We start from the raw sequence: 288358 nt of genomic DNA on the forward strand, positions 1-288358 counted from the left end.
AAGAAAAAGAAAAACAGGACTGCAAAAAAGAATGAAATAGATCTCCAGTAACAGTCCTAAAGAAATGGAGATCTAGGAGTTGAAAGACAAAGATTTCAAAATTACCATCTTGAGGAATTTCACTGAGTTCCAAGCGAACAAAGTCAAATATCTCTGATGAACTTAGATGCAAATATCCTCAACAAAATAACAGCAAAGCAAATTCAGTAGCACCTTAAAAGGATCAAACACAGTAACCAAATGGGATATATCCCTGGGATACAAGCATGGTAAAACATATACAGATTTATGTGATACACCACTTTGACAGAATAAAGGGGGGGAAAAAGTCACATGATAATATCAAATAATAATAATAAAAAGCATTTGCTAACTCAAGACTCTACATGATAAAAAAATCTCAAATTAAATACAGACAGAATATAGAACATAATAAAGGCCTTGTATAAAAAGTTGACAGCTAAAATCATAATCAGTGAAAGAAAACTGAAAAATTCTCTTCTAAGATCAAGAAGGATGCTTATTCTTGCCACTTCTATTCAACAAAGTACTGTATATCCTAGTCAGGGCAATTAAAAAAGGAAAAGAAATAAAATGATGGCTCCAAATAGGAAAAGAAGAAATAAAATTATCTGTATTTCCTGATGACATACTTGATCTTATAAGTAGATTCCAAAAAGAACTAAAAAACAAATTCAGTAAAATAGGATGAAATAAACATCACCTTTGGTTCTATAAACTAATAACAAACGATCTGAAAGAGAAATTAAGAAAATAATAGCATTTATAGTAGTATCAAAAGGAATAAAATACTTATGAATAAACCTAACCAAGAAGGTAGAAAAACTTGTATATTGAAAACTATAAATCATTAATGAAAATAAAGAAGACACAAATGAAAAGACATACTGTATTCACGCATTGAAAATTGTAATACTGTTAAAATGACACCCAGAGTGATCTACACATTAAATGCAATCTCTATCAAAATTCCCATGACATTTTTTTAATGAAATAAAAAAAAATGATTCTAAAATTCAGATGGAACCACAAATGACCCCAAATATCCAAAACAATCTTGAGAAAGAAAACAAACCTGGAGGCATCATAATTCCTGATTTCAGAATATATTACGAAGCTATACTTATCAAAACAGAAAGATACTGGCATAAAGACAGACATATAGGCCAACGTAAGATAATAAAGAGACCAGAAATAAACCCACACACCTACGGACAACTGATCTTTCACAAGGGTACCAAGAATACACAATGAGAAAAGGAAAATTTCTCCAACAAATGGGGATAGGGAAATGGGATATCCATATGCAAAAGAATGAAATTGGACCCTTATACCACACACAAAAATCAATTAAAAATGAAATATATTTTAAATATAAGACTTGAAACTATAAAACTCATAGAATATAGAGGAAAAGCTTCATGATTTGTCAATGATTTCTAAAGAATTGAAATCAAGAATTCGAAGAGATACATCCAATTCCACATTCACTGTAGCATTATTCACAGTATCCAAGATATGTAAACAACTTAAATATCCGTCAACCAATCAATGGAGAAAGATAATGTGGCATATACATTCCATATATATGTGGAATATTATTTGTCCTTAAAAAGGAAGGAAATCCTGCCATATGTAATGACATGGATATATGTAAAGGACATGATGCTAAATGAAATAAGCCAGTTACAGAAGGAAAAATAATGCATGAATTCACTTATATAAGCTATCTATAATAGTCAAACTCATAGAAAACAAGAGTAGAATGTTATCAGTAGCTGGGGGTAGGGGAAAATTGAGAGTTGGTGCTGCACAGGTAAAAAGATTCAGTTGTGTAAGACAAATAAGTCTTAGAAATCTATAAAATATTGGGGCACCTGGGTGGCTCAGTCTGTTGAGAGGCTGCCTTCGGCTCAGGTCATGATCGCAGGGTCCTGGGATCGAGCCTCACATCGGGCCCCCTGCTCTGCAGGAGTCTGCTTCTCCCTCCTACTCTCCCTCTGTTCTCTCTCTCTCTCTCAAATAAATAAATAAAAATCTTATAAAAAAAAGAAATCTATAAAATAGCATGCCTATAACTGACAGTTCCATATCGTACACTTAAAAAATTTGTTAAGAGGGTGTATATCATATGAACTGCTTTTACCATGATATAAAGAAACAGAAAAGGAAAAAAACTATTCTGTGTGATAATGAACCAGTGGATATGTGGCATCATACATTTATCAAAACTCATAGAATGTACAACACAATGAGTAACTCTAATGTAATATTAGGACTTTAGTTAATAATGATGTATCAATATTTACTCATCAATTGTAACATATATCACACTAAAGCAGGATATTAATAATAGGGAAAATTGGGGGCGGAGGGAGGGGAAGGATTTGCAGGGGGTATGTAAGAACTCTATACTTTCCACTCAATTTCTCTATAACCTAAAACTGCTCAAAAAATAAAGTGCATTAATTTTATAAAGCACTCAATGTACACATCTAGAACAAAGAAAAAATAAAACGTTATAACAATGTGTGATAAGCTATTATGTTAGAGGAAATAAAATATACAAGGAATATATCCTAAGAATGAGGTAAATATTTCTCAAAGGACAGTAAAGTGGAAATTACTGAGATGGTAGATTATGAATAATCCACAAGGAGGCGAATCAGGGAGCTTGGCATATAAGTAAATAGAAACCCTGTGTATGTAGTTAAAAAGAAAGACATTTATTGTGTAATAAGTAAAATAATTCTAGAGTGATTGTAACAAGAAATGAGACAGTTAGTACTTGGACAGTTGAGGTATTTGTAAGCAATATGTACTGGTAAGTTTTTGAGAAAAATGAAACCAGCAGAATATAGATAGAAACAGACTTATTGTGAGGAATTGGCTCATGCAAATATGTAGGTTGAGAAGTCCTATGATCTCCCATCTGCAAGCAGGTGATCTAGAAAAGCTGGTGGTATAATTCACTCTGAATCTGGGCCTGAGAACCAAGAGATGATGATTTAAATCTCAGTCTGAGAACCAGAGATGAGATGAGATGTCCCCCTGAAGTAGGCAAGCAGGAACTAAAAAAGGGCCAATTTTCCTTTGTCTGCCTTTTATTCTAGTCAAGCCCTAAATGGATTGGATGAGACCCAACCACACTGAGAACAATCTCTTTTACTAAATCCACTGATTCAGATGCTAATCTAAATCAGGAAACACCCTCACAGACACATCCAGAACTAATGTTTAATCTGGGCACCCCACGGCTATTCAGTTTGACATGTAAAATAAACCATCACACAATGTTTAGGATTTCAGATGTCATTCTAAGGGTAATGGAAAGGTAATCCAAATAAATACTCTCACAAGCAAAAGTCAAGCACCCTATTTTATTCAACTACAATGCAATGAAATTCTGCAGGTAGAGGAGTTATTTTAAATTTTAAAAATGAATTAAAAATATGAAAGAATGATTATTATTATGTTAATTTAAGTTGTATATTAACCGCTGTTAAAATAAATGAAAGAAGAAATGTATGCTCTCTGGATTTTTTGTTCTCCAGTTCGAAAGAGGTAGTCAGACCTTAGTTCCCTTATCTTAGACATGTTTGAAGTATTGCAAGTAGAAGTTACTTTAAAACAACTTAGACAGATACAGAATAATGTAAATGTTCCTTACAAAAACACATGACAGAGAGAGATTGATAAAAGCATATGGCGAGTGCTATAGAGGGTAAAGATTTTCCTAGACTCAGAAGAACTGAGAAGTTTGTAGTTTTTACAAATAATGGAAATGCATAAAGATGGCAGGATCTCTAGAATAATGGTTTTTAAGGTTTGGAAAAGAATCCTGTTTTTAAAAAGAGCACTGAATCAAGAAAACTGCCAGATTGCATGGAATCATAGAGATTTAAACAATTAAGCTGTGTGGGCAAAACTCCAGACTGCCCTCTACCAATGTCTTATTTCATATATCTCTGGCACCTCTTTATAATTCTGGGTACATTTCAGAGTAGTATCCCTAAGAATGACTCAAAATTTAATCTCTCCTAAATTGAACAAAATAGAGGTTATAATTTTATATTAGTTTCCTAGGACTGTGAAAACAAAGTACCACACACACAGAGAGAAAAAGTACTACAAACAGGTGGCTTAAAACAACAAAAATTTATTTTTTCACATTCTAGAGCCCAGAAATATTGAAATCAAGATATCAACAGGGCCATGTTCCCTCCAGAGTTTCTAGGGAACATTCTTTCCTTCCCTGTTTTGGCTTCTCATGGTTACTAGCAATCTTTGGCATTTCTTAGTGTGTGGCAGATAATTCTAATCTGAGTCCATTTTTTCCATGGTCTTCTGCCCTTTGTGTCAATGTACAAATCTTCCTCTTCTTTCTCTTATAGAGACACCAGTCACTTTAAGTGCCCACCCTAAACCAGTATGACCTCATATTAACTGGACTATATCTACAAAGACCCTATTTCCAAGTAAGGTCATGTTTACAGATACCAACAGATAAGACTTCAAGGTATCTTTTGGGAGGGCACAATTCAACCCCAGTCTACACTCTACTCCTCCTAGCAATTCTTGTCTTTCTCATGTGCAAAATACACTCATACCATCACAACATCCTTAAATGTCTTAACCCATTCCAGCATTAACTCTAAGGCCAAAATCTCATCTAAATATGGACACAAAAGGTTATAAATCTCAGTTTCTAATCATATAATCAGGTAAGGGTGATACTCTGGTTATGGTACATCTTGGGACAAAATTCCTCTCTACAGGTATACATGTAAAACTAGAAAACAAGTTATGTTTCCAAAATACAATAGTGTGACAGGCACGAATAGACAACCCCATTCCAAAAGGGAGAAACTGGAAGGAATAAAGGGGTCATAGTTCTGTGGCAAGAAGGAAGGGAGACTAGGGAGACAAGCTGACCAAAGTAAAGTCATTTTGGTTTTATGCTCACCCTTAACAAAGTCAGCAGGTCATAAAAAGGGTCACAAGATCAGAATCATGGAAGACCACAAGATCCCAGTCACTCAGACAGTAAAAGGCACAAAGCCTGGACATTCATAAACATTGGTCCCTGTGGGTAATTTTACAACACTAAGAAAATGGAAAAACTAACAGCCCAATATAACTGATAAACCTAATGTTAAAGAGTGAGCCTCTTCATATATAGTTAGCTAATTTGAAAAAATTATAAAACTTTCATTAGAGGCAAAGGGTAGAGTCCCCTTTCCCATCTGGGAGGAGAAACTGCTACTTTGTCTGTGAAGTAGCTCTGTTCTTATTTCTATACTTAATAAATCTAATGTCCCTTTCTCTAAACAGCTTGCTCTTGAAGTATTTCTCCTGCAAGGCCAAGAACCCTCTCGTCAAGGGGCTGGAGGCCCTCCCTCATGGTGCATAGGCCTGTCACCGGGCATCAGATCCCACGCAAGTCCAAAACCCATCAGCACAAATCCCATCATATGAATAAACCTGTGAATAGACCTCTTCAGCTTAATAGTCCACCCTCTGGACCTATAGATACCCCATTGCATTCTAAAAAATAGGAACAACCAAGGAATCCTACATATCCTTACTCATTTTTCCACCTATACCTGACAACCACTCACATTGAAAATGATTTTTTAAAAAGGAAAGGGAAAGATAAAGCAATCTTAATATCTTTTCCAGTCAGTTGTTCTCACTGATGAATATACCATAGGCAGAGTATCTATAAAATGTGTACATATCAAGAAGTGAAACAAAAATGGTTTTGCCAGTTATCTATAGCAATTTCACTATTGTCAAAAGAATGAAATGCACACACATGGATGAGCTACAAAATACACATTGTGTAATTTAACTTATTTCACATATGATTTAAATGCTCCTATATTTGCATTTCAAACTGGCATTGTACAATACGAAAATGAACAGTAAAATTTCTGGCAGTAGCTTAAGATTTTAATTTTTTACAAAGAATGACATCAAATTGCTAATTCAAAAAAAAATACACCATGAAAAGTGAGAAAAATACTTCTCTGTATGCACATACTCAGGCATAAGAGGATGGGATGAAAATCAAAGTTACATATGTAATAATTAAATAAAATATCCATACTGAATCTTAGGAATTCTAGGCTCCCATTGTCACCCTGTTTCGAGAATTTCAGGATCCAGGCTTACACTTGCTAGGGAGGTAGTTCAGTAATTTATCTATGGAAAAATATAAGAATATTAAAGAAGACAATTGGAAATTCTCCTAATGAAAGAGTTGGATTACTGTATAATTGTAATTTCAAATTTACTATTTGAAAGTCTTGTACACACACATAGAGCTTCTAAGGAACTCTTTTTTTCTAAGCAATTTTTTTTTTAAGATTTTTATTTATTTATTTGTCAGAGAAAGAGAGCATAAGCAGGTGGAGCAGCAGCCAGAGGGAGAAGCAGGCTCCCTGCCAAGCAAAGAGTTGGACATGGGACTCAATTCCAGGACCCTGGGATCATGACCTGAGCCAAAGGCAGACGCCCAACCGACTGAGACACCCAGGCATCCCTCTAAGCAATTGTTTAATTTCACTCCTAAATGTAAACCGATAGTGACACATGAGCATAGAAGTCCAGTGAACTCATGATGTTTGTAAAAGATAACAATATGTTCAGGAAATTCTTCTACACATGGCACAGCAACACCTCCCACCTCCCCTCCCCCCCAAAAAAAACAAGAGAAAAGGAAGCAAGATGAAAAGCGAAAATACAAAAAAAGATAAACATTCAAAAATGTCAATAATTCACATCTTCAGAGAAAATGCTTTCTCTTTGGAGTAAGAACAGATTGTTACCAAAAGAGGAAGGGTTGGGAAAATATACAGAGTTCTTGGAATTTAAATTTTTTTAAAGTTGAAACATTGGAAGTTGAAAGCCAAATTTCCTAGAAACTTTAATAACACTGACAACAACAACAAAATGGGAGAGAGAGCAATTTTTAACTGAAGGATTAATTTTAAAAACTTGTATTATATATAATACAAGTCTATTAGTAGGATAACATGAAATTAAAAATGAAGGAAATAGAGAAAATTATCAAAGAAATAAAACAGAAAAATTTCACAGACATAAAGGATAGGAGTCTCCTAATGGAAAAGACCAAAAAAGTATCAGTGAAATGCCTGGGGAAAAGTCTACACCATACAACAGTATTGTGAAATTTCAGAACACTAAATAGAAAAGATGTGCTACTAAAAGGATAAAAAAACAGAACAAAATTAAAGTTCTCAAGTGTAACCCTACATTTCCTTTCATAGGAAGGTACTGGTAGATTTGCTCCAACAAAACAGTTGAGTAAAAAGGATAGTCATAAGATTCAGAAGCCTTGGAGAACATAGAAGATGAATTAAACTTCTCCTAGGATAAAAAATCTTTGGTATACATAGAAAACAAACACTGTGGAATAGAGCAGAAGAATGGCAGGGTTAAAGCGAAAAGATATCTAGGAAAAAATACAAACACTAGATTGAAGAATGCATTTGATTGTTTGGAAAATTATATTGATGGGCATTTCATGCATATGTTGGAACAATTACTAAGAAGTGGCCAATAAGAAAACATAATTATAAACTGTATGAAAATTTTAAGCTATAAAACAAGAAACATTCACAGTACACTGGTTGGCTTAGCAGTTAATGATATTAAAAGAGTCATAATAATATAAACACTAAAATTTTACTAAAGTTACAACTGTGTTTGGAAAATGGAAGAAGAATATAAGTCTGAATTATATGATAGTTAGATATTCCTATGCAATAATGAAATAAATACATAATTTCTTTTTTTAAAAGAATTTATTTATTTATTTGAGAGAGAGAGACCCAGCGAGAGAGGGAACACAAGCAGGGGGATTGAGAGAGGGAGAAGCAGGCTTCCCATGGAGCAGGGAGCCCAATGAGAGGCTCAATCCCAGGATCCCAGGATCATGACCTGAGCCGAAGGCAGACGCTTAATGACTGAGCCACCCAGGCGCCCCTAAATACATAGTTTCTAATAACACTAAACAAAGAATGTCATGAGCATACACCTTTGAAACATAAAGGTAATGCTAGAAGGAAAACTTTATTTTTTAAAAAAATTTTTTAGAAGAAAATCTTTAAATAGCTGAAAGTTGCTCTGTCTGGGAAACAGGACTACAGAAGGGGGATGTTTATGTGAGTAGTGTTGTTATCCATTATTAGCCCTTAGTACAATGTGAATTTAAAAAGTTATATGTATGTATTATCTGAATAAAATGTGTTAATTTATAAAATTAGAAAAGAAGGATTAAAAGACAATTCCATTCTAATAAAAATTTATAAATTGATATAATGGACGACTATGTATCAGAAAATGTATATAACTACATTAACTAAAAAAAGTATAAAAATATACCAGCTACCACTAGAGTGTCTGGGCTAGCTTAGTCGGTGAAGCATTCAACTCTTGATCTCAGGGTTGTGAGATCAAGGCCAACGCTATGCATGGAGCCTCCTATATATATATATATATATATATCTCCTTATCCAGTAAGGATATCACTCAGAATAAAAATAAGATAAAGAGTTTCCCAAACAAAAACTAAAGGAGTTCATGAACATTAGAAAATCACTATATATATATATATATATATATATATATTTTATATATATATATATGGGAGGGGTAAGATGGTGGAGGAGTAGGGCAACTGTACACCTGCCTCCTCACTCGAACACGGCTAGATAAATCTCAAATCATTCTGAACACCCATGAAATTGATCAGAAGTCTTGGAGAATGAAGCTGCACATCTACAAACCAGAAAAACAACCAGCAGAATATGGAGGAATATACCCCAAAAGAAAGAACAGGAAGAAAGGACAGCCAGAGATTTAATCAATGCAGATGTAAGTAAAATGTCTAAAGTAAAACTTAAAACAACTATAAGGATATGAGCTGGGCTTAATAAAAGGATAGAAGACACTAGAGATTCCCACACTGCAGAAATAAAAGAACTAAAATCTAGCCAGGCTGAAATTAAAAATGTTATAACCGAGATGCAAACACAAATAGAGGCCATAAAAATGAGGACAGATGAAACAGAGGAATGAATCAGTGATATATACCATTAAATTATGGAAAATAATGAAACTGAAAAGAAGAGGGAAACAAAGGTAATGGATCATAAAGGTACATTTAGGGAACTCAGCAACTTATTAAAATGAAATAATATTTGCATCATAGGAGCCCCAGAAGATGAAGAGAAAAGAGGTCACAAGGTTTATTTGAGGAAATTATAGCTAAAAACTTCCCTAATCTAGGGAAGGGTACAGGCATCAAATTCTAAGAAGCAATTAGAACTCCCATTAAATTCAACAAAAACCGACCAGTGCCAAGGCACATCATAGCCAAAATCACAAATTACACAGACAAAAATCCTGAAAGTAGCAAGGGAAGAAAAATCCTTAACCTACAAGGGGAGACAGATCAGATACACAGCACATCTGCCACAGAAAGTTAGCAGGCAAGAAGAGGATGGCAGGATATATTCAATGTGCTGAATGGGAAAAATATGCAACCAGGAATTCTTTATCCAGTAAGGATATCATTCAGAATAAAAGTGAGATAAAGAGTTTCCCAGACAAACAAAAACTAAAGGAGTTCATGACCATTAGACCAGCCCTGCAAGAAATATTAAGGGCGATCCTGTGAGTGGGAGAAAACAGACCTAAAGCAACAAAGACTAGAAAGGACCAAAGAAAATCAATAGAAACACCAACTCTACAGATAATACAATGACACTAAACTCATATCTTTCAATAATCATACTGAATATAATAAATGGACTAAATGCTTGAATCCAAAGACAATATGTAGGTTACTCAGAAAGTTAAAAATAGAACTACCCTATGACCCAGCAATTACACTACTAGGTATTTACCCAAAGAATACAAACATACAGATTCGAAGGAATATATGCACCCTGATAATTATAGCACCATTATCAACAGGAGCCAAACTATGGAGAGGGCCCAAATGTCCATCAACTGATGGATGGGTAAAGATGTGGTAAATACACACGCACGTGCATGCACACACACACACACACACACACACACACACACAAATGAGTATTACTCAGCCATGAAAAAGAATGAAATCTTGCCATTTGCAATGATGTAGATGGAGGTAGAGTGCATTATGCTACATGAAATAAATCAGAGAAAGAAAAATATCATATGATCTCACTCTTGTGTGGAATTTAAGAAAATAAACAGATGAACATGTGGGAAGGGAAGGGAAAAGGGAGAGAGGGAAATAAACAATAAGAGACTCTTAAGGAGAGAGAACAAACAGGGTTGATAGAGAGAGGTGGGTAAGGGAATGGGATAGATGGGTGAAAGGTATGAAGGAGGGCACTTTTTGTGATGAGCACTGGGTTTTGTAGGTGATGAATCACTTTACTCCAGAAATCAATATTGCACTGTATGTAAACTGAGTAAAATTTAAATTAAAAATATATATATATATACACACACACACACATATACATATATCAGCAACCACGGAAAACGTTGTAAAGGTTCTCAAAGAATTACTTCAAAGAGTGACACTATATGCCAGTGGTGTTATACAGACAACTTCAAACCTAAAAGTAAGACACCTATTTTATTCAAAATGCTTCATAGTATAGGCCAAAAAAAAAAAAATAAAAAGCTTGGAATTATTTTTATCAATCTATTATAACTGATGTACACTGTCAGAGAAAGAATGAAAACACTGATAAACTTCACTAATATAGATGAAAATCCCAAATATCTACAAATCAAGTCCAATCATACATTAATAAAAAATATATGTATTATGACAAAACAGATGTTATCACAAGAAATGACAGGTGAGTTATGCTTAGAAATTCTTTAACTTATTCTGTATATTGTTTCACTTTAATAAAGAACCACAGGGCACCTGGGTGGTTCAGTTGGTTAAGCACCTGCCTTTAGCTCAGGACATGATCCTGGGGTCCTGGGATTGAGCCCCATGTCAGGCTCCCTGCAGGGAGCCTGCTTCATCCTCTCTCTCTACTCCCCCATCCATGCACGCTGTCTCTCACCTCTCTCAAAAATAAAATCTTGGGGTGCTTGGGTGGCTCAGGCGGTTAAGTGCCTGCCTTTGGCTAGGGTCATGGTCCCAGGGTCCTGGGATCAAGCCCCAAGACAGGCTCCCTGTTCAGCAGGAAGACTGCTTCTCCCTCTCCCTCAGCCTGCCGCTCTGCCTACTTGTGCTCTCTATTTCTCTGTCAAATAAATAAATAAAAAATCTAAATAAATAAAATCTTAAAAGAAAAAAAAAGACCCATATGATTTTTGACAGTTGCTAAAAAACTTTTATTTGATAAAATTTAAAAACCAATTTCTGACAAAAAACACTTTTAGTAAAGTGAAAGTAGGAGGAAACTTCTTTAACTTGTTAAGAATGTATAAGTTACATTAGCTATTTGTCATGTTTCATGGTAAAACAGAAAAGCAGATATGTAAAATTAGGATATTTGCTGCCATTCCCTATTCCACATTCATAAAATTAATGAATTCAACTATAAAAATCAATTTTGAGCTGAGTTAAAAAAGACTGAAAAGATAAAAGTAAGAGACACTTATTTTATTCAAAATGCTTCATAGTATAGGACAACAAAAAATAGAAAGCTTAGAATTATTTTTATCAATTATAACTGATATACACTGTCCAAGAAAGAATGAAAAGTCTGATAAATTTCTCTAATAAATATAAGATGAAAATCAGAAATATCTAACAAATCAAGTCCAATCATGTGTTAATAAAAAATATATTATGACAAGAACAGATTTTATCATAAGAAATGACAGGAGAGTTACAAAAGACTAAAAACCTTCCTGAATCCAGTACCCCAGGTATACAAGAACAGTATATCACATTTGCCACAAAACATGACATCTATTTTATCTATCAGAGCACTAAAATTATTACTATCATGCTCTGGGATAAAAAGGGGTGCCAGTATACAACTGTATTTAACATGGGATGAATTCACCTGTACAAAATAATAAAACATAAAATTCTGGGAATTAATGAGAATAAATATACTTGTTCAATTTATTTATTTATTTATTTTAAAGATTTTATTTATTTATTTGACAGAGATACAGCGAGAGAGGGAACACAAGCAGGGGGAGTGGGAGAGGGAGAAGCAGGCTTCCCATGGAGCAGGGAGCCTGATGCGGGGCTCGATCCCAGGACCCTGGGATCATGACCTGAGCTGAAGGCAGTCACCCAACGACTGAGCCACCCAGGCGCCCCTACCTGTTCAATTTAAATATGAAAAGAGGTTACAGGAAGAGATGAAAATAAACTGGATAAATTGACATACAGTTTTAGAAAGAAAAACTCTGATATTGGAAATATTCCATATTATATATTATTCAAATTTGCAAAGGCAATGTGGAGAGTTGCAGAAGCTTTGATAAAACAATACTAATCTCAATTTATAGCAAACCAGAACATATAGCAAAAACACACGGTAAACACCACTAATGAAATGACACGTTGATTGGCATTACCTCTAAAAGTGAAATAATGAGAACAGTATAGTACTCTTACTTCAACAGAGCTATTGGAGAGAAAAAATAACCGATGCCTCAAGAACATGGATCCATATTTGGTAAGATAAAACTAGCACTTTAATTCATTGGGAAAACATAGCAAAATTTTAGATTTTTTGGCCCTTAGGTCTGTGTAGAAACTACTCAACTTTCCCATTATACGGTAAAAATGGCCAGAGACAATACATCAACTAATGAATGCGGCTGTGTTTCAATGAAACTTTATTTGCAAAAACAGTCAGCAGGGTCCAGGGACAATGAAAATGTCAGAGTAGGGAATTCTAAGGAAGCATCACCACAAAGAAAAATGCAAAATCTGCCCAAACTGTCAAAATTAACTCTGTTGAAACACTGAAAACTAGGCAAAGGTTTACAGTAACAAACTGAATTCCTAATCAAGAAAAACAAGACTAGAACACAGGAGAGCTTTTTGATGTTTTAACATGCCTTCCTCATGGCTCTCCCCATATAGCATTAGCTCAAAAAAACAGCTAATGTTTCCAGTGTGAGTTAATCTATGATTCTGGAGCAGAGTGGATCTTGTTTTCAAAACTGAGTTTGTTAGGAGTTATGAGGCAGAGTCCATTAAATATAAAAGAAGATTGTAATGAAGGAATTGAAAAAATAGGAATAAGAAATACAGAAAAACATCAGCAAATGGAAACAGTAAGTCCTTTCTTTTAAATAATTACAAAATACAATTACAACAAACAGATAAAAATGAACGAAATGGATTAAAAAAAACATGATACATCTATGTTGTAGCAAATGACAAAATTTCATTCTTGTTTATGGCTGAGTAATATTGCATTGTGTGTATATATGTGTGTGTGCATATATGTATATCTGTTTTATTTATCCATTGATCTAGTGATGGATACTTTTGTCGCTTCTATATCTGAGTTATTGTAAATAATGCTGTTATAAATATGGGGGCTCTTACATCTTCTCAAATTAGTGTTAATGTTATTTTGGGTAAATAATGGAATTACTGGATCAGATGGTGTCACTATTTTTAATTTTTAAAGAAATCTCCACACTATTCTCCACAGTAATGGCAGCAATTTACATTCCCACCAACAGTTCACAACTGTTCTCTTTTCTCTATATCCTCGCCAGCACTTGTTATTTCTTGTCTTTTTGAACTAGCCGTTCTGACTGGTGTGAGGTGATAGCTCATTGTGTCAATGAGGATGGACCTAAAGGAGGTTATGCTAAGTGAAATGAGTTACACAGAGAAAGACAAATATCATATGATCTCACTTATACGTGGAATCTAAAAACAAACAAAAAAACAAACAAACAAAAAACAGACTCTTAAATACAGAGAACAAACTGGTGATTGCTGGAGGGGAGGCAGATTGGGGAATGGAATAAATAGGTGAAGGGAACTAAGAAGTACAAACTTCCAGTTAAAAAATAAATAAGTCATGAAGATAAAAAGTACAGTATAGGGAATACAGTCAATAATGTAAGAACATTGTATAGTGACAAATGGTGACTACAATTATTGTGATGAATACTGAGTAATATATACAATTGCTGAATCACTATGTTCTTTGCCACAACCTAATATGACATTGTATGTAAACTATACTTCAATTAAAAAAAATTTAGAGATGGGGTTCAGTCAGTTAAGCATCTTACTCTTTGTTTCAGCTCAGGTCATGATCTCAGCATTGGAAGATAGAGCCCCACATCAGGTTCTGCACTCAGTGCAGAGTCTACTTGTATTTTTTGACCTCTCTCTCCCTCACATGCTCTCTCTCTCTCAAATAAATAAATAAAATATTTTTTAAAGGTTTAGGGATAATACAAATAAAGCAAATAGTTATATTACTAAATATTGCTGATGAAATTAACAAAATATAAATTTTAAAACAGTAATCAATCTATACACTGTTTACAAAAGACTAACATTTTAGATCAAAAGAAACACATAGCTTAAATTCAAAAGAATACAAAAAGATATTTTATAAAAATTATAAACAAAAGAGAGCTGGGGTGGCTATACTAAATTATACTAGACAAAGGAGGATATTATTTACTGATAAAAAGGTCAATAATTCAAAAAGATGTAACAATTACAAACTTATCTGCAACTAACATAGAACTTGAAAATATATGAAGTTAGCATTGTCAGAATTAAAGAGACAGTTCTACAATAACATTTGGAAACTTTAAAGATTCACTTTCAATAATGGATGGAACAACTATAAAGATGAATGAGGAAATAGAAGACTTACGAACATTATACACCAACTGGACATGACAAAAAACAGAACACTTCACACAAGAGTACAAGATATCTTCTTTTCAAGTGTAAATGGAACATTCCTCAGAATAAGAATATATTGGGAAATACAACAAGCATCAATATATTTAAAAAGATTGAACTCACACAAGTATGTTTTTGGCAACAATAAAATGAAACTCGGAATAAGTTAACAAAAGGAAAAGTAGGCATTTCACAAATGTGTCAAAATAAAGAAGAAAGTCAAACAATTAAAAGACCAATGAAGAAATAACAGAAGAAATTAGAAAACACGGGCACCTGGGTGGCTCAGTTGGTTAAGCGACTGCCTTCGGCTCAGGTCATGATCCTGGAGTCCCGGGATCGAGTCCCACATCAGGCTCCCTGCTCAGTGGGGGGTCTGCTTCTCCCTCTGACCCTCTTCCCTCTCATGTTCTCTGTCTCTCATTCTCTCTCTCTCAAATAAATAAATTAAAAAATCTTTAAAAAAAAGAAATTAGAAAACACATTTTGAAAAATGAAAACAAAAACAGAATATATAAAAAAATTTGTGGGATGCAGTAAAAGCACAACTCCCAGGGAAATTTACAGTTGCAAATGGCTACGTTAAAAAAAACCCTCAAAACAATCGGGGAGTAGTCACTCGTGGTCTGCTGCTGTCACATGAAACCCACCACAGGGGACTGACCCCTGTGAGGGGGAGGAGCAAGATGGCAGAGGAGGAGGAGGCCTAAATTTCTTCTGGTCCCAGGAATTCAGCTAGATAGGGATCAAACCATTCTGAACACCTACAAACTCAACAGGAGATTGAAGAAAAGAATGGCAGCAACTATAAACAGAAAAGCGACCACTTTCTGGAAGGTAGGACTGCAAAGAAGTGAGTCCGAGGCTATATTCAGGAAGATAGATGGCAGGGGGAGGGAGCCTCTGTCAGCTGCTACTGGCAAGTGATAGAGCAGCGGAGCACAAAATCGGAACATGTAGAAGTTGGCTCCGCTGAGGGATGTCGCTCCAGTGGCTAAGCCGTGGATGGAACCCGTGCTGGGACAGTGTGGTCTCAGGACCCTCGGGGTTAACGAAAGACTGGGGATGCTTGAGTTCGGCAGAGCTCCCAGGTATCGGAGTGGGGAAGCCGGCTACAGAGACAGAGCCAGAGGAGTGGGCTCTCAGCTCACGGTTGCCATAAAACGTGATCCACAGCACAGTCGGGCCACTGCTCTTCCAGCAGGGACCCAACAAGTGGTAGATCCGGGGAGACTCCCCTTTCTCCCCCGGGAGGAGCAGCATGGGAGTGCACAGCATGAATCTACTGGGTTTGGAGACTCCATACGGGGTCATGTGCAGAGATAGAAATGCTTGGTCAAAGGCCAGGTGAGCATGAGTGCGGCCGGAGACTGGGGAGACAGGAGTGATTGAATGTTTTTCTCTGGGGACTCACTGCAGAGTGGGGCCCCGAGTTCTTGGCTCCTCTCCGGGGCAGAGATTGGGAGGCTGCCATTTTCACTCTCATCCTCCAAAGCTGTACAGAAAGCTTGCAAGGAACAAAAGCTCCCTAAAGCAAACTCGAGCAGATTACTTAGCCTGGACCCGGCAAGGGCAGGGCAATTCCGCATCCAGCAAACACATTTGAGAAACACAGCAACAGGTCCCTCCCCCAGAAGATCAGCAAGAACAGCCGGCCAAAACAAGTTTACCGATCAATGAGAACGGCAGAACGCCAGCGCTAGGGGAATACAGCACATAGAATTCATGGTTTTTCTCCCCCTGATTCCTTAGTCTTTCAAAGTTAATTGTTTTTTAATTTTCTTTTTCTTTTTCTTTTTTTGAATTTTTCTTTTTCCCTTTTTCAACCCACATCTTATTGATCCCTATTTTAAAAATCTTTTTTATTTTTCATTTTTACACTCATATTCTATCCCTTCACAGTAGTTAACATTATTTTTGGTATATATATAAGTTGTTCTGTCTTTAAAATTTTGGGATACAGTTTCTTCTAACAGACCAAAATATACCCTAAATCACTAGTGTATGGCTTTGTTCTAGTCTCCTGCCTGATCACATTCTCTCCTTTTTTTTTTTAATTCCTCTTCTTTCTTTTTTCAACCAACTTCTTATCAATTCCTTTTATAAAATCCTTTATAATTTTCATCTATACAATCATATTCCATCCCTTCATTGTATATAACCTAATTTTTGTACATATATGTTTTTCTTTCTTTAAAATTTTGGGAGGCACTTTCTTCTAACAGACTAAAATACACCCAAAATCTAGTGTGTGGCACTGATTTGAGCACGAGCCTGATCATATTTGATCATATTCTTTTTTTTTATCATTTTCTTTTTTTTTTTCCTTTTTTCTTTCTTTCCCTTTCTTTCCCCTGGTTTCAGGGCTCTTCTGATTTGTTAACTGTATATTTTTCTGGGGTCGTTACCTTATTAGCATTTTGTTCTCTCATTCATCTATTGTCCTCTGGACAAAATGACAAGACAGAAAAAAATCAGCTCAAAAAAAAAAAAAAGAACAAGAGGCATTACTGACTGCCTGGGACCTATTCAATAGGGACATTAGTAAGATATCAGAACTAGAGTTCAGAATGACAATTTTAAAGATAGTAGCTGTGCATGAAAAAAGCATGGAAGATATTAGAGAAACCCTTTCTGGAGAAATAAAAGAACTAAAATCTAACCAAGTCAAAATCAAAAAGGCTATTAATGAGGTACAATTGAAAATGGAGGCATTAACTGCTAGGATAAATGATGCAGAAGAGAGAATTAGTGATATAGAAGACGAAATGATGGAAAATAAAGAGGCTGAGAAAAAGAGAGATAACTACTGGATCACGAGGGCAGAATTTGAGAGATAAGTGATACCATAAGATGAAACAATATTAGAATAATTGGGATCCCAGAAAAAGAAAGAGAGAAAGGGGGAGAAGGTATATTGCAGCAAATTATAGCAGAGAACTTCCCTAATTTGGGGAAGGAAACAGACATCAAAATCCAGAAGGCACAGGGAACCCCCCTCAAAATCAACAAAAATAAGTCAACACCCTGACATCTAATAGTAAAACTTACAATTCTCACAGACAAAGAGAAAATCCTGAAAGCAGCTCGGGACAAGAGATCTGTAACCTACAATGGTAGAAACATTAGATTGGCAAGATACGTATCCACAGAGACCTGGCAGGCCAGAAAGGACGGGCATAATATATTCAAGCACTAAATGAGAAAAATATGCAGCGAAGAATACTATATCCGGCTAGGGTGAAAATAGAAGGAGAGATAAAAAGCTTCCAGGACAAACAAAAACTAAAGGAATTTGCAAACACCAAACCAGCCATACAATATTGAAAGGGGTCTTCGAAGCAAAGAGAGAGCCTAAAAGTAACATGGACCAGAAAGGAACACAGACAATATACAGTTAACACTCACCTTACAGGCAATACAGTGGCACTAAATTCATATCTTTCAATAGTTACCCTGAACGTGAATGGCCTAAATACCCCAATCAAAAGACACAGGGTATCGGATTGGATAAAAAAACAAGACCCACCATTATGCTGCCTGCAATAGACTCATTTTAGACCCAAAGACACCTCCAGATTGAAAGTGAGGGGGTGGAAAACAAATTAACATGCTAATGGACACCAAAAGAAAGCTGGGGTGGCAATCCTTATATCAGACAAATTAGATTTTAAAACAAAGACTGTAATAAGAGATGAGGAAGGACACTATATCCTACTTAAAGGGTCTATCCAACAAGAAGATATAACACTTGTAAATATCTATGCCCTTAACATGGGAATAGCCAATTATATAAGCCAATTAATAACAAAAGCAAAAAAACAATAATAGTGAGGGACTTTAACACCCCCCACACTAAAATGGACAGATATCTAAGCAAAAGATCAACAAGGAAATAAAGACATTAAATGACACACTGGAACAAATGCACTTCACAGATATATTCAGAACATTCCATCACAAAGCAATGGAATACGCATTCTTCCCTAGTGCCCATGGAACATTCTCCAGAATAGATCAGATCCTAGGTCACAAATCAGGTCTTAACCGGTACCAAAAGAATGATATCATTCCCTGCATATTTTAGAAATTAAGAAGTTGATCCCATTTACAATTGCACCCAAAACCATAAGATACCTAGGAATAAATCTAACCAAAGAGGCAAAGAATCTGTACTCAGAAAACTATAAGATACTCATGAAAGAAATTGACGAAGACACAAAGAAATGGAAAGAGGTTCCATGCTCATGGATTGGAAGAACAAATATTGTGAAGATGTCAATGCTACCTAGAGCAATCTACACATTCAACGCAATCCCTATCAAAATACCATCCACTTTTCTCAAACAAATGGAACAAATAATCCTAAAGTTTGTATGGAACCAGAAAAGACCCCGAGTAGGCAGAGGAATGTTGAAAAAGAAAGTAAAGCTGGTGGCATCACAATTCTGGACTTCAAACTCTATTACAAAACTGTCATCTTCAAGAGAGTATGGTACTGGCACAAAAACAGACACACAGTTCAATGGAACAGAATAGAGATCCCAGAAATGGACCCTCAACTCTATGGTCAACTAATCTTCAACAAAGCAGGAAAGAATGTCCAGTGGAAAAAAAGACAGTCTCTTCTACAAATGGTGATAGGAAAATTGGACAGCCACATGCAGAAGCATGAAACTGGACCATTTCCTTACACCACACACAAAAATAGACTCAAAATGGTTGAAAGACCTAAATGTGAGACAGGAGTCCATCAAAATCCTAAAGGAGAACATAGGCAGCAACCTCTTCGACCTCAGACGCAGTAACTTCTTCCTAGAAACATCGCCAAAGGCAAAGGAAGCAAGGGCAAAAATGAACTATTGGGACTTCATCAGGTTAAAAAGCTTTTGCACAGCAAAAGAAACAGTCAACAAAACCAAGAGACAACCGACAGGATGGGAGAAGATATTTGCAAATGACATATCAGATAAAGGGCTAGTATCCACAATCTATAAAGAACTTATCAAACTCAACACCCAAAGAACAAATGATCCAATCAAGAAATGGGCAGAAGACATGAACAGACATTTTTTCCAAAGAAGATATCCAAACGGCCAACAGACACATGAAAAGGAGCTCCACATCGCTCAGCATGAGGGAAATCCAAATCAAAACCTCAATGAGATATCACCTCCCACCACTCAGAATGGCTAAAATTAACAAGACATGAAACGACAGATGTTGGCAGGGATGCGGAGAAAGGGGAACTCTCCTACACTGTTGGTGGGAATGCAAGCTGGTGCAGCCACTCTGGAGAACAGTATGGAGGTTCCTCAAAAAGCTGAAAATACAGCTACCATTCAACCCAGCAATTGCACTACTGGGTATTTACTGCAAAGATACAAATGTAGGGATCCAAAGGGGTACGTGCACCCCGATGTTTATAGCAGCAATGTCCACAATAGCCAAACTCTGGAAAGAGCCAAGATCTATTAACAGATTAATGGATAGAGAAGATGTGGTGTGTATATATATATATATATATATATATATATATATATATATACACACACACAATGGAATAATATGCAGCCATCAAAAGGAATGAAATCTTGCCATTTGCAATGATGTGGATGGAACTGGAGGGTGTTATGCTGAGCGAAATAAGTCAATCAGAGAAAGACATGTATCATATGATCTCACTGATATGAGGAATTCTTAATCTCAGGAAACAAACTGAGGGTTGCTGGAGTGGTGGGGGTGGGAGGGATGGGGTGGCTGGGTGACAGACATTGGGGAGGGTATGTGCTATGGTGAGCACTTTGAACTGTGTAAGACTGTTGAATCACAGGCCTGTACCTCTGAAACAAATAATACATTATATGTTCAAAAAAAAGAAGATAGTAGGAAGGGAAAAACGAAAGGGGGGAAATCGGAGGGGGAGATGAACCATGAGAGACTATGGATTCTGGGAAACAAACTGAGAGTTCTAGAGGGGAGGGGGGTGGGGGGATGGGTTAGCCTTGGTGATGGGTATTAAAGAGGGCACGTACTGAATGGAGCACACGGTGTTACACCGCAAACAATGAATCATGGAACACTACATCAAAAACTAATGATGTAATGTATGGTGACTAAAATAACTGAATAAAATTTTTAAAAAAGTAAAAAAAAAAAAACCCTCAAATCAGTAACCTGATATTATACCGTAAATAAAAGAAAAATAAAAGCAAACAAAAGTCAAAGCTATTGGAATGAAGGAAATAATAAAGACTAGAGTGGAAATAAACAAAATAGAGAATAGAAAATTAACTGGGGGGGGGAAGTTGGTTCTTTGAGAAGACTATCAAAATTTACATACCTTAAGGGAGAGTGACAGAGAAAAAAAAACACTTAAATTATTAAAATGAGTAATGAAAGCTTGACTCTTGCTACCAACCATAGAGAAATAAAAATTATTTTGAGAGAATGTTATGAACACTTGCACACTAAAACACCTAGATGAAAGGGACAAATTGGTAGATAGACAAAAACACCAAAACTGACTTAAGAAGAAATCTAAAACCTGAATATACGTATAACAAGTAATGATACTGAACATTGATTACTGTCTCCACACAAACGAAAGCCCAGGACTACATGTCTTTTCTAGTGAATTCTATCAAATATTTATTTTTTATTTTTTCAATATTTTATTCATTTATTTAACAAAGTGAGAGCATGAGCAGAGGGAGCAGCAGCAGAGGGGAAAGGGAGAAGCAGGCTCCCTGTTGAGCAAGAAGCCCAATGCAGGGTGGAATCCCAAGACCCTGGGATCATGACCTGAGCAGAAGGCAGATGCTTAATGACTGAGCCACCCACGTGCCCCTCTATCAAATATTTATATAAGAAATAAAACCAATCATCCTCAGAATATTAAAAAAACTGAATAGAAAAGAATCACTTCCTAAATCATTCTATATCAGACCAAAATTACACACGCCAGAGCCAATCACAAGAAAAGTACAACCAGGGGTGGCTGGGTGGCACCTCTGGTTAAAGGGCCCCACTTTTGGTTTCAGCTCAGGTCATGATCTCAGTGTCCTGGGATTGAGCCCCTTGTTAAGCTCCGAGCTCAGGAAGGAGTCTGCGTAAAAAATTCCCACACCTTCTACCCCTTCCACCCCTCTCTTTCTCTCTCTCTAAAATAAATAAATAAATGTTAAAAAAAAAAGACTACTACAACCAATATCCTTTATGAATATAATCAAAAAACCCTCAACAAAATATGTCAAACCAATCGGAGGGGGAGACAAACCATGAGAGACGATGGACTCTGAAAAACAAACTGAGGGTTCTAGAGGGGATGGGGGTGGGGGGATGGGTTAGCCTGGTGATGGGTATTAAGGAGGGCACATTCTGCATGGAGCACTGGGTATTATACACAAACAATGAATCATGGAACACTACATCAAAAACTAATGATGTAATGTATGGTGAATAACATAACAATAAAAAATTTAAAAAAATATGATCAAACCAAATCCAGAAACAAAGCAAAAAGATTATTGTGATCAAGTGGGATTTATCTCAGAACTGCATGGGTAGTTCAACAGACAAAAACCAAACCCTTAACTTATCATATTAATAGAATAAAGAAAAAAATCACATGATCATGTCAATTAATAGAGAAAAATAATTTGTCAAAATTCATCAATCTTTCACATTGAAAACTTTCAAAAACCTAGCAATGTAAAGAAACTTATGTAATATGATAAAGGGCATCAATGTAAAACCCACCATTAACATAATATGCAAAAATGAAAGACTACTAGCTCTCCTCCTAAAATCAGAAAAAAGATAAGGATGCCCACCTTTGCCATTTCTAGTTAATATTGTACTGGAAGTTCTAGACAGAGAAATTAGGCAGGAAAAGGAAGTAAATGTCACCCAAAGTGAAATGGAAGAAGCAACAATATAACTGCAGGCTACCTGATGTTATATATAAGAATTTCACACACATACACAAAATTATTGGAGCTAATAAATGAATTCAGACAAGATGCAGGATATAAGATCAATAGCAAAATAAGTTATATTTCTACACACTAGCAAAGAACAATCTGAATAGGAAAGTCAGGAAAAATAATTCCATGTTCATTGGCATCAAAAATAATGGATAATAGAGAAAGACTGCTTTCTATGTATGAAGTTTCCTTCTGGGGTGATGAGAAATTTCTGGGACTAGACAAAGGTGATTGTTGCCCATCACCATGATGAGGCTTAATACCAGTGAACTGTATACTTTAAAATGGTTAAAACTGTCCATTTTATGTTATATGTATTTTACCCAAATAAAAAGGTGATAGTACATATCAAGTGTAAATATCAGTTATTACTGTCCACAAGATGAACACTTTTACAATAGAAATAAAATGTAAAAAAAGGGGGATTTTGAAATTTTGGGTTTCTCCTTTCCCTACTTTTTAAGCTTACAAGTAAGAGAATGTGCTCTTTAGACTTTGATTTTAATCAAATGCTTAGACATATGTTAATGTTTCAAACTATTAATACTTTTGCACAATTAACAAAAAATAATCAGTAGGTGAGATTCAGCCTATGGGTCATACTAAGGTGAACCCTGATTAACAAAATATAGATATCTATCTTAAGAAAAAAATAAGGGGCACCTGGTTGGCTCAGTTGGTAGAACATGTGCCTCTTGATATTGGGGTTTGAAAGTTCAAGCCCCACTTTGGGTACAGAGGTTACTTAAAATTAAATTTAAAAAAAAAAAGAAAAGAATAATCTTCATTGGAAAATATGGAATATTTAAACTGTTAATATATTTAAGCAGTTAAAGGTTTAATAATTAAAAAATTTCAGCTTCCTGCCCAAAGATGGCAATTTAGTGAATATAGATCACTAGAAATATATATAAAATATATAAAAATATATATAAAATATATAAAAATAACTAGAAAAATATAGATCTAAAATCAAACCCATCCCAAATGATAAATGCAAAAACATACTTCTAATAAAAAATACCTAAAAATGGCAATGAAGAATAGGCCAGATATTAGATATCAAAATATGAATATATGATGACAAAAGCTACAAAAATCAATACTTAGGAAACTTTACTTTCAAAAAATATGGAAAACTGAAAACTCACATTATTTAAAAGAAAGCAAAATTCTAGATAAAATATTGCAAAGATTTATATTAACATATTTGAGCTAACAAGGAAGCAAGCATACTTTCAAATGAACAAAAGAAATTAAGGATATGAAAAGAGATTTCTTATGGAGGAAATCGAAGGTATTAAAAACAGAAAAAATCATAAAATGAAAAATCAATATTTTGTAAACTAGTGAAAAATGAAATTTGGGCAATAATCAACAATGGGAATTTTACAATGACTGGCATCTCCTAAACTCACTGGTAAATGTTAGCACTACAGGTAGAAATGCAGATGTTATGTGCCTCTTGATATGATGCAACATATAAGATAAAACATTGTACCAAATATAGAATATGGACTGTAATTATACAAGATAATCTGGTTTTATGAACCAATAAATAGCAAAAAATGCAAAGAGAATCTGATTTGGTCCAATTTGAAGGAGACTTAAAATAACATAATACAATAAAAATCATATTCAATGAATATGCCTTACAAGGATAGTGATGGAAAGAAATCAACTATAAAACAAATAAATATTAGACAATAAAGGAAATTTGTATATGAACATGGACTTAGATACTATTAAGGAACAAATGTTAATTTTCCCGCCATTTTGGCAATGTTAAAGAAAAAAAACCTGCCCTTTTTTGTTTTATTTTGTTTAGCAATATATACTGAATTACTTGCCTGGAGGGATAAAGGACATCTCAGATTTACTTAAAAACACACTAGCAAAAAACACAAAGAGGAGATAGATAAAATAAGTACAACAAAATGTTCATTGTTTTTGAGGTATTTAATGTTACCTTGGAATTGGTTGGACGTTCTGTATTTGTGTAAATGTGAAAAATCTTCTAATAAAGTTATATTAAAGGGGGAAATGAACCATGAGAGATGATGGACTCTGAAAAACAAACTGAGGGTGTTAGAGGGGAGGGGGTGGAAGGATGGGTTAGCCTGGTGATGGGTATTAAAGAGGGCACGTTCTGCATGGAGCACTGGGTGTTATATGCAAATAATGAATCATGGAACACTACATTAAAAACTAATGATGTAATGTATGGTGATTAACATAACACAATAATAATAAATAAATAAATAAATATATAAAAGGAGAAAATGAAAACATAAAAACCAACAACATACTTTCTTTTTAAAATAGTAGGCAGATTTGAAATATAAATTAATGTTCCAGGAAAGAAAAAATGTAATCAATACAGTCAGATATCAAAAGATATACAGAGGAAGAGAAAAGTCATGAACTAGAAAATAATCAAGGGAAATGAACCAAATGTAACAGAGATAAAATGGCAGAGGAATGTGAGAGAGATAAGAAAGATTGATTGAGATGACCCAAAAGACATTCTGAAACAGCAAAAGAAAATGAGGGAAAGAAAATAATAAAAGTGATAATGGGTGAACTTACTGAAAAGTAGTGAAAGTCTCATTCAGATATGTTTATCAAAATGATCCTAATTAATATTTTTATTTTTTTAAAGATTATGTTATTTATTTGTGAGAGAAGAGAGCAGGTGAGAGAGAACACAAGTGGGGGAGGAGGGACAGGGGCAGAGGGAGAAGCAGGCTCCCCACTGAGCAGGGAGCCTGATGCTGGGGTCCATCCCAGGATCCTGGGATCACAACCTGAGTGGAAGGCAGACACTTAACTGACTGAGCCACCCAGGGGTCCCCTAAATAACATTTTTTAAAAATCAAAAACTATCCACAGCACACCAGCCTAGACCTTAAGAATATAAAATATGAAAAAATATATTTTTTAAAACAAACAAAAATCAAAGACATATTGCCTACTAAGAAATAACAATGACACTGACAGGAGTCTTCTGCACAGCAACAATATAGCCTGTAGGCAAAGACATACTATTCTCAAATTGCTGAAAAAAAAATTGCAATCCTGAATTTTGTAAATTGTTAAATTACTCTTCAAGAACAAACACAACATACAGACCTTTTCTATTCAAACAAAAAGTTAAAGGAAGAAAAATACTGAAATGAGAACATAGGAAAGAAAGATAAATCTTTAAGAAAATAAATTGATAAACACATGAGTAAATATAAGCTCTGGGTAGTTTTGAGGGTATACTACTAAAATATAGGGACTTAGAATGATTAAAGATAAAAAGAAAGAATAAAATAATATCAAAGTAGTAATTAACAAAAGAAAACACATGTAGCTATAATAATATTAATAAAATAGGTATCTGGAAAAAAAGCATTATTAAAGGTAACGATGATCAATGCCTGATAAAAGAAAAATAATTAACCAGGTAGATGTAAACATTATAAACTTGTATTCAACTAATAAAAGCCCCAAAAGATGTAATGTGAAAAATAAATTTTGTAGGAATTGGCAAATATACAATTATACTGGGAGTTTCTAACACTCTGTCTCAGGTTTGATAGGTTCAAAAAGTAAAAGAAGAAATAAAATATAAAACTGATATAACAAATAAAGTTAGGATACACTATTCTTAAGCAGATAAGGAGCATTTTTGGAATTGATCACATTCTACCATGCTCTGTCCAACAGAACTTGCTGCCATGAGGAAAATGTTCTGTTCAATTCAGCACCTACTAATCAAATGTGGATTTAGAACAGTGACGACATGACTACTATAACTAATTAATTTTTAAATTGTATTTTATTTAATGCAAATTTAAATGGCAGGACTTCACCTTCCATTTAAATTCAATTTTAATTAGCCTAATGTGTATAGTAGAGATCATCACCACAACTCAAAATTTAGCAAATATCAAAGAATGGGTGTCATGCAGACAATATTTTCTTACCAGAATAAAACTGTGTTAGCAATCAATAACAAAAAGATAATTTGTAAAACCACTATATTTGAGAATGTAAAATACTTATAAATAAAATATCAGTTGAAAGAGTAAGTACAAATGGAATTATAATGCATTTTGAAAATTAATGATAAAAATACATATAAAAGATTGATTTCTGACTTTTATCAAGACTGAATGGAAAACTTATAGATAAAGGATTATATTCCAAAAATATTTGAATTAAAAATTAATGAATTAAGGCTGCAAGTCAATGGTTTAGAAATGAGACAATAAGGAACAATGAAAGGAAGTAGAAGTAAGCAGAGGTTATATGACAAATAAATGTAATAAAGAAAAATGATAAAATATTGAGTATAAAAACCAATCTCATTCTGTGTAAAGAGTAATAGATAAAACAATTATTAACAACTATCAACAAAAAAGAAAATGTGTAATTAAATCATAGTAGAAAGGAAAATAAGACATATATCCATACATATCATAAAGTTTTTAAAAAATTGTAAAGTAATATATTAATCCTTTTTTATTTGAAAACTTTCACAAGAATTTTAAAAAATTCATAGAAAAACTGGCATATCAAAATATAATCAAGGAAAAACAGAAAATCCAAACTTGATTATGACTATTAAAAATTGGACACCATAGACCATTTTGCCCACATACCCAGATAACAATTTGGCCCAACTCCAAACCCCATTCAGTGACTGGGCCACTTGGGTCATAGACCATGACAGGCAGCTCATGTATACCACCATAACTGATCTTATATATAGAGAGAAAATATTAAAGGCTCAAAAAACAGGATTAATCAATAAATTGAGTAAAGCTGTAGGACAGAAAGATCAGTGTACAGAATTCATTTATGTTTCTCCACACTAACAATGAAATATCTGAAAAAGAAATAAAACTATCCAATTTACAATAACATGAATTAAAACACTTAGGAATAAATTTAACAGGGGAAGTAAAAGCTCATGACACTGAAAATAATTTAAGACTTACGATGAAAATCATCAGGCTATTTAATAAGCAACAAATAAATGGAAAGATGTTCTACATTCATGGACTGAAAGAACTGATATAGTTAAAATGTCTATATTACACTAAGCAACCTATAGATTCAATGCAAAACCTATAAAAATTCCATTGACATTTTTCACATAATAAAAAAAAGAACTATGGCCAATGTCAAAGAGGTTACTGTGTGTTCTCCTAAAGGATTTGGATGGTTTCCTGTCTCACATTTAGGTATTTCATCCATTTTGAAATTATTTTTTCTGTATGGTGTAAGAAAGTGGTTGTTTCATTCTTTTGTATGCGGGTGAGCAGTTTCCCTGACACTAATTGTTGAAGAGATTGTCTTTTTTCCATTGGACATTCTTTCCTGTTTTGTTGAAGAATAGTTGACCACAGAGTTGAGGGTTTATTTCTGGGTTTTCTATTCTGTTGCATTGATCTGTATCTGTTTTTGTGCTAGTAACATACTGTCTTTTTGTTGTTGTTGTTGTTGTTTGTTTCTTTTTTTATTATGATATGTTAATCACCATACATCATTAGTTTTTGATGTAGTGTTCCATGATTCATTGTTTGCGTATAACACCCAGTGCTCCACGCAGAATGTGCCCTCCTTAATACCCATCACCAGGCTAACCCATCCTCCCATCCCCTCCCCTCTAGAACCCTCAGTTTGTTGCTCAGAGTCCATAGTCTCTCATAGTTCATCTCCCCCTCTGATTCCCACCCCCTTCATTTTTCCCCTCCTGCTATCTTCTTCTTTTTTTTTTTTAACATATAACGTATTATTTGCTTCAGAGGTATAGGTCTGTGATTCAACAGTCTTACACAATTCACAGCGCTCACCATAGCACATACCCTCCCCAATGTCTATCACCCAGCCACCCCATCCCTCCCAACCCCCATCACTCCAGCAACCCTCAGTTTGTTTCCTGAGATTAAGAATTCCTCATATCAGTGAGGTCATATGATACATGTCTTTCTCTGATTGACTTATTTCGCTCAGCATAACACCCTCCAGTTCCATCCACGTCATTGCAAATGGCAAGATTTCATTCCTTTTGATAGCTGCATAATATTCCATTGTATATATGTACCACATCTTCTTTATCCATTCATCTGTCGATGGACATCTTGGCTCTTTCCAGAGTTTGGCTATTGTGGACATTGCTGCTATAAACATCGAGGTGCATGTACCCCTTTGGATCCCTACATTTGTATCTTTGTGGTAAATACCCAGTAGTGCAATTGCTGGGTTGAATGGTAGCTGTATTTTCAGCTTTTTGAGGAACCTCTATACTGTTCTCCAGAGTGGCTGCACCAGCTTGCATTCCCACCAACAGTGTAGGAGGGTTCCCCTTTCTCCGCATCCCTGCCAACATCTGTCGTTTCATGTCTTGTTAATTTTAGCCATTCTGAGTGGTGGGAGGTGATATCTCATTGAGGTTTTGATTTGGATTTCCCTCATGCTGAGCGATGTGGAGCACTTTTTCACTGTCTGCTGGCCATTTGGATGTCTTCTTTGGAAAAATGTCTGTTCATGTCTTCTGCCCATTTCTTGATTGGATCATTCGTTCTTTGGGTGTTGAGTTTGATAAGTTCTTTATAGATTGTGGATACTAGTCCTTTATCTGATATGTCATTTGCAAATATCTTCTCCCATCCTGTCGGTTGTCTCTTGGTTTTGTTGACTGTTTCTTTTGCTGTGCAAAAGCTTTTTAACCTGATGAAGTCCCAATAGTTCATTTTTGCCCTTGCTTCCTTTGCCTTTGGTGATGTTTCTAGGAAGAAGTTACTGCGTCTGAGGTCGAAGAGGTTGCTGCCTATGTTCTCCTTTAGGATTTTGATGGACTCCTGTCTCACATTTAGGTCTTTCAACCATTTTGAGTCTATTTTTGTGTGTGGTGTAAGGAAATGGTCCAGTTTCATGCTTCTGCATGTGGCTGTCCAATTTTCCCAACACCATTTGTTGAAGAGACTGTCTTTTTTCCATTGGACATTCTTTCCTGCTTTGTCGAAGATGAGTTGACCATAGAGTTGAGGGTCCATTTCTGGGCTCTCTATTCTGTTCCATTGATCTATGTGTCTGTTTTTGTGCCAGTACCATACTGTCTTGATGATGACAGCTTTGTAATAGAGCTTAAAGTCCGGAATTGTGATGATGCCAGCTTTGCTTTCCTTTTTCAACATTCCTCTGCCTACTCGGGGTCTTTTCTGGTTCCATACAAATTTTAGGATTATTTGTTCCATTTCTTTGAAAAAAGTGGATGGTATTTTGATAGGGATTGCATTGAATGTGTAGATTGCTCTAGGTAGCATTGACATCTTCACAATATTTGTTCCTCCAATCCATGAGCATGGAATGTTTTTCAATTTCTTTTTGTTTTCCTCAATTCCTTTCATGAGTATTTAATAGTTTTCTGAGTACAGATTCTTTGCCTCTTTGGTTAGATTTATATAACCACTAAGGAAATTGAAGCAGTCATCAAAAATCTCCCAACAAACAAAAGCCCAGGGCCAGATGGCTTCCCAGGGGAATTCTACCAAACATTTAAAGAAGAATTAATACCTGTTCTTCTGAAACTGTTCCAAAAAACAGAAATGGAAGGAAAACTTCCAAACTCGTTGTATGAGGCCACCATTACCTTGATCCCAAAACCAGACAAAGACCCCATCAAAAAGGAGAATTACATAACAGTATCCTTGATGAACATGGATGCAGAAATTCTCACCAAAATACTAGCCAATAGGATCCAACAGTACATTAAAAGGATTATTCACCACAACCAAGTGGGATTTATCCCTGGGCTGCAAGGTTGGTTCAACATCCGCAAATCAATCAATGTGATACAATACATTAACAAAAGAAAGAACAAGAATTATATGGTCCTCTCAATAGATGCAGAGAAAGCATTTGACAAAGTACAGCATCCTTTCTTGATCAAAACTCTTCAGAGTATAGGGATAAAGGGTACCTACCTCAGTATCATAAAAGCCATCTATGAAAAACCTACAGCAAATATCATTCTCAATGGAGAAAAACTGAGAGCTTTCCTCCTAAGGTCAGGAATGCGGCAGGGATGTCCACTATCACCACTGCTATTCAACATAGTATTAGAAGTCCTAGCCACAGCAGACAACAAAAAGAAATCAAAGGCATCCAAATCGGCAAAGAAGAAGTCAAACTCTCATTCTTTGCAGATGATATGGTACTTTATGTGGAAAACCCAAAAGACTCCACCCCAAAACTGCTAGGACTCATACAGGAATTCAGTAAAGTGGCAGGATAAAATCAATGCACAGAAATCAGTGGCATTCCTATACACCAACAACAAGACAGAAGAAAGAGAAATTAAGGAGTCGATCCCATTTACAATTGCACCCAAAACCATAAGATACCCAGAATAAATCTAGTACCATAGTGTCTTGATGACTACAACTTTGTAATATAGCTTGAAGTCTCAAATTGTGATGCCCCCAGCTTTGCTTTGCTTTTTCAAGATTGCTTTGGCTATATGGGGTATTTTGTGGTATTGTACAAATTTTAGGATTGTTTGTTCTGTGAAAAATGCTCGTGGTATTTTCAAAGGGATTGCACTGAATGTGTAGAATGCTTTGGGTAGCATAGGCATTTAACGATATGCTTCCAATCCATGAGCATGAAATGTTTTTCCATTTCTTTGTGTCACCTTCAATATCTTTTGAAAGTGTGCTATAGTTTTCAGAGTACAGATCTTTTGCTTCTTTGCTTAGATTTATTCCTAGGTATCTGATACTTTTTGGTGCAATTGTAAGTGGGACTGATTCCTTGATTTCTTTTTCTGCTGCATCATTATTGGCACATAGAAATGCAACAAATTTCTATACATTGATTTGTATCCTGTGACTTTACTGAATTCGTGTATCAGTTCTAGCAATTTTTTGGTACATACTAAAAATCTGTCTAGAACCATAAAAGTGATGCCTGGGTGACTCAGTCGGTTAAGAGTCTGCCATCAGCTCGGGTCATGATCCCAGGGTCCTGGGATCAAGTCCTGCATCTGGCTCCTTGGTCAGCAGGGAGCCTGCTTCTCCTTCTGCCTCTGCCCCTGCTCGTTCTCTCTCTGTCACTCAAATAAATAAAATCTTAAAAAAAAAAAGAACCATAAAAGGCCCTGAATAGCAATCCTGTGAAGGAACAATGCGGGAAGCATCACATTTCCTCACTCCAAACTACATTACAAAGATACAGTAATCAAGCAGCATGAAACTGGCATAAGAACACACTCAAGAGTCAAGAAATAAACCCATGCACATAGAGTCAACTAATACTTGACAAGGGAGCTAAGAATACTCAATGCAGAAAAGATAATCTCTTCAACAAATGATAGGGGGAAAACTGGATAACCACATGCAGAAAATTAAAATTGGACTCCTCTCTTCTACAACTCACAAAAATTACCTCAGAATGGATTGAATATTTAAACATAATACCTGAAATAATAAAAAAGCCTAGAAGAATACACAGGAATACTTGACATCGCTCTTGGTAATGATTTTTTTGGATAGGACACAAAGAGCATGAGCAACAAAAACAAAAATCATCTAGTGGGACTACATCAATCTAAAACAAGCAAAGGAAACCATCAACAAAATTAAAAGGTAAACAACATAATGGGAGAAAATATTTGCAAACTATATGTCTGATAAGGGGTTAATATATAAAATACATAAAGAAATCAATAACAAAACCCACCAAACAATCAGAATAAATAATAGGCAGAAGAACTGAATAGACATTTGTCCAAGGAAGACATACAAATGACCAATAGTTGCATGAAAAGATTCTCAACATTACTAATCATCATGGACATGAAAATCAAAATCACAATGAAATATAACCACATCTGTTGTTGTTGGTAAAGATGTAAAAAGAAGGAAACATTTGTGCACTGTAAGTGGGAATGTAACTGGTATAGCCACTATGCATAACAGAATAGTGGCTCCTGTAAGAATTAATAATAGAACTACCATATGATCCCAGAATCCTACTTCTGTGCATATACCAAAAGGAAATGAAAACAGTACATGAAAATACCTACACTGTGATGTTTATTGTAACATTATTTACAGGAGCCAAGATATGGAAACAACCTAAGTGTCTGTCAAGGAATGAATGGATAAAAAAATGTGAGCTATATATATATATGTGTATATACATACATATATATAAAACAAAATATTATTCACCCATAAGAAAAAGGAAATTCTGCCACGTGCAACAACATGGATGGTCCTTTATACTATTAGGATAAGTGAGATAAGTCAGAAAGAGAAAGAAAAGTAGTATATGATATCACTTATATGTGAAATCTAAATTAACCAAACTCAAAGAAAGAAGGAACAGAATAGTGCTTACTGGGGACTCTGAGACAGAAGAACTGGAGAGATGTTTGTCAAAGGGTACAAAGAGGCACTCAGAAAATGATTAAGTTCTGGGGACCTAATGCAAAGCATTTTGATTGCAGTTTGAAACTATATATATTTGAAAGTTGCTGAAAACAGTAGATCTTAAATGTTCTCAATACAAGAGAAAAATAATTATGTGACACATTGGAGGTGACAACTAACACTTCAGTGGTGATCATACAACAATCTGTATGCTGTACACCTTAAACTTATATACTGGTATATGTCAATTATACCTCAATCTAAAAGTAGTCTATCAGTGGATTTCTCAGCAGAGACCTGGCAGGCCAAAAAAGAGTAGGATGATATATTCAAAGTGGTGAAAGAAATGAACTGCAAACAAACAATAGTATAATTTTCAAAATTCTCTTTGAAAAAGAAGGGGAGATAAAGAATTACCATTTCAAAAACAATGACGGAGTTCATCACTACTAGATATGGCATACAAGAATTACTAAAGGGAGTTCTTTAATTTGAAATAAAAGGGCCATAAACTACAACACGAGAACACAGGAATATATAAATCACACTGGTAAAGGTAAATATATAGGCAGATACAGAATAATATAATACCATTATGTTAGTGTATATATCACTTTTAACCCTGGTGTAAAAATTAAGACACAAAGTACTAAGAATAACTGTAACTAAAAAAATCTATTAACAGATATATAAAATGAAAGATAAAAATTATGACATCAATAAATTAAGTTAGAGTGGGGGTGTAAGCATGCACACTTCATATAGGCAATTAAAGTTAAGTTGTTATTAGCTCAAATTAGACTGTTATAACTATATGATGTTTTACATAATCTTCAAGGTAACTACAAAGACAATACCTAAAGGAGAGATACAAAGGTAAAGAGAAAAAATTCAAAGTATATCAAAGCAGAAATTCATGAAATCATAAAGGAAGACAGCGACAAAGGAAGAAAGGAATAGAAGAACTATAAAAAACAAAAGAATACAACAAAATGGCAAAATCACATACTTGCACTTTTTATCTTTAAATGTAAATGAACGAAACCCCTCAAGCAAAAGGCAAAGTGGCTGAATAGATAAAAGAACAGGATAAAACTATATGTTGTCTACAAGAGATATATTTGAGGTCTGAAAACACATAGAAGACAAAAGTTAAGGAATGGAAAAGATATTCCATGGAAATGTAAACATAAGATAGCATGAGACAGGGGAAGCTATAATATATCAGACAAAATAGACTTTAACTGAAAAACTGTCACAAGAGAAAACACTGGTCATTATATAATGACTTAAGTGTCAATTCAATAGGAAGATATAAGAATTACAAATATATATGTACCCAATGTCAGAGTACTTAAATGATCAAAACAAATACTGACATATCAGAAGCAGAAAACAAAAACTGTACATTAAGAGACTTCAATATTCCACACTAAATAATAGATAAATCATCCAGACAGAAATCAACAGAGAAATAGCATATTTGAACAGCATTGAAGACCAGAGAGAAATAAGAGATATATAACTGAACATTACACCCAAAAGGAGAAAAATATTCTTCTCCAGCTCACATGGAACATTTTGCAGGATGTATCACATGCTATGACAAGAAACAAAACCTTAACAAATTTTAGAAGATTAAAATCCTCACAATTATCTTCTCCGGCCACAATGTAATAAAATTAGATTCAAATAACATATGAAAAATCGGAAAATTCAAAAATATATGGGAATTAAACAAACTCTTAAAAAACAGTGGATCAAAAATGACACCAAAAAGGAAATCAGAAACTATTTGGAGACCAATGAAAACTACAATTTAACACACCAAAACTTATTAGATATAGCAAAAGTACTTCTAAAAGGGAAGCTTATGGTGATAAGCTTATGATTAATTCCTACATTAAAGAAATATCTCAAATAAATAACCAACTTTGTACCTCAAAGAAGTATACAAATAAGAACACATTAAGCCCAACACTGGTAGAAAGAAGGAAATAATAACGAGTATAGGAGAAATAAAATACAAAACATAAAAACTGCACAAAAAATTGATAAAACTAAGATTTGAATTTTTGAAAAGTTAAAAACAAATCATAATTATAAAATAGAGAAGACTCCAATAAATAAATCAGAATTAAAAGAAGAGACATTAAAACATATGCAACATTAGTTTAAAAAGATCATGAGGGGGGAACCTGGGTGGCTCAATTGGTTAAGCATCAGACGATTGATTTCAGCTCAGGTCAGGATCTCAGGGTTGTGGAATCAAGCCCTGCTATGGACTCCTTGCTCAGTAGGGAGTCTGCTGGAGATTCTCTCTCTCCCTCTGTCCCTCCCCCCATTACTCTTTCACTCAATCTCTCTCTCTCTCAAATAAATAAATAAATCTTTGAAAAATTTTTTAAAAAATTAAAAGGACTGTGAGGGACTATTCTGAACAATTAAGTGACAAAAAATTGGATAACTGAAAAGAAGTGGACAAATTCCTAGAAACATACAATGTACCAAGAATGAATCAAGCAGAAATAGTAAAATAAAACAAATAACAAATACAGAGATTTAATCAGTAATCAAAACCCACCCAACAAAGAAAATCCCAGAATAAGATAGATTCACAGATGAATTCTACAAAATATTTACAGAACAATTAACAACAATATTCCTTATAGTTTTGCAAAATTTAGAAGGAACACCTACAAATTCATTTTATGAGGCCATCATCACTCTGATATTTAAACCAAAGACATCACAAGAAAAGAAACTACAGACCAATATGCTTGATCAACACAGATAGAAAAATTCTCAATCATACACTAGCAATCTGAATCTAATAGCACATTAAAAAAAAATCACACACTGAGACCAAGTGGGATTTACCCTTGGAATGCAAAGATGGTTTAACACACACATCAATCAATACGATAAAGCACATTAACAAAATGAAGGTTAAAAATCACCTGATCATCCCAATAGATTCAGAAAAAGCATTCTTCAAAATACAAACCTTTCATAATAACAACTCTCAACAAAATAGTCATAGGAGGAACTTATCTCGACACAATAAAGGACATATATGAACTCCCAAGCTAACATATGTAATGGTGAAGAACTGAAAGATTTTGCCCAAACATAAGGAACAAGGTAAGGATGTCTATGCTAGACACATCTTTTCAATATAGTATTAGAAATTCTTGCCAGAAAAATTAGGAAATGAAAATAGTGTTGACCAAATTGGAAAGGAAGAAGTAAAATTGTACCTTTATGCAGATGATATGATCTTATATATTGGAATCCCTAAAGACTCCACAAAAAACAGAACCAATAAATAAATCCAGTGCAGTTGTAGGATATGAAATCAGCACACAAAAATCAGTTGTATTTCTATAAAGTAACATTAAACTATGATAACAGGGAAACAAAAACCCTACTTAAAATATCATCAAAAAGTTGGAATAAAATTATTAGGAATAAACTTTTGTACAATGAACACTATAAAATACTGATGAAAGAAATTTAACAAGACACAAATAAATGGAAGACATTCCATACTCATGCATTGAAAAATTAATATTAGAATATCCATATTACCCAAGGTGAGCTCCAGAATCAATGTAATCCTCATGAAAGTCCTAATGGCTTTTATTTTTATTTTTATTTTTTTTTACAAAATAAGAAAAAAAGTCCTAAAACCTATATGGAACCACCAAAGCAAAAGCAATTTTGGGCAAAAGGAACAAAACTAGAAGCATCACACCTCCTGATTTCATATTTTATAAAGCAACAGTAATCAAAACACTGCAGTACTGGCATAAAAGCAGACACGTAGACCTATGGAACCCATAGACCTATGGAGCCCAGAAATAAACCCACACACATATACACATATACCCATAGATCTATTATACAATCGCTCCAACAAATCGTGCCAGAAAAACAGCATATCAGTATGTAAAAGAATCAAATCGAACCTTTAACTTACACCAGACAAAAAAGCAACTCCAAGTGGATTACAGAATTAAACATAGGACCTAAAACTAGAAAACCCAAAGAAGAAACCATAGAGCAAAAGCTTCATGGCATTGGTCTTGGCAATGATACCTTGGATAAAATAATAAAAGTAAAAACAAAAGCAAAAAAAAGAAGAGTGGTATTATAACAGACTAAAAATTTTCTGCATAGCAAAGCAAACAATCAACAAATGAAAATGCAATCTATGAAATAGGAGAACATATTTGGGAGCCATATATCTGATAAAGAGTTAATATTAAAGACATAAGTAACTCATGCAACTCAACAGAAAAGAAAAAATCATCCAATTTAAAATGAGGTGAAAAATCTAAAGAAGTATTTTTCCAAAGAAGCCATACCAATGGCCTACAGATATATGAAAAAGTGCTCAATATCACTAATCAGGGAAGTGCAAATAAAAACCACAATGTGATACCAACTCACACATACTGGGATGCCCACAATCAAAATAACAGTAGAAAACAAATGTTGGTGAGGATGTGAAGAAAAGGAAATACTTGAACACTGTTAGTGGGAATGTAAATTGGTATAGCCATGATGAAAAAAATAATACGGAGAGGCATCCAAAAATTAAAAATAGAACTACCATATGGTCCAGCAATCCCATGTGGGAGTATATATCCCAAGAAATTGAAATCCACATCTTGAAGAGACATCTGCATTCCCACATTCACTGTAGCTTTATTCAAAACAGTCAAGACAGGGAAGCAACCTAAATATCCATTGACAGGTGGATAAAGAAAGGGTGGTATTTACATACAATTGAATATTATTCAACCTAAAAAAAGAAGGAAATCCTGCTGATTGTGACAACATAAATGATTCTGGAAGACATTATGCTAAATGAAATAAGATGACAGAGAACAAATACTAAATGACCCTACTTATATAAGCAATCTAAAACAGTCATAGAAGCAGAGATGAATGGTGGTTAGAAGGGGAAAGGATTGGGTGAAAAAACCTGGAAATGTTGGTGAAAAGATGCATTTATGGAGGATGAATATGCCTTAGAGATCTACGTACAGCATAGTACCTATAGTTAACAACATTGTACTGTATACTTAAAAATTTAGTAAGAGGGTAATCTTAGGTTTGGTGTTCTAATCAGAAAGAAAAAAGAAAGAAGGAGGAAACTATTGAAGCTGCTGATGGATATGGTGATGACATTGTGGTGATTGTTTCATAGGAGTATACATAGCTCCAAACTCATAAAGTTGCATACATTAAAAACATAGAATTTTGTGTATGTCGGTCTTTTGTCAATAAAATGTTTTTTTAAATAAAAATTTGTCAGTAATTCTTATCTATCTGCTAGACCAAAATAAAACAAGATTTGTATTTTTTTTATCTCAAAAGATATGCGACTCAATAAGGGACCAGGTAACCTAAACCTTATAAAGAATTTCAAGGATGAAAAGCAACACTACTTAGGTCATTTTATTATGGTAGTATTATATAATTTAATCTTAGCATCAAGTGAAACTAGCTATGATAGAATAAAGGTAATTTATTAGAAAATCTTATTTATGTTGAAATCTTATTTATTGTTGAAAAATCTAAAGAAAATAAAACACAATAATATATTAAAAATGATAGTACATTATGAGTAATTGGAGTTTATCTAGGAAATGACAATAATTTAGAGCAAACAAAATTATTTAAAGTAATTTACTGTAAATAAATTTAAAAACAATAAAACATATCTTCATCTCAGTAGATGGAGGAAGACATTTTAGATAAATTCAATAATCTTCAAATTCTGGAAGAACATATGAATGGAAGAAACATCCCTTATCATCATAAAAGTATCTACATCAAACTATTAAATATAATACCATGTCAAATTTATCAATAAAAACTATATAATGCTAAGTTAAAAATCTAACAAAATGAGCAAAACATTTATGGAAGAATATATAAAATATTATTGTATTAAGATACTTTTTTCACTTTTTTTTTTTTTTGACAGAGAGACACAGCGAGAGAGGGAACACAAGCAGGGCAAGTAGGAGAGGGAGAAGCAGGCTTCCCGCTGAGCAGGGAGCCCAATGTGGGACTCGATCCCAGGACCCTGGGATCGTGACCTGAGCCGAAGGCAGATGCTTAACGACTGAGCCACCCAGGTGCCCTTAAGATACATTTTTTAAAAGAAGAAAGAAACCAAGTTTGTGGACAGAATTATTCAATATCATAAAGATGTCTCTTTTTCTAAGATTTTTCTAAAAATTCAATGTACTTTTAATCAAACCTAAATCATTTTTATGGGAACTTAAAAAATGGCTCCCAAGCCTACATAGAAAGGTAAAAGGAAAGAAAATTAAGCAATTTTTAGAATTACAAAGTGGGGCTTTATAAGTTCTTACTAATAACAGCTAACATTTACTTAGCATATCCTATATGTTTGGTACTCTTCCAAATACTTTACATATATTAACTCATTTATTTCTCATACTTATTTTTCAGAAAAAGAATCTGGGATATGAGAAGTTACATTATTTTTCAAAGGACAAACAACAGGCAGGAACAGATTTGAACATGGGCACTCTGCATTTTGAGTTTATATTCTTGATGATTTGTTTTCATACTTCCTTTCATCATGGCTTCCTAGAAAATGTAATAAGGTAATGAGGTATTTGGCACAATAAATGATATATTCTCTAATGGAAGAGTTCAAAGACATATATGAAACAATATCTGATAGAAGTGACAATAAAAGTCAGTGGAATAAGCATGTAAAGCTCCATATACAGTGCTGGCACAATAAGTTATGCATAAAGAACAAACAGAAATCGATCCTCCACACTACCCATATATTACCAAAAATCAACATCTGGCAAAGTAGAAACATAAATGTAAAAGTTAAACTTAAAATGTTTACAAAGATAACACCCATTCATGACAAAGACTTTCAGCAAAAAAGAAATAAAGGAGAAATTCCATCACTGGATGGGCAGCCCTAAGTTTACTTAAAAATGAATAAAACTGGGACACCTGGGTGGCTCAGTTGGTTAAGCGTCTGCCTATGGCTCAGGTCATGATCCCAGGGTCCTGGGATCGAGTCCCACATCTGGTCCCTGCTTAGCAGGGAGCCTGCTTCTCCCTCTGCCTGCCACTACCCCTGCTTCTGTTTTCTCTGACAAATAAATAAATAAAATATTTTTTAAAAAATAGCAAGGGCCAGAGAAGATATAATTCTTGATTACCCACTTTTAAGTTTAATTCACTGAAATTTTTTATCAGAATCAATTATTTTGTGTAAATGTCTTCATTATTTACCTACATCATAATAAACTGACTATAGATTCTGCTGTTTTTAATTTTTTTTATTTCAGTATAGTTGACATTCAATGTTACATTAGTTTCAGGTGTACAACATAGCGATTCAACTTCTCCATATTGTTATGCTAGGCTCACCACAAGTGTCACTACCATCTGTCACCATACAATGCTGTCTTTTATCCAGATGACTTATTCATTGCATAACTGAAAGCCTGTATTTCCCACTCTCCTTCACCAATTGTGCCCACACCCCCACCCCCTTCTCTCTGGCAGCCATCACTTTGTTCTCTGTATTTATCAGTTAGATTCTGCTTTTTGTTTGCTTGTTTCTTTAGATTCCACATATGAATGAAGTCATACTGTATAAGTCTTTCTCAGTATGACTTACTTCACTTGGTATAATGCCCTTTGGTCCATCCGTGTTGTCACAAATGGCAAGGTCACATTCTTTTTTACGACTGTGCAATATATATATATACCACTTCTTCCTGATCTAATAGTCTATCAATGGACACACTGTGACTATACTAAAAGTCAATGAACCATATGCTGCAAAAATGGTGAATTTTATGATGTATGAATTACATCTTAATAAAAAATTCTAAAAATGAATTCTCTGTCTTTCTCAAAAAAATCTTTTTGTATACTGCTAAAAATATTCAAAAATATATATACAAAACTGAATATTATAACATCATTTGTTAAAGCTAAATATAAAGAAATACATGCAAACATCCAAATGAAAAGAAAATGACACATACCACAGACACAGTACTGAGGAGATAAGAATAAAATTTAGGACCTGTCAGAGGGATGGACCCTGGTAAGACACGTAAGATTTTCAGTTGCAATTCTAAAAGGATAGCTCCAAGGGACACCGATGAACCAGAGATACACAGGGCATCAGTCAAATTAGAAGGCAACCTAGACTCAGCAAAGTATCTGAAAGGACTAAGGTAATGCGCATCCAACTTTATCTACCTAGCAGGAAAAAGGTCTCTGAGAGAATAAAACACTATCTGGAACTATAAAAGTTCTACACACATTGTTCAGTATTTGTTTAAAGTTCCTGAGCAATCTAAGGAAAAAGACCTACTAGTGAAAGTAAAATTTTCATTTTTTCCCCTAGTTTCTTTTTTTTATTATATTCAGTTAGCCAGCATATAGTACATCATAAGTTTTTGATGTAGTCTTCAACAATTCATCAATTGCGTACAACACCCAGTGCTCATCACAACTGAAAATAAAGTTTTCAAAAGGAAAAATAAAGATGAAGAAACACCTATAGGTGATCCAAATATTAGTGCTTCCAGAAAAGACTTAAAAAAATAAAACTGTATAATATGATTCATAAAATAAAGGAAGAGCTAGAAAGTAGATGAAAATATGGGGAATTTCACCAAAGAATATGAATCTATTAGAATGAACCAAGAGGGTAATGGCAAAGTAGTGTGTATCAGACTAATTTTCCCACTGATAACAGTTTTAAAAATAGACCTAATTTATGGGGCGCCTGGGTGGCTCAGTCGTTAAGCGTCTGCGTTTGGCTCAGGTCATGATCCCAGAGTCCTGGGATCGAGCCCCGCATCGAGCCCTGCATCGAGCCCCGCATCGAGCTCCCTGCTCCACAGGAAGCCTGCTTCTCCCTCTCCCACTCCCCCTGCTTGTGTTCCCTCTCTCACTTTGTCTCTCTATCAAATAAATAAAATCTTTAAAAAAAAATAGACCTAATTTTTACAAAGACAAAAAACAAGCAAAAACAACAAAAAGCAGGCAGAATCTAGAGACAATTTGACATGTTAAAGATGGTAACCACTGAATAAAATCAATGTTTACATGGCTTTTCCTCAGGAACACTCCTAAATAACTTTTGTGTAGGGCAGCTAGAATTCAAGCAAGTCATACTGTTATAGACCTGAGGGGCAAAGGATACAGTTTAGGATTGCCAGAGTGATGGCAAATAGTGAGGGAAATGCTAAAAGAGAAAAAGGAGATACAAAAAGGAAAGCAACAAAATCTGCCTCCAAATTTTGTCAAGTCCTTAGCCTACCTCTAATTGCACATGTGGGGACTAGACTCCCCGAAGCTCAAATGGGGGGAAAAAAGATAAAAACCTGAAAATTCTGAACAAAGAATTCTGCTGCTGCTTACTCCACAGTGAAAGACATTATAGGTTGAGTCATGCCAAGTTAGAATGCAGTGATAAACATTACAGACTTTCCATCGAAACCATAAAGGACAGATCTTTGAAATAAGGATTATGACATAAGACTAAGAAGTTAATATACACAAATCATATAAAGAAGCCTCCAAAAGTTCATGATAATATGCCAGAAATTTGATTTTCTGATGTAAAAATACTCATAAAAAGCAATTAAAATTTAGGATTTCCTAATATAGAATCTATAAAGTCTAATATATATAAAATTATTAACATGTAAAGAAAAAAAAATTAGAATCAGACACACAAGGGACAGAATGTTAAACTGGCAAAAAAGACCTTTAAAATAAGTGTAACAAATACATTAATAGTTCTACTACATAAAATGAATGGGTGAAGGGATAGGGAATATAAAGAGACATATTAAAAAATGTAAAATGAAAAAAAGAACAAAGTGAAAATTTTTAAACTGGAACAAAAATGCATGCAATTAATAACTAAAAAACAAGAAATGACTAATGAACTTAAAAGCAGGTTGTAAAAACTATTTGAATTAAAATATACTGAGAATAAAAAAACTAAAATATATAAGATTGAAATGAATGAACAGAGGCTCAATGACCTGTGGGACACTATGAAATGATCTAACATACTTGAAACTGGAGACTCAGAAAATAGAGAACCAATGGGGTATAACATTGTTGAAGAAACACTAAATTTCAGTTATTCAAAAACAAACAATCCATGTATCTAGGAATCACACCAAATCCCAAACAGGATAAATATAAAGAAAATAAAACAAGGCCTATCATAGTATAGCTGCTGGAAACCAAAGATTAAACAAAACTTTTTTAATATAGAAAAAAAAAGACATATGAAGCATAGAGGAACACTAATATCAATGCCCACAGAGTTTTCATCTGAAACTAAGAATGGCCAAAGATAATGGAATAGCTCCTTTAAAGTACTGGAGGTAAAGGGAGAATCAGAAAACTCATTCTCTATCCACAGAAAATTTGCTGAAGCTTCTACCAGAAAAAGCTAGAAAAAGAAGCACAAATTAAACATAAAGGAATTAAGAAAGCCTAAATATATGAAGATATATGCCACATTATAAATTAGAAAGATCAATATTACAAAGACAACAGTTTTCCCTAACTTGATCTATTGATTACATTTAATGCCAATAAGAATTCCAGCAGGACTTTTTGTAGAAATTGGCAAGCTGATTCTAAAAACAATTTTGCAAAAATAGAAGAAAGCTTAAGAACTTTCATTACTGCATTTCAAGGTACGAAGCTCAGAATAGTGTAGTATAACAGAAAATTAAAACAATAAAAGGAAAAAAATAGAGAATCTGGACACAGGACCAAATAAATACAGTAAGGTAATTTTCTACAAGGGTGTCAAAGCAATTGAATGACAGAAAACACATTATTTTCAACTGAATGTGACATATTTATTGCAACTGACCATGTTTGGTTATAAAATAAATTTTATCTTTCATGTATCTTCCTAATGTTTTCTGTTCTTGATTGGATTGTGTTCCCCCGACTGAATTACTTAAATACACTCTACTTTTCAGCAACATATAACTCACAAAATATCCCCCAAAATGCCGATCAAATTTAATGCTTCCTGAGAACATGACAAGGTAGCTAATACACCCACTTCAAACGAAGAATGCTTATGAGAATAAAATGCTCATAGTTACTTTGCTATGACCCCTTGATTAATCGAAGTGATTTACTACCACAACCTGCCTTGTACTGTGGTTTATTGGACACTCTAAATTTGTCTCTATGATCTCCAGGCTGACCACTCTGCAACCCTTCTCCTATTTCACAGTATTATCTATTTTCCCACAATGTATTAATATATTCAAACAGATTAAAATAATGTCTTGAAAAACTGAGAGAATCTCTCTTTCTAAGATGATTCTCATGCTTCTGCTTTTAGCTACTATCTAAATGTCATAATGTAACCTTATTTCCATGTTCTTCCAAGACTCCTCCCTGTAATTCCCAAGTACTAGTAACAAGTAATGGCCTGCTAACATTTTGTCTCATTCAAGCAGCTTTCAACCATTCCTAATATATTAGATTTTAGTGTTAGCTCCAAATATAAATTAAGTTCACAGTGTGACTAGGAATATTTTCTTATAGTGTGCATTTTTCCATGTCTCTATATTTTATTTGTATGTCTTTTCATATTTTAGTATTTGCTTAATATTCTATTAAAATGATGTATCATCATTACCTATTTCCATTACAGTTGCTTATTTTCATTTGTTTGGTATTATTAGCAATAGTTATAATAATAATACATAATATTTACTGATAGCTTTCTTTGTGAGAGACTCTGTTTTAAATGCTTTATGCATATAAAGTTTCATAAAATTGTTTTGGTTAAGGTCGTGGCAGCTGCTTTAACAAACAAATCCCTATAGTTTAATGGCTCAGGAAAAATATAAATTCCTTCCTGAATCACATCAAGCCCAAATAAATATTTCTGACACCGTTTCAATCAATGCTTCAGAAACATACCTGGACCGCCCACTAGAGATGGAAGATCTTAAAAACAAATTTGTATTCATTTTTATGGTTTTGTAAGATTTTTAAAGATTATTTTCTTAGGTGAATGCCTCAGAAGTGGAATTCTTGGGATAAAAGTTAGACATTTTAATGACCCTTACTTTTCAGAATGCTGACTATTCCTGCAAAGTAAGAGCATAACAATGCCATGCATGACAGCTAGTGACTAATACTTTATGTTGTTAAATGTATGTGTAAATCATACAGGTGAAATGGTATCTATTTTTAAATTATTATTGTTTTGACTTCTTATGGAGTTGAACAGTTTTCATATGTGTGGTAACTATTTCCATTTTATTAATCTTTTCCCATATAAATTTGAGATTCTATTTTTAAATTGATCATTATTGATTATTAAATGAATGACTGTTTGGATTTGCACAAAAGTGTCTTCCTTTCCTCACATCACAAGACAAGTTTCATGACAGTAGGAACTTTATCTTCACTACATAATCAAGTCCTAGAAAAGGGGTAGCTCCTTAATAAATATTTAATCCGATGAACTTATAGCCACAAAACCTGATTGAGCACCTCATCTATTCCATGTGAAAGAATGCCAAAGATTATCAAAAACTGCACTTTAGCAGAAATAGATGAAGCAAAAACATAATAAAATATGATGGAGACCATGTGAGATTAGTTATCTTTTGTGCTAAGAAGATTTCACATGACCTGCTGGTTCCATTGCAAAAGATCAAGCATGGAGTAGCTATGGGGGAAACAAGGAGTCAAGAAAAAGATTAAAACAGAGAAACTCCTGGGAAGAGAAAAGGTGATTTTAAACTGATATATCTGGGAGTAAGAAAATAAGATTGTTGTAGTCTGGAGCAGAAAGTTGTTTATGTTGCTATGACAAGGTAAATGAAACAAGTGACAACTGCTTACCCCACCTCTATAAGCATCCACATGGGTACAATCAAAGAAACCTGCTACACTGAAAACTTGAGGTAAACAGGAATAAACTACTTTAAGCCTGACTCCTCCATATATCCCCTTCAAAATCTCCAGGGCTGGTGGTTTAAAGACTAGGGAAATTGTTCTCAAACTTTAGTAAATGTCAGAATCACCTAGAAGTGGTATAAAAACACAGATCACTAGGCCCCAATTTGAGTTTAAGATTAAGTACATATCGCTAAAGCTTATAATTACCATTTGTAATATGTTTCCAGGTAATGAATGGTGCTGCTGGTCTGGAGACCATATTCTGAGTACCACTATTATTGGGACTAATTTCTACCAATGCTGTTTTTCACTGAGAGTCTAAGAGAAAATTCTGACCTATAGAGAGACAATGTGGTATAATACCAAAGAGGTAGGATTCAGTGGTTTTAAGTGTCCAGTGTTCACAATGATAGGTCTCCACACTTCTCTCCATGAACTCACCTGAACTGACATAGATTTAGAGCTCCCATCTGCACTGCAGAGGAATAAGCTCACAGTCCAAACAATATGAGCTTTGAGAAGTACAATAACATCAAAACAGAAACAATAAGATACACTGTGAATGTCATCAGAATCAGAAGTATTAGCAGGGAAAAACAAAGAAAATTATCATAATAAATATGACAAACATGATAAGAGAAGATGTTAATAATGTAAAACCAGAATAAAAAATCATAAAAGATAATCTAGGCATAAAAATATTACAGTATGAAAATTAAGAAAAAACATCATACATGTGATGGATACATGCAAAGAATGAATTATTTAGCTAAAGAAAATCTCCAAGAACACAACAAGGGAGGATTTAGAAATAGAAACTATTTTTTAGTATGATAAAAGGATAGAAGTGACAACATTTGAATAACGGAAATCCTAGGTAAAAAAAAAACAAAAACAAGAGAAAGGAAATATTTCAAGAAATATTCCTGTGAATTTCCCAAAGAGAGAGAGAAATAAATTCACACTGAAAGAGTTCCTACAGTGCCAAAGAGGAGTGATTAGAAAAAACTCATATACAGATACATTAAAATGACTTATAAAAATACAAAATACAAATAAAATATAATCAATGGTCTAGAACAGAAAAGAAGATAACCTACAAAGAAGTACTAGATTTACATGAGACTTTTCAAAAGCATTAGTAGAAGCAAGAAGAAAAAAAGTACTTTGAATGATACTTTTATATCCAGCCAAAATGTCATTCAAAAGTGACTATTTAACAAAAACATTCAGATGCACTGAGGCTCATTGGCTTGGTTACAAAAAGGAACATTTTGTAAACATGAGGAAGTTCATGAATTAAAACAGACTCAAATAGAGAGGACGATAAAAAAGAAATGTAAATTAATAATGACCAAATATCTTGGTAACATCATCATTATCATCTAAAAGTTAATTATTTTAACAATCAGAATAATAATTGTTAAAATTAAGATGTGTCCTATTATCAGTAAAATTGAAAGGTTAATTTAAAGGGCATATAAACAATATTATACCCAGTAATCTGAAGAATGCACTGTCTCTTCATTTACACTTGAAATATTTACCAAAGTTAACTAACTAGCTAGGACATAAAGGAAGTCTCCATAAAAATTAAAGCATTGATATTATAAAAAACACATTATCAGATCACTATGCAACCGAGAAATCAATCAAATATGCAATTCCTATATGATTTTGAAATTTAAACCTATCTGTAAATATCTACATCTGTATTTACTTGGACTACCATGAGTCAAAAAAGAAATCATGAAATTACAACATCTTTATAACTAAAATGTTTTTTTAAATGCGAAATATAAAACTTGGAGGGGTGCAGGAAAACTATTTTTAAATGAACATTTGGCAATAATTTTAGATTTACAAAATTTTGCAGAGATAAGACAAAGAGTCCTTGTATACTATATATCTCCTTTTCTCTAAGATTAACATATAGAATAACCAGAGTATATTTGTATTTGTCAAAACTAAGAAACTGACATTTTAATTACTATCACCTGAACTCCAGACTTCACTTGGATTTCACCGGTGTTTACATTATTACCCTCTTTCTGGGCCAGCATCTAATCCAAGATACCACACTGCATTCAGTTGTCATGTCTCCTTAGTCAGCTCTGATCTGGGATAGTTTCTCATTCTTTCCTTTTTTATAGGATGGCAACAGTTTTAGGAAGCACCTATTCTTTGCTAAATGATTATTCTTCTCACATATAAGAAAATATTTTACCAATTTTTCCAAAAAAGTGAATGTACTTAAAATTATCAATCCAATCTATTTTCCCCTTTTTATTTTAATATTTATTTTAGTATTTCTAACTGGCATGATACTATATATAAAATTTAATATGAGAAAACATTCCCTGTTAACATATTTTACTTCATATTATCACCATTTGTTTCATTTCATGATTATTACTGACAATATCTTTAGTATAATACATTAGATATGCCTTGAAAAAAATTTCTCAATAACTCATGCATAGGAGTCAAATACAACACATAATAAAATGAAAAATAAAACTTAGAATTATATAATATTGACCAAAAATTAACATAACTTTTAAAATGAAATAAACATAGTGGTGCCTGGGTGGCTCAGTCGGTTAAGCACCTGCCTTCAGCTCAGGTCATGATGCCAGGGTCCTGGGATTGAGCCCAACATCGGAGCACCTACTCAGCAGGGAGCCTGCTTCTCCCTCTCCCACTCCCCCTGCTTTTGTTCTCTCTCTCTGTCAAATAAATAAATAAAATATTTAAAATTAATGAAATAAACATAATCATTCATGGGATATTTTATAGCTTAGAATGTTAGAGTTTAAAAAAGGAAACCAGTTGGGATGCCTGGGTGGTTCAGTCAGTTAAGCATCTGCCTTCGGCTCAGGTCATGATCCCAGGGTCCTGGGATCAAGACCTGCATTGGCCTCCTTGCTCAGCGGAGAGCCTGCTTCTCCCTCTGCCTGCCACTCCCCCTGCTTGTGCTCTCTCTCTGACAAATAAATAAATAAAATCTTTAAAAAATAAGTTAAAAAAAGAAAAAGAAAGGAAACCAGTTGAATATTTAGTAGCTAAGGATCCAGTAAAACAAAATCTAGAAAAGTTGTTACAAAATACTGATAAGACTGAGCAACAGTTAAATAGACTATCAAAAGGTAATACAGAATTAAGAAAGTCTAAAGCTTTACCATTGAAAAGATTAACAGACTAGACAATCATCTTTCATGACTGAGGAAAAAAAGGCACAAATAAATATTATGAGCAAAACAGGGTGAAATTCAGATTAAGCATATATTTGAATAAGTGAGTACAAGTTATGTCAATAATTTTAAAACTTTGATTAAATAGATAAATTTCAGAAAAATACAATTTATCAAAACTGAATCGAAAAGACATAAAAAGTTAAATGCTTTGCTGCAAAAAAAAATCAAGTTCAGATGGGATTTACTTATGAATTCTATGAAATTATAATCACCAGGTTGCTCCAATCTTCTATAAGTTGTTAAAAAAATAGAAAATGAGTATTTCTGAGATCATTATGAGGCCATTATAATCTTGATATAAAACCAGAAAAGGGAAATATGAGAAAAGAACAATATAAACCAATTTCACTCATGATTATATTTGCAAATATTCCAAATAAAATCCAACATTATATAAAAGGTTGGGTGTATCCTCAAAAAATACAGAAAAAAGCACTTGTAATTAAACACCCATTCATGATAAAAGCTTTTGTAAACTAGAATAGAAAGGAACTTCCTCAACCTCATGAAAGATATGTATAAAATTTGATAAAGGATATCAAGAAACATGATCCTAATGTACAAATATTAAAACTTTTATCTTTATATTTTTAAAAACTTATTTATTTATTTTAGAGAGAGACTGAGAGCAAGAGCATGAGTGGGAGGGGCAGAGGGAGAGAAAATCTCAAGCCGACTCCATGATGAGCAAGGAGCAAGGAGCAAGTCCATACCCAACCAACTGTGCCAACCAGGCACCCCAAAAGTTTTACCTTTAAAATAAGAAAAACATTAGGGGTGCCTGGATGTCTCAGTAGGTTAAACATCTGCCTTTGGCTCAGGTCATGATACCAGGGTCCCAGGTTTGAGACCCACCTCCAGCTCCCTGCTCAGTGGGGAATCTGCTTCTCCCTCTCCCTCTGCACCCCCACCCACCCTGCTCTCTCTTTCAAATGAATAAATAAAATCTTAATAAAAAAGTAGGGAACACATTAGAGGATATATGTCAATTTGCATTATATGAGAGGCTCTATCAGCATAATAAGAAAAGTAAACTAAATAGAAAAGAATTGGAATGGAAGAAATATTTTCACTGTGCAGAGATAATATGAGTTATTCCTTAAATACATTGAAGATTCTGCTTGTAATTTATTAAAATAATTGTATAATTTAATAAATGGCTGGACATAAGTCCACCTACCAAATCAAATGCATTTCCTTTTTTTTTTAAAGATTTTATTTATTTATTTATTCAACAGGAGAGAGAGACATAGCGAGAGAGGGAACACAAGCAGGGGAAATGGGAGAGGGAGAAGCAGGCTTCCCACTGAGCAGGGAGCCTGATGTGGGGCCGATCCCAGGACCCTGGGATCATGACCCAAGCTGAAGGCAGACGCTTAACGACTGAGCCACCCAGGGGCCCCTCAAATGCATTTCTATACACTACCAAGAATAATTTGCAAAGACTACTTTAAGGTAAAATGCATATTAGTAAAAAAAACCCATGAAGTGCCTAAAACTAAATTTAACAAGAGTATGCAACATCTGTGTATTAACAAATTAAAAGTTTTGTTGAATGTTAAAGAAGATCCAAGTAAAGGAAGACAGGAAATTTATCATAATAATATCAATTATCCCAAATTAATTTATATATTTACTCAAATTTCAATTATAATACCAACAGGATTGTTTGAAGAACTTGACAAAATGAAGAGAAAAATTTATACAATAAAGATCCAAGACTAGTCAATTTCTTCTTTTGAAGAAAAATGTAGAGAGACACGTTCTGCTTGATAGCGGGACATATTTTGAAAATGTAGTAATAAAGCAGTGTGGGCCTGGCATAAGCAAAGACAAAATAATCAGTAGAATGTAAGAGCAATCTCAGAAACAGACTAATCATAAATATTTTTGTTATATTAAGAAGGAGATATAGATCTGCTGGAACAAAACTGCAATTCGATTAATGGAGGTGTAAATAAATAGGTATCTTTAAATAAGAAATCAATTCCAATTGGATTAAAGACATAAATGTCAGAAGAAAAATTATGGAAATCTTAATAGAAAATGTACATGAAAATATTTTTGTACTCAGGGTGTAGAAGAATATCCTACACAAATTATAAAATGTGTCAATTCTTGAAGAAACAATTGATGAGATTGATTATATTAAAATTAAGAATTTCTGGTCAGCAAAGAACAACCTAAAGAAATAAAACAGGTAAGCCTGAGACTGGGAGAAGATATTTACAAAACATATAGCCAAAAGGACATTACCTTTAAGAAAATATATGATTAGTCCAAAATCCTCAACAAAATCCTAGCTAATAGGATCCAACAATACATTAAAAGGATCATCCACCACGACCAAGTGGGATTTATTCCCAGGATGCAAGGGTGGTTCAACATTCACAAATCAATCAGTGTGATAGAACACATTAATAAGAGGAGGGAGAAGAACCATAGGGTCCTCTCAATTGATGCAGAAAAAGCATTTGACAAAATACACCCTTTCCTGATTAAAACATCTCCCAGAGTATAGGGATAGAGGGAACATTCCTCAAGTTCATAAAATCCATCTATGAAAAACCCACAGCGAATATCATCCTCAACGGGGAAAAGCTGAGAGCCTTTCCCTTAAGATCAGGAACACGTCAAGGATGCCCACTCTCACTACTATTGTTCAACATAGTACTAGAAGTCCTAGCAACAGCAATCAGACAACAAAAAGAAATAAAAGGTATTCAGATTGGCAAAGAAGAAGTCAAAACTCTCTCTTTTCGCAGATGACATGATACTCTATGTGGAAAACCCAAAAGACTCCACCCCCAAATTACTAGAACTCATACAGCAATTCAGTAATGTGGCAGGATACAAAATCAATGCACAGAAATCAGTTGCTTTCTTATACACTAACAACGCAAATGTAGAAAGAGAAATTAGAGAAACGATTCCATTTACAATAGCACCAAAAACCATAAGATACCTCGGAATAAACCTAAACAAAGAGCTTTAGTAAAGGATCTATACTCTAGGAACTACAGAACACTCATGAAAGAAATTGAAGAGGACACAAAAAGATGGAAAAATATTCCATGCTCATGGATCGGAAGAATAAATATTGTTAAAATGTCTATGCTACCCAGAGCAATCTTTACCTTCAATGCCATTCCCATCAAAATTCCAATGATATTTTTCAAAGTGATGGAACAAACAATCCTAAAATTTGTATGGAATCAGAAAAGACCCCGAATCGCCAAGGAAATGTTGAAAAAGAAAAACAAAGCTGGGGGCATCACGTGGCCCGATTTCAAGCTATATTACAAATCTGTGATCACCAAGACAGCATTGTACTGGCACAAAAACAGACATATAGACCAATGGAACAGAATAGAGAACCCAGATATGGACCCTCAACTCTATGGTCAACTCATCTTCGACAACACAGGAAAGAATGTCCAATGGAAAAAAGTCAGTCTCTTCAATAAATGGTGCTGGGAAAATTGGACAGCCACATGCAGAAGAATGAAATTCGACCATTCTCTAACACCATTCACAAAGATAAACTCAAAGTGGATGAAAGACCTCAATGCGAGACAGGAATCCATCAAAATCCTAGAGGAGATCATAGGCAGTAACTTCTTCGACATCGGCCACAGCAACTTCTTTCAAGATACATCTCCAAAACCTAGTGAAACAAAAGCAAAAATGAACTTTTAGGACTTCATCAAGATAAAAAGCTTCTGCACAGCAAAGGAAACAGTCCATAAAACAAAGAGACAACCCTCTTGTTTGAGAAGATATTTGCAAATGACACTACAGATAAAGGGCTGGTATCCAAGATCTGTAAAAAACTTCTCAAACTCAACACCCAAAAAACAAATAATCAAGTCAAAAAGTGGGCAGAACATATGAAAAGACACTTCTCTGAAGAAGACATACAAATGGCTAACAGACACATGAAAAAATGTTCATCATCATTAGCCATCAGAGAAATTCAAATCAAAACCACATTGAGATACCACCTTACACCAGTTAGAATGGCAAAAAATGACAAGGCAAGAAACAACCAATGTTGGAGAGGTTGTGGAGAAAGGGGAACCCTCTTACACTGTTGGTGGGAATGCAAGTTGGTACAGTCACTTTGGAAAACAGTGTGGAGGTTCCTCAAAAATTTAAAAATAGAGCTACCCTATGACCCAGCAATTGCACTCCTGGGTATTTACCCCAAAGACACAGAAGTAGTGAAAAGAAGGGCCATATGCACCCCAATGTTCATAGCAGCAATGTCCGCAATAGCCAAGCTGTGGAAAGAGCCGAGATGACCTTCCACAGACAAATGGATAAAGAAGATGTGGTCCATATATACAATGGAATATTACTCAGCCATCAGAAAGGATGAATACCCAACTTTTGCATCCACATGGATGGAACTGGAGGAGATTATGCTAAGTGAAATAAGTCAAGCAGAGAAAGTCAATTATCATATGGTTTCACTTATTTGTGGAACATTAGGAATAGCATGGAGGACATTAGGAGAAGGAAGGGAAAAATGGGGGGGATTGGAGGGAGAGACGAACCATGAGAGACAAACAGGGTTTTAGAGGGGAGGGGGGAGGGGGGATAGGTTAGCCCAGTGATGGGTATTAAGGAGGGCACGTACTGCATGGAGCACTGGGTGTTATACAAAAACAATGGATCGTGGATCACCACATCAAAAACTAATGATGTAATGTATGGTGACTAACACAACATAATAAAATTTAAAAAAAAGAAAAAGAAAATATATGATTATTACAAACAATAAAAAAAAGACAACCAAAGATTTTTTTCTTAAAAAGCAAAAGATGTAAACAGGAATTCCCATGATGAAATTCATACATCAGTAAATATATGAAGAGATGAATGACCTTATTAATATTCATGAAAATACAAACCAAAATCACAATAAGAAATAATTTTATATGCATTCAATTTGTAAAAACTAAGGTTTCTTAAAATATCCACTATAGAAAAGACTATAGATCAACCAGATCTCTTCTATGTTGCCAGTGGAGATGTAAAGCTATACAATCACTCTAGAAAAAAGTTTGGGGTGAAAAAGCAAGCCCAAGTAGATTATACATAACATATCTTTATTATAATGGTTAAAAACTACTAAAACTGAACATTTTCTTCAGGCACAGAAATATATAAAATCATTTTAACAAATGAGATTAATGAACATCATATTGAAGATAATACTTACTATGGTAGTATGTCTGAAGGTAAGAATTGTGGAGGATCCCAAGGACAGATGTAAGTTATTATCAAATTTCTGGTTTTCCATTTGGGTAGGTTTACAAGATTTAATTTAATTTTAAATGAATGAATAAATAATTGAATGAATAAGACGATGCATTAACACTGAAGATGGTGTCCTGAGATCTATTTTTAAAATGTGTTATGGGAATTGATAATGCAGTATCACAAAGTATTTGAGTGTCAAGCAGATCCACATGAATTATAGATATTATGCAACACCAAGCATTACTGACAGGCAAAAAACACAAACAAACAAGAACAAATTCAGCAATATCTGTCTCTGGAAGGGCTCCATTATGTCAAGCATAACTTCCCTGAAAATCCCTTTCTCAACAGTGAGACACATTTTTGTTTCAAGATAACAAATGTGTTTTACTATGAGTATGGTGCTAGTTCATTCTTAGTTTTTACACTCCATTTTTTACAGAGACGGGCAACCTGTGCGACTATCTTCCATTCTTCAGGCAGTAGCATCCCATAAATCTATAAATTTTGTATTTATTTTCAATAAGCAATCTTGAAAGAGCTGGTGTGTCCTGCTGAAGAGATGTGGGATTAGCGTTTTCATCATTATCTTTCTGCTAGTAAATTCCATAAGCATGTTTATATGTAGGTTTAGTGGGCGGTCAACATTACCTTCTTGAGAAAGGAGGACAGAGTTACAGACATACTGTTAACTTTTTTTCCCTGATAGAATATATCTGTAGGACAGACTGGGATAATAATTGGGATGGGGATGGGATGAGAGACAGTGGAGAGAGGAATCAGAAAGGCTTTACAGAAAAGATGATAAAATGGGAAGAAGTCACAGGGGTATGGAGGTTTATGATGTGACAGAAATTATAATTCTTCATGATGCCTTGAGAAAATAGTCGGAAGTGAAAGGGAATTAGGTTTGCTATGATTGTGAAAGATCCCAGACTCTTGGTGGCTTACATTACTCATTGTTGAGCAACATCACCAGTCAGCATGGAAAAATGTCAATCTTGTGACAAAAGAAAAAAGTAAGCCAACTGGAAAAAACATGAAATAGGTGATGGAACTTTTGTTTGAAAGTTGTATAATGCTGCTTCCATTTATATATATCTCATTGGCCAAGTAAGTCACATACTCCAACCTCACCAGGGGGTATTACATTTCTCTCATAGGGTACCATTATACCACACAGCAATGCGTAGGGATGCATAATCATTTTACGGTTGATAGGGGAGCAAATGATTGGAAGCAGTAACACAATCTGCCACTGGGGAAATGTTACAAAGTAAAGCTTGACAGAAATACAGCAATACAGTCTTTAGTGCTATACCATATAGATGACATTACAGCCATTGATTATTATAATCAGGCAAGTTAAAAGGACAGTATTTGACTTTTAGAAATATCCCTCTTGCAACTGCATAGATGATGAGTCGAAGGGGAGACATTCTACATACTGATTAAAAAAAACTATTGTATGAATCTAGGCTATAGTAACAGAGACCAATGGGCGAGCACAGATATAAGATATATTAAGGAGGAGTAGCTATAATCTGAGAGACCTAGCAAACAATTAGATTTAGGGAGTGAACAACAGAATGATTTGAAGACAAAAACTACGAGATTTCTGCGCTGTACGTCATGTTGGATACTGAAACCATTTGATAAGGTAGGAAATAGATTTAGGTGGCAAAATATGACAATGAGACAGATATGATCCTGACCTTAGGAAAAATGTTTGGATTGCAGATATATATTTTGCATTTAGGCATAGGTAGATAATCAACTTATGTGACTGATAATATAGGCCTCTGCTTTTCTCCCTTTATATACATGCCCAACACAAAGGAGAGAACACAAAGTAACATTGATACTGAGAGATCAGGAATGAAAGAGAATCCCATTAAGGGAGCTGAGGAAAGAAAATTACTGAAGAGTAGATACACTGGGCACAGTGATATCATGGGAACCAAAGGAGGAAAATTTTCAAGGATGCAGTGATAAGTCACATGAAATGCTGGAAAGAGATTATACAAGATAAAGACCTGTAAGTGTCTGATTATAAGTGTCCAATAGATTGGTCACCTTTTCCTGTTTAAGTGAAGTGAAAGCACAGAAACCAGTATGTGGTACCTTGAAGAATATGGTTTGGTGGTAAGGAAGTAAAAGCACCTTAGACAAAGGGCAAGAGTAAAATAGGGCAAAAGCTATGGAGAGAGGCATTTTGTTGTTGTTGTTGTGTTAAGTTAGGAGGACTGCACTTTATGTTATAGATTTGGTAAACTCACTGAGAGAAAAAAGTTGAAAATACAAGAGAGGATGACACACTGGACAGGGACCAAAGAAAGATGGGCAGGAATCAGATGAAGAATCCGGGTGGAAGAATGACCAGCCATTAAAAAATGAATTGACTTGGATCCTCCACGTTATATTAAAGCTATATTACACCAGGGGTATTCAAACCTTTTCTGAAAAGGGCCAGAGAGTAAAGCCTTTCGGCTTTGGGGCCACACGGTCTCTGTTGCAACCACTCAGCTCTGCCGTTGTAGAGAAAAGGCAGTCATGCACAATCCATAAATGAATGAGTGTGCATTTTATTTATAGAAACAGATCATTGGCCATAGTTTACTGACCCCTATATTATACTGCTAAATCTCTCCAAGGAATTAGAAGGCAGATGGCTCTGGGGCCAAAAGATTTATAATACAGTAAATAGAGTCCAGAGAACCTGATATCAAAAACAAATTCTAAATATACTTTTTATCATAAATTCATGTGTAATTATGGTAAAATAACTGGTTAATTCAGGAAACTTTAATTTTCTGGGTTTATTTATGGATTATTAATTTATAGGTTATTTACAGGCCTATTTCTCACTGAGGCAGCTTTCTTCCTACTGACATAAGCTTGTTTCTTTCCTTTAGAATGAGTAATCAATAAGTAAGAATGAGTAAAATCCTCCCCAACAATTATTAAGCGCTCTATCTTGTCATAAATAAATAAAAAGCTTTACTTGGTCATTTTCTTTTTTTTGAATCTTAATGGAAAACATCAGAACTCTGGCTGAACAAACTTGACTTCTAATTAAATCAGCATGCTTGCTAATTTCAAGTAGTGCACGGACACTCACCTTAACTACAGAACGTTGGTAATGAGCATTTCCCAAAAAGAGTCACAGGAAGTATAAAGGCCATATCAAAGATATATGTGCCCATTGTCTGCCCCAGTAGACCCTCCAAACATGTTTTTCCTTTGAAATGGACCTGTCCTCTAATAAGATATAAAAGACTAATTTTCTTATCTTTCCACAGCTGGGACAAGGTTAATTTGAACACTGCCTAGTGACACCATAAAGCCCTCAGCTTTGCTTGTGACAGCTAGGGGACTTCTCAAAAATAGAGATCACACTTTTATATCTGTTGTTAAAGATAAGAACCTATTTTGGATTCAGTCCAAAGGAAAAAATAATGTACCATGAAAAAGTATTCTCCCAAACATTCAAAATCCAAAAAGAATTTTACTTCCTAGCTCCCACATCAACTTGTCAATGATTTCGCTCAAACTGGGTGTGTATTAAGTGATTAAAAGCAAGTATCTCTCCACTTAAGGGAGATTTCAGCATGCTGAATAAATGCATCCCATACTGATGTTTATCATTTGCATTTCTCTGTCAAGTCTGGACATCTTCTGGACCACACTACTGTGCACTTAAATTAAGTAATCTCCAACCACTTTCCTACATCTGATAATTGTGATTATGTGATTCTATCACCAGTTTTGTTTGTTTGTTTCTTGTAGTGATAAGGAAAGTGATAATCAGAGTCAACTAGTGCCATAGACTATGAATGAAATTAAGGAGTACTTCCACCTTGGATTTGCATAGCAGAGTTCTGTGAGCTCAGATAATTGTTATTTGTGCCAGCATATTAGCTCACTGCATTTTTCTGGTCTCTCACATATCTGGCACAGGATAGAGGCAAAATATAGGTATAAAATTCACTTCCTGTTATAAACAAATGAGAGTTACAAAATCTCACAAAGATGTGTGTGTTCTCTCTGATCTTCAGAATAGCAATTCTTTGAAAGAAGTCACATAAGATCACAGATTATATCCGAAATAGGCCTTATAAGTCATGTATAATTCAGTCTCTTCATCTTACAGTTGAGGAAATTGAGACCTAGGGAGGGAATGTTGCTTGCTAAAGGTCTTGAAGCTAAATAGTGTCAAATCCAGGATTGACGCTCCTAACTCAGTGCTCTGTTCACATGATCAGACTCCCTCTAACACATGAAGGAGATACAGGAAACGTAGGACATCATCTTTCCTTGCTGTTGGATTTTTAATGGCATCAATGTAGGATACAGTTGTCTTCACAGAGATTGAAAATCAATGTTTTAATTAAGAAAACAAGCAACTGATAAATATACACAAAAGAAGGAATTTATGAATCGAATCATTATTGGATTACATCAATGTTTTTCATTTGTATAATAGCAACCCATTAGAAGGTTTTGCAATCAATTGTATGGGTAACAAGCAGATTTTTAATAGAACAGGAGGGAGACAAACCAAAAGAAGCTCTTCAGGATAGAGAACAAACTGAGGGTTGATGGAGGGAGGTTGGGAGGTGAGGGGCTACATGGGTGATGGGTATTAAGGAGGGCACTTGTTATGATGAGCACTGGGTGCTGTATGCAAGTGATGAGTCAATAAACTGTACTCCTGAAACCAATATTACACTATATATTAACTTACTAGAATTTAAATAAAAACATGAAACATAAAAAAAATAAACTGGAAGAAAGGATAGAATAGATAATACCAGAAAGATTCATATTTAGTACATTTTCATGAAATTCTTGTTTCAATTACAGACACATTTATATATAGGTATACTGTTGTAATGCAAATTGTATCACTCACCCGGCATCAGAAGAAAACTATTTGAAAATCACTGGACTACACTACATCAACGGGACACAGGAATTCACCAGTACTACACAGCAACACGGTAGAAATTGCTATAAGAGCCAAGAAAGAAACTCTGATGCTGCAGTTGTCACCTGAGTGGAAGTTTTTGATCTAGCTTCTACCGAGAGAAGGTTCTCTCTGGTCTTTGCCTGCACTTCTTTGGCACAGCTATAACAGTTTAAATAATGCTCAGCCATCCTCCACCTCCTAAACCCAGACTCGGGGTCCTTGGAAGAATACAGAATGCTCTAATAGACAGTTCAGCACCACTTGACAAGTTTCAAGGGAAGAGATAACAAAAGCAAGATGCCCTCCCAGCTGCAGGGAAGAAGCAGCACCCAAAGAACAGAGGGAAACATTGTGCCAAGCAATGGGGCATAGCCTTCTGGTGATGGCAAAGAACATTAGAGGTGAGCCATTCAATCAGGAGGAAAGTTGACATCCCCGGGAGCACAAAAAAACCCTGAGGGAAAAAGGCAGAGATGTCATCTACTTGTTTCAAACCTGCACAGTGATTTATGGAAACATTTTCAGTTTTCCCCCACTGAATATATATGTGATTTTCACCTTAGCCCCCCAACTTTTTTTTTATTATGTCATGTTAATCACCATACATTACATCATTAGTTTTTGATGTAGTGATCCATGATTCATTGTTTGCGTATAACACCCAGTGCTCCATGCAGAACGTGCCCTCTTTAATACCCATCACCAAGCTAACCCATCCCCCCACCCCCTCCCCTCTAGAACCCTCAGTCTGTTTTTCAGAGTCCACAGTCCCTCATGGTTCGTCTCCCCCTCCGATTCCCTCCCCCCATTTTAACTGTATATTTTCTACACAGGACTAGATATATGGAGAAAAATAAAAGAAAATAAGGCACACAGACTGGGGAGATACTTAAAACTCATTTGCAGGAGTCCATCACAGATAAAAACCTGATAAACTGGGACACCTGGGTAGCTCAGTGGGTTAAGCATTGGCTCTTGGTTTCAGCTCAGTTAATAAACTCAGGGTCATGGGATCACGCCCGACATCGGGCTCTGCATTCAGCATGGACTCTGCTTGTCCCTCTTGCTCTGCTCTGCCTCCCACTCACTCTCACTCTCTCACTCTCTCAAATAAGTAAGTAAGGAAATAAATAAATAAATAAATAAATAAATAAATAAATAAATAAATAATCATTTCAAAAACCTGATAATCTTGAGTAATTTTCAGTGTGGGTGCTTACAAATTCTGCATCAGTCATGCACAGATCTCTTCTCTGAGAGACTTTGAAAGAATTGCAGCTGACAACAGAAAAAAACTGAACTCAAATTGCTGATCTTAATATTAATTTTTCACCTCTACTTTATATCATCACTCACCTACAATTCCATGGGAGGGAAGAGGTGGGTATTGTGTCTACTAAAATTGTCCCTCCCAATCCCAACATGTAGCAAATGGAATGCTGATTCCTTTTATGCAAAAAGTGATAATGAGTATGAGGGTCAACTGTAAATTCAGAAAGAAGCAAATATAGGAACACAGGATCATCATAAGCTAGACCCTCAGCCAGGACATAGCCAGAATTCACCTTACTAAACTCTCACTTGGTACTCTTATGCAGGGAGAAAGGCAAAAGTGAGAATTAGGGAAAACCTTTGATGGAGAAAACTAACACAGACCCAGTCATTTCTATATGTCAAATGGCCCACCATACTCTGCTTCCTACTGCTCTCCGCCAGCCTCTGTGCTCCCTCTCTACTTCATGGCTCTCACCCCTCCCTCTCAGGTTTCATTAACGAGTAACAGGAAACAGACTATTCCAGAGTCATGAGATACCCATCTCCACAAAAGCCTTTTGAGTTAGGGAATATTTCTGCTACTGATTTAGGTATCATCTTACTCACTTTGTAAAACAGGATGTCAGGCATTAAAGAACATTTATAGGTTTTCCCAACTCAAATGTACTTATTCTCTATCCTATTCCTGTAATACTTAGGAGGATATGTGTTAATTTTATGAACTAATTTCAGCTGAGGAAAAAAAAATTATATACTTAAAATATGCACTCCAAAAGTTTCATTTAAAAGTTCTCTATCATACCATAATAAGTTTCTACATCCCTTTAATTCAGTATTGAATAGGGGCGCCTGGGTGGCTCAGTTGGTTAAGCGACTGCCTTCGGCTCAGGTCATGATCCTGGAGTCCCGGGATCAAGTCCCGCATCAGGCTCCTTGCTCAGCAGGGAGTCTGCTTCTCCCTCTGACCCTCTTCCCTCTCGTGCTCTCTATCTTTCATTCTCTCTCTCTCAAATAAATAAGTAAAAATCTTAAAAAAAAAAGTTCTTTAATTCAGGATTGAATATATACCACTCACCATACCAAAGTAAAACTTATAACATGTACCTCTCCTACCAAACTCTTAACTCATGTTCTCTGGATTCAGTATTCCCTTACTGTGTTTCTCTCACCATCTCTGGTAGAGGTCCTCTCTTTTCCCTCCCAAATCCTTCAAGTTGCCTGGTATTGCTGACTTCCTAAAATTCAGGATGATAGAGTTCTATTCCAATAGCATAAATAGTTTGAACTTAACAGAAATTTGTCTCCATGTTCCAGAGATTTTTATTACTTCTAATAATGAGTTAAATACATAGCTTATGGTGGTTCAACTTGTGATGATTTTTGACAGTGGTAAAACCAAACAGTATTATGAGGTAGGAGGTTAAAGCACACCAAAATCTCAATCAGGGCATCCTCAAGCTATCTCGACTAAGTACACAGACTATGTAAAAAACAAGTATATCCTATGTAAATGCAGCTGTAAGACAAGTCCCATATCTACCTTCCAACCAGATGGCTGTGTTTTAAGCCTCTTCTATATAGTAAGACTGGAAAAACCATGTATTTAGGCAGAACTTACCAGGCTCTTAGTAGTATGAGTTTTTTGGGGGTGGAGAAGGACACCAGAGTAGATGGGATAGAGCTTGGGTACCTTACAAAAGAGGTATGCTCACATCCATTCACTCCATGATCCAGTGCTAAAGGACTTAGCAGGAGCATATGTAATTGAGGCAAGTTTCATAACCAGATCCAATTTAGTATGCCAGAAGAGACTGTAAATATCTTCATATATATTGTAAGCTTCTTTCCCAAAGATATTTATATTTCTGGAAGATGTCTATAGGAAAAAGATCTCTGGAGGGAGGGCAATAAGGGAGCCTAATACATAGCTGATCAACTTACTCTTTAATTTTACATATTTATGTATTTACTTTATAGGGAGAGAGAGAGAACACACACATGAGAGCAGGGGGTGAGGGGCAAAGGGAGAGAGAGAGGATCTCTTCTTTTTTTCCAGATTTTATTTGCTTATTTTGAGAGAGAGGGAGAGAGTGGGAGAGCATGCATGAGCAGGGGGAGGGGCAGAGAGAGAATCTCATGCAGACTCCACGCTGCATGCAGAGGCCAACGCGGGGCTGGATCTCAAAACCCTGAGATCACGACCAGAGCCATAATCAAGAGTTGGATGCTTAACCGACTGAGCCACCCAGGTGCCCCTCAACTTACTTTTTTATGTATTTTTTAAAAATTCTATAGTAAGTGAATTTTGTCATTTTACAGATGCAACTTAAATAAATTCTTATACTATACATTTTACTAAAACAGAAACATGTTAATTTACATTAGGAGTTTGGGATTATATAATTAAATGAAAAGGTTTTCATTCCTGAAAAGAGATGTAGGAAATACTTTTTTGAGATCTCAGGGCCAAAAAGAATCTGAAGGCTGAAGGACAGATAGAACCAAAGAGGCTTTTATACTTCCCATATATTTTTTTAAGGTTTTGTTTTGTTTTGTTTTTTAAAGATTTTTATTTATTTATTGAGAGAGAGAGAGAATGGTAGAGAGAGAGAGAGCATGAGAGGGAAGAAGGTCAGAGGGAGAAGCAGACTCCCTGCTGAGCAGGGAGCCCGATGCGGGACTCGATCCCGGGACTCCAGGATCATGACCTGAGCCGAAGGCAGTTGCTTAACCAACTGAGCCACCCAGGCACCCTATACTTCCCATACTTTTAATGAATATTTGCAAAGGGCATTCTATAAGCAAAGCATTGTACTAACAATAACAGAACCTTTTGCTACCAAGTAAGATTTGGCATCAGTTGCAAAGTTAACTTAAGACAGGATAAAATTAGGATATGCTATTACAAGAAATATGAAATATGACCCCAAGTAAATGATATATTTTCTCCACGTGTATCTATACAAGTGACATTCACTTCAAAGCATCCACATCATAAGTAATTTACTTATTACAATAGCACAGCCACTACTCAAAAATACACTTCTAAAGCTTTCTTGACACTTTTAGGCATTTTAGCCTCTCTTTACATACCCTCAATTGAAGAAAATCTTCACTCTTTGAAGATGGATTTCACTGTTGGGAAAAAATATGCAGTCATATAAAACCATAATTTGGCAAAAAAAAAAATGGACGATTAATCTGAATACCATGTTTTGGTCAAAAACATTTCAAAGAAGACATTCTATGAGCCAGAAAATCATCATGTTGAAGAATCCAGTCACAAGACTTAAAATTCTTCCGAAATTCCTATACAAGATTGATAGGACACTTACCTCATTAACAAACTTTGATGAACTGCCATTGATGTCAAACTAATACAAGTTCATATTAACTTGTTGTATATACTTATCGGTTCACACACAAAAATCTCCTTGAATAATTTAAGACTTGGACATCATAGACACAGCTGCATTATTTTCATGTCATTCTAAAAACATGATGTTACAGAAGCTATTTTCCCAAAATTCATGAACATTGTCTAACGTCACTTAAAATGAGTAGAACTCGTATCAAGTGTTGAATATCTCTTTTTTCTGTGCATTCCTCTATTTGTTCTCTTTGCCCCATAGAAATTTTCATAATAGTCCTAACTTCTTTCATGGTGAGATTCAACTGCTTCTTTATCTGACTGTAACTCCTTGCCCATTTTTTCACAATTATCTTCAGGAATAAGCTAAAACATGATGTCTCATCAGGACAGTCTCTTCTGCTGCCTTTAAACTTGGGACATTAAATCTCCTTACTCAGAAACCTTAAAATATACAGAATATGCCATCTAGCAATTCTATTTTGACAATATATTCTAAGGAATTAATCTCAAATGCAGACCATTTTTTACCCTCAAAGGTGTTCAATACAATGTTTAAAATGAGTCTCATTCTGTTGTAAATTTCAGAAACTCAACTAAACCTAACTTTAGGAATGAGGAGATTATTAGTTCATTAATCCAAAGAAGGATTGAAAGACCAAGCTGTGGAAAGGACATGGCAGCAACTGTGCTCAGGAGCAAGTGCAGCAAGAATTAAAATGCTGTATCTTAAGTCTATTTTTCTATGAATATATGTTTATCTTTCTCCACAAATCAGCCCTTTCCATATGACCTTATTTGCAGCTGCCAACAGCTGCCAAAATTTTTAACTTATACTATCAGCCAAAACAAAAAGAATGTTCTATTAGTTTATAAATTCAAAAGCTCTATGAAAGGAAACAATTAGCCAAGCTTGAGGTCAGGTGCCAACACTTTGACCTTTCAACTATGGCCTAGATGATAAGGCCATGCAAGAATGTAACAGCACCTTTGGTAACAAGGTAGTTAGTGTAGGGGTAGAAGTAAACCCTAGAAAAAGAGGAAAGATACTGGACAAGACGATAATACGTACCTGGTAAAAGTGTAAATATTACAAACACCTTTGAAGGCCAAAAATCTTTGATTTGTTAAATAAATTAGGATACATATATTCAATGGAATCTCTAAAATCATTAAAAGTAATTTAAAATTTTTTTTAACAAACTATTTGAAATACTTCAAAAACAAGTATTTTTTAATGTTTTACTATATAGGATCAAGAAACATGTAAGGAATTATCTTGATTATACAAAACAGTTCATAGGAAAAATTGCAAAAGCATGTAAAATAAAAACAGATATTGAGTACTGGTGATCTTTTTTTTTATTTAAGGCATACTTCTACTTTCCGATTTTCAAAAATTACCTAAGACTAGTTACTTTGGGAAACAGAACAAAAACATAAAATGTGACTAAATAAACACTCTTACACTTGACATTATCCATCTCTATACACTTCTTTTAAACCAGTAAATTCACACTTTGAGATTTAACTTCACATGCAATTTGATAAAAATTGTTACTCAAAATAATGGCCATTTTTTAAACTTGTCATGGAACAATATGCATTTCTAGTTATCACAACTGACAGCACAGCATGGAGTGAATGACTTAAAACACTGCTGTTGCATGATAGAATCTGTCAAAATAAGTACCTGCAATAAGTAAACACATTCTTCCTTTCTCCACAAGTCTCAAATTGAATGCCATAATAGTGGGCTATTCAACCTTTGTGTCTTACCACTTGCATTTAAATTTTCTGTAAAGAATGACATGCTCTGGTATATATTTCTGTTACTTATATTTAACTTTTTTAATAAAGAGAATTACTTACAATGAAAAGCATAATCATGAAATGACAACTACATGTCAGTAGGAGAAAAAGAATAAATGAATGAAAGAGTGGTTTTTCATTACACAATACGGTTCATAATAGGATTCCATTAAATTATCACATCCAATACTTTTGAAAATGATGGTATTCAGGAAAAATACACATTATGCAAACACATCAACTTTATAAAATGAGGTCCACCAAGGAACAGGAAGTAAGACGTCAGGAATTATAGTGTCATTGCCCTGTAACTGAGAAGTTACAATATTCCTAGTACATTGTTACTTAGATCTCATCTATGGAAGCAACAGGATGAGAAAAGAGAGAGATTGGAAACATGTTCAGTACCAAAACTGTGCTATAACCAACTTCTCATTTAATCCTCATGAGAGTTATATGAAATGTATGTTCCTGTACTGATTTTACAGATAAGAAAACAAAAACTCAGGAAAGTTGAATAATTTTCCCAAGTTTAAGAATCTAAAAAATGGCAGATCTGGGATTCATACCTAGAAAATTCTAATTGACTACCCATAAGATTTCCACTGTATCAGCTCTTGATATGTGGAAACCAAAGATCAGTTGTGAATAAAACAACTTAAAAAATAAAAACAGTAATAATACAATACTATATTTATAACATTGATTTAGAGTTCACAAGGGCTTATGAATCTATATCTCTCTCACATTTCCTCCATTTGCTTGGATATGGCATACAACAGAGGCTTCATTCCACCTTAAAACTAAGCAGTCCATATGAGACCGCTGATTTTCCTTAAGTTAAATCTGGCCCAAGCAAAGCTCCCTATGATACCTATTTATCAGGTTGTCCAAGCAAGAAAGCTATGTGTAATCTTTGGTCATCACAATTACTTCACCCATATCAATTCCTGAAAAGTTATACTGTATCCACCACCAAAATACCTCTTGCATCTGTCCTTTTACTTCCATGTCCACTGCCATAACTTTAGTGCAAGGTCCTAATCATCATCACTTTCCAGGACTATTGCAACAACCTCCATAGGGTGTACACGACTTCTACTCTTACCCCTCCAATCTATTCCTGCCATAGCACACAGAGAATCTTTTAAAAATATTAGTAATTTTGATATATTTACTTGGAGGAAATCCTCTAAAAAATGAGAGATTTCCCATGGTCATAACTGTGATGATATAAGAATATAAAAATGTTGATTTTCCTCATGTTTATATATAAACAATCAAATTTTAATAAAAAGCTACCAATAATTTTTAGAAAGCTGATCTTAAGATCTTACATGTTTATGAAATGAGAAAAGTCTACAAATAAGAAAAAATATTTTAAACGTGGGGTGGGATTGTTGCCTTGATAGATATTAAGTTAAAAATCCAAAGTAACTGGGGCACGTGGGTGGCCCAGTCAGTTAAGCGTCTGATTCTTGGTGTCGGCTCAGGTCATGATCTCATGGGTCCTATGATTGAGTCCTATGTTGGGCTCCAAAGTGAGCGGGGATTCTGCTTGAAGATTCTCTCCCTCTGGCCCTCCCCCAACTTGTGGGCTCCCTCTCTCTACGACAAATAAATAAATAAATCTTTATTTAAAAAAAGGTCAATTTAACAATATTCACAAATCAACCAATGTGATATACCACATTAATAAAGAATGAAAATCATATGATCGATCCATTCCATAGATGCAGAAAAAGTATTTGACAAAGCACAGCATCCATTCTTGATAAAAACCCTCAATAAAGTAGGGATAGATGGAATATACCTCAACATTATATAGGCCATATACAAAAGGCCCACAGCTAATGGCATCCCAAATGGGAAAAAATTGAGAGCTTTTCCTCTATGGTCAGGAACAAGACAGAAATGTCCACTCTCAAGACTGTTATTTAACATAGTACTGGAAGGCCTAGCCTCAGCAATCAGGCAACAAAAAGAAATAAAAAGCATCCAAATTGGTAAGGAAGAAGTTAAACTTTCACTATTCACAGACACATTTTACTCTAGATAGAAAACCCGAAAAACTCCACCAATAAATTGCTAGAACTGATATATGAATTCAGAAAATTCACAAGATCATTGTACAGAAATTTGCTGCATTTCCATACAACAATAATGAAGCAACAGAAAGAGAAATTAAGAAATCAAGCCCGGGGCACCTGAGTGGCTCAGTCGTTAAGTGTCTGCCTTCGGCTCAGGTCATGATCCCAGGGTTCTGGGATCGAGTTCCATATCAGATTCCCTGCTTGGCAGGAAGCCTGCTCTCCCTCTCCCACTCCTGCTGCTTGTGTTCCTGCTCTCGCTATCTCTGTCTCTGTCAAATAAATAAATAAAACTTTTTTAAAAAATAAAAAATTAAAAAAATTAAAAAAAAGAAATCAAGCCCATTTACAATTGCACCAAAAACCATAAGATAACTAGGAATAAACCTAACGAAAGAGGTAAAAGATCTGTAGTCTGAAAACTATAGAACACTTATGAAAGAAATTGAACAGGACACAAAGAAATGGAAAGACATTCCATGCTCATGGATTGGAAGAACAAACATTGTTAAAATGTCTATACATGTATCATATGATCCCACTGATAAGAGGAATTCTTAATCTCAGGAAACAAACTGAGGGTTGCTGGGGTGGTGGGGGGTAGGAGGGATGGGGTGGCTGGGTGATAGACACTGGGGAGGGTATGTGCTATTGTGAGCGCTGTGAATTGTGTAAGACTGATGAATCACAGACCCTTACTTCTGAAGTAAATAATACATTATATGTTAAAAAAAAAGATAGTAGGACAGGAAAAATGAAGGGGGGGAATCAGAGGGGGAGACGAACCATGAGAGACTATGGACTCTGAGAAACAAACTGAGGGTTCTAGAGGGGAGGGTGGTGGGGGGATGGGTTAGCCCGGTGATGGGTATTAAGGAGCGCACATACTGCATGGAGCACTGGGTGTTATATGAAAACAATGGATCGTGGATCACCACATCAAAAACTAATGATGTATTGTATGGTGACTAACATAACATAATAAAATTAAAAAAAAAAAAGAGGGCATGTATTGAATGGAGCACTGGGTGTTATACGCAAACAATGAATCATGGAACACTACATCAAAAACTAATGATGTAATGTATGGTGATTAACATACCATAATAAAATAAAATTTAAAAAAATGTCCATACTACCCAAAACAATCTATACATTTAATGCAATCCCTATCAAAATACCACCAGCATTTTTCACAGAGCTAGAACAAACAATCCTAAAATTTGTATGGAACCACAAAAGACCCCAAATACCTAAAGAAATCTTGAAAAAGAAAAGCAAAGCTGGAGGCATCACAATTTGAGACCTCAAGGTATATGACAAAGCTGTAGTTATCAACACAGTATGATTCTGGCACAAAAACTGACACATTGTTGGGGTTTCCTGGGTGGCTCAGTCACCTAAGCATCTGCCTTTGGCTCAGGTCATGGTCCCAGGGTCCTGGGATCAAGCCCCACATGGGGCTTCCTGCTCAGCCCTGAGTCTACTACTCTCCCTCTTTGCCCTTCCCCCCACTCATTCTCTCTCTCTTCCTTACTCCCTCTCTCAAGTAAATAGATGAAATCTTAAAAAAAAAAAAAAAAGACACAGTGATGAATGGAACAGAATAGAGAACTCAGAAGTGGATCCTCAACTGTATGGTCAATTAATCTACAAAGCAGGAAAGAATATCTAATGGAAAAAAGATAGTCTACTCAACAAATGGTGTTGGGAAAACTGGACAACATGCAAAAGAAGGATACTGGGTGACTTTCTTACAACAGTAACAAAATTAAATTCAAAATGGATGAAAGACCTAAATGTGAGACAGGAAACCATCAATATCCTAGAAGAGAATACGGACAGCAACCTCTTTCACCTTAGCTGTAGAAATTTCTTATTAGATATGTCACCAGAAGCAAGGGAAACAAAAACAGTAATTAACTATTGGGACCTTCATCAAGATAAAAATCTTCTGCACAGGGAAGGAAACAATCAACAAAACTAAAAGGTAACCTTTGGAATGGGAGAAGATAATTGCAACTCACATAAATGATAAACAATTAGCATCCAAAATCTATAAAGAATAAACCAAACTCAACACCCAAAAACCAAATAATCCAGGTAAGAAATAGGCAAAAGACATGAATAGACATTTTTCCAAAGAAGACATCCAGATGGCCAACGGACCCATGAAAAGTTACTCAATATCACTCACCACCAGGTAAATACAAATCAAAACTACGATGAGATATCACCTCACACCTGTCAGAATGACTAAAATTAACAACACAAAAAAAACAACAGGTGCTGGCGAAGATGTGGAGAAAGGGGAACCCTCTGACACTGTTGGTGGGAATGCAAACAGCTGCAACCACTCTGAAAAACAGTATGGAGGTTCCTAAAAAGTTAAAAACAGAACTACCCTAAGATCCAGCAATTGCACTACTAGGTATTTACCAACAGATACAAAAATGCTGATTTGAAGGGACACATGCACCTTGATGTTTATAGCAGCATTATAGAAAGAGCCCTAATGTCCATCGACTGATGAAAGGATAAAAAAGTTGTATGTATATGATGGAATATTACTCAGCTATCAAAAAGAATGAAATCTTGCCATTTGCAACAACATGGATGGAGATAAAGTGTACTATGCTAAGCAAAATTAACTCATTCAGAGAAAGACAAATACTATATGATTTCACTTATATCTGGAATTTAAGGAACAAAACAAATGAACATGGGGGAAAAACAAGAGAGGCAAAGCATAAAACAGCCTCTTAACGATAGAGAACAAAGTGAGGGTTGCTGGAGGGGAGGTAGGTGGGGGAATGGGTTAAATAGGTGATGGGCATTATGGGGGGCACTTGTGATGAGCACTGGGTGGCATAGGCAAGTAATGAATCACTAAATTCTACTGCTGAAACTAATATTACACTTTATGTTAACTAACTGGAATTTAAATAAAAACTTGACAGAAAAAGCCAATGTAAGCAAAACAATTTACATTAGGTACTGACAGACCAACAGAACAGAGGTGGTATAACAAATCTGTGAAAAAACAAATTATTCAGTAAATGTCTTGGTAAAAGTGGTTTACTCTATGGAGAAGAATAGAAGTTTATCTCTATCCCACAAATTTTTTAAAAAGCTGTAAATGGATGAACTAACTTCAAAAGAAAAGGATAAAATTATAATGATAATAAAATTATATAAGACTATCTCTGTGATCTTGACAATGGAAAAAGACTTCTTAAACAAGATTTAAAAAAAAAAAACATAAACCATGGAAAAAAGAGGACTGTGACTGCTATCTCATACAAGATTTCAGTTCAAAGAAAGTTAACATCATTCAAAAGTTAACAGGGGGCACCTGAGTGGCACAGTCAGTTAAGCGTCTTACTCTTGGTTTCCTCTCAGGTCGTGATCTCAGGGTCACGAAACTGACCCCTGTGTCAGGCTCTGCACTCAGCATGGAGTCTGCTTAAGTTTGTCTCTCCCTCTCCCTCTGTCCCTCACCCCTGCTCTCTCTCTCTCTCTCTCTCAAATAATAAATTGAAAAAAAAAGTTAACAGGTAAGAGATTAGTAGAAGACATATACAAGATTTAAAACAAAAAGGGAGAGGCAGAGGGGTTGCTCAGTCAGTTAAGTGTCTGACTCTTGGTATCAGTTCAGGTCATGATCTCAGGGTCATGGGATCGAGCCCCACATCTGATTCTGCGCTCAGCTCAGAGTCTGCTTGTCCCTCACCCTCTGCTCCACTCCTCGCTCTCTCTCAAATAAATAAATAAATAAAACCTTTTTAAAAAATTTAAAAAAGGGATTTATATCTAGAATACATAATTGCTAGAAAATAACACAAAGGCACAACATCTAATTAAAAAGGGTCAAGAGATATGAATAATTTTCAGAATGAGAAAACAAATACCTAATGCATTAAGAAATACTTAACCTTTCAAATAATCAAAGCAATGCATATTGAAATAGTGATAGTTCTTTACATACATCAAATTGACTAATTCAGAAAGTGCTATAATATTAAAAGCTGGTGAGGATTTAAGAACTCTGATGCACTGCCATGTTCATCTACACTAATAAAAGCATTCTGGATTTATTTAATGAAATTAGCTATGTGTATGTCCTGTGACACAGGAATCTGAAAGAAAATCAAGTAAAGGTCCAAAGGGCAACATGTAAGGGAGGTAATTCACAGTGTTAATTGGAAGCAGTATCTTGGAAGGAACTTAAGTAGCCAAAACTGAGAAAATGGCTATATAAAATGGAAAAGGAATATAATGAAATACTAAACAGCAGTTAAAAGAGAAAAGGATGGATTATATAATCAAAGCATGTTTTAATTTATAAAATTAAAACATACACATGAATCAATACTGTATAGGGGCGCCTGGGTAGCATAGTCAGTTAAGCATCCGACTCTTGATTTTGGCTCAGGTCATGATCTCAGGGTGGAGAGACTGATTCCTGTATGGGGCTCCACACTGAGTGTGGAATCCGCTTAAGATTCTCGCTCTCCCTCTCCCACTATGCCTCCCCACTGCACATGATCTCTCTCTAAAAAAAAGAAAAGAAATCCAATGTTGTGTAATTTTAAAGATACACATATATCCCCCAAAATGATATAGAAGCTGGGCTGGAAGCACTTAATTTAAATATACCACAGTAGAATCAATGATGGAAGGAAGAGAAGGGGCATTCCTGGGCAGAACAAAGGGGAAAATAAAAAGTGATCCACAAGAAAATATCAGACTACCACAGATATCAATGCTGATGCTGTCATAGGAAGTGAGCAATATAACTAACTGAATTTTATGTACCTGAAATCTAAACAATAAAAAAAAGAACATACGATGTTATTAACTTGCATTAAAGTACCTATTTAATGAATGCTTGTTGAAGGAATCAAAATGGCCAAAGCAAAAAACAAAAATGTCAGGAAGAATGTAGATCAAAATATGTTACCAATTATCTTTGATAATAGAAATGTAGATCAAAATATGTTACCAATTATCTTTGATAATAGAAATGTAGATCAGAATATGTTATCAATTATTTTGATAATAGAAATCAGTGATACTTATGTCACATTAATTTATTCCTTATAAATATTCATGTTGATGTGGTTATCTGTGTTAAAAATGAAAGGATGTATTTACAGCAAGTAAAAATCAAACTATTTCCATTTTTGCAAACAACAAACAAAAGATTCAATGACATATGCCACACACATGGGATCTTTAGCCTTGATATAATTTTAAACTAAACCTTAAGTTAGATAAGGCCTAAGGAAAATAACAAGAAAGAACATTAATTGATTTTTAAACACTGGCACCCTTGCTTTCAGGCTCTATATTAACAACAGAATTAGAAATAATTCTTGATTTCTCAATGGCTGTTAACCAAATAAGAATTATGCTTTTGAAACTGACCTACATCTTAAATATAAGATCTTAAATATAAGTTGGGTTCTGTCTCTGTTCTATTACATTTTTTTCAACAAAATAAACAAATGGATCACAAACACACTGACCCAATACTTAACGTTATCCTGTGACACTTGCAGTCTTGCATAAAATAAGCAAGTGGCATTGTTTGCATATAAATTTAGAAAAAAATAAAACAACAAAGAACAATGCCCTGTTGAGATATTAAGTTCGCATAGTGTAAATATTTTAAAGTAAGGGGAGTAAATAACATACAAGATGCCAATAAAATCCTTGGAGAAATAAATTAGTTTACAAATATCCAAGACCCAAGCTCCCACCCCTTCTTTTGCAATGTCAAAGGCTACAATCAATTGGTAAGTAGACAAATATATTTCATACATGACCAGCATGGTTCTCTTTACTCACATGAAATTCTAGTTGAAATATTTTTAGTATATATTATATGTGACTACATCAAACTAAAGACTTCTGCACAGCAAAGGAAATGACCAAGAAAATGAAAAGGCAACTTACAGAATGGGAGAAAAGACTTTAAAATCATGTATTTGATAAGGGGTCAATATCCAAAATATATAAAGAAGTCACACAACTCCACAGTAACAACAAAAATCCAATTAAAAAGTGGCAGAGCAAATGAATAGACATTTTCTCAAAGAAGATATACAAATGGCACCCAGGAACATGAAAAGGTGTTCAACATTATTAATCATCAGAGAAATGCAAATCAAACCATGAGATATCACTATATACATGTGAAAATTGTTATCATCAAAATGACAAGAGATAAAAAGTGTTGGTGAGGATGTGGAGGAAGAGGAAACCTTCGGCACTGCTGCTGAGAATGTAAATTGGTACATCCACAATGGAAAACTGTATGCAGGTTGCTCAACAAATTAAAGCCACTAACGAATGATCTAAAGATCTCACTTATATATATGTATCCAAAGGAAAAGTGAATAGGATATCGAGGATATATCAGAACTCCCAAGTTTACTGCAGGATTATTCACAATAGCCAAGATATGGAAACAACTCAGATGTTTTTCAAAGGATGAATGGATAAAGGAAACATGGTATATGTTCATATAATGGAATATCATTCAGCCATTAAAAAGAAGGAAATTGTACCATTTGCAACAACATGGATGAATGTGGAAGAGATTATGATAAGGGAAATAAGCCAAACAGAGAAAGACAAATACTGCATGTTATCACTTATATGTGGGATCTTTTAAAAAAGACTCAAACTTATAGAAACAGAAAGTAGAAAGGTGGTTGCCAGGGTCTTGGTAGTGAGGGAAATAAGGAAAGGTTGGTAAAAGGATACAAAATTTCAGCTATAACATGAATAAGGTCTGAGGATGTAATGTATAACAGGGAGACCACAGTTAATACCACTGTACTGTATAATTAAAGTTTACTGAAATAGAATTGCAATGTTCTCACCAATAAAAAATAGATAAATATATGAGATGGTGGATATGTTCATTGATTAGATGGAAGGAATCCTTTCACAATGCATATGTACATCAAATCATCACAATGTACACGTTTTTAAAAAGACTTATTTATTTATTTATTTGAGAGAGAGAGTAGGGGGAGGGGCAGGGAGAGAGAATCCTCAAGCCGACTCATGGTTGAGCCCAGAGCCTGTCATGGAGCTTGACCCCATGACCCATGAGATCACAACCTGAGCTGAAACCAAGAGCCTGATGCTCAACCAACGGAGCCACTCTGCCCCACAATGTACACTTTAAATTTCTTACCATTTTGTCAGTTTGACCACAATAAAGATGAAAAATATATGCAAAACAAATAAGCAGAAGAGATTCAAGTTTATTCATAATCACTAGTAAGGAATTTCTAAGTATGAGGATGTGGGCTGATGTGATACTTATCTGTACTAAAGATTTATTTAAAAAGAATTATTTGTAGATAAATAGTATACTCAAAGTTGTCAATGGGAGTGTAACACCACTGTGGAAGGCAGTATGGAGGTTCCCCCCAAAATTAAAAATATAACACCCTGATCCAAAATTTCAACTATTTCTGGCTAGAGAAAATGAAAACACTAACTCCAAAAGATATATGCAGCCCTATGTTTACTGCAGCATTACTTACAATAGTCAAGACAAGGAAGCAAACTCAGTGTCCATCAATAGACGAATGAATAAGGAAAGTGTGGTGGATAGATAGAGTGGAATATTATACAGTCATAAAAAGTATGACATACTGCCACTTGAGACAACATGACTGGACCTAGTGTATTATGCTAAGTGAAATAAGTCAGACTGAGAAAGACAAATATGATTCCAATCATAAATGGAATCTAAAACAATGAATAAACAAAAAGCTGAATCAGACCTATAAATCCAGAGAACATGCTCACGGTTGCCAGATGGAAGGGGATGGGGAGCTGGGCAAAATGGGTGAAGGGGAGTGGGAGACATAGATTTTCAGTTATGGAATGAATAAGTCATGGGAATAAAAGGCACAGCATAAGAAATACAGTTAATGATATTGTAATAGCGATGTAACAGGATAGATGGTAGATGCATTTGTGGTGAACAGAGCATAAGACAAAAACTTGTCAAAACCTAAGCTGTACAGAGGAAACCAATGTGACATCGTGTGTCAACTATACTCAGATAAAAAGCTTTTAAAAAAATGAGGAAAAGAATTCTTGGAAGATGAGAAAGGATATTCTTTTAAAAGCCACAGTATCCAGTCCTATTACAGCAAAAGTAATATGAGAAGTATTCTATATTTTAATGACTACAACTAGTTCCAGCAGCAGTTCCTCTACCAAATGTTCTGAATTGTGAGTGAAAAAGAAAATTTTATGCTTTTCTGTAAACTGATAAAGAAAACAAAAAGGAAACCATCCCTTTGCAAGGGGCAGTATGTTACATTCCATGACAGGATTTAATGAAGGGCTAAATTAAAAAGGACTATATTGAATACAGTCACCCACCACCCTTATCCATGGAGTTTATGTTCCAAGAACCCCAGGATGCCTGAAACTGTGAAGATTACCAAAACCTATACATACTATGGTTTTTCGTACACATGCATATCTATGATAGTTTAATTTATAGATTAGGCACAGTAAGTAATTAACAAAACTGATAAAGTAGAACAATTATAACAATATACTGTAATAAAAGTGTTGTGAATTCTCTCTCTCTCTAAATATCTTATTGTACTGTAATTAACCTTCTTTTTGAGAAGGTGTGAGATGATAAAATGCCCATGAGTTGAGATTATGTGAGTGGAATGACTGTGAGGTAGAGTTAGTTTACTATGGACAGTCTAAACATTCATCAGGAGGAGGATCATCTGCTTCCTGACCAACGCTGACCTGGGGCAACTGAAATGGCACTATGTGAAAACAGAACTGCAGATAAGGAGGAACAACCATAGCTTAAATCCTAAACTTCAATCATGATCAAGGTCATGACAAAATTCAAGGTGATGGCATTCTGTTCATTTCCAAAAACAATTGAAAAAGTTCAGCAGCTCCATATCCTGAAGAAGAAGGTGGCATTTAGAATTCAGCATTTCTTCAATAAAAACTCTAAAAAAAATTCAAATGTTACCTAAAATATTCAGTATGCATAATTTGGCTCTTCCTTTCAAATCATTTTCAATGTTTGCATGCTTTGAGAGGCTCGGAAAATCTGGTTCTTTCAGTTCAGAATATAAGAAAATAAGTAAAGATTACGGGATAAATGAGAAATGGAAAATATTAAGTGTTTTGTAATGGGACCTTAAGGCAAATGAAACAGAAGTAATCACCATACATATTTAAATTCAATGGCCAAAAGAGTTAAACCTATCTGTTCAACACAAAGAAATCATTAAATCATGCCTCCTCTCCCACAGCACTGAATACACTTCTTCAAAACTTAATTTTTGAGATGGGCAATTGAGTAGATAAATAAATGCATCGAGCTATTAAGCCAGTTTATTTACTGGTACAAAACTAAGTTTGTTGGTCAGTTACCAAATTGGTTTATATGAAACCAAACAACTAATTTGAATGATTATTTACCTATCAGTCCAAAGCATATCCTGAACAACAAATTATTTTGAAATGTTTTAATTAAATATTTGACTCCTTTGATACTCTTTAGATGCAGTGTTCTAGTAAAGCTGTATCACTAAATTAGTGATCTTCAAACTGAAGTACACATAAGCCCGGTGTTACCCAGCTATTTTTGAAGAGACATACAAAAAGAGATTGTTTTTTTAAAAGATTCAATCTCTAGATACTCATTTCCCATACACTCTCTTCCCTAAAAATGAAATACCTGAGAACATGCCTATAGTTATCTTCCACATTTCAAAGGCATATTTCTCATTTACTCCTAATCTTACTATATTGTATGGGACTTAAAGATCTCTAGGAGGACAAAGTAACAATTATAAATGTTGCTTGTAAAGCCTCTTTTAATAAAGGCACTGTAAAAACACAGTAAGTCTTACACACCTGTTTGGGATAAAAAGTGAATATATTAAGGAGTGGGACAGTGAAAATAAAGAACTTTTGCTCAATGACTTCTCTTCAACTCACCAAGAATTTTCAAACAATATACTGCTTCTAAAGTAGAGTCCCAGAAAAGCAAATTAAACAGATACTTAATAAGAAATATTAAAGTCTGTAGTTTCCTTTTTATGTCCAGGTGATACACACATGCAAAGCTGTATTCACTACTTATTTTAACATTAAAATATTTAAGACTTATAAAGGCATCATGGAAAATATCAGTCTGCTATAAGGAATGCTCATCCAGCATTTTCAACATTCTCAGTATTAAGAAAGAGTCTGGTCATTACTCCCATAAATCTGTTTTGAATTATGTCTCACTTAAAAATGTAGCAAGATTTCAAGAAGGAGGGAGAGGTTTCACATTTAATCATGACAGAACAATGTTACATTTTTAGCAAAAGGACTATAACAGGAAAAATATGTATCACTTTATATTTTAAACCCTTGTTAAAAACCGAGGAGAAATGATCTCAATTTGCTGAACGATTATCAAATACAGCAAATCTGTATCCTTTTCTTAAACTTGGGAACCAGTCTCCTGCATATTGCTATTCTTAACTGAATATTTTGCTTCTTTATTCATTCTTATCATGTACTTAATTATATTTAAATTAAGAAAATTTTATTATGAATTCTCCATAAATTAAAAATACTGACAATAATCAATGTGACAATTTGTAAGCTCCACACTTAACTAGTGGTACAATATCCTCTTTGTATTGCTATAAATTTCTATTAAATCCTTTATTTCCAACCAAAAATATCATAAATCCATAGACACATGAGCTGATGTAATGAAATTCCCTATCATTTCATTAACAGATGCATTTTCAATAAGTTTACTCTATAATTTTTAATAATTACTGTTTTAATACATTTTAGTTGATTGAGAAACCAAAAAAATTATAACTGCGATAACTCACTCTAAACAACTGAGCACTTAGAATACAATGCTCATGGGAGTTTTAAAGATTTATTTATTTATTTTAGAGAGAGCTTGCATGAGAGAGAGTGTGGGGCGGGGGGAGGGCGGAGGGAGGGGCAGAAGAGAGGGAGAGAATCTTAAACAGACTCTGTGCTGAGTGCAGAGCCCAACAGGGGGCTCAATCTCACAACCCTGAGATCATGACCTAAGCCTAAACCAAGAGTCGGATGCTTAACTGACTGTGCCACCCAGGTGTCCCTACTCATGGGAGTTTTAAAAAATATTGTACATATCCTGATTTTTGGCAGGGAATAATGAGATGACCAATAAATGATTTTTTTTTAATTTAAAGACTTAAATTTTTTTAGAGCAGCTTTAGATTCACAGCAAAAGTGACACAAAGGTACAGAGACTTCCCATATACCCATGCTCCAACACATAGCCTCACCATTATGAACATTCCCAATCACAGAGGTACATGTGTTATAATTGATGAGACTACAATGACACATCATAATTATACAAAGTTCACAGTTCACATTCTCATTTACTGTTGGGTTTGTACATTTACAGATTTGAACAAATACATAATGGCTCTCTGTAATTATGGTATCCTATATTTTCACCGCCCTAAAAATCGTCTATGCTCCACCTATTCACTCCCTGTCCACTGTGACTTCCAACCCCTGGCAACCACTGATCTTTTTATTTTCTCCAGAATTTTGCCTTTTCAGAAAAGTCTTATCAATAGAATCATACAATATGTAGCTTTCTCAGATTTTTATTCACTTGGTAATATGCATTTCAGTTTCTTCTATATCTTTTCATTGACTGAGAGCTCATTTCTTTTTGTGCTGAATACTATTCCATTGTCTGGATGTACCAGTGATTACTAATCCATTCAACTGAAGAACACCTTGGTTGTTTTTATGTATTGGCAATTATAAAGTACAGTATTTTATGTGAACATAAGTTTTCTAATTCATTCAGGTGTATACCAAGGAGTGTGAGTGCTGGATCACATGGTAAAATTATCTTGGTTTTGTAAGAAAATTCTAAGCTTTTTTCCAAAGTGGATACATTTTGCATTCTCACTAGCGGTGTATGAGAGTTCCTGTTGTTCTATACCCTCAGCAGCATTTGGTCTTGTTAGAGTTCTTGATTTTAGCCATTCTAATAGGTGTGTGGTAATATCTTGGTGCTGTCTTAATTTTATTTCCCCAATGACATACAATGTGGAAAATCTTTTCGTATGCTTATTGGCCCTCTGTATATCTACTTTGGTGTGGTGTCTTAAAAGTCTTTGGCCCATTTTTTAAATGGGCTGTTTTCCTAGTATTGAATTTTAAGAATTATCTGTATATTTTGGATACCAGTCCTTTATCAGATGTGTCTTTTACAAATATTTATCAAAGTCTGTGGCTTGTCTTCTTATTCTCTTGATACTGTCTTTCACAGAGCCTAAGTTTTCAATTTTAATGAAGTCCATATCAATTACTTCCATGGATTGTGCGTTCAGTTGTTGTATCTAAAAAGTCATCACCATACTCAAGGTCATCTCGGTATTCTCCAGTGTTATGTTCCAAGAGTTTTGTAATTTTATACTTTACATTTATGTCTGTAATCCATTTTGAGTTAATTTTTGTAAAGGGTGTAAGGTCTGTGTCTAGATTCTTTTTTTCTTCATGTGCAAGTTCACTTGTTCCAGCACCATTTGTTGAAAACCAATAAAAAAATTTTTCATGCAAGCATATTAAATTAGGATAAAAATTTTCTGAATAATTGAATGGAAATGAAGGTTCAAGGAGAAATATCCTACCCACAAAGAAATTTTGGAAGAAAACTTTCCTTCTTTTTTAAATTGACAATAGTAGTTATCAAATTTCTACAGCATTTAGATTTAATAAATGTATTTCTTTATTGAAAGATGTATTTATTCTAGAGAGAGTGAGCAAGTGCAACGAGAGGGAGGGTCAGAGAGAGAAAAATCCTCAAGCAGACTCCCTGCTGAGCATGGAGCCCTATGCAGGGCTGGATCCCAGGACCCTGAGATCATGAGCTGAGCCAAAAATAAGAGTCCGACGCTTAGACGACTGGGCCACCCAGGTGCCCCTTAATGTATTTAAAAGAGTGATGTAAATGTTTTACTTTAAAATATCAACAATTCCAATAATTTTGTAACTGAAGTATAGTTGACACATAACCAATAAGTCTCAAAATCATGGCCACTGCCAACTGCTTACACTTCATTAAAATTTTAGTTATTTCAAGTACGTTTTCTATGGTAGGGTAGTTGACAACCGCTATAGTGTTTTGTTTCATAATATTGGGGGGAAAATTCCAATATAGTTCTTCATGGTTATAAGGTTGGTGTTCTGGTCTAATAAACATATTGCAATTATCATGTGGCTAAAGAGACTTCTCTCACATTCACATTTGTAGTTGCAGTGAGAACATCTCTGTGTTTTCTAAATGACTAGCAAATGAAGTCTGTCAGATCTTATTCAATTGCCATGAAATGACGGATAAGCTACAATAAGCAAACTCCAGAAAAATCAGAGAGGGAGAGAGAGAGACTCACTCAATCATAGAAGCCACGAATTTATCACTTTTCTATTACGTGTCAAGCACTGTCATCATATGGTAGGCTAAAAAAAAAAAAAATCATCCCCACCGAAAGATATTCACTTGCTAATCCCCACAACTTGTAAATATTAATTTATATGCAAAATAGAGAATATTACCTTATATTGCAGAAGATGTGATAAAGTTTAGCACCTTGAGAACAGGGGCTTATTCTGGATTATCTGCCATGTATGTACATAATGGTATGTATCCTTATAAGAGAGAGGCAGAGGATGTTTTGAGGGATACACAGGAAAAGGTAACCTAAAGAGGGAAGCAAAGACTGGAATTAATACGCCACAAGCCAAGGAAAACCAAAGAATGCTGGATAGACAGAAAAAATAGAAGGAAGCAAGGAAACCTTCTATGCCAAGAGCTTTCAGAGAGTGTGGTCATAGACACATCTTGATTTCAGATTTCTGACCTCTAGAACTGTGAAAGAATAAATTTCTGTTGTTTTAAGCCACCAAGTTCATGGTAATGGTATAATAGCATCAGGAAACTAATAAAACTAAGTATAAAAGGATGGACAAAGTCCTAACTTCATAAACTTTAGTCTCTCAATAGATGAGGTTATTGGCAGTAAAGTAAGTTATGCTAAAGTAGCTGTTTACAGCATGAAAACTTCTCAAAAACCACTTTTTTTTTTATTATGCTATGTTAGTCACCATACAGTACATCATTAGTTCAAAAACCACTCTTGCCACGTTTTGGGGTTGTATATATAAGCCATTGTTAATTGTACATTCCTGGATGTATGTGTTGAGAAGTATAGTACATCAGAAATGTTCAACGCTGTTACTGCCTGCAACTTCAATTGTAGATTGGACCTACAAAATGTTTTTCTTGCAGTAGTTAGCACAGAATGTATGGCCTGCAATTCATTTATATTTCATATGTAATTAGTAACTGGCATGTAAACAAATTAGGTGCTTGATAAACATGCACAATTATATTTTCAAAGCAGTTGAATTTATGTTGAAAAGAAGGGACGGTTTTATGAATGTATAATCAAGGATATAAAGTTGGAAAGACAACAGAATTGAGCAGAGTTAATTTGGTGGTGGCAACAAATTCACACACTGCACCAAGGCCCCCCACCTCCCTGTGGTGCATGCACTGCCCTGATAAATGTTGCTCTTGGCAAAGCATCATACAAAAATGAGTCTGGAGATCTGTCTTCTCTTGCTGTCATCCATTATTACCCCTCTGAGGAATTAGTGGCTGTAAAATAAAGATCTGCACCAGTAGAGATAACAGACTCCCATTTCCTACCTGCCTCAAATATCTTAAAACGTATGTTGGAAGATGCTTCTCAAAACTTGCCATTTCCTGTACAAATTGGTGCAAAGGTATGGCATATAGCTGTGGTCATTACTAGATTCACGAGCATTTTCAGAATAGATAAGCAATGTGTTCACACAAGTTATGCCATTAGGCATGGCTCCAAAAAGAACATGGCTTTGCTCCTGGGATGCAATAGTATAAATAACTTTGTATTTGACAAAATTAGGAAAGCTGGTAAAGTTTGTCTCCATTGTCAGTCAAGAAATATTTATTAAGCACCAATTATGTGGCCAGCACTGTGCTAGGTACTATGGATATAGCAGTGGTTACAAGAGACAATCTTAACCTCATAGAAACTTATATGGTGGTGAATTGCAAGAGAAAATAATAAAATAAAATAGGGAAAATGATGGGAGTATCACAGGGGCAAGTGACTTGCAATCTTAAATAAAGGAGTTGCATAGTCTTCATGGGGAAGGAGACTTTGAGAAAAAAAACTGAAAAAAATATGAGCCCACAAATCCCTTAGGTGTTGGCAGACAGAGCATATCATGCACTGAGAACAGAAAGTGCAAAGGTCCTGAGGTAGAAGCATGTCTGGTGTGTCTGAAAAAAAAAAACACACAAAACAAAACAAAACAGAAAAACTGCATGGTGTTGCTGGGGGTAAACAAATGTTAGGGGACTAGTAGGAGATATGGTTAGAGAAGAAATGGGATTCCTATTTGGATACAAGGGGCAACCACACAGGGTAGGGTCTTATAAACACAATTAAAAGTACTCTGTATTTTATTCTGAATGACACAAAAAGTACTTGGAGGAACTGAGCACAAGAGTGACATGGTTTAACTTATGTTTAAAATAATCATCCTGGACTCTATGATTAGGGAATGCAAACAAGGACAGAAGAAGGGAGATCTTTTAGAAAGCTACTCAGTTAATCCAAATGGAGAATGATGGTGGCCTAAACCAAGGCGTCCTTAGTGACCACTGTGCATCCAAGATAAGTATAGGTGGGCCACAGCGGGCGAGTGTAGGTATGTCAGGAAATTCAGCTGGGGCTAGCATAACCACATAACCCAGTTGTCCAGAGAGTACCTATTAAGATCTGTTTTCGGGGTATGATTTCAAAGTGCCCTGTTTCACTCTCAAATGTACCTGGGATTAGATGATAAATTATATGGTCATCCTAGTCACAGCTAAAGAAATGTGGAAATAAAGTTGGCTGAAATCTAGGACTTGGCCTTAGATGTGTTTGCATGGTGAATTGTAAGTGATTTACCTTTATTTGTCTCAATATCAAGTATATATTGTTTGTAATAAGTTTTTGGTTTTCATCAGAATAATATGTATTCATTTTCAAATTATGAAAAAGAATAAATTAAACTGACATAATCCTATTCTCAAGGTAAAGCACTGATAAATATTATATACATATAAACAGGATTTACTTGCATACATACTTCTTTTAAAATATCATGTCTTAGTAACCAAGATACACACATAAATCCCATCATTCTGCAGTAACATCTAACTGATTGAATGTTTACTTTGTAAAAGGGAATATTCAAAGCATTAAGCATATATTAATTCATGTAATTCTTATAACCACTTTATTCAGCAGATATTCCTAGTACCATATTTTACTGATGAGGGAATTGAAGCACTGAGAGATTTACCAAACTTGCCAGAGATCACACATATTAGAAAAAATGGAGCTAGGATTCAAACTTATAATACAGGCCCTGTGTTCTTTTTTTTTTTTTAAGATTTTATTTATTTGAGAGAGGGCACAAGCGGTGGCGGGGGAGGGGGCCGCGGAGGGCAGAGGGAGAAGCAGACTCCCCACTGAGCAGGGAGCCTGATGCGGGGCTCAATCCCAGGACTCCGGGATCATGACCAGAGCCAAAGGCAGATGCTTAACGGACTGAGCCACCCAGGTGCCCCTATAATACAGGCCCTGTGTTCTTAACATCTCTCTTATCCTGGCTCCCTAGTGTGGGCCACAAGGCACCACAATCAGCCTCCACTGGTATCCAGTTTGGTGTATATCCTCTCCACTACCATTCCTCTGTCTATAAGCATACAAGAAATCACATTTTCAACCTCTTTAAAAATGCTGACATTTTAGTTGATTTATTTAAACGAACAATCCCTCCTGGAGTGGTAAACATCCCCACTCTCCTGCCTTTCTCCGTAATACTACAAAAACCAAAAACTACTAACATTTAGGTTCCCTATTCTTTATGTAAACATGTAATCATCTTATATACACTGTTCTCCAAAAGTTTTTCAACAGAACATATATCATGGAGACCTTTCTAGGCCAAAAGACAGCCCTAAACTTTAATCTTTGAAATCTAGAATGACAATATCATAATTTAATCATCCATTCCCTTACAGAAGGGAAACAGTTACCCTTCATTGTAATTAAAATAATGATGCAGTATGCATCTTACATACATTTTATTTACATAGAATAGATTTCTCAGAGTGGGAATTCTGGATCAAAACCTGTTTATTTTCACATTAATGTGCAAAAAGAAAATTGCTTTATGCAAAGGTTGTAGCAATTCACAATCCCAGCAACCTTCATGACAATACCTGTTCCTCAGACCTTGTTAAAACTAGTTATCAGTCATTTATATTAAATTTTCTCCAACCTCAAGGGTGAAAGAGGGCCTGTAGTCTTTATTTAATTTGCAATTATCTCAAGTTCAATTGTTTGTGGGCTGGCTATAATGTTTCTAATATTTATTGTCTGGATGACTGCCATATCATGTTTCCTTATACCAGTCTATAAATCCTGAATTCATATACCTTCATTCATTTGACAATTATTAATGGATAACAGGGATGAGGGTTCTGTGGGAGAAAGAGAAAATAGCTAGAAATCTATTTCTATAGTTCAGGAAAAAAATTGGTGGAGAAAAGGAGTAGGAAGGGAGAAAAAGCAACATATAAAAGAGGAACGGAGGAGGCAGAATGTATAAAAATCACTGAAGAACTATTAATCTGGTTATGGGATGTATCATGGAAAATGATGGAAACCCAAATGACAGAATTTACAGTGGCTGAAGGCAATTTGGCTAGGCTGTCCCTATAGCTTACAAGACAGTGGATACCACTGTTCCATTTGAATGGTGAACATCTCTTCAATTCCCTTTAACGGGAATAATTAAGAGGAAAGAAACTCAATTGCAATCTCATGACTTAATATTTTAAAATATTATCTTGCTAAAAATGATAAAAAAGAAACACTTCAGAAGAATTAGACTGATGATTCTCTATAAGTGTTATTATTTGAATAGCACTTAATTTGTTTGTTTTTTATTTAAATTCAATTAGCCAACATATAGTACATCATTAGTCTCAGATGTAGTGTTCATCAATTTATCAGTTGCGTATAACACCCAGGAATAGCACTTAATTTGTAGTTAACAAGACACAAGACTACCCAGAATGTTAATCCAGTTAATGAAACAACCAAATATTATACCTAATGCAAACTCATGCCTAAAATTCAGTCCAGTGTACGACAGGTTCTCAATGATTTCTCATACTTACAGATGTTATTTTGCTTTACCTCTCATTAAGACCTTTGTATCATTTTTAAGAACATTGTGATTTTCTATGGAAAGTGGCTGGATAAATATAAAATGTTAAAATTACAGATGCCACATGAGAAGAAATCTCCCTGTTGGGCTATTCTCACAGATGTGTCTAACCTCACCTCTGCTCCTAGCAGGCAAACGGTCAGAGGGAGAAGTAAACATTAGCTCAAAGAAAGACCCTATTTTGTGATTTTTAAAATTTATCTTTAAATTTACACCCAGGAAAATTCGCTTTTTAGCTGTACAGTTCTGAAAGTTTTAACAATATACATACAGCATGTAAACATCTCCATGATCAGGATACAAAACTTGTTCTTATCCCAAAAGACTACCTTGTGTAACACATTAGTGCTAAAAACTCACCCTTACCCCAGCTCCTGGCAACAATCTGTTCCTCATCCCTATAATTGTGTCTTCTCCAGAATAACATGTAAATGGAATCATATGTTAACTATTCAATCTGGCTTCTATAGTTTAGTCTAATATATCTGAGATCCATCTCTGTTGTTATGCATAGCAATAGTTTGATCCTTTTTATTCCACTATATGGCTGTGCCACAATTTATCCATCCCCCACTTGGGGGGACATGAGGGTTATTTCCAGTTTGGGCTCATAATGAATAAAAGCTGCAATGAACATTCCTGTAAAGGTTTTTGTGTGAACATAAGTTTTCACTTCTCTATGGGAAATACCCAGGTGTCAGATGGATGGTCATATTGTTAGAAGGTTAATTGGACACTTAGGTAGTCAGGGCCAGGGTCCCCGACAAGAAAACAGGGAGCTGGGACGGCTAAGACAAGACCACACTAGCATCCTGTTTTATACCTTAGACAAGACCACACTAGCATCCTGTCTAGCAGCCTCTACAGGAGTAACTTTTGCAAAACACCCTGAAACAAAACAATTAACCATAAACCATTGGTCACTATCACAAGTTGAGGTAGTTAGTCTCCAGATGTCAGCCCAAAAGACCATCAACCCGTGAACAATAATCCGATAGGTAGACAGGTGCATGATCAAAGCCCTGATTGGCACACTTCAGCAGCTAATCCACAGGGAGCCCACATTCAGGATGCTCAAGATAGTTCCTCAAAAGAACTTACAAAAACCACTAGATTTGAACACCAAAATGGCAACCCTCTTGGGTCCCCTCCCTCTCAGGAAGCTTTACACTATCATTCGATAAACTTTGCTTTGCTGCCCACCACTCTTCGACTCGTCTACCTCTTCATTCTTCAAAGCGTGTGACCAAGAACCGCGGGCACTAAGGGAACAAAAATCCTGTAACAATATCTTAAGTGTATGTTTAACTTTACAACAAATTGCCAATATAGTCTTCAGACTGGTCAGACTACCATTTTGTATTACTACCACCAATATAGGAGACTTGCAATAGCACTGGGTCCTTGCCAGTACTTAGCATTGCCAATTTTGTTTGTTTGTAATAGTTTCACACCTCATATAGGAGGCTTTCAAGTGGGGTGCCTGGGTGGCTCAGTCGTTAAGCGTCTGCCTTCGGCTCAGGTGATGATCCCAGGGTCCTGGGATGGAGCCCCACATCGCATCGGGCTCCCTGCTCAGCGGGAAGCCTGTTTCTCCCTCTCTCACTCTCCCTGCTTGTGTTCCCTCTCTCGCTGTGTCTCTCTCTGTCAAATGAATAAATAAAATCTTTAAAAAAAAAAAAAAGGCTTCCAAGTGTCTTATCTCAAATAACCCTCTCTTCCTTTTGATAATATGTCTTCACAGAGTGGAAGTGTGTACTCAAATGTATGTGACCTTGTCCACTAAGAGCAAATCAAAGAATTCACTCCAAAAATCCCTTTCAAGATAAAACATTTGGGGAGAAAAGCAGAATGAATAGTTGAAAATGGTGGGATCAAAGCACTAGTAAGATGGCAGATAAAGTACAATTGTCTAATTACCCGTTTGCTCACCACCACTGACCATTAAAATCAGGAGCAAGATAATATTTGCTGCTCTAATTATTAGTATTTATAATCCCACTACTTCCACAAAAAACATTCATAAGTTAGAAAAATATGTTATAAATATTTTTTAAAAGCAGAATTATAATTATCTGTATAAGATATGATTATCTGTCTGAAAAACCTAACAGATTCAAATATATATCTCTCAGAGAAAACAAGAGTTCAATATGGTAAACTGGAAAAAAAATTTCAAAATTAATACCTTTCCTATATTCTGACTAACCAAATGGAAAATATTGTGGAACAAAATAACCCACAGGAACAGCAAACAGCTAATAAAATGAAACAAAACAAAACAACAAAATAAAATCAAATAGCCTCCACATAAAAATGCTAAAACCATACTTTGGAACTTCATAATCTTAGAAGAATGTCAGGGCAAATGTGATAACCACCACACTATGAAAACATGTTATAATCATGGAAAAAAGAAATATAATATTAACTCTTGGGGGAAGGTGCTCACATAGAAAATTTCATACCCCTAAATTTTTCTATTAAAATCTCTATGTAATATAATTTGGAAATAAACTAAATGGGAGTTAAGTTGATATTTATTCTTTTCTAATATTTTATAAATTATACTATTACTAGAAAGCTGCTTTTTATTACTGCACTTGGAAGAATATCTGCATATTCTTAAAAAATACAACAGAGAGTAGAAAATGACTTATACTGACAGATGTCAAAATTTTTCACATACTGACATTATTTGAAACAAAATGGTATTGACAGGAGAGCAGATAGATCAATAAGAAAAGAATTGGACATTTAGGGCGCCTGGGTGGCTCAGTTGGTTAAGCGACTGCCTTCGGCTCAGGTCATGATCCTGGAGTCCCGGGATCGAGTCCCACATTGGGCTCCCTGCTCGGCAGGGAGTCTGCTTCTCCCTCTGACCCTCTTCCCTCTCATGCTCTCTATCTCTCATTCTCTCTCTCTCAAATAAATAAATAAAATCTTTAAAAAAAAAGAAAGAATTGGACATTTAAGTAAACCTGAGGATATATAGGACTTTATACATGTGAAATGTGCCATTTCAAATAAAAAAAAGAAAAATTTATTTATTAAATACACTGAAATTTATTTGAAATTTATTCAATATATTAATATTTTATTTAATAAATGCTATTGAATCATAAAAAGAACTCATACGTTAATAAAAACAAATAAACACAGCTTTCATCATAACAATCAAAACAACCTCTAAGGGGTTCATACACACATAAAATAGAGCTAAGAAATTAAGAACACTTGGGATGTATATGTCAAACAAGCTTCCTAACCTTTAGGACAAATACAAATGTTACTTTATCAAACATAGCACTTTCCATAAGAAATGTAAATGGTGTCCAAACACAGTAAAAAGTATGTGACATCATTCATAATTAAAAACAAAAAAATTTTCCATATCAGAATCACAGAAATTAAAAAGGATGCCAATACTCCTGTTAGGGAAGAGTGTATAAAAAAGGGCATTCACTTACTGTTGGCAAATTTTAAAATCTATATCCTTTTTGACCAACCTATTTTATTCATAGGGCTTTATCCTAAAGAGATAGGCTATTGTTCCAAACATTACCTTGGCCATTATTTTTTTCTTAGCAGAACATGGGGTATATTATGATTACTATTCATAACAAAGTCGAACAAAAGTCAGTGTGTCCCTTTCCTGTTACATTAGCATTTCTGAAACTAGTGACGAGTAATGAAAGATCAAAATGTACTGGATGGGGCTCTTTCTTGAAAAATCTTGTCTCTCCTAACCACTTATGTGAAATTCTGGTTTGTGTAACCAAATAAAGCAAGGGAAATTAACAAGACAGAGACAAACAATATAACCAAATATCACTATGGCCTCACAATCTATCAACTGGGGAAAGTATACAAACAACCAAATACAGAATAAATGCGTCCCACCCCATTCTGGAAGCACAGTCTAATCAAACCTGCAGAAATTGTTCTGAGGAGAATAAAGAAGAGTTAAAATCATTTGGAAATCCCTGGCGTTTTATGATCTAAAATCCTCGTTTGTAGCTAGAAGAATCTCTGTCCACAAAGTTGGCATCATCCACCTACCCATCTACTTCCTAGTCCTCTTTACCCTAATAGACTTTCTGCATGGCTTGGAAAATAACCAGAAATACTTTCTATTTTCTTAGGACAAGTACCCATAAATAAAAATAGTGATTTAAAAAGGGCAAGCGTGACTGGCTGGCTCAGTCGGTGGGGCATGCGACTCTTGATCTCAGGGTTGTAAGTTTGAGCACCACATTGGGTGTAGAGATTACTAAAAAATAAAAAAAATCTTTAAAAAAATATAAAGGGCATTAATTTTTGAACTATACTTATAAAGAAAAACACATTGTCCACTATTTAAGTTGATAGAACATTTTAACTACAAAGGAAAAAAAATCATGCTCTCCTCAAACTTTTTTTTTAAGATTTTATTTATTCATTGGAGACAGAGAGATACAGAGAGAGAGGGCAAGCACGAGCGGAGGAGAGGCAGAGGGAGCGGGAGAAGCAGACTCCCCACTGAGCAGGGAGCCCGACGCAGAGCTCGATCCCAGGACCTGGAGAAAACAACCCGAGCCAAAGGCAGACACCCAACCATATGAGCCACCCAGGCGCCCCTCCTCAAACTTTCTTAACACTTAATTTCATGTAAGATAAAGGAATATCAATAGAGATGTTACCAGAAATTGTTTTGTCCTAGAAACTCATGGATCTTGATTTTCATTTTTTAAAATAACAATTGCTATTGAAAAACTCCAACCTTAACTGAAGAAAAACAGACCTTGTTTGTATTGTACACCCAACACCCAGAATAGCATCTGGCACATAGAAAGTGACTGGAAATACGTTTACTCTCAAAATTTTATACCATAGTTTAATCATCTCTCATATGTGATGACAAGTGAAAAGACAAACTTAGATATCAAGATATATGAAAACATACTCTTCATGAATTTTTTAAAAGGAAATGTTTGAAAGTACATTGCAACTGACAAAGAGATTAGCAACATAGAGTCCAAGATAGTATCATCAAGATAAAATATGAAAAATGGTGAGCACTGAAATCACTTAAAATAGAGACAGCTCTAAATAACCTTATCAAATGTAATCGTATTAAGGGAACATTTAAAAATACTTTTAAAAATGAAGATATTTAACCATATATTTAGGTATGGGTGCCTATATACCATATATATAGGTATCATATTTATGATATGATACCTATATATCATATCATAAATATGATAGATGAATGGAACAGCAAATATTTAATATGATAGATGAATGGAACAGCAAATATTTAAATAGAAATGTTGACTATAGAAACAAGAGATTGAAGAAACAGAAAAGTGTTCTAAATATTCTATCACAAATATGGGGCATTCATATTACACTATTTTATTTTTGACTCAGTAACATGAAGAACTGTAAATTTAAAAATGCGTTTCAGGGTCACCTGGGTGGCTCAGTCAGTTAAGCATCTGCCTTTGGCTCGGGTCATGATCCCAGGGTCCTGGGATCAAGCCCTGCATCAGGCTCCCCGCTTGGCCAGGAGCCTGCTTCTCTCTCTGTCCCTCCCCTCTGCTCGTGCACGCTCTCTCTCTCTCTGTCTAAAATAAATAAATAAAATCTTTAAAAAAAAATACATTTCGGGCATCTAGGTGGCTGAGTTGTTATGTGTCTGCCTATGGCTCAGGTCATGATACCAGAGTCCTGGGATGGAGTCCCACATCGGGCTCCCTGCTCAGCAGGGAGTCTGCTTCTCCCTCTGACCCTCACCCCACTTGTTCTCTCTCTCTCAAATAAATAAAAATCTTTAAAAAATGCATTTAAACAACATATAGGTTATCATTATGAGTATATTAAACATGATCCTCTAAGTAATTGGAAAACATAAAAGTGAAGTCTTTCTACTGCACGTCAGCAAACTAACAAAAAGCCTATTTTCTTAAACAAAGAGAAAGCATATAAAACAAATTGGCAGAAGTAAATCAGTCACATAAAATAATAAAACAAATGTGAAAAAGTTAAATTCCTATACTGAGATTAGATAGATCAGCATATAGATAAATACATATGTATGTATGTATGTATGTATATGTGTGTTACACTGAGTTGAAAAACAATGTGACAACAAAAATCTTTAAAAGAGGTAAAAAAAAGTGATGTAAACAAAAGGAAAAGGAAGGTTGCAAAATACTAAAAAAAGTAAAATTCAAGACAGAATCAAATGGAACAAAAAGGTTATTTTATATTGATAAAGCATAAGATTGGTAGTGTAAGAACTCCAAAAAATCTCTCCACAAACTACTGTTTATATTATATTTATACATGTATATTCTGGAAAAGGAAAGCAGAATATAAATACAGAAATATGTAGTCACCCATTTTGCCAATTAATTATTAAATAATTATCTGGTAAAATACAAGTAACTGGTTTGTTGAACCTCTGAACTCTGTGAGATATGAATAACAAATTCTTTTATTATTTTTTCCAGTCAATGCTTTCAGTCATGCCCTGTTGAATCTGTCTTCCCAATCCATTTAACGATACTTCACATAGGTTCCACAGTTGGTCACTTTCAGTGATGATTAAACAGCCCATATTATTCAAATTTAAAATTCTAAACACATTGCCTCACTGGAAAATACCCAGAAATAAAGTCTATGTCCTTAGTAGTAATTCCCATAAATCAAAATAGTGATTTAAAAGGGACTTTAATTGGGGCACCTGGCTGGCTCAATAGATAGAGCATGTGACCCTTAATCTCAGAGTTTTAAGTTCAAGCCCCACCACACTGGGCGTAGAGTTTACTTAAAAAGGAGGGGGGGATATTAATTCTTGAAGTATACTTATAAAGAAAAAAAATACTGTCAAAAGCCTAAGTTGATAAAAACATTTTAACTATAGAAGAATAAAAATGAGGCTGTCCTCACACTTTTCTACCACTTAATTTCATAGTAAAGTGAAGAAATATAAATAGAGCTGTGGTTAGAAAAAAATTTTAACTCAAAATTTTATACTCTAACCTCATTTCCTCCCTGCCCTCCTGATTTTCCTTGACCTTTAAGCCAAGGTAACAGCAGGGAGGAAGAAGTGTGGTCTTATGTTCTTTTACTCCTCCAACCTCTCTTCTGGTTCTGGCTCATCTGGGATGTAACACCTGAGAAAAGTAATAGGAAAACTAGCAGGGATTCTTATACATAATTCACTGCTTAATTGATAAGTTCTTTTCCCCCAGTGCATCACTAGTAAACACTGACAATAAATGTCGTCTGTAAGACAGATACTCAAATGCAGGCTCTCTTGCAAGACACCTTATCAGTTTTTCAAGGAGTCCTACAGAGGATTCCTCCTAATATGCAAATTTTTAACAAGTGAACTTGGCGTCTTTCACTTTCGATCCAAGATCTAACTCCCTATAATAGATTTCTTAGACTTTGCTGCTGGGGTCCTGGTATGTGGTGGTTACCTTCTTGAACGGAGTACTGAAATATGGCTCAAGGTCACCTAATTTCTTCAATGTCCACTTGATCCATGGAAATCCATTTTTTGCCACATTAAACATGGACTTCAAGGTGTTCCATTGCTACCCCAACTCCTTAGCCAGCTATTGCTTCCCTATTCACTTTTTTTCCGTGCTTATGTAAGTACAAAATCATTACAAAAGCAAGTGTCATTGAGTTGCCAATATACTTTGCATGTAGGTACAATGAATCTCCACAAATAATCTTTGGAGAGCACGTTTCAGAGGCTTAGGGATGGGAGAAGCACTACTTCCTCTCCCTCTGGAAAAAACAGGGAAAATTTATAACATACCTCAACAGGCCAATGACTTAGATTCCCAAAAAAGCTCTCCCAAATACAAATGACAATTTGTGTTATATTTATACATCTATACTCTGGAAAAGGAAAGCAGCAGAGTCCGGTGGTGATGACCATGGATAGCAAAGTCAGACTGATTGCTTCTTTTTTTTTTTTTAAGGGTATTAAAACTTTTAGTATAAGTTTTCTATCAGTTGTAAATGTTAAACAGATAAAGAGAAAATACAAACAAGACCCTCTCTATCTTTAAGAGATGAAAACTATGATGTCTGAAAGGAAATGTACTGCAAGGGATTGACAGAATTTAGAAAAAGCAGAAGAAAAAATTTTGATAGAATTGTATTGAATCTGTAGATCCCTTTGAGTAGTATTGCCATATGAACTACATTAAATCTTCCAATGCATGCATACAGTTTTTTTTCCCCATTTGGTCTTTAATCTCTTGCAGAAGCAATGTTTTATGCTTTTCAGTGACCAAGTCTTGCTTCTCCTTTGTTTTTTTAATTTTATTATGTTAATCATCATACATTACATCATTAGTTTTTCATGTAGTGCTCCATGATTCATTGTTTGCGTATAACACCCAGTGCTCCATTCAGTACATGCCCTCCTTAATACCCATCACCAGGCTAACCCATAAGTCTTGAAGTGAGTATCTGGTGCCTGACTTTTCTGGATCATTTAAAAATGTGGAGTACTTGCGGCACCTGGGTGGCTTAATCCATTAAGCAGCCAACTATTGATTTCAGCTCAGGTCGCGATCTCAGGGTTGTGAGAGAGAGCTGTGTTGGGCTCCGCACTGGTCGTTAAGATTTTTGCTCTTACTCTCTCCTTCTTAAAAAAAAAAAAAAAAGAAAAGAAAAAAAAGTGAAGTACTTGAACTTTTGTCCTCAGTTTTGGAATCAAACTCTCTACTTTCAGGAAAATATGAAACCCCATACAGTATTGTGTTATATATGAAAAGGCAAAATATGTAGATGTAGTGGTTATAAATGGAAGGAAAATACCTAGAAAAGCAATCATGGTACTTCCAGCTTTTCTCAATTTTTCATTACCTGAATTGAGGGAAAACTAATTTAGAATAATAAAGATCTAAATATCACAATTAATAATATTGATTTAAGAGTAATCTGTGGACTACTTTAACAAAGACACTAAGATTGCACTTTATTCCTTTGCCCATAGATTTTAAATTGATCTTATATGAAGACACAAAGAAGAGCTCAATAAATTCCACAAAGCATTAATTAGACAGGTTCCAATAATAACTCTAGTGCAATAAAACTAGAAATTAATAACTAGGGGATAACAACAACAATAATAACAAAGACCAAATAACAAAAATCACATGAAAATTGAAAAAAAAATTACTCTAACATTTTGGTCAATATAAGAACCAAAACTCCAGGCACAGAGCAGACAAAAATTAGTGATTCGGGTCTCACTCCAAAGACTTTATACTTCAATTAAACCTTTGGCACCCACACTTAACAAAGACAAACTATAGAGCAACACTGAACACACAATGGCTTAGAGGCAAAATCTGGCCCACCACACATTTAATAAATAAATTTTTTTAAGATTTCATTTATTTGAGAGAGTGAGCGAGAGAGAGAAAGAGCAGGGGGAGGGGCAGAGGGATAGAGAAAAGCAGACTCCCCCCTGAGCAGGGAGCCCAACACAGGGCTTGATCCCTGGACTCTGGGATCATGACCTGAGCCGAAGGCAGTCGCTTAACCAAATGAGGCACCCAGTTGCCCCAATAAATAAATTTTTTTGAAACACAACGAAGTCCAATCATTTTTGTTTTTTCCATGGCAGCCATCATGCTAACAACAATTGAGTAGTTATGACAGAGACCATTGGGCCTGAAAAGCCTAAAATATTCACTATCTGACCCTTTTAGAATAAGTTTGTGAGATCTGATGAGGGGACAAAAATAGATAAATTCATGTTCAAAACAATATAAACATCTTCATGGATCATAAATTAAAATAAAAAAGACACTTTGTCTTGAAGGCAAAACCAGTAAGAATGGTGGCAACTTCCTATCAGATACAATAAATGTCCAAAGACAATGGAACAGCAACTTTAAAATGCTACAACCAAGGAAAACAAAAATCTGTCATCCTCGATATATGGATGCTAAAAAAAATATCCATCAAAAATGAAGATGGGGCAGCCATTGTGGAAACAGTCTGGCAGTTTCTCAAAAAAAGTTAAAGATAAGTTAAAGAAAACCAGTTGATTTAGCAATTATGCTCTTAGGTATATTCTCCCAAAAATGGAAACATGTGTCCACAGAAATACTAGTAAACCAATTTTCTTAGCAGAATTACACATAAAAAGCAAAGCTGGAAACAATCCAAATGTCCATTCACTGATAACTAGACAAATGAAATGTAGGATATCCATACACTAGACTATTTGACCATACAAAGGAGTGAAGTAGTGATACATGGTACAAAACGGAAGAACACTGAAAAGACTATGCTTAGTTGAAAGAACTCAGACACAAAAAGGTCATGTGTTGTGTGACTCCATTTATATGAAACGTCTAGAATAGGCAAATTTATAGAGAGAGAAAATAGATGAGTGGTTGCCAGAGGGATGAGATTAGGGGGAAATGAGCAGTGACTACTTATGTACACAGAATTTGTTTTTGGGGAGAGAGAAATATTCCGGAATGAGATACTGGTAATGATTGCACAACTCTGAATATGTAAGAAGCCACAGAATTGTACATTTTAAAAGACTGAATTTTAGGTATGTGAATTATATCTAAATAAATGTATTAACAAAAAAATGAAGATGGAGACTTCTGCTTTCACTTGGAGCACAGAAATCTGGAAACATTATTGCTTCCACACTAACAATGAACAAAAGCCAAATAACCTTCAAAATCATGTTTTCCTGAGTGCAGAAAGAGACGTGAATTAACAAAGCAACAAGCCATAAAAATAAAATAAAAGAGTGACAAGCCCCACCAGAGAGAAGGTATCTATGAACTGTCTCACGTTTGATAGAGCATGGGAAAAAGAAGTAGCCAACATACAGACAGGGAAGAAAAAAATCAGTTTCTAAAATCCAATGAAGGACTACATTTTGGAATTGTGGGATTCCTTGAAAACAATCGTAGTTACATAGCAAACTTATGTGAATTTTTCAAGTTGTTTTTACATAGTTCTAATTTGTTTGATACTTTCATAATGAAATTTTTTCTTTTGAATACAAAAAAATACTATGAAGGTTATTAGTTTGTTGTGGAGGGATTTTGGGAATCTGCAAATGACATGAATGGGAAATTCACAGAAAAGGAAGCTGAATCGTCTATAAAAAACAAATAGTTGATAGCCACCCTATTAGTGATGGAAATGTTAAATGTAAAAAGAATGAAATACTGTTTCATATCTGTATAGAGACAAAATATTTTTATAAATTCCCTGAAACTATTGTTGGTAAGGATGAGAGAAAATAAAGAATGGGAATTCTCATCTATCTCTGACAAGGTTAAAAAGTGTTATTACCATAATCTAGGAAAGTCTTTTAAAGTTTGAAATGGCAATAACTTAGGAAACTTCAATTTCACATCTAAAAGTATACCTCAGAGAAATTCTTATACAAGTGTACATGAGGGATAAATAAGAATGTACATTTCAGAAATAAGAACATCAATAAACTGAGGTATATTAATGAAAACATACTCTATCTCCACTAAAATGAATGAATGAGATTTACATGTATAAACAAAGATATCTCTCAAAAAACAAAGTGCAATGAAAAAAAAGCAATTTGCTGAACCATATCTACAAAATGATACAATTTATATAGGTACAAACACCATAAAAGAACATTATATATTGTGCATGGATATTTAAACATACAGTCAATGTATGAAAACATGCCATGTGGAAGATGAATATGAAATTCACACTAAAGGAAGGTATGAAAGGAGATTAAGCTTTGAGGGAGGTAAACAGGGGGCTTTAGCTGATCTTTAAAGTGTTAAGTCTTTTAAAAAAATCTATTTGAAGGAAATATGGAACAATGACAAGATTTTATAAAGTGTTGTGTTTCTACAGTATTCTCTCTGAAACTGTCCACATATTTGAAATACTTAATACTAAAATTTAAATAAAAATTATAAGAAAAATTCTAAATTCAGGAGATTTGGCACCAAACTGGCTGCAAGTGAAAAAAATTTATTTTCAATGCCTTTATTATTAAATAACAAAGATGAAAATAAAATTTTCACTCAAGAAATTACAAAATAATAAAATCACCCTTTGGGGAGTAGGAGAAATATTTAATGAAATTAATCTGAGAGATACTTAAATCATAAAATAGAAAAGTATGGTAACATGGATAAATGCAAGAGTTTTTTCCTCTAAAGAAGCCAAAAAACCTTTAGCAAGCATAATAAAAATAAAGACAAAAACATCACAGAAAACAACAGGAAGACCAAGAGGAGATACAAAATATAGTAAAAGTAAAAAAGTAAATCAAAACAGAGCACATTAAAAAGAGATATGCCTGCATATTCCAGGGAGAGAACATTAGAATACTAATATAAAAGTCCAGGCAATAAAGAGATCCTAAAATAAATCATTGGCAGAGGGATCTGTTTAAAAAAACTTTCGATTCAAGAGATAAGTTGGAAGTAAAAATAACAGGACTTGACAATGGGCTGGATGTTAGGAATGAATGAAAATGACCAGTCTGTACAACTCCCGAGTTCCTTTGCTGGGTGGCTGAGTAGATGTCCGTTCTGCCAAATGAGTTAAAGAATATAAGGGAGACACAGATTTGAGGATAAAGATGACTGAGTAGAGACGGGATATAATTACTTTCATGTGCCTATGAGACATATTGGTACAGAGGTATGCTTCCTAATGTCACACCATTCCTTGAGAGCTCATACTGTTCTATTTTTTCCGAGACTTATTTCCATTATTTAGTTTTTCTTTCTACATAAATCTTAACCACTGCCTTCAATTTCCCCCACTTTGACGTTTCCAGTTCAACCTTTCTTCAATTACAACAATCAGAATTTCTTACAATATCCCAAGTGTGGAGGTACCACAGTTCAGTGTAAGTAGAAACAAATGGTCTCTGTTGTTTTCAACTGTCTCCCAATCACAACAGAATTTCATTAGTCTTTCTGGGATATAACACCTAGAAATACAAATATGTTCTGGGGGAAGGGTTAAAATATCCAGTGTAAAGTCCAGTGAAAAATCAGTGAATCCGGAGATTGTAGATGTCCGCAACATAGGGTCATGTTGATCTCTGTATAAAACCGTATTTTTCTGAATTAAGCTACCTAGTAGGTAAACCTTACTGAATAGGTTAACTCTAGGTGATTCAGATAATCATTCAAACTCACAAAATTAATACAGCAAAGACTTAATGAGTCACACTATTGGCTGGAGTTGTTAATCAATCCTTCATTTTTACCTTACCCTGATCAAGTTAAAATTTAAGATCTAGCCAAACAGGTAACTTTGAAATTGTGGTGGGAAATGTTTACATTTTGGGAAGAACCGGTCTTTAACAAAGCATGTAAGAACACCTCCTGGTGAATGTATCTTGGTGACAAATACACAAAACCAACATACTAAACTTAGTTTCAACATAATAATTGTGACAACTCCAAACAAGAACATTCATAGAGATCAGTTACTTATGCCTAGGATCATGAATTATATAATTAAGTATAGCCTGCCATAAATGGAATTGGTTTGGCAGTCTGGTTTCTTATATAAATGTAATAGATCAGAACGTTGAGGAGATAAAAATGTGCTTGCTTCCCTCATATACCACGCACTCTCCAGAACAAACATATACAACCTCTAACACATAGTATCATTTGAAGCCCATTCCACTCACCTAATGACCAAAGGACTGCTCTTTAATGAAACACTTTAACTGGCTTTACCCTTCTAACCATAAAATCTTTCACATAACGTAAATCCTGTGGTCTTTCTAACCTAGCTAATAATGATAACCACAATTCCACTTTATAAAAATCAATATTTACTGAACACTTATTACATACCAGGTTCTGTTCTTTGTGCTTACTATGTATTAATTCCTTTAATCTCAAAGTGATGTTACGAGGTACGTTACTGCCATTAGTATCATTTAAGAGGTTAGTAATGAGACAGGGAAAGTGTTGAAAAACATTAAAAACCTTACCCAAGTTAGTAATTGCCAAACCTTGGATTCAACTCCTAGGCTGATGTGACTCCGAAGACAACAGCATTAGCCTCTGCTCTATTCTACTAGAAAACAGCCAGGGTAGGAATCCATCTCATCTGTCTTACTTTACCACTTTATTTTTATCTCATACTCTGTATTACCACACCAGTCTGGTATTTTGTCCCTAAAAGTGATACTAAACCATATGTTATGAAAACTTAGTAATAACCTCAAAGTTTACCATTCTATTTCAAGTGTCCCAATTTCTCTTAGATATTGAAATAAGATTTGAATTGCTTACCTCAGATCCTGTTTATGAACTAAAATGAATCGAGAAATGAATGAGACCTCCAAGAATGTAACTAACTAAATCAGTGCTTCCTAAACTTAATTTCATTATGATAACTGTAGATGCTGCTTATGCCCAGAGCATCACCAGCTTAAGGCCTTTGACTATCCCAGGCCCTACTTGGCAACCTAAATATTCAGAGGATCAATGTTTCAGGCTCAGCTATAACCCTTTCATAAAAATTTGGTTGCCAAGCTATCATCTAAAGCTTTCTTAAGCCTTTTTATATCTTTGAGCTTCAATAACACTTAGGTAATATGCTAGCTAGCGAAAAAGGATGGGGGGGTAGGAACTGTGTTATTGAAGATGGGGAAAAAGAAGGGCGAACAAAGAGAGTATCTTCTTTCTACTTTATTACACAAAATGCTTTCCTCTACAGATAAATGACAGTTCACTCTCTATCCTGCAGGGTAAGAAATAAAGTTATAAATCTAAAACATTAATGGATTCATACTGTATTTCAAGAAGCATGTAGAGCAAAACTCCTTTCTGGGACTGACTTAGAAGTGACAGAGGATGGCATGAAGGGTCATACCAACTATACTGGCTTTCACATCCCACAAATAAAAATTTATAATGACTTGTCTTTCATGTCTGAAAGATGGTATTATTAACTCACCATTAGGAAGGGCATGTCCTAAAAAGTTTTCTGTGTAGTTTATAAATGGCATCGTAATTTAAATATACTAGGGGAACTTACTTAAAGAAACTGTATTTTGAAACCAAGCAAATAAAACATTTCAATGCATAAAAAGTAATTTACTAAATAAAAGTGAAGAAATACAACTCATTAAATCACTAGCCCTGAGGTTGACATCTGACTGAACTTCAAAAAGACAAATTAAAATAACTTTCAAAACTTTTAAAACCATAATTCCCAAATCAGTAATGATCAATAGATGGCTAATTGGGCCTTTTAGAATACGACAAGTGGTTCTAGAAGCAAGTATGAAATAAATATTGTTTTGTGATTTTTTTTGTTGATGATAAAATTCAAAGGCCTAAAATAAGAGAGAAGACTAGTATTGTAGTGTGATTATAACAATGTTAGATGAAGACAAATTAAGAAGAAAGAAGCCCAGTAATTCTGCTTACATAGCTCTGTTATCTTGGAGTAAATTACTTACCTCCTTTAAGTCTTTATTTCTTCACTTATAAAATGCATAATAGGGACTTCTACTTCCAAGACAGAATTTCCTATTCCTATTGCTAAATAAAATTAACAAACTTAGACATGATAGATGATAGATGATAGATAGATAGATAGATAGATATAGATAGATAGAAAGAAAGCAATAAAACAAACAAGAAAACTCTGTAAAGTGGAGAGTAGAAGACCAACAGAAAACTCAAGACACAAGGAACAACACAATGGCCAGTTCTCTGGACTTTCTTTTTTTCATATATCACACACTTGGAGATGAAGAAGCCAGCAACCTGCAAATGCCAAGGAGTTCAGATGAGAAAAACAACACAATCTTGTTCTCTCAAGCCATAGGACCATGAAAAAGGCAGCCTCACATAACAAAAAACGTTTAAGCAATAAGAGTTCTACTCTAGCCAAGCACCATGGAATAAAGAGTGACCTAAACACTACCAATATCAGCAAAGATTAAGTCAAGAACCAAGACTACCACCATTGCCAGTGTGTAATGAAACACCCCCAATATACCCAGTAGATTAGGTCAGAAAAGGCTGAGCAAAGATCCAGGACTTCCAATTCCACCAGGCAGTAAAAGCACCCCCCTACCTCAATGTCAACCCCTACCCATTCCAGTTGGAAAGGTGTCAGAGGAAGTCAACTAAAATAGAAGATTTAAATAAGATACTGAATATCAAAGTATAATACTCAAACTGTCAAGGACTCAATAAAAAAAATACTCATCATATGAAGAAGGCATTACTGATTCAAGAAACTGAGAGATTCCTAAACATGATAAAATCAAAGAAATTGACATCATAGCACATCGTAATCAAGCTTCTAAAAACTGAAGAAGAGGGGGGACGAGCAAGATGGCAAAGGAGTAGGAGACCTAAATTTCGTGCAGTCCTAGGAATTCAGCTAGATAGTTATCAAACCATTCAGAACACCTACAAACTCAACAGGAGATCGAAGAAAAGAATAGCAAGCATTCTATGAACAGAAAAACAACCACTTTTTGGACGGTAGGACATGCGGAGAAGTGAATCCGAGGCGATATTTGGGAAGATAGACCGCGGGGGGAGGGAGACTCCGTCAGCCGGGTACAGGCAAGTGATAGAGCAGCGGAGCACAGAATTGGAAATTTTAGAAGTCAGCACCACTGAGGGACATCTCTCCAGTGGCTAAGCAGAAGGTGGAACTCTCACTGGGACAGTGTGGTCTCAGGATGCTCAGGGTCACAGAAAGACCGGGGGTGCCTGAGTGCGGCAGAGCTCCCAGGTATCAGAGCGGGGAAGTCGGCTGCAAAGACGGAGCGGAGGAGTCTTGCCATTTGCAGACGTGGATGGAACTAGAGGGTATTATGCTAAGCGAAATAAGTCAATCAGAGAAAGACAGGTATCATATGCTCTCACTGATATGAGGAGTTTGAGAAACAAGACAGAGAATCATAGGGAAAGAGAGGGAAAAATGAAACAAGACGAAATCAGAGAGGGAGACAAACCATAAGAGACTCTTAATCTCAGGAGATAAACTGAGGGTTGCTGGAGTGGTGGGGGGTGGGAGGGATGGGGTAGCTGGGTGATGGACATTGGGGAGGGTATGTGCTATGATGAGCGCTGTGAACTGTGTAAGACTGATAAATCACAGACCTGTACCCTGAAACAAATAATACATTATATGTTAATCAAAGAATTTTTAAAAATTTAAAAAATAAAAATTGAAGAAGAGAAAGAACAAGTTTGAAAGCAAACAGATAAACAACACATTGCCTATAGGACAAAGACAAAATGACAATTGATTCATGAATAAAAAGAATGGAGGCCACTAGGAATTTGCATGATATTTTTCAAATGCTAAAATCAAAGAAATCTAAATGCAAAATCCTTTATCTAGTAAAAATATCTTTCAGGAATGAAGAGAAAATCAAGACATTCTCAGATAAAGGAAAATGAAGTTTGTCGCCAGCAGAGTTATTCTGAAGGCATAGCTAAAAGAAGTTCACTAACAAAGGGGAAATGATAAAAAGTAATCTTAGAACATCAAAATGAAGAAATAATAGAGTATGCAAAATTACGAGTAATGACAGAAAATTTTTCTTTTATCAAGTTGACTAAATCACATCAGACAGTTGAAACAAAAATTAGAAGACTGTATGATGCACTTTTAAATGTATATAGAAGAATTATTTAAGATGACTTATCAATGGGGAGGAATAAAGGGAGATAAGTGTTCTATAATTCATAACTGGTAATGACATCAATATATTGTAAAAAGTTATGTGTATACAATGTAAAATCTAGAGCAACCACTAAAAAAGCTACCCAAAGAGGTTTATAAAAAAGAGACTAGATAAATCAAAATGAAATTCTAAAAAGATGTTCAGTATAAATTATTCAAAATAAAAATATATGGCTATATTAAGATCATATAAAGTAGATATCAGAGAAAAGGAAATTATGAGAGACAGAAAAAGAGAAATATTACACAGAAATAAAATGCTCAATTCATGGGGTACCTGGGTCACTCAGTTGGTTGAACAGATGACTCTTGATTTTTGCCTCAGGTCATGATCTAAGGGTCCTGGAATCAAGCCCTGCCTTGGGCTCCATGCTCAGCGGGGAGTCTGCTTGTCCCTCTCCCTCTGCGTATCCTCCTACCCCTGCTGGTACTCTCTCTCTCTAAAATAAATAAAATATAATAAAATCTTTTAAAAAATAATAAAAATTTAAAATTTAAAATTTGAGGCACCTGGGTGGCTCAGTCAGTTAAGCATCTGCCTTCGGCTCAGGTCATGATCCCAGGGTCCTTGGACCGAGTCCCACATCAGGCTCCTTGCTCAGCAGGAGCCTGCTTCTCCCTCTGCCTGCCGCTCCCCCTGCTTGTGTGCTTTCTCTCCCTCTCTCTCTCTCTGATAAATAAATAAACAAAATCGTTAAAAAATAATAAAATTTAAAATTTAAAAAGTACCCACAAAACATACAAAGTATACACAATCTCCTGGGCCATAAAATAAGTCTCAAAAAATTTAAAAGAATTCATATAATACATAGTGTGTTCTCTGAACACAATGTGTTTAAACTTGAAAACAAAAATAGATAACAAGAAAATAACCAAATACTTTAAAATGATCCAACACACTTCTAAATAATTCACAGACTGAACTGCTATCTCGGGCACCTGGCTGGCTCAGTTGGTAGAGCATGCAACTTTTGATCTTGGAGTTGTGAATTTGAGCCCCACAGTGGGTGTAGAGATGACTTAAAAATAAAATCTTTAAGAAAAAATAAAAAGCTATTTCAAGGGGGATAAAAAATACACTGAACAGAATAAAACTGAAAATGAAAAATATCAAAATATGTAAGACACTTTTAAAGAAGTGCTAGGAAAAATATTTATATCACTAAATAATGCATCCATAGAAAAGAGGAAGCATAAGAGCAGAAATCAGTGAAATCGAATGCAAAAAAACATAAGATAAAATCAATGGAAGAAAGAGGTGTTTCTTTGAAAAGATCAATAAAATTGGTAAATCTCTAATACGACTGATAAAGAAAAAGGTAGGAAAATACAAATCACCACTACCAAGAATGAAACAGGAGTTAGCACTACAGAATCTGCAGACATCAAAAATAATAAATACTACAAATAAGTCTACACATATAAATTTGGCAACTTGATAAAATAGATCAATTATTTGAAAATCACATACTACCACAACTGACCCAATGTGTAGAAGAATGATTAAGATAGCCATATAATTATTAAGTAAATTTAATTTCTAATTGTAGAATTCTAACAAAAATTGTGAAGTCTCGGATGACTTCAGTAGAGTATTCAACCAAGTCTTTAAGGAAGAATTAACATAAATTTTAGAAAATCTCTTCTAAAATGTTAAAGAGAAAGGTATAATTCATAGGTCTTATGATGAGGCCAGTATTTACCTGATAAACAAGATAGAATGCTAAATAAATAAATAAATAAATAAATAAATAAATAAATAAATACAATACAACAATCTCTCATGAACATATATACAAGAATCCTGAACCAAACATTAACAAACAGAATCGAACAATATACAAAAACAATTATACACACTGACAATTGCTTTGTATTCCAAGGATGTAAGATTCTCTTAATATTTGAAAATCAATAAATGTAATCACCATATTAACAGACTGAAGAAGAAAAATGAGAGTATCATGTTAATTGCCACATACAAAAGCATATGACAAAATTCAACAGTGATTCATGATGAAAAGAGTCATAAAAATAACAATAGAGTACAGCTTCCTCAGTCTGATAAATGGCATCTACACAAAACCTTCTAACATTGCACTTGCTGGTTAAAGACAAACGGTTTGCCAGGAGGATTGGGAGCAAGGCAAGGATGCCTACTCTGACAATTTATTCTTAATCATCACTGTGCTAGAAGTTCTAGTTTCTAACTGAAGAAGAAAAATTTAAAACTATAGAAAAAAGAAGGGAAGAAATAAAACTACCAGTACTTGCAGATGACATTATACAAAAATCTAAGAAATCTACAAAAAAAACCCTGCTAGAATAAGTATGTTCAGCAAGGTTACAGGATAGAAGATAAATATCAAATATATTTCTATATATAAGCAATCAATACATGGACACTAATATTAAATTGTAATACAATTACAAGTGTTCAAAAAAACGTCTTAAGTGTAAGTCTAAAAACATGTATTCAGGACTTGTTTGAGAAAAACTATAAAATGTAGATGAAAGAAATCAAAGAACATCAAAATAAAATGAAAGACACACAGTGTTCACAGACTGGAATACTCATAATACTAAATATATCTATTCCCCACAAACTGATCTCTAGGTTTACCATAATCCCTATCAAAATACTGGCAAAATTTGTGTAGACACAGACAAGCTTAATATAAAATATATACACAAATGCTCAAGCCCTAGAATAACTAAAACGATCTGGAAAAATTAGAATCACACATGAGGGGCACCACTGTACCTGATATTAAGTGTTACTACACAACTACAGAAATCATGGCAGGGGGATATTGGCAGAGGGATCAGTGGAACAGAATAAGGAACCCAGAAATAGGGGCGTCTGGCTGGCTCAGGTGGTGGAACATGCAACTCTTGATCTCAGGGTTGTAAGTTCGAGCCCCACACTGGGTGTAGAGATTACTTAAAAAAATAAAATATTTAAAAAAACAGGAACAGACTGACGTGAATATGCCCATCTGATTTTTAGCAAAAATACAAAAGCTGTTTAATGGAGTTAAGACAGCCTTTTAAACAAATGGTGCTCAAGCAATTGTACGTGACAGGAAAACAAATGAACCTCAACCTCGACTTCACAACTTATATAACAATTAACTCTAAAAGATCAGGGAATTTAATGTAAAATTTTAAACTATAAAACTTAGAAAAAATAGCAAAGGTGAAATCTTTGGGATGTAGGACGAGGCAAACAGCTCTTAGATTTGTCGTCAAAAACATGATCAATGGGGGGCACCTGGGTGACTCAGTAGGTTAAGCAACGGACTCGGTTTTGGCTCGGGTCCTGATCTCAGGATGGTGAGATGGAGCCCTGAATTGGGCCCCGCACTCAGCATGGAGTCTGCTTAAGACTCTCTCTCCCTCTGCCCCCCATCCACTCTCTTGTGCGTGCTCTCTCTATAAAAGAAATAATAAATCATTTTTTTAAAAAAACTGCATGTGAATCTAAAAGTTTATCACAATAAAACAGTTTAATCTAATAGAGAGTTTCTCCATGACCACACCAAAAGTTCATCATTTAAATTTCTCTAAATAAGTGTGATGGTGAAATGAGATGTCTTAAAATTAAAGATTCAATTTGGAAATAACCACCTCTGCTTGGTTTCAGTTTCACAGGATGCCTATTTCTTATGTGACATTATTTGCCTAGCCATATGACATTCCCCACTGATGGCAATGAAGCTCCCCACAGTTGTAGAGAATGTTGAGAACCAAGAAACGTAGGCTTGGGATGTATAGGGAATATGTCAAAGACATACTTTAGGCCATTTTTGTTGAAACATGGAAAACAAATGTTTTATGTCTTTCTGATCATAAAATTTTAACTTCAAAATAAGTTTAACTTAAAAAGTATATAATGGGGCACCTGGGTGGCTCAGTCATTAAGCATCTGCCTTCAGCTCAGGTCATGATCCCAGAGTCCTGGAATCGAGCCCCACATCAGGCTCCCCTGCTCAGCCAGGAGCCTGCTTCTCCCTCTCCCACTCCCCCTGCTTGTGTTCCCTCTCTCGCTGTGTCTCTCTCTGTCAAATAAATAAATAAAATCGTAATAAATAAATAAATAAATAAATGAAAAGTATATAATACTACCTATTTGTGTATGGTACAAGAAATTAAATGGAATAATACTAATTATAATTGCAACAATAAATCCAACTCACAATTACAGTCCTGCTTATGAGGCTAAAGGAAGAGAATTGAGGATAATGAGAATATGATTGTTCTAGGGAGAGGGGGTTAGACATGAAACACACAGGACAAAAATTATATAATCTGAGGCTGTACTTCTATCTAGAAAATTCCTTAAACTATTAGTTAAAATATTACATATTAAGAAATAAATAAATAAAATATTACACAATATTTCAGGATTGAATTTGAAGGAATTAACTTGCCATATTAATTACACTATCCAATTATGGGTCTATTCATTCCCTAATATAAGCCACAGACACACACAGACACAGACATACACACACACATTTACTTCTAAACTCTAAAAGAGCAGGGACTAAGTATTACATTTTTGTTCCACTATACCCTTGCATAGAGCCTGGCACTTAGAAAACTCACACATATTTGTATCCTAAGCGACTCAAAGTGTGGTCCATGGACAAGCAGCATCGGCATCTCCTGACAGCTTATTAGAGATGCAGAGTCTCAGGCTCTATTTTCTACCTAGTGAATTGGAATCTGCATTTTGACAAGATCTTCAAGTGATTCATTTACATATTATAGTTGAAAAGCACTACTCTAGACAATCAGCAATTGGATTGACTACTGTTGTGACAACATATTTCAAGGTAGAAAATAAAAATGTAATATTTTCTCTATATAAGCATACCTTGTTTTATTGTGCTTCGCTTTATCGCCCTTTGCAGGTAATGCATTTTTCACGAATTGAAGGTTAGGGCAACCATGCATTCAGCAAGTCTATAGGCACAATTTTCCAATGTCATTTTGTTCTTCTCTTAGTGCTATGTGACATATGTTGATCTGTCAACAAGCAATCTTTGATGGTGTTATACTGTTAATTGTTTTGGGGTGCCACAAACTGTACCTATAGAAGATAGTGAACTTAATCGATAAATGATGTGAGTGTTCTGCCTCCTGCATGGACTGGCCTTTCCTTGTCTCTCTCCCTCTCCTTTGGTCCTCCCTATTTTATGAGAAAAACCAATAATGAAGAAATTAGGTAAATGAATGACTCTACAATGGCCTTTAAGTGTTCAAGTGAAAGGAAGAGTGACATATCTCTCGCTTTACATTAAAAGCTAGAAATGATGAAACAGTAAGGCATTTCAAAAGCCAAGATAGGCTGAAACCTGGGCCTCTTGTGCCACACAGCCAAGTTATGCAAAGGAAAATTTCTTGAAGAAAATTAAAAGTGCTACTCCAATGAGCACATGAATATTAAGAAAGGAAAACAGTCTTGTTGCAGATATGGAGAAAATTTTAGGGGTCTGGAGAGAAGATCAGACCAGCTAAAACATTCAAGATTCTACCATTTACACACATTTCGATTACAATAAATGACCTGACCTACTCTGTTCTTTGTAAACTGTGCTCTCAAAGTTATCTTTAACAACCAAATCTCCCTCTGATCCTTTACCCAGACTTTCTATAGCAGGAATCCAAGGCATAATTCAAGCATTGCACAGTACAAGCTAACTCTTAGTGTATACCCTCCCAGGAGATGAGTTTTGCTAATATCCAACAACGTGATGCTCAATACTTGGAAGATAACAAGAGGAAAGCAACGTGACCAAAGTCATCAACTCCTAATCCATCTACCCCAAATCACATCCTTCTCATCCTCCTAAGAAACGTCCCCTTCCACACACTCAGTCAGCCACCACATAGTATAACTTAGTAGACAGAAGGAGAATTTGTTTCACTGGTAGTACCACATTATAGTCAACTTTCTAGAAAACTTGAGGATACTCACAGTAGTTGCTGGAGAACAAAAGTTGTTTGAGTACACACTTACACTGTAAAGCAAGAGTGCCATGTGCACCGAGTATATTCCCACTGCTTTTTGAAAATTCGAAGTAAAGCTTAATCAGTGTCTTAGTTGGGAAAGCATTAAATCATTGATTTGAAATAAGTATTTTATCCATTTAGCTTTTCATTCAAATATTTATTGATTGATTCCTAGTAGTGTGATTTTTGTCAATTATATAATAAATTTAATTAATTCACTGATTTAAATTGATTAATAGACCCAATCAAGCAAACGTTAACTAGATATTACTATTAGGATATTTTGCAGAAGGAACTGAAGTCCCTAATCAGTTGACTTGAAGAGAGATTAGCATCTGTAGGTAATTTGGCTGGGTCTCTCTGAGTCTTTTGGAAGAACTTAAAAGCAGGACTGAGGTTTCATCAGGGGAGAAAAGAAATTCTGCCTGAGAACGACAGAGTCAACCCATGACCATGTATTCAAACCTTCTCACAATCTTCCCTTCCTGACTGCCTGTCCTTAGGATTCAGGAATTGCTTAGTCAGTTTCCATAATATTGTAAGCAAATGCTTTGTAATCTCCTTCTGCTATTGCATATTCTCCCCACCCTCCCCCCACACACAATTTACCCTTGAATGATACTGGTTTAAAGTGGATGGGTCCACTTATACATAAACTTTTTACAGTACAGTACTGAAATATATTTTCCCTTCCTTATAATTTTCTCTTCTTTTTTTTTTAAGATTTTATTTATTTATTTGAGAGAGAGCAAGCATAAGCAGGGGGAGCAGCAGAGGGAGAGGAAGAAGCAGGTTCCCCTGCTGAGCAAGAGCCAGATGTGGGACTAGATCCCAGGAACCTGGGATCATGATGTGAGCTGAAGGCAGCCGCTTACCCGAGTGAGTCACCCAGGTGCCCCTCTTACAATTTTCTTAATACTATTTTATTTTCTCTAGTTTGCTTCATGATAAGAATACAGTACATATAATACATATACAAAATATGTTTTTTTATTTTTTAATTTTTTTTAAAGATTTCACTTATTTATTTGGCAGAGAGAGACACAGCGAGAGAGGGAACACAAGCAGGGGGAGTGAGAGTGGGAGAAGGAGGCTTCCCGCAGAGCAGGGAGCCAGATGTGGGGCTTGATCCCAGGACCCTGGGACCATGACCTGACCAGTAGGCAGACACTTAATGACTGAGCCACCCAGGAGCCCCACAAAATATGTGTTAATCCACTCTTTATGTTAACGGTAAGGCCTCCAGTCAACAGAGGCTATTAGTAGATAATGCTGGGGGGAGTCAAAAGTTATATGAAAATTTTAGACTGCATGGGGGTTCAGTGTTCCTAAGCTCTGGGTTTTTCAAGGTTCAGAGTATGTGTGTCTGCATATGTGTTTAATAAATTTTATGTGCAAACATGGCTAGGCTGTAGGGCCCACTGATCTAAGTGTTGCTGTGAAAGTATTTTACAACTATGGTTAACATCTGCAATCATTTGAGTGTCAGTTAAGCAGATTACCCTCCATAATGTTGGTGGGCCTCATCTAATCATGTGAAGATATTAATAATATGAAGTTTACCATATAAGAAATGAAGAAGTGTGTGAAAGATATATAGATCTCAAATATATTACTTCATTTCTTATTAGTATATGGTTGATATATATTATATAGAACATATATCATTTATATAATATATCTCTCTATTAGACCAGTAACAAGTAGATATGAGATATTGTACCGTATTGCCTAGGAGATTCAGACAGATAAAGGGAATTACCATCTGGTGGAAAAAAATAAGAAAGTAGAAATAATAAATATGTGATACAAAGTGATAATAAAACTATAAACGAGGTAAAGTGATTTGGAAGTTCAAAGGAGGAAGACAGAAAACAGATGAAGGATTGATTAATCAAAATTAAGCAAATGGATGATTTCTTATGCTATTTAATGACTGTTACAGTTTAATTCAATATTTTTCTCAGAGATCAGTTGTCCTGAGGGCAAAAATATACATTTTAATCCTTTGGCATCATGTAGAAAGGATTTAGAGGAAGATCATGATTAGATTAGAATGATGGAAAGAAATATTTTTTCAATTTAATATTTTACCATGCCACATACAACAGTTTGTGTGCACAGAGACCCTTAATAAATACAAATAAGATATGTCTATGGCAACAATTACTCTTCATTTCTAGGACAAATCAAAATTTTGAATATACCTCAGACTTAATATTACTAATGTGCTCGTAGTTTATCTTATTTGGTAGAAAAAATCATAGATATCATAATAATTAAATAAGTATCCTGGAGATAATTCCTCATTTGTTTTTGCCTCTAGTAGGTAGTGTTCCCCCTCTCATAATTTCTCGTTCATTTCCTTTCATTTTCACTTTTAATCTAGATAGCTAAAAAAGCAAGTTGTTTTTCACTGATGTACCTAAGAGTACTAAGATACAGTCACCAATGAATCTCACAGTCATTTTGAAAATGAGAAAAGCATTCAGTTAAATTGAGCAGAGAGCATTTCCCACCTGATCAAAAATGTAATACCAACCAGCCTCCCAGATAAACAGCAAAATCAGGGTTTTAGCTAGGAAAGAAAAAGAACTTTTTGCATAGCAATGAACATAGGGTTAATGTTCGCTGTCAAGGTGTGAGAGCCCACATGGTTACAACACAACATATATACATAATAAATTTAGGTTGAGTAAATTGCACCAAATGTCTCCTTGTTTTTACATTTATGCAGATCCATTAATAAGTGTATTATGCTACCTCCTGGATGAAATAAATAAAAAGCTCCAAGTATGGGGTTATAAGTTCTCTTCTATGCACTGCAAAGTTCTCTCAGCAATAAACACTACTCCTCAGGAGCAGGTACTATGACACATTTTTAATCAGAGTTCTACTATTTAATCCCCCTAGAACTGTATATCAGAGAGGAGCAAATGCACTCTTTCATTAAAATATAAGTCCCTTCCATTAAAAAAATATGAATTTTCATTTTCATTTACCAAAAAAAAGGGGGTGGGAGTTCACAAAGTTGACCTATACCCTATGTGGTATTCAAGGGAAAAAATGTGAAGTTCAGAAAACAACACAAACTTCAATTAGATGATGAAGAGTTTGCAGTTTAAAAGGATAGAAATAGACTTAGTTATTTCTTTTTTTTTTTTGAACAGCCTAGACTTACTTCTTTTTTTAAAGAAGATTTTATTTATTTATTTATTTGAGAGAGAGCATGCAAGGGGGGGTGGGAGCGGGGAGAGGAGAGGCAGAGGTAAAGGGAGAAGCAGACTTCTGGCTGAGCAAGGAGCCTGAAGTGGGGCCCAATCCCAGGACCCTGGAATCATGACGCCTAACTGACTGAGCCACCAAGGAGCACCTAGACTTAGTTATTTCTTTAAAAAAATTCCACCAAACGAAGCAATTTAATTGAAATGAGAAACATCACTTAGTTGAATATAAATGCATCAGAATGAAGCTTACTAATATTATATGTTTTATCAAAAATCAACAAGGGAAAAACGTATAAAGACCACTTTTCACTACCATTGGTAAATAATATTATATCTGTATCCCATGGTTATAATATTCAGGAAATGTGTAATTTATTGCTTTTAGAATAAGGACCTGATTTCAGTACAATTCGATTAATTTTATAAGCATCTTATTTATACAACAATAACACGGTTACAAGAAATGCTATATGATAAACTACAAAAAGATATAGTGCAAAGTATCTAAAACAAGGAGAATCATCCTGTAGTAGAAAGTAAGGGGGGGTGCCTGGGGGGTTCAGTTGGTTGAACATCCACCTCTTGATATTGGCTCAGGTCATGATCTCAGCATCCTGAGATCAAGCCCCAAGCTACCGCTCAGCGGGGTGTCTGCTTGAGAGTTTCTCTCCCTCTGCTCCTCCCCCACACACACTCTCTCTCAAGTAAATAAAGGAAAGAAGGAAAGAAGGAAAGAAGGAAGGAAGAAAGGAAGAAAAAGGAAGGAAGGAAGGAAGGAAGGAAGGAAGGAAGGAAGGAAGGGCGCCCCAGTGGAAATTACCTCCATTCCCATCTCCATATTTCTCTAAGAGTAAAACTCCAATGAGACCATTATTTCTCAAGATTATCTCAGGTAATGAAATCATTTCTCTATATAGACTCAGCCTTAAGCTAATTTTTTTAAAAAGATTTTATTTATTTATTTGACAGAGAGAGAGAGCACAAGCAGGGGGAGTGGCAGACAAAGGGAGAAGCAGGCTCCCGGCTGAGCAGGTAGCCGCATGTGGGACTTGATCCCGGGACCCTGGGATCATGACCTGAGCCAAAAGCAGACGCTTAACCAACTGAGCCCAGGTGCCCCTTAAGCTAATTCGAATTCAATGAAAAGCTCACACTCATAAAGTTGTAGTACACAAACCCAGCTAACTCATACCCAAGTAAATAATCTGTGAAATCTGAAACAAAATCAGTTAATTGATAGCAAAATTGTCAAACCCATTGTTTGGCCTTCCATAGACAAAACTCCTACATGAATGCTACATTGTCATGCAGCTATTAAAGGTGTTTATTATATATAAAACATGGTTAAGAGTTATATCACCTTAAATGCAAAAGAAAAGCATAGAACAATATGTACAACAAATTGTTATTATGTGAAAACATGTGTGTAAGTGAATAAGGACAAGAAAGGGAATACACAAGGATGAAAATAGCTGCCGTTAGGATTATATAATTATAGAATTTTTCTCCTTTGAAAACTTCATTAATACTATTGATATATCAACTTCTTCACAAAAATAAAATAAACAAAAAATTCAAACAAAAAACTAATCTAGCCAAAAAAAAAAATCCTCAGGGCTCAGTAAAATTTTTATTTTTAGCAATATAGTTTAATATCACAAAAATGTATTACAGAATACATAGGTCAAATTCAATATTCTTGATAATAACAGGTCCTCCCTTTTCCCACCCAAGAGTTTCCTCAGAATATTTGAGAAAAGGCAGAACCAGTAGATAGCGTTGCCCACTAACAAGATTTCTATGGTAGGAAAGATCTAGTTTAAAACATTACAATTCTCACTTGAAAAACATGCAGAGTCTTGTATTCTTATCTTGGGCTTGGCATACACTAGGTGCTCAATAAAGGTTTCTAAAATAAATGGATAAAGGATTATCAGTTATATCTGATCACAAACTTTTCTGCTACAATCTACAGTAGTGATTGTGAATAAGATTCATCTGAGATGCCAGGCTAATTATGTTTCATTATCAAAAACATAATATTCAATGAGTTTTGTAAAATTTATCTGCTGAATCAGAATGCCGAAATAATTCATTGTACAAAACTTTCCAAATATGTAAACATGTAAAAAAGATTTTCAAAAATACATTATGTAGGTAAACTGATTTTTCAGGAATTTGAAATGAATGGAAGAGAACAAAAATGTATTATACAAACTATATATTCCCAAGAAGTATGGTAATGTAAAACATCATGAAAGCAACTTAAGTTCTATTTTTCCTACATTTCGTTAATATTCTTTCATACACATAGGCAAAAGCACACATGCGAGAGCACAAACGCGCGCATAGACGCATAGAAAGACACACACATGCAAGCTAAATGTAACCATGCAATTAATAAAGGCAATGTGTTACAATAGCCACAGATGACAAGAGGGATCACTGGTATAACTTTTTATACATGGTAATTTCATAGCAAATCAACCAGGTATCCAACAAATGATGTACATCAATCTGGCCATTTTCCAATGAAACCAACTAAGTTGATATCACAGAAATTCTTGAACCTTTAGGCGAGAATTTATTTTACCTTGCTTCTCTAATGTTCATGAGAAAAAAACTTTCTCACTATCTTAAATAAAACCTGTTGGCTAAAACTATGCATCATTGTTCTAAGCTCATTTAATTTAAAATTATAAGATTATAATTTTATAAAACTTCCAGAGCATAACATTTATTTCCTATAACGCCAAGATTAAAGTTTGGGAAATCCTCAGCCTGAACTACATTATGTGGCACTTTATGTCGATAAAAGTAATTTACAGGCTAGCCCTATTAGAATTTGTATGTATGTAGAGGAAAACTGAAGGTGACATAAAGTTGAGTTATTTAAAATATGGGGCCATACGTTACACATTGGCAGTAAGAGCAAAACTACAGCAGCACATTCCATTTGCCTTTTCTAAGTGATAGCAGCAGAGGTCAGCTGTGCCAACAAAGCAGGTGCCGACAAGGCTAGCGTTTCTAAGCCTACAATTTGCCAGCAGAGGAAGACTCAGGTCCTACAACTCCTAGAAAACAACCCAGCAAAAAAGGCAAGCAAATTCTCATATTTCTCAGCCCTGTACTACAGAGAAGATGGGGGAGGCCTGGGTGGCTCAGTGGGTTAAGCATCTGCCTTTGGCTCAGGTCATGATCCCGTGGTCCTGGGATAGACTCCCGCATCTGCCTCCCTGCTCAGCGGGGAGTCAGCTTCTCCCTCTGCCTGCCACTCCCTCTGCTTGTGCGCTCTTTTTCTCTGTCTCTGACAAATAAATAAACTATATCTTTAAAAATAAAGAAATAAAAATAAAAAGTAAAAAAATAAAGAGAAGATGGTCCATACTTTGGTGTTTCCTATCTAACCACTCAACAATAGGAAAAAACAACAACAACAACAACAAAACCCAGGCCTGATGTTTCCTTACCTCAAGCCTAGTGGAAGGGTAATTCAGAAACTACATTTATCAATCTCCCATGCAATGGCATAAGTGGCCCAGGTAGATACATTTCTCTTCCCTGCAGAACTGGCAGAGACTGACCAACAAGTACAGTGCATGAAGTGACCCAGAGAGCAGATAGGAGAAATGCTCTCTGTCTCACAAATCCAGTGTTACCTATGTCCCACTTCATACCCACATGGGCCTAACCAACAGGCACTAAGACATCATTAAAATGCTTCATCAGGAAATTATAAATTATCTCTAAATGAAAGAATATAAAATTTGAACAAAGAGATAGAAGCATGTAAAAAAACCCAAATGGAAATAATACAACTGGAAAAGACAGAAAATGAAATAAAAACTTACTGCGTGATCTCAATACAGAAGTGAAAGAGGCTGAGAAAAGAATCAGTAAACTTCAGGACAGATCAGTAGAATTCACACAATTTGAAAGGCAGAGAACAGAATAAGAAAAAGAACAGGGCCTCAGAGACCTGTGGGATAAAACCAAAAGATCCAACATTTGTGTCAAGGGAATCCCAGAAAAAGAAGGAAAAGAGTGGAATTGAACAAGCAAGTTAACATGTCAAATGGCTAGAGAAAGTTCTCCAAAAAGAAACAAAAAGTGAAGGCTTAGAAATTCAGAAAGGAAAAAAAGAAAAATAAAGATAAATATAATGGACAATTCTTGTTATCATAGGTTTCTTTTTTCTTTTTTTTTTTAGATTTATTTATTTATTTGAGAGAGTGAGAGCAAGAGAGTGAGCAGGGTCGGTGCGGGGCGGGGGGCCGGGGAGAGAGAGAATCCAAAGTTGGCTCCAAGTCCAGCAGAGCCTGATGACATGGGGATTGATCTCATGACCCCACAATCCCAAGATCATGACCTGAGGTGAAATCAAGAGTCCAACACTTAACCAACTGAGCCACCCAGGCACCCTTATCATTTGATTCATAAGTCATATTTGATGTGGTACTCAATGTTGTTATACATTTGTATAATTTATTTTGTATACCAAATGTGAATAAAACTGTATAGAAGTGAAGATTTTTTAAAATGATGAAATTATTAACTATATGAAAATCACACAATGAAAGGAAAGAGCAACAAGGAAACCAGAAATAAAGAAAAGAAACAGTAAACAATAAAATGGTAGAGTTACACATCATGTATTAATAATTTACATGTAAATAGTATAAATACACCAAAGAAAAGACAGAGATCAGCAAAACAGATAAAAAACAAGAACCAACTATATTCTACCTACACAAAAGTCACTTCAAATTGTCTCTTTTCTGCAGATGACTTGATCATCCACATAAAGAGTCTCAAGAACTGTTTTAAAAAACAAATAAACAAAAACATTCCCAGAACCAGTAAGTGAGTTCGTCTTAGTCATAGCACAAAATACCAGTTACAATTGCTTTAAAGAAAATGAAATTCTTAGGTATAAACTGAGCAAAACATGTACAAGATATATAATTAGAAAATACTCAAGGATTGTAAAACTCAACATGGTAAAGATGTCAATTCTGCCTAAATTGGTGTATAAATTTAACACAATTCCTATCAAACTACCAGCAAGTACTTCTGTAGATTCAGACAAAATTATTCCAAATTTATATGGAAAGGCACAAGACCTATAGAATCTAAACCACTTTTGATAAAAATAAGGTGGAAGGACTCATTCTTCCCAATGATAAGGCTTATACGGCAACAGTAATGGAAGAGTGTGGTATTGGTGAAGGGATTGATATACAGAAAAATGTAAGAAAATAGAGAATCCAGAAATAGATCTACACAAATATCTTCAAGTTACTTTTGACAAAGGTGTAAAAGCAATTCAATAGAGGAGGAAAAGATTTTTTAAACACATGGTGAGAGAGCAATTGGACATCTATTGCCCAGGAAAATCTACTTTTACCTAAAACCTCACACCTTTTACAAGCAAATTCAAAATGAAACAATTAAACCCCAGCACATATAGTCAACTAACAGGACAATGGAGCCAAGAATACCCAATGGGGAACAAATACTCACTTCAACCAACAGTAATGGGAAAACTGGAGAAACCCATGCAAAACAATGGAATTGGCCCCTATCTCAAAACTACTCACAAGGGGCGCCTGGGTGGCTCAGTCATTAAGCATCTGCCTTCAGCTCAGGTCATGATCCCAGGGTCCTGGAATCTAGCCCCGCATCTGGCTCCGTGCTCTGTGGGAGGCCTGCTTCTCCCTCTCCCACTCCCCCTACGTGAGTTCCCTCTCTTGCTGTGTCTCTCTCTGTCAAATAAATAAATAAATAAATACATCGTTAAAAAAAAAAAGCTACTCACAAGAATTAACTTCAAATGGAACAGACTTAAACAGAAGACCTGATCCCATAAAATTCCTAGGAAAAAAGCTCATCGATATTGTTCTTGGCAATAATTTTTTCTTCATGATGCCAAAGGCACAAGCAACAAAAGCAAAAATCAACAGATACTATATCACAATAAAAAATTTCTGCACAACAATGGAAGAAACAAAATGAAGATACAACCTATAGAATTGGAGAAAATATTTGCAAACCATATATTGGTTAAGGGGTTAGTATCCCAAAATATATAAAGAACTCAATCAATTCAATAACAAAACCCCAAAGTAGCCAATTAAAAAAAGGACAGAAGAACTAAAGAGATATTTCTCCAAAAAGGACATCAAAATGGACAACAGAAACATGAAAATATACTCAAAATCACTAGTCATCAGGGAAATGCAAATCAAAACCACAGTGAAGTATCACTTCACACCTGTTTGAATGGCAATCATCAAAAAGACAAGAGAAAACAGGTGCTGATGAGGATGTGGTTAAAAAAAAACACCTTATATATTGTTGGTGGGAATGTAAATTGGTCCAACCACTATCAAAAACAATATGGAGGTTCCTTAAAGAAATTAATAAATCTCACATAAGATCCATTGATTGCACTTCTGAATATATACACAAAGAAAATGAAAACAGGATTTCAACAACCTATCCGCATTCCATGTTTAATGAAACATTATTTACAGTAGCCAAGATACATGGAAACAAACAAAATGGCCATCAACGGACTGATGGATAAAAAAGATGTGCTATATATACACAATGTAATAGCATTGAACCAGGAGAAAGGAAGAAATCCTCCCATTTGCCACAACAAGGATGGAACTTGAGCACACGATACTAAACAAGATTAGTCAGAGAAAAATAAGTACTGTATGATATCACTTATATGTGGAAACTAAAAAAGTTCAACCAATAAAAATTATAGCAAAATAACAGTTATCAGGGGATGGGGTAGGTAGACAAATAGTGTTTAAGGATACAAACTTATAACAAGTAGTAAATACGCCATAGAGATCTAACATACAGTGTAATGAATATAAACAATAATATTGTACTATAATTATGTAATGTGATAATTATCACTACATAAGAAATCATATATAAAACACATCTACACGTCATCTTCATACATACATAAATGTATCAAAATAATATACTGTATATCTTAATATTACACAATGTTACCTGTCAAATGTAAATGTAATTTCAATTAAATGCTAATTGGATAATGATCACTTCAATTCTCTTTGTTTCATTTTGTAGATAAAGAAAAACTTTAAATATCTCACCTTCGATGACTGACAACTTTAACTATATAAAAAGGAAAAGAATGATACTTCAGCTTTACCTTACCTTACCAAACCAATTCATTTTTAGTAGTGTTTGGAATATCCTAAATTCCAGAGACAAGACTGCATTTTTATGAACTGCTGGAGTGTCTGCAGCAAGGGAAAGGATAAATGAAACCAACATCAGAGTTCAAAATGCAGTTCTTGCAAGACTGTTGAATCACAGATCTGTACTTCTGAAACAAATAATGCAACATATTTTAAGAAAAAAGAAAAAGAAGAAGATAAGAGGAGAGGAAGAAAAGGGGAGTATGTCAGAGGGGGAGACGAACCATGAGAGATGATGGACTCTGAAAAACAAACTGAGGGTTCTAGAGGGGAGGGGGGTAGGGGGATGGGTTAGCCTGGTGATGGGTATTGAGGAGGGCACGTTCTGCATGGAGCACTGGGTGTTATGAACAAACAATGAATCATGGAACACTGCACCAAAAACTAATGATGTAATATATGGTGATTAACATAACAATAAAAAATAAAAAAAAAATGCAGTTCTTAACTGCTTTGAAAAGAATTGTAGAGCATTTTAAGTAGCCACAAACAAAAGAAAGAAGTATCTTTAAACAGAAGTTTTATTTGGTTATCTAGGAAATACTTCTGTCTCTGGACGATTTCATTTTCTCTGTTTAGTTATGAGAATTTCTACTATGCATATGTATGCTTTTGTTATGCCAAACACTATGGGGTGTTTTTAGTGCCTATTTCCTTCTCTCTACCTCTCTCTTTTGAAGTTAAAATTACACATCTAGGAAGAATATATTATTTTGTGGCAAAATATATACCTACAGGCAAAGCAGGAGATAACATTTAAGCATTGTTGCTATGGATAGAAACTTGAGCCCAGCAATATTTTCTAATTAGAAGGTTGCTCTGAGTCATTCTTTTCATATCCATTAGGCTTTTAAATGTTAAACTGTGATTGGCTTTTCAAATATTGCTCGGATAATGACAGTGGGGAAAAAGTTTTGAATCTGAAATAGCATATGAAACACAGTAATGGAAAGAGAGAAATGTCTTCTGGGCATCTCTACCTGTATTGTTAACAGGCAATTCAAAACAGTAATATCTTCTATAGAACTCCATCATTTATACCACCAATAGTCCTGCTGTTTTCCTTATTCTGGTAAATTGCCACGAATTTCTTGCAGATCCCAAATCAGACATCATAGTTCATTAATTCTCTACCATGTTAGCTCATTAGAATACCCTAGACAGTCTGTTTTTAGTTAAAAGACTTTGGTTATTTTAAGAGTATTTTTAAGTTTATAGAAAAATTGATAGGAAAGTAAAAAGAGTTTCCACAGATATTCAGTCCCATGCAAAGTCTTTCATAATAGTTTTACATCTTGCATCAGTGAGGTACAATTGTTAAAACTGATGAATCAATATTGACACATTACTATTAACTAAAGTCCAGAGTTTTTAATAGGATTCACTCTTTGTATTACACATTCTATGGGTTTTGAAAGATATATCATTACACATGTCCATCATTACTGTATCATACAGAATAGTTTCACAGCCCAAAAAAATCGTGCTCCACCCATTCACCCCTCCCTCAACTCCCTACTACCTATGGCAACCACTGATCCTTTTAATGTTTCCAAAGTATTGCCTTCTCCACAATGTCATAGAATTGGAATCATAAAATACATAGCCTTTTCAGGATGGCTTCTTTCATTTAGCAACATGCTTTTAATGTTCCTCCATGTGTTTTCATGGCTTGATAGCTAATTTTTTTTTTCTCTTGGAATAATAATCCATCACCTAGATGTACCATAGTTTATCCATTCACCTATTGAAGAACATCTTGATTGCTTTGTGTTTTTGTAATTATAATAAAGATGCTATAAACACTTGTGTGCAAGATTTTGTGTATATATAAGTTTTCAACTTTTTTGGGGTATATACCAAAGAGCAAAACTCCTAGATTGTATGATGAGTATGTTGAGTTTATAAGAAACCACCAGACTGTCTTCCAATGGGGCTGCATCATTAAGCATTCCCATCAGCAATGAATGAGAGTTCCTGTTGTTTCCCATTTTACTCACATTCAGTGTTTTGGGAATTTTAGCCATTTTAAATAGGTATGTACTTGTATCTTATTGTTGTTTTAATTTGCAATTTACTAATGGCATGTGACATTGAGCATTTTTTCACGATTCCTTGCCATCTGCATATTTTCTTTGATGATTTGCCTCTTCACATATGTGGCCATTATTTGTTTTCTTATTCTTTAATTTTATATGTTCTTTATATTTTAGATATTGGTACTTTATCACATATGTAATTTGCAAAGATTTTTCTCCTACACCATGCGTTAGGCTTTTATTATCTTAAGAGTATTTTTCCCAGGGCGTACGTAATTAATTTCACTGAAGTCCAACTCACAATTTTTTCTTTCATGGATCACGATTTGTTGTTGTATTTAAGAGATTATCTCAAACCCAAGGTCCATTTTCGTTCGTTTTTTTAATGATAATTCTCAAGCCCCTCATGAAAATCAGTAGAGGTGGTGTCTAGGCAATAATAGTTTTAAATATTGTAGGCCATAAGGGCAGGTGTCCTCAAGATGGGCCACTTTGGCATAAAGATTATTTCAAGTTAAAAGTAATCAAAACCCAGCAGATGCAGGAAAAGCTCCATGCTTCCCCCTCCACTGCCTAAATTTACACCAGAAAGGAGATCCTGTACAAGAAGAGAGCTATTAAAGAAGACTCCCCCTTATGGAAGAAACTTATCTGCATAATAGTGCAATCCTTGTTTTTCAAAACATCTCCTTTCCCATTCCTGCTAATGAGCCTTCTCCCCTTTCTATTCTCTGACACTGTCCCTCTCCTTAGCTCACATAAGTTTCAGGTTGCTTCATTGTTTTTGGAATTTCACGTCTGTGTTTCTCTATTTGTACACCTATTAAATTTGGTTTTCTCCTATGACTCTGTCTCATGTCAATTTGATTCAAATTCTAGCTAGAAGGACCATAGGGGCAGAGGAAGATCTTCCTTCCCAGCAGCTCACCCCTGACCCTGTGATTCTGATGTGCCACTACAGTGAGAAACTACTACTTAGGCAGCAGCTTTGGAGTCATCTTCGTTTAAACACTTCTCAAAGCCTAAGACCTCTTGGTTATAGAAACCTTTCTCAATCTGTTGATTAAAACTGCCTGTTACTCCTTCATTCTATATGTATGTCTGAGATACATAAATCAATAACTCATGAAGCCTTTGATGAGACATGAATGAAAGCTATTTCTTATACTTGAGCATAACAACATTTCAGCATAAGAATTTTGTAGTCAAATGTTGGTTAGATCTAAGAGATGATTCCATACTCATAAGAAGGAGCTCAGCACTAAAAATGAATACATTGCCATGTTCCACTGAAATATTTTGGGTCACAAATTGACTAAGAACCATATTTCTTTATTTCTTTTAATGCATGGTGTTCTTTTAATGACTTCCACATGTTTCCTCTCTCCAAAGCTTTTACTATCATTGCCATAATTGTGACCCTCATCATTTTCCACAAGATTTATCACCTCCTTTCATGAAATATTGCAGTCAGATTCCCACTGTGTATAAGAATAAAGGTCAATTTATTTCACAAGGCATGGAAGATTCTGTGATTATAACAAATCTACTTTATTCCAGGAGTAAAGCAAATCTGTCCAAAACACAATGTTTAGTCCACAGAAGTGATGGGAAGAATGAAAGCTAAATTTACCAGATCTGAGATCATTTTCTAGTCCTCAGCCTCCCTCTACCAATCCTTCTTAAAACATGACAATCCTCCTTCAACACTCATCCTAGCTCATCTTACAAAATGTTACAACTTCAGCAGTCTTGCCTTTTCTCTGAAACTTAATTAATAAGAGACTTTTTACCATACAGTTTACTAATTAATGGTTTCTAGTATTTTATGAATAACAATTCATTCTCCTGAGCAAAACTGTACACTGCTTGAGGGCAGGAATCAGTTTTTTATTGCTTGGTTATCTCCAATATCACCTAAAATCAGTCTCGTTACACAGAAGGTGATCATAAATTTTACTAATTTATTATTTAGAAAATTCTAGGACACTTTAGTATCCTTCAGTAGGGTTTTTTTCCTCACTTTTTTTTAAAAGAAAGATGGGGGTGCCTGGGTGGCTCAGTCCGTTAAGCATCTGCCTTCAGCTCAGGTCATGATCCCAGGATCCTGAGATCAAGTCCCACATTGGGCTCCCTGCTCAGCAGGGAGTCTGCTTCTCCCTCTGGCCCTCCCCCCATGCTCGTGCTCTCTCTCTCTCATGCTTTCTCTCTCAAATAAATTAAAAAAAAACATGCTCTTTAAAAAAAATTGGATTGAGTCATAAGAATATAATTCACTCAGGTATACACCCAATAGAAATTAATGTACATATGCATCAAGAGACATATACAAGCATGCTCATAACAGCTTCATTTGCAATACTCTCAAATTGGAAGCTACTAAAATGTCCACAAAGAATACAATGAATTTTAAAATGGTTGCAAATTGATACAGTGAAATATTATATAGCAACGAAAATGTGTGAAATACTGCTACAAGCAACAACATGGATAAATCTCACAATGTTGAGCAAAGAAGAAATATATAAAATAATACATATGTTTCGTTTATATAGTTAGAAAAAGCAGTGAAAATAATCTATGGTGATAATGATTACATCCTGCGGAGAATGAAATATTTTGAGGGAACATGAAGAGATTTTATGTGGTCAATGTAAAGGGAATCTGTTAAAGTTCTTGATTTTTCATCCGGGAGATGGTTACATGATGAGAAACAAAAGCAGTTAAATTTTACTGAAACACAGAGTTCCAGCCATGAAATTCCAAGAGGTAAAAGTGTGGGGATCATGGAGGGGCTTATAATCATGAAACAGAGATTGAACTTTATCCAACAGACAATTTGGAAGGAATGAACTATTTTAAGCAGAAAAGGGATATTGTACTTCTATGTTTTAAAGATTTCTCCAGATACTTTAGGGAAAATAGTTTAGATAGGATGAATAACAACAGCAAGAAGGAAAGGGACAGCTATTAGAGCAGTGGAGGTGAGAAATAAAGTCATATTGAGGTTGCAGTGAAGATGGAGAAAGAAGACACACTCTGAAAGCTTTGAAGATAGTACTGTAAATAATTTGGGCATTATTTAAATTTAATACCTGAAGAGAAGAGAGAAATTAAGAATGATTTTGGGGTTTCAGGATTCATTTATTTAAATTCATTACATATAATAAATGGTGTTTTAGCCATAGGTGTTTGTTTTAGATTTTAAGTCTGAACAGTTCGACACAAGAGCTGCATGATACTAGCATCTGTCTTCACCAGCACTGTATATTTAGGCTACCCTACTCACCTTCTGTCCCCATACATATACCATAGTAAGTTATAAACACTTTAGAATCTCATGTTTATCCACAATACTCTCCTGCTGTTTGTTAGCTATTGTCTTGCTCCTGACTATTGACTGTCCCTCTTTCCAGCCAACAATGAGCTAAATATTTATTGGCTGACCTTGATTCTTAATTCAACTCTTCACATTCCTGTGGTACAGAATTTCTCCAACTATAATTTGTAAACAAGCAAAACCAGAATGACAAGAGGAACTTAGTTATAATATAGACTCTGAGACCATTTCCATTAGAGCTACCTGAAACATAAATAAAGGGTTCTGCCTGTTTTGAAATGATATTGCTATAAATGGAATTATATGCCCCACAAATTCATAACTTGTAGCCCTAACCCACAACATGATGGTATTTGGAAATGAAGCATTGGGGAGATAATTAGGCTTAGATGAGGTCATGGGAGGGGGCTGTCATGATGGTGCAAGTGCTCCTATAACAAGAGAAAAAGACACTGGAGACCTCTCATTCGGCCACGTGATAACACAGTAAGAACATGGTTGTCTGCAGCCAGAAAGAGAGTTCTTACAAGAACAAGAGTACACTGGCACCCTGATATAGGAATTCTAGCATACAGAACATTGAGAAAACAAATCTCTTGTTATTTAAGCCACCCAGTCTATTGCATTTCATGATGGCATCCAAAGTTGACTAATAAAGGTATAGAACTCAAAGGCAAGAAACATAGCTGGCCTATATGATGGATGAAACCACCAACTGGAAGGCTAACAAGAGCTCTAATTATTCTCTTCTTATATCTACAGCTACATGAGCTCTTGTTTCCATCACTCTCTGGGATATTGTAAAGACTGATTTTCTTAATGTTTCCATAAACATGGTACAAAGATGCCTTTGCCAGAATGGCAACCTCAGTTTCTGAGTCTAGATCTTCTCAGTTCAAAACACCAAGAGAGACTAACTAGAATTGTTGTGTCCCAATTCCAAATTTCTAGCAGGAAGAATATGAATTATTCTCCCTGGATCAGGTGTCTATCTCTGGTTCAATGAACTATAGCCAGATGATTAAGTCAAATAACCCATGACTCAACCAGTAGGCTGTGCGAGGAGGCTAAGACATAAGTGTAGCTCCTAGATCATATGTCACAGAAGTTGCAAGAGATAGGAGTCCTCGGAGGTACTATAAACTCACTATTCCAGGCAGTGATCTGTACCTTTGTAGATTTGACTATTTTTATTAGTACATATCTATGTGCTTGTTTCATTTGTTTCTTTTTTACAATTTTTGCTTTCTGAGTTCTATCCACCCCTCTCTTCCTCTTCTTTTTCTTTCTCTCTCTCCTTTCCTCTTCCCCCACTCAGTCCTACCTCCCTCATATTGTTTTAAGAAGCCAGTAGTGCATGGATCCTTGCGAAGTACACCTCTAACTATTATCAGGAACAGTAATTTAATGGTATATGATACTAGGAACAGATTGACATTGCCAAGGTTAATGGCCAAATCATCTGTAACAAGATGTATTTAAAGTCAAATGGACTGTGTTATTCATGCTATTTGAAAATCTGAATAACATTAAGTTCATTTTTCTAAAGTGTTCCACTGTTTCATCTTCAATAGATAATCGTTATAGTACCAAGTTCAAACTATGGCATCTTGGAGATCTCTGTCTTCATTTTTTTTTAAGATTTTATTTATTTATTTGAGAGAGCGAGAGAATGAGAGAGAGAGCACATGAGAGGGGGGAGGGTCAGGGGGAGAAGCAGACTCCCTGCTGAGCAGGGAGCCCTATGCGGTACTCAATCCAGGGACTCCAGGATCATGACCTGAGCCTAAGGCAGTTGTTTAACCAACTGAGCCACCCAGGCACCCCGAGATCTCTGTCTTTAGATTCATTCCTGGATGCTTTTCCCTATGAAAAAAGAGAATGCCAGGGGAAATTGCAATATACAAGAAAGGGAATGAAGAACTACAGTGGATAAATAACGAGTCCCCTGGGATTTTCAGGAGCAAGGTTACTCAAAGCCAAATGTATTGGCAGTCCAGTCACATATTACTCTACTCACTGAGAGTGCACTCAAAGGCCAGTAGATTACTTTTATACTGCTACCCACACTGATAGCCTTTGACAATAGAATTTTACTAAAGGGCGCATTTGGAAATTTCAAAACAGTCTTAACTCCAGTACCTCAATACCTTGGTGAGACTTCAGTTACTTGGTGGTTGCCAAATAGGTAGGCATTTGGTTGCTTATGGTAATAATCACCTGTAAAGAGCTACTGCTTTCTCTTCTTTGATAAAAGTTCATTCAAATAAAAATAAAACAAAAAATAAAACAGAAAATAATTCTGAGTAAATTTTAAAAATATGAAACTACATCAGAGAAATACAAATCAAAACCACAATGGGATACCACTTTATACCAGTTAGAATGGCAAAAATTAACAAGACAGGAAACACAAATGTTGGCGAGGATGTGGAGAAAAAGGAACCCTCTTACACTGTTGGTGGGAACACAAGCTGGTACAGCCACTCTGGAAAACAGTACAGAGCTTCCTCAAGATGTTAAAAATAGAGCTACTAGGTATTTACTCCAAAGATACCGATGTAGTGAAAAGAAAGGGCACATGCACCCCAATGTTCATAGCAGCAATGTCCACAATAGCCAAAGTGGAAGGAACCGAGATGTCCTTCAACAGATGAAAGAATAAAGAAGATGTGGTTCATATACAATGGAATATTACTCAACCATCAGAAAAGATGACTACCTACCATTTGCATTGACATGGATGGAATGGAGGGGATTATGCTAAGTGAAATAAGTCAAGCAGAGAAAGACAATTATCACAGGGTTTCACTCATATGTGGAACATAGGTAATAGCGTGGAGGACCATAGGAGAAGGGAGGGAAAACCAAATGGGAAGAAATCAGAAAGAGAGAAAAACCATGAAAGACTCTGGACTCCGGGAAACAAACTGAGGGTTACAGAAGGGAGGGGATGGGGGAATGGGGTAATCGGGTAATGGGTATTAAGGAGGGCATGTGTGGTGATGAGCACTGGGTGTTATATGCAACTAATGAACCACTGAACGCTACATCAAAAACTAATGATGTACTATATGTTGGCTAACCGAACATAGTAACAAACAATAATAAAATAATTGGAAATATTAAAAAACTATTACATATATATTCCCAAAATATGTATTGGTCAAGAAAGCTATTCCTGACATATTTTCCTCAATAGAAAACAAAGGCCAATTTGGCCAAAGCAATGATCAACTCTTTATTATTAAAATTTTCTGAGTTCAGCTCATTTAAATAAATATTTATAGAGTACCTATTCCATACAAACAAAGAATCACACACAAAGGGGAACAAATACATATATGACCCCTACATTTTAGAACTTAAAATTTAATAGGAAAAAGCAGAGAAGTAGATGAGCTTATATTGAAGAAACAGATGTGGTACCATGTGCACGTGATGTAAAAGAGTACAGAGAAAACAGCCTTCTACCAGTAGATGGGTTTGAGTGGGTCCTTGAAAGAAGTTTTAAGACATTAAAAAAAAAAAATTCCAAGCATAGGTGGGATGTGAATACATGAGAAAAATATGAGAACCAGAATTGAAATGATATACTATAAAAAAGAAGATGGATGAAATATTGTGAAGAAAAACAGGTTAGACTGCAAATGATTGAGATGTTTGTGGAAGGGAAAAAAGATGAGAAAATGGAATTAAGGATGACTACATTTGTAATGTGTGATGACTGGACAGATGGTAAAGTCCTAACAAAAACAACATATGAGATTGAGAACACAAGTTAAGAGAAGTAATGATGTATTTGATTTTATTCATGTTAAGTTTGAACTCCAGAAATTTATCCATAAAAGTTATATAGGTAGAAATCAGAGTGAAATCCGTGTCCAAAATTAAATATGAGGGTGATATTTAGACAAATGAGTCACTAAACAAGAAGAGTCGAATTCACCAGAATAGATACACCCTGAAGGTAGAAAGGATAAGAGTACATGAGAGTTATGTAAAGAAATCGGGGAACAAAAACCTTATGAAATATATAAAGAAAGAATTGGGTGCCTGGGTGGCTCAGTTGGTTAAGCAACTGCCTTCGGCTCAGGTCATGATCCTGGAGTCCTGGGATCGAGTTCCGCATTGGGCTCCCTGCTCAGCAGAGAGTCTGCTTCTCCCTCTGACCCTCCCTCCTCTCATGCTCTATCTCATTCTCTCTCTCAAATAAATAAATAAAATCTTAAAAAAAAAGAAGAGTTGTCTATGAAGAACATTAATAGAAAAACCAGAGAGTTAAAAGAAGAAACTACAGAGAATTTATGCCAAACCAAAATAAATGAGTTCTTAAAAGAAGGTAGTTAACAATGTCTTATAGTGTTCTCATACTGACTGTTAAGAGAATACTGACAAAATCCTGAACTTGTAGCTCATGAGAAGTTTCTTATCTAGCAGAGAAAACATCAAACTGTTAATTTCTTATCAAGTAAACAAAATAATCGATTTACCTTTTCAAATGATTGTTAAAATCACATAAAGATGCTATATCAAAAAATCTGTATTGTCCCTTCAAAAGATGTTATACACACAGACACATACATGAGCATAGGTAGCAAGTGAATTATTGAGAAAAAAATTAGACATAAATGTAATTATACATATATATGTATATGTTAAATAGTTATATAGATCCAGAGCTCTGTGTACATCAATCTAACAGTAAAGGTTATGGTAAGTATGTACATAACTCAACCTCATTAGAAATTTCTTCTCTCTCTGGGTTAAAATTGACTATATTTAATACCTGGTGATAAGCCATCATCTCTACTGAGGACAAATCTTTCCCCTTTGACTCTCCACAAAATCCAGTGGCTATTTCACCAGAAGCCAAACAGCAACCTCCTTATAATATTTTCATACCCTAGATTCTTACACTGCCCACTGTAGCTTGAAAGGACAGATATGCTATTGCCACTTTTAAACCTTCATATTAGACAACCATTGCACATTCAATTAAACCATTCTGAATGATTCATTGTAGAAGGACAGTTTGTGAATGGATTATTAATTGAAACATCTTGCCAACAACTTCATAGCTGATCCTGGAGGATCAGCTTAAAGGAGGATTGCTTAAAAGGGTTTCTGTTCAAAAAATGTTTTGAAAAGAAAATCCCAACGTGGATATATTCCAGAAAATGGTTTATTTAAAGTATTAATAAAAATTGGGAAGTTCTTTACTAGAACTCATGGAAAGATATGAAAAATGGATTACTCTTCCTAACACAGATTCTGCATGGCATTGGGATCACGGCAGGAAAGAACAATTACAAGATATGTTAAGTAACTTCCCTTTAACCCTCAAAATATGTTTATTATCTACTGACTTAGCTTGCAGGTTATGCTTTGTTTATAAGATATCAAGGGCTTTAAATTAGTAAAATATATTTAAAACACATAAATAGGTTTAAATTTCACACACCTTCAGTGTTAACCCCAAGGGGGACAAGCTAGGTCAACTGCTTTCACAGAAAAGTCTTCTGATTATGCTCAGAGTGTGATGTAAATAAAAATATTGCATTTGAATCTTATCTGTAAATGGGGAAATAATTTTCGCACTTTCTACATATTACTCCTTCCTTCTAAAATGATACCATATCCACCTTTAACAAAGCTAATTAGAAAACCATATCAGGTGAAAAATCATAAAAATATATCAGATAAACATAGCATATTTCATAGCAAAGTTGACACAAAAACAAGACCTACCTAAGGGGCTTCTGCTGCCAAAGACATTTGAGAAGGTTATACTTTCCCCAATATCACAAGTTATACAGTTTTTTCATCATATTCTAACATAGTATTTCTATAGTTCTGGTGCCAAAGCAATATAAATTTTAACCAAGATGTTAAAATATTCGAAGACCGGGGCGCCTGGGTGGCTCAGTCGTTAAGCGTCTGCCTTCGGCTCAGGTCATGATCCCAGGGTCCTGGGATGGAGCCCCACATCGGGCTCCCTGCTCCGTGGGAAGCCTGCTTCTCCCTCTCCCACTCCCCCTGCTTGTGTTCCCTCTCTCGCTGTGTCTCTCTCTGTCAAATAAATAAATAAAATCTTTAAAAAAAAATATTCGAAGACCTTCATCTGCAAGAAGGCTAGGAGATATGGGTGGGAGGAATTGTTAATAATATAACTCCATGATATGGTTCTCAATATTCATAATACCGCAATCATTGCTATAGTCCCTCGGTTGTAAATAAGGAGAAGTTAAATGATACCAATCTATTTTAGACTTCTCTTTTCCCTTGAGATAATCAATAGCAGTGTACCTTGGTTGTTGAGTCAGAAAGTCATACATTTCATAGAACAAAGAAAAAAATCCAAAATATGAAGAATACATAAAAATCTTGCAAGAAAGTATGACAATTCATTCATGTGCCTGAAGGGTAGTTCTGCTTTCAGTAGGTAAAAGGGAAGTTAATTGCCCTATTGAACAAAATGAGCATTCTAGTGCTGCTTCAAAACAGTCTATTTAGGGAACATACCTATTAAGGCCGCAATAATTTAACTTATACACAAACTAAATTGGCACTTTCTCTAGTTGAGTTTACCCTACTCAGATCATTCCTTTGCTTTGTGTGGATGCACATCTAATTTTTATACCATATGTGTTTGTACTCACTTATTACCTAAGGACTATGCCTTCTGTTTATTCACAGAAAAACTGACGTATTCCATAATGCCTAGTTAAATGTTCTGTGTAACTTTCAGTGTGATCCGCACAGAGTAGACATTCAGTAAATGTTTACGCTTAATAACATAATTAACATAAATAAAGTGAGCAGTCAGGAAATAATTGTTGATTGACTACTGTTGCTATTCTGAACATTTTTCTAAAAATCACTTAGGGGAGTTATTTTTCAACTCAAAGTCATTCATTTGGTACCATTCATCATATTTATGTAATGGAAAGTAGAATGGCATATTAATTTATTTTGAAATAAGCCTCCCAACTTATCATATTCAACAATCTCTCCCAAATGACTATTGCTGACCCTAGTATCAGGACCTTAATTTTCAGAGAACCCTCTATTGTCCAAATTCACTGAACACTCTCCTTTCAAACCTCATCATCTTCTAAATTTTGCTATGAGCTGAATTCATTTAACTTCACTGTGCATGAACAGTAGATAAATAGGTACTGTGCACAAAACTACTCCATGTCCTGCATGACAGGAGATTAAATATGATAAATGAGTTTCTGCGAAAAACAAAAATCTTTCTAGGTAAAGAAGACCAATTTTAATTTGGAAGGAATATACCTTTAAAATAGCTAAATCAAGGGGATGTTACCTGAGATAAATAATTTGGCATTGTTGCACACAACTACCAGTAGTCTAGTGCAATATTCTGAATGAATAACTTAATAGAAAGTATGCCTGAACTGAGTAAGTCATGACTAATAGAACAAATTTCACAAAATTGTAATAAAATGCCAACTATTACTTTTCAGATAGACTCTCCTTAGAAATTGGTATAATCAATTTCTCACACCGATCCTAGCTGTCATCATCCCATCAGCATATGGAGTAGCTTAAGTATTTGTTGTATACACACACACACACACCCCGAAGATTGGTTCTCACAGGAAATGGCCCCATTGATTAATTTTAAGGTATAGTCTCTCTAAATTAAGGTTGGCCTATCTTACTGAGGAATATTCTTCTCTTTGCAGAAACTGTCATTTCTTTCACAAAGCCACTGTCAATCTTCTCATTCTTTCCACAGCCTCCCTCAGACTGCCTCCTACAGGTGGAGAGTGGATAAGCATTCTAAAATGGTAAGATCCCTGGATGGCTGGGTGGCTCATTTGGTTAAGCATCTGCCTTCAGCTCAGGTCAAGATCCCAGGGTCCGGGGATTGAGTCCCGCATTGGGCTCCTTGCTCAACGGGGAGTCTGCTTCCCCCTCTGCCTGCCGCCCCTCCCGCTTGTGCGCACTCCCTCTCTCTGTCATCCTCTCTGACAAACAAATAAAATCGTAAAAAAGAGAAAAATAAAAAAATCATAAGATCATCCTATGACTTCACTCATATTTTTCTTATCTTCACTTAAACATAAAATAGTGTATTCCCACAAAAAAACACATTACAAATCTACAAGATATTGAACTTAAAAGCATCCTTTACTACCAAGACATCTACAGAATATAAATGCCACGACCGCCAAAATCCTTCTTTAGAATGAGACCTACCTTTTAAAGTAACCATACTTCTAGTAGTCCTATGTCCCAGAAAAAACTCAGATGGCATGTGATCTATCAATCGTCTACACACTAAAAAGCACCTGGTAATCAGTCTACTCCAGGATAAGGTGCAGCAAACATACGAGAATCTCTCCTTATGCATTTAAATTACACTTCTAAAAGCCTTCTCCTTTTGTGACTACACATTTTCCTAATTATTTTAATTGCCTGAGCAATTATCATTTGTCAGTTCAGAAATTAAAGGGAAACAATGATAAATACCAGACTTTGGGTATTTATTCTTGACAGTAATAACTTTTTGCTTATTGCCTCAATTTAAATAGCAATATTTTACTTTGAGTGAGAGTTATTTTTAATTCAACAAGTTGCTAAAACCTTTTATGTTTTACCTGAAACAATGCCTCAAAGATGAGGTGGCCTACATGAAAAAAGCATATTGAAAATTTTCATTTCATATAAAAGCATACAGTCATAGGTGCGCATCTAATTTCAGAGGTGGCATGGGATGAAGATGGTGTGGAGGAAAAATACAACAACTAAAAAAGCCGCAAATACTACATGGGAGAATTCCACACTTGGTTATGATTTAGAAAGTCACAAGGGAATATTTTTCCCACCCTAAAAATGAGAACAAGTTGTAAAGCCTAGCTACAACAATCATATTTTTAACACATTAAGAGAGCAGAGGAGTCAAGGTAAACCAAATGATTTAAATTACATAAAGTCATGGGCCCTTATTTGGAGACAAGAGACACATAACTTCTTAATTTTCTGAGAAAAGCAGAAGGAGCAGCAAACTTGTCACAGACTAAAGAATAAATAAAAAGCCAATTATGTTTACTAACCTTTTCTACTTTAAATTAGCCAACATATAGAACATCATTAGTTTTTGATATAACGTTCATGACTCATTAGTAGCATATAACACCCAGTGCTCATCACATCACATACCCTCCTTAATGCCCATCACCCAGTTACCCATTCCCTGTTTACTAACTTCTAACCACCACATGTGGGCCGGAATGCTGGAGTAGATTCCTGCAAAACCCTAGTGACAGGACAATATGTGTCAACTGCCAATCTTTTCCTATGGACATTTCACAAAGTGCACAGTGGCAGCATACCAAAGGCTGTTGACAGGAAAGGAGAGATAAACATCAAAGGTGAACAAGACCATCACTGAGTCAATGACGTGGACACATCAGTGGTTGGGACATTAAACAAATATAAGGTCTTGAGATTTTATATTTAACCCACTGGGTTGCTCAGTGGGTTAAACATCGGACTCTTGGTTTCGGCTCAGGTCATGATCTCAGGGTCCTGAGGTGGAGTCCCACTTCAGGCTCTGCACTTAGCACGGGGTCTGCTTGGGATTCTTTCCCCCTCACTCTCCCATTCATTCACTCTGCTCCTGACCCTGCTTGCATGTGTATGTGGGCTCTCTCTCCAAGATAAACAAATAAATAATTAAAATATTAAAAAAAAAAAAAGATCTCAAGACCTACCAGGCTTCACTGAGTCTAAGAAATGGCTCACCAAACGATAAAGACACATTAGTAGAATGGAGATATATCAACCTACCCTTGTACAAGTAGAGCTACGGAGGAAAAGAACAACCCCAAGACTTAAAATGCTGGTGTTTGAGGTTATACAGCAAAAGAAAAAAGCCTGCGTGATTTGGACATTTGACAGCTGGGCTCAGGCACAAAAAGATCACCAGAATTTCACCCGTATACTGGTAAACTCTGAATAAGGAAAATCCCTGGTCTATCTTTAAAACATTCAACATCAGTGATGAATTATTGAATTGACATTAACTATAGCTGCAAAAAAGTCCAGATACATAAAGTCTTCCCTGATATGAGAAGAATGAAATCAGAATTCAGGGAGGATGAGACATCCAAAAATTGGGGGGAATAATAACAGAGAGTAAAATCCAGGAAAAGAATTTGAGAAATCTGTACAGAGGTCCCCTTAACATCTTTCAATAAATACTGAGCTGAATTAACATAGTATGAAACTTCACAAGGACAGGTAAAGTACAAATATCAGGTAAAGGACAACTGCTAGAGGGGACCAGAAAGCAGAACAACTATCACTGTTCCTACAAGACTGGAGATGTTTGATTTTCCAGGAATCAGAGGACAGAGACATCACTGAATTAACAAAGCATTCAGTATGAACACCAGGAAGGCGATAACATAGGGACAGAACTAAATTGGAACTAGCAAATAGAATTCTAGAGCCACACTAAGAAAGTTTAAAAAATGTTTAAAAGGATATAACTAATTCACAATTCTTCACGGCTTGTCAGAACAAAATTCATGACTTTGAGTAGAGAGACATAAATAAACAGACCCACAACAAAATAATACTCACAATATCCATGACACAATAAAATTTAATAGACAATTGAAAAAAGCGGGATATTGGTACCAGGGACTAGAGGGAGAGGGAAATGGGTAATTGTTGTTCAACATGTATAAAGATTAAGTTACACAACATGAATAAGGTCCAGAGATCCACTGAACAACTTAGTACTTATAGTTAAATACAGTATTGTACACTTTAAAATTTTAAAGGATAAATCTCACATCTAGTATTTGACAAAATCCTACATCTTTTCATGAAAATAAATAAATAAATAAAACAGAGCTACATAAGGAAATTTCCTTAATCTCATAGAAGACATCTATGAAAAACCATAGGTAATATTATATTAAATTACACAGCCTGTGCATTTTCCTACTAAGACGTGGAACAAGACAAAGATGTTTACTCTTGCCACTTATATTCAACATTGTACTGAAGGTTTTTACCAGGTCTAGGCAAATAAATAAAATAAAATAAAATAAAAGGAATCTGCATTGGAAAGGAAGACTCTCTCATCATAAATGACATGATATTGTGTTAGGAAAATCCTAACAAATCCACTAAAAGACTATTAGAACTAATTAAAAAGTTCACCCAAGTAACAGCATATGAGATCAATACACAAAAATCAATTGCATACCTATACACTAGCAATGAAAACTCTGGAAAGGAAATTAAGAAAATAACTACATTACCATAACATCAAAAAGAATAAAATACATACAAAAACACTTGAAAAAACAAATTCAGATCATATCCTTTGAAAATTACAAAACATTGCCAAAAGTAAATAGAGAAGATCTAAATAAATGGAAAGGCAAACTATGTTCATGGATCAGAGATTTAATATTGATAAAAATCCCTAGAAATTCCACATATCCAATTAAACACCTAAAAACCCACCTGACATTCATGTAAAAATGTACAAAATTTTCATAAATTTTCGATGGAAAGTTTTTTAAAAACCGGAAAATACAAAACAATATTTAAAATGAAGAACAGGGGGGGCGCCTGGGTGGCTCAGTTGGTTAAGCGACTGCCTTCAGCTCAGGTCATGATCCTGGAGACCCGGGATCGAGTCCCGCATCGGGCTTCCTGCTCAGCAGGGAGTCTGCTTCTCCCTCTGACCCTCTTCCCTCTCGTGCTTTCTATCTCTCATTCTCTCTCTCTCTCAAATAAATAAAATCTTAAAAAAAAAAAAAAAATGAAGAACAGGGGACGCCTGGGTGTCTCAGTTGATTGAGTGTCTGCCTTCAGCTCAGGTCATGATACCAGGGTCCTGGGATCAAGTCCCACTTTTTGCTCCTTGCTCAGCAGGCAGCCTGCTTCTCCCTCTGCCTGCCGCTCCCCCTGCTTGTGCTCTCTGTCTCTCTTACAAATAAATAAACAAAATCTTTAAAAAAAATTTTTTTTAATAAAATAAATAAAAATAAAATGAAGAACAGGGGTGCCTGGGTGGCTCAGTTGGTTGGGAGTCTGCCTATGGTTTGGGTCATGATCCCAGGGTTCTGGGATCGGGCCCCAAGTAAGGCTCCCCACTCATTGGGGAGTTTCCTTCTTCCTCTGTCCTGTCGCCTGTTGGTCTCTCTCTCTCTCTCTCTCTCTCTCTCTTACTCACTCTAGTTCAAATAAATAAAATCATTAAAAAATCAAATAAAATAAAATGAAGAACAATTTGGAGGACTCACATTTCCCAATTTTAAAACTTATTACAAAGCTACAGTAATCAACATTGTGTGAAACTGGTATATGAATTAGATATAGGATCAAAGGAACAGAATTGAGCACATAAAAATAAATTTATACATTTATGATGTGATTTTAAAAAGGGTTCCAAGTCAATTCAACAGAGAAAAATAATCTCTATTAACAAATGGCACTGTGATAATTGGATATCGTTATGCAAAGAATGAAGCTGGACCTCCATCTTACACTATATGCAAAAATTAACTGAAATGTGTTATATACCTAAATTTAAGAGCTAAAATGATAAACCTCTCGGAAGAAAATATAAGAGTAAATGTTCAGGATCTTACATTAGGCAATACTTTGTTTAGATATGACACAAAAAGCACAAGTGATAACAGACTAGATAAATTACACTAAAAATTTAAAACTTTTCTGCTTCATGGTTGTCATTAAGAAATTGAAAACTCAAAGAATGGGTGTAAGTTTTTTCAAATCATGTCTCTTATAAGAAATTTCTACATACAACAAATGTAAATAATACTCTTCAACTGGACCAAAAAAAAATAATTTTAAATGGGCAAAGGACTTGAATAGACATTACTCCAAAGATATTAGAGAAGAGCCAATATGCATAAGAAAAGATCACAAACAACATTTGTCATTAAGAAAATTCAAGTGAAAACCACAATGAGATATTACTTCATATTCACTAGAAAGGCTATAATACTAAGAAGAAGAAGGTGGAGGAAGAGGAGGAAGAGGAGGAAAAGGAGGAAGAGGAAAGGAAGGAAAAGCAAGCATTGAAGGGGAGGATGAAAATTGAAAACCTCATATACTACCGGTTGAAATATCAAAAGGTGCAGTGTCTGAGAAAAACAATTTGGGTTTCTACATTGGTTTCAAAATATTGTACAATAAGATAATTTTTAATTATCTCAAGAAATCACAGTAAAAAGAAAACATGATTTAAACAGCAAGACAAAGCCACTCTTAATATACAGGTGCATGCATGAAGTCTTTCATGCTTACTAGAAGTCGAGCATCCAAGTGAGCTTTAGCTCTTTCTTTCCAACAACAAATGCAAAAAGCAAAATATGATCTATTACTTAATCATAAGATAAAACTTAACCTGAATAATCTCTTTTATGTGTTCTCATAATGGTGACATTACAATTTACCCAACAACATCCTTAAGTTGAATTAAAAAAAAACTACTTTCGTAGAACTTTTTTTTTTTTTTTTCCTAAGAGACAGAGAGAGGGAGGGAAAATTTTAGGCAGGCTTCTCACCCAGCGCAGAGCCCAAAGTGGGGCTCGATCTCACAACCTTGAGATCATGAACTGAGCCAAAATCAAGAGTCAGACGTTTTACTGAATGAGCCTCCCAGGCGCTCCTCATACAGCTGTTTCTTATGGTGTATGTTTTTAACATCATGATAACATTAAATTCAGTAGAACTACATGTATTTGCAACCTACACAATGCAGCTTGGGTGTACAGCTTTCTGATAGCCTGGTTTGGCCTTGAGCCATTTTGTAGTATTTACAAAATGAAAGAATTATATCCTTTCAGCGATCTATCATCAAAATTCTTTTCTTTCAAACAAGCTTTAGTTAAGTATTAGAAGGGTGGCAAACTCAAATCTCAACAAGGGCCAGGACAGTAAAATAAATGAAAGAAGTAGGATTTAAGCAAACAGACAACCAAAAAACTACAAATACAATGAAAAATGATATTTAACATATGGATCCCTCCATTTGAGGGTCTAAGGTTAGGGGTTTATAGGCAAACTAGAGCCTATAAATGTCAATGAGCTTATTGTTCCTATAACCAAAATATGTGACATATATTGCCAGATCTCTTACTTTTCCTTGTGTATCACCCAGAGGTCAGGTAAAAAACGAACAAACAAAAGAACAAAAACAAAACCATAAACCACTAAGACTCTTAAGAATAAAGAATAAAGGGCTTCAACACAAAGAAACCAAATGATGGCAATTTGTTGAGGCTGGATCTCAAGAATGAATGAATAGCAGGAGAACAATGAAGAATCTGACCTCAAGTAAACTGCCAGTGGGACTTCAACTTGGAAAGTGAGAAATCCCAAAAAACCTTCACTTGAACTGGTGACGCAATGAAAGAAGATTCCAAAATGGAGTAAGTACTGCAAAAAGAGTCACTCAAAATAGAATCAGAAATATATTGAGGAGGTAAGAACCTATGCATGTCTCCTATTCATATTCTCTAAATAACATGAAAATTGACTTTTGTTAGTTGCAAACTCAACCACTTTCCAGAAAATATGCTTCTACACTGGAATGAAATAAATATAATGTAATGCATTAGTCAAATATTCATCATGTATTAGAGAGTCAAATTAAATTTTATCACCACGAATCAAAATTCTTTCAAAACAATTTATGTAACTTTGGGTTTTTTGTTTTGTTTTGTTTTGTTTTTTACTTTTAAAAGCCTAACCTTCCCAATTTCAATTCACAGCACACTTTTGATTTTGGAACACTCTGTGTCGCCTGGATTGCAATCTCTAATACCCCAAATGAACAATTTTGATTGTTATACAGACTAGGCTTCTTGATTGACAAAACCAAGAACAAAAAAGTTAGGAAGCTACTACCACTGTTAGTGGTTATTTCAAAACACATGCCCATTAACATTAGCTCCACACTGGCAACAGAAATAACAACTAAAGGGTTTGTCTTCTGACACTGATTCTTGATTCCCACAAAGCTGGTGACAGGAATACTACTAGAGATAAACCAAAAACCTCCCTGATCATGTTTGCCAACAGAAGCTGCTAAGCATCTGCATTTTAAATCTCGTTTAAATCATTTCCCTGATTGGTGAAAGCTAAAGCTAAATATCTGGAAGGACAACTTAGAAATATAATATGAAAATTTTTAGCTAAAAATGTGTGAGAGAGATGCAGAGTTACAATCCGCATTATCCACATTATATTTTTATGCAAAAATCAACAAAGTTTTAAAGTGTTAGCAATTAATTCCATTTAAAAAAAACAAATGGGCAGAACAATAGTGTGGGAGTTGATAAAGTACATCTTTGAGCACATCTGGCTTTATGAGAAATAACTGGATTGTATTTTATGGCCCACTTCAGCATGGAGGAATAGAAGATCAAGCCCTGCCTTCTATTACATAAAGGGATACCAGTTTGTATATAATTCATTCCTTTACTGAAAGTACCTAAAATTGTATTTATCTTACAAAAGTAGAAGTGCTTCATAAAATAATAGTCGAACAATATGCAAGTTAATATAATAAAAATGAACATTTCTCCCCTCTCACCTACTACTGCCACTCCCCCTTTGTGAGTACTATTAACACTGTGAAATAAATCATATGTCACTTAAAAGAGAGAAATAAAAAGGCAGAAAATGTGACCAATAGTCAAGAGAAAGCAATTTCAAACAGAAGCTAACTATCAGATAGCCTAAATGTCAGATACAGCTTACAAAGACTTAGCATTTTAAAACATGAAAAAAGAAAGTATTTCTTACAATTCCGTGGGTTGACTGGGTGGTTCTTCTACTGCAATGTAGTGCCCGTTTGGATCACTCATATACCTTCATTCATTTAGGAGCTTAGCTGATGTGTTTTGGTTCTCCTCAATGTGTAATCTCTTCTCACAGTATGTCTTTTCCTCCAGGACCTTCCACATCTGCACTTCCATTTGACTTTGATTCTCGGGAGTGCTCTAGATTTAACAAGTTGCATGACACCATTCTTTACCTTGAGAACCATTTCCTAGCTGGAAAAGGTGGTGAATGAGAAAAAAAGATTTATCAATTTTAACCAGTAAGTCATACATTGGAAATATTTATTGCATATTATTATTTCTAAACACTGAATACTCCCTCCTTTAACTTTTCTCTCACTTCCCATACTTTAACATACATAGACTGCTAAATGAAGACAATTCACACTTTTGAATCCTTGACAATCAACTCATCCAATTCTACAAGTTTGTTAGGTATTTTTTCCACTTTCAAAGTTATAAAAGATAAAAATCTGATCAATGTTATACCAATACATAACACAAAACCTCCCTTTGAGGCCCCAATACCAGTTTCCTCACTGTTCTATTAGCCTTCAACAACAACTTCCTCACAACTCTTCCAGTTACCCAGTCACAAAGACAATAGTATATATACTGTGTTTTTGTCAAAGAAATACCCCACATGTACATGCCAATTCTATTTCAGTTATGTGTTATGTTTAGAAAGCACTATAAACCGAGTAAAACAACAATGATTTATTACTTCTTGCAAGTCTATAGGCTGACTCAGTAGTAATTCTCATGGACATAGCATCAGCTGGAGTCACTCATATGACTGCATTCACCTTGGAGTTAAGCTGGGTAACTAGGATTCCTTCATATTTTTAAAGATTTTATTTATTTATTTGAGAGAGAGAGAGCACGAAATGGGGAAAGGCCAGAGGGAGAGGGAGAAGCAGACTCCCTGCTGAGCAGGGAACCCGATGCGGGGCTCAATCTCAGGACCCTGGGATCATGACCTGAGTGGAAGACAGATGCTTAACCGACTGGGCCACCCAGCCACCCCTGGGTAACTAAGATTCCTACAGGGCACTTCCATACCACAGTCTGTCTCATCTTCCAGTTCTTTTTAAATGGCCTCCAAAGCAGAAGGATAGCGTGGATTACCTCACAAAATAGCAGTTGTGAGCAGGTTTCCAAGAGAGCAGGAAAAGGAAGCTTACAGGCCCAGAACAGTGATTCTCAAAAGTGACAAGGCATTACTTCCACTGCATTCTATTAGTCAAAAACTCACAAAGACAACCAATTTTCAAAAAGAGTGAAAAGAGACTCTTAACTATTTATGGGAAGAATACCAGACCATACTGGAAGGGGAAGAGATTATTGACAACCAAACTATCAAACTCAGCAACATACAAAATGAAAAAACTCAGTGACCCCCAGTTGGATACAAACACAGAAAACTGGATCCAGCGAGGTCCATAGAGTGAAACTGCTGCAAACCAAAAGAAAAGATAGTCTTAAGATCTGCCAGAGAAAAACTTAAATCTGTATAGATAAGAATAATGACAGCTATGTTCTTTAAAAAAATTAAATGGAGAACAGAAGACCATAAAATTACATATTTACAGTGTTAAAAAAATCGTTAGAAATTTATGCACTGCAAAATTATATTTCTTTTTTTAAAAAAGATTTTATTTTTAAGTAATCTTCACACCCAACATGGAGCTCGAACTCACAATCCTAAATTCAAGAGTCACATGCTCTACCGACTGAGCCAGCCAGGCACCCCCCAAATTTATATTTTGAAAACAGACTGAATGAATACATTTGCACACATACAAAACCCAAAGAATTTGTCTCCAACAGTCTTAACACCAAAAGAAATACTTTTAAAAATTAGTTGTTCAGGCCAAAGTGTATAATAACAAATGAAAGCCCAGAATGTCAAGGAAAAAATAAGAGCACCAGAAAGGTTAAGAATATAGGTAACTATAAAAACATGTACTCAATAAAAATAAAATATTCCATATATGTGTATAATAATTTATTATGAGATTTATACATATGTATAAATAAAATATATCACAAGTACGTATAATGGAGGTCAATATGGAATTAGACTAATCTCCGGTTCTTACATTATGTGGAAACTAGTGAGATACTATATGAAATTAAACTATAAATTAAATACAAAGGAAGTAGAAAAAAACCCTTAAAATCAATGAAATAGAAAATAGATAAATTATACAAAAAAAACAATAGAACCAAACATTTTTCTTTTAAAAAATTAATAAAATTAGTAAATCACTAGATAGACTGACAAAGAAAAAAAAATACAAGACAAATTACCTATATTGGGAATGACTAAAGGGCATCACTAGAGTTCGTACAGACATTAAAAATATAGAAAGGAGAAGTTATGAAGAACCTTATGCTAATAAATGACAATTTAGAGGAAATGATCAAAGTCTTTGGAACGTACAAACTACCAAAACTCAAAATAGAAAATATAAATCAGCATCTTTCTTTTAAAAAAAATGAATAAAAAAATCAAAAGCCTTCCCATGAAGAAATCTTTAGGCCCAGGTGATTTTACTGGTGAATTCTATCAAACATTTAAAGAAGAAATAACACCAAAAATACACAAATTCTTTTAAAATTTATAGTAGGGGAGAACACTTCCCACCTCATTTTATGAGGCCAGCATACCACCATTACCAGAACTTGACAAAGAATGACAAGAAGAGAAAATTAAACATGAATATTACTAATGATTAGAAAGAAAATTCCTTTATAAAATAGCAATAAATAAATATCAGTGTATCAGACACTTATTAAAAAGATAATACAATCATGTAAGTAGGATTTATCTTAGTCATACAAGGTTGATTTGTTATTTTTTTTTTATTTTTTTTTTTAAGATTTTATTTATTTGACAGGGAGAGACACAGCCGGAGAAGGAACACAAGCAAGGGCAATGGGAGAGGGAAAAGCAGGCTTCCCGCGAGCAGGGAGCCCGATGTAAGACTGGATCCTGGGACCCCGGGACCATGACCTGAGCTGAAGGCAGATGCTTAATGACTGAGCCACCCAGGCGCCCTGATTTATCATTTTAAAAGCAATTGATGAAATTCACAATGGTGACAGACAAAAATTAAAACCATTATTATCTATTTAATACATGCAGAAAAAGCATTTCACATACCTTAACACCAATTCAGGATTAAAATAAAAACTTTCAGTACACCAAGAGTAGAAGGAAATTTCCTAAACCTGATAAAGGGAATCGATAAAAAATATATAATCTCACTTAGTCCAGAATGTTCAGTTAGAAATATTTGGGTATCCATGGGGCACCTGGGTGGCTCAGTCATTAAGCATCTGCCTTCGGCTCAGGTCATGATCCCGGGGTCCTGGGATCGAGCCTCGCATCGGCCTCCCTGCTCCGAGGGAAGCCTGCTTTTCTCTCTCCCACTCCCCCTGCTTGTGTTCCCTCTCTCGCTGTGTGTCTCTCTCTCTGTCAAATAAATAAAAATCTTTAAAAAAAAGAAATATTTGGGTATCCCTCATTGGAACTGAAACTAAAGGCACAAAGAGAAAACCAATTAACTGGCACAAAATAAAAAATATTTCCAAATTGGATTTAGGCTAAAATCAGAACAAAGTGCAAGCATGCAAACATACACAAACACACATATACACGTACCGTTCACAGATTTTGAATAAACATGGTTATTCGTAATTTTTAATTATTCTTTTGAATATATCATAACTCCAACAGAGAAAGAGGTAAGGTTGCAATGTAAAGCTAACCAAAGTGTACACTACACAAACAATAAGGCAACATTCACACAGACAACTATGTAAAGTTTACAATGTAGTAGGTCATTTATGTATCACTCACCTCTGGCAAAGTTATCAAGGAGTATGAATTACCCCTACAAAACTGATTCTTATCAAACTCATACTAAATACTATATTAAGAAACCATGACCAAAAAAGTAAAGTAAATTTTCATGTCTGCTTCCTAATTTGTTTTCAGTGTTCTGCAAAACTAGTTTTCAAAACTCATTCACTCTACCAAAAGAAGCACCAGCTTTACCCTTCCTCAGAAGTTTTCTGATGCAATATACTTGTCTATCACATTTTCCTTCTTCAAAATAAAGCTGTCTTGAATTTTATGTACTCAGAAGAAAATCTGCAGAATTATGGTTGAGGCAAATAGTTGATAATTTATATTATTATCTAATATTTATTTATGTGTGTGTGTATATATATATATATTTATTTTTTTGTTTGTTTTTTGAGAGAAAGGGCAGGGGGAGAGAGAATCTTAAGCAGGCTCCACACCCAGTGTGGAGCCCAGTGTGGGGCTCAATCTCACAACCCTGAGATCAAGACCTGTGTCAAAATCAAGAGTCAGATGCTTAACCGACCGAGCCACACAAGCGCCTCTATTATCTAATATTTATACTGATTAATATAGATAGCAATATCTTGCAGAGTGTTATTCCCAGAAAATATAGATTATTAAAACAGCTCTTTCTTATTAGACTACACATGAAAGCCACAATTGAACCATTAAATAGTAATGCAAGTGAAGTATATCCACTGGGAAATCAGCTAATATTATCCACATCTATTGCATTCTATGGATCAAACTTGGTATGACACTGGAACTATAAGAATCTAGAAGAATTGATTGTTAATGTAGCACAGTAATTCCCTCTCATATATCAGCTGTCTCAATTGCATTTTTGTCAGGAGCTCGATAGCATTCACTTCAAAATTGAATTCTAAGAAGTCTGTCTAGTATTCTGATATACCAAGCTATTGATTAAAGAAAAATTTTAGATATCTGGTAAGCTGAAGACCAAGCTGACATTATGTTATACGATAATTCAGAGACCTAACTTGTGTTCTTGCTGACATACAGCTAACCCACCTACACATAGAACTGCCTGCAGGGTTGCCTTCAGGTATTGTCCAAATGTTTCCTTAAAAAAACAAAACAAAACAAAAATTGAATCTATTCTAGTGCTTAAACAGGAATCCTCTTGCATTCTCAGAGGTGAAAATCAAAAGACATAGAAGAGATCATCTTGACCTAGAAAAAGTTAAGTAAAAACTCTACCATGAATTTAAATCATCCTAGCTTATAACTTTGTTGTAGACCATCTGATTTGAAGTAGCACTTCATTCAAATGACAGTACCAGATTGGGTATCTGCAAATAGTTGAACAGATTAGCCGGGTGAATTACTAGTATTCACTTGAACAATTTAACATATACCAACATGGATTTCCTTTCTCTGTGCCAGACTACATTTCAAATTTTGATCACAATGAGGGGGAAATATCTAGTCAATACAATACAGATACTTGTCAAAAGGCCTAAAGCTTCATTCTTAATCCAATGAAATAGTCACACAATAAACAGTAGGCCATGGCACAAAAATTCAGTGGTGATATACTCATAAGCCCAGCATTGACACTAATCCATTACTGATTTTGATGTAAATAAAAGTGATTTTACCTAAGGCCAATGGCAGGGCAACTAGAGAGACAACAAAGTAGATATCCCAGAAAAAACACTGGATGCTCCAATAGATTTATTCATTTCTAGGGGTAGATACTGTCAACGAAAGGGAAACCAAATTACAACCTATGTCTTACCTTGGATTCAAAGGGAAAATGTAACTATATAAAGTATTTATAGGAAAAAAAAACTATAAAACACAACATGCCAAATTCAAAAGGTATTATTTTTTCTCACTACATATCTCTGAATTCCGTAGTTACTTTGGCATATATTGATTAGAGCCAATGATGACAAACTACTATTCTCATTTGTTCCCAAGATAAAGGAAAATATACTCATCAAAGTGTGGTATATAACATCAGAATATCAATTAATATAATACATTACAACACCAAAATAAAAGACAAAACCCACATGATTATATAAAGAGAAAAACAATATGACAAAATACAATATCCCTTCATAATAAAACCAACAAACTAAAATAAAGGAAAGTTACAGGAGCTAATAAAGGCCATCTATGAAAATCACACAGCTAACGTCATACCTAATGGTGAAAGGATTGAGTGATTTACACCTTAAGAATAACAACAGGGGGCACCTGGGTGGCGCAGTTGGTTAAGCATCCAACCCTTGGTTTTGGCTCAGGTCATGATCTCAGGGTTGTAAGATCAAGCCCCATGTCAGACTTCATGCTCAGCAAGGAGTCTGCTTAAGACTCTCTCTCCCTCTGCCCCTGCCCACCCACCCCCTTCTCTCACACTCTCTCTCTCTAAAATAAATAAATAAATCTTAAGGAAAAAAAAACTAACAAAAAGGAAAGAAAAAGAATAACAACAAGAATATCTACTCTCACTAGTCCTATTCAACACTTACTGGAATTTCCAGACACAGTGACTGTGCAAGAAAATGAAATATATACAAGCTTTTTATATAGGAAACAAATAAATACAATATTATTTGCAGATGACAAGATCTTGTATGTACTAAATCCTACAGAATTCACACCAAAAAACTATTAGAACTAACATAGCAGGATACAAAATCAATATAAGCAAATTAATTTAATTTCCATACAATAGCAATGAACAACCCAAAAACTGAAACTAAGAAAATAATTCAAGTTACCATAGCATCAATAAGAATAAAATACCCAGGAATAACTCTGAAAACTATAAGAATTACTAAAAGAAATGAAAGAGGATCAAAATACATGGAAGGACATCCCATGTTCATAGAACAGAAGACTTATTATAGCTAAGATGACAAAATTTAAATTGATCTACATATTCAATACAATAAATAAAAATGCAAACTGTATCTTTTCAGAAATTGACAAGCTAATTCTAAAATTTACATGGAAATTAAAAGGAACCAAAATAGCAAAAACACTCTTGGAAAAGAATAAAGTTGGAGGACTTATGCTATAGATTTCAAAACTTACAACACAGCTATAATTATCAAGGAAGAGAGATAATGGCATACAATCACAAACATCAGTGGAATGGAATAAGGAGTCCAAAAGCAACAGCTATTTATTTATAGTCAACTAATTTTTGACAACGGTATCAAGGCAGTATCAAGACAACAGTGGGGAAAGAATAGTTTTTAACAAATGGTTCTGGTACAAGCTGATATCCACATAAAGGAGGAAATTAAATGACTTCCTCACACTATAAAAAAACCTAACTGAAAATGGTCTGTAGACCTAAATGGAAGAGCTCTAAGAAGTCTAAGAATAGAAGACTCTAAGAAGAAAATATAGGAGTAAATCTTAGCTATAACATCAATAGGACAAGATAAAAAAATAAACTAGAATTACAATTTTCTTGATTTCAATGGACAACATAGAGGTTAAAAGGCACCATACTGGAGCAGAATAGAAACCCCAGAAATTTACCCACAATTATATTGTCAATTAATCTTCAACAAAGGAGGAAAGGATATACAATTGGAAAAAGACAGTCTCTTCAGAAAATGGTGTTCGGAAAATTGGACAGCAACAGGCAAATGAATGAAACTGGACAACTTTCCTTCACCATGCACAAAAATAAACTCAAAATGGATTTTAAGACCTAAATGTGAGACCTGAAACGATAAAAATCCTAGAAGAGAACACAGGCAGTAATTTCTTTGAAATCAACAATAGCAACATTTTTCTAGATAGGTCTCCTGAGGCATGGGAAATAAAAACAAAAATGAATTATTGGGACCACATCAAAATAAAATGCTTCAGCTCACTAAAGAAAACAATCAAGAAAACTAAAAGCAACACCATGAGGAGCTCCGTGCTGGGAGTGGAGTTTGCTTAAGATTCTCTCTCTCCCTCTCCCTCTGCCACTCCTCCCCACCCCCATTTGCGGGGGTGCTCTCTCTCTCTAAAAAGAAAAAAAATTACAAAAGAACCCACAAAACCCACTAAATGGCAATATACTGAACAGGAGAAGACATATGCAAATGACATATCAGATAAAGTGCTAGTACTCATAGAACTTACTCAACTCAACACCCAAAAAACAAATAAAACAGCCCTCCCCAAAGTGAGTAGTCTTAGTTCCATGAATTGAGGGTCTGAATAGCACCAAAAGGCAGAAGAATGGAGAATTTCATCTTTCTAACTAAATGCACTGGTTCATTAGTCTTCTGACTTTAAACTGGGACATACACAATCTGATTAGATTTAAAAACTCTAAGGACTCTATTTCCAGTAGTAAAGAAAACAATGATACTCCAGAGCATGATCTGCCAATAAGTATGTGCAAAATTGGATACTCCTAACCAACTACTTCATAAAAAAGACCCGGTTGCCTGTATATACGATACTTTCAAACATTTTAGGAAAATTAGGAAAACGAACAAATATATTGAGGTTGGCTAGTTGGTTGGTTACTCTCTAAGATCACTGGACAAAGTGGTGAAAGAAAAGGATGAGAGCTTAGGGATTTGAATTTCCAGCCCAAGTTCCACATAAATGCCCTGAAAGCTTCTATGTGCTCCATGAAGAACACATTTATTTTGTATAGCCACAGGGCTGAGAATACTAAAAATCAAACACAGAATTGCATCCTGACTGGGTGAATTACAACACAATTTGAAATCCCAGCCTCACAGGCTGTCTATTGTTAAAGTGAGTACACTGATTTCAAAAGAACAGGATACTATAAAATGGGATGGAAAATGTGGAGAGTTTAACAAAGCTGGAGTCCTTATGATCCTAAATTCTGATGAATAATTTTTACCAATGAAAGAGGCCACCTTCTCTGTCCCCATTGGAAATACGGATTAATCCTTTAATATATGAGGAAACAACACTGGCCAGCCTTTAGGAAGCTGAGTTACAAGATAAGACTGATGCTCCTCAGGACCCAACCACACCACCTCTATTTGCCTTTAGACTAATAACTAAATACATGTCCCAGAATGCCCTTAAAGGTGAGGTTCAAAAGTGTGACCTGCAAGGAGATACACTACATTCCAAAATAATGGCTTGAGGTTTCAAATTTACAGAGACAGAAATACAGGAAACACAAGTAAGAATGTACATAGAGGATGTGGAATAATACTGGAAGAAACATAAATTTGGATCAGGAGGAATTTATTGATATGGGCTAACTAAACAGACTCTGCGTTTGATATTGCAGCTTAGGCATTATAAAGGGCTATAAAAGGGACGCCTGGGTAGACCAGTTGGCTAAGCATCTGCCTTCTGCTCAGGTCAAGATCCCAGGGTCCTGGGATCGAGTCCCACATTGGGCTCCTTCCTCGGCAGGGAGTCTGCTTCTCCCTCTCCCTCTGCCTGCCGCTGTCCCTGCTCACGCTCTCTCTCTCTGACAAATAAATAAATAAAATCTTGTAAAGGGCTGTAACAGGGGCACCTGGGTGGCTCAGTCGGTTAAGCGACTGCCTTCAGCTCAGGTCATGATCTCAGAGTCCTGGGATCGAGCCCCGCATCGGGTTCTCTGCTCAACAGGAGACCTGTTTCAACCTCTCCCACTCCCCCTGCTTGTGTTCCCTCTCTCGCTGTGTCTCTCTCTGTCAAATAAATAAATAAAATCTTTAAAAAAAACTGATTTAAAAAAATAATAATAATAATAATAATAGCCATTAAAAAAGTGGCCCGTAGTGAAGTAAGTGGAAATGTGGGACCTTCCTTGTCTTAATGTAGAGAAAAGGATTCAAAGCCTTAGGGAGGTTGGAATGTTAGACTGCACTTGTTACTTAAGACTAATATACCCACACTAGGAAAATCTGGAAGACATGCCTTTCACTAATACTATGAGAAATAAATTTGTGAAGGTGGTCCTGCCAACCTGATGAGCTCCATAATTGGTTATCTGTGCAGGCCAGACCATGGAACAGGAACTAGAGTCACTAAAATGAGAAACCTATAAGCAATGGGAGTGAACAGATCACAGGGTGGCACTGACCAAATGGCAGCACTCAACTGCCAAGAGCAAAATGGTTATGGTTGCTGTAATGGACAGAAGAGTAAAATCAACAGTCAGAACAGTCTGCCTATTGCAGACCTATGGCATTGGCTAGTTGATCATGTCCTAGAAGTGAAATAGATAAGAAAATCATTAAATTCTTACTTAAACTGTATAATCAGAAAAGTTTTATGTCAATTAAAGAAAAGACTAACTAGAATTATAAAAAGAAAAAAAAGGAGAGTCAAATATTCCTCAATCAATTCTGACTTCACCCAGATTTTAAACCCAGAATAAAAAGAATGCAAATGACTCCAGGCCTCTTGAGGAAGGAACGTGGTACAATGCCAAAAATTTAGACTGTTAATCTTTCTCCCAACCTTCTCCAAAAGATCTATGACTGTGGATTGGGAGGAAAAATAATCAGAATGTCTGGGAAATTTTGTTCAATCAAAGTCAATAGCTTTTTTATTTATCAGCAGTGAACAAGTGTAATTTCAATTAAAAAAATGTAATACCTTTACATTACAACATGTAAAATAAAACATAGGTAGAAATATAATAAAATATGTACAAGATCTATGAGGCAATCTGCAAAACTCTGATGAACAAAACCATAGAAAAACTAGAGGGAAATTCCATATTAATGGATAGAAAAACTCATTGTCAAGATATTAGTTCTTCCCAAATTGATCTACAGATTTACTAAAATCTCAATCAAAATCCCATCAAATTATTTTGTGGATATCAACAAAGTGGTAACTAAGTTAATAGGGAGAGGCAAAACATCTGGAATAGCCAACAAAATACTAAAGAAGAACAAAATTGGAAAGCTGATGTCACTGAACTTCAATAGTTAGTTTAAAGCTATGATAATCAAGACAGTATGATATTGTTTAAACAATAAACAAATAGGTGTGCCTGGCTGGCTCAGTAGGTAAAGCATGATCTCAGGGTTGTGAGTTTAAGCCCCACATTGGGTGAAGAGATTACTTAAAAATAAAATCTTAAAAAAAATAAACAACTAGACCAATGAAACTAAGAAAGAGCCCAGAAATAAAACCATAGAAATATATTCAACTGATGTTTGACAAAAGAGCAAAGGTAATACAATGGGGCAAATATAGTCTTTTCAACAAATGGTGCAGGAAAAGTTACACATCCACATGCAAAAAAAAAAAAAAATCTATGAAAACCTTAAACACATTACAAAAATCAAATTGAAATACATCACAGAATAAGAAATACAAAAGAATAAAATTAGGATAAAGCATAGCAGAAAATCCAGATGACGCTGGGTATTGTGAAGACTTTTTAGATACAACAGCAAAGGGACAGTCCATGAAAGAAATAACTGATACTCTTCACTTTTAAAAGAAAACTTCTGCTCTATAAAACACAATGTCGAGGGGTGCCTGGGTGGCTCAGTTGGTTAAGCATCTGCCTTCGGCTCAGGTCATGATCTCGGGGTCCTGGGATGAAGCCCCGCGTTCGGTGCCCTGCTCAGCAGGTGTCTGCTTCTCCCTCTCCCTCTGCTTCCCCCCAGTGCTCTCTCTCAAATAAACTAAAAAAAAAAAAAGACAATATTGAAGAAATGAATAGGCAGAGCACAGAGTATTAGGGTAATGAAAATAGTCTGTATATTACCATAATTATTGAAACATATCACTATACATTTGTCGAAACCCAGAGAATTTAATGAAGGTACATCAATTGTAACAAATATACCACTCTAGTGGAAAAAGCTGATAATAGGGGAGGCTATGTAAGTGTGGGGGCAGAGGGTATTTTAAACATCTGTGTACCTTATGCTCACTTTTGATGTGAATTTAAACATCTCTAAAAAAAAAGAAAATGAAGTCAATTTTTAAAAAGAAAACAACAGGCTCAAGAAGAAATAGAAAACCTAGAAAACCTAGATTGGAATTAACAATTAAGGAGATTCAATCAGTAATCAAAAATTTCCCAACAATAAAATATCCCAGAGCCAGATAGTTTCATCAATAAATTCTATCAAATATGCTAAGAAGAGGGCGCCTGGGTGGCTCAGATGGTTAAGCGTCTGCCTTCGGCTCAGGTCATGATCCTGGAGTCCTGGGATCGAGTCCCACATCGGGCTCCCTGCTCCTTGGGAGCATGCTTCTCCCTCTGCCTTTCTCTCTCTCTGCCTCTCTCTCTCTCTGTCTCTCATGAATAAATAAATAAAATCTTTAGGAAAAAAATATATGCTAAGAAGAAATATTCCAAATCTTTCAAAAACTCTGCCAAAAAATAGAAGCCAATGCTTCCTACTACTTAATATAAGGCCAGCATTACCCTAATACTAAAGCATCATAAAAAAACTATACAGCAACATTCCTTATGACTATAGATGGAAAAATCTTCAATAAAATATTAAATAACGAATCCAGCAGATTATTACACATAAAGACAAAGCAGGATTTATCCCTGGAATGCAAGGATGAATCATCAAATGTACATCAATCTATGTAATACACTATGTTAACAAAATAAAGAGAAAAAAACAATGATCATTTTTATTGATCCATAAAGTCCATTTGCCAAAATGTAACACAATTTCATAAAAAAAAAATCCACAAAGAATACAAGGAAGCATCCTCAAAATTATAGGTCATTTATGTAAAAACTCATACCTACTATCATTCTCAATAGTGAAAGACTAAAAGCTCCCCCTACGATCAGGAAGAAGAGAGTATCTTCTTTCAACACCAAGAGTGATGTATAATGTAAAATGTGGACGATAAATAATTATTATAATAGGTATTTTAAGATGATATATGTATATATTCCTTAAATATCTGTACCAGAAAAGAAATTTAGATTAAAGTCAGGATTTGGCAGAAATATTTGCATTCTCCTGCTCATTACAACATTATTCATAAGAGTCAAGAGGTGAAACCACCTAAATATCTATCAATGGATAAATGAATAAAGAATATATGTTATAGGGGGTGCCTGGGTGGTTCAGTCATTAAGTGTCTGCCTTCAGCTCAGGTCATGATCCCAGGGTCCTGGAATGGAGCCCTGCATCGGGCTCCCTGTTCAGCGGGAAGCCTGCTTCTCCCTCTCCCACTGCCCCTGCTTGTGTTCCCTCTCTTGCTGTCTCTCTCTCTGTCAAATAAATAAATAAACTCTTAAAAAAATGTATATATGATATATACATACAATGGGATAGTATTTGGCCATAAAAAGGAAGAAATCCTGTCATATGCCACAACATGGATGAATCCTGAAGATATGCTAACTGAAATAAGATAGTCACAAAATTACAAATACTACCCGATACCACTTATATGATATATCTAAAGAAATCAAATTCATTAAAGCAGAAAGCAGAATGGTGGCTACCAAGGGCTAAGGGACAGGAGAAACAGAAATGCTGTTGAGTAAGTACAAAGTTTCAGTCATTCAAGGTGAAAAATTTCTAGATATCTGCTATATAGCAAACATTGTGCTTACAGTTAACAAGAATGTACTCTACAGTTAAAAACTAAAGACTGTAGAGCTCCTGTTATGTGTTTTTATCATCACAAAAAAATTTAGAGCTAATAAGCAAATTCAGGATGGCTAAAATAATAATTATTTAAAAACCAAACATTACAAGTGTTAAAAGGATATGGAGAAATTAAAATGCTCATATATTCCTGGTATATTCCTGGTCAGACAGTAAAATGGCACAGTTGCTGAGGAAAACAGTTTGGAGGTTCATCAATAAGTTAAACATAGAATTATATATGAGCTCTCTTGGTAAACAGACCTAAAACAAACAAACAAACAGCTTTTCGAGTGGGTTTCAAACAAACACTTGAACACAAATGCTAATAGTATCACTATTTACAATTGCCAAAAAGTGGAAATAACCCCAATGTGCGCCAAATGATGAATGGACAAACAAAATACGGTATATCCACACATGAAAATATTATTTAGTCATAAAAAGAAATGGAAAATTGATCCTGGCAACACAGTGGATGAACCTTGCAAAACTTAAACTAAGGAAAAGAAGCCAGATACTACCATAAATCACACATTATATGATGCCATTTATAAGAGAAGTCCAGAATAAGCAATTCCGGATAGACAGAAAGCAGATTACTAATTGCTGTAGGCTATGTAGAGATGAGATGAAGAATTAGTTTTTAATGGGTACAGGTTTCCACTCAGATGATAAAAATGTTTTGGAAAAAGATAGTGGTGATTGCTGCACAACATTATGAATTTATTAAATACATCTGATTTGCATACTTTAAAATGGTTAAAATGGTAAATTTATCTTTTTTGTATTTTGCCATGATAAAGAAATAGGCAAAGTACCTGAATAAACATTGCTCCAAAGAAAACATACAAATAGCCAATAAACACATGAATAAGAGACTCAACATCATTAGTCATTAGGGAAATACAAGTCAAAACCAGGAGATACCACTTTACACACACTAGGATGCCTATCAACAAAAAGAGAGATATCTTTTGAAGCCTTCATTTTTAAGTGGTACAAATGTAAAATGCTACAGACACTTTGAAAAAACTTGGCAGTTCCTCCAAAAGATAAACACAGCATTACCATATGACCCAATAATTTCCACTTTAAAATCAGTAGATTTAAAAACAGATATTCAGGAGTGCATCGGTAGCTCAGTCGCTTAAGCATCTGACACTTGACATCAGTTCAGGTCATGATCTCAGGGTGGTGAGATCAAGCCCCACACTGGGCTCCACAATGGGCATGGAGCTGCTTGGGATTCTCTCTTTCCCTTTCCCTCTGCCCCTCCCCCACCCCCGATCCTGCACGTGCTCTCTCTTAAAAAAAATAAAATAAATTTAAAAATAAAATCATGTATTTACATAAAAATTTGTACATGGATATTCATAGCAGCATTATTCATAATAGCAAAAAAAGTATTCATCCAAATGTCCATCAACTGATAAATGAATAAACAAAATATCATATGGCCATTCAATGGAATATGATTGAAACAAAGGAATAAAGAGGAATGAAGTACTGATGCATGTTGTATTGTGCATGAACCTTGAAATCATACTATGTTTTAATAGTTTAAAACACCAGAATGCAAAAGGCAACAAATTGTATGATTATCTTTAATTGAAAAGTCTAGAATAATCAAATCCATACTGACAGAAAGTAGACTAGTGGTTGGTAGCATGGATGGGGAAATGAATATATTGGGTTTCACTGATTGGGTAGTGAAAATATTCTACTTTGAGAGTAATGATGGTTGATAACCTTGTGACTCCACTAAAATCCACTGAATTCCTACATTTCTCAAAAGTGACACTTCTGGTATGTGGATTATATCTCAATAAAGTTATGGACAACTGTGCCAAGCAGAATGGATTTTACAAATGGCAACATCTGTGATTGGCCCCCAAGGATTCTGAAGATGGAGCATGTTGAAAGAGTCAATGGACAGACTAGAGTATATAAACCAAGAAGTCCTTGAAAACAGAGAGGAACAACAGACAAAAAATTCCTCTGATTTCAGACCAGTGCTTCCTGTGAGTTCATAGTATTTTAGTAAACTCCAAATCATTCATATAAACTATGTCTGTATGCAGGGCACCTGGGTGGCTCAGTTGGTTAAGATCCAACTCTTGATCTCAGCTGAAGCCTCACAGTCACGTATTCAAGCCCTGCGTTGGGCTCCATGCTAGGTGAGGGGCCTAGTTTAAAAAAAAAGAGAGGGCGCCTGGGTGGCTCAGTTGGTTAAGTGACTGCCTTCGGCTCAGGTCATGATCCCAGAGTCCCGGGATCAAGTTCCGCATCGGGCTCCCTGCTCAGCAGGGAGTCTGCTTCTCCCTCTGACCCTCCCCCCCTCATGCGCTCTCTCTCTCATTCTCTCTCTCAAATAAATAAATAAAATCTTTTTAAAAAATAAATAAATAAAACCTTAAAAAATAAAATAAAAATTTAAAAATTTAAAAAAAGAGAGAAAGAAAGATAAACTATGTCTGTACACAGGGAGCTGAACAAGTCTCAAGAAGAAAACGAAACAACAAATACATGGCCACAAACCTCAAGAGGGCCTTTAACGCTGCCCTGAAGGTCTGGTCCTTTTATTCTCCCATCTTCCTAATGTACTTTTTCACAATTTCTCTTCTCTCCTCAAACTTTTAGCACCTTTCACATCCTCACTCATAGGGGATGAATCATTCCCATTTTTTCTATACAGGCAAAAAACAAACCTTCTCTGGACCACACTATTCCTTTGCCAGCTAATTTGCCATTTCTCTACTTCCCCTACAAAGCAATACTCCCCAAAAGAGTTGTTTTATACCATCACCAATCCTCTTTACTGGTTTACTCTTGAATTCACTCCATCTAGGCCTCTACCCAGCTAACTTATTCAATGATTCCCATGTGGTACATTCTAACAGTCACTTCTCAGCCCTCATATTTTCAGACATCAACAGCAGCATTTTTACAAATATATCACTCTTATTCTGGAAACACTTTAATTTTTTATTACATTTTTTATCAAAACGCCAGTATAGTTAACATGCAGTGTTATATTACTTTCAGGTGTACAATATAGTGATTCCACAATTCTGTACATTAATCATGATAAGTATATCCTTTAATCCAGATCACCTCTGTCACCCATCCCCCAAACCCCTACCTCCCCTCTTGTAACAATCAGTTTGTTCTCTATAGTTAAGAGTCTGTTTCTTGGTTTCCCTCTTGCACTCTCTCTTCTCTCTCCCTCTCTTGCTCTCTCCCCTTTGCAAACACTTTTTAAAACTTGGTTTCTAGGATACCATACTATCTTTTTTTCCTCCTACCTCAATGACCATTCCAAATCAACTTTTTCTAGTTCTTCCTCTTCTCTCCAGCATATTACCATTGCAGTGTAATAGGGCTCAATCCCTGAATTGTATCTTTCTCTACAGTCACTTCTAGGAGATCACATCTATTTTCATGTTTTCAAATCCTACCTACATGTTCTTGATGTTTACAAATTTACATCCCTTTCTCAGGTTTCTCCCCTGAAAACCAGGCTTACATATACAACACTCTACTTCACTGTTTAACAGATATTTTAAAACCAAAACTTTCAAAATGCAATTTTTGATCTTCACTTCCACAAACCTATGTCAATACCAGACTTTCCTTTCTCATTGTATTAGTTATATACTGATCCATAAAAATTTACAATATACTTAGTGACTTAACATAACACACATTTATTATTTCACAATGACTCGGGGTCAGAACATAGCTTTTCTGGGTCTTTTGCTTTCCAGAGTCTTTAAGGAGGCTGCAATCAAGGTGTTAAACATATCTGGGGTGTCATTAAGAAGCTTGAGAAAAAGGATACACTCTCAAGTGTACATTTTGTTTAAAGGATTCAGATACTTGTTGACTATCCATCTGAAGCCATCCTTAGTTCTTTGCCACATGGACATCTCTAAGATATCTGATTGTCTCATGAAAGGCAGCAAGTGAGTTTGCTACCAGAATGAAAGTGACCATCTAAAATAATGTAATCATGAAAGTGACATCCCATCATTTTTTACATACTCTCTTGCTTAAAAGCAAGTTATTGGTCATCACATGCTCTAGAAGAAGTGACCACACAAAGGAGTGAATACCAGTAGTCCCAAAACCACATGCAGTTATCTTAGAATCTATCTACCACAATCAGTTTATGGCAACTCTACTCAAGCCAAAAATCTTACTTCTATTCTTGGTTCCTCTCTCTTTCATACTCCACATCCAGTCAGTCTGCAAATCCTGCCAAATCTGTTTCAAACTATAGAGAATCTCACCAGGTCTCACCACTTCCACTTGTACCACTCTAGTACAAGCAATCATAATTTCTCTTACTTACTTACTATCTCCCTAACTGATTACCTTACTTTCATCTTTATCATCCCTAACATGGTCTACTCAGAATAGAGCAACCATTATGATCCATTTGAATTATAAGTCAGCTCACATCACTTCTTTGCTCAAATATGTTCAATGGCTTCTGATCTCAGTGATTAAAATCCAAATTTCATACAGTGATATACAAGGCCCTATATGATCTGGGTTCATGAACCTCTTTGACATCATCTACATCATTTGTCCTTGTTTACTGCACATTAGGCACACTGAAAATTTCACTACTTAACAAACCAGGTACACTGTTCTCTCAGAGTTTTCCTGGATGTTCCCTACATCAGGAACATACTTTCTTCAGATAAGCCAGATGGACCCCTCCCTCATCGCTTTTATAGTTTTGGTCAAATGACACCTTTTCAAATAGACCTACTCGGATTTACTCATTAATAATATGATCTCCATCCCTCACCACTCAAACTCTCCTAATCCCTTTCCCTACTCATCATTTTCCAAAGGACTTACCACTTTCTAACATATAATAAGATACCTATTTGTTGTGTTTACAAGTCTCCAAAAGAAAGAGACCACAAAAAAGTTAGTGATATTATTCTGCCTTATTTGTTGGTGTATCAATACTCATAAAAATGGTGTCCCTCACTTAGTATATACTTAATAGATGTCTAAGAATGGAATAAATGAAACCTCTATTTTGAAAACATAGGCTATTCATTTCTGGGGTCAACTGAGTGATAAAAATGACAACTGAAGTTTATACAGTATTTACTCTGGCACCAGACCTTTAGCTAAGATTGAACTACATTAGTTCATTTAAATCTTAAAAAGTTTATGTGGCAGGTCCTATCTTTATGCCCATTTGCTACTTGAGGAAACTTAGACTGAGAGATTGTCACTAATTTGCCCAAAATACCTAGGTATATGAGTGACGGGACCACTTTTTAACTACTTCTTATGTGAGGAAAAACATACACGTTAATTCTATGTGTTTAGCATACTTAAAATGAGATTAATAATAATAGCTTTTTTTTTAAAGATTTGATTTTAATTTATTTGACAGAGAAAGAGAGAGAACAAGCAGGGGGAGCAGCAGGCAGAGGGAGAGGGAGAAGCAGGCTCCCTGCTGAGCAAGGAGTCCAATGGGGGGCTCGATCCCAGGACTGTGGGATCATGACCTGAGCCGAAGGCAGTTGCTTAATGAACTGAGCCACCCAGGTGCCCCAACAGCTATCTTTTGATGATACATAATATAAGCCAGGAAACTGTGCCAAACACTATACATGCGCTATTACATTTACCTCTTACAACAACCATGTGGAACAGTATGATTATTAATATGTCTATTTCATAGATAAAGTGTACACACATACCAAGGTCACATAGGTAATATGGCAGAAGAAGGTCTCAAATTTAAGTCTGCCTTGCTTCAAAACCTAAAGCCTATTTACTTAATCATTAGGTTCCAGTGTCTTAGCACTATTTCTGATAGGCGAAATAGTAGTAAGAGTAAAGTACTCTGGAGTTAAGTATTATCCTATACCTATTGTTGTCAATGTCCATTTGAGTTATTATTTTCTTGTGCTTAAGTCATGGCTCTACTGGATTAATGCACACATTTCACAAACTTTAGCCTTCTTGACTTATATATTTATAATCCATTTAGATGCATAACAAATCTTTTCCCCCAACTGTTGTCCCTTCCCCTATTCTTTCAAATAAGTCAGAAACAGCATAATACAATGAGCAGAAGTAGACAGAAATAAGATAATTCTTACTATCAATTATACCAGATAACCACAGAACACATAATTAGAAAAGCATCTGAAACTGATTCCCCTAGAGAACTAATCTGATTTCAAGGTGAGACTAGCAGTTTCAGGGAAAATTAATACTTTAGCCAACACTCTCTATGTTATGATCTTCACAAAAATCAAAAGAAACAACTCAAATCCCTCATTTTCCATTGACAGAATTTGTATAAGAGACCTCTAGGGGCTCTAGAGAAGCTGCTTAAGCAAGAACTAGCTGGAGCAATATATTCCACAGGAATCATGGAGGAACCTATTAGCTAAAAGATGGATCTGCAGCAAATTGGGCCTCTTTAATTTATGAAGGTTGCAAACTCCCGGAGGAAGAACAGTCTTGCTTTAATGACTGAAGTCCTAGAGTTATAGTACGGGACATCTGGATACCCACAGACACCAACAGCTAGAAAAGCAGCAGCAGAACAAAAAGCATCAAGGTAGTTGAATAGCACCATTTGGCCCTTTGATACAAAGCAAGGGCTAGTGATGGGATTGGAAGGTTGAGATTTGCTATAGTGTGTATGTGTGTGTGTGTGTGTGTGTGTGCATATGCGCGCTGAGTCACACTTGAGCTTCACAATTGTAAATCAATATACTTCCTCACTTTCTACATAATTTCTGTAAAGATAAGTGATGTCTCTCACTGTCCCTGAGTTTTACCAAAAGAGATACATCTGAAAAAGATGGGGAAATTTCTTCTGAATCAAGCCATACATTTAAAGAAAACAAATGGAAGACATCCAAGCAGATATCTTTTAGAAATTTGATAGACAATGAGAGAGAGGCTGAGCATGTAGAAGTCATCAATTCACAAACCTAAGGTACAAAAAGTCTCAAGACAAATAAATTCAGTTACTTCCACAAAGGATTTATATTCACTGCCTATGTTCTTACTCTGAACAAATGCTCGTGTAAACTGTCAATGTTTTGTTTTCTGAGTACTACAGATCACATTAAACAACCTGAAAAAAAAAGATGCACTGAGTAATTTCCCTGTTACAGCTAGGATAACTAGTCATAACACTTACATTATTTCTAGAGAATTACAAGTCCACAGGAAGGATGACCAGTGCTCTAGTATTCACATCACACAACACCAGAAGTGGTAAAGCAGATAGAAAAATCAAAACATCATCCAACTTCCTGCACTCAAAACCATTATCTTGTTTTTCCCCTACCAGTGACACTTTTGAATCTGAAGAGAAAGGAAGACTTCCTGTGGAAGAAAAGATTCTCAAAAGGAGAGAGTAAAAGAGGCATGATAATGGGCACACTGGTGTAGTCTGTAGCCACACTAGAGAAGTGGGGAAATAGAAAATTAAATCTCATTCCCCCCTACCACTCAGAAGTCCACCAAATGCTACCACACTATCTACTGCAAAATGGCCACAGAGGAGAAAGCATTATGCTAATGGATACAGCTATTAAATGCGTAAATAAATAAGTAAAATGATAATTAAAGATTGTGATAAGCAATATAAAATCAATAAGCAAGACAATACCATAAAGGACGATGAAAGGTGGCTACTTTAGATTCAGTGTTCAGAGAAATACTTTCTGGGAAAACGAAATGAAGGAAGAAAAAGTACCATCCAAGACAGTAGTAGGGTTTTGATGGATTACGTGTGTGGTGAGGATAAAATTAAGGTTGGACTAAAGTCATCTTTTCCTACAATATTTATCATTTTTTATGAACTTATTACATATTTAAGTAGATCCTACTACTAGTCAGGGATGTTTTAATGCTACTTTATCAGTGAGGCGAATGAGACTCAAAGAGGTTGCTTACTCAGAGTGACATACCTTGTAAGGCAAGGAGATAGCTCCTTAGTCCAGGAATATTCCTGTACACTAGTCTGTATCAATAAAATGAAAAATGATATAAGAGAAAGTAGTGTCATTTTGTTTGGGCCAAATGATTCCTTATCACTCATCAAGCTTGTACGAGAAGTTTTGTGCTTTCAGCATGAATTGGTAGGTTATGTAGCTGGAAACTGAAATTAGGTTGTTCACACATTTCGACCCAATAATATAAAGAACTCTTAAATCAGAAATATCAAAAGAAGAACAGCTGAAACCAGGATCTCGGAATGGAAGTGCTTAAGTATTCTTCCTGTGAAAAGGAGCACTGTTGGTCAAAGCAAATGCATACCTATGATATGCCAGACACATTTTAAGTGCTTTACATGTTAGTGACTCATTGAATTCTTAGAACAACCATATGAGGTAGATTTATTATTAAGCCTGTTTCATAGATGGAACAGAAAAGTTATGTGACTAAAGTGTGGATTTGAACCCAAGTGGACTGGCTCTTGTATTTCTACCATTAACAAGGATACTTTTTTCCTTTTATTACTAAATTGGGGACTGGCTCAAACACTGATTTAATGGGAGGCTGAAAATACAATTACTGCTGCTACTCAGTGATATTCCATTGGAAAATACAAAAGTAATCCTTCTGCAACTGCTGCCATCAGCTGTAAGAATAGCTTTTTATCCTGTTGCCCCAGAGGAAAAATTACAATGGCTCCCACATTATAGATGTTCTATGGTGAAATCCTGTGAGGGGGTAGCTTGGTACCTAGTTAGGGCTAAGATTCAGAGAGTAGAATCAAATCCTGGGGGGGATTGAACTACAAGAATTCCTCTTATTTATTAATAACCTAAATCCCGTGAGTGAAAAAGGTTTCCTCAGAAATGCTGTTGATTATTGATATAATCTGACATGTTTTTCTTAAGTGCCCAACTGCTCTATTCACACTTAAGAATACGCTTGGAATGAAATAATTATCTGGCATAAATGTTGGAGAGTGAATTCGTATTAGACCACACATATTAGCTTAACTCCACCCCCAGAACTCACAGTTAACATGTAACACTTTTAGCTTCTCTGTCCCTCCTTCAGTATAGAGCTGGTTTCAACTGTAAGCCTATGATCACCTTATGAAAACAAACAATATTAGTGGTATTCAGAATAATTCAGAATACTCAAGCAGAGTTGGGTCAGCAAGACACCAGACTAGGAAGATACAGGCCGTTTTACCCAAAGAGACATCAAGTCAACAACATAATACAGATCAGAATAACACTCTGAGAATGCTAGAGACCAACTGAGAAGATACAGCACGCAGAGCATTGTAAAACCAAGAAAGAACTGCAGAAAAAGAGGTAGCAAAACTGATGGTGTTTGGCTCAACCATTCCTGTCCCACCCCATGCATGGCATAGTGTAAAGCAACCAGGAAGAAACAACCCAATCTGGAGCCTTTACCTTGGGATGGACACAAAAGAGACAATAGTGCGACCAACATTCTGGCTTGAATAGATGATGCCAAAAGGATTGATTTATGTCACACCTGACTTGGAGTACTAATAGGACTAGAGGCAGAATATAGAAACAGCCAAAACCAGGTGACTGACACATTAGAGCTGAAGATTTGCAGTCAGATATAGGTGGAGCAACAGATCGGAAACGGATTGGGATGAAGTAGAACCAGCAGCCAGGCTGATTCATGGTCTTCTCCTACACAAAGCCAGTACACAAAGATTGGGAGAGGTGATTATTTCTTCAAATGACCAAATCATACAAAAATTTAAGGCATGAAAGAAACAGGGAAACATGGCCCAAACAAAGGAACAAAATAAAATGGCACAAACCAACCCTAAAGAAAAACAGATCTACAACCTAAAGGACAAAAAATTTAAAGTAACTATCATAATGATGCTCAATAAACTAAAAGGTAAGACAGATATACAACTACTGAAAACAGGAATATTGTATATGAACAAAATGAGAGTATCAAAATAGAGACAGAAACAATAAAAAGAAAACCAAACATGGGGAGCCTGGGTGGTTCCATTGATTAAGCATCTGCCTTCGGCTCAGTTCATGATCCCAGGGTCCTGGGATCAAGCCCCACATCGGGCTCCTTGCTCAGCGGGGAGCCTGCTTCTCCCTTTCCCTCTGTCTGCCACTCCCCATGCTTGTACTCGCCCTCTTTCTCTGTTAAATAAAGAAATAAAATCTCTTAAAAAAGAAAATGAAACAGAAATTATGAAATTGAGAAATAAATGAACTAAAAAATTCACTATAAGGATTCAACACCAAGACTTCATCAAACAAAAAGCAAACAAACAAAAATAAATATACAGTACATTTGAAGAGAGAGAAAATCATCGAGTCAGGACAAAAAAGGAAAGAAAAAAAAGAATTAAGAAAAATGAAGAGAACAAAAGGGCTTACGGAATGTTCTCAAGGAGACCAGTATGTGAAATATTGGCATTCCAGAAAAATGAGAGAGAAAGGAGCAGCAAGCATATTTAAAGAAATTATGACCAAAATTTCCCTAATCTGTGGAAAGAAATGGATATACAATTTCAAGAAGGACAGAAGACTCCAACTGGGATAAATCCAAAGGGAACCACAATGAAACACAGTATAATAAAAACAACTGTAGTCAAAGACAGAGAATCTTGAAAGTAGCAAGAAAAAAATAATATGTCACATAAAAGAAAACTTCCAGAAGAATATCAGCAGGTTTCTGAGAAGAAATATTGTAGGCCAGAAGGGAGTGGGATAATATATTCAAAGTTCTGAACAACAACAACAAAAAATGTCAACCAAGAATACCATATAAGGCAAAATTGTACTTGAAAAATACAGGAGAGGGGCGCCTGGCTGGCTCAGTCAGTAGAGCATGTGACTCTTGATCTCGGGGTTGTGAGTTCAAGCCCCACATTGGGCATAGAACTTAACTTTTTAAAAAAGGAGAAATTAAGACCTTTTGAGATAACAGCTAAGGGAATTCACTACTGCTAGATGTTCTCTACAAGCAAAACTACAAGGAGTCCTTCATGTTAAAACAAATGGAAGTTATATAGAAAAAAGCTGTACAAAAACAAATGTCTATGTAGTAAAGTAAAAGACATAGACAAATGAAACAACCTGTACTATACCAAATTTGGTTTATGAATTTAAATGACCAAAACATAAAAAGTACCCTATAAATCTATGTCAATGTGTAAACAATATATAAAGACATAATTTGTGAAATCAGTAACATATTATGGAAGAAGTTGAACTTTAATGGACTACAGTTTTTGTATATTGATGGAATTTAAGTAGTTATCAGGTTACAATAGAATATTACAGTTTTAAGATGTTTTATGTAATTGCAATGGGAACCACAAATGAAATGAAATAAAATTAAAAGAAATATCTATAGAATATTCATAAAAGAAGATGAGCTGTGAATAATAGTATATCACAATATAAAATCAATGAGGCACAAATGAAGGCAATAAATCATGAAATAAGGGAACAAAAAGCTCTAAGACATACAGAAAACATTTAACAAAATGGAAAAACTATCTTTCACTACCAAATTATTTTAAATATAGGTGGATTAAATACCCCCGTCAAGAGACATACATTGTGCAAATGATTAAGGAAAAATAATATAGTATCCAACAATATGCTCTTTACACAAGAAACATTTTAGATCTTAGAACACACATAGAATGAAAGTGAAAGGATGGAAAAAGATATTCCATGTAAATGATAACACAAAGGAGCAATTCCACTTCTTGATATGTACCAAAAAATACTTCAAGCATAGTCCTAAGAGATGCTTGCATGCTCATATTCATAGCAATTCCAAAAACCAATAGGTGGAAGCAAACTATACATCAAAAGATGAATTAAAGAGGTGCCTGGGTGGCACAGTTGGTTGAGTGTCCCACTCTTGGTTTCTGCTCAGGTCTGATCTCAGGGTCGTGAAATTGAGCCCCGCATCAGGCCCAACACTGAGCATGGAAACTGCTTGAGTTTCTCTCTCCCTCTCCCTCTGCCCCTCCCTCACTGAAATAAATAAATCCTTAAAATATGAATTAAAGAAAAAGTGATAAATGCATATAATGAAATCCTAAAAAGGAAGTAAATCCTGCCACATGCTATAAGTTGTATGAACATGAGGACATTGTGCTAAGTGAATCAAGCCGATCACAAAACCACAAATATTGTATGATTCCAAGTATATGAGGTATCTACAGTAGTCAGATTCACAGAAACAGATATAGAATACTGGTTGCCAAAGAATGGGGTTGCCAAACGATAAGTATGCCTATTTAGTTATACTTAATATACCTAAATACCTATAATTTCAGATTCGCAATATGAAAAAATTGTGGAGTTGTTTCATAACAATGTAAATATACTGAATGCTACTTAACTAAACACTTAAAAATGGATAGGAGTATAAATTTTGATACATAACTTTTATGAAAATAAAAAGAGAAAAAGAACATTCAGGCAACTGTAACCCAACAAAGACCATACAAATCCATAAATGACCCATCAACAATACTTACTCGTACTACAGGTGCGTCTTTGACCACCAGGACTGTGGAAACTGTCCGATGAGAGGTGTAACATCTAAGTGATCCAAATCAGGCCTGGATTATTGGGGGCCACGATGTAGTAAGATAACAAGTAGATGCAGTATGATATTATGATTTTAGGAAGTTAAGTAATATTCTCAGACTGTTGTTTTCATCCTCACAAAGAATGGCTGCTGAAAAAAATTCACCAAAATCTGAAAACAAAAGGAAATACCCTTTGAAAGCCTTTGAAAGCACTTTCTTTAATGACCATCTATCTGTTATTTTATGCCAGAATGAGCTCATTTAAAAGTCAAAGTCCTTAGAATGATATAAAAAAATTATAACTAACCCCAATACTGTAATATTACACAAACCTACAGATAACACCATTCCACAATTATTATAAATGGTTTAAAAACAAGTTGTATGTCCACTTGGGTTTTTTTCTTTTTGCATTTAGTTTCCTAATAGGATCTACTAGCAAAACTTACTTGTTTGTCTTTGAGTTCTCCTCTTCTCCCTGATTTATACCATTATTAATTGTCTTGTTTCAAGAAATTGATGCCCACATTGCTTTTCTACAATGGAATATTTTTTTTTGGCACTAAAAATAGGTCTGAAAATAGATATTTGTATCTGACAAAATGTTTCTCCAAAGTATCATGAAAATCAGGAAAATGTCATGTAAATTCAGTGCTTCACATATTTTTCTTCTTATGATTTTTTTGGCACGGTATGGAAGAGTGAAAGGCCCATGAAAGATAATAAATTTTCCTATCCACTTGATAATGAACTAAGTTGATATTCAGTCATTTGACTTTACTGTGTAAGGCTCCCACATAATATGGGACATTTATAACACCCGCTCATTGTTAGTCTGCCACGTGAAAATGTTTTTTCAAGTTTTATTCAATTGGCAAATTCATTCTCTGAGAAATATATCATTAGATTGATGTCAGATGGCATGATATTAATGTTCAACTATTTTGGCATGTAACTCTCCTGGCAATATATTTTTTTAAAGCTGCCATAATTCAAATAACTTTAACTCCAACTCAGTTTCTTTGGAAAAAGCAGCAAGTTAGGAGAACAATTATTCAAAGATTAAACTCTTGCTATCAATCCTACAAATACGGTACATTTCTTGCAAGTTAGTCTAATACAGTTATGTTCATCTCTCACATCTCTAGCATTAAGAAAAAAACAAGTGGGTGCTACTTTCTGGTTATTCTAGAACTAAAAATGTTCATCATTAAGAGAGAAAGAAAAATAAAGCAAAGCCTTTTTTGGAACAGACATCAGGATATTGCTGGTTTGGCTTCTCTGAAACAGACAAATGAACAAAATCCAAAGGGTTATTAGATTTGTACCCATACTAATTTGGATTACTGCCCTGGTAGAGGTAAATGGCAGGAATCCTTGCTCCTTTGAAATGAAGAAGCCTTTACAAATAGATGAGAATGAGTGCAGTTATCAATGAAGCAGAGGTCTTAATTTCACCTTTTTGGCCTCCATCTCAAATCTTAAGTAAGCTCAAAGGTATTTTCTGAATACTTAATCAATAAAGAAAAGAACTGACCTCATAACATTCTAAACTAGCAGAAAGGAGAATAGTGGAGTGATGTACTTATCAAGTATTTTTCCAGCTTTCCTTATCATCTAACGATCACATGATAGCTAGAATATAGAAAAAAAAGTGTTTTATTTCTTTTCCTCTCTAAAACTAAATTCCCACTTGAATGCTCTTTCTCCCATCTGACCCTAAACAGCTTTTTTTCAGAGCAAACTGCTACTATACTTACACAGATCATAAATTATTTTTGGGAGGGATTTTATATATTTGACAGAGAGACACAGTGAGAGAGGGAACACAAGCAGGGGGAGGGTGAGAGGGAGAAGCAGGGTTCCCACAGACCAGGGAGCCCGATGCAGGGTTCGATCCCAGGACCCCAGGATCATGACCTCAGCCAAAGGCAGACGCTTAACGACTGAGGCACCCAGGCGCCCCCAGTTCATAAATTATTGATTAAAATTTAAATTCAAGGCTCCCATTCCTCACTGATGCTGTTAATGTCTAAACTGAGTCTTGTTTCCCTAGCAACACTCTAAGGATAAAGCTGCTCATTAATTTTCTCACAACGACCCTGTACAACCAGATTTGTTAACTAAAATGACACATATCTTAATCCCCAATGTAGCTTTCTAACCATTACACCTGTACCTTTATGTAAAAACAATGGTTCTTTTGAGACAAAAGGCATCTGGCTGAACCATCTTTTCTTTCATCCTTAAAAGATTTTTCTGGGAGGAGCAAGATGGTGGAGGAGTAGGAGACCTAAATTTCATCTGGTCCCAGGAATTCAGCTAGATAGGGATCAAACCATTTTTAACACCTACGAGCTCCACAGGGGATCGAAGAAAAGAATAGCAGCAACTCTCTGAACAGAAAAGCGACTACTTTCTGGAAGGTAGGACGTGCAGAGAAGTGAATCCGAGGTGATATTCAGGAGGATAGATGGCGCGGGAGGGGGCCTCCGTCATCCGCTTCTGGCAAGTGATAGAGCCACGGAGCACAAAATCGGAACTTTTAGAAGTCGGCTCTGCTGAGGGACGTCGTTCCAGTGGCTAAGCGGGGTGTGGAAACCTCATGGGGACAGTGTGGTCTCAGGAGCCTCGGGGTCACAGAAAGACTGGGGGTGCCTGAGTGCGGCAGAGCTCCCAGGTATCAGAGCAGGAAAGCCAGCTACGGAGACGGAGCCAAGGCGCGGACTCTCAGCTCGAGGTTGCCATAAACTGTGATCGGTGACACAGTTGGGCCACTGCTCTTCCAGCAGGGACCAAACAAGCGGCAGATCCGGGGAGACTCCCCTTCCCCCGCCAGGAGGAGTGGCGCAGGAGAGCACCGCAGCGATCTGCTGGGTTTGGAGACTCCACATGGGGTCGTGTGCCAGAGATAGAAACGCTCGGTCACAGGCCGGGTGAGCACGGAGAGTGGTTGGAGACCGGGGAGACGGGAGTGACTGCTTTTCTCTGGGGGCACACTGAGGAGCGGGGCCACGAGCTCTTGGCTCCCCTGGGGCAGAGACTGAGAGGCCGCGATTTTCACTCTCATCCTCCAAAGCTGTACGGAAAGCTTTCAGGGAACAAAAGCTCCCAAGAGCAAACCCGAGGAGAATACTTAGCCTGACTGGCAGGGGCGGGGCAATTCCGCCTCCGGCAAAGACATTTGGGAACCACGGAGACAGGCCCCTCCCCCAGAAGATCAGTAAGAAAGCCAGCCAAGACCAAGTTTACCGATCAATGAGAACAGCAGAACGCCAGCGCTAGGGGAATACTGCACACACAATTCATGGCATTTCTACCATGATTCCTTAGTCTTTCAAAATTAATTTTTTAATTTTTTTTGAATTTTTCTTTTTCCCTTTTTCAACCAACATCTTATCAATTCCTTTTTTAAAAAATCTTTTTTATTTTTCATTCTTAGAGTCATATGCTATCCCTTCATAGTAGTTAACCTTATTTTTGGTATATATATATATATATTCTTCTCTCTTTAAAATTTTGGGAGACACTTTCTTCTAACAGACCAAAATACACCCAAAATCTAGGGTGTGGCACTGATCTGAGCACCACCCTGATCATATTTGATCATATTCTTTTATCTTTATCTTTTTCTTTTTTTTTTTTTCTCTTTATTTTCTTCCCCTTTCTTTAACCCCGGTATCAGGTCTCTTCTGATTTGTTAAGTGTATATTTTTCTGGGGACGTTGTTACCCTGTTAGCATTTTTGTTCTCTCATTGATCTATTCACCTCTGGACAAGATGACAAGACAGTAAAAATCACCTCAAAAAGAAGAACAAGAGGCAGTACCGACTGGCAGGGACCTAAACAATACAGACATTAGTAAGATATCGGAAATAGAGTTCAGAATGATGATTTTAAAGATACTAGCTGGGCTTGAAAAAAGCATGGAAGATATTGGAGAAACCCTTTCTGGAGAAATAAAAGAACTAAAATCTAACCAAGTCGAAATCAAAAAGGCTATTAATGAGGTGCAATCAAGAATGGAGGCTCTAACTGCTAGGATAAATGATGCAGAAGAGAGAATTAGGGATATAGAAGACCAAATGATGGAAAATAAAGAAGCTGAGAAAAAGAGAGAGAAACAACTACTGGATCACGAGGGCAGAATTCGAGAGATAAGTGATACCATAAGACGAAACAGTATTAGAATAATTGGGATCCCAGAAGAAGAAAGAGAGAGAGGGGCAGAAGGTATATTGGAGCAAATTATGGAAGAGAACTTCCCTAATTTGGGGAAGGAAACAGGCATCAAAATCCAGGAGGCACAGAGAACACCCCTCAAAATCAATACAAATAGGTCAACACCCCGACATCTAAGAGTAAAACTTACGAGTCTCAAGGACAAAGAGAAAATCCTGAAAGCATCTCAGGAGAAGAGATCTGTAACCTGCAATGCTAGAAACATTAGATTGGCAACAGACCTATCCACAGAGACCTGGCAGGCCAGAAAGGACTGGCATGATATATGCAGAGCACTAAATGAGAAAAATATGCAGCCAAGAATACTATATCCAACTACTCTGTCACTGAAAATAGAAGGAGAGATAAAAAGCTTCCAGGACAAACAAAAACTAAAGGAATTTGCAAACACGAAACCAGCCCTCCAAGAAATATTGAAAGGGGTCCTCTAAGCAAAGAGAGAGCCTAAAAGCAGCATAGATCAGAAGGAACACAGACAATATACAGTAACAGTCACCTTACAGGCAATACAATGACACTAAATTCATATCTTTCGATAGTTACCCCGAATGTAAATGGGCTAAATGCCCCAATCAAAAGACACAGGCTATCAGATTGGATAAAAAAACAAGACCCATTGATATGTTGTTTGCAAGAGACTCATTTTAGACCCAAAGACACCTCCAGATTGAAAGTGAGGGGGTGGAAAACCATTTACCATGCTAATGGACACCAAAAGAAAGTTGGGGTGGCAATCCTTATATCAGACAAATAAGATTTTAAACCAAAAACTATAATAAGAGATGAGGAAGGACACTATATCATACTTAAAGGGTCTATCTGACAAGAAGATCTAACAATTGTAAATATCTATGCCCCTAACATGGGAGCAGCCAATATTATAAGCCAATTAATAACAAAAGGAAAGAAACACATCAACAACAATACAATAATAGTGGGGGACTTTAACACCCCCCTCACGAAAATGGACAGATCATCTAAGCAAAAGATCAACAAAGAAATAAAAGCTTTACATGACACACTGCACCAAATGGACTTCATAGATATATTCAGAACATTCCATCCCAGGCAGCAGAACACATTCTTCTAGTGCTCATGGAACATTCTCCAGAAAAGACCGCATCCTAGGTCACAAATCAGGTCTCAACTGGTACAAAAAGATTGGGATCATTCCCTGCATATTTTCAGACCACAAAGCTTTGAAACTACAACTCAATCACAAGAGGAAAGTGGGAAAGAACACAAATACATGAAGGCTAAAGAGCATCCTACTAACGAATGAATGGGTCAACCCGGAAATTAAAGAAAAATTTTAAAAATTCATGGAAACAAAAGAAAATGAAAACACAACCGTTCAAAATCTTTGGGACACAGCAAAGGCAGTCCTAAGAGGAAAGTATATAGCAATAGAAGCCTTTCTCAAGAAACAAGAAAGGTCTCAAATACACATCCTAACTCTATACCTAAAGGAGATGGAAAAAGAACAGCAAATAAAGCCTAAACCCAACAGGAGAAGAGAAATAATAAAGATCAGAGCAGAAATCAAGGAAATAGAAACCAAAAGAACAGTAGAACAGATCAACGGAACTAGGAGCTGGTTCTTTGAAAGAATTAATAAGATTGATAAACCCCTGGCCAGACTTATCAAAAAGAAAAGGGAAAGGACCCAAATAAATAAAATCATGAATGAAAGAGGAGAAATCACAACCAACACCAAAGAAATACAAACAATTATAAGAAGATATTATGAGCAACTATACGCCAGCAAATTAGATAATCTGGAGTAAATGGATACATTCCTAGAGATGTATCAACTACCAAAACTGAACCAGGAAGAAATAGAAAGCCTGAACAGACATATAACCACAAAGGAAATTGAAGCAGTAATGAAAAATCTCCCAGCAAACAAAAGCCCAGGGCCAGACAGCTTCCCAGGGGAATTCTACCAAACATTTAAAGAAGAATTAATACCTATTCTGAAACTGTTCCAAAAAATAGAAATGGAAGGATAGAGGGTACATACCTCAATATCATAAAAGCCATCTATGAAAAACCCACAGCGAATATCATTCTCAATGGGGAAAAACTGAGAGCTTTCCCCATAAGGTCAGGAACATGGCAGGGATGCCCACTATCACCACTGCTATTCAACAAAGTACTCGAAGTCCTAGCCACAGCAATCAGGCAACTAAAAGAAGTAAAAGCCATCCGAATTGGCAAAGAAGAAGTCAAACTCTCACTCTTTGCAGATGATATGATACTTTATGTGGAAAACCCAAAAGACTCCACCCCAAAAGTGCTAGAACTCATACAGGAATTCAGTAAAGTGGCAGGATATAAAATCAATGCACAGAAATCAGTGGCATTCCTATACACCAACAACAAGACAGAAGAAAGAGAAATTAAGGAGTCGATCCCATTTACAATTGCACCCAAAACGATAAAATACCTAGGAATAAATCTAACCAAAGAGGCAAAGAATCTCGACTCAGAAAACTATAAAATACTCATGAAAGAAATTGAAGAAGACACAAAGAAATGGAAAAACATTCCATACTCATGGATTGGAAGAACAAATATTGTGAAGATGTCAATGCTACCTAGAGCAATCTACACATTCAATGCAATCCCTATCAAAATACCATCCACTTTTTTCAAAGAAATGGAACAAATAATCCTAAAATTTGTATGGGGGGGAGACCAACCACAAGAGACAATGGACTCTGAGAAACTGAGGGTTCTAGAGGGGAGAGTTGTGGGGGATGGGTTAGCCTGGTGACGGGTATTAAAGAGGGCAAGTACTGAATGGAGCTCTGGGTGTTACACACAAACAATGAATCATGGAACAGTACAGCAAAAACTAATTATGTAATGTATGGTGATTAACATAACATAATAAAATTAAAAAAAAAAGATTTTTCCATCTGGATAATAATCTCTCCTTTTAGCACAAATACAGAATTTTGGGTAACTCCAACAATTCTATGGATGACCAAGACAAACCTTTGTACCCTCGAACTCTTCATCAGCAGGGTTCTCTTCTGTTATCTCCACCACTCTGTCATGGCCTTATGCTTATCATAACTAGAACATATCAACCCTTTAGATCTAAAATTCATATATCCTACCGTCAGAGAAGCATGTCCACACACTTGCTCTTTCTTTGTTCTTGGTAAGGAGGCAATATAACATCATAGATTACTGATTCAAATTCATTGATACCTACAGGACTCTCAAAACTGTCTATTTCTTCTTGAATCTTGGGTGATTTATATTTTCCTAAGAATTTGTCCATTTGGTGTATATCTTTCGATATATAAGGTATATTCTTTACCATAATATTCCCATCATTTTTACATCCCTTCCTACATTTGGATTTATGACCCAGATATCATCCCTAAAAATGATTGTCTTCTCTGTTTTTTATTAATCCTGACAAATGTTTGTCCATGTTTTTATAATTTCTATGAGGATTTTTTCATCTTCTGTATTGTATTTGCCTATATATATTTTTTTTTACTTCAAACTCTTCCAATAAGTTTTTTACATTGCTTTTAAAAGATGTTCGCTTTATTTGCTTGACTCACTACTTTTCAGCCCTTTTTATTAAATAAAATAAATACTGGGGCACCTGGGTGGCTCAGTCGTTAAGCGTCTGCCTTTGGCTCAGGTCATGATCCCAGGGTCCTGGGATCGAGCCCCGCATTGGGATCCCTGCTCCACGGGAGGCCTGCTTCTCTCTCTCCCGCTTCCCCTCCTTGTATTCCCTCTCTCGCTGTGTCTCTCTCTGTCAAATAAATAAAATCTTTAGAAAAAATATAAATAAATAAATAAAATAAATATTTCATACTATAACTACTCCACTAAATACCACTTTAGCTGCATTGCACAAGTTTGATATACAGCATTTCACAGTCTTCCGTCAAAATATTTATATAATCCCATTGTACTTTCTTCACTGATCATAAGTTATTTATATGTTTGCCTGTCACTTTCCAGATATATATTTTTTACAAACTTATTTGTTATTGATTTCTTTTTTCTTTTAAGATTTTATTTATTTGACAGAGAGAGACAGCGAGAGAGGGAACACAGGCGGGGGAGTGGGAGGAGAGAAGCAGCCTTCCCGCTGAGCAGGGAGCCTGATGTGGGGCTCCATCCCAGGATTATGATCTGAGCCGAAGGCAGACGCTTAACGACTGAGCCACCCAGGCGCCCTGGTATTGATTTCTAATTTATTGTGTTTGGGTAAAAAATGTGGTCTTTATAATACTTTGAAACTTGAACTAACTTGCTTTATGATAAAATATGGTAAATTTTCAAATATGTTCCATGTGGCCTTAAAAATAGTGAATAGTCTGGAGTTAATATATTCAGTTTTTTTTTAAAGATTTTATTTATTTATTTGACAGAGAGAGACAGTAAGAGAGGGAACACAAGCAGGGGGAGTGACAGAGGGAGAAGCAGGCCTCCCACCGAGCAGGGAGCCTGATGCAGGGCTCGATCCCAGAACCCTAAGATCATGACCCGAGTCTAAGGCAGTCACTTAACCAACTGAGCCACCCAGGTGCCCCAATATATGCAGTCTTTTTAACAATCACACACATGAAAACTGGTCAGTTAGATTAAGCTTGTTTATTTTCATATAAAATAAAGGAATATAGAAAACCTGTAATTTTACTATTTTTAAATCCCTTTGAAATATAAAATGCTGCCAGGATTATGTTAAAATCACCCTATATTTTGGTAAGTTTTTCACTTCTTTCCATTTGTTAAAAATTTAACATCAAAGTTATGTTATTAGGTGAAGTCAAGTTTAGAATGGCTCAATCTCCCTAAGGAACTTACCCTTTCTATCTATGTATTCCTTTTCTAAATATTTAATAATTTTTTAACTAAAATTTATTATAACCAATATTAATACAGTCACCCTAGCATTACTTTGGCTACTATGTAATAAATGCCAGTCCTAGAAGTAGGAATTTTACATATATTGGGTCATTTAATCTTCATAAAAGCCAAATGAATTAGGAAATAGTATTCACTCTTTTTAGAGATAAGTAAATAGAGGCACTGAGTAGTTAAAGGATTTGCCTGTGGTCAAAAAAATGCAAAGTGATAGAGCTAGGGCTTCAAATGCCACCTCCCTAAACACTTAGAATACTGTTTCTGCCAGTTATTTTGTTCATTAAGACAAAAGAGTTTATACTGCAAGGAAACCTCCAACGAGTATTTAAAAAATCATGGCCAAAACAACCACACATTACCTAGTACAGAGCTAAGTACACAACAGATGGCCAATAAACTATATCATTCTGCTGTGCAGTGAACATATTATTCCCAATTAAAAATATGAGGCATAGATAGAGATAAGAAAGGTAAGGTAGATAATGTAACTTTGGTAGAGACACACTAGATTATAATTAGCAAAAGCAGAGTATGGACTCCAGTCGGGTTGACTCCACGTTCTTTCTCGTATGACACACAAAATCTCTCTTGAGGCTGTTACTTCCACTTAAATAAGAAAGTTATTGATAGTAGCTATTAAAACATCCTCTGGGATTAAATAAGACTTGAATTTAGATCTCAATTCCTCCAACATAAGAAGATAGATAATAATAGTATCTACTGCTGAGAGCTACTGTGGGAGTGAAATGAGAAACTAATGGATATAAAGTGCCTAGTTCGATGCCTGATACGTATCGATTAATTCAAAAGCTTTATATTTGTATATATTTTATAAATACATTGACCAAACACATTGGGCTTCTAGAGCTTTAAATATCAACACTCATTCAATGCTAAGTTTTGTAGTAAATGTTCTCTTATGTATTCCCAGGAATAGTTTAGAGAAACATATGCTAGCAGTAGGGAAGCCTATGCCACCTGCTTTATACATTAAAATTAAGCATTGCCTTTATAGTTTAGTTTATCAAGACCTATTTCATGAAATGTAAAGGTCCATCATTTTATTAGTAGCCTGCTGTTTCATGCTAGACAGGATATTCAGAATTTTAAAAAAAGAAGACATTCTCTAAATAATTGACTTAAGACTGAATATTTTTAGGGATAACAAATAGATCTTTTCAAAATACAGAGTAAGAAAATGAATTCAGTGAATCATTGAAATAACAGCCTACAACTTAAGAGTTGTTCTTTGTATTGTAATTATGTATGTGTTACAATAAGCTCTTCAAAAGTTGACTTCAAATGAGAAAAAGACATAAGAAATGGGTGCTTCAGGGGCGCCTGGGTGGCTCAGTTGGTTAAGTGTCTGCCTTTGGCTCAGGTCATGATCCCAGGGTCCTGCTCAAGGGGGAGCCTGCTTCTGCTTCTCCCTCTTCCTCTGTCCCTCTCCCTCCTTGTGCTCTCTCTCTCTGTCAAATAAATAAATAAAATCTTAAAAAAAAAAGAAAGAAATGGGTGCTTCAGGGTGAGGGACTCTAATTGGAGTGATATTTTATGAAGTTTTACTAGTACAAGATAAATAAAATCTATCAGTTTTCTCTTGGAGTTGACATTACTGACTAACCTCTAAAGTAGTCTTAGTTTTTGAAAAAAATCCATTAAGATAATAAAATAGGACTTCAGTATAAAAGTGTTGAAAATAGAAAATATAAATTCAAAGCATTCATAATCTCACCAACCAAAGACTGTCAAGATTAACATTTTGATGAATTCCCTAATATTCTACCTTCAAATTCTAGTTCTTTTTCCTTGATGCAATGATTGGGGATATTGAAACTTTCTATGTGAGTGCCTATCTCTGAGGTCTGACAATTCTAAGCAGAGAATCTTGTTTTCAGATGATAGAGAATGGGGGAAGACAAAAGGCCAAAATTAAGGCCAAAGCTACGATCCAGATTTTATTAACACTGTACTCTAACCCACAGATTCTATAAGTATAGTTCATGGACCAGCAGCAACTCGTTAGAAATACAAATTTTCAAACCTGCCTAAGCATTACTGAAGCACCAAGCCTGGGTGTGGAGACCAATAATCTGTGCTTTAACATGATCTAAAGGGGATACTGATAGACACTGACATTTTAGAACCACTATTCGAAGCGATTTTGCTACCTGGAAATGCACAGTCAGGTGAGAATGGTAACAGCTAACAATTAGGAGTACTCACTTTGATAGAAGTATTCTTTTTTATTTTAATGCATATATATGTGGTAAGTACCATTATCTCAATTTTACAAATAAATTTACTTGCCCAAGGTTACACGGATAATAAATCGTAAGATCATATTAAAAATCTAGGTAGCCTATCTCCAGAAACCCTGCCTCTAGCTAGCACAATATATTACTTTCTACCCTAGAATACTAAGGCAAAATTAGGCTGAATATCCCTATTTACAGTGCTATGTAGAATTAAAGAAACTTGTCTCAAAAATACCTATCACACCACCTGGTATTCCCCATAAAGAACATTAATGGCGGAAGGAAAATTTCTTATTCTTTAGTTCTCTTCTTGATCAAGGCATCTGCAAACTTACTAAACACCATAAAAATAAATTGCAATATACTAGTTAAAATTTGGGGCCAATGCTTATGCAGTTCCCAGGTGAGTCACTTATTTTTTCTAAACTCTTAGTTACCTCCTCAGAAAAAATGTAATAATAATGGTATCTACTTAGAAGTAAATATGTGAGGATTAAATTAAGCTCTGTTTGTATGTGTGTGTACACTAGAACAAGCATATGTATGCAAAAGAGAAAGAGGTAAAGTACATGCTGTAGCTTTTGTTATGGCATTTACATTTTATAGGGTATCAAAATTTTTTCCTGCATTTTGAAAAGCTCTTCAGAGTTCTAAATGTAGAAATTCATTGGAAGGATTTTCAGATGCGAACATTGCCTAAGGAAATTTAATCTCTAGCCATCCAAGTCTGGTACTCCATATTGTTGAATTTTGTTCCTTAGGTTATTAGAAAATTACTTTTATTATTCTATTTGGAAAATTACAGAAGTCACCTAACTGAAACAGAATTTCATTATGAGATTACCTGGAAACTTTCAGTATTGGTAACTTCTAATATCCAGGCAAAGGTCTACCTTAGTTTTCAAATTTGAATTTCTACAAAACTTTCCTCACCCCCAGGGCCCTCAAAATCCCCAGAACACAGACAATCTGACATTTTTGAACATCTTTATATAATAGTTTATATCAGTCATATATGTTAGATTTCATTCTCCAACCATATTAGAGATTCTCCTATACGGCATATATGGCATACTACTAAACACGAAAAGGCCTAAAGCTCCTTTAATTGTCATAAATATTCATCATTAAGCCAAGATCATACACACACATAAGTGCAAAAAGAGGCATATAACGGAATATCCACTACACAACCCATTCAGGAGAAGTTCTTTACCTGCCCCAAAACTGCCTCCTTGTATCAAAAGGTCTATTAATACAGATTGCTCTTAACCTCACAATCTCACATGCAGAATAAGCAACCTTTGTTTTCCAAACAAGTCCTCTCACATTACTGCAAATGGTCTTTATCCTCGTGGTATTTATCTTCTTTGTATCTTCAGGGCCCTCAGCTCAAATAAGAGTCCTGTTGATTCACAGTCTTTGCAATTTCCATGTCATGTAGATTCTTTGTATTTATGCTATAAAATTTTATTCTCTCCTGTTAATCTGTGTCATGTCAAATGGATTCTCATTCCAGCTAGAAGGACCTTGAAGGGTAGCAAAAATTCTACGACACATGTAAATTACATGGCACATGGTGTAAATTCAAACTTGTTGTCTTAAATATGAACTGTTACAGTAAATGATTTGAAGAGAAAACAAAATGAAACTAAGGATTTAAATGAGAAGGATTATATATGGATTCCAATTATCTTTTGGTTCTTCCACAATCCTTCCACATAATTTGAAGTTTTTTTTTAAAGATTTTATTTATTTATTTGAGAGAGAGAGAATGAGAGATAGAGAGCACGAGAGGAAAGAGGGCCAGAGGGAGAAGCAGACTCCCCTCTGAGCAGAGAGCCCGATGCGGGACTCGATCCCGGGACTCCAGGATCATGACCTGAGCTGAAGGCAGTCGCTTAACCAACTGAGCCACCCAGGCGCCCCATAATTTGAAGTTAATTGGGCTTTTCTCTGTACACAAATTTACCCAGAATTAGGTGGTTATATTAACAAATGTGAAATCTTCAACAATATTATAAAATGCAGCTTTCCCAAACATAGTAGTGAAAGAGCATCCAGTTATTGCTTTAACTACCTCCGTTTTGACCTTAGTCTGTACTTTTTAAAGTATTTTTTTAAGATTTTATTATTTATTTGACAGAGCGAGAGAATGCACAAGCAAGGGGGGAGGGGCAGAGGGAGAGGGAGAAGCAGACTCCCCGGTGAGCAGGGAGCCCGATGCGGGGCTCGATTCCAGGACCCCCAGATCAGGGCCTGAGCCGAAGGCAGACGCTTAACCAACTGAGCCACCCAGGTGCCCCTGTACCTTCTTTTTTTAATTTTTTTTTTCAAGTAAACTCTACCCCCAATGTGGGGTTTGATCTCATAACCCCAAGATCAGGAGTCACATGCTCTACCAATTGAGCAAGCCAGGCATCCCTATATTTTCTCATTAAGTTCTTCTTTCCCCGACTATCTTTTGACTCAGGCAAAAGACCTGGAGGCCAAAGAATCCTGTGATGGTAATGGAAATTACCCACTCAAGCAATGAGGACTGCCCAGATGCCAGCAACACCCAGCATGACTGACCCCAAGACAATGATCAACCTGACCTTTACCACCCACCTGCATATACCTAAGGACCTTTGTTCCACATTTTCCTTATAGAAAGCTGTAAGTAGTTGCAGGACATTGGAAACAGTCTCTGAGCCATTATTCTAGTATATTCCAAGTGTTGGCCTCACTGAAATACCTTTCTTGTTTCACCAACACTAGTATCTCTGCCTTTGGATTGTGTCAGCAGCAAGTAGCCAAACCTGGTCTGCGTGAGATTGCCAGAGCCAGGTGCTCTTGCTCCCTCGGGCGCTGACTATAGTAGCACTTTGCATAGGGAAATTAGAAGCCTTTCCTCATTCAAAATGATAGTATATAAAATTATACAGTGGAGTTAGAGTCAAAATTTTCTCTGTATTTTTAACTTTATATTTACTGCTCTGTTATAGTAGAGAATGTAGAAAAGTGGCCTGTGTGAATAATCAAAAAAATGTATATTTAGAGCTAGTTTCCTTCTAAAATGACTGAGATATTGCTCCAATTTCAGACTCACGGCACTTATCCGTCCATACCAAAGCTTCTATTATTTTCTGTGCCTCACACCCACTACAATAGATTGTACACACAAATGCATGTGTACCATCTACTCTAATATATATTTTCATTCTGAAAGGTAAATTTACCACCAGTGCTATAGATTATGGCTCTATGCTATACATTTGCAAAAATCCTAAAGAAAAGAGTAAATTATACGGGAAGAAATTACCAGCTACTAATATATTCCCCAATACCAGGGGCCATGAAATTCTTTAACGTGTGTCAAAACTACTTCCAGTGATTACAGCATCAGTGGGGAAAATGAAAAAAAAAATGTACATGAAAGGAAAATAAACCTTTTTTCCTTTTGTTCATATAATAACGTGCTTATGTAGTCAATGAAGTGAATGAGGTAAATTGTTAGGTTGCCGTGAAACACAGGTTTATATGCCATTATGGTGTATCCTAAATAGGCTGCAGTTCACAGCTTTACCACCCAAGGGGAACAGGAGAGCAATAGTTATATGAAGCACTAAGATATTTCCAGGGACTTCTCCCTTGAAAGAACTTCCTCTCCCCTTAAAGTGCAGAGAAACTACAAATAATAAGTTGCTCCCTATGATTTCAGGAGCACCAAAATGCTCCACTGCCCGAACTATTTCCCTTCAAAAGACCCAGAAATCTTCACATTATTCATACCTTTGAATAGAGATTATGAAGACGCTGGTGATGAGAATTTCATTATCTGATTGGGTGATAAATATAATGGCCTGTGAACTAGGATCAGACCTGCACATGTGTTTGCTTTGAACACAAGGCAATTAAAAAAATTAATCTACATTTCAACACAGAGAACTTTCGCATAAACATCTACATTCTGCACTTCCTTTGAAAACTTGAAAACAGCTAAGATTAAACTCACCTTCCTAAACAGAAAACAATGACTTTGGGTAAGTCACAACTAGGGAAGTGAAAATTCCAGTCCCCTTCAAGGTCCTCCTAGCTGGACTCAGAACCAAATTAAAGTGACACAGATTAACAGAAGAAAACAAAAGTAATTTCATAGGTATAAGGAATCCACAGAGACATAAAATTCCAAAGACAATCAGGCAAAATGAGGTATGCATGTCCTCATGATTTCTAAGCAAGGAGCACCTTGCCTACAATGAAAAGTGCTAATTTAAAATTTACTTTCCTTTGGAAGTATTGTTATTCTCACTTTATTTCAAAATGGTCATTCCAAGTGCCAAAGTTTTTTTTTTAAAGATTTTTTATTTATTTATTTGAGAGAGAGAGAGAGAGAGAGAGAGCACATGAAAAGGGGGAGGGTCAGAGGGAGAAGCAGACTCCCTGCTGAGCAGGAAGCCTGCAGCGGGACTCGATCCTGGGACTCCGGGATCATGACCTGAGCCGAAGGCAGTCAGTCGCTTAACCAACTGAGCCACCCAGGTGCCCCTCAAGTGCCAAAGTTTTAAGACATCAGAAAGATCCCAAGATATCTGCGTAATGCATTAAAAACAAAGTTGTCATACTTCACTTTTAAAGATCTCTTTGAAGCCATGATGTGTTCAGGATAAAAAAGATGTTTCAACTTCTGAAAATGTCATTCCTATTCTCTGTAAGTCCCTATCTACTCTTCTCCAAATTCACTTTCTACCTTTCTCTGACCTGCTCAGTGCTCTTGGAAGACTATTTTCTTTTATTAGAATGACTGGAGCTCTCTTAATGGTTGCATTGATTTATTTATTACATTTAGTTAGTAGGCAACAGGAGAAGATTGGCAGGGTGGAAAAGAAAAAGGGATAGAAGAGAGGATATAGAGGAGAGATCCCTATACTTAATGAAATCTACCCACACTTAATGGCTGTGCCTAACTGTGGTTCGTCCATGGTCACAGTTCATTTAGTATAGGACTTTTTACACAGCTCCAAACTCTCTCTAAACTCCAGTAACGCCATTTTCTCCCTGTGGCCCCGAAGGCCTAAGGGTGGTAATGGCATCCCATTGTGACTGGTTCCTGGGAAACTCCACAATTATTATACAGTTCTCGTATCTCTGAGTATTCCTCTCTAATAGATATCTTGAAACATTCAATTAGATTCTGTCTCCTGACAGGACCCCGACTGATAAAGAAACCATTACCAAATCTGATATTTTGGTTAAAAGCTTTTATACAACCTTAATTTTTGAAGTATGCTTGTTAAAGAAATAAAAAATAAAACCCATGAATAGTATAAAATGATGACGGCATGAAGTATATAATATTTGTAATTAACTAGATATATGACTATTTAAGTGTTTCTTTTTGCAAAGTCAAGTTTGCATAAATGTGTACCATTTTAACATAATATATTTTAGCATGGGAGAAAACACTGAATAAAGTAATCCTAATGGCAAGACCATCCTTCATTATGAGAGAATGTCAATTCTCAAATTAAACCCCTCAATCCATTGAGGATGGTTGATGAGCATTACAATATTCTGAGTATTGAAAATACTGATTACTTAATAAAGCACTTTTTTAGCACTGGGGTTGAATATGCCTTGTAAATCAAAATGCCGGAAATAATTACTTTCATTAAAACCAAGCCATTAGGATACTCAAATAAGTGTAATTTTGGCACCCTGGCAACTATGAAAGACAAGTAACAACTCTTCATGGTGATGACAAGGATTTACTAAAAAACAAATGTTCCACAGCCTATCCTGAACCAAAGATAGATAAAATTACTTAATACCATTTCATTTATAACTAAAATACTGGACAGTTATCATCACTATGAACTATGATATGATGTCCGTAAATTCTTAAAATATTCTAAAGTGAATATTGAATTACTAAAGGAACCAAAATATGCTATGTCTACTTTTGGTTTTCTGTATACTTAAGTGCATCATTTTGATATTATTGGTAATTGTGAATGTACATACGTTTTAGCTTTATTTAAGAAATGCTGTTAGATATGTAATTTATGCAAGATGTACTCAGAACTATGGATGAAATGACAGAGAATAATAATGTTGTCTAAATATTCTGGACAGGGGTGCCTGGGTGGCTCAGTCGTTAAGCACCTGCCTTCAGCTCAGGTCATGATCCCAGGGTCCTGGGATAGAGCCCCGCATTGGGCTCCCTGCTCCGCAGGAAGCCTGCTTCTCCCTCTCCCACTCCCCCTGCTTGTGTTCCCTCTCTTGCTGTGTCTCTCTCTGTCAAATAAATAAAATCTAAAAAATAAAATAAATATTCTGGACAACTGAAAATAATTTTGAGTGTCAATAAATATTTTCCCTCTCTCCCTATGTCAGATAGGAAGAATTTGGCTCTTCATACAAATACATTAAATAAAAATGTAATATTAACAGGATAAAATATATATTAATATTTTAATATTCCTACCAATTTCTAAATTCTCCCACCTCAGTTGTTCCATTTATAACAAACAGCAGAATACTAGCTTATGAGTACTTACGGTCAATATTTGTATTCCTTATTTTTTTTTATTTGATCATTTATTCTGCTTTAGGCTGTCTTTAGACATCTGTGACGGTGACAAGGAAATTCATCACCCTCAAAGATGATGCATTTAAATCATTTTGAGATTGAGTGGTTAAAGAGTAAAATGCTCCAAAATATAATACAAAGTAGGATGCATTTACTTATGGTCTCTCAAGTGAAAAGAGAACTTGAACATGAGACTGTAGCTCATGTTTCTCTGAACAAGGGGGAGGCCATCCCCATTGCCAGGTATCACTTGTGTTTCTTCTACCTGTGGGTAATGTAGGGCACATGCCAAAATGAGTTCAATTTTTTAAAAGCAGGAGTTTTAACAACAGGATTTGGAGAAGAATGTGCCAGTGGGTACCATACTTCCCCTGCCTCATATCAGGTCTTCCTGCATGCAGTCTTTTCAGATTCAAAATTACTTTTCATATTGCAGCATCACTGATCGTTCTAAAAAAAGCACATTTTTTAAAATGCCATCCCATGTCTTGCCATAAGACTTCCCAAAACTTGCTATATTCAAATGCCTTAACAAGGCATGAAAGTAGAAGTATCATCTCTTGTCACTAACCACCCCAACCTTATTTAGCCATATTTCATGCTCTAATTATACTAAACTGGTTACAGCTCCACACATATTTATTTCCTCTGTCATATCCGGAATTTTGCACATGCCTGGCACACCCTTTACCACCTCACAATCGCTTTTCCTAATGCTAACACTTGTCAGCCAAAACAATCTTCCTCTGGGAAGAGTCCTATGACTCTCAAAGACTATTAAATACCCTTCCTTCATTTTTTGCAGAGTACTCTATAATTCCTTGATCATACCACTTAATCTTACTGTATGTTCACTGACTGGTTGTCTAGCTTTTTCACTACACTAAAAGCTCCATGAAAAGTCATTTTGCTACTCATTAGATCCTCAACTTGTAAAATAATAGTTGCAAATAATTTACTGTTGTTAAGTGAAGAGGCTTCTTAATCTATAGCACAGATTTGTTACTTCAGAGAATCAGTGGCCAAGTGGGCAATCTCCAACTAGGAGAGCATGAAACTAGAGGAGGGGGACTGGCACTTTGGGTGTCTGTCATATTTAGAAACTCAATCTATACAGTGGTATGCTATATAAAGATGTCTCTCTTCTAAGTTTTATTTTATTTATTCTGTGTGTGTGAATAGTCACTAGAAGGCACCCACAGAAACTTTAAAACTATAAGGCTTTTCCCCTTTATTACCAATGATGGGCACTTTAAAAACATCAGGGCAAGGCAGAGAATGCTCTCCATGAGACACAGAAAAGAGAGAAAACCATTTTGTTATTGAATAAGCACTAAAGCAGATCTGCTGGGAGATTACAAGGATGGAAAGAAATTCCACCACATATATCACCAAGCAGTTATAATCTGAAAAAGGAGTAACCATAACTTGTCTTCCCATAAGAGGACTTTACAACATCAATTCTTATACATTGTTTATTCGTTCATCCCAAATTTACCTGTCATTGTGGTAGCCATTTGTTTTAGCTAACTGCCTCTGTATGAAGGAAAACTAAAACTTCTATCACTAGGACAAGCATTTGGTTATAGCTCAGAGTAAGGCATCCCCACAGTGACAGGGAGATAGAGGCACTATATTCCTTGATGTTTGCATTTTCAAAGGGATGTCTCCCTGACCCTTAAGAAAAACACCCTTGGGTTGTAAAGCTCAAAAGAGGTTTACCTAGACTTTAAAAACATCTATAGAGATATCAAAGGGAAACAAGAAAGAGTCACAAACAACAGGTTTCTCACAGAAATGTACTGAAAAACAGAGGGGGAAAGATCAGTTTCCCCAATGGCAACAGGAAAAAAATCATTTTTTAAAAATTTACCCTCGGGGCGCCTGGGTGGCTCAGTCAGTTGAGCGACTGCCTTCGGCTAAGGTCATGGTCTCGGGGTCCTTGGATCAAGCCCCACATCGGGCTCTGTGCTCAGCAGGGAGTCTGTTTCTCCCTCTCCTTCTGCCACTTGCTCAGCTTGTGCTCTCTTGCTCTCTCTGTCAAATGGATAAACAAAATCTTTAAAAAAAAAATTACCCTCAACACCATTCAACTCAAATAGTTAGAGCTTTGACATGCGGCTGTTGCTAGAAGACACTACTTTGTCTATCACAATCCATACACTTTACACATTACAGAATAAATCTATTGAAAAACACACGTCTATGGCTTTAAAAAAACATATATTTATGTATGTGATATTAAGATACACAAATCGTATCACTGATCCACACCTTTCACTTGAACTCAGGACTCATATACAGAGGATATATTAAAATATATAAAGAATGGTTTTGCCAGGGTATTAACAATCATAAGAGATACCAGTATGTATCCCACATAGGTATGCACTATATAAGCAACTGTCTACTAAAATTTTGAAGAAATAACTAATATGTATGTTAAAGGTAATGTGTTCAAACTTCTATGGCTAAGCTGCTGATACCATAGACTTCCCTATATTGTTAAAGGTGACTCCATTCTTCAGTTGCTTGGGCCAAAAAAGTAGGAGTCATCACTGACTTCCTTTTATCTCTTATATTGCCATCCAGTGTATAAGGAATTGTTTTCTCAAACTCCAAAAATGTTTACCCAAATCTAAACATTTCTTACACCCTTCACTGTTAAGTCTAAACTACCATTTTTTACCTAGATTATTGTAAAAGCTCCACTTAATTAGTCTCCATGGTTCACATCTTGTGTTCCTACACTCTCTTCTCCAGAAAAAAGTCAGAATTATTCTCAAAAAACTTGTCAGATCATAGATCTCTTTCTTTTTGAAAATTAATTATTTATTTATTTATTTATTTATTTATTTCTGAGAGAGCAAGAGAGCAGCAGTAGGAGAAGAGGGAGATAGACAAGCAGACTCCATGCTGGGCGCAGAGCCCGACACAGGGACTCTACCTCAAGAATGGAGCTGAAATAAAGAGTTGGATGCTTAACCCACTGAGCCACCTAGACGCCCAGATCATACTTCTCTTCTGTTCAAATCTCCAATGATACCGCACTTTACTAGAGAAGTCAAAGTCTACAAAATGGTTTACAAGGCCCCCTGTTAATTCTGACACCTCATCTCCTATTACTACTGTCTTTCCTGATCACTCTACTGTATCCACACTAGCCACTAGAAACTCTTCAAACATTCTAGGTGTGCTCTGGCTATGAAGTCTTAGAACTGCTTATTTGTTCTGTCTTGAATTCTCGGTCCTCAGCTCTTGGTATGGCTCTGCCCTTCACTTCTATCACCATTTTTGGGAAGTTCATTTTGTAAATATATTTTTGATTAAGACAAAATTTATATAACATAATATTCACCTTGTTTAAGTGAAAAATTCAGTATTTACTATTATTGTTACAGGGTTGCACAATAATCACCATTTTACAATTCCAGAAATTTTTCAACAGCTCAAAATGATACTTCATAATCACTATGCTTGAACTTCCCCATTGCCTCATCTTTTCAGTCCATAGCAACCATTTATTGGCTTTCTGTCTCTGTGGATTTATTTATTCTGGTCATTTTATACAAATGGAATTGTATAATATGTGCCCTTTTATGTCTGACTTCTTTCACATAGCATGCTGTTCTTTAGGTTCATCCATATTTTACATGTAACAGTATATCACATTCATGTTTATAGGTGAAAATATTCCATTGTATAGATACACTAAAATTTTGTCTATTCATCTGTTGATAGAGAGGGACATTAACTTTTAAGTATTGAAGTATAAATTCAACATTAGAATATCCACAGTTATAATTTGTAGTGAGGATTATACATGATATGAATAGACTGCTATATAAAAATTATATGTAGGGGCGCCTGGGTGGCTCATTCGCTGGGCATCTGCCTTCAGCTCGGGTCATGATCCCAGGGTCCTGGGATCGAGCCCCTCATCGGGCTCCCTGCTCAGAGGGAAGCCTGCTTCTCCCTCTCCCACTCCCTCTGCTTGTGTTCCCTCTCTCGCTGTGTCTCTCTCTGTCAAATAAATAAATAAAATCTTTAAACAAAACAGAATTTAAAAAATGATATGTAAATTACTTGCCTGCAAGTATTTTTTAATAAACTCCCATCTAGCTCCTTTTCTATTAAATACATGAATGTTATACTTTCATCAATCTATAACCTCTGAGAGCTTATATTTGGACTGGGGTTAGCCAGATCTCTAAGACAACAATGGACTTTTGGGTCTGTACATTAAAGATTAGCCCAAGTAATTATAACTATAAAACTCACCTGAAATGAGAGATCACCAAGGCATAACCTTCTGGAATTCAACCAACAGAGAAACATCTGTGCCAGAATATTTTACCTTTCTTTTCTTTTTCCTTTTCTTTTTTCTTTTCTTTTCTTTCCAAGAGACTATTCAGTTAGATACTCAACCCTGTTACACGTATACGTACTATGCTCAAAGATGGTTGGAATGTTCTGAGAGGTCTTTATGACATCAGGACTCTCAAAGATCTGCCCACCTGGGAGTGAATAGCACAATACTCAAGATATTCAAGATTGGTGGCCTTTACTGTTGAAGGAGAGGCATCAGCTTAAGAAGGAACCTGGGTTTCTACCACCTTTAACTTCCAAGGGCAGTCTGCATGCCCTTAAATATAAGGAAACACAATTGGCCAAGTTTACATGGACTGTGGCTAAATAAAATAGAGTTTTGATGTTTTTAAAATTAATAAAATTTATATACTATAAAGTTCAGTAATTTATACTGTATATCTTAGTACTTCTTAGCATAATCAAAAGGTTGTGCAAGCAGCACCACTATCTACATTCAGAATATTTTCATCATTCCAAAAAAAGACCCCATTTGGGGCACCTGGGTGGCTAAACATCTGCCTTTGGCTCAGATCATGATCCCAGGGTCCTGGGATCAAGCCCCACATCGGGCTCCCTGCTCCGCGGGAAGCCTGCCTCTCCCTCTCCCATTCCCCTTGCTTGTGTTCCCTCTCTCGCTGTCTATTGCTCTGTCAAAAAAAAAGAATCTTAAAAAAAAAAAAAACCCATTCACAAAAACAACCATTCCCCACTCTCCCTCCCTAGATCCTGGCAACCACTAATCTACTTTCTGACTCTTTGGATTTTAATATTCTCTACATTTCATATAAATGGAACACACAACCTGTGGCCTTTTGTGACTCCCTTCTTTAATGTAGCATGTTTTTGAAGTTCATTCATATTGTGGCATACATCAGAATGCATTCCTACTTATCCTATCATATAGATATAAACTTTTTATTTAGCCATTTATTCATTGATGGGCATTTCGTTATACACAATTTGAATATTATGAATAATACAGCTATATACATTTCAGTACATTGATGTACAAGTGTTTGTGTGGACATAACCCTCACTTTTTCAAAAATTAAATATCTCCTTCACATGATGGTGTGCCCTAACCATTCTATTTAAAATTATACCATTGCCTCCTCCTGGATTACATTCCCTGTTCCTACTCCCTGGTTACTTCTCTCTATGACACTTGCAACAATTTGTTTATTGTTCATCTTTCTCCACTAGAATACAAATTACATGATGGTAGAGAATCTTTTCTATTTTGTTTCGATCTCTACCCTCAATGTTGGAAAACTGCCTTATTCAGAACAGAAGCAAAACATGTATTTGTTGATACTTTGTGCCTTTTGTTCATAGCTATTACTATCCACACTGCCCCCTGTATGACCATGGTTTAAAAAGCCAGGCCCAATAAGATCTCCACCATCTGCCTTCTTTATGAAAGGAATCGGAAGCGTGGACATCCTCCAGATACACTATTTTCTAGACATCACCACGCTATCTACTAACACAGAGGACTAAGAAAACATTGCAGGGGGAGATGGGAGGCTGGTAAATATCTCCCAACTTCCTAAAGAAAAACAGTATGATAGAACTGTCAAGATACATGAACTGGATCATACGGGGGTTAAGCACAAACACTGTGGAGGCAAAAGGTTGGGATATGAATCCTACTCTGATGCGTTTTAGCTATATGACCTTGAGTAAGTTAACATCTTTACCCTCCTTTTCTCATATATAAAATGGGAGTTAACTGTAGCTACCCTGTGGGGTTGTCATGAGGATATATGCATTAAAAAATGTGAAGCATTTATGATAGTGTCTGGCACCTAGTAACTATTACTATCATCATTGTTGTCCTCACCACCATCATATAAAATGTAAAACAACTCATAATTTTCTTTACTCCACAATGGCATGGAAATTATAAAATTATGAAATTTCCATCAATGTATAAAGCAAAGAAATATCACACACACTTTGATATTGCCCAATTGACAATGACATTTCAAGTAAAGAATATGCATAATAAAAACAATTATATCAATTAACATTTACTTAGAGGCAGTGCAGTATAATAATTAGGGGAATAGTCTCTGGAACCACGGTTACCTGAGCTCAAAACCTTACTATTCAGCTTACTAGCTAGGTGACCTTGAACAATGTACATAATCTCTCTGTATCTCATTTTCATTAAATGAATATAATAGTATCTAGTTCTTGGATTGCCACTGAGAATTATTTATACATGCTAAGGGCTTAGTTGAGTGCCTGGCACCTAGTTAGTGTTCACTATATTCTAGCTAGTATTACTGGTACTGTATTCCATGCACTATGCACGAAGACCTCTACCCTATGTCCAAGGAACCCAAATTGCTCCCAAACACTTTATGTTGTACCAATAATAGAAAGCTTAATGTCACAGCGAATTTCTATCTTCCTGACTCAATTTTGTCTCCTTTAAAAGCATATAACTATTTAATCTCCATACCTCAAATATCTAGGAGCTAGATTAAACAATAGTATGCAATACTGCCTAGGATGCTGTAAATGATAAATGCTTGTGGATGGAAAGAAAAGGATGGCAGAAGATAATAAGCCCATTAAAGGTAAGTTGCTACCACTCTGTCCCACAGTCACAACTTCTTCATATGTTTTATATATTGGCCTTCTGACTCATGTCTCTCTCCATTTTCTGCTCACTTGAGCTTCTAGGCTTCAGGGCTAACGAATGAAGCAGAGGTCTCAGAGGTTCCTCCGTCATTAGCCATACATATGCCCAGAATAGTTAGGCCCTAATGTCAAAGTTTCCCATCAATCATTTCATACTTTTTTTTAAAGATTTTATTTATTTATTTGACAGAGAGAGACACTGTGAGAGAGGGAACACAAACAGGGGGGTGGGAGAGGAAGAAGCAGGCTCCCAGATGAGCAGGGAGCCCGATGCGGGGCTCGATCCCAGGACCCTGGGATCAAGACCTGAGCCAAAGGCAGAAGCTTAACGACTGAGCCACCCAGGTGCCCCAATCATTTCATACTTCTAACAATGTTTTAAAGGATAGCCTAAATGGACACATCATCAGTTTGCAGTAAACTCATAAATAACTACACCATTCTAAAGTCCTACTACACTAAGAAACAGGAGGATCTGTCAATAATATTTTTTAATGTATAAAAAGCTTTATTTTTTTATTTTTATTTTATTTTATTATGTTATGTTAATCACCATACATTACATCATTAGTTTTTGATGTAGTGTTCCATGATTCATTGTTTGTGTATAACACCCAATGCTCCATGCAGAACATGCCCTCTTTAATACCCATCACCAGGCTAACACATCCCCACACCCCCTCCCCTCTAGAACCCTCAGTTTGTTTCTCAGAGTCCATAGTCTCTCATGGTTTGTCTCCCCCTCCGATTTCCCCCCCTTCATTTTTCCGTTCCTACTATCTTCTTTTTTTTTTTTTAACATATAATGTATTATTTGTTTCAGAGGTACAGGTCTGTGATTCAACATTCTTATGCAATTCACAGCGCTCACCATAGCACATACCCTCCCCAATGTCTATCACCCAGCCACCCCATCCCTCACAGCCCCCACCACTCCAGCAAACCTCAGTTTGCTTTCTGAGATTAAGAATTCCTCGTATCCGTGAGATCATATGATACATATCTTTCTCTGATTGACTTATTTTGCTTAGCATAATACCCTCTAGTTCCATCCACATCATTGCAAATGGCAAGATTTCAGGGTTTTTTTGATGGCTGCATAATATTCCATTGTATATATAGACCACATCTTCTTTATCCATTCATCTGTTGATGGACATCTTGGCTCTTTCCATAGTTTGGCTATTGTGGACATTGCTGCTATAAACACTGGGGTGCACATACCCCTTCGGATGCCTACATTTGTATCTTTGGGGTAAATACCCAGTAGGGCAATTGCTGGGTCGTAGAGTAGCTCTATTTTCAACTTTTTGAGGAACCTCCATACTGTTTTCCAGAGTGGCTGCACCAGCTTGCACTCCCACCAACAGTGTAGGAGGGTTCCCCTTTCTCCGCATCCTCGCCAACATCTGTCTATAATATTTTAAGATAGGTTTTTAAATTACCAGGAGTTGGATTTCTCTGATAAAGAAGTAATGAAGTAAAACAGGTCATTTTTTAATAAGCATAGCCAACATCTGTCAGATTCATTGCAAACAGCATGACAGGGCAGGCTTCATTTTCACAGAATGGACTCAAAAATATCAAATGGTAGAGGTCTTAAATCCTTTATTCGTATTTATGATTTTACATTTGAAATGGGCTGTCAGTATCAATATTGGGTAATTGTCAGTTCCACAGAAAATTCAACATCACAAGCCAGACAAAGAAATTATTCATTATCTTCTGAAGTTTCTCTCCCAAATTTGATCCAGATTCTAATTGGCTGAGACACCATCTCAGCTTTTAGTTAATACTAAAATACATCATCCAAAGAATTAAGTATCTTATTTTTCATGAAAAAAAAATTATGGCTGTGACAAAATATTACTGATTAGGGAACTCTTTAAATTACAGGCCTCCAAACAAAATTTTGATATTTTGAGGGGATGAAAGGAGCAAAACAAAGAAGATTCTCTAACGTTATCCCCAGAAATGACATCCACTGGTTCCAAGGAAAGCCAGAGCATCTACCTTATATATAACAAAACAAGCAGGGGCCCCTGGGTGGCTCAGTCGGTTAAGCATCTGCCTTTGGCTCAGGTCATGATCCCAGAGTACTGGGATCGAGCCCTGCATCGGGCTCCCTGCTCAATGGGGAGTCTACTTCTCCTTCTTCCTCTGCCTGTCACTTCCCCTGCTTGTGCTCTCTCTCTCTCAGTCAAATAAATAAAATTAAAAAAAAAAACAAGCAAAATATAAAAACAAGAATAGGTATGTTCCCATGTTTGATTATATTTCCATTAATCTTCAATGAATATGAACAGTAGTCCAATAGCTTCAGGGAAGAAAAGAATTTAACTTCTGAGCTAGAGGTGACAAACAACAAATAGGAAATAATGTATCTATTCACCAGATACCCTCACAAATGCTGACAACTTATTTTCTGGGCTTTCTTGAACTTCTGAATCTAGCATTATTATCATTGATTTGGGTATTCATGTACTACTCTCCTTGCCTGATTAACCCTTTTTATTGAACAAGGTCTAAATTGCCACCAATAGTTGTAATGAAAAGTGGAAAGTTGTAATACAAGATAGAAGGTGATACAGGCTGTGAAATGGTATGGGAAAGGTATTGTGAAAATGGAAATTAAAAAAGGACAGTTAAGACAGTGTCTGCTAGGTTTCTCCACTGTAAAGTTATCTGCCAAAGACCCTTGGATCATCCTTCCACCCAAAGGAATATCTCTTGAAAGCTCAGAGACCAGGGTTGGGCAGTGGCTAGTGGATAAAAAACAAAAGCTGCATCTCAGCTAAAGCACAGACCCTACTCTTCTGGAGAGAGAGGTTTGGCTATTTTATGCACACTCAAGCAAATGAAATTTCCTGATTTGTGCTGCCGCAATGGATATTCAGTTCAATTCATTTCAACCCAACAACTATTATTTAATAAGTGTTCAGCCAAGTGTTGGATGCTAATGTGGAGAAAAGTATACAATATCCTGTGCCCTTGAGGAACTCAAAACCTCATATTGGAATTAAGTAATCGCACCAGGTAATAAATGAGTACATATCCAAGTGAGTGATACAGGTTATACATACCAGAATAGTTCAAAAGAGGGATGAACTGGGGTAAGCTCTGATAGGTTGGACCAGTCATGAAAGACTTCAGAGAAGAGATAGAATGTAAGCTGGGTCATTAAAATAAAGTTGAAATTGAATCATGTACTACTTGAAAATATCACATGTGTATTAACTGGAGGTAGCAGAACGGTTAAAAACAGCCATGAACTAATATTTCTGATATGAGCTGTCTTAGAAATTAACTATAAAAACCTAGGTAAATTGCTTAGACTCTTTGAATCTCAGATTTTCTATTCATAAATTAAGGGGATTTGGCAAGATCATTTCTCAGGACCTGGAAGCAATACTGCATTCAAGCTGTGATTCAATGATTGGTTCCAGGCTCTGAAAAATTATGTACATAAAGAGAACAACTGTTTTTCTTTAAATATTACTGCAATTTTCATCGTTCACTCAATTCAAGCTAGATTTTATCCACATAGCGATGTTTTTAGGACTCTCAAACACAGTTGCTTAGAATGGCAAGAATGGTTAGATAAATACTTGATGTGGACTGGGTGTTAAAAATGGAAATTTGTGGGGGGTACCTGGGTGGCTCAGATGGTTAAGTGTCTGCCTTCGGCTCAGGTCATGATCCCAGGGTCCTGGGATCGAGCCCCATGTCCAGCTCCTGGCTCAGCGGGGAGCCTGCTTCTCCCTCTCCCTCTGCCTCTCCCCCTGCTCATGCTCTCTCTCTCTCTGTATCTCTGTGTCTCAAATGAATAAATAAAAATCTTTTAAAAAAAAAGGAAATTGGTGGAAGTTATGGCAATCTTTAGAGTTCCTGCCCTTCCTGATGAAGGAAAGGTACTTATTTTTAGCTCTAGCTTACTATTGCCAACATGAACAAGAAACCACTGTGGCAATATCCTCTAGGTATAAGGGAAGCCATAAATCTGGATTTTTAAGTGAAATCTATTTCCTTTCCTTTGAGGCAATATGGAAGTCGACATCTTCTTGATCAAGCAATGTATCTGTATGTACATGGAAAAAAAACACAAAGATTGCCAGATTGAAACTTCTCTTATACTGCACACTTTCTATCATCCAGTATAAAATTATACAGGTATATTGTCTGCAATGGTATTACCAATTCACATCATTCAAGATAAAAACTTTCTTTCATGCACAGATGACACATTCTACTGAGCATCAGGAAGACCAAGAAAGTTGAGGTTGAATTTAACCCAAGCCACATGAGTACGTCCTCATACTAACTCCCTTTTGACCAATAGCACATTTTTGGAAGAGAGAGGGCTAAAGCCTATATAGAAGAATAAAGCCCCCTTTCTCTGTGTAAATTATCCCATAGCATGAGGCAGAAATCAAAACAGTATATGTCATTCAAAATTCTCAAGGAGAAAAAATTCCATATTTCACCTCTGTTCATTTTAAGATATCAGGTTCACTCACCTTCTTGCTGTTTACAGTTGTTCCTAACAGGCAGCTAATGAGGAAGGATTCTTCCTGCCCAGTCTCTATTCTTTAATATTTCTAATCTCATTAATAGCTGCCTATGTAAAACAAACTGACCATAATTTTAGGGAAGTTTGTTTAGTTGTTTTTTAACCTTCAAAAGGTAATCTATGCTTAGAAGCACATAAGTCAACACAGGTGCTTAACACCATCATCACAGTTTCATTAACTGGATATAATCAACAGCTCTCAAGTTCCCTGAAGAAAAAAGTATACTAAAGCTAAATAAAGAACATCATATTTGAAATATTACTTCAAGTTCTAAGTTGTATTTATTTGATGTGACTGAGAGACAAGAGGATCCACTTCCGTTCTTTCCTAGAAAAAAATCTGTCTCTCCACCTCCCAATCTGTCTTCCTTTCTCCTGAGTCTTCTTCCATTCCTGGGAGGTTAAAAAGAAAGATTTCAGCTTTGGGGTTCTTGTTTCCCTGGCATTTGTAAGGACTGTCACATGGAACATTCTTTAAGGGACATCGAAGGAGCTTAGCTTCATGCTATATCAGAGGCTAGGTTATTTGGAATATAAATCTCTGTGACATTATTATGTTTTCACTAAAGCTAGCCCTAGCCATCTAAAATGTTGCCTTAGCTTTATTGCTCATTGTTTATTAAAATTCATCTTACAAAGCACAAGGTACAACTATTATCGGAAAAGGGCAATATCTGAGAGCGAATTACAAAAAAGAGAAAGAACGAAAACAATGGTCCAGAGGAAATGGAGATTTTTAGCTTATTCCTAGGGAGAGAGATTTATATCTGAGGACTGACAATATTCTCTAAGAATTTGAGAAATAAACAGCTATTCTGTTTTAGAACCAAACATCATGGAAAGACTGCACGATTTTTCCACATCAGTGAATGTGTTATCAAAAATCACCTAGTATTATAGTATTTCAAGTCCTTTCAACCCTCTTCTCCATGCCAACCTTAACACAATATACAATATATGTATATTAACCTTTATACAATACATGTTGCTGTCCCTGTGTGAGATGCTTTATTTGTTCGATTAAGTCAACTTATATCATTGAGCACGGACTCCATACATTGCAATGTGCTAGTCACTGAAAATTCTGGAATAAATAGGTGATGGCTTTCTTGATGGAGACTCTGATCTCATATTGCTTGCTGTATCTACTGATACCAATGTGTCAACATATTTAATACCTGGCTTTTAGACTCCTGTCTCTGAATAAAAAGCTTCTGTTAATAATCCCAATAGCATTTTCACCACTATGCATTCTGAATGTCATTAACTTTCTTTTACCAGGTACTCTGCCCTCCAATTGCCTCAAATACTCACGTAAATCTACACAGCTGGATGTTAAGCTCCTCAAAGTTATTGACTAGTCAAAGTATATACAGATAAAGAACCGAGTGAGCATCAAGAGTGAGCATCAAGTATTTAAATCCATGAATACTATAGAATTAATAAATCTCAGGTAATAGTTTCTAAACTCCAATGCACATCTTTGTATTATGTAAAATGATAATTTATATCCAAAAGAAGAAAGATGGTTCAGAGGAAACAGCATTACTTATGATGAGGAAAAATGCATTCGGGGACACTCTCTGGTTTACAGTGTGACTTGGGGGAAATAACTTCAAATTTCAAAACTCCAATTCCCATCTGTGTGAAATTCAATATTAATATTGGTCTTCTTTCGGAAATTGTGAGACTAAAGTTAGCAATCATGAAGTGAATATGTTATTTTTCATTAAATACTATTACTACCTTTCAATAAAAAAAGATTACATTTGATCAACAATTTTCCCTCAAGGTTTCTCTGGTTTCTATTAAGTATCTCGTATTTTTTTAAGTATTTCTTCAGATGCCTTTACATTACATACATGTCCAAAAAACTCTAAATAAGTGACAAGATAATGCCTATACATGTTTTTGTAATTAATCCATGATCTCACAGATTCTTTTCCATTATTCATTAATAAAAACTCTTCTCAGGTGCCTAGGTGACTCAGTTGGTTGAGCATCTGCCTTAGGCTCAGGTCATGATCTCAGGGTCCTGGGATCAAGCCCCAGGACAGTCCCCTGCTCAGCGGAGAGTCTGGTTCTCCCTCTCCCTCTCTCTTCTGTGTGCTCACTCTCTCTCTCTCTCAAATAAATTAAATCTTTAAAAAATTAAAACAAAAATAAAAACAAAAAAAGACTCTTCTCCTTAAGAAGAAAAATCAAGCAAGATACTCACATATTCTGTTAACAAAGCTATCATATGTGATACACCGGGGTGATAGTTTTCAAAATATATAATATAATACATTATCCAAAAAATAATTTAATTTATTATGATGTAAAAGGGCCTTAAGAATTGATAAGGTTATCCCAAAGTTCATATGGAAATGCAAGGGACCCAGAATAGCCAAAACAATCTTGATGAAGAAGAACAAAGTTGGAAGACTCACACACCCCATGATTTCAATATATATTACACAGCTGCAACAATCAAGACAGTGTAGTACCACATAAGAATAGACCAAGGTAGTAGAATTAGACCAATGGAGTAGAACTGAGAGTCCCAAATTAAATCCTTATTGATTTTCAATAGAGGTATCATGATGATTCAACGGTGTAGGAATAGTTCCTTAAACAAACACTTCTGGGACAAATGCTTATCCACATGTAGAGGACTCTGGCTCCAGAACAAAATGTCATATGTGATTTCTCAGCCCACACCATAAGCAATTATTATAAGGTCTTAATCTGCCAGGTCTCATGAAGGAAAGCTGCACTCCACCCACCAGACTTGTTGCACAGTCAATGCATTTCAAACTCTGAAGGGACTCAGTCACCTAGCCCACAACAAAGACCATGCTGCAATGCCAATCTGTATTCCTATCCAAAGTTCCTCATTGAAGACTTCCTTATCAAGGGCTTTACCTCCAGTATTTAGTACTTTTCTACTCCAAGCACTTCCTCCTCTCATTATCCCCAGCCTTCAGGTCCAAGAACCAGAAGCCTTTTGATTGAGAGATGACACACCACCCTAGCCACCACCCCACTGGCAATGTTTGCTCAAAAATTTGACCACGTCCTGAGCCTCTGGAAGGGAAAAGGGAACAATGTGAGGAGCTGGCATTTCTTTCCTGGCCTCCAACTTATACTGTCACAGTAAGTTCATAAAGTCTTGATTGTTATTTTCAGTTTGGTTTGCTGAACTAATTTACCAACTTGACATCTTCCAATTCCTGATACATGCAAAATAAACTTGAACTCCTACCTCAAACCATACACAACCATTAACTCAAAATTAATCATGGATTTAAATGTAGGAGTTAAAAACTTAAAATACTTACTATAAAAAAATAGGGGACAATCACCAAAACTTGGGTTAGACAAAGACTTCTTAAGTATGACATGAAAAGCAAAGCAACAAAAGAAAAAATACAAATTTTGCTTTTGTCAAAATTAAGCACTTTTGTGTTTCAAAATAAACCAGTTAAAAATGTGTAAAGGTTCTGAACAGATATTTCTCCAAGGAAGATATAGAAATGGCCAATTTCCACATGAAAAGATGCTCAACATCATAAGCAATGAGGTAAATGAAAGTGGAAAAAAAGTAATAAAGAGCATATGTTGTACAATTGCGTTTACATGAAATGACCAGAATAGGTAAGTCCATAGAGACAGAAAGTAGATTAATCATTGCCAGGGGTTGAGTGGGAAGGAGAAATGGGGCTTGACTATCAATGAGAAAAAAGTTACTTTTGGGGGATGATAAAAATGTTCTAAGGGCACCTGGGTGGCTTAGTCCTTAAGCATCTGCCTTTGGCTCCGGTCATGATCCCACCTGGGATCAAGTCCTGAATCAGGCTCCTTGCTCAGCGGGGAGCCTGTTTCTCCCTCTGCCTCTGACCCTGCTTGTGTTCCCTCTCTCGCTGTGTCTCTCTCTGTCAAATAAATAAATCTTTAAAAAGAAAAGAAAATGTTCTAAACTTGGATTGTTAATTGTATTACTCTTTTTTTTTAAAAGATTTTATTTACTTATTTGACAGTGAGAGAGGGAACACAAGCAGGGGGAGAGGGAGAGAGAGAAGCAGGCTTTTGCTAAGCGGGGAGCCCGATGCAGGGCTCGATCCCAGGACCCTGGGATCATGACCCGAGCCAAAGGCAGATGCCCAACAACTGAGCCACCCAGGCGCCCCTAATTGTATTACTCTTTAAATATACTGAAAACCACTGAGTTATACAATTTAAAAGAGTGAATTTTATGGTATGTGAATTAATTTGTAGGACACTTTGACATCAATATTAAGATAGCCAATCATTATGATATTTAACCAACAATAAAATGCAAGTTAAGAGAGCGTGACAAATGATAGAATTCTAGACAAAACCCTCTTATTGTTCCTTTATTAATATACACACAAGCCTTTTCTCCATAACGACAAATCACAAATACTTATTGCTCTGTTTCCAAAAGGGTATTGTCAGATTAGCAAAATGATATAATAAATAATGGGCTTCAATTGAAAAGAACAGGAAACAAGTCCCACTTTGGTCACACTGTGACTATATGTAACTAAAAAACCTTTCTCCTTCCATTATCAATCAGAGAAACTGGAACTCTTGTACCTTGGAGGTGGGAATAAACCGCTACTGTTGAAAACAGGTGGTTTCAAAAGAAGTTGAACATAGAATTACCATATAACTCAAGAATTCCAAAGGAATAATCGAAGGAACTGAAAGCAAACACTAAAAAGATATACAATAATGTTTATAGCAACATTATTTATAAAACCCAAATGGTAGAAACACAAACATCCATCAAAAGATGAATGGATAAACAAATTGTTATATATACATACAATGCAATATTATTCATCAAGTAAATGGATTGACGTACTGATACATGCTAGAATGTGGATGACCCTAAAAACATCTTGCTAAGCAAAAGAAGTCAGATACAATGTCACATGTTATATAATCCTATTTATATGAAGTACCTAGCATAGGTAAATTTCACATCAATAAAAACACCCCCACAAAAACACAGTGGGAAATAAGTGTCTAAAAGGATTATTTTGACTTGAAGATTATCTTAAAACACATGAATCCTTAGATTCACATATCCTAGGAATGAAGCTGCATGTGTACTATTTGAAAAATTGGTATCCTAGAATGACTTCTAAATCTGCTTCTGTGAAAATTTCATCCAAAAAGGGACAGGATTCATTGATGAAGGATGTGCGAAATTGCAAATAGCCACCTCCTTTCATGTACCCTCTAAATTAGTCTAAAACACCTGGAAGGTTGACTCATTCTTTCCTTTTACATCCAGACATTTTTCCTTCTATAAATTCACCTTCCCGTCTTAACTCCAGCTCCATCACACCAAAGTCATCTTTTAGAAAGTAGCTCTTATGGAAAAATTGAATTCCTCTTTATTCAGTTCTTTCATTTGTACATTAATTCATTAATGCAATATCTCTCCGGGCACCTGGGTGGCTCAGTTGTTAAGCCCCATGTTGAGGGTAGAGTGTACTTTAAAAAAATTATATTAATTTATGGGGCACCTGGGTGGCTCAGTCGTTAAGCGTCTGCCTTCGGCTCAGGTCATGATCCCAGGGTCCTGGGATCAAGCCCCACATCGGGCTCCCTGCTCGGCGGGAAACCTGCTTCTCCCTCTCCCACTCCCCCTGCTTGTGTTCCCTCTCTCGCTGGGTCTCTCTCTGTCAAATAAATAAATAAAATCTTTTTTTAAAAAATGCAATCTCTCTATCTCTAATCTATCTTATCTCTCACCTTTTAATATTCAAAGCAAAATCAGAGAAATAGAAACTCCCAGAATTTCTAGGAAATAGATTAATTCATCAGCTTCTCATAGTGAATATAAACTGATTAGAAAAATTCTTCAGTCTCATGGGAAGTATCTTCTAAGCAAATTGTCAGTTTTTCAAGCAACGTAAACCCCAATTTTATCATTAAACTGGACTAGTAAACATACTGCACTACTCATATACCTATTTGTACACTGGTTGATGTAAATAATTTGCTGGCTCATATATGGAATTTAAGAATTAATATAAAAATTAATCATTATTATTATTATAAGTAATAATAATTGCCAGCATTACAGCCATTGCCTTGTCATAACCACCTTCCCTGTAACAGTCTCCGAAAGCTACAATGAGAATTCCTCAAAATCAATATGAAGCCCCTAACTGTGGTATAACTATTAATATTACAGTGTTGGACCCTATTCCCTAAACTGACTCCCTCTCCACTTGCAGCAGGATACTAACAACTTAGATCCAATGAGTCTACATAATTGAGAACCATTAAGACTAATACTAACCAGAATGCATAAATATATGCATATTTGCATTTATACATTTGTCCATACAATCCCTGCATCCAATACCATTCTAGCTACCTAGTTCTACCAAAAGATTCAGGTACTGTGAATGAAAATAGACTAGAATAGTTTCAGCTCTGAGATTTGCTCAGCAGAAAGAACTAAATAAAACTTGCGGAATAACAAGCAATATGCCAAATACTGGGTGTGAGCCCAGCTACACAGCACCTCTCTCTACAAAATCCAGTGGGAGAAAAGGCTTAACAAAGCATTTTCCTGTCACTAGAAAGTATTTTAATGTTTTAGATACAAAGGCGAAATGTTCCTTAAAAACACAGCAACAGGGAGATGATATCAATCCTGAATATAAACATCATAAGACTGCAATTATTCTAGTAGCCCACAGAGGAATACTCATTCTAAATTGTCTCTTTTGTAAAAACATGAGGAAAATCTTCCTATTGGCATCACATTTTTATTTCACTTATTTTGGTACTACACTTAATGAAGAGAGAAGATTTGGTTAGGGGTATAATTATACTTATCCAATTGAAGAAAAGCCTGCCACTTACACATATTTCTAATTCCTGAAAAACAGGACAAATGTCCAAAGAAGTTCCCACTATCCCACTAGCATTTAGATGGAAGAAATTATAAACTTCCAATAACACACATGCACACGCACACACACACGCACACACACCATACAATTAGATATATACAGTGGAAAACGGGAACTACGATGGTTACAAATTGAAGTTTGAGATAACTTTATTATTTTTAAGATTTTATTTATTTTTTTATTTCATTAAGTAACCTCTACACCCAACAGGGGGCTCAAACTCACAACCCAGAGATCAAGAGTCACACGCTCTACCCACTGAGCCAGGCAAGTGCCCCCAGAGATAATGTTCTTTAGTTCTCACACTACCATCTTCTACTAGTCATAAGACTACTCCTTTAGTTTGTCCATCCTGGTTAATATTATGATCTCAGAAAAAGAAATAGAACGAAAGAGAAATTGTGATAATAGTACACATACGACATATACATGTTGTTGATATAATTCCATCATTTCTGGATGAATCTGAAAAGAATTATGATGAAAAAAGAAGCCAATGTCCAAAAGTTTATATACTGTATTATTTCATTCATGTAGAGTTATTCAAATGACAATATTACATAAAGAGTAACAGATTAATGGTTGCCAGGAAATAAGAATGGGTGGCGGTGGGAAGAAAGGTGGGAATCAATGAGGCTATATAAAAGGGCATCGTGTTGGGTCCTTTTAGAGATGAAACTGTTGTAGACTTTGACTGCAATGATGTCAATATCGTGGTTGTGATGTTGTATTATAGTTTCTCAACATGATACCACGAAGGAAAACTGGGTTAAGTATACATGGTATTTGTCTGTATTAATTACTTAAAATTGCATGTTAATATAAATGATCTCAAAATAAAAAGTTTAAATAAAAATCAATTTTATTTATCCTGCAAAAGAAAAAAACGATAGAAAATTCAACTAAAAACAATACTCTTAAAAAGCATGAAAAATTAGAAGTACGTTGGGATAAATCTGATTTGCAAGACCGATACACTCAAGACAACATAACATTGGGGCACCTGGGTGGCTCAGTCGTTAAGAAGCTGCCTTCAGCTCAGGTCATGATCCCAGGGTAATGGGATCAAGCCCCACATCCAGCTCCCTGCTCAGAGGGAAGCCTGGTTCTCCCTCTCCTACTCCCGCTGCTTGTGTTCCCTCTCTCAGTGTGTCTCTCTCTGTCAAAATAAAATAAAATCTTTTAAAGAAAAAAAGACAACAGAACACTGCTGAGATGAAATAAAGAAAAAAATCACTAAATGAAGAGAGATCCTATTCACGATTAAATTCAATCATCTTAAGATGTCAAATCTCCCCACATTCATATATACATTAAAAAAATTTCCAATCCAGGGACGCCTGGGTGCTCATTTGGTTAAGTGCCTGCCTTCGGCTTCAGGTCATGATCCCAGGGTCCTGGGATGGAGCCTCACATGGGGTTCCCTGCTCAGTGAGGAGTTTGCTTCTCCCTCTTCCTCTAACCCTTCCCCTGCTTCTCCCTCTGCCTGCCACTCCCCCTGCTTGTGCTCTCTCTCTCTCTGACAAATAAATAAATAAAATCGTTTAAAAAAATTCCAATCCAAATCTCTGTAGGCTTTTATACAGAAATTAACAAGTTGAATCTAAAATTCATATAAAATACAAATGCAAAGTAACTACAGTAGTCAAAACATCAATGTTATAGAACTCTAATAATCAAAACAGTGTATTTACTGGCATAAAGATGGACAAATGAATGGAATACAAGAGAATGTACCAAAATAGACTCACACAAAAATGGGCAACTGATTTTCAACAAAGGAAGGCAATTTCTTGAAGAAAGAATAGCCTTATCAAGAAATAGTCCTAGAAGAATTGAATATGCATAAGCATAAAAATTAAAAAAAAAACCTCACACACCATGAATAAAAAATGAATCAAAATGGATCACAGACATGAACATAAAATTAAAAAGATGAAACTTCTAGAGAAAAACACAGAAGAAAAATTTTGTGACTTTGATTTAGGCAAATATTTCTTGAAGGGTAGGCAGAATTCTAGGACAAACCCACCACCACCACAACTGGCCCCTGGTATACATATACATTCCCCAGATATTCAATCAAAAACAACCTAAAATCCCATTTACTTTCTAATCTGCTCCCATGTGATTTCCATATTCTTCACTCTACTGAAACCAAGCTTGCCCAAATCACAGACAGAGTTGTTGTTGAATCTAATGGATGCTTTTGTACTACTTATCCTAGAACTCTTTGGTACTGTTGAAACCAACCTCCCTTTCTAGGTATTCTTCTTTGATTTCCATAAATTGACATTCTCCAGATTTTTCTTCTATTCAGTCTCTTTTAATGGCTACTTTTACTAAGGCCATTCCTTAAATATGGGTTTTCACTCTTCAGGGTTCTGTGCTAAGCTCCTACTCTCCATTCATCCTCTCCATGTATGTTATCAATTCATATGGCTTCAATCACCAGCCATATGTTGGTGATTCACAAATGTATATCTGTATCCCAAATTTTCCTCTATATTCCACACATATATATCCAATAGCCTCATAAATAATTCCAAAAGTATGACTCACTGGAAAAATTAAATTATCATCATTCCAACAACATAATCATCCTCCTACAGTGTTGCCTCTCAGGAAATGGAGCTTACCATATTGTCCAAGACAGAAAGCAAGATTCATTACTAAATCACTGTCTGAACTCTTAACCCTCTGCTCTAGCTGATACATCAACAAATCTCACGAACTGTAACACCAAAATGTCCTGAATCCATCTTCACTGCTACAACTTGAGTCATGCCTTCATTTATGTGTCACAGAGACTTTTTTAACACCTTTCTAAGTGGATCATGCATGTTTTCTCTTGTCCTTACACTTCATTTAGCACTGCTATATTGCACACAGTAGTAACAGTCAACTTTTAAAACATGCACCTGAAACACATACATATATACATACATACATACATCTGGTTGAGCCACTTCCTTGCTTAAAACAACTCAATAGAGGTGCCTGAGTGGCTCAGTTGGTAAAGCGTTTGCCTTCGGCTCAGGTCTTGATCCCAGGGAGGGATCAAGCCCCACGTGGGGCTCCCTGCTCAGCTGGGAGTTTGCTTCTCCCTCTTCCTCTACCCCTTCCCTTCTTGTGCTCTATCTCTCTCAAATAAATAAATAAATAACATCTTTTAAAAAATAAAAAAAATAAAACAACTCAATGGTTTCTCATTACAATCAGTCTAGAATATTATGCATGGCTTTATAGTCTTCATTCCCAAGTGTTATCTATTATTACTCCAAATTTCAATTTCTCTGATCCAGGACTGAATTCTCACTTCCTGAAGGTTCTGTGCTTGCTTTCAACCTCACACGTTTCACATTGTTTCTTCTACAAAATGACATTCATTCCTCCATTGTTCTCTTGACTAATTACTACTTATCCTTCATATCTCATCTACATGTCAATTTCCTCTGGAAAGCTTTCCCTGAAATTCAGATGCTTTCTCTCTCTCTTTACATATTACTCTGTACTTCTATTTCAGCATTTGTAACACTGTATTTGAAGCTATTTGCCTGTATTCTACATTATACTATAAGCTCCAAGAGCATAATGCTCTTGTTTTTCAATAAATTACTAGGGGTTAGCAAAACTTTGTGACACATAGTAGAGGCTTCATAAATTTTTTCTGAGGAAGATAAAGGGGAGAGAGAAGGAATGGGGAAGGAAGGAAAGTCTAAAGAGCCAGGTGAGAAGAGTTGCTCCTTTGTGAAAACTGCTCATTGTATAAAATCAGCTAAGAAGAAAATGTGGGATTTGCTTGAAATAAAAACGTAGCTTATATTTTAACTTCTCCTACTGAAGGAAGGAATAATAGATACCCACCCTCAAATTCTTCCCTCTACAAACACTAACTGCTGATCAAAAAATAAATTCTGCCATCATCCTGGTATTTCCCAAGTCTGCCCAAAATATGTTGCAGAGTCCTGATTATGGATTAAGCAATGTGATTTTCTCAGAAGTCAAGACTTTATTACTAGCAATACAGTTAAGTCCAAATAATAGGTCAAATGTATGGAGGTATGGGGAATATCACTAACTATTCAGACATCACTTGTTACTTTGGGGCATTGTGTGTGTGTGTGTGTGTGTGTGTTTAAAAATGACAATTACAGGGGTGTCTGGCTGGCTCAGTCAACAGACCATGGACTCTTGATCTGGAGTCATGAGTTCAAGCTCCACATTGGGTATAGAACTTACTTTAAAAAAAAAGAAAGAGGGGCGCCTGGGTGGCTCAGTCGTTAAATGTCAGCCTTCGGCTCAGGTCATGATCCCAGGGTCTTGGGATCAAGCCCCACATCAGGATCCATGCTCAGTGGGAGGCCTGCTTCTCCCTTTCCTATTCCCCCTTCTTCTGTTCCCTCTCTCACTGTCTCTTTCTCTGTCAAATAAATAAATAAAATCTTTTAAAAAAAGAAAAGAAAGAAAAATTTCCATTTTTTTCCTTAGTAATTTTATTACACTTTTCGGTATTTTTGTCCTTATTTGCCATTCATAAACTGTATTTATGAGTCTCAAAAGTTAATTTTATGCTTCTTAAAATAGTTTCTTTAATCTATTTATAAATTTATCACCACCAATTCCATTTTGAGGATTCTCCTTAAACGCACTAATGGAAAACATGTTTATCCAAATTAATAAACAAATAAGCATTTTTCCACCCTTCCCTTAAATCATTTTCCAGTGTGTATTTTCACTGTAATTTCACTGTAATTGATTCCATACAGCCTTTCTTCAGATACTCAATCCAGATTATTTGTGACTTTGACTCCATTCATAGTAATGCATTCTATCCCACAGGATTCCATTTTCTTGGGAATGTGTTAAGATTATTTTTCAGAGTCCAAGCTGTATCAGACACATGAGCAACTCCAAGGAAGGCAAGGCAATACTGAATCAACATAGCTCCCCAACAGACATCAGAAAACAGATATATTATTACTCCTTATTATATTATCTCAAAACCCTACACAACCTATATTAAAGAACTGAGAAAAAATTACAAAAGCAATACTTGCTACTTCAGGCTCTTGAGATTGAAGCTGTATATACAGGAAGTGAACTCCACATTTCTAAAACAGAAAAATCCTGTTAAACCACTACTCTGATGTATTAATTTGTCCACAGGATCCAAATGATCAGTTTCACTGAACTCTGTAAGTGAATTGACCAATATCTAACAGAAACTGTAGGCAATACCACCACAAACTTTTAACTACTGTAATAAACTGTTTCTGAGTAATAAAGCAATCTCAAGACAGTTGATCTGAATGAGTAGTCTAGACAATCCACCTATATCCATTGTGAACACATTTTATTAGGCAGAGATGGGTAGATAGGATTTATATATCCTCTTATATCCAACCAGCTAATACAAATACATATTGGTGGTATCTAGAGGACTTTCCACTCTTTAAGAAACAGAGTCATAGCTGATTTTCCTTCTTCCCACCCCCAACCTATTATAGTCATGGAGATTTTCTTGTTTTCAATTATATTTCTTAAGTTTCCCTGAATAGGATAATATATAAATTTAGCCATGTCAACATAGTTCATTAAGAGCTTCCAAGTACTCTTGGAAAATAGTAATTCTACCTATTCTATAAAATTGTAAGAATTTATAAATAGGTAGCATGGTGACAGAATTATCACAAGTGTTGGGAATTATACCTAACCTCAAATCAAAGGGTTGTAAATTTACAATTATAAAATTTTGAGCAAGTTATTTAGTTTTACCGAATTTCATTTCCTCTTTTTTTCTCCCATTTCTGTTTTTCTACGTAGGCTCTATACCCAACGTTGGCTTGAACTCACAACTGGAAGATAAAGAGAAGCATGCACTACTGACTGAGCCAGTGAGGAACCCTACATATTCCTCCTCTTTAAAACAAGAATAATAAAGATCTCATATGGCAACAGTGAGAATTAAATACAAGGACATGCCATATAGAAAGTGATCAGTGACTTGTGGTCCCTTCCCTTCCAGTATTGTAAACTTATTCTGATTTGGAGTTTTCCAGGCACTTTCTAAAGTAGCATTAAGTCTTTCACTATTCTCGAGAGACTATAAAGGGGGTTTCTGCACCGTGTGCAACTAACACACCACCTGCATTTGCTACTGAGTCATAGCACATAGATGTATACATCCAATGTAGCTTTATTATCGGTTGGGATTCCACTACTACTAAAGCATTTCGCTTGCTCCTTGTGACTCCTATCATTTCCTTTCACATTGAATGGTTCTGGCAGCATTGATGTCCTCCTGCAGTTCCAATCACCATGAATGAGCAATTTAGAAAGTCTAATAAATAAACAAACATTCAGCCATGCTCCTTTAGTTTCAGTCCTCTAAATACAGCCAGTAGCGATAATTGAAATCTCCCAGTTGCTAGAGCAGAGAAAAATATGAGAATATTTCTGTGGGACCTTGCACAATTCTACACTTGTATATTCATGAGCATGAATCTCCAATTCTCAGAGCAAACTCATCTCTATATAAAGGTTTTTGACTTAATTCGATGTTACGAATGGGCTCATGAAATTGTAAATCCTACAGAAATCAAAGGAGTATAGAACATCCATGAGGCTTGGCATCCAAGGGCAAAGATTATTGTTGGGAGATAATTCTCCATGAGTTTCTTACATTTCTTTACATCTTCTGATCAAAGGAACTGAGAGCCTATGTTCCAGACTATCTTCTCAAGTGCTTTTGACAACTTTAGGAGATGGAGATAGTGTCTTCCTCCAAGGCAGAGGGCAGATGTGTTTACTGTCCAGGATACTAAAGATAACATCATCCTTCACTGCAAACGTTGCGGGGGGAGGGGTGTTTAAAATACTGGGGATTCCTAGGCTTAGGTCTTCTCAGCTGTGAAGCACATCCACTAAATGCACAGCAGCCACTTGGGCCAATTTCACATTACTCCCATGGAAATTGAAGAGCAACAAGAATAGCTGTGAATATAGTCATGTGACCTACTAAGCCATGATTAATAAAGTCCTTTGTCTTTGACCCAGAAATCTCTTGGGTTTTTTTTGTTTTTTTTTTCCCCAGCCTCCATGAAACTGTGTAAAACTAATTTGTTAAGATACAAGTAGGTGAAATCTAAGACCCTTCACAATTCTTGACAGCATGACACTGAACATTCATAGGACTTCTGCAAACTTCTATTCAACTATTTGCATAAGATAAATAATAATCATAATATAAACATGTAACTTATGAGGCTGTTAAAAAAGGTTTACATAGGACAACGGTTTCTCAATTAATTGGTTAACCGTACAGCATTGTACATATTAGATAATAGGCATCACTGCCCTCTCATTTTCACAATTATTAAGAACATTTCAGTTTCCTTGGCTATGGACTCATTCCTCACGACCCAGTAGCCTCTGAGTAACTTAATTTGCTACTGGAATTTTCTTTTTCTTAACTCATTATTAAATTCTTACCTTAATTACTCCAATAGCCACCCTCCAAATAATCTTGCCCCCTCCATTTTTAAGCCCTCAGATTGATTCTCTACAATATAGTCACACGAGCTTTAAAACTCATGAATCTAATCATTTCCCTTTTCTGCTTAAACCTTCAATGGCTACCCATTACCCTTAGAATAAGGCTGAAAATCACACACTGGGTCACAAGATCCTTTATGATCTGGTCCCTACTTCTCTCTCCAACCCCAATCTTTTATTCATGCCAGTGCATTATATGCTCCTGGTGTACTGAATTCCTTTCAGTTGTCAAAGGTGTCATGTTCTTTCTCATCTCTGGGACTTGGCATATGCTATTGCATACGCTGTGAACTGATTCCCATCTTCCCAGCCCTTGGTCATTTATCTAAATTCTGCTATTTTGCTAGGCTTCAACATAAGAGAAAACATGGCTGGAAAATCTACTTAAATAAATATAACACACACAAAGAATGAATTGCTCTGGATGCATGCTAATTTTTTGCTTCTTATCTGTTAATGGTGACTTTAAATACCATCACAAAGCTTTGGTTTTTATCTAAGATCATAAATACAAAGAATAGATTGGTGATTTCCACAGGCTGGGCATGGGACGTAGGGGTGATTGAAATGGGTGAAGTTTGTCAACTGGTAGAAATGTTCAGTAAGAAAGTAAGTCATAGGGATGTAATGTAAAGCATGGTCACCATAGTTAATAATACTGTATTGTGTATTAGAAAGTTTCTAAGAGTAAATCTTAAAAGGGTTCATCACAAGAAAACTAAATTGGTAAAAATGCATGGTAATAAATGTTAACAAGATTTATTATGCTGATCATTTTAAAATACAAATATCGAATCATCACGCTATACACCTGAAACTAATATAATGTTAGGTGTCAATGATACATTTTTAAAAAGCTTGGTTTGAATAAATAAATAAATAAAACTTTAAAAAAAAGGGGGGAGGCGCCTGGGTGGCTCAGTCGTTAAACGTCTGCCTTCGGCTCAGGTCATGATCCCGGGGTCCTGGGATCGAGCCCCGCATCAGGCTCCCTGCTCCACGGGAAGCCTGCTTCTCCCTCTGCCTCTACCTGCCACTCCCCCTGCTTGTGTTCTCTCTCACGCTGTGTCTCTCTCTGTCAAATAAATAAATAAAATCTTTTCAAAAATTAATAAATAAATAATAATAATAATAAAAAGTTTTGTTTGTATCACAGCACTAGTAATAATGCATCTTTACTACCTAGTAATTTTACTATGATTCTACCCAACCAAAAGTGGGTGTCTTATGAATTAATTATACCCCGACTCAGGAGCATTTGTTACTCATGGATAATCCAAGTAAGTAAAAGCTCTTGTCCTTTTTAAAGCTATTTTTTAGAAAAGCAAATTCAAAAAGCCTATTTGAATAAGACAGGTTTCCACAACAAGATTTGTCCTTTGCTGACATTTTCACGTATCTTGACATTGTCCTGAAGTGCGACACCGATGACCTCAGCATTATCTGGATACCTTACCAGATAAGATTATCTCTTCAGGAATCGTGCATAAGTCAATTCTTACGAAACTCCTGTCCCAACAGATAGGATTCAATTTCTTTCCTCTGAGCTTTACACTCAAAACCCAGTCTTGAGAATAGAGAAACACTTCTTAAAATTTCTTCAGGTCTAACCAACTCCCCTCCAGATAAATTCTCATTAAGAAAGGGCCTATCAGTGAGTTCCATCATATAAGATGACCAGCATTTATTCAAATTGGATTGAGGGCTGAGATTACAAATTGTTTAATGAAATTGAAAATTGAGAACACAGGAAGGAGAAAACTTTGGCTGGCAGTCACTAACGTTCCCTACTGAGCAAAAAAAACCCACATCCTTCTTTCTTTTCCCAGAGAAGCACATTCTCAAACAATAAAAACCACATTTGACTACTGACGTACTTAGAAGGAATATATATAACATCCATACATGACCACATGCTCTTCCAAAGCTGTTAAGTGTCAAAATAATAACAAAGTAATGGAAGAGGAAGAATAGTATTTCAGACCACTCAAACTATTGATTTGTTCCACTAATGATGGGACGCACCGGCGCAAGAAATAACAATCTTCAGATAATCCAATAAATACATCGGCTATTTCACATCTGTGCTTTGCAAAATACTACATTAATATAAAATAACCACTCACTCATTTACCACCATGCAGGGTTTTGTTTTCCTTACCAAAAGGTAACTAAGTATATGAATTAAATAAATTATAAGGTAGAAAACTGTACCTAATTAATAATGGGAGAAACTAAAATCTCTGCAAAATCAGAATGTAATGGACTTCATCTGTTCACTAGCTAATGTAAAAAATGCATCTCTAACTACATAGGGCTGACCTTGTTTTCAGTTCAAAGTTTTTGAGCTTCAGGGGCGACTGGGTGGCTCAGTCCTTAAGCATCTGCCTTCGGCTCAGGTCATGATCCCAGGGTCCTGGGATCGAGCCCCCCATCGGGCTCCCTGCTCAGCGGGAAGCCTGCTTCTCCCTCTCCCAATCCCCCTGCTTGTGTTCCCTCTCTAGCTATGTCTCTGTCTGTCAAATAAATAAATAAAATCTTAAAAAAAAAATTTTTTTTTGAGCTTCAGACCAAATGAAATGGGTTTGGATAGATATGCCATCCTTAAACTTAAAATGTTTTGGCTGAAATGTTCAGAATCCTTCCTGTGTCTCTAAGTAAAAGGAAGTTCAGGCCCACATGTTAATGATTCATTTACACCTACTCATCAAAATGTATTTCCTCCTCTTGTGATACTTTATACACAAAGAGTCCTTAGATAACTTTGATGAGCCGAATTAGCATTTTCCCCCTTGTATCAACAGGAAATCCCATTTTTTTAAAGATTTTATTTATTTATTTGACAGAGAGAGAGATAGGGAGAGGAGGAACACAAGCAGAGGGGAGGGGGAGAGGGAGAAGCAGGCTCCCCATCGAGCAGGGAGCCCGATGCGGGACTCGATCCCAGGGCCCTGGAATCATGACCTGAGCCTAAGGCAGATGCTTACCGACTGAGCCACCCAGGCGCCCCAGGAAATCCCATTTTTTATGACTGAACAAATCACAGATGATATCACTGAGGAATCATCTCAGGTTTCAGGGATAAGAGTAATTTCAAGAGAGTGATTTGAGGAGTGATGTGATGCTCCCGAACCCCAATCTATTCCATACCTGACATCATCCAGTCTAACTCAAAGATGGCTTCATGAGTTAGACCACAATCGCAATTACTTATATTCCAAAGGACACTGTTTAAATGAATGACACTCCTCACTATATCAAATTCGATCATTTTTTCTCCTAAAAGGTGAAGAAAGTCTGATGAATCACTGAACACTACATCTAAAACTAGTAATACATTATATGTTAATTAATTGAATTTAAATTACAAAAATAAATAATAAATAAATTAAAATTGTTCCTAAAAAAGAAAAAGATAAACAAAGTGCTACCCTACCCTTTGGCAAGGGCAAGAGAAAGGAGATTTTTTCTTCCCCAAAATGAAGTGTGAAGGTGACCAAAAGTCTACGAATAAAAGAGAAGCAAGTAAGAGGACTATGAAAACCAAAACAAACTACTGTGAAGAGCAAGGCTTCACATAGTAAGGTAGAAAGATATGGTTCCAATTTTCAAATTTACTTATCATATATACTTGGATATATGGATTCCAAAAAATCTGTATGTGTGCAATCATCAGGGACTCAACTATTATTCTGAATATTCATACAGTTAAATCTGAAATTGTTGCACCCATTATAATCTACAATTTCATAAATTTGAATATCTGTAATGTTGATTTAAAATAAAATAGTCAAATGGTAACTAATTTCCTTGTTTCTGAAAGAAATCTCAGCAAAGCTGTCATAATCCACATGATATTACTGTATTTAATGGGTTTGCAATTTTATTAGTTCTACTGAGGTCAGAATTCAAGTGACAAATGTCTTTTTAAAATTGTTTTCTTTTGGGGCACCTGGGTGGCTCAGTAGGTTAAGCATCTACTGTTGGCTCAGGTCATGATCCCTGGGATCAAGCCCCACAGCCCATCCACATTTGGCTCCCTGCTCAGCGGGGAGCCTGCTTCTCTTCTCCCTCTCCCTCTGCAGCTCCCCCTTCTTCTGCTCTCTCTCTGTCAAATAAATAAATAAAGTCCATTTAAAAAAGTGTTTTCTTTTCCTTTTGTTTTAGATTACAAAAGCAAAATACACACCTTTAAATAATAAAATTTTTTAAATTCAAATGAATAGAAATTGAAATTTCCTTGCAATTCCATCCTAGCCCAACATCAAAAGACAAATATTTCCTCAGATTTCAAAGGCATAAATTTGAATGTTCATGACCATTTACAAAATGGCAGATTTCTACAAGTGCACTATGTCATATATATAACTTCCATAAAACCTTTCAAACATGCAGTCTGCACTAGTGATGAATACTAAAAGAAGTCAATATACAGCATTGTTCCATCAATTCAGTACGCAATAAATATAGGTCTATATATAGAGATCATGTGAGTATGTAAATAAACAGAAAATGTCTATATGTGTATACACAGATAAACACATGCATCTGTTTGATATAAACAGGCATTTAAATGAATTCAGATCCTCAGTTAAACAGACATTCTCCCAAACTGCTCCCTCAGGTGTATGTCTTTATCTTACATAAATATTCCAACCAAAGGAAACAAACAACTAGTCTAAATATCATTTATATACAATATGTAAACACAATGGTTCAAAAAATTCAACAACAATTCAAAATTAAATGAGTTTATCCTTACTTTCTAGGATTTCCTGGACAGGAATAATATATATGTATGTTTGCGTGTGTGTGTGTGTGTGTGTGTGTGTAAGCCCAACTGTTACAACAGACTGAAACATGATACACTATTCCAAAATTAATACTGTTATCAGACATATCACAATGTATATATATATATTATAAATACCTAAACACGGTCAGTATTTAATGAATGACAAAAAAATGTTTCCCCAGCTCCTACAGCCATATCCATTTGGATACCCTGATTTATAAATATCCTTTGCATATACTTATTTCAAGCCTTAAGGCCTAGAAATTCTGGACTTCCCTTGGCATTCTAACATTGGTTAGATAAATGTTTCTAATCACTTTGTCATCTGCTCACTCTTTACTAGCTAAATACCACAAATACAGAAATAAATGAGGCACACACCTTGCATTTAAAGAGCGTATGGACTATTGGGAATATAAGTAGGTACACTGACAATATAGCTTAAAGTACAAGGATAGAGACAAAAGCAGGTGCTATCGGATAACAAAGATGGTGAAGAAATTCAGACTAAGAATATAGGGCCTCAATGAAAACTTGTCAAAAGAGGTGTAATGACAGAACTAATTCTTGAATTGCAGAAGAGAATTACACACAGAAGAATAGGCAAAAAGGTATAGACCTAAAGAAAATACATCATACTATAACTGCACCTTGCTAGGACTGTGGTAATATCATGGCTGAGGCCACATCATGCAGGAGCTTGTGTATCATGCTCAAGTGCTTACAGTTCATCTTGAAGGCAGCTAACCTAGGCTGTTCTCCACATTGTCTCAACAAAGAGCATACAAACCTAGGCATTCACAAACGATAGTACCCGGTTTTAAGAGAATGAGAGTAAAGCTGCAAGGCCTGAGGCCAAGGTTCAGAAATCACCCAATATGATTTCCACCAAAAAAAGTCACCAAGGCCAGCTGAGATTCAAAGGGTGGGGAAACAGACTACCTCTTAATGGGAGGAAATGCAAATAAACGTTAGCCTTTTTTTTCTTAGGATTTTAATTATTCATTTGATAGAGAGAGACACAGCAAGAGAGGGAACACAAGCAGGGGGAGTGGGAGAGGGAGAAGCAGGCTCCCAAAAGAGCAGGGAGCCCGATGCGGGGCTCCATCCCAGGAATGACCTGAGCCGAAGGCAGACGCTTAATGACTGAGCCACCCAGGCGCCCCAACGTCAGCCTTTTATAATCCACCACAGTGGGACATAGGGAAAAGAAGAATTCAAATTAATTAAGAATTCGTGGATTGACACTGATACTATTCATTGACTTAGAGCTTACTATGAGAAATGTGGAACTGGGGTAAAGATAATAGGTGGTATTATTATTTTCACGTTTAGCTTGAGAAGTTGAGAAAACACCTAAGTGGAAATATCCAGTCCGGAGTTAGACATATTTATCTACAGCTTGGACAAGACTTCTGGAATGGAGACATAGATATAAAAATCACCAACTTACAAGTGGTAGACATGTAGTTGAAACTATAGGAATAAATGAACTGCCCAGGGAGAGTAGATGGGTTGAGAGGGGAATAAGTAGAACTTGGGGTTTTAGATAACACTAGCGTGTTTGAAGGGTAGGTGGAAGAAGACAGATAAGAGAGAAAAGGAATACATAAAAAAGTAACAAAATCTGGAGTGTGAAAGATAGAAGCCAATTGAAAAGAACTTTTTAAGAAAGCAGGAAGAGTGAAAAGTTTCAAATCCTAGAGAGAAATTGAGGACTAAAATGTACTCATTACCATAATAACTAGGAAGACGGAAACATGGATATTCCAGAACTCATTACCCACTAAGATTCCAGGGATTTCTCAATTAGGCCATGGTCTGATTTACAGATAGAGTTCCTATTATACAGAGAAGCCATGGAAATGTTAAGATCATTCTGAGTATGAACCAACCTGACGTTACTACTGTTGAGCACAACTCTTTACACTATTCACCATCATTTTAGCCCCATCCTGTGCATATTAAAAACAAATATAAGGGGGCACCTGAGTGGCTCAGCTGGTTAAGCATCTGCCTTCAGCTCAGGTCATGATCCCAGGGTCCTGGGATGGAGTCCAGCATCGGGGCCCTTGCTCAGGGGGGAGCCTGCTTCTCCCTCTCCCTCTGCCCCTCCACCTGCTTGTGTGCTCTCTCTCAAATAAATAAAATCTTAAAAAAAAAAACACATATTAGGACAAAGCAATTTTAATGAAGAATATTATCTATCAGGAAGATATACCCAACACAGTCTAATCACATGGTAATACTGGTGACAAGAAAAATAGAATTCATATATACACAACTCTAACCCAGAAAAGTCTTCCTTTGTAACATTCTACCAGGTTCCGTTATAGACCTATAGAGCTCAAGGAGACAGTGAGAAAACAAGGATCAAAACCTTCATTTTGGATTTTATGAAAACCTAGAAAGGCCTGAAAAAAGAACCGAGAAGTAAAAATCTGAGATAGTAAGGAAGAAGAATCATGGGGAAAGTATATGTTTTACTATTAGAATAAGGTAAAAGAGGGAGGAAAGAAAAGTGTTATGAGCACACGATATAACATCAAGGAGAAGCTCTGATTCGGTACCTCAGCATCTGACACAGCGCCCCAGACAGCCCTTAGACTGTACTTGAAACAACCATGGGGTAGGAATCCAAAGACAGAGGGGGTAGGGGCATAATCCATGTATTAAAAAGTTTTGAATGGTCATTAAGAAGAAATTGGAAACCTGAGCAACACAAGAAAATTTTAAGAAAATATTCATAATCTTAAATGAAATTATGCTACTAGACCTAAATGAATTATATTCCAAACAAGAATAATATCAACAACTAATTACGTTACATATTCTAAGAAATAACAGTAATAACAACAGAAATTCTTAGTATGAACCAGGTATGTTACATACAGCATTGCTAACTTTCACAGCTCTTCTTGCCAACTAGATGGTATTATTTACATTTCACAAAGGAAAACATTAAGGCTGACATTTTATAACAAGTAAATATTGGAGACAAAAGTTGAACAAAAATCTGATTCCAAGGCTATTCTCTTTCTGTTGTACACCAGGGTGCCCTGTTTCAATATAACAATGGTGATATTTGAATAAACATGGGAAAGATTTTGGAAGACAAGAGATATATCAGTGCGTCCTAATTTTTCATAAAGGAAAAAGATGAGTGAGATACTAGTTAACCATGATTATTTAAAAGAGGATTTTATAAATATTTATCTAGGATTCCACATGTTTTCATAAATAACAAGCTATACAAAAGTAATATCATTTCCCTTTTCAAAAGATAAGGTCTGTGTGACTGGTAGATCAAGGAAAATATTGTTAGGCATACAGCACCTTGTCACAGCAGGGCATCTGACAAAGCCAGCCTCAATATTCTTAATGCGAAAAAAGGAGCAAAATACAGATTAGGTACTGGTAGAGTTTGATTGATTTGTATCTGAGACATTTATATGAATTTGGTTATAGGCAAAGCAGTGTCAACTTAGTACATCAGTGCCATTCTATAGTCTGGCTCATTCAAAATAATCATTAATTATTTGGAAGAAAATTTTGAAGTTTGGCTTATCAACTTGGTCAATGATAAGGAACTCAAAAGAGAGTGAGCACAGGGCGCCTGGGTGGCTCAGTTGGTTAAGCGACTGCCTTCAGCTCAGGTCATGATCCTGGAGTCCCGGGATCGAGTTCCGCATCGGGCTCCCTGCTCAGCGGGGAGTCTGCTTCTACCTCTGACCCTCCCCCGTCTCATGCTCTCTATCTCATTCTCTCTCTCAAATAAATAAATAAAATATTAAAAAAAAAAGAGAGTGAGCACACTGGATGAACAAGAGATGGACCAACTCTATCAACAAGATGAATTATTCATATACTTATGCAGAATCTTACCCACGAGTCTAAATAGTAAAGTGTTGAAGTAAAGACTGGGGAAATCATGTATCTAAAGTCACACATGTAAATAAAATCATGTTTAGGTGGACTGACTACACATTTACTATGAAGCAGGTGTATAATATACATATTTAAACATGGATGTGATCCTCATCTAATAAATATAATTAGTAAAATAAAATAGGTCTGTTCTACTCCAGGAGGGACAGACAAACAAAGGAGCTACTCGGGGCTAGGTCCTTTATGGATTCCACAGTAGCAAAGCACATATACAAAGGAAGATGAGCAAGATAGCAAGGGAGGCAAAAACAATAAAATGGGAAGAACAGTTCAAAGAACCAAGGAGACTGAGTCTAGAAAACAAAAGGTTTTGAGTACCTTCAAATATATTGCACTGGTAATAAATAAGGAAACCAGATTTGTTCCAGTTTGCCTATATGATTAATAGATGGAATTATGACAATAGAGATTTTGGACCTACATATGGAAACTATTTTCTAATGAATAGGGATGTCCACAATTGAAACCAGGTAACTGCACAGATAATGAATTTCTTCCCGCCACAGGTCAACAAGAAGAGACTTAGAATATTAGAGTTCAGAGTTTTGAGACTTAAATCTTAGACATGATCTTCTAGTACAACACCTTCACTTGACATGTACAGAGAATAATATAGAAAGGGGAAGTGACCGATCCAGGGTGTCACAGGAAGTACTTAAATGGAGGTTTTCTTCAAGTGCTCTTTTTACATGGCAAATCATGGCGATTTCATTATCTCATGGGGGTTTTTACGACAGGTCTATTGAAAATTCTTCCACTGCAAAGACAGAAAGCTGGTAGAAAGAAAGCCTCCTGAACAGGAGGAACCCCAGGAGAAGTCTGATTTTATTGCCTGTGACATACTAAAAATGTACTCTCCCTCCATTACTCAAATGTAGTCCCCTCTGTTGCACAAATTCCTGCAGAAATGTTAATGGAGATCATATATTGCCTGTATCACTATCATATTCATTTATAACATGGTATGCAGCACAAATCACCTGTTTTGAATGGACTAAGATCTTGTCTAAGCACTGCTATGAAATGTACCTTGAGACTTTTGGTAAAATCTTGTCCCTTTCTGGACGACAGTTACCTCATGTTTTAAGTGAAAATACTGGACTAAATAATCTATAATGGTTCTCCCAACTCTGACACTTGATAATCCTCAATCAAATGGACTTCTTTTAGATTGAGAAAACCAAGCTGCATAAACAATTTATTGCAATTCAAAAATTACCTAATCATTCATACATGTGTATTTGTTTATTTAAAAGTTCCTTAATATTTCATTGATCTACTTATTAATAGTTGTAATTCTCTTCTCTGTAGTATCATCCATCCTAAGGACAGATATATAATCAGTATGATAAATGCCTTTAACAAAAATTATATAGAGAGAATAAGACTAATATTTATATTAACCGCGTTATGACTAGCTTCTAATAGATGGAGTTGTTATGATTCCTGAGACATGATTTGACCAAAAATACATCTGGGACTGCATAATAGTAAGCAACATAATGCTAAGGCTCTACTGTACTTGACACAGACTTGATTGTGCAACAACAAATCTTTTAGAAGTAAGCATCTATATCAAAATTAGTCAGAACATTATTCCTTTAGGGTTATATTTGCTGAGTCTATATTCAGTTTTCAATTTTATTTCTGCCACTTTAATGTGAAAATTGTTATAGTAAACATGAGTTTCAAGGAGAGCTATCTCTCTATCTGTATGAGTGAAATACATTTTTGCATCATGAAATTAATCCAGCACTCCAGAACTTACCTTCTCCACACACCAATTTCACAGCATCAGGGTCCATGTCCCCAAAACAAGTTTTCTACCTCATTCATCCATATTTCCTAGCAGAGAATGAAAGCCAGAGGTTTAGCATCTTCCTTTAACCAATTAATATCCATGAACACAATAGCCTTAGCTAGCCATCATCTCTAAACAAAACACAGGGCCAGTGGAAAAAAAAATGGGTAGCACAAACTGACAGGTTAAAAAAAATTTTGATAAAGACGGGATAGTCTCAAAAATTCAACCTTGTTTGATAGCAATTTGATATAGTACAGGAACCAGCACCTTTCCTACAAAGTTCAAGGTAATAAGTATTAGGCTTTGTGGGCCATACAGACTCTCACCGCTACTAGACTTGCCATTCCGGCATGAAATCAGCCATAGGAAGTTAGGGAATCTACAACGAAATGAGCATGGCTATGTTTCAACAAAACAGGTGATGGGTCAGTTTTGGCTCGTAGACTATAGTTTTCCAAACCCCGGTATACTGGAATGATTCTGAGAGATGGGGGCTCAAATAGCAGTTATATCACTCATTAGACCAGTGTCCCTAGACCATTTCCTTAATCTTTCAGATATCATTTCATCATGTATAAAATATAGTTAATAATATTTCGTACGCTATCATGAGAGTTAACTATGATGGCAAAGAACTGAATTGTGTCACCTCAAAATTAATAAATTAAAGTCATAATTCTCAATGTAACTTTTTTTTGAGATACACTTTAGGAGGTAAATAAGGTTAGAGGAGGTCATAAAAGAGGGACCTTTATCTGAAAGGGTTGTGGCCTTTTAAGAAGAGAAAGAGCTATCTTGTGCTCTCTCCCTCTCTCTCTCTTTCGAGTTGTTGTATATAGTAAAGGCCATGTGAGAACATAGTAAAAAGGCAGGTATCTATAAGCCACAAAAACAGCATCTGGGACTTCTGGCCTTCAGAAGTGTAAAAGAAAAGAAATTTCTGTTGCTTACACCATCCAGTCTATGATATTTTGTTAATGGCAGCTGGAGCAGACTAATACACTGTGATCGAGTAAACAAAATGTTTAGTCAGGGCTAGTCACATGGTATATTGTTTCATATATGCAAGCTCAATTTCCTTAGCCAATTTTCATTTCCCTATAATCATAAAGCAAACCCTAGATTGACAGAATGAAACTAGAGAGCTGATAAATGTTATCTAAATATACCTGTGCCAGGAACATTTAAAGTTAATCCACACCGAAATGCTGACATAAACTCTATATTGAACCCATGGTCTGGGGTACTTAAAATAACCTAATGCTAAAGGAGTCCATTAAAGACATTTCTTTTTTTTTTATTTTTAAGATTTTATTTATTTGACAGAGAAAGGCACAGCGAGAAAGAGGGAACACAAGCAGGGGGAGTGGGAGAGGGAGAAGCAGGCTTCCCGCCGAGCAGGGAGTCCCATGCGGGGCTCGATCCCAGGACCCTGGGATCATGACCTGAGCCGAAGGCAGACGCTTAATGACTGGGTCCCCCAGGCGCCCAAGACATTTCTATAGTATAAAGCACGACCTTAAATCCTACTCAACCCTCATAACTTTTTTGTTAACTTCTGAAACACTTCTCAAATATATCCCAACACTTCTACCCAAAATACTTTATTCCAGGTCCTCATCCTGGTTGCCAGGAGGACCCCAGCTTTACCTTCTTTATAAGCTTGCCTGTCTCTGACCTTCTTCCCTTCTATATTAGGCAAAATGGATGCATGTAATTTGAAAGTGTAACTATATTTAAATATTCCCCGTTAGCCATGAGCTGTGTCTAACCTCCAAAATACACATGCAACCATTTTAAAAGAATGAGACTGATTTGGATGTGTGCATATGATAAAATGCTCAATATATATTCTTGAAAAAGCAAGTTAAAAAAACACAACAGGGGCGCCTGGGTGGCTCAGTTGTTAAGCGTCTACCTTCAGCTCGGGTCATGATCCCAGGGTCCTGGGATCGAGCCCCGCGTCGGGCTCCCTGCTTGGCGGGAAGCCTGCTTCTCCCTCTCCCACTCCCCCTGCTTGTGTTCCCTCTCTCGCTGTGTCTTTCTCTGTCAACTAAATAAATAAAATCTTTAAAACAAACAAACAAAAACAAACAAACAAAAAAAACCCCACAACATATGATCCTGTTTTTGAATGTACATTAGTAAGGTAATCTCTCACATATAGAAAGATAGGTACATGGACACAACATAAAGACATGAATTTTATAAACATATATACCATCTAGCTCTCTATCTTTGAATGTAGACCTATAATCAATGACAGATAAATTCATGGATTAGCACGTGAATTTATGCAGTCACCTGGTGATGCTCTGAAGCTACAGGAAACATTCAGTGGGGGATAAGCACTTAGGAAATAAATGGACTACAATATAGATTTTTCAAAAAAAGAAAAACACATCATCCAAAGACATAGAATACATGCTCTCTTTTCAATCAAATAAAACGTGTGTTGGGATTGCCAATCCTGACCAAGATAGTGTAGTAACCTACACCTTATCTCTCCCACTGATTACACCTTCGATCTTTGAACAAAATACAAAAGCCTCCGCCTGAGGGTTCTAGAAAGTAAACAGTAGGAGACAGATTGGAGATTATAGTGACAACTTAAGTAACGATAAGCTTCACAGATTTTCTCCCCAACTTTTTATCCTGCATTTCATTTGAAGGGATATATAAATGCACCATAGATAGCAACGTACAGAAAAAGTCCAGGAGTAACTCCTTATTTATAGTCAGAGGACATGTTTGGGAGGCCAGTGAAAGGCTGAGAATGTAGAATAATCATATTGTCTAAAAAACGTTTTAAATAAATAAACCACTTATCAGAGAACTCTTTGGATAACAGGATTCTTCTGAAGGTAATACAAAGAATACCCTTATACTGACACCAACCCAATTATTAACAACTTACATTACTATGTAACATTTGCCATAATAATTAACCAATATTGGTACATTATTATAAAGTAAAGCCCATATTATTTAGATTTCCTCACTTTTTGCCCAATGACTTTCTGTTCAAGGATCTCACACATGATACTACATTTCATATAGATATCATGTTTCCTCAGGTACTGCTTTATGAGTTTCGTAGACATTCCTCATTTCTGGGCATCTTGACAGACATAAGGAAATAGTGGCAAGGTATTCTTTTACAATTTCCTTCAATTGGGATTTATCTGATGTTGTAATTATGATTATTCTGATGTATCGAGTTCTGGGGAAGAAGATCAAAGAGGTAAGAAGTCATTCACATACCATCATATCAAGGAATCATACAATCAACATGTCTCATCACTGATGATACTAACCTTCATCATTTGGTTGACACATTCTTGTCAGATTTCTCAGTGGTAAACTATCGTTTCCCTTCCCTTCCATAATGTACTCTTTGGAAAACAGTCACTATGTGCAGCCCAAACGTAATAAAGGAAGACATATTCTCTACGTATTTAAGGACAGACTATCACCTCTTTAAGGAAAGAGTATCTACATAAATTATTTGGGATTTTTCTCCATGGGAGATTATTCTGTTCTTGCTCATTTATTTCCTTCTGCAATCATTTACTTTTATCTCTTTTACTCAAATTTATTTTATACTTTAAGATATAATGTAATGCTATTTTAGGTATTGTATTAAAAATTTTTTCAACTTTTGCAATGAGCAGGTCTTTCACACAGTTCCCAAAATCTTTTGTTGTTTGTTTGTTTGTTTTGGGGCAGCAAAGCAAGGTTTATTGAGAAATAGCAAATTGATAGCACAAAGCTCCTGAGGAGGGAGGGGACCCAAGGAGGTTGCCCCCTATATCCTTTGACATAACCCAACATTGCATTTAGGATCTTTTATTTTTCAGAAAGGAACACTTTCTTATTCTCAGGCATTACAAGAAGGTCCAAGCTCATTTTTCTTCAAGCTCATTTTCTTTATATTCTGCCCCACTACTACAATCAATCAGTCTTTTCTCAAGGGATCACGGGTTTCTTTTATTTGAGAAGAGTATTAGAAACCAAGATCTGATGCTGGGCAATGTCACTGACACCTGATTGTTCTTAGTTCTTTGCTTTCTCCACTGAAAGAGGAAAACAAAATACATGTGTGTATACTAATTCATGTATATAAATATGTCTCTCTCTAATTATAAATATAGATAAAGATATAAATATAGATACATTTATATATATATATTAAGAAAAATATGAGTTCCAACTAATATCTCCAACTCTAAACCATTAAAACATGAATCAATCCAGGCACCCCCCCCCCCCACACAACACCTTACTTCTCTATTACCTTCCATGGCAACATTGAGAAAACTGGCTTCTACCATATGCAATCAATTTACTTAATTGTTTCAATCTAGATACATGTATAGAGGTTTCAAAGTGGTCAACCCATATACCATAGGAAACAATTTTATCAACTAGAGTACAATGCTTATATATAGTTCTATATGACTTTAGTCTTAGTCTCCAACCATTTTTAAAATTACCAGGTAAACACCTTGTTCCCCCCACTCTGTTCACTAGTTTGATACATTTGTGATACATTTAGATTCTTTTGTCATATTCTTCAGTGCTTCCTGAGATCCCCCAAGCTCCTAAATCATTTTAAAATTTCCATACGTTAAGATTTGCTCTTTATTGTGAAGTTTTCTGGGTTTCAATGAATGCAAACTGGCATTTAGCCACCATTATAGCATCATATTGAATAGTTTCCCTCCCCTAAACAAATCTAGTGTTTTAACCCTTCAACCCTTCCCACAATCCTCTGGCAAACATTATCTTTCTTACTGATTTGATGCTTTTGACTTTTCCAGAAAAATCATATAATTGGAATCAAGCAGTATGTAATCTTTTCAAACTGGATTCATTCACTTAACATTATGCATTTAAGGTTCTTCCATCCCTTTTGCAGCTTGATTGCTCATTTTTCATCACTGATTCATATTATATTGTATAGATGGACCACAGTTTATTTCAGTAGGTGGAGGGCATTCTGGTGGCTTCCACATTTTGGTAGTTATGAATAAGGTTGCTATAACATTCATGTGAAGTTTTGTATAGACATAAGTTTTCAACTCATCTGGGAAAATGCCAAGGAGCGCGCATGTTAGATTCCATGCTAAGGCTAAGTATATTTTGAAAGAAACTGTCCACCTGTCTTCCATATTATTTTGCACTCCCACTAGATACAATAAGAGTTCTTGCTCCACATTCTCGTCAGCAGTTGGTATTTGTCAACTTTTTGGATTACAGTCAACAGGTGTGTAATGGTATTTCATTATTGCTTCCATCCCCATCATTTTGCTACATTTTATCTTACCATGACGTTGAGGACATCCCTAAACCTTACATTGCACTGCTGTGGTAGAAGCAGCCCCATGTAAAATCTTATGAGAAGGTCCAAAATCTGAAAAGAAACCTGTCTTTCTGGCCTGAGGAATCAGGGATAAGGTCCCCCAGGTGCAGGAGAGTATGGTAAAAATCCCTATGGAAGACAGCTAGAATAAAAAATCCCATTGTAGGGGCCAAAGGCAAGCTGCCTCGAAGAAGAAGAGCCACTTTGTAATAAAGATTATTTTCAGTTAAAAGTAATCAAAATCCAGCAGATGCAGGGAAAACTCTCTGCCCTCTCAACTACCTAAATTTGCATTGCAAAGGAGATCCTACACCAGGAAGACAGATATTAACAGAGCTTCCCCTTTACCAAAGAGACTTAATCTGCATAATAGGACAATCTTGTTTTTCAAAACATCTTTCACCTTCCTACAAATGGCCTTCTCCCCTTTGTATCCTCAGACCCTACCCTTCTCATTAGTTCATATAAGCTTCACATAGCTTCATTGTCTTTAGAAATTCTAGGTCCCTGTGGATTTCCCATAGATAAGCTTAATAAATTTGATTTTCTTCTATTAATCTGTCTCATAACAATTTGACTCTTAGTTAAGCTAGAAGAATGAGAGGTTAGAAGAAATCCGCCCCCCAACAGTTGGCATAATCAGTAGTACACTTTAATTTACTGGACACCACATATTCTGAATACTACATCTAAGATATCTTTGGGGTATGTAACAGGCAGTCAACAAACGGGGAGATTTCTTACCACGTCAGCCTTGATACAGTCTCTATCTAGAGTCCAGTCCAGTGGAGCGAGAATGTTGAGAGTCCTTTTTCTCCCTTTCTACACTTAGATTAGCAGGAAGATTGATTTGTAGAACTACTCACCTGGGCCTAGCAATGCTTAGGTTAAATTTGGTGAAGTACTCAAGTTACTGATCCATTTCATCTTAGATATGGTCTTTGTATTCTTTTCTCTGTATCTTTTCTTGGGCCCCTGAGGTAAAAGCTGTTGCTAAGGGAGAGCTCAGAAGCCAAAGCCAGGAAATGACAGGCAGTGGTGCACTGCCACATCAAAAAGACCTACCACGATATGTGAAGTTGGACAAGGTAACGGTTAGATTGACGCAAGATCACCTGCCATACTCATGAAAACTTCCATTGGTCAAGGTACACGAAAAACAACATAATCTAGAAGCCCACAGCACATTGCTCTTAGGTATCAGTGTGGCTCCAAGAGTACCAAAGGTGGCCAAGACTATTAATGTGTATACATTTTTCCCTTCATCCTCTTCTATGTCCTAAGGGCATGGCTTTATGATCAGTTAGAATATTCTCTTTGGTCTCTACCATCAGGTGAGGTTCAGTGGGGTGGAGTCCAGAGCCCACGACTAAGAAATAATTCTTGAGACATCTTTGCTGCAAAATGGTGGCTTATTAATGCACGGGGACAGGACCCGTGGGCAGAAAGGGCTGCTGTGCCGGGTTGTGAGGGGTGGCTCTTACATACCATGGGGTTGGGGGAGGTGAGGAAAAAGGGAAGTTTCCGAGAAAGACCTTTCATATGGTAATGAAGACTCAAAGGATGCTGGAGGCCTCGCCATTATCAAGTTAGGGTTCTTTGCGATCTCTACTAAGGCATTAACATTAAGATAGTCGGGAACTTCCTGGAGGAACAAAACACTCTGCCCACTTCAATTATCTGTCCTTGGGCTGCAGGTTGTAAAGACATTTAATTGTATTTACATTCCCTTCCAGAAGCTATTGCTAAGGCTTTTGTAAGTAAACTGAGGGAGACGCAGGTCTTGCAGGATTGGGGTCTCTACAAGTTAACTATTTGTTTTTCCTTTAGGGCAGCCAGGAGTGCCTGAGGAATGTCAGATATATCCCATGGGAGGGGGGTTTGTGGGGTGTCAGCTTCTGCTTTGTCCTCAGCTTGCCTTCTGTTCCCTCATCAATAGGGAAATATCACCTATGCACTCTTGGGGTGCATCTTACATTTTTGGGTAACCCATTAAGGTTTCCTGGTTTGAGTTGCTATTAGATCCTACTCGTCAATGGTCAGACGATGGATCCTTCAAGTTGGCTATATTGAAAAGAAAAATAGTCTTTTCTTTTTTTTTCTTTTAAAGATTTTATTTATTTATTTGAGAGAGACAGAGAAAGCACAAGAAGGCAGAGCGGCAGGGAGAGGGAGAGGGAGAAGCAGGCTCCCCGCTGAGCAGGGAGCCCGAGCTGGGCTCCATCCCAGGACCCTGGGACCATGACCTGAGCCAAAGGCAGATGCTTAACCAACTGAGCCAACCAGGTGCCCTAAAAAAGAAAAATATTCTTTATAGAGACCTCTCAAATGTCTGATTACTATAATGGCTACCCTTAGAGATACCATTGACAAGATGAAATCACAGAACTTAGACGGAGAGAAACAAATATCGACATATAATGTAAATTTCCCTTAAAATCTGGCCTCATCTGCCTATTTTAACTTACCTTTTCCTATAAGACTTACAAATAGCATTCCGGACTAATCTCTAAGTTCACAGTGTACATATTGCTCATATAAATGCTGAAAGACAGGAATACATTTAACGAAGCACCTGAAAATGAAAATAAAGGCTGCGATGCTCCTACCTTCTAGGCATTAATAATCAAGCTAGGCCAGTGTCAGGCATTCCCCTGTAATGTCCTTTCCAGGGGTACCTTTGACCCCCCCCACCAGAAAAGAATTCATGTCTCCCAGATAACAGCAAAATCTTTAACAAAGCCCTTTTACCTTCACATTAAAAAGATCCTGGAAAATTTAGAAATTCAAAAGGTTAATAAATTATTCACTACTTTCCCTATACAGAGAAAAGGGAAACCAAAATTTCTCCTAGTCCATTCTACTAATGGAACCCAACACTGAATATGAAGTCTTTTTTATTTTATTTTATTTTATTTATTTGACAGAGAGATAGAGAGAGAGCCCAAGTAGGCAGAGCGACAGGCAGAGGGAGAGGGAGAAGCAGGCTCCCCACTGAGCAGGGAGCCCGACGCGGGGCTCCATCCCAGGACCCTGGGATCATGACCTGAGCCAAAGGCAGCCGCTTACCAGACTGAGCCACCCAGGAGCCCCGTGAATATGAAGGCTTTTATTAAAATTCTTTCTACAGATAAAAACCTTTTGAATTACCATTTCAGTTAAAGTTCACCATAACATAAAGAAGCTAGTTTACGTAAAAAGGCAGGCCACCTGCTTAATATTTATGCTGTAGTCTAGTTCTTTGGGGAACTAAAAACAACTCTTTGTCTGAAAATCTCTACAAAAGTAAAATGCAACTCTAGAAACCAGGCAAAACCGACCTCTGAAATTGTTTCTGGATATTGTAAGAGATCAGGATATTGGAACATAATTGTCCTGTACTTAGGAGAAAGGAAGTTTCAATTTTAAATTACAATAACCTTAAAACTTGGAAAAAAGTCATTTTACATTCTTTGCCCCTTGAAATTATGAATCTTATGTCTTCAAATGAAAACACAGCTCACAATTGCCTGAAACTAAAAATATAAAAAGGAAACGGAGATTTTCTTTTTTTAAAATAAAAACTGCTAAAATGGCTTTTGAGTCCAGACTCGAGCACCTCTCAGAACACACAGACATGCTCCAAACATCCACTTTGGAGAAGTGCATACTTGCTCTACCTTTGTGGCATAAAATTTCTACCAATCCCATCTTCTCTAAGACCTAAGACCTATTCTTACAAGTATCAAGAATTAGGGATGCCTACGTGGCTCAGTTGGTTAAGCGCTTGCCTTCCACTCAGGTCATGATTTCAGGGTCCTGGGATTGAGCCCCACATTGGACTCCTTGCTCAGCAGGGAGCCTGCTTCTCCCTCTCCCTCTGCCTCTCCCCCTGCTTGTGCTCTCTCTGTCTCTCTCTCAAATAAATAAAATCTTAAAAAAAAAAAAGGTATAAAGAATTAGGGAGGGGCGCCTAATGATCTCAGGGTCCCAGGATCTCCCGGCATAGGGCTCCCTGCTCAGCGGGGAGCCTGCTTCTCCTTCTCCCTCTGCTGCTCCCATTACTTGTGACCCCTCTCTCAAATAAATAAAATCTTGGGGCGCCTGGTTGGCTCAGTCGTTAAGCTTCTGCCTTCAGCTCTGGTCGTGATCCTGGGGTCCTGGGATGGAGCCCCGCATCGGGCTCCCTCCTCGGCGGGAAGCCTGCTTTTCCCTCTCCCACTCTCCCTGCTTGTGTTCCCTCTCTCACTGTGTCTCTCTCTGTCAAATAAATAAAATCTTTAAAAAATAAATAAATAAAATCTTAAAAAAAGAATTAGAACCTTAGGAAAAAGTTTTTCAAAAATAAGAAAAAGGAGGAAAAATATTTGGAAAGGGCGTTTTAATGTCTTTTCCACAAATACTAGTAAGAACTAGGGCTAGAAGATTGTTTGCATCTTCTCTAGGAATGTGTGTGCATGCATCTTGCCTGTGTATACGTTTGTATATATGTTATAAATATGAGATAGTTTTTCTACTCCAGATGGTATTGCTAAAATTCATTTGTGAAAGAGCTCTATTTACTTGGTTTGAAGGCAAGTGCTTGTAAGAGCTCAGCATTCCAAAACTCCAAAAGATAAAAACTAGGGGCGCCTGGGTGGCTCAGTCATTAAGCATCTGACTTTGGCTCAGGTCATGATTCCAGGGTCCTGGGATCCAGCCCCCATCAGGCTCCCTGCTCAGAAGGGTGCCTGCTTCTCCCTCTCCTTCTGCCACTCCCCCTGCTTGTGCTCTCTCTCTGACACATAAATAAATGAATAATTTTTTAAAAATAAAAATTAAAAACCTATTTTTAAGAAAAGATAAAAACTAACCAAAATCTGCCCATTTCTTGACTGGATTTTTTTGGTTTTTGGATTGATGAGAGAGCAGAAGTCTAGCTAAAGACAAAGCACAAGCTGACACCCTGCAACCACCCCCCCATCCCCACTCCTGGGTGGGACACATGTGACATTTCTCCAGGAAGCTCCCAACTGTCTTAAGGTTAATGTCTTGCTAGAGGGAAAAACAACCTTAACTTGACAATGGCAAGGCCGCCAGTCCTATTTAGCATAGGAAAGTTCTTTTGAAAACCTCCCTTTTCCTTACCTCCCCCAATTCCCAAGTATATAATCAGACACCCCTCACAACCCCAGTGTGGTTCCTTCTGCCCACAGGTCCTGTCCCGGTGCTTTAATAAAACCACCTTTTTGCACCAAAGACGTCTCAAGAATTCTGTCTTGGCTGTAGGCTCCGGACCTCACCCCACTAAATCTCACCTACATTCCAAAACTACATCGGGGTGTTTACTCTGATTAGTTCTTTATAGAGTCTGGATACCAGTCCTTTATCAGATATGTCATTTGTGAATATCGTCTCCCATTCCATAGGGTGCCTTTTAGTTTTGTTGGATTGTTTCCTTTGCTGTGCAGAAGGTTTTTATCCTGATTAACTCCCAATAGCTCATTTCTGCTCATGAACAGACATTTCTCCAAAGAAGACATACAAAGGTTAACAGACACATGAAAAAATGCTCAGCATCAAGGAAATACAAATCAAAACCACAAGGAGATACCACCTCACACAGATTAGAATGGCTAAAATCAACAACTCAGGAAACAACAGGTGTTGGAGAGGATGTGGAGAAAGGGGAACCCTCCTACACTGTTGGTGGGAATGCAAACTGGTGCAGCCACTCTGTCCTTAAGCGTCTGCCTTCCCCTCAGGTCATGATCCCAGGGTCCTGGCATGGAGCCCGGCATCTGGCTCCCTGCCCCACAGGAAGCCTGCTTCTCCCTCTCCCACTCCCCCTGCTTGTATTCCTGCTCTCGCTGTTTCTCTCTCTCTCTCTGTCAAATAAATAAATAAAATCTTGAAAAAAAATAAAAGTTCAATCTAGAAATTCCTTATAAGAAGTTCAAGCAAAACAGACTTAAAAGAACCTACTTGGCCAATCACTATTCTTGCTTTGCTTATGTAAATAATTAGGACAAGCTGTTAGGACTAAACTTGTTTTGCAAACAAATGTTCATTTGGCTACCTTTGATAAAAATGAGGGTGATTATACTGAGCAAAAATTGAACAACACCCCTGAGTGAATATTAGATTCTAATACAGTTTATGATAAACTAGACTAGATCCTGATTTCTTCTACTACCTGTCACTCTCTAAACCACTTCTATTTATTTTTCTCCTACCTTCCTGAGTTGGATTTATTTGAGAACTAAAACTGCCCTTTTTCTTGAAGGCCTGTAAAATAAATATGAATAACTTGATGTAAACTTCAGAGAAATCACCACAACAGCTCATGTAGGAGACAGTCTTCTTCATGCCTGCTGCTGTGTGGGCCTTTGAGAGATCACCAGAGTCATCTGAGCTACAAACTAGGAAAACCTGTCAGCCTGACACTGCCTGTCCTCCCTCTATCAGAAAATATTTCAATCTTGACATGCAGAAATCTTCTCCACAGGCATTTCTCAGAAATCAGAAACTGATTTATATTTTGACCTAATCATTAACCATTGATTTTTTTCATGTTTGTTTCCATAGAAATACCTCTTGTTTAATACCGATTTCTTGAACCATAGCATATCTCTGAAAACACATCTCCATAACCACTCTTGAAATGAGTTGAACTTACCTAACGTCAGGACTAAGACTGGTTCAATAAGATGGAACAATTTACTAGCTCAACTTTTAATGTGTGACACTTGAGGGAAGATTCAGAGGAAGAAATTGCAAGGGCCCAGGACAGGCTTCCATAAGATGGGCCACTTTGGCATAAAGATCATTTTGAAGTAAAGGTAATCAAAACCCGGCAAATGCAAGAAAAGCACTCTGCCTTCCCCCTCAACTGCCTAAATTTAGACTGAAGAGGAGAGCCCTTCACCTAAGGAACTTATCTACAAAATAGAGCAACTTTGTTTTTCCAAACAAATCCTTTCACCTTCTTCCTAATGGCTATCTCCCTTTGTAGCCCCAGACTCTACCCCCTTCTCCTTAGTTGATATGAGCTTCATGTTGCCTTATTGTCTTTGGACTCTCCATGTCTGCGTAGAATTCCGGCACATACACATAAAACTGATTTTCTCCTGTCTATCTGTCTCATGACAATTTGATTCTAAGTCCATGTAGAATTTCTGATGTGGGAAACAAAGGCAGAGAGAAATTATTAAATTTCCTTACTACCTACAGAACAAAACTTTCAGATGTTCCACGGACCCTTTGGAAATCTCAAAGTTCGTTCCAGAGCAAAATGACTTTGATGTGGGGACCAAAGTCAGAAGAAAAATCATTAAATTTTCTTATTACATTATTTATTACATTATTATATGTCTAATTACATAAATTATTCTTATTTCTTGCCCATTGACAAGTCCTTGAAACAGGCAGAGTGACATTCCTCTAGGGACTCAACTGCCTTGATGTTGACACTTTGCTAAGGGCAAAAGGCAATTCTAGTCTGACCCGCCCCCCCAATCCTGTAAATCTACTTTAACATATAAAAATTCCTTTAGAAATTTCCTTTATCTCTAAACCCCCCAAGATACGTGTTGGCAATCATCCCCCAAGCATACGGCCCACTGATATACATCTGAAGGGTCTCATGACTAAGGTTTTATTAGATGGTAGTAAATGACCTTTTCCCAACAAAAGCTAACTCCCAACTTGAAAGTATGTAATCGGCCACTCCTTATGACCCCACTGCAGCTCTTTCTAACCACGGGTCCTGTCCCCACGCTTTAATAAAACCACCTTTTTACACCAAAGACGTCTCAAGAATTCTTGGCCGTCAGCTTCAAATCCTAACATCTTTCCTACATCAGGACCATAGGGCAGAAGAAGGTCTTCTCTGACACCTTAAATATGTGTAGGACAAAAACATAACAGGCTCACTCCAGTCTGTGCATACAAAGAACTGACATAAAGAAACACAGGAAAGGATATGAGAACTGAAGTAAGATATAAACCACCACTCAGTTCCCAGAGTAACTGCTACGTGGTACATGTGATGTTCACCTCAAACAGCAGAGTAAACATTTGCACAAACCAATTGACATTGAAACCGCTATGCATATGATGTGGGAAACAAAGGCAAAAGAAAACATTAAATTTCCTTACTGCCTACAGCCCTCTGGCAAGTCCTTGAAACAGGTGGAGTGACCTTCCTCTGGGAGCTCAGCTGCCTAAATTTGGACACTTTGCTAAGGGCAAAAGGCAATCTTTGCCTGAGGGCGTCGCCCCCACCCACCCCAGGACCCTGTAAGTCTTCTTTAATGTATAAACATTTCTCTGGAAACTTCCGTTATCTCTACACCCCAAGATACATGTTAGCTATCATCCTCCAAGCTTGTGGACCACTAATATACATCTGAAGTGTCACGACTGAGTTTTTACTAAACGATAATAAATGACCTTTTCCTAACAGTAGTTAGACCCATCAGGATCTTGGAAACCTTGTTTCCAAAATAGCTTGAGGCTTGTGCTATCTGTAACCCCCTCCTACCTTGAAGTATAAAATCAGTCATAGGACATAACCCCAGAGGAGCTCTTTTCTGCCCAAGGGTCCTGTCCCTGTTCGTTAATAAAATAACCTTTTTGCACTGAAGACGTCTCAAGAATTCTTTCTTGGCTGTCGCTGCGAACCCCACCACTTCAAACCACATCACACAGAAAGCAAGTTGCAATTTACAGTCTGAATATAACTATGTTGATCAGATACTAAAATAACAGTATCAAATATCTACAATGGATTTTAATAGAACCCATTCTCTCCTAACATAAAAATCATAACTCCCAGAATGCAACCACAAATTTTAAGCAAACAAAGGTATATATTACAATAAAGATCCAAATAGAACTTTAAAATTGAAAAACACAGAATCCAAACTAAAACCTTCACTGGGTTGGGTTCAACAGCAGAATGGAGATAACGGAGGAAATAGTAGGTGAACATAAGCATATAGATTAAGGTAAATTATATAATCAGAATAACGGAGAGAAACAAATTTTAACAAAATGAACAGACCCCAAAGGACATGTGGAACAATATTAAAAGGCCATTGTGTCAATGGACTCCCAGAATGACAGGAGAAAAAGACCGGAACATAAAATACATTTTTATAAAATAATAGTTAAAATCTCAAATTTGCTGAAAGAAATAAATTTACACAAAAAGAAGTATAGCATATTAAAAAAGGGTAAACCAAAAGAAAACCATAGCCAGATACATGATAATCAAATAGTTAAAAATCAAAAATAAAGAAAAATATTGAAAGCCTCCAGAGATTACATATAAGAGAACCTGCATGATTGGTGGATTGGTCATGAGAAACCACACAGGGCAAAGAAATATTATCATAAAAGGAGGAAAGATAAAGAACTCTATATGTTTGTAAGGCTTCTACATTTTACTTGAAGTGGTAAAATATCAACTGTAAGTAGACTGTAATAAATACAGATAAGTACATTGTAATTTGAGCAATCACTACAAATATGATTATATATAGGAAAAAATAAAATAGATTAATTAAAATAGAATACTAAAAGCTATTCAAGGGCACCTGGGTGGGTCAGTCGGTTAAGCAGTTGATCTTGGTCTAGGCTCAGGTCATGATCTAATGGGTCTTGGGATGGAGCCCTCTTTCCAGCTCCAACCTCAACATGGTGTATACTTGAAAGACTTTCCCCCTTCCCTCCCCCACTCTCAAATAGATGAATAAATCTTTAATAAAATGAAAAAATTCAAAAATAAAGCCATTCAAATAATCAAAAAGGCAAGATACGAACCACAAAGAAACAAAAAAATGAGACAAACAGAAAGCAAAAAATAAAATTATAGACCCATTGCAAGATAATTAAAATAAAATGTAAATAGTGTAAAACACAAATGAAGACACTGTCAGAATGCATTAAAAAAAAAAACCTAAATGCCATGTTGAAGACCCAACTGTATGATGTCTGTAAGACACCTACATTAAATAAGTAGATATACATAGGTGAAAAATAAACATCTAAAAAGAAGAAATACCTGGCAAACACAAATTCAAAGAGAGTAGGAGTAAATATATTGATATGAGACCGAAAGCCAATTTCTATATGAAGAAAATTACCAGGAATAAGGAGGGATGTTAATTATATAATGATAATAGGGTCACATCATCATAAAGAAATAATAATCCTCAATGTACATGCACCTAACAACACAGCTTGGTTCTGGAACAATTAAACAGTCATATGGAAAAAGTAAAACTTCAATCTACTGCTTACGTCTTATTCAAAAAATTAACTCAAAATGGATCATACACCCAAACGTAAAATGAGAAAGTATAAAATCAGTAGAAGAAAACATAGGAGCAAAATTGTTCTGGGCTTAGATCTGGCAGAGTTCTTGGATATAAAACCAAAACCACAACCAATTTAAAGTAATGATAATTTGGACTTCATCAAAATTAAAAATGTTTTCTCAAAAACAACTCCATTCCTAGGACGAAAGGACAAGCTGCATTCTAAAAAAAATATAATTTCAAATCATCTCTCTAACAAAGGATTATATCCATGATATATAAATAACTGTCAAAAAAAAACAAGAATAAGGAAACAAAATTTAATTTTAAAAATGGGTAAACCACTTGAAGGGACATTTCACCAAAGGAGATACGGGAATGGAAAATAAATACACAAAAAGTTGCTCAGTCTCATTAATCATTAGGGAAATAAAGACAAAATAAGATCACAATGTGATTCCACTACACACCTATTACAATGAAAATGCCAAATCCTGAAGCGGATGCGGAGCACCTGGAAAACTCTTGCATTGCAAACGAAAAGAGAAAATGGTACAGACACCTTAGAAAACAATTAGGTAGTTTCTGGTAACATTAAATATCTATTTCTCATTTGAACCAACAATCCTACTCCCAGGCATCCATGGCAAGAGAAATGAAATCTTATGTTCACATAAAAACCCGTATGGGAATGTTTATAGATGCTTTATTCATAACCACCAAAAATGGGAAAAAACCCAAATGTTCACCAACAGGTGAATGTATAAACAAAATGTAATAAATTCATACTATGGGATACTACTCAGCAATAAGAAGGAATAATTTGCTGATAAATGGAAAAAGCAGGGGCGCCGGGGTGGCTCAGCCAGTTAAACATCTGCCCTGGGCATGGGTCAGGATCCTGGGGTCCTGGGATCAAGCTCTGCTTCCTGCTCCTCGCTTAGCGGGCAGCCTGCTTCTCCCTCTCTGCATGCTACTCCCCCTGCTGTGCTCTCTGTCAAATAAATAAATAAAAATCTTAAAAATAAATTAAATAATTAATTTAATTAAATTAAAATACATGGAAAAAGCATTCTAGAAAAGGCAGAACTTATAGACAGAGAATGGATTGACAGAAATTATGAAGGGAAGTAGGCTTTGACTACTAAGGGTTAACATGAAGTTTTCTTAGGCTGTGAAGAGTATTGTCTCTGTTGATCTTGGCGATGGCTACACAACTGTATGCATTTGTGAAAACGGACCTAACTGTGCATCATAAAGCACACATGTAAATTTAGTGCAACAAAAATTTTCTTGAAAATTGGGTGCAACAAAAGAGGGGATCATTATCGTGTTCACATTTACATTGTAGAACAACATTTCTCAAAAACCCTTGATCAAATATAATAGGATGTTTTGCTTTTTTTGCTTTTATCTTCATTCTGGTTATACCGCTAAGCTTCCCATGCTGCAAAACCTTAGTTGTGTTGATCATTAACTGCGACATCATAAACTAAGGCTCTGGCCTTTATATCTGTCCTCCTGCACTGAGTAGAGAATGTACTCCTATGTCTGATAGAGTGCAATGGCCTTCAGCTCAAAACACCTTCTTGTAAAGTGGGCCACAGCAGTCTAGAAGAGCTTTGTAAAGAGGTATTATAAAGAGTCAATACAGAATGTATTTATCAAGAGTAAAAGAGTCGGTCTTAAACTCACCTGTCAATTGGCAATTTCATCTCCTACGTAATAAAATGAAAATATCTCTCATTTCCACTTTTATTAAATAAACTCTTAAAATACTTTCTACTACTGCAATAACTTTCAAATGAGACTCTTAATAAGCCTGCAGTTCAGTACTAAGGCAGACTTTTTCAGAGCCTAAGATACGCTTAAGTACAAATTCCTTACATTTGTATATTGCTGACCAATTTTAAAATGCTCAGACATTTAGCCAACTGAGCCACCCAGGCGCCCCTAAAATGCTCATACATTTACTATCACTGGAACTACTGACATAAGCCCAAATGTTAACCACAGCCAGATTTAGCATCCTTTTTCTATAGATGGAAACTGCAAGTCCAGGAAGTTACATGATATGCAGAAGATCACACAATTCAGAAGTAATCTAGCTGGGACTGACTTTCAGTTCGAGGGACACTAATGGAGTTCTCAGAATGTTTTAATATAAAGCAGAAACCACTTTTGGATTCACCTCTTCTTGAGGGTGTCGTTTATCTTGATTGGGGAAGAATAACTTGTTGAAAACAATCTTAACCATTCTTGCATGATTAAAGACCTTAATGATTCAGGGTATTCAATTCTCTGACTAACACCTCTCATGATGATATAAACAGTTATTTGATTGTCTGGGGAAAGATCAGAGTTGGAAGTTAAAGCACAGGTCATAGAGACTGATTCGCTGGCTGGGAGACCTTCTACTTGACTCTTACCGCAGGTGATTGAAGGCTCCTTGACGTTTGCCTCAAGCTAGTGGGATAGAGCCCTTTTCCTCAATACCAGCCATGTCTAATTTCCTGAAGTCTACCTTCCAAGCCATTTGGCCATTCCTTGCATAATGTTCCTACTAAGGTGGAACAGCAGCCACCACTCCATTATTTATTAAGGGGCTCAAACCACTACCTGTACCCTCTCAATCTAATACATAGCCCAGGTCATAATAAGCTCGGTGTCACACAGATTAAATGTTACTGAGGTATAACAGACATATAGAAGTATTTGGAACCCCATTATGTCTCAAGGGCCTACTAGAGTGCTGAGAATATCACACAAGTTATTTACAGATTTCTTGAGTAAATAAGTGAATGAATCAATGGATACCTCAATGAAGTACAAAAGGGTCTTTCTCTCATAGGGCTGTAAGTTGGTACTTAAAGATGTTTTGATAAGTACTGCTGCTAAGGAGAAGGAAGAGGTGGCCGTGGTATCAATGACAGTGAGGAACACCCGTGGGTGGATGAGGTAATTGAAATCAAACAAAACTATAGAGGTCAACAATCTAGCACCACAGAGCAGTAGACATTTTTGAATGAACATAAGCCTTGAATACCTTTGCATTTTCCCTATTTTTTTTTAAAAATGACGCTCACATACCAATTTTCTTTTTCTTTTTTCTTTTTTAATTTTTTTAAAGATTTTTATTTATTTATTTGAGAGAGAGAGAATGAGAGATAGAGAGCACGAGAGGGAAGAGGGTCAGAGGTAGAAGCAGACTCCCTGCTGAGCAGGGAGCCCGATGTGGGACTCGATCCTGGGACTCCAGGATCATGACCTGAGCCGAAGGCAGTCGCTTAACCAACTGAGCCACCCAGGCGCCCCCAATTTTCTTTTAAAAATCCTCTTGGAAATTTAAGAAAGTCACAAATGTTGTCAATCTAAACAAACACCCCTGATTGAAATTTTCCTTCCTGAACACTCATTGAGGATTATGTGTTTAAGGGCTTTTTAGAACTTAATCTGCATAACCTTGAAGAGTCTTTTCATCCTTTAGCTGATTAAAAATATTTTTCACAGCCCGTAAAGCAAGATATGACTCTATGCTATGTGTATTTAATAGAGGAAGTACGCTTTATGTGCTCCATTAAGTCGTTTGTGAAATTGCATTAGTGCCATGCCATTAGTATACCTCTTTCAGATACATCTGTGGCCCTCTCTTGACAGGTAAATTAACAGTTTCATCAATTTGCTCAGAGATTCATAATGACCTTATAATCCAAACAAAAATACCCACCTTATCAGCAATTGCAAAAGAAATCAAACATATTTTCCAATACACTACCAGAGAAATGAATGCAACAATGTATCTTACTTCTTGATAGGTGACAATGCTATATTTTAGAAACATGATTAAATTATATCCACTGATGAGGCTAAAAAAATCAAAACATAATAAGGGACAAAGATAATAAGAAGGTTGATGTTTAAAACGTGGCAAGGTGGGGTGCCTGGGTGGCTCAGTCATTAGGTGTCTGCCTTTGGCTAAGGTCATGGTCCCAGGGTCCTGGGATGGAGCCCGGCATCGGGCTCCCTGCTCCACGGGGGGCCTGCTTCTCCCTCTCCCTCTCCCCGTTTGTTGTGTTCCCTCTTTCGCTGTATCTCTCTTTGCCAAATAAATAAACAAAATCTTTAAAAAATAAGATAAAATGAAATGTGGCAAGGTTTTTAAGAGGCAAAAAAATTATTATATGAAAATCATAACCTGTTCCACAACATTAAAACCATTAAGTCACTGGCATATTATTAAATGTTAACAGTATGTACAAAGCAATTGTTGCTTTTTAAAAAAATACAGCATTCCTAATTCTAATCATTTGCTAGGCTATGAAAAGATAGTACTATAGCAAAATTGTATCATCTTTAACTCTCCTGTTCAATGTTTTTAATATGATTCATTATTTAAATGTTAGAGATAAATTTCAGATGTCACTTCCCACTTTCCTTCAGTCTTCGGTTCTTTGTTTTTTTAACATTTACTGTTACTGTATCCTGCTTCCATAACAACCAATTACAGCAGAAGTAATGTATTTCAATTTATCATTGCCTTAAATCCTCTACCATGTCTCCACTATTTTTGCCAATGCCATCGCACTCCCACCTGGCCATTTGTGCTTTGGTAATTTTGGATTGACTGCTATAAAAATTAACATCACTGTCACTCCCTCTGTCCACCCCAACCCAAAATGCCCTCTCCCTCCTCTAAAACGGTAACACTTGAAGTCGATACAATTCATTTCATAAATACCATTGAGCGTTAATAGTAATAATTTCATATATACATCCCTTACTATCTCAACCAGAAGGTAAATTATTTGGGCACAGTAAGAAAGATGGTTAAAGTTTGGCCTGTAGCATCACACAGGCTTGAGGTCAAATCCTGGGTCTGCCGTTTGATTAGCTATGTGACCGTGGACTAGTTGCTTCACCTCTTCAAATCTTGGTGTCCTCCTTCGTGAAATGAGGATGACATCAGTGCCTCTATTTGAAGGCTATGATAACCCCTTACCCACAATATTTATCACTCTGTTGGATATGTAGACCAAAAATTATAGAAATTTGTGGATGGCAAAAGAAATTGTCTTCCTTCAGTGTATCCTTCAAAATATATTGACCAAAAATTTATATTTGAGGAAATAAGTTAAGATACATTTTTAAATTGTATAAAATTGAGTTTCCATCTCATGGGCCTTTTTTTTTTTTTTTTAAGATTTTATTTATTTATTTGAGAGAGAGAATGAGAGACAGAGAGCGTGAGAGAGAGGAGGGTGAGAAGGAGAAGCAGACTCTCCGCTGAGCAGGGAGCCCGATGTGGGACTCGATTCCGGGACTCCAGGATCATGACCTGAGCCGAAGGCAGTCGCTCAACCAACTGAGCCACCCAGGCGCCCATCCATCTCATGGGCCTTAAGACCACTAATGAATCAGAGCCCCGCAGAACATGTTCAGAGCCAGATCACCTGTGTTTAAATCCCACTTCTGCTACTATGTGTGAGACATAAGATAATTTGACGAAATTCTTTCAGCCTCAGTTTTCTCATCTGTAAAATGGGGATGGTAATAATGATATATATGTCACAAGGTTATTGCAGCAAAAGAGTTAATGAATGTGAGTCATTTGGAACATCACATGGCACAAATCAATTATTACATTTGTGCCACACTTTCAAATACCCTGAATTCTTAATTTTACATCCTTGTGAAATAAAAAAAAAAAAGGGGGGGCTAGTTGGGTCTTTGGGTGGCTCAGTCGGTTAAGTGTCTGCCTTTGGCTCAGGTCATTATCCCAGGGTTCTGGAGATCAAGTCCCACATTGGGTTCCCTGCTCAGTGGAGAGTCTGCTTCTCCTTCTTCTACCTCTGTCCCTCCTCCCTGCTTGTGCTCTCAAATAAATAAAAAAAAAATCTTTATAAAAAATTTTCCTCATTTTGTAGATGCGAAAACTACGATTCATAGTAGTATGTACCATGCCAAGGTCACATGGCTAGTCGGTATTTGAATTTAAATCTATCTTACTCAAAAGCTCATGCTTTTTCTCCTTCGGCCCATTGCTACTTCTTGTCGTCTTAAATCAATTAAATTATATGCATGTGCATATAAACCTAGATTATACACAATTTAAAGGCAATGAACAGGTGTACCTGACAAGAGAGAATTGTACATACAGAATGACCACTGAATAAATATTTACTAAATGCAAAAATAAATGGATGCAGCTTCATGTTTAACCTTTTACAGGACCACTGAGGGATATGATATTAAAAATATAATCATAGGGGCACCTCAGTGGCTCAGTCGTTAAGCGTCTGCCTTCTGCTCAGGTCATGATCCCAGGATTCTGGGATCGAGTCCAGCATCGGGCTCCCTGCTCAGCAAGAAGCCTGCTTCTCCCTCTCCCACTCCCCCTGCTTGTGTTCCCTCTCTCGCTGTGTCTCTCTCTGTCAAATAAATAAATAAAATCTTTTAAAAAATAAAATAAAAACTATGCTGCCGGGGCGCTTGGGGGGCTCAGTAGGTTAAGTGTCCGCCTTCGGCTCAGGTCATGATCCCAGGGTTCTGGGATCGAGTCCTGAATCGGGCTCCCTGCTCAGCAAGAAGCCTGCTTCTCCCTCTCCTACTCCCCCTGCTTGTGTTCTCTCTCTCACTGTGTCTCTCTCTGTCAAATAAATAAAATCTTTTTAAAAAAATATAAATAAATAAATAAAAATATAATCATATATTCATAAATTAGGGATGTATCTAAAACTTCAGAGCTTTCCCCAAATATGTAAATATATCTTTGTATTTAGACCTCGTGTGATGCTAAACTGAGGCACTTTTTAATTATTTTTTAAAATATTTTATTTATTTATTGAGAGAGAGAGAGCAGAGGGAGAGCAGGAGCAGGGAGGAGAGGGAGAAGCAGGTTCCCTGTGAGCAGGGAGCTCGTCGTGGGGTTTGATCCCAGTACCACATGATCATAACCTGAGCCAAATAATAAAATCTTTAAAAAAAAATATTTCCCATGTTGCTTAATATAACATCTAGATGTCAACTGCCAAGTACTTTCCACTTATGGTCCAGGTAATTTTGGCTGAAAATGCCAGTTGCAATGTAAGTCTAATATACCCCTCCGACAATGTCTGCATATCCTAGGAATTTTAGTTTTTGTTACACGTCTCTGGTTCAGTCTTTTTAGAGAACAGAGATATATACAGAAATATCACCTGTAAAATTACAAAATGGTTAAAATAAATTTCCATCATTTAAGGAATAGTTTACAAAATTGTGTTACAACAATACATTGAAATACCTAAGCAGTTATTTAAAAAATTATGTATGTCTTGGGCAGGTAGGTAAGCGGATGTGTATACATCATGAAAATAGTTTATGATACATTATTTCTGTATACCTAAAACAAAATTCTAAGTTATGAACCAAACTGCGCTGAGGAGGAATTTCAGGAGAGTGGGATAAGGAAGAAGATAGGCAATAAATAAGAACTTCTCACTTTTCATATCCACACATATCTATGGACATATTTATAATGAACAAAATTTTATTTTTATTTTTTAAAGATTTTATTTACTTGAGAGAGAGAGCTGAGAGGGAGAAGGAGAAAAAGACTCCCGCTGAGCAGGGAGCCCGATGCAGGGCTCAATCCCAAGACCCTGGGATCATGACCCAAGCCGAAGGCAGATGCTTAACTAACTAAGCCACCCAGGTGCCCCTGAACAAAATTTTATAACGGAAACATAACAGAACTGGACCAAAAGGCCATCTAGTTGACTTAATCTGATTGTAAAAGTATATTTTCATTTATTGGATTTTCACATAGTGGTTCTTGTTCTGCACAAGGCAGTTTTGTAGTTTGGGGATAGTTTTAGCGTATTAGAGAAATTTTAAATACTTTTACCAAATTTCATAGCAACCATTCAAAATTACAGATTTGGGAAATGTAATTAGATATTTCAAGATGGCAAATTAATCCAGAAGTCAAATAGTTAATGTTCAGGACAAATTTGGTCTTATAAAAGTTCTTCAAATTCCTCCCCGTAAGGAACAAACTATTATGAGAAGTAATAGTATTGAGTTAAAAATGAGTTTCAATTGTTCTGTCAACAAAGGATAAGGGACTAATAGTAACTTACGTGTTCTGAAATAAGAATGCTAGTGTGGAGGTCAGCTAAATGTTTAGAACAAATAGAACAAAAGGTTATATAAATAGTTTAGGCCAATAAATCTTCTACACTAAAATTGCTTTTGAGTAAAGAAAGGTAATGCTACTTTACAACACTAGGGATGATCCCCTGCTGTCCAAGAGAAGCTATTAAAATGAGTAATTGCAGAAATCAATGGAAGAGGATAGTTTGGGATCATTGCTTGAATTCTAAAAACCCAGCGAACAAACAAATAAGGAAAACATTTTTTTAAATTTTTTATAAAGATGTTTTTAAATTTATTTATTGAGAGACAGAGAGAATGGTAGAGAGAGAGCATGAGAGGGAAGGTCAGAGGGAGAAGCAGACTCGCTGCTGAGCAGGGAGCCCGATGCGGGACTTGATCCTGGGACTCCAGGATCATGACCTGAGCCGAAGGCAGTCACTTAACTGACTGAGCCACCCAGGCGCCCAGGAAAACATTTTATATAATGTTTTTAGCTCCGTTGGATGAAATGGTTGAAAAGCTACAGAAAAGAAACCTCAAGAAACTGATAGCTTCAGGACCAAAATAACACCAGGATAGTAGTATCATTGGGGGCAGCTGTCTTGTTTTATTTTTCATTTTTATTCTCCATAAGAGCAAACAAATAAATTCTAACAAAACTCAGAAAATCAACACACATGCACAAAAGTTATATTGGACAGCTAAGCTGGGGCATCACATAAATAGAAAATCCACAAAAAAAAAATGTATTTGAATACCTACTTCCTTTGTATCTAGAACTTTTCCTACAGAGGTCTGAGAATGCCTAAAAGTCAGAAATTCCTGGGCGCCTGGGTGGCTCAGTTGGTTGGGCGACTGCCTTCGGCTCAGGTCATGATCCTCGAGTCCCTGGATGGAGTCCCGCATCGGGCTCCCTGCTCGGCAGGGAGTCTGCTTCTCCCTCTGACCCTCCCCCCCCATGTGCTTTCTCTCTCTCTCATTCTCTCTCTCTCAAATAAATAAATAAATAAAATCTTTAAAAAAAAAGTCAGAAATTCCTCCAAGGATTTCTTCATTTGAAGGCTGATGCTGAATACATATTCAGACCTAAGGACCACATGAAATTTATCATAATTGTTATCACCTGAACTACTATGATGACAGTAAAAGTATAATCAAGAGTCTTAATTTGTATAAGAGATACAACTTTGGAAATATTAGGTACAGAGGAAGACAGTAAGACAGTGTTAGGAGTTCATCTACATCTGGGAAATACAGACTAAGTGTAGTACATATTGTAACCCTCTTAACTATTTTCTTTCTGTTAAACCTTCAGTCACTGGTTCTCAACTAGGCAATGCCACCCCCGCTCACCAAAGAGACTCCTGGCAATGACTGGAGAAATTTTGGACCCTAGGAACTCGCAGTGGGTGGGGGTGGGGTACGGTTACTGCATTTAGTGGCTAGAGGCCAGGGATGCTGCTAAACATCAAAGAGCTCACAGGAAAGCATCACAGGACAAAGAATTATCTGGTCCAAAATGACAATAGTGCTGAGGTTTACAAACATTGCTTTGAATTAAACTCAACATGACTGTGCCAATGGTCTTTACAACATAGGAAAGAATTTCTGTACCACCCTAGGCTTTGTATCACAAATTACTCCAAGTTCATCTGCTTTTCACTGCCTTGTACGCCCTCACTTCTCCACTCCACTTACTTCCTTTCTTATTTAATTTTACATTTCAGGTCTCCATTGTTAAGTAACTCCATTCTGATTTGGGACCTACTTTCAAAATACTTCTTCTGGTATGGAATAAACTTACAATGTGGTTTTGTTGGTGTTGTTGATGTTGTTTTTGTTTTGTTTTGTTTCCTGATACCTACTCCTTTTGTTCTAGATTTCAGTCTCAGACCAGAGATATTTGTCTTTTATATTCCAGGCCTCCAGATCAGCCTAATCCTGCAAAACTGCAATCAACAGTAGAATATGGAATATCATCTGCAAGCTAGAAAAATATTACAAACAACCAACATCTCCTAGGAACTCAAGAAGTTGCATTTCATTGGAGTGGAGAGGAAAAAGAACAACAATTAAGTCACACATTTACTCAGCATAATAAATCAATCAAACCAATATAGCAGAACTCCTTTATGGCGCTGGACTAGGGATATAGGAGTAATATATATCTCTTGGCCAGTTAATGATATTATAACAGGCTTTTAATCTACAAAATCATCTTATTTGGAAATATGTCTTGACCTATGATATATCTATTGGTCTGTAATGACAAGCTTTTAAAATAAGTTTTCAGGGGTGCCTGGATGGCTCAGTCAGCTAAACATCTGCCATTGGCTCAGGTCATAATCCCAGGGTCCAGGGATCAAGCCCTACATTGGGCTCCCTGCTCAATGGGGAGCCTGCTTCTCCCTCTCCCTCTGCCTGTCACTCCCCCTGCTTGTGCTCTCTCTGAAAATAAATGAATAAAATCTTTTAAAAAATAAAAAAATAGAAAATAGAAAATAAAATAAAAGTAAGTTTTCATTATGTTACCAGGACGCAGGGTGCACTACCACTGAGGCCCAAATGAAGATAGTCGTGACTCATAACAATGTCAGGAAAATTCCACACCAGAGAAGCAGAAAGTTGTGTCTTTCAGAAATAGGCAGAAAAAGATACTAAGTTGACTCTGTATTGATGAATCTTGCTATCTTTTTAGAAATGTTTTAAGTTCTGTAGGAAGATTATTGACAAAGTTGTTCTAAGGAAGATAATAGGTGTTTTAGTGGAAAAATGTGTCTCCTACTGTCATGATTCTCCTAACCCCTAGTTCCTAATCAAAGTTTAATGGAGGGTTGCTATGGAGAATCTTTCTATGTAAATGTGAATTCACATTAAAACCAACAAAGATATTAATCATGCCAATATTATAGAATGTATTAACTTGTATGCTGTAAACTTGATGTCAGCTTCCCAACACCTTCCAGGCCTCAAAGATTGATTCTTTATTTCTACCAGAAGAAAGGATTTTGTAAAATGGCTACTCATTAATCTAAACAAGTTAAAACTGTGTTTTCTATGCATTACCCAGATTATCATTTTTACTCTGAACTTGTTGTGGTCACTTCTTGGAACTCCTAGACCAATCCCCTGATTCAACGCCTCAGACTGCAAAAAAGCATCAGTGGAGTTGGTATAGGGCAAAAAAACAAAACAAAACAAAACCACCTTCCCTTTAGATCTGCATGGAGTCAATCCTTTGCAATTTGAATACACAAGATTACATGGGTATATAGACTTTACTGGAGGTTTGAGAAAGGGAAATGATTTTCTATTATACCTACATAAACAAATAAACATTGAATATTACTGATCTTTCCTGTTAAAAGAATATCAACTACCCGATCATTGCTATTGTGTCACTGGACACATCATTCTCACGGCTCTGAACTCCTCCCGTGTTGCCTAACTGGCTCCGGCCCTCCCATCCTGTCATTTCTACTGCAGCCCACCCTCTAGCCCTATATTCCTGCTACATTTTCTTACACAAAGGAATTTAGTAATCAATAAAATGCCAGATTTGCTCTCAAAATGCACTCACACAAGATTCACCCCTCTACTCCCAAGATGCTTATCAAGGAATTTCTGCAAATAAACCATATTTTTCCGTAAGTGGAAACTGGAGTTAGCTGTCTAAGTATACACTATGTCTAAATCTATCACTAGAATTATTTTCATGTAAAATGCCTATGCATTAAAGCACAATGCCTTTCACGTACCAGTCACATGATAGAAAGAATATTATTGATGGAAAAAAAGCACTATGTAGAATTAAAAATTATAGAATTAAACCACCATGACTGCACTTCAAAAACTAAAGTAACAGGTCAAAAAGTTAGGTAGTTATATACCATTGGCCATTCCCATATACCATATGGCCATGACCATATACCATTCTTATTTTCTTCCTTAGATATTCTGTATTTTTAAAATTTACAATTATTTTGAAAAATATGAGTTATAAATACAAATATTCTGATAAAAACAAAAGAGGGTACTCTTTAGTGGCAGTTTATCTAAAAATGAGGCAAACGCTTAGATGAAGAGAAACCTGATTAGAAAGAAATAAAAGGGGGCAGTTGGGTGACTCAGTCGGTTAAGCCTCTGACTCTTGGTTTGGGCTCAGGTCGTGATCTCATGGTCCTGGGATAGAGCCCCAAGTTGGACTCCATGCTCAGCGGGGGTCTGCTTGAGTCTCTCTCTCTCCCTTTCCCTCTGCCCCTCCCGGCATGTGCACGGGCCTGCTTTATCTCTCTCTCTCTCTCTCTGTATGTGTGTAATACATACATACACACAAACAAAGATAGATATATATACATCTAGATATGTAAATATGTGGATATATATACATATATAGATGAAAAAGAGAGAGAGAAAGAAAGAAGAAGAAAGAAAGAAAGAGAGAGAGAAAGAAAGAAAGAAAGAAAGAAAGAAAGAAAGAAAGAAAGAAAGAAAGAAAGAAAGAAAGAAAGAAAGAAAGAAAGAAAGAAAGAGGGAAGGGAGGAAGGGGGGGCACTTGGTCACGTCAGTCAGGGAACATGGAACTCTTGATCTTGGGGATATGATTTTGAGTCCCATGTTGGGTGTAGAGTTTACTTAAAAAAAAAAAAAAGAAATGCAAGAAATAGAGGGAAAAGTTAAGCCAATGGCTCAGATATGTAAATCTTAATGTAAATGACAGCAGTTAAAGTCAGTAACATACAAAAAAGGGGCTCACTTACTACAGGAAGGAATTGTTAATTTACATATAGTAAGCTATAACAAACTACCAGGCTTTACTAATTGTATTTCCTCTTCTAGGATTAGAACAAGAGCAAGGAATAACTTTGAAGAGTTAGGGAAGCAGCTGGGATCAGGATCCGGAGTGAGGTAGGGATGATCACTAAGGACTTGAGAAAGGCATTTTTTTTTTTTTAAAGAAAAGAACAATAACTGTTTGTAAACAGCTTTACACTAAGCCTCATGATTTTAAACAAGAGAATATACTTCTTTGAGTTTCCATTTTCTCATTCTATAACTTGCCCCAAACACAATTACTGTGTTATTTGTACTCGGGTCTTCAGTTTAGACAGAGTACCTGGTACAGAATAGTCACATGATAAATCGAATTCATGCACTATAAAATGAAGAAATTGAATTTAATGATTCCTAGGGTATTTTCAGTACCTAATTTCAGCTAGTCAATGAAATATCTGTTGAAAATATTACTTATAATGCACTGTGTTTCATATGCTGAAAGTACAAGCTATGACCATTATTTTGAAGGACCTGAGAATGTACATGGAGAGATAAGACTTTGTGGTTCTCTAGCATTCACTGACAATGCATCTAGTTGTCTATGATACAAACACATCTAGAAAGGATAGCCAAAAGCTGTTCCAGCCTAATGAGTCTCTTTAGATAGACAGAATTCTGTCCTGTCTCACAACTTGTCACCTAATTGAACACTCTAGGCTAATAATTTAGAAAGAAACTAGCTAAGTCCCAACGTCATTTACCTTGCTCTATAGTCAAATTTGGACTCTAAAACAAAACCTCTGCATCTAAAGCACCTTCCAAACAAAAGTCACCTCAGTCGTACACTGTTTCCTCGTATCCAAATCTAACAGCCCAAATTGCTGCTCTTAGGAAAGGAAGGGAAAGAAAAATGATGAAGAAAGATTCCACAATATGTTGTTGTGATGTCTTGACATTCTGAGGGATGAAGAGGAAAGGCACGTTTTTGCTGCCTCTACTTATGTAATGCCAAAAGTGGCTTCTTTTCCCTCAACTTTTCAAACAAATGCTTCCGTTTGCTAAACACAAAAAACTCATAAACTTAATATACTTAGTAGAATAAAATGAGTACATACGTATTGATACACTTTTTTTATTTTATTTTTTTAAAGATATTTATTTATTTATTTGACAGAGAGACACAGCGAGAGAGGGAACACAGCAGGGGGAGTGGGAGAGGGAGAAGAAGGCTTCCCGCTGAGCAGGGAGCCCGATGCGGGGCTGGATCCAAGGACCCTGGGATCATGACCCCAGCCCAAGGCAGACGCTTAATGACTGAGCCACCCAGGCGCCCCAATACACTTTCTTTAATGCAGGCATATTTCTCCCAAATGATTGCCAGTTAAGGATAAAAATGGGCAAAGTATAAAGAGAATAACAAATCCACACAAAACCAAATTACTGTCAAACTAGGTAGTAACTAAGTGATAAGAGAATTGTATGGGACACATAATAAGTGTTCTAGGAGTTTGAAAGGAAAACTTCACCTTGACTGATCCTGAAAGGACTCAGGAAGAGGGAGGGATATGAACTGGGCATTGAAAGATGAGTAGAATATCAGTAGAGGCAAAACAAGGGCATGAGCAAGCAAAAAGACTTGGTTTCAGTAAAAGTTTCATCTAAAAGCACATGTTCATGCGAGAAGTAGTAGTCAGAATCTTGAGATTTCTGCACAGTCTTTGAGGAAGATGATAGATATCCATCCAGCACAGAAACATACAACAGTGATTCTGACACAGGAGTGTGGAAAGAGTGGGAAAGTATATAGCACCCTGGGGAATGTAAGAGAATCTATTGTGGAGAAGCAGTATGACTTATATTAGAAAGTCCCAAAACTAATGACGTACTGTATGGTGACTAACATAACATAATAAAATAAAATAAAAGTAATTAAATTAAATTAAATTACATTTTTAAAAAAGTCCCCCCAACTATGCCGAAGCACAACCATCCCCCTACACATAGTATTATTGTCCTAGTCTAGAGTATTTTGAATATTTGGGTTTTTTTTTTAAGATTTTACTTATTTGTCAGAGAGAGAGAGGGAGAGAGAGAGCCCGAGCAGGGGGAAGGGGCAGAGGCAGAAGGAGAAGCAGACTCCCTGCCAAGCAAGGAGCCAGACGTGGGACTGGATCCCAGGACGCTGGGATCATGACCTGAGCCAAAGGCAGATGCCCAACGACTGAGCCACCCAGGCGTCCCTTGAATACTTGTTTCAAGAGTTTGTAGAGATACTTGAAATTGGCATTCAGGTCATATTCACTCATCATTCATTCAACAAATGTGTACGGAGCAACTGTTGCATGGCAGACATTTTACCACATACTAGGGGCAAGGAAGTAAACAGACTAGATTCTGACTAGAATACTAAGGGAACCTCATCTATTCTGGGTGACAGAGAAAGTTTCCTCGAGAAAATGATGTTTGAAGTAAGATCTGATCGTGGCCCTTAACAGTTGAAGCGAGTGGGGTATGAGTGTTCAAGACCAGTGAAGTCAGCATGATACAGGAAGAACTCTCATTCCCCAGCTCTTTTTCTTTATTGTAGAAAAGAGCAAGACAGGTTGATAGGTTAAAATACTCTGAGGACAACATATGGTAGCAAATGATAGCTAGCAATGGTCCTAAAGAACAAGGGCAATGAGAACCTTGATTCAAACGAGGTGCAATACCTACACACAGTTTTAACAACAACTAATACTGGAAACAAGAAGACTCAAAAAAAAAAAGGGGGGGGGCCTCCAGAATTGACAGAGAGTTCATTTCAATGGCTTTGAAAGAAGTTTCCTTCCTTTCAGTGACGATCAAAAAATCTGATTAAACTCCAGCTAATCCAAAATACAACATGCTGTTCACATAAGAGGAGTCTGTAGATAGGTCTTGGGTTTGGGTTTTTTGTTGTTGTTGTTTTTGTTTTTAATACCTGATATTAGATTCATTTGTCATCTTGACAGGATGTTTTGTATTGAAGATATAACACTAAAAGAGGGGATCAACATTTAATTGTCAAGCATTCTCTGACAAATGATTATTTGGGAAAGTGTGCAGTGGCTACATTTTCATGACAAAAGAAACTCTTATTTTGGTGTGACTCTTTTTTTCCCTTCCATCTCATTCTCAAGCAGAGGAGTTTATTTTTCTCTGGTAAAGATAACCACTTTGCTTGTTACAAAGAAGAATGCAGTAGTAGATATGGCCAATTTAGGAATTAGAGAAATTACATATCAGTTGAAATACTAAAAAGATCTTGTTGCAAAGCAGTCTCCACAACACTGCAGTTTCACAGAAGAAATACAAGCTGGTCCCAGCGCCAATGGTGATCCCACACAAAAAGACTGGTCAAGAGAGCATCTCTAAGCATGTTCACATTGACTTAATTTACTAATAGCTAGTAATGGCAGCCATCTAAGCTCTTGACAGTTCATAATTTCTATTGGTACATACACTCAGATGTGAATTGTATATTACTATGGACCATGTTTCTAGGTATTTTCTTCAACCAAGAATATTTAACATACACCCATATAAGCATTACTTTGGACCATGTTTCCAGATATTTCCTTCAACCAAGAATATTTAACATACATACACACATATAGGCAATTACAGAACTTTTATTATTAATGATACACCAGGGACTTTAAATTTGTATTATATTTATTCCTCAAAATGATAATGAACATTAGAGAAGTTAAGATGCCTGATCAAGTTCACACAGCCAGTAAGTGTCTGAGCCAGGATGTGAATCCAGGCCTGGCTTTTTCTAATAAGCCATAAAGCTTAAAGCACACTAGTCCAAAATAGTGTGGTAGAGTAACTTCCGTTGCTTAGACTTATGCTCCAGACAATAGAGATATAAGTGGTCAAAAGTCACCATCTTCTATGACCATGAACTACCTTGGGTCAACACATTCTTCCAAAAGTAACAGGTCTTCTGGTGTGTGATCAGAGACCTTAAACACACCACCAAACAATGCAGTTACATAGAATACATATGCTAGTGCTGGGGCGCCTGGGTGGCTCAGATGGTTAAGCGTCTGCCTTCAGCGCAAGTCATGATCTCCAGGTCCTGGGATCAACCCCGGAGCCCCATGTCAGGCTACCAGCTCAGAGTATGCTTCTGCCTCTCTCCCCTGCTTCTGCTCTCTCTGTCTCTCTCTCAAATGAATAAATAAATAAATCTTTTAAGAAAAAAAAAGGAATATATATGCTAAAGCTAAATCTTCTCCCTGTTGAGAATAATAATTCTACCACTGGAGAAATCCTATTTTACATAGTAGCGAATTCCTTCTTTAGTAAGGGGGAGAGGGGTTGGAGGGAAGGATAGTGAGTGGGGGTGGGAATGGAAGGGCTATTTATGCAACACAAGGTAAAAGGGCAAATCCCCACAAGAGACATGATGGAAGTATTATCGATTGTGTGCTAAACTGTCTTCTCAGAAAGCCAGCTTAGGTGACTATCATGTCTTTATTCTGCTAATTGGAAAAGTACTGTTGGAAGAACTGAATTACCCAGGCAACAGGGAAGATTTAAGAGCCTCTATGATCCCTCATAGTGAAGTACGGGAGGGGAATGCCAGGTAGAAACTTTAGAAGAAGAACTGAAAGATCACATGGGTAATGGTGAATTAAATCTGGTGTGCGGTTTGAAATCTAATTTTATATTCATCAGTCAGTACGGGAACGACAGTAATGTTTAGTAATAGTAACAGTCCCTCCTCTTTGCAGATGGCAAACACTGCATCCAGCTCTTAACATGAATTATGCCTTTTTGTCATTATTAGAATCCTACAAGATAAGCACTTTTATTGTCTCCACGTGACTGTGAGGAAACTGAGGCATACAGAGGTTACATAACTTTGCCCAGTCATAGCGAGGAAGTAGCTGACTCAGGATGCATGCTCTAATCAGCTTGTATCCAAAGTCTATGCTACAAGGGAAGAAAAAAAAAAAAAAGCCAAGTAATGAAAAGCAGAAAGAGGCAGGAAGGAATCAATCCCTTTCTGCTTTCTCTTCTTTCCTGTAGGATCTAATTCTATTCAAGAAAACCTTGCACTGCATGTTATTAGAGATCCATTTGTCTTACATTTTATAAAATGCAAGTAATGCCATTTCTGAAAAGATTGCTTAGAAGCCCCTGCTCAATCTTCATATCTTATGGTAAATCTCCACAAATGAAGCAAGTTCCCTTTTAGGAAAATCATAAACAAAAAGAAACAAAACTGAAATTCAAAAATAAACTCTCACTTCCATATATGGAGTTCATTGGTATATTATTTTTTCCTCTGCACAAAAGTAACTAGCCTTGGAGGTTTTATAGTTTCTGCAACACAGTTTACAAAAAATTGACTCTGAAAAGGACAAGAAACAATCCTCAGCCCTTCAGAGTCTGTAAGTGTTTATATATGTCAAAGGGACAAGACTTTCATTTAGCTAACAGAAAGGGAAAACTATGGAAGTCACCAGAACAAATGAACACAATTTAAGTGAAGATGACATTGAAAATGATCATGGAAATTTATTTATTAACAAAGATTCAAACTTTGTGGATTCTGAACTTTAAATTGAATTCTAATCATTGATTTCTGGGCTTCCTGCTCAGCGGGAAGCCTGTTTCTCCCTCTCGCACTCCCCCTGCCTGTGTTCCCTCTCTCTCTCTGTCAAATAAATAAATAAAATCTTAAAAAAATAAAAATAAATAAATAAATCCTTAAAAAAAAAAGGAATAAGAAAAAAATAACTCATGAAGAAGGTACCAGGGATTAATTAATGGAATGTCCATCGTGGATGGAGCGCTCCAGAAGATAGAAGATAGTTGCAATCTATTAATGAGGTAGAAGTTTTGCTCAACACAGTTTGTGACCAAGTTAAATGAGGCAGGAGGGGATGTGTCAAAGTGGAAGCATAGTACATAACATGAAATGGTTAAGTACATAGGCATTGGGTACAGATAACTCGTGTTCAAATATTGGGATTTCATACTCATTGAAATGCATAACTCACTGAGCCACACATAACTCACTGAGCCACACAGGCACCCCAAGTCATTATTTCCTTAACCACAGAGAAATGATAAGGACAATATACTGAATGTAAATATCCAGGGGGAATTAAGAACAGATTATTGAATTTAATCAGTTAGCAAAATTTTACAAATGACAGATATCCATATAATATGGAAGACAGGAAAAATATCATAAAATAAGATGATCATTCAAAATGTTGTGGTAGCGGGAAAATTAAACAAATATCACTGCATACAAAAGCTATCCAAACATATAGCTAAGAAAAAGGAACAAACAAGAGAGGATTCAGTGGGAAAAAAAGGGACAGATACACCCCCAGCAGAAGAAAAGAAGTTAAAGGAAGATGTAATTTAGCAGGAGTTTCTGTAAACAATCTTGTCTTAAGCATTGTTCTAACAAAAGAGAGATTTATAAATGGTTATACTGTGCTATGGGACCACAGTAACAAGTCCTGAATGATCCACTTAATGATTCACTGGAGTTATAATTAAAGTGAGGCTGAGAACAGTTGAGGCATCATCACAGGATGACACTGAATTAGACACTATAGAAAAGAGCTAAAGAATGTCTAAGATGGGCACACAGATGTATTTTCAGAACATAAGAAATGCCTCCCAGGATTCCATAAAGTGCTTATTTGCCTATGATTCTATAACAGAGGCACCAAAGGAAAACAGACAAGCTGAAACAAGCACAGCTGACACTTCAACAACAAAGACAGAAAATGCATGGGTCCGCTTACCTGTAGATTTGGTTTTCAAAAAATATGTTGGAAAATTTTTTGAACATTTGGAACCATTTGAGAAAACTCAGAGACAAACCACAATATTATCAAAATATCGAAAAACTTAAGGAAAACTTAGATGAGTCATGAATAGATAAATATATGTAGATACTAGTTTATCATTTACTACCCTAACATATACACAAATCTATTAGAAAAAGGTAAAATTTATCAAAAATTACTAGCACTTACAGACCATGCACTGTTTGTCATTTATGATGTGTAGTTATAGCATCCACACTGATCTATATCATATAAGACAATATTGATGTAGGATCTGACAGATGATGGATTCATTCTATAAACAGACAAGAGAAACTTACCTTATTCAGAAATACAGACATCCTGGAGATGTATTTTCTCTTCCTTGTTTTTCTTAATAACATTTTCTTTTTTTTTTTAATACAAGGGTATTTGTTTGTTTGTTTTTAAGATTTTATTTATTTGTCAGAAAAAGAGAGCACAGGCAGGAGGAGTGGCAGGCAGACAGAGAAGCAGGCTCCCTGATGAGCAAGGGGTCCAATGCCAGACTCAATCCCAGGACCCTGGGATCATGACCTGAGCTAAAGACAAACGATTAAGTGACAGAGCCACCCAGGAGCCCCAACAGTTTCTTTTTTATGGCTTACTTTACTGTATGAACACAGCATTGTAGAGGCCCAGGGCAGGTTGCCCAAAGATGGGTCACTGCCCCAAGAAAAGCCATCTGACTTCCCCACAAAGGCCTAAATTTACATTGAAAAGGGGAACCTGAAATGGGAAGACTGCTATTAACATAAACTCCCCTTTGCCTAAGGAACTTACCTGCATAAAAGGGCAACTTTGTTTTTCCAAACACCTCCTTTCACCTTCTTGCTAATGCCCTTCTCTCCTTTGAAGGACTCTAGGGCAGAGGAAGGAAGTTCTTCCTCTCCTAAAGTATATAATATAAATAAGAAACAAAACATTTGTTAATCAACTGTCTATGTTATCAGTAAAGATTCCACTCAACAGTAAGTTATTAGTAATAATTAAGTTTTTATGGTTTACAGATTACAGATTTTTCAACTGCATGTGTGGGGACAGGGAGATTGGTGTCCCTAACCCCAATAATGTTAAAAAGTCACCTACAGTAGTTGATAAAATGTCACCTGTAAAAAATTACAGAGCGCCAAATGCATTAAATGTCCTTTCAAAGGCCTGTTAAGATCTAGTACTTGAAAATAATCTATTAAGAAACTGTTCCCAGCATGGAGGTAGGAAAGGGGGAGAACCCTTCAGAAAAGGTTTCTAAACAGTAATGGTATCTGGTAAGTAGCCCCTAATGCAACTTCTCACAGCTTAGTCATTAAAAAAAAGAAAGAAAGAAAAAGAAAAAACTGATAATGTAACCTTAAGAATAAAATATAGGAATTACTTGTTTTGGGGAGGTATTGCTCTATAACCACAGATTTAAGAAGGCATGGATGAACCCAGGCGACTTCATGCCAAGTAAGATAAGTCACACAGAGAAACACAAATACTGTATAATATCACTTATATGTGGAATCTAAAAAAGCCAAGCTTATGAAAACAGAGAGTAAAATACTGAAACCAGGGGCTGGGGGATAGGGAAATAAAATAGATATTACTTAAAGGTATACACTTGCATCTCTTAGATAAATAAATTCTGGAGATCCAAAGTATAGTATACTGGTTACAGACAACAGTATTACAATCACCAAACTGGCTAAGAGACATCTTGGAGCGCCTGGGTGGCTCAGTCGTTAAGCGCCTGCTTTCGGCTCAGGTCATGATCACGGGATCTTGGGATCGAGCCCCGCATCGGGCTCCCTGCTCCGCGGGAAGCCTGCTTCTCCCTCTCCCACTCCCCCTGCTTGTGTTCCCTCTCTCGCTGTGTCTCTCTCTGTCAAATAAATAAAATCTTTAAAAAAAAAGAGAGAGACTAGGTCTTCTTTATTCCCATCACAAAAAAAGATATGGTAATGATGTGATACAATACCTGTGCTACCACAACAATGTAAATCATATTACATTATATAAACGTATCAAAGCAGCATACTGTATGCCATATATATATATATATATATACATACACACACACACACACAATACTGTGTTTCAAGTATCTTAAAGTAAAAAAGGAAAAAACAAAGATCATTCAAGAGGTAATCAAGGAGAAACAAAGGAGGGCACAAGACAGGATTGTCTTTTCTCCTGTTTAATCTTGCTCTCTTGCATTCTCTTTCATTATTGATCCTAATCCACCACACCATTCACTCAGTAGGTGAACTTGCCTCGAACTTCATAGAAAATAGAAACCAGTAAGATAGGGACTCCATTATTTTCCCATCACTATTTTTTTTTTAAGATTTTATTTATTTGAGAGAGAGAGAGCGAGCACGCGCGGGGAGAGGCAGAGGGAGAAGCAGGTTCCGCACTGAGCAGGGAGCCCGATGTGGGGCCCGAACCCAGGAGCCCGGGATCATGACCTGAGCTGAAGGCAGACGCTTAACGACTGAGCCACCCAGGCGCCCCCCCATCACCATTTTTGCTTTTTTATTTGAGGGCATTCACACTCAAGCATCCTTTTCTTCTACCTTCCTATTAGAACAGAGTTACCTCTTCTTCTGCATACGACTAATATCTTCATTTATCCTTTGGATCCTTTCATGTAAAAGAAATCATATTAAATTGATTGTCCCCTTTCTCTCTTTTCTTCAACCTCCATGAACTAGGTCCTTTCCATTTGCATTTAAGTAAGTTCAATGTCTCCTACCTTAAAAACATAATCCCTAACCCCTAACCCCTATCCAGTTACTTTTTTATTTCTCTCCTCCAGTCACAACCAAGATTCGTAAAAGAAATATGATCAATTACTATCCCCATTTCTAATCTATAATCAATATCTATCTCAACATTATTGTGTTTCTATCTCCAGTGATTCACCCAAGCATTTCTCACCACAGACTCAAGGAGCTTCTTGTATTAAACGCCAAAACAGTTCTCAATCGTTATCATACTTGAGCCACCAAAAACATTTGATATTGTTGAAAAATCCTTACCACTTAAAATACTCTCTTACTTTCATATTCCTCCTACCTTTTCCACCAGGGATTTCCTTCCTCTTTCATCTCCTGGAGTTCCTGAAGATTCTGTACTGGTTCTTGTTTTCTGTGTTCACTACATTTTTGGCTGGTGCAAAACTGTTTCCCCTCCGATGATTTCAATTGCCATGGATACACTAATGACTCCAAAATCTATGTCTAAATTCTGTCTCCTTACCAAAAACATATTCAACTTCCTACTAGACAAGGTTATTTGAATAGGATAGGATGGAATGGAATGGAATGGAATACGCATCTCATTCAAAACTTACTAAAATCACATGTTCCTTATCTTTATCACCTCCCAACATATCCAAAACGAAACTTGTGATTCTTCCTCCCAAGCCTGTTACTCTCTGTCTTACATAGCTTCACAGATTTTCCATCTATTCAATAGCACAACCCCAAAACATAGATTTCATCCTTAAGGCCTTGCTTTGCCACATGCACTCATGGAAGTCTATTTAATCTTACAATTAATCTTCTGGCAAATATTTTATATAAAATCACACCTCTATACATTAATAATTTTATTTTTAAAAAGGTTATATTTATTTATTGGAGAGAGTGAGAGAGAGCACAAGAGGGAGGAGGGCCAGAGGGAGAAGCAGACTCCCCACTGAGCTCAGTCCTTGGCCTCCAGGATCAGGACTTGAGCTGAAGGCAAATGTTCAACCAGCTGAGCCACCCAGGCGCCCCTATATTTACAATTTTAAATAACTACCTTAAATTTGCTAAACAACCTGATTACCCAATAATCATAAACAATAACCTGACAACTTATCGAAAAAAGCTACTCGCAACTTCATTTGATCAGAGAAATGGTCTTTGCAGCAAATTAGTCATAATGATGAGGGAACAGAGGGCAAGCTGAGGACAAAGCAGAAGCTGACACCCCACAACCTCCCCATGGGATATATGTGACATTCCTCAGGCACTCCTGGCTGCCCTAAAGGAAAAACAAATAGTTAACTTATAGATCCTACAAGACATGACTCTCCCTCAGTTTACTTAGAAAAGCCTTAGCAATAGCTTCCAGAAGGGAATGTAAACACAAGTAAATGTCTTTATAACATGAAGCCCAAGGACCTACTTGGAAGTGGGCAGAGTGTAATGTTCCTCCAGGAAGTTCCAAACTATCTTAATGTTAATGCCTTTCTAGAGGGGTAAACAACATTAACTTGACAATGCAAAGGGCTCTGGTATCCTGTGAGTCTTCTTTAGCATATGAAAGTTCTTTTTGGGACCTCCCTTTTTCCTCACCTCCCCCAACCCCATAGTATATAATTGGCCACCCCTCACAACCCCAGGGCTGCAGCTCTTCCTGCCCACGGGTCCTGTCCCCGTGCATTAATAAACCACCATTTTGCACCAAAGACGTCTCAAGGATTCTTTCCTAGTCATCGAATCCAGACTCCCCCTCACCGAACCTCACCTATATTCCAAAACCTCATCAATAATATTCTACTACTTCTGGGATATGTGACATTGAGAGAGCTAAAATTGTTTGTAAAAAACAGTGCACGGCACAGATCAAGGACAAAAGACCCAGCATCAGATTCATACCACTTGTTCACACTACATTCTTTACACTATTACCAAACTAATAGTTTGCTTATAGACTCATAATTACATAATTGCAATAGCTCTACTTCTAACATTTCTCAAATCTGTCCTGTCCTCTCCAACCCAAAACATCGTATTATTATCATTATTATTTTGTTTTTCTTGGACTACTGTAAAAGTCTCTCCTTGGTGTTTTTCCTGCTTTTAATTTTTGCTCATAAAGTTTGCTCTACAAAATAGCCAGAGTAAACGCTTCCAAAGGGGAAAACAGATCACACTACTTCCCTCTTACAAACCATTGAATACCTTATGATTTCACTTGGAAATTTTTTCAAATTCCTTGATAAGGCCTACAGAGTCTATACCTATCAACTCACATCTCTCTCTCTTTTTTTAAAGATTTTATTTATTTCTTTGACAGAGAGACAGCGAGAGAGGGAACACACACAAGCAGGGGAAGTGGGAGAGGGAGAAGCAGACTCCCCCCCCACCCCCCCCACCCCCACCCCCCCCCCCCCGCCACCATGCAGGAAGCACGCCAAGGGGCTCGATGCCAGGACCCAGGGACCATGACCTGAGGGAGATGCTCAACAACTGAGCCACCCAGGAGCCCCTCAACTCAAATCTCTTCTCACTGCCCTCCACCCCTTACATATAAACTGTAAAGGTAATCAAGAATTATTTAGAATTTGTAACCAAAGTGCTATAAGGATAACAAATGTCCCGATATCAATCTCCCAAGTTTTGACACGGAAATAAATATAAATTGAACATTACTCTAGGAATTATAAAGTATTTTTACATATATTGAATTCTTTGAAACTCACAGAATATGAATTATGTGGAAGAAATTTCATTATCCCCATCATACACTTTATAAAACTAAGAAAATAGAAAATAGAATACAATTAGTTTGCCTGACTCCCAACCAAGTCCTATACCACTCTGCATTACAGGACCATGGAAATATGAAAAGTGGGGTTTTTTTTTGTTAAGATTTTTATTTATTTGACAGAGAGAGACACAGCAAGAGAGGGAACACAAGCAGGGGGAATGGGAGAGGGAGAAGCAGGCTTCCTGCGGAGCAGGGAGCCTGATCGATGCGTGGCTCGATCCCAGGATCCTGGGACCATGACCTGAGCCAAAGGCAGACACTTAAAGATTGAGCCACCCAGGCGCCCCTTGAAAAGTCATATTATCACATAGCAGTATTAGAGATGTCTTCTGTTAACAAATCATATGTTCTTTCTTACTGAGCTTTTCATTGCTTTGTAGAGTTTTGAGAACTAGAAGCATTATTAAAATAAATTAATAATTAATCAGTAAGATATTATTACTTAATAATTAATTAAAATAAGGACAATGAGTAACATGGAAACTTATTTAGCAAGAATTACAACAAAATAGAAATTTCTTCCCCATCAAAAGATTTCTGTGTTGGGGCGCCTGGGTGGCTCAGGTGGTTAAGCGTCTGCCTTCGGCTCAGTTCATGATCCCAGGGGCCTGGGATTGAGTTCCGCATCAGGCTCCCTGCTCCTTGGGAGCCTGCTTCTCCCTCTGCCTCTCTCTCTCTCTCTCTCTCTCTCTCTCTCTCTGTCTCTCATGAATAAATAAATAAAAAGTTTAAAAAAAGATTTCTGTGTTTTTTACTGTATATCTTTTAGAAACAAGAAAAAATGAATATGACTAAAATGCTGGGATTATGCAATAACATATATCTTCACTGTTACTACAACCTTCTCCAAGACACTAGCCATGTTTTATTCATCATGTCACCTACAATACACAGTACGATGCCTGATATAAAGAAAGTTCCTAATATTTAGTGTTTAATAAACATGTACAAATAGTTCATTAAGTGGCTAACAATATAAAAGGGAAGGACAAATCATACAGTCTTTCTGATTCAGTAAATGTATTTGTATATATCTATATTATTATGTTCAAAAAATGACCAATTTCTTTTTGAATAGACATTCATTGAATTTTCACTGAACTTCTTACCTACTACATTGTACCATGGCCATAAATGTTTCCTAGGTATAAGATAGCTGACTAAATGTCCCCATAATATTAATTCAATCCTTCTCAGTTTCAGCTGGAAACATGGCAACCCAGGTAGAAACTGTATTCCCAAGCCTCCCTACAGTTAGGCATATCCACGGTACTAAGTTCTAAACAATGAGATACAGGTAGAAATGCAGTGTACAAGTCCTGGGTCATCTTTTCTTTTCTTTTTTTCAAGATTAATTTATGTATTGGGGCACCTGGGTGGCTCAGTCGGTTAAGCGTCTGCCTTCAGCTCAGGTCATGGTCCCAGGGTCCTGGGATCCAGCCCCGCATCAAGCTCCTTGCTCCGCAGGCGGCCTGCTTCTCCCTCTCCCACTCCCCAGGCTTGTGTTCCCTCTCTCGCTGTGTCTCTCTCTGTCAAATAAACAAATAAAATCGTTAAAAAAAAAAAAAGATTGATTTATGTATTCTAGAGAAAGAGAGCACAAGCAGGAGGGACTGAGGGAGAGAGAGAAAGAATCACAAGCAGACTCCACACTGAGCAGGGAGATCAACAGGGTGCTTGATAGCAGGACCCTGAGATCACAATCTGAGCTTAAACCAAGAGTCAGAGGCTTAAGGGACTGGGCCACCCAGGCACCCCCCTAGGTCATCTTCTTAGGACACACCTACTTGCCCTTGACAGATTTGGACAATTCTATGACAGACAAAATTATTTGTCGTTTATTGGAACCACTGTATTGGACTCATTTTTATTATAACAACTTAGCCCATTCCTTAATCAATAGACTATATCATATTAATTGCTGAGAAAAATTATAAAGCCAAAACTGTCACCTTGAACGATGACTAATTTCAACTTGAGAGCCATTCTTTTCAATTGGCTGTGAGATACAGAAGGACTGACAGCTCAAATGTTTAGTGTTTCACAAGGTGGACAGTCAGAGATCAAGAGCTATTATACAGCATCTAAGAGGAGTAAACTTTATTAAATTGACTGCTTGGTTTTTTATGATCCCTTTAAGTAGGTTTCCCTAAGAAGAGTATTTACTAAACTGCATCCCATAAAATAATTAAAATCCGAGAAGAAGGAAATACACATCGTGTGTTTGCCAAACACCCACACTTTGATGCACATGCATAAAGGAGGCAGGATAGTGATATTGAGAAAGGAGGGTCATGTTGTCACATTTGAGAAACTCTTGGTGAAACAAGTTTATCGACTATAATACTTCTCAGTGTCTTTAATACACTTTAATATCCTACTAGTTTGGTTTTTTATTACCATAGTGTAACAAAAGTTGCCATACGAGGACAGATATGATGCAAACTCCATTAAAACATTGTCAAAAGCTAACTTGAATTTATCTAAAAGTGGAATACAATCTGCAGTTCATAACAGACCCTAACATTACTTAAAATGCCACATTTAGACTAATTACAAATTTATGTTACCTGTCTGGTTCCTAAAGGCATTTAAATTTGTAATCTCTGATTTGAACAATCTATTCTAGATTTATTTTTTTTAAAGATTTTATTTATCCATCTGAGACACAGAGATACAGAGAGAGAGAGAGAGAGAGAGAGCATGAGCAGGGAGAGAGGCAGAGGGAGAGGGAGAAGCAGGCTCCTCGCTGAGCAGGGAGCCCAACGCGGGGCTCAATCCCAGGACCCTGGGATCACGACCTAAGCCGAAAGCAGACACTGAACCATCTGAGCCATCCAGGTGTCCCCTATTCTGGATTTAAATCTAGATTTCTTAACCTGACTACCTAGGAAAATTTCCATTAGGGCATATGACACCAGCTTGGGCGTTCCTCTTTGAAGGCCATTTGCTAAAATATAGACAACCCTGGCTTTGAGCACTAAATATTCCATTGTTTGGTCATTTCACTGACCAAAACAAAAACGGTATACTCTGAATAAAGTTTTTTCACATGGGAAAATAGTAAGTCTACCTTGTTCTGTTACCAAGGAATAAAGGAAAGAGCTTCATGCTAAACTTTCCAATACTACCAAATTTGCTTCAGACTGCTGTAGCTTAAAATCATAAACTCCAATGAAGGAAGCTAACTAGAATTTACTAATACAATAAAACTGCCTTTGGGGAATGATGGAAAGAGGCTGGAGAGAGAAAAGTGCTTAGTCTAGTCACTCAAGCAGCAAACATCTTAGACATTTGTGATTTCCGTCGCACTTAATAAACTTTAAACAAAGATACGATGGTATTGGTTTTCATTTATGTTAAGCAGGCTAGAGAATTACATGTTCAAATTATATGCCTTGGAGCACAGTGATTGCTATGAATCTGTGCTCTTAGCCAATACTGATCAGCAGTATCTTGCAAAAACACGAGACAACCGAAAACGCTCCATCAATGAGGCAGTTTACATGAGGTGGGAAAATGATACGTCTTCTGTCATGCTCTTTATCTTAATGGAAGATGGTCCTACTTTGTTCCTGTACGATATCCACATTTCATGAAAATGAAAACAAAATGAGTTTTCAAACTAATGGAGAGAAGGGCTTTGGGTGTAGAACCCTTAAGTATATTTTGAACTTATAGTTGATAATGAAATGAAGAGGCACTGTAATGAATCCACGATACACTGCTATAAACATCCTAGCATTCATAGAACCACAGGGTGACTGTATCACACAAACTTACTAATTTGTTTTTTTTTCAAATAATCTCTACACTTCGAAATTTCATTTTGTGAATGTGAACAAAACGTTACTTACTCATTTTTAGGAAATGTCTAGCTTTCTCCCAAAACAATTAATTGCAGAACAGTATTTGATTTATATAATGCATAAACAATGTGCTTTATCGTGGCAACTTTGTTAGTATTCCTCTTCATGTTACTTTTGAAATAATTTTTAACATGACCATACAGACAAAGCCTGAAAAAAGTTTTCATTGTTGAAACAGAATATAAACTATCCATGTGTTCCACCCCTTTCAGTCAAAAAGTTTAAGTGAAATTGTACAAAGAATCTAGTTACTTCTCAGGCTATATTCTCAGACCCGCTGCAGAACCACTCCTAATATTGTATATGTATTTGAATTATCAAAGAATTAGTCCAGATTTGTTTTACTGGTATGTAAAAACACAAAATAGACTGCCTACTGAAGTTAATGCAGTTAGAAGACTAAATGTTTTAAGCAACCAATGCTACCTATCTATCTATATATATATAGATAGATAGATATTACACACTAGAGTTAAAAAACAGAACCATGACAACTAGCTAATTCACATACCCTTGAGTTTTGCAAATTTGTCATTCTAACAACTTCACTTTTTTCTGTGCAATTTTGATGTTCTAAAATAATTGCATTTGTAATCACTGGCAGTAGTATTTAAACCAGGCATTAATAGGTGGTCCAAGAAGGCAGAAAATTGAGGTGAAGGCAGCCTGGTGAGAAATATTAGGCAAATATCCATGACATAGGGGGAATAAGGTATTACAAAAAGCAGTTACAAAAGGAGGGAAGTCTATCAGCACAAAATAGGTAAAGATCACTATAGAACTCCAAGGGCAATATTCCCATCACAGTCTTCATGATGGTATCCCCTGGAGTTGCAGGTATGAGCTTCATGGCCATATGTGAAAGCCATGCAGTCTACGCAGATAAACAGGAAATACCAGAGAAATCAGGTAGCACTTTTCAAGCATCAAGACAAGGGAAATTAAATTCTGAGTCTGGATTCTAGTCTCTGGGAATTTATAATGATAAAGAAAATTTATTTAAGAACATAATTTCAAAGGAACTCGAATACTGGGCAAAGGATCAAGCGCAGGACAAAACAGAAGCCCAATTCTGGGTATTGGAGAAGGAGGCAGGGACCTACCTACCTGATCTTAGGAAAGGAAAAAAAAAAACGCTTCCAAGAATAAAGTCAAACAAAAATCAAAATGGCTGCACTAATGTTTCAGTGAAGCTAGATTTTAAAGTAACTTTTTCCTCTCCCCCAAACTTCCCCTCCTTCATTGCTAGTCTTTGAACCCTATACCACCCAAAGGACAAGACTAAGGAGGCGAGTAGTATATACACGTTTCCTGGCAAAACCAGCTAGATCCTGTATTTCTCTAGAAAAACCCCCAACACCTTCAGCTGGGCTTGCAGTTTTTGAACGACATACACTCCTGCAGCCTCCTTTGCCCAAAAAAGCAATAAAGCTACTGTTCCTCTTTATTGCAAACTCTACACGTTATATTTTGGCTCTGAAGCACAGACGTCAGTTTTTGACAAGAATGCAAGAAGGGGCTCAATTATTGTACAAAGTCAGAGAGGCAGGCTCAGCAAGAGTACGTAGTATTGAGCTATTGGCCAAAAGTACTTAAATTCCCTTTACTAGAGAAAAGGTCTACTGCCAGAATTTGTGGTAATTTTCAAACTACTGATATTCTGTAAATTATTTCTATTTTGGAATTCAGATGTATTCGAGGGTAGAACTTGGTTAATCTTTTAATAAACCAGCCCTGTACACTATATTGTATGATGCCTTGCTCAGTACAGAATGTTAAAATATAAAGGTTGTCTAAGTCTATCTAACACCAAAGAGTGTGCACAAAAATGAAAAAGTCATCCAACTACAGAGATGGTTGATCCACCCCAGGCCAAAGACACATATTACAAGCATGGTGAGAGAAAAATATATGGATGATTAAAATAATATTTCCCATATAAATTACTAATATTTTCATTTTCTTATCTGTATCTACTTCCCATCCCAACAGTCAACCTGCTATCTAGTTCAGCCTTGAGATATTCAAACTTGAAGCAGTATCCGATCACATAACTTCTTATCTGTAAAAAGATGTTTGGGACCTTTTTCTTCATACAAGTTACTAGAGTGCTTACATGTCTGATGAAGCTGGAGGGAGTCACTAAAGGACAGCATAGGTAAAGACATTTTTGCCAATTAATAAACACCCAGATAATAAGTGAAATTTAAGATATTCTACTATTTCGTTGCACCCATTTAAAAACATCAACTCTCAGAATTCCTTAAAAAATAAATATGTGAAATTCACATTTGCAGGAAAGCATTAAAATAAATGAATACTATTTAAAAACATAAATCTGTATTGTTTAAGAATTATGAAATACCTGTGTATAAGTTACTATATCAAACTATCCACATTCAGCATAAAAAGGTGTGAAGTTGTTTTTTTTTTTTTTAAATCTCCATCACGATTACCCATCCCGCTCCACCCACCACCCATCTGGTTACCATCAGTTTGTTCTCTATAGATAAGAGTCTGTTTCTTGGTTTGCCCTTCTCTCTCTTTTTTTCTTTTCCTCCCTTTGCTCTTTTGTTTTCCTTCTTAAATTCCACATATGGCTGAAATCATTTGGTATTTGTCTTTCTCTGACTTATTTCGCTTAGCATAATACCCAGTAGCTCCACCCACATGTTTGCATATGGCAAGATTTCATTCTTTCTTATGGCTGAGTAAAATTCCAGTGTGTTTGTGTGTCTGTGTGTGTGTGAGAATTCTTTATTTGTTCATCAGTTGATAGACACTTGTGTTGTTTCCATAATTTGGCTATTGTAGATAATGCTGCTATAAACAGTGGAGTACATGTATTCCTATAAACTAGTATTTTTGTATTCCTTGGGTAAATACTTAGTAGTACAATCGCTGGATCATATGGTATGCTATTTTTAACTTTTTTTTCTTAAAGATTTTATTTATTTATTTGACAGAGAGACACAGAGAGAGTGGGAACACAAGCAGGGGGAGTGGGAGAGGGAGAAGTAGGCTTCTTGCCAAGCAGGGAGCCCGATGCGGAGCTTGATCCCAGGACCCCGGGATCATGACCTGAGCCGAAGGCAGACGCTTAACGGCTGAGCCACCCAAGCACCGCTACTTTTAACTTTTTGAGGAATTCCATACTGTTATCCAGAGTGGCTGTACCAATTTGCATTCCCACCAACAATACAAGAGGGTTCCCCTTTCTCCACATCCTCACCAACACCTGCTGTTTCTCATGTTGTTCATTTTAGCCATTCTGACAGGTGTCAGGTGATATCTCATTGTAGTTTTGATTTACATTTCCCTGATGACAAGTGATGTTGAGCATTTTTTCATGTGTCTGTTAGCCATCTATATGTCTTCTTTGGAAAAGTGTCTGTTCATGCCATCTATCCATTTTATTAAATTGGATTATTTGGTTTTTGGGTATTGAGTTTGGTTAAGTTCTTCATATATTTTGGATACTAACCCTTTATCAACTATAAACCCTTTGTCATTTGCAAATATCTTCTCCAAGTCCATAGGTCGCCTTTTAGTTTTGTTGATTGTTTCCTTTGCTGTGCAAAAGCTTTCTGTTCTGATGAAGTCCCAATAGTTTATTTTTGCTTTTGTTTCCCTTGCCTCAGGTGACATATCTAGAAGGAAACTGCTATGGCCGATGTCAAAGAAATTACCGCCTATGCTCTCTTTAAGAAGTGTATAGTTTCAGGTCTCACATTTAGGTCTTTAGTCGATTTTGGATTTATTTTTGTGTGTGGTGTAGGAAAGTCATCCAATTTCATTCTTTTGCATGTGGCTGTCCAATTATCCCAGTACTAATTCATGAAGAGACTGCCTTTTTCCCATTTGCTATACTTTCCCGCTTTGTCAAGGATTAATTGACCATATAGTTGTGGGAAGAGTTGTAAAGTTTTTGATTAAACTTTTCATACACAGGGGGTGCCTGGGTGGCTCAGTTGGTCGAATGTCTGCCTTGGGCTCAGGTCATGATCCCAGGGTCCTGGGACTGAGCCCTGCATTGGTCTACGTGCTGGGCAGGGAGCCTGCTTCTCCCTCTCCCTCCCTTCCCGCTTGTGCTCTCTCTCTCTCTCACTCTGTCTCTCAAATAAATAAAGAAAATCTTAAAAAAAAACTTTTCATACACTGGTAAATCAAAATGCTGAAATTTCCTTATTTCCCATTACCACTGCTTAAAGATGATGCCCTCATTTAGGATTAGGGATAAATATTTAAGAGTTCACTTTAAGATATGCTGAATTTGAACTGGCAAGGCATATAGAAAGCAAGCTTACAAGTAGTAAAGCACATAGAAGCCAAAGTACCTAAGTGCAGCTCCTAGCGCAACAATTTACTAGTTTATGTGACCTTGGGGGAAGTTCTGAATACTCTCCAAACTTGTTACTTTATCTATATAATGAGGTTAATAGAAGTACCTACCTCATAGACTCCAGAGAACCAAATGAGTTAGTACATGTAAAACACTTGAAACAGGGCCTGGCAAGGATCAAAAAATAATCTGTCCTGTTATAAGTGATGCCTTTGCTATTTTTCCTTTCATCATGGCTATTACATTTAGGTGGAGAATCCAGCAGATATTCAGAAAAGCAAAAATAGACTGAGAAACAATTTGGGACCTGGAAATAATAGCTTTGATATGGCACTGATGAGCATTAGGATTATAGATTCAGTACATGGTGGGAAGAAATTTCAGATTAAATGTATAAGTTTGGGGTTAAGGAATGATGCATGGAGAGGATAGAAAGTCAAATTATAAAGAGAGGTTTAGTTATGAAAGGAAGGAAAGAGGGGCGCCTGGGTGGCTCAGTTGGTTGGGCAACTGCCTTCGGCTCAGGTCATGATCCTGGAGTCCTGGGATCGAGTCCCGCATCGGGCTCCCCACTCGGCGGGGAGTCTGCTTCTCCCTCTGAACCTCTCTTCCCTCTCGTGCTCTCTATCGCTCATTCTCTCTCTCTCAAATAAATAAATAAAATCTTAAAAAAAAAAAAGAAAGGAAGGAAGGAAATAAGGAGGAATCTAGAAAGGGCAGTAGGGTCAAGTAAAGATGATTTCCAGGAGAAGGGAAACCTGTGCAAGAAGCCATGACTTATAGGGAATTATTTCACCCAGTTCCATCTACCCCCTTAACTCAGGTAAACTTATTTTGTCTCTCCTTCTCTTTCCTGGGTTATACAATCAGTCATAATGACTCAGCAGTTTTCAAACTCAATTATTTTCCTAACTCCTCCTCCTGATTTTGTGTTCCAATATCTCCCATACTTGTTTTGTTAATGGGTTTCTCTCCCCCTCAAACAGTGTAAGGAGGGGCTATGTAATTTTCACAGAGGGCACAATTGTCCTCAAAGAGAGAACAAACAAAGATTCTAATTTCCTCTGCATCTGGACTCAGCATGCTCTTTTTGATGACCTACTCTCCGAAGTAAATTTTCCACTGTGGCCTCTAATTTTATGCATAAGATTCTTCTCAAGGTTACAATCTGCTTGCAGGTGCAAAAAAAATTGCATTTGAGTGAAAAGATTCTAAACGTAATCTATGGCTCATCAAGCTGTCTGCAGCTTTTCTTATATCCTTAAACACTGATTTTTTTTTTTTTTTGTTACAAACTAAAATACATAATATGACAGGATCACAGTTGTAATCATGACAAGGACAAAGCTAGATGATAGTTTCAGGGTGGCTTTCATGAGATTAACATATTTTAGTTGCATCTTTCTTGTCCCAGGGTATGGCCCTCAACTCTACAGGTTATAAAACTGTGATTCCCCCAAATTGAGGCAAATGATTTATGAATGAAGATGTAACTGTATAATGTATCAGTGTGTATACTTCCAATAACATCCCTATCTCAGGATCAAGGGATTTTAATATCAAATTTATAAATTCTAGTGAATGAAGATCAAAGAAAATGTAATCTTTTAATTTAGAGTAAGATATAAATGAATGAAATTATCTTCTCCAGAATACAACCAAGCTAGTTGTAAATGGGAAAATCTGTATAAAATGATTCAGAGCCTTCACTACTCAAATCCTTGGGGGTTCCACTGACATTGTAATTCATGTGAATGATGCCCCATGGAATTGTGCAGTAACTAATAGGTGAGGCTCTACCCACCAACTCCAATGTTGCTATGACTCTCTTTCTATGTGTGCAGATGTCTGCCCCTGATAATCTGGGCCTTTATGCTCTAAATCATCAGAAAAAGCCATCCATATTAAAATGCAGTTACTATTTTGTGCATTACTATCCATTCATCACATTTTAGTGCTGATAACATAAAACAGTGGCACCCAAAAGTTTTTACATAAAAGGGGAAAAAAAAACCCACCACCACTTTTAAAATGCATATTCCAGGTACCCATATTAAAGCACTGTTTCATTAGATCAGGGGTAGAGCCCAGAATTCTACATTTCTAAAAGGATTTCTGATAGTTCTAAAACAAATGATATTTCAGAAACTCCCACTAAAACACAAAGTATTCTCATCTTTTACCCTTTTTCAACGTACTCTCTAAAAAGTGGAAGTACTGGTCAGGATTTCCTTAATGAATAAATTTCATTTTTCTCCACTTCAGTAACAAATATGGAATGCTGTCTCATCACCCAGATCTATATCTACAATCTGTGACCTTTTGACCATGGCCTATATCAACTCTTAGAAAAACACGTCAAAGTTTTAAAAAAAAATTTTTAGTGAAAAGTTGGAAATTCAGTGTGAATCTTTCCATTCCTTCCTTGATAATTTTATTTAGCCTAATTCTATTCTGGTGACTGCCAAATGCTCACAGCATGGCTGATTTCCAGTTAGTACACTCCCAAGACTAAAATATCTTATTTTTGATCATTTTCCCTGCATGATTGCGTCTACATGATAGGTTAAATCTGGCTTTCTTATCTGTGTATATCCTTAACCTCTCCTGGAGAGGTTTTTGTTTGGAATCTCATATAACGTTCACAACATTTTCTCCTATCCTGCTTGTGTTCCCTCTCTAGTTGTGTTTCTCTCTGTCAAATAAATAAAATCTTAAAAAAAAAAAAGAACAGGACTCTGAATTATTCTTTCTTAATGGTGCTCAAAGGGTTACTTAATCATTATTCCAAATGGTTGAACTGTGATGATAAATTTCATTGGATACCTAATTTTTTATATACCTAACAACATATATGAAGTCTCTGTTCCATGTCTAAGACAACACCACAATATATTGATTTCTCCTTAGTTTTACAGAAAGTTTTAAAATCTGGTAAGGCAATGCCCTCCATTGCTTTGTCTTTTCTGAAGATATTAGATATTAATATCTCTGAATATTAGAATATATTTATTCATTCATGCAAACATTTTCCATGATACAAAAACACACTATTTAAATACAGATTTAGATTGCATTTAAGTAGTTGTTAACTTCCAGGGAGTTGTCCTATTTCAAATTTATTTGTATTTTAGGTAAATGTTACAGATTGTTCCTAATGATTCTATTCATTTTTCCATATTTCATCTATTGTTAATGTTTTTGATCCTATTGTGAATGAGATCTGATTACGTGTGTATGTAAATGGGAAACTCTAGCCTTTTAGATTTTAATTGAACATCATACTTATATAATTATAATTCTAAATTATAATTAATAATCTGATTTTATTACATGGTTTCATCAGTATTACTCCAATATACATTCTGTACTTAAGAAAAATGTAATAAATTATTTCAGAGATATGACGTCATGTATGTAACATGTATAAAGGATGAGGAAACACAACTGGAACAGACACAGTCAGAAAAACGATGGGAATATAGGAAGATAGTGGTGGACTAGTAGGATCCTAGGCTCATTTTGTCCCATGAACACAATTACAAAACTATCAAATTATCCTAAATACCCCAGAAATGGACCTAAAGAATGCCAGAACAAACTCCACAACTAAATGGAGAGAGGAGGCCATATCAAGGAAGCAAAAATACAGAGGCCTCTGTGGGGAAGGAGTGAAGCAAGGACAGTGGTTGCCCAACAAGTTTACAGCAAGCTCCACCCCCTGCACTCTGGAAGAACTGCCTTCTTAGTCAAGCTTGCCTAAGTCCCAGAAGAGCAGGACCCTCCTCTAGCAGACCAGCAAAAACCCCTACCCGCACCACATCTCTAAAGCATGGGGTTTTAAAGGTCAGCATCCTTGGCTGGGATAGAGCCAGGAGCACACATAGGGGAGATTATACCTTATTTTAGGAGCACTTCCCTGAAAGGCAAGTTTCACTAAGAAGCCTCTCCCAAAACAAAAGAGCCAACTGGTGCCATTTCACTACCCTGCCCCCTCAGCATAAGTACAAATCCTCCTAAGGGCATCAGCTCAGCATAGACACTGGATACATAACTTGCTTATACCACGCCCCAACCCAATGTGCTCCAGAAGGAATGCCCTTCTAAGTCAAGCTTGTTCAGTCCCAATGATGTGGACCCCTCCCCCAGAAGACCAGCGGAAACCCCTGCCCACACCTGAGTTCTGAAGGGCCTCAGTTCTGCTGGAATTGGTTCAACTCTCATTTAACAAACAGAGCACAACACTCCTAGGTAAAACTCTGCACATTCAGGCCAATGACTAAGCACTGCCCACAGCAGGCAAGGAAAGGAACTGCAGATGACTGGACTGAAGGCTAGAAATGATACAACTCAATAAAGAGCACACACATCTCACACACCTGAGACACTCACTGAGGTGCCAGGCCCTGGGCTGTCATGAACTCTTCTTGATAAGGCCATTAATTTCAGGAAGACACAGATGGCTTTTCCAACACAGAGGAGAATGGGACTTAGAAAAAATGCCGAAATGGAGGAATTTATCAAAAATGAAAGACCAAGAGAAGACCACAGCCAGAGATCCAAGTGAAACAAGTGTAAGTAACATTCCTCATGGAGAATTGAAAGCAACAACCATAAGAATACTTACTGTGTTTGAGCAAAGTAGACATCAGCGAGACTACTGCCACAGAGAAATAGGAGTTAAAAATGAATCAATCAGAAATAAAGAATGCTATAAATGAGACCGGAAAGAGGCTTCTGCAATGAATAGTAGGCTGGGAGAAGCAGAGAATGAATTAGTGACCTAGAAGACAAAATAATGGAAAATAATGAAGAAAAACAAAAGAGAAACAGAAGAATTATGGAACACGAGAAACAATTTGGGGAACTCAATGATTCCATCAAATAAAATAACATTCATATGATGAGACCCAGAAAAACAAAAGAAAGAAAATGAGCAGAAAATTTATTTCAAGAAGTAATAACAGAAAACTTCCCTAATCTGGGGAAGGAAACACACATCCAGATCCAGGAGGCACTAAGAACTCCCATCAAAATAAACAGAAGCAGGTCAACACCAAGACATTTATAATTAAATTCACAAATTACACTGATACAAAAAAAAAATACTAAAAGCTGCAAGACAAAACAAGTACTTAATTTACAAGGGACAAACTCTTAAGGCTAGGTGGAGATTTCTCAAAAGAAACATGGCAAGCCAGAAGAAAGTAACATGATATATTCAAAGCACTGACTAGGAAAAATATGCAGCCAAGAGCATGGCTATCATTCAGAATACAAGGTGAACAAAACCTAAAAAAGTCTATGACCACTAAACCAGCCCTGCAAGAAATACTAAAGGGGACTTCTTAATTGCAAATGAGAGATCAAAAGTGACAAAGACAAGAAAGAATCAGAGAAAGTCTCCAGGAAAAAAAAAAAAATGAAAAAGTAATAAGATGGCAAAAAATAGATATATATCAATAAAAACTTTGAATGTAAATGGACTAACCACTCCAATCAAAACACTTACAGTGTCTTAATGGATTAAAAAACAAAACAAAACAAAACAAGGGGCACCTGGGTGGCTTAGTTGACTAAGCATCTGCCTTCGGCTCAGGTCATGATCCCAGGGTCCTGGGATTGAGTCCCACATCAGGCTCCCTGCTCAGCAGGGAATCTGCTTCTCCCTCTGCATGATGCTCTCCCTGCTTGTGCTCGCTCTCCCTCTCTGATAAATAAATAAATAAAATCTTTAAAAAACAAAAAAGCAAGACCCATCTATAAAATGCCTACAAGAGACTACTTTTAGCCCTAAACACACCTGAAGATTAAAAGTGAGGGGATGGAGAAATATTTATCATGCAACTGGAGGTCCAAAGAAAATAGCATTACTGTTATCACAGAAAATGGAGGCTTAAAAAAAGACTGTAATAAAGACAAAGAAGGGCATTATATAGTCATAAAGAGGATAATCCAACAAGAAACTTTAAAATTGTAAATATTTATGCAACCAACATGAGAACACTCAAATATATAAAACAATTAAAAATGAAAATAAAGGAACTAATGGATAATATCACAATAATAGTAGGGGACTTGAACACCCAATTATATCAATGAATAGATCATCTAAAATGAAAAGAAAAGGAAGCAAGGGCTTTGTTTTTATTTTTTTTTTTTAAAGATTTTATTTATTTACTTGAAAGAGAGAGAATGGGAGATAGCACGAGAGGGAAGAGGGTCAGAGGGAGAAGCAGACTCCCTGCCAAGCAGGGAGCCCGATGTGGGACTCGATCCCGGGACTCCAGGATCATGACCTGAGCCGAAGGCAGTCGCTTAACCAACTGAGGCACCCAGGCGCCCAGGAAGCAAGGGCTTTGAATGACACACTGGAGCAGATGGACATAACAGATATATTTGGAACATTCCAACCTAAAACACCATGAGACACATTCCTTTCAAGTACACATGAGACATTCTCCAGATTAGTCAGACATCAGCCCTCAAAAAATACAAAAAGATTGAAATCACCCAATGCATCTTTTCTGAGCAGAAACACCATGAAATTAGAAGTCAATCACAAGAAAAAATCCAGAAAGACCACAAATACAAGGAGGTTAAAAAACATGCTACTAAACAATGAATGGGTCAACCAGGAACTCAGAGAAGAAATGAAACATACATGGAAACAAAAGAAAATGAAAAAACATCACTACACAACATTTAGAATGCAGGAAAAGCTGTCCTAAGAGGCAAGTATATAGCAATACAGGCCTACCTCAAGAAACAAGAAAAATCTCAAATAAGCAATCTCACAATATGCCTAAAGGAGCCAGAAAAGGAAGAAGAATCAAAGCCTAAAGTCAGTAGAAGAAAGAAAATAATAAAGATTAGAGCAGAAAAAAGTAATACAGAAATTTAAAAAATAGTAGATCAGATCAATGAAACCAGGATATGATTCTTCAAAAAAATTAACACACTTGATAAACCTCTAGCCAGACAGAACAAAAAGAAAAGAGAAAAGAACCAAATAAATAAAACCACAAGCGAGAGAGGAGAAATAACAATCAACACCACAGAAATACAAACAGTTATGAAGAAAATATTAGGAAACACTATATGCCAACTCATTGGACAGCCTGGAAGAAATAGATAAATTCCTAGAAACATAGAAATTGCCAAAACTGAAGCAGGAAATAATAGAAAACTTGAACAGAATAATAACCAGCACAAAAATTGAATCAGTTAAGAAAAATACTTGAGTCAGTAATCAAAAAACTCCCAACAAACAAAAGTCAAAGTCCAGATAACTTAACAGGTATATTCTACCAAACATTTAAGGAACAGTTAATACCCATTCTTCCCTAAACTATTTCAAACAATAGAAATGGAGGCAAGCATTACACTGATACCACTAACAGATAAATGCTCCACTAAAAAAAAAAGAGAACTACAGGGCAATATCCCTGATGAACATGGATGCAAATGTTCTCAACAAAGTACTAGCAAATCATATCCAACAGTACATTAAAAGAGTCATTCACCGTGATCAAGTGGGATTTATTCCTGGGCTGCAAGGGTGGTTCAATATTCACAAATCAATCAACATGACACAGCACATTAATAAAAGAACAGATAAGAACCATATAATCCTCTCAGTAGATAAAGGAAAATCATTTGACACAATACAACATTCATTAATTATAAAAATCCTCAGCAAAGTTGGGATAGAGGGAATATACCTCAATACAATAGAGGCCAAATATGAAAAACCCACAGCTAATATAATATTTAATGGGGAAAAACTGGTCAGGAGCAAGACAAGGATGTCCACTCTCACCACTTTTAACATAGCACTGGAAGTCCTAGCCTCAGCAATGAGACAACAAAAAGAAATAAAAGGCATCCATATCACAAGAAAAAGGTCTAACTTCCACTACTTGCAGATGACATGATACTCTATGTAGCAAACCCAAAGGACACCACCAAAAAATTGCTAGAACTGATAGAGAAATTCAGTAAAGTCACAGGATACAAAATCAGTGTACAAAAATCTATTGCATTTCTATACACCAATAATAAAGGAGTAGAAACAGAAATCAAGAAAACTATCCCATTTACGATTCCACCAAAAATTAATAAAATGCCTAGGAATAAACTTAACTAAAGAGGTGAAAGACCTGTACTCTGAAAAGTATTAAAAAATTGATGAAAGAAATTGAAGAAAACACAAAGAAATGGAAAAAAGTCTCTTCGACAAATAGTGTTGGGAAAACTGCCACATGCAGAAGAAGTTATTTACCAAAAATATACAAAAACACTAATTCCAAGGGGAGAGCCTGGGTGGCACAGTAGGTTCCACATCTGACTTTTTTTTTTTTAAAGATTTCATTTATTTATGTGACACAGAGAGAGAAACAGAGAGAATAAGCAGGGGGAACAACAGGCAAAGGGAGAAGCAGACTCCCCACTGAGCAGGGATCCCGATGCGGGGCTCTATCCCAGGACCCTGGGATTATGAACCGAGTCAAAGGCAGACGCCCAACTGACTGAGCCAACCAGGCGCCCCCCACATCTGACTCTTGGTTTCTGCTCAGGTCCTGATCTCAGGGTCATGGGATCCAATACCACTTCAGGCAACACACTGAGCATGGTGTCTGCTTAAGATTCTCTCTCCCTTCTCCCTCTGCCCGGCCCCCAAACTTTTTCTCTCTTAAATAAATCTTTTAAAGATTTTTTAAAGAAGGTATACATGCACCCTGATATTTATAACAGCATTATCTACAATAGCCAACCAGATGTCCACCAACTGATGAATGGATAAAGACAATGTGGTATATGTATACAATGGAATATTACTCAGCAATTAAAAAGAATTAAATCTTGCTGTACGCAACAACATGGATGGAACTAGAGTATCATGCTAAGTGAAATAAATCAGTCAGAGAAAGAAAAATACCCTATGATTTCATTCATTCGTGCAATTTAGGAAACAAACAAAAAAGCAAAGGGAGAAAAAAGAGGGAAGCAAACCAAGAAAAAGAATCTAAATCTAGAGAACAAAATGATGGTTACCATAGGGGAGGTGAGTGTGGGGATGGGTAAAATAGTTTATGGGTGTTAAGGAGTGCAGCTGGAATGATCAGCACAAGGTGCTGTATGGAGGTGTTAAATCACTATATTGTACACATGAAACTATACACTGTATGTTAACTAACTGGAATTTAACTAGAAATGTAATGAAAGCAAAAAGAAAGAAAAACAGGATGGAGTTTCCTTCAAAAAATAGTAACTGAATTATGGTATGATCCAGATCCACTACTGGGAATCTATCCAAAGAAAATTATACCACTACTTTGGAAAGGTATACACACCCCTATGTTTATTGCGGTATTTAAAAAGGCAATGATGTGAAAGTAACACAGGAGTACATTTACAAATGAATGATAAAGAAGTGATACACACACACACACACACACACACACACAGACAATGGAATATTACCCAGCCATAAAAGGGAATGAGATCCTGCCACTTACAAGAACATGGATTGACCGGGAGGGTATCATGCTAAGTGAAATACATCAGACAAATAAAGACAAATACCATAGGATATAACTCATATGTGGAATTTTTTGTTTTCAAGATTTTATTTATTTATTTGACAGAGAGAGACACAGCAAGAAAGGGAGAGCAGAAGCAGGGGGAGAGGGAGAGGGAGAAGCAGGCTTCCTGCTGAGCAGGGAGCCCAATGTGGGGCCCTGGGATCATGACCCGAGCTGAAGGCAGACGCTTAACGACTGAGCTACCCAGGCACCCCTCATATGTGGAATTTAAAAAACAAATAAAGTCAGGGTGCCTGGGTGGCTCAGTTGGTTAAACAACTGCCTTCGGCTCAGGTCATGATCCTGGAGTCCCAGGATCGAGTCCCACATCGGGCTCCCTGCTCAGCAGGGAGTCTGCTTCTCCCTCTGACCTTTCTCCCTCTCATACTCTCTCTCTACCATTCTATCTCTCTCTCAATAAATAAATAAAAATCTTGGGAAAAAAAAACAAAGTCAGAAACAAAAGAATAGCTAAAGGGGATTAAGAGTATAACTCAATGAGATGAGCACTAGGTAACGAAACTAATAGAATACTGTTAAATATACTTCAATTAAAAAATGATTCTAGCTATTACTTTAATGAGGAATCTATTAGTATTTTGTTATATTTTTATGTATAACAAATATTGAATTTTATGCTTTTTCACATCTGTCCAAATGACTGTATACTTTATTTTTCTTTTTGTACCTATTATTACTATTGCAAATATCATCATACTGTATAATATTGAACTGTCTTCAATTCCTAGAATAAAGCCTACTTGTTCAAGTATTTTTATTATTATACTCTTAAATTTTATTTATCAAGAACCTACTTCAGATGTTCACACCTGTATTCAAATTGAAAACTGTCACTACTTTTCTATTTTTAACTATCATGTTTTATGATTAAGAAAGTGCTGGCTCCAGAAAAAGAATTTCCCTACTTTCTCAATTGTCTGACACAATATAAATAAAAATAAGAACTATATTTTAGGGGCGCCTGGGTGGTTCAGTCCATTAAGCATCTGCCTTCAGCTCAGGTCATGATCCCAGGGTCCTGGGATCAAGCTCCATATCGGGCTCCCTGCTCGGCGGGAAGCCTGCTTCTCCTTCTCTCACTCCCCCTGCTTGTGTTTCCTCTTTTGGTCAAATAAATAAATAAAATATTCAGAAAAAATAAGAACTATATTTTGTTTGAATGTGTAAAAGAATTTTCCAGGGAAACTCTATGGGCTCAATAAGTTTTACTGGCTTCCTCATTTCTGCCCATGGGTAATGTTTTCCATAAGTTTTTCTCTCTTACTGAGCCAATTTGGAAATTAATATTTGCAAATATTCACCCTGGTTTTAAATTTTATGAGAAGAAAGAGAATATACAATTTTAAAACTTTTACCTGTGGTTATTTCCTCTTCTTTTATTCTTAATGTATACTTCTTTTCTTTTAGCCTTCCTCACTTATTGATTATCAAAACTTTAGCTTTAACATCTGTATTGTTTATCATTTAAAAATCAACTTCTTCACATCTGTTCATTTTTCTCCTTTCAAACCTATTTATGCAATTTTCTTGACATCTAATTCTTCTTTTAATGTCTTTCCACTTTTTTTGAGTCAGGATATTGATTCATTCTTTGATCCCCTCATGAAGATGATTAGGGATTTTCATATGCATTTCACTATAGATTTTTCCAATCCCAAATTTATTAGCATGTAACCTGCTCATTACCCAAAAACCTCCTTCTTCAGTATTCCTAAACAAAGTTTAGCTTTTCTCTTTGAACAACTTTAAGGATAGAGTTTTGTATATCACCATGAACATTTTCAAGCAACTGGGTATTCTCTATCTTAATTTAAATTTATCTCTAGTTTTATTGATTTGTGGTACAGAAGTTGATTTATGATGTTTTTACTCTGGAGAATTCACTGAGATTTACTTTCTGATCTATTCAATTTTGATAAAAATATCAGGGGACAATATTAGTTTTCTTTTGATGTGCAACAACATATCACAAATTTAGCAGCTTAAAACATCAATTTATTATATCTCAGTTTCCATGGGTCAGGATCTAATCAAATAGGGCTCAGCTACTTCTCCATTTAGGGTCACACAGTGCCAAATCAAAGCATTGAGCTTGCCTCCTACTGGAAGGCCCCAGGAAAAATTTGCTTCCAACCTCATTTAGATTGTTGGCTGGCAACATTTGAGTTCCGGGCATTGGTAAAACTGAGGTCCTCATTTCCCTACTGACCATCAGCCTTGTCCCATGGACCCATCTATCTCAAAATCAGCAAAGGCACTGCCAAGTCAATCTCATACTTAAAATATTGCTAAATTCTGCTATATGTCTCCAGCTCTTTTACCACATCTTTCTTACTCTACCCAGAGAATGCCATGCTCTTTGAAGGCTTCATGTGATCAGATTGCACATACCTGGATGATCCAGAATAATTTTCCTAACCCAAGGTCCATAACTTAATTACATCTGAAGTCACTTTCACCATATACTGTACCATAAAGTTTCCAAGAAATAAAGTATGGACATCTTTGGGAGTCCATTCTTCATACCTCAGGTACTAACATTAAAATTAAATATATAACACTAAGTTTGTAAAATATAAAATTGAATACATGTGTAATATCAAAGTTATTGTGTTATTCAGAACACACACACACGTATTTATTATCTGCTTGTTCTCTCATAGGCTGTGATCTACTGGGATGAGTGTTTCTGCTTTTATCTCACTTCATATTTCCATCAGCATACAACTGTAATCAGCTGTGAGACCTTGTTATACTTCAGGTAGCTTTCAAAGGGCTTTACATGATAAAATTCACTTAATTCGTCTAAAAGTGACATGAGGTAGGTATTTTGATGTTCCCCATTTTACGTCTGGGGAAATTCATCAATACAGATGTTAAGTAATTTTTTTAAGGTCATACAGCTAACTTATGGTAAAACCAGGATTCAAACCTAAGATGTTCTTTGCAACTATATGGTTTTGCCTGTGTTTTATATAGTTCATATTTAACTATTATATTATCATTAACGTTTCCAGAACATCTTTTTTATTTCAAAGGTTTTAATTTATTTATTTTGAGAGAGAGTACGAACAGAAGAGGAAGAGGGAGAGAGAATATCAAGCAGACACAAAGCTCAACACGGAGCTTGATCCCAAGACCAAAAGATAATGACCTGAGCTGAAAAACTCGAACACTTAACCAACTGCACCCACCCAGGTACCCCTCCAGAACATCTTTATAATCATTATGGAATTTACCTTTCTTCATTTCAAAGTGATTTTCAACCGATGCTTAATGTTGTTACTTTGAAAACAACTTGTCTTGAAGTAAGACCACAATCATTACTTCCTTGCAATTCCATAAGAACTAACAATAGTAGTTGAGCCTAGAAACTAGAAAGAACCTGTATGTATACAAGATAATCATTTCTAGGGGTGCCTGGGTGGCTCAGATGGTTGGGCGTCTGCCTTTGGCTCAGGTCATGATCCCAGGGTCCTGGGATCGAGGCCTGCATTGGGCTCCCTGCTTGGCGGGGAGCCTGCTTCTCCCTCTCCCTCTACCATTCCCTCTGCTTGTGCTCTCGCTCTCTCTGTCAAATAAATAAATAAAATCCTTTAAAAAAAAGATAATCATGGGATAATCATGCTTAACTGACTCAGGAACCCAGGCACCCCAAATAAGAATTTAGAGGGTGCCTGGGTGTCTCAGTCCTTAAGTGTCTGCCTTCGGCTCAGGTCATAATCCCAGGGTCCTGGGATCGAGCCATGCATCGGGCTCCCTGCTCTGCAGGAAGCCTGCTTTTCCTTCTCCCACTCTCCCTGCTTGTGTTCCCTCTCTCGCTATCTCTGCCAAATAAATAAATGAAATCTTTTAAAAAAAAAAAAAGAATTTAGATACATTATGATAGGAAATAAGAGCATTCCAAGTGGAAAGAAGACCGTGTGTATTAAGGCAGGAAATGACAAGGAATTTATGGAAAAATGTGAACAGTTCACTTTTGGTGAATCTTGCAGTTTGTTAGGTCAGATACTCATGAGACTGAAAACCTAGATTCAAGCCTCCCTGAGGTGATCCAAAGATATAAGGATCAGAAGTAGGGACTTTACAAGCCAAGGAGAAATTGTCTATTTCTAAGCAATGAAGGGAGATGATCACATGAACAATCCGTCAGCAGAATATAGTACAGACGGGACGTAAGGAGATCACTATTTAGGTGTAAATTGCTATTTTATTTCTTTGGCTTTTGTAAGGGGGGAGGGGAGGGGTGGAGGGAGAATCTTAAGCAGGTCTCCAAGCAGAGTGTGGAGTCAACAGGAGGCTCATTCTCACAACTCTGAGATCGTGACCTCAGCTGAAATCAAGAGTCCGATATTTAACCAACTTAGCCAACCAGGTGCCCCAGCTGAAAGTTGCTACGGGAATGAGGAATGAGGGTCAGAACTGGATTACTGACAAAGAGGGAAGAAAAAAACAAAGATAAGTAAGATATTCCAGGGAGGCAACCAAAGGAATTTTTCCACTGATAATATATTAGAAACCAGATACAGGAAAAATTAATTATTATGGAAGCTTTAAGTCTGATTGACTGGGAAGATACTAGTACCATTAAACAAGAAAGCATTTAAGAAATGGAAAAGTTCTGGCAAAGAAAACAATGGGCTCCATCAGTATCTTCTTCCTGTTTTTTCTTTTCTAACTGTTACTTGAACAATATTCATTTGTTTATTTATTGAGTGCCTATTATTGAGTGCTTATGATTTATTGAGTGCCTATTATTGCCAAACTAAACACTACACAAATATCTAACATGATTTCATTTGGTCCTCACCAACAAATCTGTGAGGAAAGACATGTTTGATATCAGTGTGACAATGCTGAATTGAGACTTCCAGCCACCCAAGAAGAAATGGAGAAAATAAAATTGCTCTCTGAGATTAACAAGAAAAGATAAATACCTAATGGATGGGAGACAATATATACAGTCTCCTAAAGAGAAGACTCCTAAGCCAAGATGAATTTATAAATTATTGAGAATTAACATACCTGGTAGATGTCTATCAATTAAAAGACAGCAGGTGGGAAGCACAGAACACATTTCATGATAGAAGGAAATAATAATTTTCCAGGTCATTGAAATATGAACACTCCCATCCAAATGTTAAGGGGATTCCTATGAAAAAATGAATACTTCAATCTATCCCTTCTAGATACATTGAATGTTGCAGTTCAATTAAATTTCCTCATGAACATTCCATACTGCCCAAGCAATGTTTTGCCTATGACTTTATTGAAATTGATATATATAATTTTTATTTCCTCTGTCTGACATCTGAACTATTGATGAAGGATATTCTCCACCCCACTTCATCCCACACCAACCCCACTCTCATTCTAAATACCTGTAGCCTGGAGAAACTCATTCTAGCCCCTTATTCCATGGATAGCCCCCTTGACTCATGCCTGCCTAATGAAAGCATTCCCTTAATCAGGCTAGAGTGATTGCTGCAGAGGTTAGCACATAATACAAGCTTGTCCAACAGAAAAATGTTCAGGGTATTGGCTGAACCCTTGGGGATGAGGTAATCTTTTCTGGTATCATTGACTATATAGTGAATGTGAGCCTAGAGCTGCCAGTGGAACCTTCCTCAGAGAATGAAGCCAATTCAAAAGGAAAAAGAAAGGGTGAGAGCTGAGGATATTATCTGAAGCTCAGGATGCATCTCTGAACTTTTAATGCACATAAATCCATACACGCCCCCATCTTAAACAATAGTATTACTACATGTAGATTGATCCTCATATCTTTTGATTTGTAGATAATTATTCCTAATTTGCAGATGAGAAAACTAAAATGGGGAAACTTATCTATATATTCTACAAACTAATTTTGAAGAAGTTTTCGATTGAGAAATATTACCAATGGCCCTTTCAAGAAGAATCCAAGCAGTCAATTCCTTATACAATTTTAATTTTAGAGCTAGAAAAGTTGCTTTCACAAGACAAAGTTTTCTATTTCATTTTATATATTAATGAGATTAAAATATAACCCAATATAATTCACTTTTCCCCTTGGCTTCCAGGATTCTCAGAACCAAATTTTATATTCAAATTGTGGTACTCACTCAACCAAGAGTTCTGAAACACGTATCTCTCTTTCATCTGATGGTTTGTGTTTTCCTATATAAAATGTTATTTGCCCTAATTTAAAGATATCATAATCTTACAAATCTCTTTGAATATTTTTTAAAGTAAATGAAACATGATATATTTATTGAAGGTGAACTCCAGGGTACTTTCTAGCTCTGGAGTTCTCAATAGTATATCACAAATACAAATAGAATCTCATTTTGACCCATACTTACTTTGATGAAAATAGAACAACAAAATGCTAGAGGAAAAAGGGACTTCAGAGGCCATCTATGATAGATAAATCCTTTTATTTTGTATATCAAGATTAAAATATTTGCTCAAGGGGCTCCGGGGTGGCTCAGTCTTCAAGCATCTGCCTCCAGCTCAGGTCATGTTCCCAGGGTCCCCTGCTCCGCGGGAAGCCTGCTTCTC

Source organism: Zalophus californianus, chromosome X (genome assembly GCF_009762305.2).
Source record: "Zalophus californianus isolate mZalCal1 chromosome X, mZalCal1.pri.v2, whole genome shotgun sequence".
In the NCBI taxonomy this organism is placed as follows: Eukaryota; Metazoa; Chordata; class Mammalia; order Carnivora; family Otariidae; genus Zalophus; species Zalophus californianus.